A 288,358-nucleotide genomic window follows, 5' to 3' on the forward strand; every position below is an offset into this window, starting at 1 on the left:
CCTAGGTCCATACGTTTCTAATTGTTAAAATACTTCTTCTGGTTTGAGTTATTGTATTATTAGTGTTCCCATAGTATACAATTGATGAAAACAACATAAATACATTATATTCTTTTATAAATAATTACTGAACATGAAAGTCAAACTTGTTTTGGAAATGCATCTCTTAAGGAGTAGAGTGAAATGGTGCTTTGGGTGTCTTGATTAATGGACGTTCTGTGTGGCAGCCAGGAGATTTTTAATTTGCCCTGGGGCAATGCTCAATAGGAAGGGAAGGTGGCCAGGAGGTATCCTTTCTTTTGTGAAGTGGGAAAAGGGAAATATAAAGAGAGAAAATGTGAAGCACAGGCAAGTTCCCAGGAAGATCACTTTTAAGTATATATGACTTTGAGGATTTTAAAATTAATTCTTAAAACAATTTGTGTTCCTGGAAAGTTCTCATGTCCTGTAGGGGTACATGTAACCCAGCATTATGTGGGAAATTATCTTGATGCAATCAATGGTAGCCTCTAAGAACACTAAGGCAACCTATTTGTCACTGAACTAAAGGCGTACAGACCACATTAAGAATCTTGAATCATGCAATTGATTGAATTAATTGAAATCAGAGGAAGAAGCAAGAGGATAGAGATGGTATAGATTGATACACTTAGGATAGGGTGCATATTTCCAAATTATGCAAAGTTTGTTTCATTTCTTTCTCTGATGCTTTAACATTCTCCTGATGGTGTGGTTACAAGCCAGAGTGGAGGTTTATGCAACAGTGTTCTGCAGAAGGAAGGTACCTAGAACCAGTACACACTTGCTTATGGTACACCTGGTCATAGTTGTAGCTTACCCATTAGATTGATGAGGAGCTATTGAGTTTATTGGGCAGAGGACACATGGGCCAGAATGGATGTCATCAATGGGATGCCCATTTAAGACCCTGGGAATATTGAGTGCCTCATATTTACTTAGTGTGTCGTGATTATTTGATGCTCTTGGTCCTTCTATCCCTTCCAATTGACGTTAAGTACACATACGCTCTATTTCCTTTATGTCTAATGTGTCTTACAAACGACTAGCTTCTGTATTTAGTTTCATTTATCCTCATTTGCTTCTCTGATTTTCTAAAGCAGAGTGAGTATTCTTAAATAATACAGCAAACCACATTACACCGGGTTTGAAGACCACTGATACAGCAAAAATTATTGATCCCTGAGCACTCAGGACACAGGGTGGGCTGAAGTAGTGGAAGCCGCACTTCCTTGCCTGCAAGCACAAGCCTCTAATTTCTTTACTCCAGTAAAACGTGTAACCTATCATCATTTTCTATGTGTTCCGCATCCAGGGTAGATACTTAGGTGTGGAATTGCAAAGTCACAGAGTATATGTGTAGCTTCACCTTTACTAGATATTACCAAGCTGTGATCCCAAGTCTTTCCCTGCAATTCACAGTCTCAATAAAATGTAAGAAACTTCCCATTGCTCCACATCCTCATCAGTATTTGATCATTTCAGACAGAACCATAGGATTCAATAACACGAAAAGTTCCTATTTTAAAGGACAGAAAATTCAGGTCGAAACAGAATTTTAAGTAAGTTTATTTATACATTGACTCATTTAAACAAATATTTATAGGCACTTATTGTAGTCTAGAAATTATGCTAAGTGCTGAGGATGAAAAATGAATAAAACCAATCCCTGCCCTCAAGGAATTTACACTCTCTTTGAGAGACATGTATGTGAACAGAGAATTCAGGTGATGAGTGCAATAATGGAAGTAAACGCAAATTGCAATAGCATTGATGAAAGAGAGAGAGAAAATGTGGCTGATTTGGGGGCAAGGGATAGTAGGAGATGTGTAGGTTGGGGTTTTTCATAAGATATGTTTGTTTTCAAATTTGGGTTTCACCTTTTAACCCCTGTACTTGTGGTTCTGTGATGATAACTTGAGAAGGCCGGATCGTGAAGGGTTTTATCCCCTGTCCCATGTGATAGATGATATAGAACCACTGAAGAGTTTCAAGCCATGCAATGACATGGTTGAAATTGTGTTATAAAGAGACCCCTGATGGTAACATGGAGGATGATTTGGGATTGAGGCAGGCATGAATGGTGTCAGGGAGATAAGCTAGAAGTCTCTTGCGGTTGAGATTCAAGATGATAGAGGCTTGAACTAATGCAGTGGTAATGGATATGGAAAGAAAATAGATATGAATGATATTCAGGTAGTAGCATTAATAGAATTAGGTGATAGACTAGAAGTGGAAAATGATGGAGAAGACTAGTTTATCTTAATACTCAAGTTTCTTAGTTTATCTTGATACCCAAGTTTCTGCCTAACAGGGAATATTCATTCATTCAGTCAACTAATATATATTGGTCACATACTATAAGCCAGGCCTTACGCTAGCTGCCAGGGCTATCTAGGGCTACCATGTTACACCACTCCAGGGAACATTATTCACATTGCGTACATGTGGAACATAGTAGGAATGGAATTCCCTGGACTTCTTCAGTGTTATGGTTCCAGATTATTTGTGAGCCAAACAAATATAGTCCCTACCATTACAGAGTTCACAATCCTGTGTTCAGTAGGAGTATTAATAAAGATGGGGGGAAATAAGGACTGCGTACAGTGGGCCTTTGCAGTATAAATGTTGTCCCTTGTTTCCCTTTCTGCTTGGAACAATGAGCTAGGTATATTGGACTTATTGACCTTGATTGGTTTATGGAATGAATCTTCAGATGGAAATTTCTGTGAGGTCATAGGACATGTTGGTCTGGAGCCCTTGTTCCAGGTTTTACGGGGAGTTAGTTAAAAAGATGTGCCAGTACACTTCCCATTTTGCACCTCTACCCTCTCTTCTAAAATGTGCCGAGAAGAGCTATAGCTCACATGTGGTCATGTTGCTGTGCTCCTGGAAGGGAGTTCAGAGGGAAGAGACCAAGTCTCCACTCCAATATAAACCTTCTGAAAGTTTTTTTTCTTTCAGTGGCTTCAAATTGCATGCTCTCTGACAGAGAAGAAATGAAAGTTGAGCAACTTGTATTAAAATTATCAAGGCCACGTAAGATTTTCACATAATACAATGATTTCAAGGGTGAAGTGAATGAATTAAAGCGAATTTCTTTTTCTTTTCATACATGCGTAATAAAAATCGCTGATGGACTGTTTAGGCTTTAATTTATTTAGATATAAGTCACCCCCCCCCCCTTTTTTCAATGACAAGCACAAAGCAACTTTCCAACTATTTTTCTTCCAGTTTTAAAATTTGTAACACTGACAGTAGGAAATCTTCTATAGAAAGTTTAGTTCTGAATGGAAATATTCTTGCCAGAGGGAAATTTTATTGTTGAGTTTATAAAAGTTTGTAAAACAAAGTTGAGAATTGAAAAACTTTCAAATTGCAAAGCTGACTCTAAGTTATGGCTCTATGTATCATACTTCTAGTAATTCTCTGCTTATTAATACATTTTCCATAGTTCAAGTTTTATCACAGATACCTTTGAAAAAAGATATTTATTTTTGTGTCAACAATACTGTCAGCATCAAAGAAGCCATGATTAAATCTTGAATGACAATATGTAATAAATTGTAACACCTCAACTAGTTTCCATGTTTACAGTTATGGGCACACCATAATAATACCCTTCAATAAGGATAAACAGTGAAGCAAGTTAAAAACAGGAAAAAACAGTTATGTTCAATGAAACTACTAGATGCAACCCACATTTTCAGCAATCTTAGAGAAGAATAAGCTTTAAACTAAGTAAATCAGATGAAGATCTGGAACATTTCATCAGTTTCTTTTTTACTTGACAATAATGAGAATAGCGTCAAATAAGATTTTAGATTTGTTCATTAGCCATATACATATAAGTCTGACCTAAATGTTGAAGTCAAAATCCTAATTAAGACTTGCTAGGAAGAGTCAAGTAAAAAGTTTGATTTTAAGGCATGTGAAAAATCCGTATTTCAGAATGCCTAAGAATCAACACGTCACGGTTAAGCCTCAAACCTGGTCATCAAAAACTATAGAAAGTTAGAGATTTTACTTAGGAAAGAGAAATAAATATATTCTCTGGGCAAAGATGTGAATTAACAGAAAAAGAACTGTATTGACAGAGGAAAGAACAGTGGCCAAATAAGCTTTTTTTTTTTTTAATATCTTACTTTTTTTTCCCCATGCTGGTGAAAGTTTATTTCTACGACATTGACACCAGTAGGAATTGTCTCTTATAAAACTCCTATAAAGATTTGATAATGGAATCCATTTAACTTATTAAAAGAATCTAATGAATTTAACACTAATACTGCACTTACAGAAATGAAAAGTAACAGGCTCTAAGTGTATCGTGTTTGCAACATATTTAATTTAAATAAAATTGAAGATAGTTCTTCTAAAACAGCGTTAAACTACAAAGAAGACACATTTTTGCCTTTTGTAAATTGCATAATAGGGAATTCCCTATCAGTCCAGTGGTTGAACTCTGTGCTTTCACTGCCGAGGCCCCAGGTTCAATCCCTGGTCGGGGAACTAAGATCCCACAACCAAGTGGCCAAAAAAATTGCATAATTAAAAGCAGATAATTTGTATTTTTGTTGCCAAAGAGTGATAACCAGGTAAACACACACACAGAGTTACCCTTACATATTATTTTTTATATTATTGAAGGTCAAACTCTTCTGTTATATCTGCCATTGAAACCTCAGTTAGGTACTGAAAGTTATAAGGTATGTTCTTTTGTGGGAGAATATGGAATTATTGCAATTTGTATTTACATTTAGTAATATATTTAAAAGAGGAAAGATGGTGACAAAGCAAGGAGGTCAGGAATTGCTCTGTAAGTTCCGCATCCCCACAGAGCTGGGCCAGGATTAGGATGAAATGAATTGAGGCACTAGCCTTGAGTGCAAAATTTAAGGGCGTTCCAAGAAACCCATTATTCAAGATAATATTTTCATGCAGTATTCTTAAAAATCAAATTTAATACCAAAAGATCCACGATTAGCAAATTATCAAAACTTTAAATAAAGATAGGATGGGGACTTCCCTGGTGGTCCAGTGGTTAAGAGTCCATGCTCCCACTGCAGGGGGCACAGGTTCGATCCCTGGTCAGGGAACTAAGATCCCACATGCCCTGTAGTGTGGCCAAAAAATAAAAAATAAAATAAAATAAGATAGGATTGGACCCCACCCTTGCAGGCTCTTCTGCCTCACCCTCCTACTGGCCCTGCCCAGAAAAGCTTCCATTCAACTCCTCTGTTCAGATCAAGAAGGATGAATGGGCTGGGATAGTGGGATGAGGACCAAGAGCAAGGCTTCTAGAAGCAGCCTAAACATTGTCCCTCCTGTAAATGTGTACAAAGGTAGGAATCATGGTACCAGGGTCCCCATGACCTAGCTATAAGTAGCTTAGCCAACTTTATTTCCCCACTACATTACAATATTCCCTTAGACAGGATAGTCCCTTTAATGTTCCAACAATTTTTTTCTACTTTGATTTAGCTATGGATTTTCTAAAAACACTTCAAAGAACTTTAAATCTGCTCAGAAGAAATAATTAAGTAAATTTGGGAAATGCTATATTCTAGTTTCTTCCGTGGTGGTTCAAGATACCTATAGCATATTAAAAGCTGGGAGAAAATTGACAGTACTAAGTCTATTTATTTTGTTTCATTCAGTGTTTCTCTGGTTTATTTTACTGTAGAAACATAGCATCGCCTAGTCTCTGACTTCAAGTACAATAAGGCAGCATCATTTAATCCGGCTCCCTGTCTTTCCTGGGCAGTAGCATTTTGCTCTCCAGATCCTGCAAGATATCTATCCACCTTCCCTGATTCTGGCTTTTTATTGGATCTAGGCATGGAGCAGCTCTGGAATTTTTGTGTGTGATTTTATTTATGTATATTTTAATTGAAGTGTGGACTATGGGATTTCATGACAGATGTCAAGAGACTCTGAGGGGGAGAATATTGACCCATTTTACCTCTACTCTCTGTCCTCTTTTTTTATTTTTTGGCTGTGCCATGCGGCTTGTGGGATCTTAGTTTCCCGACCAGGGATCGAACCCAGGACCCGGCAATGAAAGCGCCTTGAGTCCTAACCACTGGACCGCCAGGGGAATTCCCAGTGTCTTCTAAGTATATATTTATCACACTTCTCAGGTAGAGATAAGTCAAATAGATGTGATGTAACGTTGGAAATGCTCATCTTATAATGACCCAAAAGGTGTGACCGCAAATGGAAAACACTGTGAGCAAGTACATCATGGGGGCCAGAAAATTTTAAACCCTTGTAACATCAGTCTGGGAACAATGAGGAAAGAGAGACCACACAGTAATTTGAACAAGGGAAGTTTAATATAATTGTGGACTATAAAAATGGATTGGAGTAACAAAGAATTGGCTAGAAAGAAGTCAAGAGAACTCTAGACTATAGGAATAAGAGCATCCACTGTCCTCAGGACTGAAACAGAGGAACCAAGAAAGAGTCCTCTTCTTTCCTCCCCCTGGGCTGAGATACAGATCTTATTGGGAGAGCACAGCCTTGACTCCCTGGATGGCAGAGAAGTTGCACTGGTGGAACTTGCTGGCAATCTGCCCTCTAGGCTGCTAGGGAAAGCTGTTCCCAAGTAGATGACTTACCAGAGACACATTGCTACAAAACAGTCAAAGGTGGAGGGTGCTGGGGGAAAATGCTGGGTGCTGCTGGCGGCTGGCTGTGCACAGCAGGAGCCTGGCACTGGAGAAACCAACTTTGTTGCAGCAGCTGGGCCCTGGGGAAACTGCTGGAGTGTGTGCTGGAAAAGCTAGGAGCTAGAGAAGCTACACTTGAAGGGCTGTAGCAACCTGCCCTTTTGAGCACAAGGGAACCAGGAAGCAAACCGTTTTCCCTCTGTAACGTTTCTCCAATGCCCCCTACTGACAAAATGTCAATGCCAGCTGGTAAGGAGAAATATTTAAAGGGCCCAGATCCATTTTCACAGAGCAGGTAAAAAGATGAATTTGGACCTGAGAGGTAATAAGTTGATAACTGGCTCCTCTAGGGAAGAAAAATGATCTGGGGAAAAAATGTGACTTAGAGGAGTGTGATTAACAGATCCCGCCCGACAAAAAAATAATTCAGATAATTCATCTGAAGTTAAAAAAGATAAAAGAAGCATTGCGTATAGAACTTGATTATGGCTAGATGGGAAAAAGAAAGTGCTTTCTCTGAGAAAAGTCTAGTTCAGGAAATCCTGGGGGAAAACACTGGAGGAAGAGTTTCTGAATATGAAATACAGAGGAATAAAACACTTAGGATGGTGACCCAGAACTGGCCTCCCCTAGGATTGCAGCTAAGAGAACCAAGTTGGATTATTGCTATTCTTTTCTTTTTTTCCTCTTCTATTTTTCCTACCTTTCTAGTTGGTAATTCAAATTTCTCAGACTGCGCAAATGCTGATTTTGTACTTTGTTATTTGGACTAAGACTACTACGATTTATGTTTCTCACCCTGAAGGCAAGTTGGAGAGAGGGGACAAATGGTTCAGGCCACCATCCCAAAGTCTAGAGTGAAACTGTAGAACCGTGGGCAGTGGGATTAGAATTGGATAGCAACCTGCCTTGGTGCCTTGAAAGTAAAATGCAAGCACATCAGTAAAGAATGGTTAAATTACTACGTTAAATTACTACGGAAGTTAAATTATTACTTCCTTTTAGGGTGTTCTTAGATGCTTCATCACAGACATTTGTCAACTTTTACATATAATATTCCACTACTTCTCGGAGATCACTGCCACCAACATAGGACAATTACCAACACCAAAATACCAAAGGGCTGATTTAAGAAGATGAGCCTTATTTCTCTGACTCCTGGGTAATAAATGAGATTTTTAGAAATTATATTGGTCGCCTGAGGTAAAAAGGGTGTCATTCAGTAAGTTGATACTATCGTCAAACACATGTGCCACTCTAGTCAGCGTTGTTCCTGAAGTACAATTAGACAGGTGCTTCATAAATGTGGTAATGATATGGCAAGCATCAGCCTTTTTATGACAATGCTGTACTCTCTTTTAAATACCTGAAAATGGTCCATGGGAATGCTAACTGGAACAACAAGGAAAGGTTTATGATGCTAAGCCCTTTAACTACAAACATTCATCTCTTGTTACAGCCATGCAAATTATTACAGGTCCATTGACAAAGGGAAAAATTGAGCGAGCTTACAACAAATCATACAGTATTGAACTGTATAAAAAATTAAAATGAACAAAATATGACAGAAAGTTTTGGGGTCACTGAAGTTATTAAGCTATCTTAAAAGTATATATAGGACTTTTGAAAATCTTGTATACCAGAAAATTCTTGGTAAGCTCATTTACGTTTCTTGTGTAATCATTTGTAGAACACATGGAATAAACCTGTACAAGCCATACATATTTTTTTTCACGTTCAGACTACATGGAAGTTTCTTTACTCTTGTCTCTCTATGCAGTTAATGTGCTCTCACTGTGAAGGATAATGGAAGATGTTGACATATAGAGATGTGTAAGACAATGGTGCTTAAAGACCTCATGCAAACACACTAACTTCTCATTCTCCGATTTTCATTTTGGCCCATATAAAATGATTAAGTGAAAAATATTATTCTAACTGATTAACATTTTATACAGAAAAGAATAAGTTAGATGAAAAAACTTTCACTTTTAAAGAACCAATTTGGACCTTATACACACTCCATCCTTCCATCTTCTGAAATAGCTACTTCTTTCTGCTGTCCCATTCCACCAGAATCCTGCATTATTTTCTCTTCAGGGCAGGCATTGGCAAACTTTTTCTGTTTAAAAAAAAAAACAGATATTAAATATTTTAGGCTTTGCAGACCATGCAGTCCTTTTCACAACTACACAATTCTGCTGTTTTAGGCAAAGGCAGCTACAGACAATACATAATTAAATGAATAAAGCCGTGTTCCAATAGAACTTTGTGGACACTGACATTTGAATTTACACCAGATTCATGTGTCATGAATATTATTCTTCTCTTAATTTTTTCCCAACTATTTGCAAATGCAAAAACCATCCTTAACTTGTGGGTTATACAAAAATAGGCATCAGGCGAGATTTGGCCTGTGGGCTGTAGTGTGACAACACCTGGTCTACTGGCAGTGCTACTTCTACAAGGGCTGGGTGACTTTCACTCAATTACGGTTCAAAGGAAAACTCTCTAAAGATGGTTCTATTTATAAAGTTTTCCCATACAACCATTCAAAACTTTAGCAATCATCGATATGTCCATTATTTTTTACTGCACATCTGAAAGGTTGTCCCACTTTATTAGCTGGCCCATTGAAAACTGTTTTACAATTTCACAGTGACTTTTTCACTTTTCATCAAGAAAAAAGTATATATAAAATAATTTAGTGGTTAGAAGATGAAACCTGAATGAAAGAAGCATGGATTCTTGTCCTGGTTTTGGGAGTTCAGTTCTTTGACTAGATAAATAACTTGACCGTTTCACATCTCATTTTCTTTGTCTGGAAAGTCAGAATTTCCAGGTGTTGTTACTAAACAGTTATATTAAACGTTAAAGGAGATGGAGGGAAAAATTATGCTTGTATTTTCCGGAATAGGCACATGTTCAGAAAAACACGTGTGTGTGCGTGTGCATGTTTTTATGCCATAACATACAACAGAAAAGGGGCATGCTTCTGAAGAGAAATCTTTTGGGTGATTTGTTCTGAGCATTTCAGGGTAGAAAAAAAAATCTAAGCCCAAGAGTGAGATCATACCAACTATAGCACAAAATACACACATGTAAAATTTCACAGTTTCCCTCTGTGCCTACTATTACCAGGAGAGGTTCAGTTTAGGGGTCTGTAAAAATGTTTTCTTCCTTTAAGTATAACACTCTGAGCCAAGACATCATCTGTTCCAGGCTCAGTCAGCTCCAGTTGAAAGCGTGAATGTTCAGCAAGAGGATATTTTTGAAAGGAGACTGAAAATCTGCTGTGCCAGATACCTGAAACGTTGTTAGGGTATTCGGTGGAAAATTTCATTTCCCCATTATAAATAACTGTAGGATATTTTAAGGGATCCAAGACTAGTAACTTCCAAGAGTTGCTTATATTAGCTCCACTGAAATGTGAAATGGAGGGAGGATGTCCAAGGACGGCTATAAAGCTGAATTACCGGATATGATTAATTAAAATAAATAATTCACCATTGATTAAATAGCCCTTAAAATCCCCAGTCAAAGCACCCAAACATTGAGGCCTGCATATTTTGCTATCCACCAAGTAAAACAAAGAACGGACAAAACAGCAATGGAGAAAGAAAGAGGAGGAAAAGTCCCCATGATGATTACTTAAGTTCAACTGCCCTAGAAGTTCTTATTCAAAAAAGCCCGTCTGGTCGCCCATATTTGAAATATTGACTGTTACTGAGCACCACATTTTCTGGTAGTTCCCGGTCCTGTGGATTTCCAGGGAGAAGGACAACTCCAAAGAAGGCGGCATAACACCGACTACGGTAGTTACTGAATTTTTATCTCCCTTTGACCACAGAAATAATCAGCTTCCGGTAACTTCTTTCCTCCTTTGCAGCCCCTACACATTCAAAAACGCAACAAAAAAAGTGAGAGATCTTTGATAGACTGAGGTGCAACGCGCCCGAAATAAAACTGCCCCGCTAAAAGGCAAAAAAAACCCCCCCAAAAACCAAAAAACAAAAGTCTTGTGTGTGAGTTGTGTATGTGTATTTATGTGTCAGTGTGGGGATGTGTGAGGCGTGTGTGCTCCGGTGCATGTGACTAAGTGGTGGGGCGGGGGTGTCAGGTAGGAAACTAACGCAGGCAGTCTGGTCTCTCTTCTTTTTTTTTTTTTTTTGGAAGGGTAAGCCTGACTTCCCTTCGCTGGTCGGCCGCGTGAGGCTGGGAAGACCCTACCCTGGCGCGCGCCTGCAGCGCGGCAGTGCCCGGGGTTAGAGCTCTCCCCTGTGACCGAAAAGATAATTAAAAATCACAGGCGCAGGAGACAGCTCCGTTCCTCGCTGCGCATCAAGTCCGTCGGGATGAGTGGGTCCTCGCATGCCGGGGGCGCCCGGGCTCCGAGGCCAGTGGGCCGCGGCGAGGAGTAGGTTGGGCAGGGGGTGTCCCAGCGGGTGATGCAGAATGAGTCACCCAGGGTGGCAGGCGGCCGTGGGAAGGCCGAGGAGGCGGGAGGGGCGCGGCGAGGAGGCTCGCGTCTGCGGGGGGATTTTTAGGGAGAGGCAGGAACGTGGGGGAGAAAACTGGGGAAGGGAAAGCCGGACGAGGGACGCGTGGAGTTGTGGATGGGGAAAGGGAAGGTAAAACTAAAGCCCCAAAGAGGAAAGAGCAGTGTCCCCTGGACCGCATCCTTACCCCCGCGAGGGCGCTCGCCGAGCCACCCCCGCCCCACCTCCGCTCCCATGGCTGGAGGCCCCGCAGTCGAGAGAGCATCTATTTAGAGGGCAATCCTGGTCCCCAAGCCACTCAACTACAGCTCTCCAAGTTCATCTTGCGCTTGAAATAGGCTCCAGAGACCTCGACAGACACCAGGTCCCTTCTTCCGCGCCCCCCACACTCTCCAGGCCCCTTCAAAGGCGCAGACCCCCAAGCGCCCGCTGGGCTAGTGGAAGCGACGCTTTAAAAAGCGGGAGAGAGAGTCGTGGCAGGTCGCTACCAGGGTGAGAGAGGCGTTTGCGCTGAGCAATAAAAATGCCGATTAACGGGTACGTGGATTGATTTAAGTAAGATGGGGGGGGGGCCGATGAGTGATGACTCAACTATGTTTCTTCCTGAATACTCCGAAGAGGAGGCACTATAACTTCATTTCTTTTATAAAATCACGTATTACTGTGTAGTGTCAGCTACGCTGTTAGGAATCTTTGAAACTCTGGCAACTGATGATTCTTTTTGCAGACAAGTTTTCAAGCTTTGCGAGGTTTAAAGGAGATTGACAGCAAGGAACGTAGCAGTACACTACGAGGAGGGGAAACGGCCCGGTGCCCCCTTCTTAGGGGTGCAATAGCCTCAAGCGGATTTCCCGGCTTCTGCGGGCGCCCCACATTGTTTTATTTGTTTTGAAGGCTCAGAGTTTGAGGCTGGTCGGAGACACCCACGTGCTTCTGACTCTCATCAGCGTAATGATCGCCTTAGCCAGAGTCGTGTCTATATAAACCACAAAAACCTAATCATTAGAAATCCCAGCCTCCAAAAACCACATTTTAGGTAAAACTGCCGGGTTTTTTTTCTGCGCTCCTTCATCCTCTCGACCACAACTTTTTGGGGGATCCAAAGTCGCTTTTTAAACCCACATTGGGAAATAAATACATAAATAAATAGCCATTGAAGCATTTTGAATATTTTATTTTGTAGTTTTATTTTTTTCCCCGGGAGTGGTGGGGGAGAAAGTTAAGACATTAGACCTAGTTTTAGATGCAAAATAGACAATAAAAGATTGAGATTCATGGAAAACTGCTGGGGTTTTCCCCCAGCGAGGGTTTTTGCAACTTATTTTAATCATCAAGCTGACAGTTTTCCAGTCCTTAAAAAACTCATCCTTGTTCTCTAGGAACGACTAGTTTGAATATAGAAGAAAAAAGTGTCCAGCCACCCACTTGAGTTTCTAAAAAGTATTTTGACAAGTGTCCCCTCCATCCCAAGTTTCTGTGTCACTTAAGTCAAAAACAAAACAAAACAAAAAAAACACACCCAAACCCTGCAAAATCTTTTCTTCCCTCGGGAGCCGCTCCGGCAGAGGTGGAGGGGGGGGGGGTAGGGTGGGGGAAGGGTGAAGAGAGCTGAGAAGTCAGCACAGACGCTCAAGAATTTTCCTTCCTCCTCTCCTGAAGTTACAACGAAAAATAACGACAGTCAGATCAGCCGGCGACTCTCTGGCGTCTCAACTTCAACCTCCTCCGACCAAGAGGGGGTTCCTTGTCTTGGGGGGAGGAGGCGAGAAGCAAGAGGACGCGAGCAGGCGAGATCCCCGTAGACCGGGGCCGCCTCTCTCGGCTTCCGAAGCTGCGCGCGGCGCCCCGGGGGCTCCTTCTCGCGGCCGGCGGGCGGCGGCAGCGGCTGCGATTCGCAGGCTCGAGATCCGTTGCCCCGAGATCCGCTGCCCGCGACTTACCTCCTGGCACCTCGAAGCACGAGGGTCAGGGGAGCTTTGCAAAGAGCAGGAGAGAGTGGATGCGAGGAGGTGGCGGTGAGAGGGCGAGAAGAGGAGAAGGGAAAGGAAGGAGCCGAGCCGGGGAGCCGGGCTGGCAGCCGCCGCGGGAGGAATCTGAGTGTGCAGCCGGCGCGGGGGGAGCGGCGGCCGCCGCGGAGGAGGCGGCGGCGGCGGCAGCGGCGCGGGCGGGCGGGCGGCGGCGCGGACGCCTGCAGCTGGGCAGCAGCGCGCGGCGCGGAGCGGCGGTGGCGGGCAGCGCGCGGCGATGCTGGCCTCGGGGCTGGACTGCTGAACCCACTCGGCTCCACCGCCGGACTCGAACTGGGAGGGGGCGCCAGCGCACCCAGGACGCGGTGCCCCACGGGAACCCCACTACAAGCTGCTGCAAACTGAAGCCTCCCGCCTCCCCGGGCCAAACACATCCCGGTGCCCGTTCGCAGCTGCCATCCCGGGTGTTCCAAAGGCTCCGGCAAGATCTGCGCCTCCCGGGTCTCCCCACCCGGCAACCCGATTGCTCCGCACCGCCACCTCTGGCTCCCGTCAGACTCCGCCCGGCAGTCGGCTTCATCGAACTTGATTTCTCACCTCCTCAGCCCCATCACCTCCAGCCCCTTTCCCCCGTCTCGCCTCCACCCCCCCAATTTCCTCCTCCTCGCCCCTCATTTCCACCCTCCTCCCCCTCCCCCGGCCACTTCGCTAACTTGTGGCTGTTGTGATGCGTATTCCCGTAGATCCGAGCACCAGCCGGCGCTTCAGCCCCCCCTCCAGCAGCCTGCAGCCCGGCAAGATGAGCGACGTGAGCCCGGTGGTGGCTGCGCAACAGCAGCAGCAGCAGCAGCAACAGCAGCAGCAGCAACAGCAGCAGCAGCAACAGCAGCAGCAGCAGCAGCAGGAGGCGGCGGCGGCGGCAGCGGCGGCGGCCGCGGCGGCCGCGGTGCCCCGGTTGCGGCCGCCGCACGACAACCGCACCATGGTGGAGATCATCGCTGACCACCCGGCTGAACTCGTCCGCACCGACAGCCCCAACTTCCTGTGCTCCGTGCTGCCCTCGCACTGGCGTTGCAACAAGACCCTGCCCGTGGCCTTCAAGGTAAGAAGCTGCGGCCGCCCCCCGCTCCCCGCCCCCGGCCGGGCGCCGCGGGACCTGCCCGCCGGCGTTTCCAAGCCCACGGGGGCCGGGCCCCTGACCCGGACGGCCTCCATGACTCCTACCTCGGTGGCTCTGACCCGAGGGACCCCCGTCTGGCCCTCTTCCTCCGGATCCCACAGCGGGCTCGGGGCTTAGTGACCCCGCGCAGATCCTTCCCTCTCCCACCTGTGCCCGTAGCCACCACTTCAGCCCTTGTCCCCTTTATCCGTTCATCACCCCTGGAGCCTCCCGGCCAACGTCCCGACCCACTCCTCTGAGCGGTCTCCCCTCCCCCAGGAGCCCCCAGGTGCCCACTCTCGGCGGCGCCGCCGGGACGTGCTCCACCCCGCCCCCACTCCCCAGGAGCGAGGATCCCCAGCGTTCTCCCCCGAGACTCCCGCGTCCCCTTCCCCGGCATCCCGGCCGGGCCCGCACCGCGGGCCGCCGCGCCGCCCCTCCCCGGGATTCCGCGCTCTTCCCTTCCCAACCGAACGCCCTCCGCCCGTCTCGGCGCCCCCTTCTCTGACCCGCTTGCGCCTCGGCGGCTCCGGCCCCTCCCGGACTCGGGGGCCGGTGTTGGTGGGGTGCCGGCGCCGGGCGTTTGCGCCCGGGGCGGGGCGCTGCGTGCCGGCTGCGGGCTGCGGCGCGTGGGCCGCATTATCAGTATCCGAGAGGGTCCCGGGCGAATCTAGGGACTCAGGGAGCGAGTGAGGGGCAGACAGGACGGGGGCGTTTTCTCCGTCTGCAGACCCGCGCCCCTTCCCGCTACCGGGAGGAAGGCGGGGCTGCAGGGGTCGCCGCGCGCCCGGAGGCGGGGGAGTCCGGGAGTCCCCGGCGCCGGACCCTCAAGTGCAAGGCGGCGCGGGCCAATGGAGGGGGCGGGGGCTCGGGCCGCCTCTTCCACCCGGACCCGCTCCCCGCCTCGCCGCGCCCGGGAGGGAGAAGGGAAACCTGTGAAATGCCTTCGGCTCGCCCGCCTTGAAAACTGAGGTGACATTGTGCGATTCGCCTTATTCTTACTTTTAAGGACTCAGACCCCAGAGGTCCCTCCCGCTTCTGAGAGGTCGTGGGAGGCTCGGGCCCGTGGCCTGGGCGCAGAGGGAGTGACTCCCGGGCTGGAGAGCGCCCTGCGCGCGCCCCGCGGCCTCCTCCGCCCTCCCGGCCCGTTAGTTTGAGGGCGGGTCTCAGCAGCCGGAGTCGCGGGCAGCGGCTCCGCAGGTTGAGGGTGTAGGGACCGGAGTCTCTCCGTAAGGCTATCGGGATCCCTCGGGCAGCCCTCATCCCCTCGCGGAGCCCGCAGGGCCGGGAGCGTCCCAGGTTGCTGGGGAGATGGGGTCCCGGGCCGAGCTCCCTCTCGGGACTAGGCGTCTGGGATGGAGGGGGCGGTGAGCCAGACAGGGACGAGAGCGCTCCCAGGAAGATGCTTCCGGCCCTGTTTAGCCTCTGAACCCGCGAAGGTGGGCCTGGGTCCCCTGGGTTCTGGGATTGTGGAGAGCAGGGTAAGCCAGGCCTTGGGGGGAGGGGGGGAAGGGAGGAATCCTGCCAGTTCCTCCCTTGTGGACCCTGGGGCCAAACTCCCACGGGCCACTGGCAGTTCCCGGTTGTTGACCACCCCCTCCCCACGAGCACCAATTCAGATTCCGTGTGTGGGTGGCGTGGAAAGAAAGAGGAGTCCAGGTCAATTAGAGCTGGTTATCTCGCTATGTCTTGTATCAGAACAGAAATCGAATGAATTGTTATGGAAAGGGGATGTTGCACTCTGGGGCAAGTTTCATTTTGCAGTTGGCTCAAGAAATGTGTGTGTGTTTTAACCGTCCCATTTCTCCTTTTATAAACCACTCATTTTGTAGGTTAAGCTTTTCTTCCTTGAAATATGAAAAGCTCAGAGTATAGGCGAATCGTAGAAATTTGGATTTTCACATAAGATATATCTTTTACAATTCATCCTCCAAGGGCCCAGAATTTTCTAATTGGCCTTATGTGAGAACGGAAATTTGTTTCCACGCCCCCCCACCACAAGCCCCTCAAGACACAAACAAAAAAACAACACTGGATGAAAACAGCAAATAATACAAATAAATAGATATTTTATATATAAAATGCCACAAGTTAGGGTATGAAAACGTTAAGGATGGGTGCCTACATTTTTAAAAGATGTCATTTAGATGTCTGATGTTCTACATTCCGTTTGTCCTGCTAAACATGTTTAAGGTATAACTGTCTTGAACTATATTCTTACATATATGGTGCTGAATTGATACTGAGCATTAATATTTTGGATAGAAAGGATGTTTTTGGCATAAAGACAGAATACAATTTAGTTAAAGCTATTCTCAGATAATTTGGCTATCTTCAGGTTTTCTCACTACCACCCTTTTAAAATTATTTTAAAAATAAATTGCTTCCCTGCTATTCATCATACTTATTTTTAATTACAGATTAAGTTTACTTTTAACCAGTAAACAAAACCATAGATAACACATGGCCATATTAAATTGAATGTTTTAATTCATATTAATTAAAAGTTAAATTGAGTTAACCAAAAACTTGACTTTCATGTTTTCCCACCCCCCTACCTGTGTTTAACAAAATTCAAATAGCGGGCGACAGCTGAGATCCACTCAGTATAGAAGTTTTGTCTCTGTTGAAAACATGTGTAGATATTTGGAACATCCAGATTTTGACAATAATTTTTTTGTTTTCATCTGAATGTTAGTAAAAACAACCTCTTTTTACCTTACTTTCGAGATAAAAGCCTGTGAGCTGTAGACTTTCTAGACTCTTGCGACATAATCAAATACATGTGCAAAGAAGAAGTAATATGAAGAAGTCTCAGTTTTAAAAGTGGTGACAGCAATTTGGCTGTCATATTTAGAGCTATGTACAAAGTAAATTATAGTGTTGTTGGGTAGATAGCAGACAGGTAAATATGTTTAATACAGAACTTAATTGTTGAGAAGTCTGGTATTCAAATCAATATAATATTTATTGAGCTCATATTTTATGTCCGTGACACTGAGCTCGGCAAGGTAGAGAATCAGAAATGAATTCAGTAGACTGTGTTGCGATACGTTAACTTAAAACAGCACTTCAGAATGATATTGGCAATGTATTGTATTAAGACATGTCACATATTAGAGTTGTTCATCTGATCTTGTTTTAGGATTATACGAAAGTAGTTAATTCGTTTACACTCTGACATGTAAAAGTGCAAAAACAACTTGTATACTTTAAAATACACCAAGCTGTTTATTAGCGTTATATTTTTAACAAAGTTCTGCAGTTTTGAAATGTTCAGTGCTCCCAGGTGTCAAGGAAATGGAAATAAATATTTTTAACCTTTCTCTCAGGTGTATCTCACTGAAAGCTTAAAATAGTTAAGGCATACTATTAGAAGATCCCAGGCCCTTTCTGTCCTAGGTAATTGTAGTGATGAAAAAGCAATACGCAAATTCAGCTCATTAGTTAATGGTCAGGTAGAAATAGTGGAGAGAACATGTTAGCCCTGTATCCAGTAGCACCCTTGTAAGTTAGGGGTCTGTCAGCATTTCCACCCTGAAGCCTGGTGTTCAGGGTTCATAACTCAGCTGCTTTAAATAGCTTCAAGCTGAAACACTATGCAGAAAATTTAAGTCCAGATGTATATTTTAAAGCTAAAAGTAGTGTAAGACTATTGCACTGTTTTAAGTTAGCAAACGCTGGACTATATATTTACCAATATCATATGTTTTTCTGGCAATGTTAAAGAAAAAAAACACAGTTTTAGATATATCATCTATTGCTCATAGTTAATTCTGCATGTTTAATGATACCTTTCAGTATTTGTCATAAGTAGGGTTTCAAAATGATGGAGCAATTTCTATTTGAAAATAATTTTTCAACATCATTGGCCATTTTTCTCTTCATAAGCAAGTATGCAGCTAATAACTATTTGACATAATGAGTTGTAGTTTCCTTACATATTTAATGATCAGATTTTATGTTTGTGTCTTTTTGAATGTAATTATACCTAAACAAAGAAAAACAGGTTATTAAACCTGTTAAAACTTTGCTAAACCCACTATGAGTTGCTGTGCAAAATTATGTAAATCGTAATAGATCTCAAGTTATGTAAAGACAGACACATTTTTGTGTTATGCCTTTAAATGCAATAAAAATGATTTAAAGTTAAAAATTTTAGGATTGAGTATATGAAACTTACTGGTAAGGTAATGGAAACAAATAATTTTAGATGGAAAATAAATACTCAAACATTTTAGAAAACTTATATTTGAAAACAGGCATGGTAAAATATTGTTCATTATTTTCTCCCCATTGGCATTGCTGTTTGTATCCTTTCAAAATTCCAGAATATCCATCGTTAGATGATCTAAACCAGCTTGATACATGGCTCATAAATTTCTGGCTTAAATTGAAATAATTTCCATCAAATTTCTCTTTGACATGTATTTTAAAAATTATGAAATGATATTTTATATTGTATTTACTCTTTTCTCTACAGTTCAACCAGGTTTTTCTAAATTCTAAGTTAGATTCTAAGAAATAACTGTAATATTTGTGAAACTTTTTGATAGTTAAAGTTACCTTTAAATAATTATCGTAGAAATAAAACTTTTCCTTTTTGCAATTACTCCCTTACCTCTCTGTGTATTCCAAAGAAAGATTTGGTAAGATTCTATCTTGAAAAATAATTATATTTCAATTTTGCTGCAAGTGCAATGTGCCCAGTGATATTGGTCTGTAAGAGTAATTGATCAGCGAAGACTAGACTTCTGTACGTGAAAATGTCATAGGCAATTTAAATTTCCATATAATAAAACCACAAAAACAGTTTTAAGGGCCTGAGTTAATTCTCCATTGTTCCTCTTTCAGAGTAACTCACAGATTTAGTCGTAGGGAGTCTCATAAAAATTTTCAATAGCGTTTCTAGAGTTAAATATTCTTTTACTTTATTTTGCACAAGCTCCGTATCATGTGATTTAAATGCTAGTTATAATGAGGTGCGCTAAATAAAGGAACTTCTTTCTCTATTCTAAAGTGTCAGGACACAAAATTACTTCCCTCTTCCGCATGAAGTTTCTTGAATTATGTAGATTTTATATGTTAAAAGCACCTAGAAAAGTAACTGTTAAGTTTTCGTCACAAATTATTCTTTGCAGAACAACTTTTTGTATTGGGTAGTGTGGAAACAAATTTTAATGCGTGCTAACTCCTAACTAGTTAAAGGGCGATTTTTGACTGCTCTCTACCCCTTAAAGTGTTTTCCATTGCTTGGGTTTGGTACAGATGAAATGTGTAAAAATTTCTTGATTCTTTTGGTTTTCTTTTAGATAAACACAGTCGAGAATCTCCAAGGGAAACTTTTTAGCTTCAGAGATCTACTTTTTGTTTAAACCCTCAAACATATAATTACACTTCTGATTGATATAAAGGCACATACATTACTTCTTATCCCCCCTTTTTTCCTCAGAAAAACATTAGGCAGTCTGCTTTGGTAGAGTGAATAGCAGAAAGAACCAATATATTTAGCCATTAAAATAGAATTCAGCCATAACAGGAAAAGTTGTCACTATATCTTGTTAGTTAGCAATTTTTTTTTCCGGGCCAAGTTGTAAGCCTCATAGAAGACTCACACACTTTGTGGTGACCTATTTGTTTTGTTATTAAATGTAATGCATAAAACATACCAATATTTAATATTTAATTATACTGCTTAAGCAAAGAAAAATGGATTTATGTATTTCACGCTTAGGGATCTTTTCTTTTGTATTTTCCCATATTGAATCAATTTTCCTTTTCTTCTAACTAAAAAAAATCCATTATGTTAAAAATATGCAGTAAAATAATAATGTCCCAGAGCTCTTAAAAATCTTTATATTGGGGCACATTTCTTCGCTTTTTTTAAAATGAAATTTAGCCAGCCTGGAGTGAAACCCATCAGCAGTCCTCCTGTATCTCTCAACAACACCAAAAAATATCTCAGGACATGAAGTAAAAAATTACATATTCAATCGAACCCTTTAAGGAAGCTTATAAGTAAAAGCCTGTGTTTAGCACACAGCTGACTTGGAACAGAAGTTATCCTGCTCATCTTACAAAAAGTACATGATTATGATTGTACTCTATACTTATATAGTCTCTTCTACATTTTACAGACTTTAAAAAAACGATTTCCAATTTATATTGGAAAACGGTAGTTTCAGGAGATGAAGTTACTTGAGATCATAGCAGATGTGTAACAGAGGTGGGGGAGAAGTGGGGCCTCTTGATTTTTGGTGCATTAATTCTCTTCTAAACAGTACAACTTTTCTACCTTCATTAGTGCACTTACTAGTTCCATATTTACTTTGACATAGAAAGCCTCACAGCAGGTGTTAAAACACAATATTCTGAGTGTAAAAAATGTCAAGCATTCAGATGAATACTGGCAAACAGTCAGTTTTTTCAGTATTTCAGTATTTTTCAAATGTGCACATTTTTGGCATTGTGAATTCAAGAAGTTGAAAAGTACATTGCCCCCATCAGGGGTACAGCGTTACCTGTGTTCAGCAGCCGCTTGAGGCACTAGGTCAAGTATGCAGGAAGGAAGCCATGTTCTCAAGGGATTTACCCTTGACCTGGGAGACTTCTCAGATTGAATAGAGTAACCGTACATTCCGGGTAAAGGATAGTGGGCAGGATTCCCTCTCTTCTGGGATGGAAAAAGTTGTCAGAAAACTAGTTTGGAGCAAGGGCATATTGCCGCTAGCTGGGGATGCTGACTCAACCTTTAACTGGGTCTCTCATAGACTATTGGCAGTGGGAAGTGGTGCTCTTTGTGGAGCTCTTTCATTTATTTATTTCAAAAATATTTATCAAACACTTACTCTGTGCCAGGCACTGTTTTGGGAGCTGGGTGTATAGTGGTGAACAAGACAGATGAAGGCCCTTGCCTTGTGTAATTTCTAGTCTAATATAATCTGGGCTCCTAAGAGGGAGTCTCATAGCTTTGGACTAGCATATCAAAAGGAGTAGATGGGTCATTCCTATATGTACTTTGAAATGAGGATCATTTGAGTCCAGTGGGATGCTCAGGAAGTGGTTTCTGTAATTTAAGGACAGCTTTAAGATTTTAAACTGAATAACAAAGTGCTGAAGCAGGAATGGAACAGCCTAAGAGAACAGGAAGGGTGAAAGAAATACTGACAAGTTTGTTTGGTTGTTTCCCTGGCTTGAGCAGAGGGTATAGTGGAGGCGTGTTAGGGGTAGGGTTCAAGGGTGAGGGAAATGCAGCTCTAAAGTGTAGTGATAATGTCTGTTTCATCACATTGTAGGAAATCTGCTTTAATGAGAGTTACATACAAATTGTATTGGGAGCATGGAATTAAATGCTTTGGTTTGCCTTATGGACATCTTGACAAAAGAGGGAGTAGCAGAAGGATGAGGGTAATATTTGCCAGACAGGCAAGCACACATGGATATTGTCATTGGAGGGTAGTGGGGCTACTGTAGCCAGAGCTGTGGCTTAGTCACCACATGGGCATCTGGAAGCCGAACGAGCAAGAGATGGAACTCATCTGAATATTATAGGATCCTGGAAGTTAGTTGAGAGAAAGGATGTTATCAAGGGGCAAGGCCTTAATTCATGGATTAAGAATAGTGTGTTTTATATATGACAACAAAGACTCTGCACCGACATTCCCTTCCGGGCTCCATGTTAATCAGAGGCACCAATTTGCAAGTTAGCCAACCCTGGAGTGTGATCCTTGCCTTGCAGCAGTGAAAATGTTTATTAGACTCAAAGACTGATTATCCTGGATCCTGACTTGCCCGAGTTAATCGGCTGCAGGTTAATTGTTGAAGATTAAGGAGGCAAGTGCGTCATTCCAAGATGGCAGACGGGACAAGACAGAAGTTTGGCTAAGGGTGTATTTTCTGTCTATACCACTCATTTGTCGGTGGTCATTTTCAGCCTCTTATATATCTTTATCCTGTACCTAGACTTTAGGCTTCTTGATGGCTTTGTATGTTCCATGGGTCCCACTGCAGAGTGGGCATTCAGTAGTTCTTTGCAGTGTGATTGAAAGCTGGATATCTAGCTCGAAGTAAGGAGATGAAATGTAGTTCTGGATACCACACTATATTTAGTCTTCCCTATAGTCAGGAACTGTAAGGTTTCCCCTAAATATCGTCTCCCATAGAGCTGACCAGACTTCCTTTTTTTTTCTTTTTGGCCTGTGATCTGGATGAGACCACACCTCAGGGCGCTCCAGGCTGCAGACAGGCGGTGCCTTAATGTGTACAATGCAATCTGCAGATTGGGCATCAGCTTTCCTTCTGTGGCATAATTCCTATGGACAACTTAACATGGGGATTTAATAAAAATGTACATGCATTCTGTGAAGAATCCAACAACAAATGAAGGAAACTTTTGCCTGCCTTTGGAATGGGTGGACCCTGAAACACTGGTCTCTTTGAAGTGGCATCCGAACCCACATGCAGATGCCTCATTCCTGTCTGCCATTACTGGACTAGAGCACTAAGTTCTGATAAGATGCATCATTTACCATGAGACTATATTCTCAGTGTTTAAGCTTTTCTGATGTGCCATTATTGTTGCTGTGTTTCCTGTTTTATGTAGGTGGTAGCCCTCGGAGAGGTACCAGATGGGACTGTGGTTACCGTCATGGCGGGTAATGATGAAAATTATTCTGCTGAGCTCCGAAATGCCTCTGCTGTTATGAAAAACCAAGTAGCCAGGTTCAACGATCTGAGATTTGTGGGCCGGAGTGGACGAGGTAGGTCTCTGATTTTTAATATGGATAATGGAATAAACACATTAGGATCCTCTGATGAAATGTAGGCCTGTCTGTATTCAAATCAGTACCTTCTACCGAATAGAATTACTAAAGGTTTTCTTTAAATACGTCCAGATGAGGTTGAGTGTTTTAGTGAGTACTCAGGCCTTTTTCATTTGTTTTATGATATTGAAAATTCAAACAGTGTTTTCCGAAGAACCAGTTCCTAATTTCACTGGGTGTGAGCATATAAGGTGGAGGGAAGAACAGTTGGAGGTTCAAGTTCTGAGTTACGAGGAGCCAAGTAACTGAGTGCATTCAGTGGCAAAGGGCAAAGAAAAGGGAATGCATTGGATCAATTTCCTGGTAATATCAATTTTGCTCTAAGTTGTAGCAAGGACAGCAAGTATAACGCTCTTCACTTGTCACATATGTTACCTCTATAGGATTTAATTTACTTCTATAAGAACCTATTTAAAAATCATGGTTTTTTACAGAAGGCTTTTCATTCACATAAGTGAATAAGATGTTACTTATGTTAGTATGACTATGTAGATGAATGATCAGAACTCTAAATATTTCTACATTATTTAAGAGTTTCCACCATCCACACCCCCATTCAAATATTAGGAATCCATCAAAAGATCATAAAACAGAAAATAATCCCCTTTAGGGTTTTTATAGCTGTTTCATAAATGGGGTTAATGTTTTTAAAAAAGTCTCAAAGAAAACCAATATTTGGCTTTTATTTACTTATTCTATAGAGAGACTTTTAATCATCATTCATTAGAAGTATTATGTTCATTTATTTATTGATTGAATCTAATATTTCCATGTTAAGTATTTCGATGAGAAGAGAGAAAATAGACCACTTTAGGACTGGGGTGAATTAAATTATAAAGACCTATGGGGTGACTTCAACACAGGTTTGAATTAGGAAATAAGAAGCATCAATTTTTAAACCATGTCCAATAATTGCCCTTTAGTTTGGATCAGATGTCAAATTATTACCATTGTAAAAACTTGATAAGGGAAGTTCAGGCAAGGCTGTTTCCGATGAGTAGTTTTAGTGTACTTTCTAGGAACACGGCCAAGAAGTTGTACTTTTTAACTTAAAAAAAAATGATGCATGCTAATGAGATACGGTTACTGAAAGGTTTGAAATAAAATGAGGCTCAGAGCCTCTGGTAGAATCAAAACTCAAGGGGTTATCTCAGCATCAGGTTTAGTTCACTTTCATTAAAAGAAAAAAAAAAAAAGACACATTCTGTCTCACTGTTGACTGATTAGGTGTGAAGTGTGTATGTGTGTGTATTCATTTTTTTTTTCTCAGTTACTGGTGCAGGTCCACAGTACAATTAAAATTTCTTTTTTCTAGTAAGAATCAAGAAAAATTTGAACACGATGATTTACCTGTATGCTCTGAGTTGCATCTTTCTCCTTATGTAATATTATTTTGTTTTGAACTAGAGTAATGAATTTTAGTATTTAAAAGACCGGGCGCTATACTTCATTTTACTTTACAGATACAAACTAGTGTTTTCATTTATCTTGCTTTTGTATTATATAGATACTCCATAACTTTTCTCTGATCAATTTGAGTAGAAACTATGGCAAAGTGATAGTGTACTTTGTAAACCCTCAACATATTTATTTAAGAAACTTCAAAGAGAAACAAAGGGTGTGCACTGTTTTACTATATTGGCTTTCTGAGTTTTGGCTGGTTTCCCAAATAGCAATTTTTATATTTTAAAAAAAAAAGACAGACTTAACTGCTTGCAGACTTTTCACGCATGGAAGATGAAGAAAGCTTCTTTTGATGAAGTGTAATTATGTCCAAACAGAGCTGACCCCCTCCCCCTATATTTCTTATGATCTTAACTGAAGAAAGTAGGATTTTTCCTTTGAAGCAGCCGGGACTTGGTGGAGGATCTGAAATGCTACAGTTTGCTGCCAGAGGCAGGATGGAGAAATTGGTCCAGACTTGTCTTCGAGACTTAGATTGGGGGTGGGGGGAGCGGGTGGAGAGAGGAAGAAAAATTGATTTATCACTAATAATAGATTTTTATATCATGACATTAACATTATATGAAAGGAAACAGTAATATCAAGCTGAAATGAAGAGGAAAAAAGGACAGAGAATACTGACAAGAGATACCACTCTTTAAAAAAAAAAAATGGGTCAGTTCTTCAGTGGCAGGAAACCCTTTAACCTGCCTGTGTACCTGACCTGCTTTCTAACAGACTCTTTCCAGCTTCCTCTTTGATTTTCACACTTCTACATTTCTCTCAGGTTTTTAAGTCTGGGTCAACATGCTGCTACCATTGTATTTTTTCCCCAGCTATTTAAATTTTCTATTTCAGTAGCATTAAAAAATAAAAAACACCAAGTTCCTCAAACGGTACAGTTTTTTTCACTGGTAGAAATATAAACTCTCAGAAATTGCAAAACAGTGTTTGATTTATAAGGGAGTCACATCACTATTTACTCTGGCATTATGGGTTATCCAGTGACCACAACTTTTATGAAGTACTTTGGAATAAAAGTAGAGCATCGGTGAAACTTGCATTAAGTGAGGAGTGGCTTATATTTTTAAATTGTCTTTTCCTTTTTTCTCCTTTATATTTGAAACAGGAGTATTTAAAGTGACTTTGGTTCTTAAGTTTTCTTGGTGTGTTTCCTCACTTTTGACATCAAGCATGTTGCTTTTAATTTACAAGCACTTCTAAGCACCTGCAGTGTACAGAGCATGGTACTTTGTCAATTTAGGATACAATGCGTGCTTATAGTCTTAACTTTCCCGACAATTTCTGACAGCCCCTCGGGCTAGGTTGGAATTGTCTTTCAATGACAGTTCCTATGTGTATCTCAGAAAATATATGACTTGAAGGACACATTGCAGAACTAGTTCCTAGATGAAGCCAAGGATGCTACAATTAGTTGTCTAATGAGCGCTAGCTCCTTAAGAGCATGCATTTTTATCACTTATTATGGAAAGTAATAAACAATGCGATTTGGAAATTTTTTTTTAATTTAAGGAAGTCATGAATATGCATATAAACATTTGACTTAGGAAATGTATCACTGTTTATAGGGGGAAGAACAAATTACCTAGTTGGGTGGAAGTTTCTTGAACGTTACGTTCATGTTCCTTCTGAAGGGGCAATGAGAAGTGGAAGGAACCTCCTTGGTTTTTGTTTTAGTTGTTAAAGTAAGTACATCTTGATCCTTAGGATTTGATCTTAGAAGACCGCCGTCGGACTCAAATACTTGTTTCCTTTCCCCCAAACCCACCTCTTTTTAAAAGAGGTCTTTGTAGAAAACTGGTTCTGTTTTGAACATTTAGATGCTTTATCTTGGAGGGTGGATTTTATATTTGGCTTTTGTTCCTACCTAAGGTGTTCCTCTGAATTTGGGAGAAGCATCGATGCCTTTTAATATCCTAAGTGAGTTGTAAAAGTCTCAAACAGCAATACTCTTAGAACCGGTTTATATAAACTCATGGGCAGTGTCTCTAGCAGGTTATTTAGAGTCATTAAGGACAACTGAGATGTGTACATCCTTGATTTATGAAGATTTGTGCCACAGATGACAGCTGTCTTCCAAGCACTGCCCTCAAAGCCACTGTTAGAAATGCGATCCTGACTCACAGACCATTGATCCAACCCAGAATGGATCTTTTTACAGTTTAATGCAAATTAACTTTCAATCTAGGGGTTCAGCCCATTCACTCCTCCAGAACTTCCCATTGTTTTAAGGTCCTGATCTGGATCCAGTGGCTTCCTATTCAACTTTCTAATCTCCATTTCTGTAGACATTTCAGTTTTCTATGACTAGTTTAGACTCCTGGCTGCCTTATTCTTCTGGTTAGTCTTAATGTTTGTAATAAATCCTCTGTTCCCCAACCAGACAATTAAATTACTTAAATCCATGTAACATTCAATATATAATGGATGAAATACGATATATCAGTGACACTTTAAGAATAGATGATTTCATCATTCTGACTGACATACTACATTAGTAGATTTATATTTGCTTCTTGGTCTGATAGAGCTGTTTGGGACACATGTAGTAATAAATTACCTATTAATTTCTAAAAATGTTCTCTGATAAAGTTAAAAGGAAGAGCATTAATTTTAGGGTCTGGAAGACCTGGATTCAGGTCCTGATTTTTTCCACTTATTAGCTGTGTGGTTAAATTCCCAATACTCTCTGGGCTTCGGTTTCCTCATTTGTGACATGGGGGTGATAAACCTGACTGGGTAGTATTAAATGAGATAATGTGTATGAAGTGACTGGCACTTAATAGGTTTCTAATCAATATTCATTTTCCCTGTACCCCCTCCCCCTACATCTCCCTCTTTCCTATTTTTTTTTTTTTTCTTGGCCAAAGTATAGCCAAAGAGACTTAAAACTATATATACAGAGTAACAAATGATATGTGTCTTAAACATATTTTAGGAACTTACGTGGTCTGGGTTGAAAAGAAAACCCATTCACTAGACTTGACAGCCAAAGACCTGTTCCACATTAAGCCCTGTGTATAACCTGTTCCATATTAAGCTTTGAAAAGATTGCATTAAACTTTGCATTGCTACATATTGTTTAAGATTTGTGTTTTGATTTCATACCCTCTGCTTTCAGTAAAGGGAAAAACAGTCTCTGACCAGAAAACAAAGCAAAATGAAATGAGCTTTTTAAAGATCTGTCCCAGGAGCAGGCTAAATGAATGCTCTGGCCTGAGATTGCTGAATGTTTTATTGAGTCACTGCTTCACGCCCACCTCTTCCTGTCTTGTAACAGTTTGCAGTTTTGACTATCTGACATGACTAACCGTCGCAAATCTTAACTGATTACAACTGTCAGTGAGTCTGGGTAACAGAGTCTGGTATCTTCTTCTGGAGAAAGCAAACATCCAAATCTGCTCCTAAACTTCCCCCCGCCCCCCCCCCCGCCCCCGTCTTCCCCCCCACCTCTGTTCATCACCTTTAGCTCATTAATTTGAAACATCAGATGTAATATTTCGATGAAGTACACCCTCTGCTAAAAGCAAGTATTCATGTTTACATTGGGAGATGTCATGTACATTTAGCCAAAAATAAGTCACTGTCAGGGAGTCATTTCAAGATTGCTGCTGAGCGAGGATGTATGTTAGGGAAGGGGTGGGCAGGGAGGAGAAAAACTTTGTTCCAGTAATGATGAAATCATCATACCACAGGCACATTAAGGCCAGGACGGGAGACACTGGCTCCTGTTAAAATGATTCCCATAAGAACCTTCCTCTTTCATCTTCTCACTGTAGTGCAGTTAAGCAAATGAAATGCTAAAGCCATGTGAAGTCAATAGCATAATCAACAGTGATTTACTATTGTTCTCTCACGGGGTCATGACCCAATCCTAAATAAAGACTTCTAAAATTTTCTGCTTGGATGTGTTCCTGATGTTGGAGAAAACTGAAGGGAAAGAGAACCCTCTTCAAGAGGTCCAGTTTTTGTTTTCATTAGGGCTCTTGCTACAATTCTTTTTTGGAATTGGAGCCTCCTTGCACAGGACTGCCGTGAAGGTGATGATCTTAGCACTCAGTGAGCTTAGCAACTCCCCAAGGTGGCCATCAGAGGGTTTCTCATTAGAATAAGGAGTCCTGACCCTTGCTGTTTTGTTCCCTCTTCAGCGATGCTTAAATGCAGTTTGGACATCTGTACTGCTATTTTTATCATCAATACTGTCTTTTTATATTCACTGTGGATTTTCTTTCCCCTTTTCTATCTGCAGGCAAGAGTTTCACCTTGACCATAACTGTCTTCACAAATCCTCCTCAAGTCGCCACCTATCACAGAGCTATTAAAGTTACAGTGGATGGACCCCGGGAACCCAGAAGTAAGTGCTTGCCTTCCTACTGGAAATGGGAATAGAGTGTGCAGAGACCCTGTGAGGAATTTATCCCAAATAAGTTAGTGCTACTTTCACATAGTTTCTTTGCCAAGTTTGCTATCTGCATATATTTTTATGAGGGACAATTAGGAGAACTTCACAGTTAGTAGAAAATCAAATTACACTTTTCACCTTTGCCGCAAAATTGCTAAGCCCTACACAACTTTGTGACTTTCCGTTGCTGTAACTTTTTCCTAAAAATTCTGTTCATCCACTGGGCACAACAGACAAGGCAGAACAGACCCACGAGAGCTGAGGAAGAAAACAATAAATTGAAAAGTCCTGAGCTTAGTCAAAAAGCATTTGTGTGTGTTTCCCATGGTCTAAGAATGTGTTTTAACTTTTTAACTCGCCCACTCAGTTCCCTTTATAAAGAGCACACTGCTTAATTACAAAGAATTTATTTGCAAACGATAACTTGCTTGATTGTTACAACACTGTTGTTTGGTCTTGTTCTAGTAATTGCCATAGATAGTTTCTTTAACAGAGTCAAGCCAGGTTTAAATCCACCTTGATTTATTTGTCTCCTGAGACATCTAGAAGGTTGAACCAGCATCATTTTAAGGCAGTGCACACAATCCATTTGGGCTAATATCATTTTCCTCCTAAACCTAAATTAAAACAGGTTTGCCTTCCCTGCCCCGCCCCCAAAACTAATTTCAACATACTCACCAGAGCAGTATTTAAATATATTTAAGGATTAAAGATTATTTGATATATACAACATTAAAAATTCTGTGCCAATGGAAACATCATACAGAACTCTGCCTTTGATGAGTGAATTCATTGGAGGCCTAGGCATTCATTGTGTTTGGAGAGTTTAATTTGGTTTGTGGTGGAGGGACAGCTGGCAGAAATATTTGTTATATAACAGTACACCTGCCTAGACAGTGAGAGTGGCATAGCTCTTCTTCCCCTAAAACCGAGAGCAAAGGGCTGGTGAAGTTTTGCCTCTACCCCTGGCAGCCTGTCCCTGAGCGGTGGGAACACGTGTTGCCTTCCGCTCCTCTGGCCGCTGTTTCTTCTCACGAAGGCTGACTGCTTGTCTGAATTAGGGAGGTTTCCTGCCTCAAAGGCCAGTCTTTGAGGTTTTTCTTTTCTCCGCCTTTCATGTGTATGGCGTTCTTCTAGGTTTTCCAACGTTGGGAGTGCTGGACCTGTCTGCTCAGTTTGAGAATGTCCTATTAGGCTGTGGCCACACACACGTCTCTGGTCGCCCCAAGTCTCCGGTTGTCAGGGCTAGTGGTCACGCAGTGCAGGTGAATCGATCAGCGCAGGGCCGTCTGGCCTGGTTTGGGGTTTTGTCTGACTTTTCTGGACTGCCATCCATCTGGGACGATGCCTTAGGATGGAAGACATCTTCTAGCATTTAATCTAATTAGCCCCTGCGTTCCTGGAAAGGCAGGGACATCCCTCTTAGTAATGCATAAAGCAGGATGGTAGTCTTTTAACATTTAACACGACTAATACTTGTCTTGTAAAGATGTTTCCTGCTGATCTCAGCTGCTTTTCTCAGTTCTTGGAAAAACCATCATTGTGTGTGTGTATATGTTTGTGTGTGTGTGTGTGTGTGTCTCCAGATGTTCACGGGTTGATGCTCAGAGTTGATGGTTGGGAGAGGAAGCGGGGAAAGGTGGGTGCTGCCTCATTCTGAAAGTGGTGACAAAAGGGAGGAGGTACAGTAGCTTTGGAAAAGTCACTTCTCTTTCAAGCGAGGGTAGTATTACCTCATTCCCAAGAGGTTGTTGGCAGAATTAATAGTTGCTAGGTTCACTGCCCTGCGAAGGCAGAGAAGTGCTCTGAAAGCAATGAGGGTTAGGAGTAGAGGGGGCGGCTGGTACTTGTGTGACCTGAGTTCACGCTTTGGGTGCTGCTGAGGGTGGGAGGGGGAAGCAGATACAGAAGTCGAGTGGCAGATCACCGCCCTAGATCAGCCTGAGTAACATTGCTCATGATCCAAAAATATCTGTGGAAACGTGATGTCATTTATCTGACATCACGAGGTGACTGGTCAAACTCAGTGTCTGGATGTAACGAAGGGTCTGGTATCGGTAACATTTTAATCCTACAACCTGGGTTCTCTGTACTGGATTATTTCCTTCTGCCCTGCTCTTGGCCATCTGGGCACTGAATGTTTGTAAGTATAGCTCTCATCTCAATATTGTTCTTTAATTTTGAGACTCCCAGGTGTGGAAAATGCCCAGGATTTTCAACTTCCTTCAACTGTGAGTATGACAGGATTTTGACTGATTTTCGTGTAAGTGATGGTAAATGGAGAATCCTCTAGAACATGGGTTGGCAAACTTTTTCTGTAAAGTGCCAGATAGTAAATGATTTCAACCCTTTGGGCCATACGATCTCTGTCACAGGTACTCAGCTCTGCCAATGTAACTCAAAAGCAGCCTTCACCAATACATAAATGGATGGTTATGGCTGTGTTTCAATAAAACTTTATTTACAAAAGCAGGTGGTGGGTGAGATTTGACACACAAGTTGTGGTTTGCCAATCACTGCTCTAGACTTCAAAGTGGCTTATTTTCTCGACCGTTAACAGAGAAGGACTTCAGAAAAAGGCTTTCCTGAGGGTGGAAAAAAAGACAATGAATGCAATTGTTTTAGCATCTTCTCCCACAGAATTTTAATTCTTTAAGTAGTGGTTGTCATCGAAAGAATGTACGCCTGTTTATTGCTGCAGTGATTTGAAGGGGTTGAGTGTTTCGTGCTCTTGATTTCTGTTAATGGAATTTCAGTCCTTCTTTGGAAGACCATAGTATATATTGAACAGGCTACTTCTGGTAGATGAGCTATTTGAACAAGGACGAGTTCTGCGTTAACTGGTTGGGTCTTTACACAGCAATAACGTAGTGATTAAGGGTGTGGGCTTTTGTGTCAGGCTGTCTGGACTGAAAGCCCGGCTCCGCTGTTTACCAGTTGTGTGGTGGTAGGCAAGTTACCTAAGTTCTCTTTGCTTCAGTTTCCTCTGTTAAAGTGAGAATAATAATAATAGTTAGTGAGAAGAAGAATAATAGTATCTTTCTCATCAGTTGCTGCAAAGATGTTCAGTGATGTCATGTATGTAAAATGCACAACACAGTGACTATCGTGTAGTAAGTGCTAATTAAGCGTGAGCTATTATTACATCAATTTCAGTGTCAGAAGTTTGCTGTAGTTTTGCTTAGAGTACGCTTCCAGGAAATAGATACCATCTAGATTCTGTTCTCTAGGGTAATATTTTTTTTTCTTGCAGATGGCTTTACTAATTTCTGCTCATCAGTAAATAACACTAATAAGTGCTATAAATTGTGCTTGAGCAGGTATTCATGCTGCCTGGGGACAGCTGTACAGAACTGATGATAAACAATTTATTTGCAGCAAAGTCCAAGAGAGGGTGCTTGGATGCACTAGTACCCCTCCTTGGAGGCCCTGCTTATCAGCACATCTGCCAAGACTTGCTTTTCACTCAAAAATCAGAAAGGTTTCATCCTTCTATGTTTTCTGTCTCTGGCAGCTGAACTGGTGCTGTCACATCACAAACAACTCCTTTTCTTAATATACACATCTGGCGTTGGCAGTTGGACTAACTTCATAAGAGCACATGATCATCACTCATTACAAGATTAAAAAGTACCCCATGGCATCATTGATGTTTTTTAACTTTGATCTTTTGCAGTTGTGATTCATCTCAGTTATAAAACTTCCCTTTAAAGGAACATAGCCGATGACTTATTAGAACCTTCATCTTAAGTAGCGTAAACATGAGAAGGTGCACATCTTTACAGAATGCCATTTATTTTCTTTGCCAGCTTATCATTTTAAGACATGACATCATACTTAAGATCCCAAATTTGTAAGTCTTGTGTTTAGGCAAGGCGTTTTGACCTCCTGTTGGCAAGTTAGCTCTGAAGAGGTACTGCCGTATGTTCGCCAGCAGAAGTCAGCGGGGCAGCAGCAACAGTAATGCGTTTGGATACCTCTTTTAAACATCAGTTTCTATTAGGATCCTTTGTTCCTTGTATGCACTTGGTTCCAGCTGCAGTCTGATTGAAAGAATTTCTCCAGGAAGGTGAAATCTTGCTCAGCAGTGTCATGTTCTATTGCAGTGGTTCCGAGTTAGGGAAGAGGACTGATGGGAAGGGTATTACTGGCTGTGCAGAGGATGGAAAAAGTAAATCACTTTACACAGTCAGAAGCCTTTTCATTCTCTTGCTGCTTTGTCAGTTATCTATTGCTAAATAACAAACCATCCCCAAACATAATGGCTCTTACTTTTTTTTTTTGGCTGCACCGTACGGCTTGTGGGGTCTTAGTTCCCCGACCAGGGATCGAACCTGGGCCCTCGGCAGTGAAAGCACGGAGTCCTAACCACTGGACCGCCAGGGAAGTCCCCATAATGGCTTAAAACAGCAACCAGTTTATTATTTCTCACGACTCTATGGGTTGACTGGGGTTCATCTGGATGGGTTTTCTGTGGTCTTGCTTGGCGTCCTTCTTGTGTCTGCAGTAACACGGTGGCTAGTGCTGGAACATGCATGATGGCCTCATTGCTATGTCTGGTGCCTTGGTGGGATGGCTGGAAGGTTGGGCTCGGTGGAATAAGGGGACAGCTGGGCCTTTCTCTCTCTCCTGTAGTCCCAGAGCCTCCCGCTCTCCATGCGGCTTCTCCAGCAGAGTCTGACTTCCTATATGGCAGCTCAGGTCTCCCTCAGGTGCAAAAGTGCGAGCTTTCAGGTCTTTGTAAGGCTTCTTAAGGCTCAGAACTAGTAGGGAGTTACTTCTTCCATACTCTGTTGGTTAAAGCAAGATACAGGTGCAGCCTAGCCTCAAGGGGACGGGGGGAGCCCCACAAAGATATTAATGATGGGGGCAGTGGTTCACTGGACCACCAGTATCACCAACTTCCATCAGTGCTTAGATGGGAAATGTCATTGTTGCAACAGGAGAAATAATTTTTTGAGGTACCATCTCCTGAAAAGATCTCTTGACTTTTTAATCTGGGAGACATTTAAAGTTCTACAAGGTGACTCCCAGTTTCGGTGATAGCAGCTTCACTCTGGATTGGACCAATTTGGTAATTACCAGATGAATTAAGGGTGGGTGTTACCTTGTGGTGCTTGGTATTCACAGGTCAACAGCAAGCCAAGCCAGATCAATACTCTTATTTGAGAAGAACATTAGATCTTTTAACATAAAGAGGTTATTAGCCTTGCTCGGCAACATGGCAAGTCTGTAGCCAAAGTATCTTATGACTCTTCAAATGAGCAAGCCTGGAGGCTTTGTATTCTACATCACCCAGCACTGAAAAGTCTCACTCGCCAGCACACCTGCAAACCTGATACCTAACACACATGGATGGGTTTCTAATAGCTTTTGTGTGTTGTGCCCCAGGGAAGTAAATCATAGTTAATAGTTACTCTCAGGGAGAGACCAGAGCCATCACCTGTGTCCTTACTGCTGGGACACTCCCGGTCACTGCCGGCCAGCTACCTGTCCTGACCTGGTGGGAGAAGGGGGAAGCCCCGCCTTTTCTTTCCCGCCATCCGGCTCCTTTCCTGTAGGCTTGGAGCGCATGGCTGCAGCAGTGCTCTGCTTGGCTCCGTTTGCGACTTCAGCAGGGCTGGTGCTTAGGTGAGTGACAGCTTCTCTGGACGTGCAGGGTACGTGTGTGTTTCTAGAGCTGCCTCAGCACCCTGCTTCACCCAGCTTGTCAGGCTTGTGTCCTGCAGCCAAACTGTTTTCTTTTCCCGCTTGCTCCTTCTCACCTGTGGTCCAGTTCATCAGCACATTTTTAATTCTTTAAAGAACATTTTGTTTTTCCATATTCTTGGGCACTTCCAGTTGCAGACATTTTACCTTATAAACTGAAGGTGACAGATTTAATCAAAACAGAGTGGTCTGGGCACAGAATCGTCTCATTTTTCTCCTATGCGGTTCCACCCAGTTCTGAGACTGGGTCACCTGCAGTCCCGTGAAGGGTGGCGAGAATGGCGAGCTTGGCATTTTCTCTGCCTTATTGCAGATGGTGTCAGCAGCAGCTGGCTTTTATCCTTCACTGCTCTTCATCCTAGTTGGGTGAAGGAATAGGCTTTTGATGATGGCTGGCCCATGACCTTTCCTTATTTATCCATGGCGGATGCTGTTATAAAGCTTGGTCACCTGTGAAAGAAGATGGGGGACATGTAAAGTGTGTTGGATGGAGGGACAGCAGAATTAGTTTTAAAGCTATTTGATACATCTGGACACAGTTCTTGCGTTCACATTCTTGCTGTCTGTGAAGACAATTTGAGATACCCTTGCTATTGCTAAGCCTCGTACCATACTCCTGAGGCCACAGACCTGAATTTTAGTCTTTGGCGGAAAGTATTAGTAGAAAAGCCTTTAACTCTTTTTTAATGAGAAAATTTTTTTTTTTAATGAAAGATTCTTTAAATTCTATAGTGCTTCACAGTTTTCAAAAGTTTCACACACATGATTTCATAGAATCCCATAATAACCCTTTTCTTTTTCCCCTACCCCTATATTGTCCCTCCCCACTTCCCTCTTCCCACCGGTAACCACTGGTTTGTTTTGTATATCTGTGAGTATGCTTCTTTTTTGTTTTATTCACTAGTTTGTTGTATTTTTTAGATTCCACATATAAGTGATATCATACAGTATTTGTCTTTCTCTGTCTGACTTACTTCACTTTGCATAATGCCCTCCGAGTTCATCCATGTTGCTGCAAAAAAGCCCTTCACTTCTTGACTTGCAGACTTCCCGTGGTTCTTCCCTGTCTCTGAAGTGCCCAAGGAATGGACGTGATGGGTACATGTCATGTTTTTTTTTTTTTTTTTAAATGAGAGGGATGGGCTCCTGGACCATTCATCCATGCATCCAATTTTTTAAAAAAATTAATTAATTAGCTAATTAATTTTTGGCTGTGTTGGGTCTTCGTTTCTGTGCGAGGGCTTTCTCTAATTGCGGTGAGTGGGGGCCACTCTTCATCGCGGTGCGCGGGCCTCTCACTGTCGCGGCCTCTCTTGTTGCGGAGCACAGGCTCCAGACGCGCAGGCTCAGTAGTTGTGGCTCACGGGCCTAGTTGCTCCGTGGCATGTGGGATCTTCCCAGACCAGGGCTCGAACCCGTGTCCCCTGCATTGGCAGGCAGATTCTCAACCACTGCGCCACCAGGGAAGCCCACATGTCATGTTTTGATATTTACAAGTCAGCAAACACAAGCAGCAGTTTCATGGTCATAAATATTCATCCTTTAGTCACTAGTATACAAAACATCGCTGAACATTTTTTTTAAAATAAATTTATTTATTTATTTATTTATTTTTGGCTGTGTTGGATCTTTGTTGCTGCATGCGGGCTTTCTCTGGTTGCATCGAGCGGGGGCTACTCTTCATTGGGGTGCGTGGGCTTCTTGCTGCAGTGGCTTCTCTTGTTGCGGAGCATGGGCTCTAGGTGCGTGGGCTTCAGTAGTTGTGGCACGTGGGTTCAGTAGTTGTGGCTCGCGGGCTCTAGAGCACAGGCTCAGTAGTTGTGGCACACGGGCTTAGTTGCTCTGCGGCATGTGGGATCTTCCCGGATCAGGGCTCAAACCCGTGTCCTCTGCATTGGCAGGTGGATTCTTAACCACTGCGCCACCAGGGAAGTCTTGTTGAACATCTTTGACTTAAGAGAATAATCACAGTTTTAAAAAACTGTTCCCTTTCCCCCTTTCCTTAAGGAGGATGGTGAGGGAGAGTCAGAAGCGCTGGTGGAGGTTAAGTCTGGTGGTTGGTGGAATGTACTCTTGACAAGAGCATTTTTAAATCCCTTTCAGTACTATTTTTTTCTGTTGACTGACTGTCAGGAGCTGGGAAGATGGCCAAGAAGGAAATGACACATCGAGAGGCATTTTGGGTTGTGCAACATTCTGTGGAACTGATGCAAGGCTATATGGCCTGTTTACACATTCCATTGCTCGCAGACGGCATGGCAGTAATTGAATTCAGCAGCACATGGCATGCTGCAGCAAGGAGCCGGGCCTTCACATCCTTTCATGGCAAATTGTCGCAGCCGTTAAAACACGCTTGTGTCCCTCCTTTGCACTCTCCCCTGGCTTTCCAGTTCCAAATGTGCTTTCTCAGTGTATCGGACATGTGTTCACAAGGAGTGTGGCTTTCCCAGTAAGAACACCTTGTCCACAGACACAGTTCCAGTTGATGTATTTACTTCTAACTAAATATAGCGTGGCAGGTTTTCAAGCGATATATGCTCTGAAAACACACACAGACTGGATCCAAGTGTGTCACCGGTTTATATCTCACTGTAAGTCAGAAATCATTCATTCTTAAAACAGTGTTAGGGGCTTGAGAGAGAGGAAAACATTTTTTGGCTTTATTTATTTTATAAAAAATAAATTTTTCTTCCCAAGAGAGAGAATTCCCAATAGATCACTGAACTACTTTACTTCTATTTTGTTTGTACTCTAGCGTTTGCTTCAGGAAGGGACGGACCAGAGGAGAATAGGAAATACTTAAAAATAACAGAGAAAAAAGATTCGTTATATTGCTCTTCATATTCATACTTGTCCCTACCTCGCATGTTATAGCGTACCTTTATGATGTCTTTGGTCTTCACATAAAATCTCGGAAGTTTTTATTTAGGCAGGCATTGAAAATAATTGCTCATGTTTTTCGAGAAACTCTTGGAAATTAAGGGAGTTCATAAAAAAGCACATAAATTGAAATTATTAATTCAAGGTCATATGCAGGAGACTGTATTTGGGATGTGGTACTTAAGTAGCAAAGGAAGGGCTCCCCGTTCCCCTCCAAATTTCCCTGCTGCTATGCACTGGCGGTGAGACTCTTTGCTAGCAGACAAAAGGACTTCATTAAAATTCAGGATTACGGTTTATATCCAGACACCTCTGAGAAAGGTAACTCAGACTTAAATTCATATTAAGATAAAAAACAAGTCATCTTGAATCCTTTATTGGGAGCGGTCTTGGGGAGATAAAGGGCGAATAATCAGCCAAATCCTGGGTACTAGAAGTAAACAGAGAGTCAAGTGGGCAGGCAGGGCCTTGGCCAGCCTGGAAGGCAGTCATTGCCAAGTTCAAGTGTTGCAATTTTGCTGCAGGTCAGCTGTTGCAGTGTGGATTCCTGATGCTTTTCAGGTCTGGTGTATTACTAAGAGAGCAGGATTTTATAATTTCAAGCTGTGAGTTTGGGTTTTTATATTTCCATATTTCCCCCTTTTGCAAACATTTCCCTTTAATAAGAGTATTTCTCATCTAGTTTTGTTCTAGATATGTGCCGGCTTTTTTCCTCTCCTGGTTTGCAAATTATCATTCAATTTCTTTCTTTTCTTTTAGTAATTATCATTACTATTCTAAAGTGTATATCTGTCTTAATAAAACTCATCATAATCTCTGTCTACCTCTTGGATAATAGAAGAACCTTAGCATACTTTTAACTGCAGTCACTCTCTCTCTTGTTTTTTTTTTTTTTTGGAGTTAGAGAGATCTTGTTTTATTTTTCTCCCTTTTTAATTGAAGTATAGTTGATTTACAGTGTTTCTGGTGTACAGCAAAGTGATTCAGTTATGTGTATATATATTCTTTTTCAGATTCTTTTCCATTACAGGTACAAGATACTGAGTATAGTTCCCTGTGCTATACAGTGGGACCTTGCTGTGTAATCTATTTTATATATAGTAGTGTGTATAAGTTAATCCCAAACTCCTAATTCATCCCCCCCTTTCCCCTTTGGTAACTGTAAGTTTGACTCTGTCTCTCCTAATGTCGCTGTCTGATTCTTTTTCCCTGTGGCCACGCGGCGTGGCATGCGGGATCCTAGTTCTCCAACCAAAGATCGAACCTGTGCCCCCTGCAGTGGAAGCGTGGAGTCTTAACCACTGGACCACCAGGGAAGTCCCTGTCTGATATTTTTATCTTTGTTTTATGCTCCCCGAATTAGTCATCATCAGGATTTAAATTGTTTATTTCATATTTACCTGTACGTTTATCGATTTATTCGCTCACCATTCCTTCTTGCACCTCAGTTCTTCCTTCTGGATTCAGTTTTCTTGATGTAGGTCCTTTGGTAGCTCCTTCAGCGAGAACCTGTTTGTCGTAAACTCCGTTTTTTTTCCTGAAAACGTTAGCAGTTGTGGCTGCTGGCTGCCAGCGTGACATGGTGTGAGAGGTGTCCTACGGGGAGTCCGGGAGCCTCACTCCTAGCCATTGTCTAGGCTGAGACTTTCAGGCCATTATGATCAGGTTAGTGGAGTAGTAGTTAAGGGAATGGAATCCAGGACAGCTATACTTTCATGAACGATGGATGAAGGGAAATAGGGGCTCTGAAAAGTCCAGAGCCAGTGGGTGGAGAGGTGGTGGGAGGGAATGTTCCCACAGACAGAGTCAAAGGAAGGGACATTTAGGGAGAGGAAATTCAACCCCCAACTTCACTGTTTTGCCTTGGGCAGGGCCCGTGGTGCTCTGGAACTTTCTATCCAAATTTATGGTAAAGAACTCCGTCACTGCACTTGACTCTCTGAGGTCATCTGGCTGCTGCTCATTGAACAACCAGAGCAGCACTTCTTAGATGTTGTGTCCACAGGTCTTCTGTCATTTTGGTGAGAGTACAGGATTCAGAGCCAAAAGATGCTTCATTTAGCAAAAGAAGGTAAATGAGTCCTTGAATGAAGCAGGGGGAAAAAACAGGTGTGTGGGCTAGAGGAGCATGGTTCAGGAGAACCAGAACCATGACCTTGGGTAGGACTGTCTGGAAGCAAAGTAGATGGGGTGACTCCAGTGTTGGCTCTGTGCACACCTCCTTGGAGTTATGCAGGAAGTGGCTGGTGGGAACAGGTCAGCTGACACTCAAGCAAGCTAGTACTTTCCACCTTTTCATGGCTCCTCGGACTGTATATGCACCCTGTGTGACGTGCATCTTCTCATTCTTTACCTTCTTGACACTAATTTTCATGAGCTACAACTTGGGTGAAAATGCCAGTACGTATTTTGCTGGGCAAAACTCAGGGTGATTTAACCTGGGCTCTATGCCTCCTTAGGGCTGGTCTTGGAAATTATTTGTAGAAAAATATGGGCCCTTCAGAGAGATTATGAAGGTACTGAAACACTGTTATACCGGAAGTGAGGAGAAATATAGATGTGTTAAAAAAAAAAAAAGGCTGATTGTGAAGTCTGGGTTACTAATTCTAGAGCTTTGGTTTCTGTTTCACCTCCTTGCCATTCACTCTATTCTACAAAAACAAGTTACAATTTTTTTTGTACCATGAGGGCTATTTCAGAGCAGTTTAACGGGGATTTCATCTGTATTGGTAGTTTGTGTTGAAGATGTGGGTTCAGTATGGTTGAGGGAATTGGAGGACCTGGAAAGTCCTCTTCTGAGACCTCAATGCCATCTTAGTGACCCTGAGCAAATCGCTACACTTCTCTCCAGTTCAATTTCTTCATCCTTTTAGAGGAAATAGACATGAAGACAACTTCAGAATAGCTGGGAGTAACTCCTAAGGAATGATCATAAAGTACTTGGCACACATGAAGGGCAACTTAAATACCAAATAGTAATTATGTAGCACCTTCCTGCCAAGGAGTTCCAAAGGCTTAGATGTTACCTCACTGATTCTGTTTACATCCCTTTGAGGGATGCATTGTGCATTTTATGGGCGGGTCAACTGAGGCACGGGCACTTGAAAACTCATCTGCTGCATGTTGGTCTGCAAGTCAGCAGATGATTTATGGAGGTAGGCAAGGAGCCCAGGTCTCTTTCTGTTCAGTTATTCACTGCTCAGACTCCCTGATGCTTCGTCATTAAAGTTGTGGGAGCTCCTGGTATCGTGCCCGGGGTATTCTTGGTTGATGTTATGAAGTAGTATTACCTGAGAGGCAAGCCTGGTGATGTGGTAGCCTTGCTGTATAGTAAACAAGTCCCAAGGTATAAGGCCTCACACACAGAAGACATATATATATAGGTAAATATGTGTGTGTGTGTGTGTGTGTGTGTGTGTGTGTGAATATCTATATGTTTGTTGAATTGAAGTCTTGTTTGTTGAAGTCTTGAATTCATTAAGATGAAGGTTGAACAGAGCTGAAAACACTGAATTTTGTGTGACGAACACAAGTTTTGTAAGTTAACCCTCAGTAGAATCTCACTTTGAATACCATTGAAATAAAGCTAGTTAACCTTAAAAAAAAAATCACTCAAGTAGAAAATGCAGACCAAGTACATGGTGGAAAAACTAGAGAATAAAAATTAATCAAAAGAAGAAAATTTTAAAAAGGTCCATAATCGCATCTCCAAAGATTTCCACTGCCAGTGATACATCCTGGATATTAATAAATAATATTCATTACTCATTAAATTATCATAGAAATTAAATGCCGGCTCTCTGTGTAGGGCTCAGCCATGAGGACATAGCATCAGGAAGATGATGGGAATGCTACAAGAGGGGTGACTATGTTGAAGCTGAAAGGAGAGAGAATAACTGGACATGAGATTAATTGTTTTAAGGAGCAGAAGCAAGACGATGGGACTGACCACAGTTTCCAGTTAAAGCTTTGGAAGAGGCAGCAGCTGTCTCTGTGATGGGGGGTGGGTAGGGCGGGGCATGGCCCTGGCCATGTCTGAATGATTAAACCAGACGGATCTGAGTGGGATCCCTCCCACCACCCTGTCCGATCACACCCCCCTGTCCCACTGCTAAAAATACCACCCCCCCAAAATACCACCCCCGTTTGTAATAGCTGACAGAGCCCTTTAAAAGACAGTTAGAGATGTTTTTTTCCTTCCAGTTTTATTGAGATATCATGGACTCGTAGCACTGAATGCGTTGAAGGTGTACAGCATAATGGTTTGGCTTCCCTACATCGTGAAATGATCACCGCAGGAAGTTTAGGCAACATCCATCATCTCCTATAGGTACAACATTAAAGAAATAGGAAAAATATTTTTTCCTTGTGATGAGAACTCTTAGGATTTACTCTTAACCGCTTTCATATATCATAGATAGCAGTGTTAATTAGATCACTCATGTTGTATATGACATCCCTAGTACTTATTTATCTTATAACCGGAAGTCTCTACCTTTTGATGGCCTTCATCCCATTCCCCTTCCCCCCCGGCCCCCGAGATATGTTTTAAAATGTAAATATTTCCAGCAGTGGAGACATTTATTCCTTCAAAAATTGAGTGTGTGCTGTTAGCCAGTGCCAGTCATACAAAGCAGAGCAGACATGACCCCACCTTTGAGGAGCCATTCGGTGGGCAAGACAGTCAAGAAGTGGGCAAACGAACCTTTATCTGTAATTGCATCTAACTGCAAGTTGTGACAAGTGTTGTAAAGGAAACTGATGTAGTAATAAAGAAGGATGGGGCATTGGGGGACAGCTAGGAACCTATTCTAGAGTGTGAAGGGAAGGAGATTCCATTAGAGCAGAGACCTGAGGGTGAGACAGAGCCAGCTCTAGGAAGAGTGGGGAAGAGGCTTCAAGGCGAAGGGCACGGTCAGTGTCAGCATCTAATATTTCATTCGATAGAAGAGAGGCCATAGGGAATGCCTAAGTGGTTGGAGAAGGTTGCAGAGAGAGTTGACTAGAATCAGTTCTACCCACGGCTGGTGTGGTACAGTTTGAGCAGCACAGGAGGGGTCTCCACGTCCATCCCGACTGGCCCCAACCTCCCTCCTGTGATTCTCACCAGAGAAGGTGCAGGAGATTCTTCTTTGAGTTAAGGCTTTGAGGGCAGGACCTTCATAGATGTTATCTGCAAGGCATAGCATATATATATATATATATTTTAAATTAATTTATTTATTTATGGCTGTGTTGGGTCTTCGTTTCTGTGCGAGGGCTTTCTCTAGCTGCGGCGAGCGGGGGCCACTCTTCATCGTGGTGCGTGGGCCTCTCACTATTACGGGCTTTTTCTTGTTGCGGAGCACAGGCTCCAGACGCGCAGGCTCAGTAGTTGTGGCTCACGGGCCTAGTTGCTCCGTGGCATGTGGGATCTTCCCAGACCAGGGCTCGAACCCGTGTCCCCTGCATTGGCAGGCGGATTCTTAACCACTGCGCCACCAGGGAAGCCCAAGGCATAGCATATTTTAAGACTTTTTTTGGTTAACAACTTGGTTTAAATAAGTGGCTCAGATTAGCTAGATACTCATTGTATAACAGGATCGTTCGGGGGAAGTGAGTTGAGAAAGGCCGTGAAGAGCTCTGGTGGGGAAGAACGCATGGGAGTGAGAACACTGGTTCCCAAAGAACATGTTTTCCTTAGAGAAGGAGCCGCCGGAGTAGGTTTGTACCAAAAAGAACCCAAACAAAGCAGTAGGTTTCCTATTCGAGTACATTCTGTGGGTTGTGTGTAATGCACTAAAGTCCTGGGTTTTTATAGACGACAAGAAGCAATTCCAAAGGTGAGCTGGGTTTCAAAACATAAGAGCAATGTGGAAAACTTAAGAATGTTTAGCAAAGAGCATTGATGATGATTAAAGGATCGTAAAATTGAACCTATAAGGATAAGTTGAAAGACTTGGGATTATTTAGCTTCAAGAAGAGGAGACTAAAAAATGACTTAATAACAGACTTCAAAATTATGAGGAGTTATTAAGCTGTGTATGGTGACCAGCTGTTTTGTTTCTGGCACAGACAGAGTAGGTTTTCACTGAAGCATGATAGATGTAGGTTAGATTTAAAGAAGAACTTCTTGACTCTAAGAATTGTTAAATAGAACGGGTGGCTGAAGGCTGAGGTTTTGACTGGAGGGCTTTTTGTTCGAATCTCTTTCGTTTTCTCGATTCTCTGTGTGTTTATGAAGTGCAACAAAGTGCCACCTTTCTGCTTTTAAAATCAAAGGCACGATTTCTGTTTCCCATTATAATTCTGAAGCTCAGAGTCACAGAGGTTTGTAGGCATAAATGATGAGGGTAATTTGTCTTGCTTCAATGGCCATTAGAATCTTTAATTGAGAAAAAATATGACGAACAAGAGAAACGGATCTGCCACACGGTCAAAAAAAATTGTTACTGATAATCAGAAGAGATGCATTATTAAGAATTTGGGGCCGAGTGAGGGCGAGACCGTTTTATCCTTAGCAAAACTCAGGTTTATTTGATTTGGGTATGCCATATTCAGAAGGTAAAGTTTTAGGAAGTCGATTCATTTTTCTCTGTTCCCTCCATACTGGGAGAAATTAAAAACATTTCCAGGTGGCACCAAAGTTCATATAACCTGGAGCTTGAGAGACGCAATCCAAAAATCACCCTCAAGGAATTTATCGGCACGGAGAAGGAAGGAGAGGGGAAATAGGCAGGATTTATTTCTGAAAACAAACCTTCATGCATTTAAAAGCTGGCAGAGCAGGGGAGAAGTTGAGCAGAGCGAATCTGAGAAGGGCTGACGTTATACACTGTTCCTTTCCACCGTGGAGCTGGCGCCGCAGGGAAGCAAAGAGCCCAGCTTCCTGGGTTAACCTTTCCCGTGAAGCCAAGTGTCAGAGTTTCTATTTTAAAATTTATGCCTTAATCCACTCGTTCACTGATTAAATACCTGTCTGAGCAACTTTTGTAATCATAAATTAGCACGCCTGCAGATGGTTTGCTTGAAGCACTGTGAAAAACAAAGCACACACATGTGCAGTGTTCTCAGATGGGTTCTTTGTTTTGAACTAAGTGGATATAATTTTCTCTAAAGGAAAAGAAATAATCAAAGAGACCAAAGAAACAGACTTTGAAACAGGTGACACGACTGGAAAGGCTAGGTGGGTGTGGTGCTAAGCTAGGGGAAAGGAAAAATACTCAGAAAACATATTTTTCTTTCCTCCCAAAATAACTTGGGCTCCTTGGTTCATTAAGCACATTTAGACCCTTGAGCCACTACACTTGACCTTTCCAAGGCATCGCTGACCATTGGAGAGCCACCCACAGCCCGCGGTTGGGTCAGAAGTCACAACCTGCTTCCTTTTACGGGCCTCCTTTCTTCCTTGACTGTGGTATTTTCTTAGTGGCCTTGGCACTTTGGGACTTTATTGAGTTATTTTTGTGATTTCTACATTTGGGTATCCCTCACCCCCAGATAATTTATTTTCAAAACCCCATCCTAAGGATTCTTAAAACCTACAGCTGCCTTTTCCACTGGAAAAGGTGACCTAAAGGGGATCAGTGGCCCTTCTTTTCTGCTCTTGAGGCCAAGCGATTGATAGTGGGAAGGAAGAACAACTGACAAGAGATGTGGTTTACTCCTATTATAAAAAGGAGCCCTCTTCTGAATCCTTCTTTGTTATGGGAAAAGTCTCTTCATTATACATATGTGGGCAGTGGAAGGGAATTTATTCCTTATTTTCTGTGATACTTTTGAAATACTGTGAACCGAGGCTGGCTATATTTCGCCGAGGAATGAGCCATGAAACTGATCATGTATTGGTTTATCTGAAGCAACAGAAAACCCACTGGTGTGTCCACAGAAACTGTCCGGTTGTCTGTTCTTCTCTGAGCTCCTTTCTTCCCTGAGGACTTAAGACTTGTGAACCAACCTCCCATTCCTTTAGGAAAACTGTGATAGAGACAGAGTGAGAGCTTTCAGTGGTCAGGACTTCACAGAAGGTTGGACACATGGCCGTGGTAATGTCTAAAGCACAATCACGAAGGACGAAGGTTTTTATAAAGGTCCAAAGGGAGCAAAGGTGGATGATTTGGATAGCGTGTTGGCGGAAGGTCCTGTGCTTTGATCACCTCTCAGGGGGTTCCCACGTGGGGTCTCCGTGGGTATTTTTAGAACTCTACATTGCTGGCACAGATCAGACATAGCAAGGAAATTTGCTGGGGCCAGGGATACAGGAGTTTTTGGAGTCTATAATTAGGAAAGCATAGATGGACCAAAATGTAGGATATATACCCATTTTATTATTTACAGAAATATTTTGGCCCCTTTTTAATCTGTTCTATGTTGGTTCTATATATTGTAAGCTCCGATTCCACAGCTCCTTGGTGGAGCCAAGTAGCTGGAATCACCCAAGCCGGACACGTGCCTTTTCCCTTTGCTTTCATCCAGGCTGTCTAGGAGTTGTACTGAGGATTCAGTTTGATTGTAGTTTGTCTGTCACATACTGGCCCAGTGGTGGCATGCGAATTGAAGTTACTGATAGAACGGGACGAGATATAGCAGCACCGGCCACCTGTTCTTTCTGCGGGTCCACCTTCCACCATCGGCTCAGGAGAAGCCCTTATGTGGTGTGGAGGCGACCACTTCTGCATTCTCCATTGTTGGGGGAACTGAAATAAAAGTAAATAAAAATTTGCAACTGAATTGGAAGAAATCTGACAGTGAAGGATGAGTTGTAGCTTTTGCAGCGTGAGATTTGTGGCACACACTGACCAGAGGAAGGAAATCTGATGATCTAGATAGATGTGTCTGGTTGTTACCACTTTTGTTGTGTGCCTCTAGGCTGGGCATTCAACGGGATGAGCCAAATTCAGCTGTAAATAAAGGCTTTTATGGGGGAATGGGGAGATCCTTGTGTTGGAAGGAGTAGGTGGCATTTCTGGCTCATTTATATATGTCTCCTTTCATTCTTTTCAAAATAGGAATAAATTGCACTAAAAAAATCTATTGGAAGACAACTTTAAAAAAAAATTTTTGCTACTACAAAGAGCTTCTGAAGGCGAACCATAGCTGAGCTCTGTTCCTAGTTCTATCCCTGGTACTATTTGGCCAGTTCTGGGAATGGATTTTGATAGTTTTCACCTCAGGAAAATGTAGTCATACTAGTCTCTTCCACATTTAGCCAGACTATTGGGTGACTCATGGTTTGTAAATTATTAAAAATAACTGCTTTAAAAAATATTCTTATTTGTACATTAGGATCTGAAATCCCAAGACCTCTACACACTTACAAAGAACCTGTAGCAATGCAGTGAAATCCCAATGTTGATACTTCGACCCTTTAGGTCATGATGACTTTGGTAGTTAAAATAACCTTAGGAAGAAAAGTCAGCCTGTATCTATATTAATTGGGCAAACATTTCTAGCAAGGCTGCTCTGTGTCAGAGCCTCTGAATGCTGGGTGCTGATGGAATAACTGAGAATCTAACTTGAAAGAGCCAAGGGTAGTGCACAGTATTATTTTGAACACATCAGGATGTAAAGCGCTTAATTTGTAGGGAGAACAAGCTGGGTCCCAGCTTTTATTTTAGTAACTTAGAACTTTACGGTTTACCTGTCATACTTTATAGTCAGCTGTCCCCTCTCTGGGCACATCCTCATTTCCTTACAGCCTTCAGTGCCCTCATTGAGAACTCAGTCCCACCACCTCCCACTTTATCTCAGTTTATCCTGTCGCTCCATTCTCTTCACTTCTTTGTCCCTCACCAGACCCGCTTCCTTCCTGGCACCTTTGAGCTTCACCACTCCCTTCCACGGGAGCGGGGTTCTGCCTTACAAAACGGCCTTCCAAGTACATTTTGACTCTAAGAAAGGGTTCCAAAGCTGAATGGAGTGTAACAAAATTTATCCAATTTAAAGTGTGTCTGTGCTGGGGGGTGGCTTGGGGCGGACAAAAATTAATGTTCATTCGTTCACGAGGCTCCGGGCTGGATGCCTTATGTCTATTAACTTCTCTTTTACAAATGAGGAAACTGAGACCTCATGGGGTTGCATCTCCTAGTTCTTCACACTAAGAAAGTCGACTCCGTTTTCTCACTTCAGGTCCGTACTTTTTCTGCTGCTTTGCTTTTTTTTTTTTTTTTTTTGGCCAAGCCATGTGGCTTACTGGATCTTAGTTCCCTGACCAGGGACTGAACCCAGGCCCCAGCAGTGAAAGCACCGAGTCCTAACCACTGGACCGCCAGGGAATTCCCCTTTTCTGCTGTTTGATAACAAAGACTTTGAATATCTGTGAGTATTTTGAGGGGGAAACTTTATAGAGATTTCTATCAGGGGTTAAGACAAAGCTAACTTAGACTCACGTATTTTTTTGTAGTCGTTTGATTTGTCCTTTGTTCAGTGTGAACTGTAAAGGACTAGGGTGGAAGGTGGGGGACCAGGGTAAAGAGTCTCGTGTGACAACCAGCGATACCACTTTGGACTCCTCTGAGCCTTGCTTAACTTTATGTAGCCATCTTTTCTTCTTAGCGAAATTAGAATTGTTATTAGTCACAGGAGACGAATAATCTCACCTACTAAACAGGATTTGTTTTTTCCTGTTAGTCTTTAATGCCATCGTGGATAAATGCTCTGCCATGGTAGAGAAGTAATAGTATTTTTATTTTTCGGTAGTTTAGATTATGTGGAAAATACGTTGTTTTGGTGAAAATACAACATTTGTGGGAATAGTAACAAAAACATATATGATGTTCAGTGCTGCCCACTTGTTTCTTCTTATATTTTAAGTAGAATTTTTTTTTTTTTTTGGAAGTAGGGAAAGGTTTATTGCAGGGCCAAGCAAGGAGAACAGGTGGCTTGTGCTCAAAAACCCCCAACTCAAATAATGTTTATTTTTAAGGTTTAATTTTTTAGAGCAGTTTTAGGTTCACAGCGAAATTGAGAGGAAGATACGGAGATTTCCTGTATACCCCCTGCCCCACACACGCACAGCTCCCCCATCATCAACACCCCCCGCCAGAGTGGTACTCGATACAATTGATCAACCTACATTGATTAACGCATCGTTATCACCCAAAATCCTTATTTTACATTAGGGATCGCTCTTGGTATTGTTCATCCTGTAGGTTTTCACAAATGTATAATGACACGTGTCCACCATTATAGTATCATACCGAGTAGTTTCACTGCCCTAAAAATCATCTGTGCTCTGCCTGTTCATCCCTCCCCACCCCATTTCAAACCCTGGAAAATCCCTGATCTTTTCACTGTCTCCATAGTTTTGCCTTTTTCATAACGTCATATAGTTGGAATCATACAGTATGTAACCTTTTCAGATTGGCTTCTTTCACTTAGTAATATGCATTTAAGATTCCTCCCTGCATTTTCATGGCTTGATAGCTCATTTCTTTTTTTTTTTAAAGTGTTTTATTTATTTATTTATTTTTATTTTTGGTTGTGTTGGGTCTTCGTTTCTGTGCGAGGGCTTTCTCTAGTTGCGGCAAGCGGGGGCCACTCTCCATCGCGGTGCGCGGGCCTCTCACTATCGCGGCCTCTCTTGCTGCGGAGCACAGGCTCCAGACGCGCAGGCTCAGCAGTTGTGGCGCACGGGCCTAGCCGCTCCGCGGCATGTGGGATCCTCCCAGACCAGGGCCCGAACCCGTGTCCCCTGCACTGGCAGGCAGACTCCCAACAACTGCGCCACCAGGGAAGCCCCGATAGCTCATTTCTTATAACACTGAATTCCATTGTCTGGATATACCACAGCTTATTTATCCACTCACAATAACATTTGTTTTAATTTAATTACTGCATAAGAAAAACATTTGCTGTGAAATTTCAGAAAATGCAGGCAATATGAAGAAGAAAGTAAAAGTCACTTGAAATTCAACACCGAATATAACCCCAGTTAGTATTTTGATGTATTTACTTTTAATATTTTTCCTAATGCATATTTGTGTATATGCATATATGTATATATTTCCTAAGTGCATATTTGTGTGTATGCATATATGTTCACACATTTTATTTGACAAAATTTTGCTCATATCTTCCAAGCTGATTTTATTTTTTACTTATTGGAAGGAATTGGGCTGCATCCTGATTCTTAATCTCAAAATGGTAAATCTTCTGTTTGGTAAAGATAAACATTGTGAAAATTAGCTTATAAAAATTGGCATAAAAAGTTTCCTATTTTGGTTCCTTTAAAAATATTATAGCTCCTGGGATTATTTAGTTCCTGATATAGTTGCCTGTCTCAGAATATAACTTACATTAATTGTACTTTCTCCTCCTTGCTTTTCTTGTCTCTTTTTCCTTTCACCTTTATTCTGTCTTATAGGTGCTCACGTGATGTCCGGTATGCTAAATGACCAAGAATATGCTATGCTGGGTGCCATAATCATGCTTTGAGGGTCTCTTCTCAAGCCTCTTAGAGGCTCCATCTCCATACGTCCTCTTTCGGAGTGGTCCTGTGTGCCTTCACTTAGCATATCATATGCTATATTTGTGTAGTTTCCAAAGTTTATGTTAACTCTTTTGATTTCACAATAACCCTGTGAAGTAGGCAGAGAAGATGTCGTTTTGCAGGTGAGGAAGAAGCCTTGAGAAGTTAAGGGACCTGCCCAGGGTCACACATCTTGATTGAACATTTAATGTTTAAAAACAGTTTAGTATGACTCAAAACAAATTCAAGAAAAGTTTCCTGCTGAGAATTTAAAGCAAAGTGCGGAAAACATTACTACAGTCAGAATGACTTTAGGTTATTCTAACCAGAAAAATTAATCCTTTTTGTATGCTGTTTTTTTTCAAAAGTAAGTAGGGATCAAATACAAGTGAAAAAAAAAACAATTTAAATCAATTCATGGAGGAAAATAGATATAGGAAAAGAGATGGTCTCTTCAGTGTAGCAGCTCACACGTTATCAGGAATGGAAGGGAAAGATAGTGGTTCATCTTTCCCAACAGAAGGCTATAGGGAGAGTCAGTGGGTGGACCAGTTGTTCGTTCTCTCCTGGCCTATCTCCTTGGGAGCGAGGGTGTCTGGTGAAGGGCAAGTGAAAGGAAGATCCAATGTCAGACAGTGGCTTTACCTATTTCTGAAGTTCTAGAAGCGTGAAAGATGATACAACGAATATTCAAACTTCTTAGAAATCCCTAAAATCTAAAACTTGCTCAGTTCATAAAGATATCTGGAAAAGAAAGAAGCATCCTGTTTGGCAGATGCTTTGTGTTAAGCTACTTCATCTACCTGGAAATGTCATTTGAATTATTATTATTTTTTATTCAAAGCTTGTGAAAACGAAACCAGCCCTTCTAGTGTCAGACTTCTTACGTCGGGAGGCTGAGTTGGGGAGTCTGCCCCACAGAACCAGGCGGAAGAAGTAAGCCAGGACGATGATGACTTGGCTGAGGAGGGCCTGTGACTGAGGGGAAAAAAGGAGAGGCTCAGTCAACCTTCGTGGTCCAAAGCTCTGGGAAAAGTTTGCAGAGGTCGTTCTAAAGTCGTTTTCCCTGTTAATAAGACAAGGAAGCTTATGGGCCTGGACTAGGATGAATAAAGGTGCTCTGATCCTATGACAGAGGCAATGATGTGTTCTGGGATAGGAAATTAAAAATAATCCAAGGACTTCCCTGGAGGTCCAGTGGTTAAGACTCCGAACTTCCAAGGCACGGGGTGCGGGTTTGATCCGTGGTCAGGGAACTAAGGTCCCACATGCCGTGGGCAACCAAAAACAAAACAAAACAAAACAAAACAAACAAAAAACAATAAAAACAAGCCAGTGCTAACTCAGAGGCAATGCAGAGTATTTGTTAAGCACCTTAAATTCTTGATGGAACTACCTAGAGTTCTTATTTCACTTCTGTAACCTTGAAGAATCACAAAGAAATACTGGGTTACTAGGGAACCAGCTATGATAACCTCCACAAATTATACCTTTATTCAGTGCCAACAATGTGTTCAATGGCAAATACAGTATGCCCTTCATCAGTTTCTAATCCTTTTTGCCGTGAAAATTAAGTCAACAAAAATAATTTCTTGATTATTTTTCCTCTCGGGTATAAAAAATTCTATTAAAAGTATGTGAATAGCCGACTGCTAAAGGCATCATCTAGTAGTTAGCTCAACGAACCTGTCAAGTTTCACTTATTCATTTTGTAAATAAAACTGATTGGGAGTGATCTGTGGCAGGACAGAGGGACTGGTTTGAAGCATGATCTGGAAACATTACAGAACCTCCCAGCACCCTGAAATTCCAGAGCTGCTGCTCTTTTATTAATGATTCTGATTCTCAAGTCAGTGGTGCCACTGATGCAAAACCTCACATTCCTTCCTCTCAGAACAAACTTGTCCACAGGGATGTGGGGCTGTGTTCTTTGGTCCTAAACCCTGACAGGCACCTGTAGCTTTGGACCGCTACCTTCTTCCTTCCTCTCTCTGGATTAATTCCCCTCTCCTCTTTGTATGGAACATTCTTCAGTTCTTATTTTTATCTAGATTTCTTGAGTTAAAATCCCATATTCCCCCTTTAGCCTTAACCCCTATTCTATCTTTTAGTTAAATTTCTTTCAGCTTGGGTTCTTGCCGTAAGTGTTTGACCTATTTTTAGTTATTTATATACTTTTTAAAATTCCACATACGTTATGATTTTTCCATTTTCAATATCATACAACTGTATTCCCACAGGGCAGGGGCTCTTGTCAGTTCATTTTCTTTGTAAAAACCTGCACACATAGAATTACCTAAAAATAACGACTTGCTGAATATCCTTGAAATTCTGGTCCTGCTTTTCTCTGCGTTGCTCAAATCAGTCAGGCGGCCACAGTCTTTATTGAACACCTACTGCGTGCCCACGACTATGCCAACTACATACACATTTGGAATGTAAGGCACAAGGTTCTCCCCTTAAGGAATTAAAACATGGTTCAGGTGATAGCATTTACAATTACTAAACAATTAGATGATACATACTTATTCATTTGTGTGATGTTATCATATGTTCATTCCTTCAACTAGTATTTATTGGGTCCTACAATATGTCAGACACTTTTCTAGGTCTATCTAGGGAGATAGTCTTTAACAAAAGAGACACATTTCTTTCCCTCATGGAGCTTGCATTCTATTGGAAGAGGCATAAGCAAACACATACATATATAATATGCAAATATGCAGGGTGGTGATAAGTGGTTTAAAGGAAAAGGAGGTATGGTAAGGGGATAGAGGTCACGGACGGGAGGTGGGTGCTCTTTCATGTAGGTCAGGCATGCCTTGCTGATGGGGTGGCATTTGAGGAGAGACCTGAATTAAATTTCATATCTGGGGAAGGATCCAGGCAGTGGAATGTCAAGAGCAAAGGCGTTGAGGCTAAGCTCCTTGACATGTTCAAGAGTGGCAAGGAGGCCCGTGTGCCGTAGCAGAGTGAAGGGGGAAGTGGTAGGTGAGGAGGCCGCAGAGTGAGTCAGGGGCAGAGGCCGGTGCTGGAAGGCTAGATCATATACGGTTTGGCCAAAAAGTTTTTTCATTCGTTTAACTACGGAAAAGCCCGAACGAACGTTTTGGCCAACCCAATAGATTTAGACTGTGGGGCTGGAGTTCAGGCTACAGAACAGGTCTGGAGTGGTGTTTAGAACCATGGGACTGAGAAGTATTTTTATTTATTTTTTATTTACTTATTTTTAAGGTATGTATGTATTTATTTTTGGCTGCGTTGGGTTGCTGTGTGCGGACTTTCTCTAGTTGCGGCGAGCGGGGACTACTCTTTGTTGCGGTGCGCAGGCTTCTCATTGCGGTGGCTTCTCTTGTTGCGGAGCACGTGCTCTAGGCACGTGGGCTTCAGTAGTTGTGGCACGCGGGCTCAGTAGTTGCGGCTCGCGGGCTCCAGAGCGCAGGCTCAGTAGTTGTGGTACACGGGCTTTTAGTTGCTCCATGGCATGTGGGATCTTCCTAGACCAGGGCTCGAACCCGTGTCCCCTGCATTGGCAGGTGGATCCTTAACCACTGTGCCACCAGGGAAGTCCCGAAATATTTTTACATAGAGAAGGGAAGAGGGCCAAGGACAAAGCCCTGGGGTGGTTCCCAACATTTGAAAATTGGAATTGGGAGAAGGGACCAGTGAGGGAAACCGAGAGGGTACAGTCAGTGAGTAGGTGGGGCCCCAAGGAGTGTGGTGGCCAGAAAGCCAGGGGCTCAGTTCCAGAATAAGGTCACCAACCGTGTCAGATTCAGCTGATTGGGTTTGGCCATACAAAAGCTATTGGTGATCTTGGCCAGGAAATGTCCATGGAAGGACAGGTTCAGAAGATGGTTTGGTAAAGTTTAAGAGGAGACGGAGGACAGGAAGTGGGAAAGAAATTTAGAAAGTTTACAGCCTTTGAGAGTGTTCACTGTAAGGGGATTACTGAAGCAGAGAGGACCTGGAGGGGGAAGTGGCACAACAGGAGGACCATTTGGACTTTGTTACACGCCTGGAGCCCCAGGGCCGATCCTTCAGGAGGGAGTGTCCTTGACAAACTGCTCTGTCTGTCTCTTGGGGCCTTGGTATCGTCAATGGAAAAATGGGAATGTTGAAACCTACCTCTAATGGTGATCATAGGGGATCATGTGTAATAAGTTTGTCAGTTGTAAACTGCAACATAAATGTCAAAGTCTTAGCATCTTTAACGTGTGGTAGAAATTCTAAAGAAAGATGTGATCGTTTGGAGGAAGCTGAGTCCCGAAGAAAGTGGGTATGAATTACTGGGTGAGCTGAAGACACTCATTAAAGGCACAGGGAAGGGAGGGACCGTGCGGTGTGAAGAGGGAGTCAGCAGCAAGGCCAGAGTGGGGCAGAGCATGCATGGAGGGGAGAAGAGGAAAATCCAGCTGATGGTAGAACTGGGCGAAGGATGCAGGGCTGCAAGGCTGTACAGAAGAGCCTGAGTTGATGGGGCAGCCGGAGGGCGGCTCAGTGGGTTTGCCAGCAGGAGAGGTGGGAGTGAAAGGCTTTGGATTTCTACATCATGTGGAATTGCAGGAACTGCAGCGAATTCGGCCTCCGTCTGTGGAAGAGCTCCAGCGGTGGGTTGTGACTGGAATGTTTTAATTTGGTGGGGGAAGCAGGAGGAACCAAAAACAAGGAGGAAACAGGAGGTAAGGAGCGTACGGGGGCAAGGAGGCCAGCTGGAAAGGTTCTTCCACGACCCAAGTGTGGTGAGAATCAGGGTTGATTGAACCTTATTGTTTGGGAGTTTCTGTGCCATTGAAGTCAGTGTTAACACCGTGGAGAGGACAGTGCAGAAGGAAGGTGTGTCTCCATACAGTCAACAGGTATTTATTGAGCACCTACTATGTGCCATTGCAGTTCTTGGCCCTCCTCTGGGCCCTCTTCCCAGCGCCATCTGAGCATGGACTACATACCCTTGATGGCAGGAAATGTGTGGGAGGAAGCCAAACTGTGACAAAAATGAGCTTAAGTTTCCTTTTCTTTTCGTCTTTTTGTTTTGTGAGGGATTACATCTTACCGGGATTCTGTATATTTTTCTGTGCCTATCACACAGTTTGCTACATGAATCTGTAATACCTGTTAAATGAATTAGCCATGTTAATCTGCTGCCGCAGTTTTTTAAAAAACATGATTTGTCAGTAGACATTAATTACTAGCCTTAAAAATGTTCCAGGGCAGCTGTGGTTAGGACGCATGACCACAGTTGGCTTGTCCAACTAGAATACTATCAAATTCAAGCCCCCCCCCACCCCGTCACCATTCATTTGACACTCACACAAGTAAACACTAAAAATAGAAGATATTAACTAAGATTCAGAAAACATACAGAGAAACATTGATTCAGAATAAAGGGGAAAAAAAAGCTTCCATTTCTGACAGTCTCTCTTAAGGAAATTGGTTTAAATACATGAAAGGTTTTAGACTCAATGAAGGGCACTGCAGAGTTATTTATATCAGTGAAGTAAGCTGTTTTCTATTTCTAATCCGGTGGGAAGTGCTGGTTTGATCCTTACGAAGGGAATAGGAATGGGGGGTGGGGGCTGATCCACTGTCCCTCCTTCAGTGTTAAGCTGACGGGGTGTGGCAGTTCTGTCATTGTTCTTCCTTGATATTGGTGAGCTGATAGGTCTGTGTATATATGTAGAAGAAGACCACATGACAATGCACCTGGAGATGTAGGTGAGAGTGGACATATACATGAATAAGAGAACTCTTTACTGGCTAAAAACTAGCTTCCAGCATGAGATAATGAGCACTCACTAATTTGTGAACTACAGTTTTGAGTAATTCATCAGGACTAAGGTGCTGGCTTTAATGGCTTGTGTGGTGACAATGCACAACTATTCACAGTAGAATTTTATAAACAGTATACTTGTAATTGATGTCATTAAAATGATGGATTTGGGTTTGGGTTTTACAGCAGATGTTCAGTGGTTCAGATTAATTGCTAGCAATGGTTTCAGAGGTTGAAACCAAAGTGTGTACAAGAGTAAACATTTCCCTTTCGGAGCAAAAGAATTTGAACTCAGACGAAGGAAACGTAAGCAAGTAGGCATCAACTACAAGTTAATTTTGACACTGATGTCCGGAAAGCATCACCAATTCGCATGCTTTTTATGAGCCATAGCGTAATATTGTCTCTCTGTACTCATGTCAGGAAAGACAAGGTACTTGCTTGAGCCCAGGCTTGTACAGACAGGCCAGAACCCGAGACTGAAGTTATCCCCATCTGGACCTGCGTGAATGATGCACTGAAGCAGGCAGCCTCTCAGAACCGCAGCCACTGTGTGTCTGAGCTGAAACAGGAGCGTGTCACAGCCAGTTTCTCTTTCCAGCAAATATTGATCAGTGATTTTTTAAAGGGGAGGAGTCTTTACCAATAGGTTTTGTTCCTGGTCACTTCTTTGTCTTCCCTTTTGGTTTTATGAGTACAGGAAACAAGACATTCTGATACCTTCTAATGGAAATAAAACTCATGCCATTGTTCTCCAATAGAAATAAAATCTTTCCATACAGAAGCAAGAGGAAAAGTCTATACAAGGAAGCATTTATATCATCCTCAGGCATATTAAAAATTGAGTGAATTGACTAAGTAAATAGTAAACACTATAAGGTGGGTTATATGCTAAACAGATTGACATTAAGGCATTTTAAGTTCCCTTATTATTCCAAAAGGATGGAGATATTTCCTTTTTAGCTGGGGAGAAAAAAAATCTTTCCCACATTAGTCTTCATTTCATTTGGTACATGTTGGGTATTTTTTTTTCCTTTTGTCTTGCCAGTAGAGTTAAAACTGATGGATTCCTTCAGCATAAGTGTCATAGTCATAAACCAAAGAAATTGATACAATGATGCTCACATATATTTAAGTGCTTTTCATTAAAACATTAATTCTTCTCTTACTTTTGTTCCTTTTTTTTCTTTCAGTTTAGCTTTCCCTGGCAAGAAGAGGGTAGCTCAGTTTATTTGTTTTTCTTCTTTAACTAGAAGAATACAGGGAAATATTTGCATCCAGGTCTTTATTTTATCCTGGAAATAAATTAATTAACGGAAATGTTTTTACCTTTATTAATTTGTGGGATAAGACCAACTAGACAATGAGTTGGACTCACTGTAGATTGTGTTGAAAATTAGAAAAATGTCTCAACAACTGAGATAGTTGAGCTCCTAAACAAACATTTATAGGTTCTTTGTCAGGGACCATGTCTCTTTTTATCCTAACGTACAGGTACCCGGCTCAGTACATCAGGTACTAGTTAACTCTAGTGTTTAGAATGAGTAAATGAACTGTTAAGTGATGGCTAAACCCAAGAAAGCACCCTAAATATAAGCATGTTTTTTTGTCTCTTTAGCGGACTAAGATGATGACACGAGAATAATGTAAACTGAAATGCAAATCCTTTATTTCATTTTGAGCAGTGTCAGCCTTCCGAAGCTGCATCTTCAGTGGTCCTTGGTTGGCATGAGCTGCCTCAAACCAGATTACTGTGTCCTTTTCTTTGCTCTTTTTACAGAGCTGGAAAAACCAGCTGAGACCCGTGTCACAGCATTATCCAATACTTGCTTTCTTACAGGAAATGGAGGGGTTTCCTCCTTTAGAATCTGTATAGGATTGAGCAGATCTATATAGCCTGTTCATTCACTTTGCTCATTTTACCCTAATGAATATCCTCTCATCATTAGTTATAGCAGACATTGTCGTTTTGATAGCTATAGGCACCTGACTGTGTCTCAGTTGGATTTACAATTTTTAAGTTGTCTGGACAAGGCATCTGCTGGGTGTGGATCACAATCTCTCTCATTGCGCAGTGAGACCATGGCAGCGTCTTACGTATCTGGGACATTTGTCTGTAACGTGGCTGCATCACTTCTTTCAAACACGAGGGAACTCTAAGGAGAGCTTCACTGATACCTGCGTGGACATGATTTGCTATCTTTTATAGCAAATCATGTTTATAAACCAAGGGAAATGTTTTAGAGTTTACGTGTGACCCTCTTTCTTTTGTCTCGCCTGTAGTTTCTTGTAATTCACCCGGTGGCTTTGGGGCCTGTTTCTGAAATCGGGTCACCTGTGTTGTGACATATTTACAAGCCTTGGCCAGGCCGCTCTTTGTGGGCATTCCATAGATACTCTGAAAACTGCAGGTTCCTATAGTGATCCCAGGGGGTCTTAGTCCTGAGAAGAACACACTAGCCAAACGTCCGGGACACCTTCAGGTGGGCATAGTACCAGCCAGTTGGGCTCCCCTGGTCACCAGATCCCAGATGTCCTTCTCTCCCGTACCCTGCTCTGACCTGTGGGTAAGGTGGGTCGGGCTTCCGAGATCAGAAGAGGGCGGTGGAATCGAAACATTACAGCTTTGAATCCATTCTTTTGAAATATTCATCTCTCATGGTTAATTATATAGCATTTGGGGGTTTTGCCTGATGCATTTAGAAAGAGGTAAACATCGCTGGTCACAAGAGTCTTATTTTTCAAGGACTCTAATTTTGGTACCACGCTTACCTTGTGGATCACTATCAATACTTTGTTGATCTGAGCTGGTACAAACTATTCAGTCAATTAAGAAGGAGCCTGGGCTAGCTGGTATGGTCACTGTGATGCTAGCTTAGAAATTTGCCTTCCGTTCTGCATCTGTGGCAACTTAGGAAAGCCACTTCATCTTTCCATGCCTCAGTTCCGTACCTGTTAAACTGCAGCAGTAACTCTAATCTTGAGATGTTAAGAATACCAATAATAATACCTTACATTATATAATATACATGACAGCCCTACGACTAGATGCTGGTAGGATCTCACTTTAAATGGGAAAGGAAAGGAAGGGGCTTGGAGAAGTTAAGGAACACGTCCAAGTCCTCAGACCCAGTGGGTTGCAAAGCCACAATTGGAATCCAGCACCGAAGTCAGGGCCTGAGCTCCTGCCAGGCTGGGATGTGGTCGCACAGTGGGCTCTCGGGTCCCCAAGCAGGGAGGTGGTCTGGCTTTTGACACCTCTTCAATGGTGGGCGTGGTGAGCCCTTCAAGTATTATAATGCTTTGTAATCTATAGAAGGAGCCTCATAGGAGTGGGACATTTGTTTTTCCCTCTTTAGATCTCATGGAGAAATAAACCCTGTTTCCATGACCCAAGACTTTTGTTACGATGCTTTATTTCCTAACCAATGTGATTTATCCCGAGCCACTCATCAGAGAATCTTAGGGTTGTACCCAAGGCCCCTGGAGCTCAGTTCATTTACTTGACAGATAAAGAAACTGAAAACCAGTCCCTGCAACATTTTGTTGTTTATCTGGTCAGATTTACCATCCTAAGGCGTCCCTTGTCTTTCCTCCTCCTTTGAGCTAATATCTTATTTCTCTTCTTTCTAACCACCAAACTTCTTGAAAGAGTCACTTAGACTTGTCGCCTCCGCTTCCTCACGCCCACTCGCCCCTGGCCTCCTGCAGGCTGGCTTCCGCTCCCTGGGCTGCACTGAGACTGTCCGGACGGCTGCTAGGAAGGCCTGAGCCTCTGGCAGCCGTCCTCCTGGTCTCCAGCCTCGACCTCTCTGCGCACTAACCCTGCCGATTACGTCCTCCGCCTCTGTCCTTGGCTTCTGCTGGATCGGACTCCGCTTTCCTCCTGCCTGTCTGACTGCTCCTCTGTCTCTTTTTGCTATGGCTTTTAAACTCCCACCTCCTCCTACAAGTGGACGTCACCCAGAGTTCTGAACTTGGCTCTCCTCTCTCTGTTTCCTTGCCTGCTCATTTAAGGCACTGTCACATGAGCAATCACCTTGATTTTTTTTTTTAATTAATTAATTAATTTATTTATTTTTGGCTGTGTTGGGTCTTCCTTTCCTGCGAGGGCTTTCTCTAGTTGCGGCAAGCGGGGGCCACTCTTCATCGCGGCGCGCGGGCCTCTCACTATCGCGGCCTCTCGTTGCGGAGCACAGGCTCCAGACGCGCAGGCTCAGTAGTTGTGGCTCACGGGCCTAGTTGCTCCGCGGCATGTGGGATCCTCCCAGACCAGGGCTCGAACCCGTGTCCCCTGCATTGACAGGCAGATTCTCAACCGCTGCGCCACCAGGGAAGCCCAATCACCTTGATTTTATGAACACCCCTCCAAATCTTTATCTTTCATCCTAACCATCTTCAATTGCCCCATTTCCCTCATCCCTGAAACGAATGCCACAAAATCCTTTTGATCTTTGATCTTTAAGTCCTTTTGACCTATGATCTTTAAATAATAGATCCCTGTAAAAACTATCCCTTCCTTACCTTAACATGGAGAACTGTAGGGACAAGCCAGGGTCACTAACTGTTCTTGTCGCCACCAGACTCTTTCCTCTTAAAGTTCTCTTTACCCAGAGTTGCAGCTCAGTCCTCCTAAGGCTCAGCTTTGAGCATGTCAACGTGAGGGCTTTCTATTGTGTCACCCTCGTGGGGCTCTAGTTGTTACCCAGTCACCTACAGGCTTCTCAAAGCCACAATCACCTGGCCCTGTCTTACCTTTACATCTCCCATCACTTTCCTACAGACTTTCTAGTCCAGTAGTTCTCAAATGTATTAGAGCCAGCGCCCTCTTTCTATAACAAAAACTCAATAGTCTTCCTTTACTTATCCTGAAAAGAAATCATAGGTTTTCTATATCTATCTAGATAGTAATTTCCAAAAGAGCAACATAATGCCAGGATTGCAGTATAAAGGAAAAATCAAGGAACTTAATTTAAACTAAAATTATATTTATATATTTTAGTATCTAAATACTTGGAGAAGAATAGGCTAGAAAACATAATGAACGAACCAGCTGCTTGAACGTGTGTAGAACCATCTCACGTGGGACAGCTACAAATTGAGATTGATCCAGGTGTGTGTTAGGGGCTCAGACACCCAGAATGACATTACTGTTGGTGAAGATTTTCTGAAATGTTGTACAACTCTAGGTAAAATTCCTAACCGAAAAGTATGCTCTTCCTTTGACTTCTAGGTAGTTTTATTCCCAGAAAATCCAGTGTGTTAAAACTTTAGGGAAAAAAAAAACCTTTATATTTAAGTAGAGTTAGGTTGTAGGGTCAGGTAATTATAACCAGATTTGTTCCACCTACTTGAATGCATGATGGGTTTTCCAAAAGTCCTGAGGGATGTGGGAAAACTACTTTGTGTAGGACTGTCCCATGCGTTGCAGGACAACTAGCATCTTTGGCCTCTGCCCACCAAAGTCCAGTAGTGCGTCTTCAGCCATGTGACAATCAAAACCACCTCCACGAATTTCTGAAGCTCCCCCAGGGGCTGGCACTCTCCGTGTTGAGAACCACGGCTGTAGCCAAACTGTTCTCACTGCTCCCTGAATGTGCCTTGCCCTTCCCCAGTCACAGGTTTCTTTTCATGCTGTGCCTTTTGCTTTGAATATGCTTCTTCCATTTCCATCTTTTGAAACCTCACCCACCTCTCTAGCTCAAATGGTACATAATCCATTAAGCTTTCCTTTAGGAGGAATGCCTGGCATCTAAAATCTTGGCAGCATTTTTAACTGCAACACTTTACCATTCTTAAAACATATTGCTTTGTGTTAGTTACTTATGTATAGGTATTATCTCACTTACCAGCTTATAAGATCCTTGAGGATATAGACCATCTATTATGGGAGGTTATTTCTTCAGTGTTTGTAGCAAAGGACCTTATACATAGTATATACCCAATTAATGTTTATTAGGTAAATGAATGGACAGTTTGTAAAGAATATTGTAGAGAAAAACAAAAGGAAAGATTGGTTCTGATTTTAGCATTTAAAACTTACTTTTTAAGTGATATTTACATTTTACCTTCACGTCACAAATTTTTTGTAGTACAAATTAATATCGGAAAAGCATATAACAAGTCTATGGGTCTATAGGTTTGGTCTGTCTAAATATTTATGATATTTTATGATATGTGTTTGTTGGAATTATTATTAAAGATAAGGCAGTTCTTTATCCAGAGCAAGAGTTTGGAGCAGAATTAAACCAGCATTCAAACATTGTAGGGAAAATGTGGATAAAGTGCTTCTTTTTCATTCAGTTCTGAAATGTACAGATAAAATCAACTTTTGAAGTCAATCAGGATGCCCGTGCAATTTCCCTTGTTTTCCCTCTTTACTCAGAAACCTCAAAACCACTATGGGTAATTCCCTCAAGATCTACTTCTAACACATAGGGTCTAAAGGCATAAGCAAGATTTCCAAGAACTCAATGCTTTCAACTTTTCCACTTTGTACTCCAGTTTTGAGCCTCTCTCTCCAAGGACATGAGCCCAGGGCTCACTCCACACACACCTTTCATCTCTAACTAGAGGCGCATGAAGCATTTGTGCAGTCTCTCCTGCCACGGCTTCATTTTCTGTCATCTTAACTCCATCACCAATCCTCAGCTTCCTAACAATATCCGTATGAAAGAAATCAGACCCCTTCGACAATGAAAACCACATTTAAGCTACTGCACACCACCACTGCCACTGGAAAAGTAGATATTATTTTTTCTGTCAATCCAACTGCAGCACTCTGGCAAATTGTAGTTTTGATGGTTGTGTTTTCATGTATTAAATACTGAGTCAGGCCATAGGTGCTCATCAACAAAGGCATTGTTACTGTTGAGGATGACGAGAAAATTAACAGCTCTTTGTTTACATAATTTTTTTGAAGTAGGAAGTATTTGTCTTTGAATGTAAAGGCCATGTAAAGTGATCTAAGAAAGTGATACAGCCAAATGACATCATCAATTTTCATTATTTTCTTTCCTTCTCTTGACTCATATGCATTTGAGCCTTGTTCAGACCCCGTCTCGTTAGAAAAAGCTCAGACTCCGGCCAAATGAGTCAATTAAAAACCAGCTCTTCATGTAGTTTGGGAGATATAATGGAGAATAAAGATGGGCTCTGTTTTCAGGGACCTCATGTAGAGCTGGGAAGTTGAGAAATACTCGCCAGGGGAGATTACAAAGAAAAGAAATATATGATACATGTCAGAGGAGTGATACAGACCAGAGTTCTGCAGATTACTGGGACAAGATCACTGTGGACCCCGATACTCAGAAAAAGCGTCGTGGCCTCTTTCTGAGTCGACAGTGGTTCTTTGATCAGATTGTCCTCCTTTGATATCTGAAATACTTCTCTTGGTGACTATGAGCTTCCGTTGGGGCTCAGTCACTGTGTCTTCTGTAACACCGAGGTAGGGCATTAAAAATGGGTCACTCCCAGGCCTGTTCCTTTTCATAATACGCCTCTTTCAAGACATGCCCCAAACTGTCTGTAGTTCTTACGTTTGTTAGCTCAGGACTCTGGCAGGTACTGTGGCTTCTGGGAAGGCAAAAAGTTTCCATAGGAATGAAATGGATTCATTTTAACTTTCCTCCCTCCACCACCCAGGGAAATTTTTGCAGGTTTTGTGGATTCAAGTCCCCAAATTCGAGATTTAACAAAAACTTACATAATGTATTGCGGTAATTAAAACGGTATAGCTGTTCAGTCTTGCCAGTTAGAACCATGGAAAATAGAAAACCAACCCAGGAGCCGTCTTAAGAAGGGGCGACGCTGGGGTGTCGGGAGTGGAGGTGGCAGATCACTGCGTGTCTTCCTGTTCTTTTTAGCAAAAGTGCCTCAACTTTTAAATTGGGTAGAGTGGTTCCCAGTCATTGGCTTCACCAGATTTGTTATATCAAAAAGCAGGTCCAGACCAGAGGAATTCCTGACTATAAGGAGGATGTATGGCTTTCGTACAAAATGCTACTGTTTGGGTGATGTTTATGGATATAAATCAGAGAATTGTTCTATTTTAAAATTTCTAAAAAGCAGGGTCTGTGTTCTGTGCACGTGTTTTTTTTCTCTGAGGAGCTCAAGCGATACCTGTATGCCTCACCCCAGGCATCTTCAAAGCTATTTAAATTGAATGGAATAAGCAAGAAGGTGGTGTCCTATTATTCCATTGAGATTGGAAGCTGGCTGCTACCCTCTATTAACAGTTAATTTTCCAGGCTTGCCTTCCTTTTCTCTATTGAGCTCTGACTTTTTACTCTGAAGGACACACAATAGAGGCTGACTTTTTTTATTTGTCAGGGCTCTGTTTTTGTTTTACTGTTTTAGCCAGTATACTGTCAAAGTAAAACTTTGGTACTGCTAAGTGTTTTGAGAAATCTGATCAAGGAAGGTAAGTCGCATCTTTTTTTAATTTAAGAAAATTCAACCGAAACCTGTTTGGCAGCATAGTTCTCAGGTATGGCTAGGCCGTTTCCAGTTGTTGCTGTTTTTAAGAAATTTCAAGATTTCCAGTTTGTTTTTTATTTAAACATTCTCCTGGATTGTTCCAAACAAAAATGCCTTAGTGTTGGCTGGCACAATAACGAGATGTAAAAGTCTTACTGGAAATGAAAGTGAGCAGGGAGATTTCTCCGCCCGATCAGTCAGCAGACAGCAGACACAGGGTCGCAAGTGAGAAACAAAGTTTAAGTCTGGGGTGTTGGCAACAGAGGCAAAGTTTCACTCCGATGCGTATGATGTTGGAATTTCATTCCCTCTCCCCCCAAAAAGAACATCCTTGGGTTTTCTCCTGTTGTGCTAAGAGCTCCCTCCCAAGCTTTTGAGGCGTTCTACAGGCCACACACACAGGAGCAGGGCTGTCTGTCACAGAACCCAGATGCCCAGCTGTGGAAGATATTCTTTCAGCAGCATCCGTCTGTTTCTTGGCAAGACTTTGAGGCAGTCTAAAGAAAACAGTCCTGGCCTGCCTCGTAGTGAATACTGTACCGCTTGTATCTGGTTCCTGCTCCCTGGGCCTGGACACTGCTTGCCCTACAAGGCTGTCTGTCTCTCTGTCTCTGTCTCTCAGGGAATATTTGTGATTTTGGTTCGATTTTGTGAAATTCCTGTGGACATCTCCAGAAACTTTACTTTTTTTTTTTTGGTTGCTTCTCTGCTGATTCAAAGAGAGGTGGGTAGGTATTGGAAGGCAAAGATCTAATGCGGGGAAAAGAGACTCTTTCTGCAAGGTGCCAAAGTACGCTAGCAAAATAAAAAATAGTTTTCCTGGGTTCATGTTCAAACTCGGTGATCTTTAATTGTCTGAAAGGGAGAAACTAGTTCATTTCCTAGCCAGCTACTATAATAAAATTCAGATTCAGGGGCAACCTGGCGTGGCTCAGCGTATTCTGCTCTTAAGGGAATATTCTTAGGCTTAAAGGGTGGTCTTCTTTGAAAGCGCTATTTAATGGTTGTGTTCTTTGGTTGAAATCTTTATTTTTACAGCATTTGTGTTGTTCGGCTTTGGCACTGGAGGGATTTTATTTTCCTATTCTCTTGTTTTTTTTTTTAAGGTTAGCAGTTGAATGTTGCTAAAATTTACATAAGGGAGTGGTTCTCCATTACCCTCCCCCATCCCCCCCACCCCCGCTGCCCTCCCCCAGCCCTCCTACCTGCCAATTGTGTCTGAAGTAATTTCGCAGCAGTGCTGTTGACTTTGGGAGATGCAGTATTTCAGGTTTTCAGCGTGTGTGTGTGTGTGTGTGTGTGTGTGTGTGTGTGTGTGTTTGCCCTACTATCTGACTGATAATTACTTGTTACTTGCAAGCTCTGTTCATCTCCCTCCTCTTTCCTGACCTCACAGCGTTAACATGTGAGAGTCAAAGTGGGGGACCCTTATGGGTGGCGACAGGTGCTAATCTAAAGGGAAATTTCCCTTGCTTTCTACCCATTAAGGGTACGGTACATAAAAATGGCTTAATGTCTCTTTGAAGGTGTCAGCAGGCATGTGTGGACCACACAGAATGGGTTTCACTGAGAGTAATAGAGTGAAATTGTCTGCATAATTATTTTCCTTGGATTGAGAATCAGCAGCCCTCTTTGGGTTCAGGAAATAAACCTCTGTTAAAACCATATGGCACTATTCTCAGAAGAGATGTTATTACAGGGCCACTTCCCTCTAAAATTTTGAGTCAGGAGTTCTTGAAAGGAGTCACATATGTCTGAGAACATTTTCTGCCTCCTGCTTAGTTGTGAAAGTCAGATGTTCGTGCTCTTGCCTTTTTCACAAATGCCACCTTGGGCAACAGGTATAATAAAGTCTTGGGACGGGGCTGGCGGAGCTGCAGTGGTCCAGCCATCTCAGGTATACACACTTTGAATTATTATCTGGGCCAAGCGATTTTGTTCTTAAAAGCAAAGAAAAATTGCCCTTAATCCAGTGAAACATGTGATTTGTCAACACCGAAAGCACATCTTAAGGTCAGGATAATTATATTCTGCCTGCCCAAACCCTTAATGCAGATTCAGTTGCTTTGCTATTTTTTCCCCTTGTCCAGCATCAGTGGCTGTAATATTTTCCTCTGAACTACTTGTCACAGTACTGGTGTGCTCTAGATGTAGCTATCTTAGGGGAAGGGTAAAGTGAATAAGAGTTCAGTTTGTATAATGGCTAAGGGAATATTTGAGGGAGAATTAGGTTTGATAAATATATTAAAGGATACAGTATTTTCATATTATACGTGTATATGTATTTAAGTATTTAAGGACACAGTACAATGTGTACCTTGTGATGAATCATTGTGCATTTCATATTTTTTTGGGGGGGATAGTCTTCCTGTCTAGTGTTTGCTGTAGAAGGAATATAAGTTGATATTTGTTCATTTCTGTTAATAAGCCTGAAATATGATCAGAATCTGTAGAGCTTCGTCTGGCTGTTGAAAATACTAGGAAGCTAGAGTGTCTCCTTAAGTGTCACACTCCCAGGGAGCACTTCATAGATATTAAGTACAACTTTTCATTTCTTATCCTAGAAAAAGAAGTCAAGATAGGTATGGTTACGAGGCTTTCCTGTTGCCTTTGGTGTTTCTGTAATGAGAACTGTTTTTTACTAGAGAGAATGGTTGTTAGCATATAGATTCTGTCAGTCACTGGCCCATTTATTTATTCAACAGACACTTGTTGGGTACCTATATGTACTTTAAAGAGGGCTGTGGGGATGCAGAGATGACTTGGTTGTATAGATTGCCCGGAAGGCAGCTCAGATAAGGGGAGAAAGCACGGGTATTAATGCCCGTGCCTGTGTAACATAAAGTGACAGGAAAAGAGAAGGGGCATAAGATAGTGGCAGTGGAAGTGACAGGGAAGTTTGGGAGCAGCTTTACTTCAGTTTGGGGGGTGGAGGGAAGGTTTTATGGATGTGAAGGCCTGTGAGCTGGATCTCGAATATCAGCAGTTAAACTTACTGGCAGAAATTCTTGAATATGAAATTCTAGGTAGATAGATGGTGACTTTCAGAAGACTATAACACTAAATCTCTTTTATTTTTATGATTAACACCTACCACCCCCTGCCAAAAAGACCCCCTAAAAACCCAAAAAGCAGAAACCTCTCCATCTTGACTCTTTGCAGACCATTGATGGAAGTTATGACCTGGTGCTTTGGCTGGGGTTGTATTTTTCGGTTTTAACTCTCCTCTGCGTTCCTCTCTATTCATCTGGGGCCTCCTAGACATTCAGGGCTAAGTTCAAATAGCATTTTGCCCCTTGTAGATACTCAGTTGAGGGTAATTCAGTGGAACAAAGTAGATCAGGTAATTGAATTAACTTTTAAAACACACACTGAAATTTGTTTTTTCAGATTAGTATTAAGGAATACAAATTTATGCTGTGACCTGGTACCTAAAATTATTGACCAGCCTAGGACCTCATTTTGAATTAACAGGAAAAAAAAAAAGAAAAAAAAGCCCATTGCAGAATCAGTAGAGGTGATAATCATGTTTTTTCAAGGGAAATTGTAAATTGGTCTGGACTTTAGCAACCTCTGGACTTCAGCGTTCATGGAGGGGAAAGGAAAAGGTCTAAAGATCTTCAGGCCAACTTGGTGGCTCAGACTTTCTTTTCAAAGTCCTTTGATATGTGTTTATTAGTTAAGTTTGCAGTTCTCTAAATGCTATCACTCCTACTATTTGCATTGGACCCCTGCCACGTCTCCATCCATAGCAGATGGATTCTTTCCTTCCATCCCCATATACATTCTTCAGGGTTGGTTACTTTCTGATTGACACTGGGAGTGAGACTGCAGAAAGGGGGAGGGTGCAGAAGAGGGATTGGGTTTATTTGATTTTGTTTCTGTATTTCTCTTAAGCTTATTGGAGTGCAAATGGCAGGCTAAGAAGTGGTCAAATATACTGCTGCACAGGATTTTGGAGGATTTTTTTCTGAAGTTATACTGCGAAAGATGGTTAGTTTTAGAGATTTTTGCTGTCACCTCATGTTTTCTTTTGCTTCCCCTCCTCTTGGACACTGGTTTAGGTGTTCCCAGTGTAATATTTAGACCAGAACACATTTTGGTTACCCTCTGACCTGTGCCAGTGACAGGTACAGAGTCACAGTCTGACTTGTGACTTGGCCCAAAGAGGGCTGATAGCTTTGCAGTTGGGAGGCTTTAAAATATTCCTTTAAAATCACATGACCAAGATTGAACTCAGAAGACACTGTGCACACTTGCAGTCACTGGTGAAGGTATTCGTATTAAAAAGATGCCCAGAGGCAACTAGAAATGTGAGTCTCAAGTTCAGGAGAGGCTGGAGATGCATTTGAAGCCATAGATGTGGATGAGGTCACTTGGGGAATGGGTGCAGAGGGAGTGGAGTTGAGTTATATTTTTTACCATTGTGGCTGAATTAACTTTGTGCCCTTGGTCCCGGAGTAGAAGGAGAGGATGCTTTCTCCCAGGCTTCCTCGGGCCCCTGAAGTAGCAGTGGGGCGGTGGTTCCTGGTTTGTGTCCTTTCAGGAGGAGAGCTTCCTGCTCCTTGGTTTCCATGACACCACCGGCCCCTCCTCCTCCTCTTCCTCCATCTCTTTTCTGGCTCCTCTTGCTTGCCGACCCCTTAAGTGTTTGTGCTTTTTAGACTCCTTTTACGATACTCTCCTCCACTCACTCTTTATATCCATTCCCCGAGGGACCGAGTCATTTATACCGATGGCTTCACGTTCCTGTGACCACTGAAAATGCATCTCCGTCCTCTTTGGAATCTCAGGCTCTTAATTCTGGTTTGCTTCCTGGGCATCTCCACCTGAGTATGTCCCATAGGTACTTCCAACTGATGTCCCCTACAGTATTCGGGGTCCCCCCACCTTCACTTTAACCAAACTTCTCCACCCAAATAGGAACCCCCTCTAGTTTCACCAGTTTTGAACGCCCCACAGTCACCTATTTGACCAAACCAGAAACATCCTCTCCACCTTACCTCTTATATCTTCTTGTTCTACTGTCTTGTCTGTCTCCGTTCTGTGTCTGAAATGCTTTCCTGCATACCCATTAGCCTGGCTGTAGCTGAGTTCACACTCTCAGTGTTTGTCTCTTGGTCTATAATATAAAAAATAATCCCCTAACTGGTTTCATGCCTCAAACTGCACTGCTTTTTAGATCTGTTTTCCCCTTTAAGCAAAGTGGTCCTCTGGAACTATAAATCAGCCCATGGCACACCCTTGCCTACAATATCTCAGTGATCCCCTGTTATTTACAAGGTGAAGTTCTGATGCTGTGACATTGTGGACAAGGCCTTTCAGCATCTGACCTGCCCGACCCCCTCCCTCCCACACCCCCGGCCACGCCAAATTGTTCCCTCTATGCTTTTTTAACCCCTCTGTCTTTGCACCTGCTGTTCCTTCTGCTTGGAATGTCTTTTCCTTCTGCATTTGCTTGACTGAATTCTACTCATCCTTTAAGTTTACTCAAATGCCATCTCCTCTGTGAGCCCTTCCTGTCTGCTCTTGGAAGTTAAGCATTTATTCTTCGGTTCCCCTTTGCCTGTTCAGACCTCAGTTATGCTATTTGTCACATTGCTGTCATTATTTGTTTATACGATGCCTCCCCAAGTATATGCTGGGCCCCCTGGTGTAGCATAGTTCATGGTACATAATAAGTGCTTAGGAAATTTTATTTGAGAAATGAATATTGTATTTGCATCGTGGTTTCCCCCGTGTAGGACATTTTCACCTCTATTACATTTCATCCTGATGATGTCCCTGTGATGCAAATACTTTGATCCTCGTTTGATAGATGAGGAAGTTGAGTCATAGGAGGAAATTGAGTCATAGAGATGTTAGATTATTTGCCTATAGCTCCACAACCAAGTTGGTGGCAAAGCCAGGAACAGACTCCAGATTTTCTGATCCTTGTAAAGTCAGGCCCAGATTTAGATATGGGATTCTGCTTTTAGTCAGACGGTGGTTTGGTCTTTTAACTATTCCATTAAGTTCACTAATTGTGTGTGTGTGTGTGTGTGTGTGTGTGTAACCCATGGTGACAGGTGAGGCATCCATGGCGTCACTGATTCTTAGAATTGTAAGTTAGGCAGTTTGTTATCTTACAGATGAGAAAATTCTGTACCCGAGAAGTTCACAAGCTACTATTAGTGGCAGAACCCAAATCTCCTGACGATTAGTCACGTGTTATCTTTCTTACTACATGTTGGGCAAACCTCAGTTCTATTGGACAGAGTTTTATGGTTGAATCTCATGGGTTGTTAGTAGGACTTGTTGAGCCATTAGGCCAGTGAATTCTTGGGAAGAGCCTACCTTTGGAGCAGAAGGAATATCATTTCTGTGACCATTAAGGTCCCTGAAAGTGATAGAACCCAGAAGGGAAAGAATCAAATGATGACGTTGTTTCATTGGTTACCCCACTTTCCAGACCATATTCCTTCTTTTCCAGTGGGCTTCCTGGATTCTTGAGCATGGGCCATTTTGAAATAAAACCAAGGCATCTAATTAGGCTGATGGTGTGTTCAGTAGTCAGAAGGGTTGTGGTGTCCTGGTGTAAGTAGAGTATATAGCATGTTGGGCCTCAAGAGGACAACATCCCAGTTACCTGGAAAGAGACATGGAACTGACATTGGTGGTATCTCTGTCCCTTCCGCTGGGCTCTCCCTCTCTGTACATATATATGTATGCATGTAATAGAGATAATGTAAATTTATAACCATATACACGTGTATGTGGAAAAACCAATACTTCATACATTTTACGCAGACAAAAGAAAAATCTTCAACTGTCATTACTGATTAGATAATTCAGCACGAAGCCAGCAGACAAAAATCTTTAAAACTTTACATCTGCTTTTGGAAAAAAAGCTTTAATTTTAATCACCTGAAGGTTCTTTTTTTTTAATATTTAAAAAAATATTGAGCTGCTGTCTCTATCATGTTCTTTCATTGAGGGGGCGCTGATGGTGAGCTCTGAAAAAATGGCCACCAACCCTCTTCCTTGGGTTTGACAAGAATGCACTTTTCTAGTCTGTTGTGCCTTGAAAAAAAAAAAAAAGGTAAAATTTGCTATCTTCTAACTCCATTTAACACTACTTTAGATTCCCTTTTATATAACAATAACTTGATCCTACTCAAAATACTTGGCACCTTTAGTGACAGAGTGGAATGTAAGAACACTTTAGCAGATCTGAAAGTGAGTAAACGCTGGTTGTTTTGGAATGAAGAGGGTAGAGTTTTCAGTTCTTTATTCAGAGTTCGCAGAAGATAAGAGTACCGGGATTAACACAATAGACTCCCTTCATTACACATGGCTGAACAAAGCAATTACCTGTCTATCAAGACTATAGTACCTTGTGCAACAGCGTTTAGGAAGGGTGTATGGATGGGTGGATAAGCGCTATTCCATTGGAAAAGGCTGCTGATGCACGAGGGAATTTTTCTGAGTTTAACTTGTAAACTGTTTTACTTTGGAGTTTATATCATGTTACCCTTGCAGTTTAGAGAGAAATGAGGTTGTTATTTTTTTAATGTTGTTGATGGCATTTTTCAGTTCCTTACCCATCTGACTTTTATTAGGGGGGGTTATTTCAAAGACATCTCCTGTTTAAGCACGTTTAAACAATCTGTTTGAGACCTGTTGTGTAGATATAAACACAACAGTCCTTTAATGTAGTAGAACAGACTTCTGACAGACACAGCACATAACAGACATCCATCCATTATTGTTTAAGCCGCTGTTCCTTCCATGCCTGACCTGAGAGGGTAACCACAGAGCTCAGCTGACAGCATTGGCCGCTCGGAAGACACTGACATACCCCGTATTCCTGTCTAGCGAGCAGAGAATTGCAGAGCGGCAGACAATTGGAGAGGCCTTAGACCAGATTAAAACTAAGTACCTTAAATCTGTCTTAATGGCTGTGTTTACCTCTCCTTCTTCTTCATTCCTTTAAAAAAAGTAATCAGGTTTTGCAAGCGTTAAGAAAACCACCTCTTCTTGCCAGCTGGACTAGGTCCAGTTTAAGCAAGACATTCTCCCCCTCCCCCTCTTTTTTCTCCCCTGTCTTTTTCTTTTTTCTTCTTCTATGATCTTCACTGCCATTCAGCACAGCAAGACCAGGCTGCGGGAGCTGGCTGACTTTTTCCTTGGTTATTACTTTTTAACATTTTCTTCCTGTTAACAGAAAGGGGAAAATTGAAAATGATGTTCCTCGGCTGTAGCAGCAAATGTCAAGAGAGGAGCCCTTTGCACTTTTTAATTGCTTCGATGTAGTGCTTTTTTTTCTTTGCTCGAAAGACACACACAGTCACACAGCACATGCCCCAAACCGTAATAATGAAAGAGAAACAGAGAAGATCGCATGCTAAGGAAACTCAGCCAGGATCCAGGAATTGCGTGACAGTCTGTAGGCTAGTTGTCACTAGACTCTTTGAAGAATAATGCCATCCATGTTTAGCTGGATTATTGGCAAATAAACAGTGATGCTTTTTGTTCAACTATGGAAACTACCATTTCCATTGCCTAAAACGTTACCGTTAAGAAAAAAAAATCTTTACATCTCTCAGTGGGGTCTCTGTAAAGGCCAGTAACACAAAACTGTGGTGTGTAGGAATATGTTATAGTCAGAGAAGGCAAAGGAAATGTTTTCAGAACTAACACACTCGAGTTTTATTAAGTTTTGTGAGTAAAGTGTAGACATAGAGAAAGAGATCTTTTGTTCATTTCCCAGAAACTGAAGGGAGAGATGCGGATTCTGATGGCCCAGGACAGTTGTGGATGTTGGGTTGTAATTAGTAGAACAAGATGTGTTGTGATAAAACGGAGTCAGTAAGACTGGGTATAATGTAACAAAATCTCTGAATTAAGCTTCTCTGCTTTTTCTTATTTTGTTCTTTTTAGGTCTCTTTTCCTTAGCCTTTTTTTCCTTCTTTCCTTGTATGGCAGCCTGGCATATGAAAAAGAGGACAGAGGCTGGTCAGGGGCTAGTGTCCAGTGTCACTGCCTACTTCCGTGACTTCAAGCAAGTCACAGGGGTTTTCTGGGCATCAATTCCTTTTCTAAAATAAAACATGGTCTGGTGAAATCCACATTCTCTTCCAGCTCTGAAAAATTCGAATTCATATAATCTTATTTTGAATGCGAGTAAAGATGGAAAGAAGCATCCCTTGGAAACAACAGGCAGGCAAAGTCAAGGGTAGCAGGATTGGAACTAGAAAGAAAGTGCCAGAGAATTTAGAGGTAAAGAGGCAGAGTAGATTAGAGACGTATTAGGACAGAGGAGAGGGGCTGAGCTGAAGTCAGCCAGGTTCCCGGTTTAGTTCTTTTTCCACCGCCTGCAAAAATATTACATCTCCTCCTGTATATTTCCATTACGCTTTCATCGGGTCTTTCTTTACATTTTTAAAATCCTTTTTTCTCCTTACCTCCCATGAATTTCTCTTTCTTTAGATATTTCAGGTTGCTTGACTCCATTATTTCAAGAAAAAGGATTGTACTCAAAGCATATGTTTTTCAGGGGTTATTCCCTGGTGAGCGACTGTCCTTTCTTCCAGATACTTACTCTTTGATTGTCGGGATCTGCCACAGCCTAAAATCTAAAAGTTATAGAGTAACTTGCATTTATATACATGCGAATTAATATCTCACAATTCTTTCATTTGTGTATTTATCGAAAGATCTTGAATTCTTTAACCTTTACAAGCCTACATTTTGAAAGAGGCTGTCCTTCAATGATCTCTCTCATGCATCTAATTATATTTAAAAAATGACTCCATACGAGTTTGGGAGAGTGAACTTTTTACTCACTGATCTAAACTGGCGCCTCTTATTATTAAAAGAAAGCAAATTCAAGCTTTTAACATTTTTTTCTATGAACTGGAGTTCCTAGAATATTTCTATGGAGTCTATGGCTTAACTATGTAATTATGTCTCTTGAGTAGATTATGTTTTTCTTCCCATAATTATGTTTTTACCCAAGAGACTTGGAAGGCTTCAGACCTCTCTTGGGTGAAATTGTTCTTCTTCTCTTCTTTCCTGATAAACTCTGAATTCTACATGCCTGACTCTGTTCAAGGGCTCGAAAGAGAGCTCTTGAAGATATGTGGTAGTGATTATCATTTTTTTTTTCCTTTAGAAATTGGTTTATATATTAAGAAGGCCCTTAGAGGGAAGATCTGTTAGTTCATTTTTGAAATGCCATCAGAGAAGAATCTCCTGGAAGGGGATTTGTTTATGATCTGTGGTCCTCTGTCTGAAGCCACACACTAACAGTGGTCTAGGGCTGTCTTGTCTCACGGGCCGTCCTGTGTGAGCTCTGGGGCCCCATGCACACATCATATTCCACGGCTGCTAATTTCCAGTGGCTCGGAGGGGCTCCAGGCCTTCCTTAAGCATGAAGACAGTTTCTTAGTCCATTTCATTATTCTAGTCCCGAAATAGTTTTTGACCTGAACCAGACAGCATAGTCTTAGGAAAAAGGATGACTCAGCAGCCTTTCCCAGCAAAGATTAGAGACTCATCAATTTAACTGTGGGAAATGTTGCCCAATAACCAGCCTTTCCCCCCACCCCCCCCCCGCCCCTCCTCTCTGACTTTTACTGGACAAAAGGAGAGATAATTCTAAATGTAACAATGTTCTTATTTATTAATTTAACAAGTATTTGTTGTGTGCCTTCTCTGTACCTAGGCTCAAAGTTACGTGTTAGATGTAGGACGTGACACCCATCCTCAGGGAGTTCACAGTCAAGTCCAGGAGAAGCTAAGATATTAGGGTTTGAAATTTTATATAAATATTTTATATCAATTCACAGAAAGTTAATGCTTACTGAATGCCTACTACACTTAAGTATAACCACATGTAGTGGACAAAAAGCAGTTGTAGCTGCTCTCAGTTTGCTGTGATAGAAACCAGAGGCCCTACAGACAGAAAAGACCAGAACAAATGTGGTGACTAGGTTGAGACTGGGAAGGGATTCGGCCAAATGGAGGTACTGGGGAGAGGCAGTTCTAGTGGAGGAGGCAGCTTGGGCAAAGGCACAGGGACTCTGAAGAACTGTGGGGTGTCCAGTGTGAGTGGAGCCTAGGCCAGGAGCAGTATGGTTGGAGCCATTGGAAGAAAGCGTGATAAGGTACATTGAGACCGTCTTTTCCAGGTCCTTGTTTACTGGGCTCAGGGGTCTCTGTTTAATTTGATAGACACTGTAAGACGACTGAAAGGGTTGGAGCAGGTACATAACGTTAATGTTAGGATTTAGGGACTGAAAGGACTTTAGAAATTATGGAAACGAACTCTTCGTTTTTGCTAGGTCTCAGAGAGTTCCATTAAACCCTTCCTGTGGTCATACAGCTGGTTGGTGCCCTTTCATATATGCCAGCCTGCTGCTCTGGTATCTTCACCACAAGTGAGAGGTTAGGAGTGGTCCTAGTGGGAATGGAAACTAGGGGCTCATCCCTGTAGATGGGCTAGACCTGCAGAAACTACAGGCATGGGCTTGACCAGATGCTGGGGTCTAGGAAAGGGAGGTGGAAAAGACCTAGGCTGGATTTTGAGCCTGGGAGACTAGAAAACAGTTATATTAATGGAAACAGGGAAATTAGAGGAGAAGCTGGTTGGGACTGTTTGTAGTGGCGTGGGGAGGTGTGTCAGGGAGAGGCGAAGAACTTATCTAAACATTGGGTGCATGACAAGGGTACAGGTCTTCGATTTTTAGACTTTCACAAACCACCAGTGAAATGTAGTCATCTGAATGTAAACAGATAAGAGTTTCACTTTTCTCAATAGTATTTTCATTTTCACGTGTATGTAGGAATGCAGAAAATCAAGGTTTTTAACCTAGAGCCTCAATAAAGTATTTGGATCCAAACTTTGCATGGCTTCCCTAAGAACTCACTTGAGTCTGTGTCGTCTTCCATTTTTTCGGGAATGTAGTTAATGCTCATCCTTAGAGGTAAAATTCCAAGTAATTTCATTTGGAATTGAGTTATGACTTTAAAATTAGTCACCCTGTTCCCTAACCCCTCCCTGCAAACACTCTTTCATGTGCCACTTTCAAGGTAGAGAGATTAGAATTGAAGGCATCATTTTTGTCCCCCCAGAACTGCTGTGGAATAGCATCTCTGTTGCATATAACCAATTTACTCTGAAAAATGGTAATTCTGGTTCAAGTCCTCTCCCCTGTTCCTTTTTACTCTCTAAGTCATTGTCACAACATTCTTAGATGGTTCTACCCTGTGGCTTGAGCCCTGGGGTATTGGACCAGATCTCATTCTGTCACTTGACTTGCTGGCAGCAAAATTAGCTCATGTCTTCCCAGACGCCCCTCTCCTCCAGGGAGGCCTGATGGCATGACACAGGAGGCTCAGGGGCTGCCAAAGTGTTGTTTTATTGGTCAGGGGATGAAAAGATCTGTATTAAAAGACAGATTTCCATATATATTGCATCGTTGAAAAGAATTAATGTTGTCAAATGAGAAGTGTCAAGTGATTTGAAGATGGTTTGCCTCTGGTTAGGTTAATATCACATATATGTTCAGCACCATCTTGTCTCACAGGACGTCTGTTATCATGGTTCTGTCATTTATCCTCCAACTAGCTTTTCTCCTTCCTTCTCTGGCTATCAGGATCCTCCTCCACCCTCGAGGACGTAATGATCTCATCGGTGAGGGTTTCCTCTTCCCGTTTAGTCAGCGTCAGTTGTTCCCCTGTTCTTCCAACGGCATTTTATTACTTTTTAAAGTTTTTTTTACTGTGAAAAATTTCAAACATACATTCAAAGAGATTGTATTTCATAAAACCCCAGGTACCCATCGCCTTGTTTTATAATTAATAGCATTTTGCTGTATTTGCTTCATTTGTTATTTTGCTGAAATATTTTAGAGCAAATACCAGACATCAGGACATTTAACCTCTAGTTACCCGTTCTAAAACCTAAGGGCATACTCTTACATAATCACCAAAAGCACCTCTTCCTTAATATTTTGAAATAGTCCATATTTATATTTTTTCAATTGATCCCCAAACTGTAGCATTTCAGTGATTGTCTCACACAGTCCTTTGCAGTTAGACTTAACTGCTTGCCTTTCGTCCCTACTAGACTGTGCACTGCTTGAGGGCAAGGACGTTATCTTATATATTTTCTCCCCACTCCTCCTTACAATGCCTAGTGAGGCTCACATGGTAGATGCCCAGCACACACTAGCTAGACTAACTGACCTGAATATGGATGCCATACTGATTCCTGATTGATGTTTTATTGCAGATCTGCCTTTTTAACTTTATTTTATTTAAACGTTGTATCTTCCTGATACCCAGGATACAAGTAGATAGATACCTAATAAAACAAGTGAGTGTTTAAAACTGATTTAAAATACTACTGTAAAGAGAAGAGCTGTCAAACGTCATGCCCTAGTGACCAGCAAAATGACCCTTCTGTGCCACGAGAGAGCGGAGGGGCTGTGACACGCCCTGCCCATTGTGAAAGGTGTACTCTTCTGTAAGTGCACTTGGGCATCCTTCAAGAGGGCTCACTAATTGGCGTAGTGCATCACGCTGTGAATACGGGGCACAGAGCGTGAGGTTCTGGCTGAGCGCCCACCCGCCTCTCCAGAGTTGTGAAGCGGTGCTCAATCGACTTTTATAAAAATGGGCAAAATGGGTTACATCAGAGTGGCACGTTTGTTTTCGTAGTTCACATACCACGGTTTCAGAGTCTTCACGGACCAGTTTCAGAAGCGTGATTTTTTAAGCAGAAGTTCTAAAGGCAACATTACCAACTTTCACCGTGGGTGACTTGCCCTTGGACTGAAAGGGCCGGGTGGGGAAGAATGGGACCATTAGACTATTGGTTGGTGACTTAACCGTTCCTCATGTGTCTTTGCTCTAGGGATGTGTGAATGCTGTGACCTTTTCCATCACACTTTCTTCTTGTGCCCCTGAATTTGTTGCAACAAAAGTCATATTCAGCCAAACACACTGAACTTTTTGAATGAAATTTGTTCTGAAAACTACTTCTTTTTCCACTTGAAATTCACTTTTGACTGTGATTTTTTCTGAATGACTGATGATGTGCTGTTTTAATCTAAAACAAGCTGGTTGCCAAATGGGAGGGAAAAGAGCCCCAGACCAACAGTCAGAAGACCTGAGTTCTCGTCCTGCCACTAGCTATGTGACTTTGGGCAAGTCACTTCCCCTCTCAGGGACTCAGAGTCCTCTCCATTAAAGAAGTACCCTGCTCTAAAACTGAGAGTCAAAATGATTTCTCTTGTCCTTTTCAGCTCTTATGATTCTAAATGGCTTGCAGCAATGCTTAAGAATTATAGTAAGAGCAAATGTGGCTTTTTCAGAAAGCAAGCAAGCAAACAAGCTTTCACTTAAATGAATGTTCTTCAGGGAAATTTCTTAGGAAACATCAATAAAGGCTGGTCTCTAAAAAAGGGGTTTCCCTGCTGGATTCACAAGACTGCCAAATAAGAAGGAAAGAGTTTTTCTGGGAAAGATAGTGCTATAATATGATATCCTGGGCCAGGAAAATTTCTCTCAACCAAGACATTTATCTAAAAGAGGAAAACATTCATTCATTTATTGTATAAACATTTATTGAGCACCTACTGTACGGCAGGGACTGAACTGGGTTGTGAGAATTACAGCTGTAAACATGCCAGAGCAGTCGTTCTTGTTGGACTCGTAGTCTTGCAGGGGAGACAAATCAATGCATGAGATAATTACAGATTGTGGTTACAGCCATCAAGGAAATAAACAGGGTGTGCTCGAGGGGAGGGCACCTACTCTGGGTCTAGTAGGCAGGCACCTCTCATAGGAGGTGGTGTTCACCCTGAGGTCTAAGGGATGAGAAGGAGTGGGCTGTACAAAGAATCCCGGGGAGAGCATTTCAGGAAAATGGAAAAGTCCTGGAATGGGACACTAAAGGGAGACAATGGCAGAGGCCCAGAGAGACATGATGGGGTCCTGGATGAGGGTTGTGCTGGTGGAACTGAACAGATTCGAGATAGACTTTCAAGATGGAAATGACAAAATCTGTTAATGGATTGAATGTAAGGGGAAATCAAGGAAAGTGTTAAGGTTTTTGGCTTCAGGGATTGAGTGGCTGGTGCCATTTACTGAGATGGGGGACTCTTAGGGAGGAACGGGGTTTCTTGGAGAGAAGAAGCAAGAATTGTGTCTTAAATATTCTGAATTTAAGATACCTTTGAGATGTCCCAGGGGAGAGTCAAAGTCAAGTAGGCAGAGGGACACACAAACCTGGAACTCAGGACAGAGGTCAGGGCTCACCCTAGCGATGGGGGAGGCATGGACGTGAGTCGGTGGCCTTGAGTGAGTGGGGTTGTGGGATCGTCCTGGGCTGTGGCTCTCTACCTCAGCTGCACGTTGGACTATGTTGTGAGCGTTTAAAGAATAACTTTCCCCAGGACCCTCTTCCAGAGCTCCCGATTTAATTGAGCTGATGGACATCTATATTTTTCAAAGCTCCGTAGAGGATATTTTTATTCAGCTTGGATGGGAGAGCCACTGATCAAGGCAGGCAGTGCAACTAGAAAAAGAGATCCAGGACCGAGCTTTTGCATAGTCTAAGATATGCAAGACTGTGCAACATGGAGACAGCAGTTCTCCATTCTTTATAGCTTCCTCCTGCTTGGAAGATCCACTCTTTGGCCCTTTGGATGAGGTTTGGTTCTCCCTGTACTGTGGCAGAGTACCCTGTCCTTGATTTAAGTCGGTGTGCCCTTTTTCCGAAGGGACGGCTTGGGTGCTGAGGATTTAAGTACCTCTTCTTTCAGCCCGTCATTCCTGTGTCACCCTGATGTGGTTTAGCGGTAGCAGTTATTTGTCATGGTTGAAAGATGAAGAACCCGTTCGGCTTTTGCTCTTCATTCTCCTGTAAGAATTTTGTTGTGGTCGTGGTGGTGGCTGTGAAGGGGCAGATGTTCTAGGAAGAAAAATGGGTATGTTTTTTGTATAGATGCAGCTGCAGATAGATGTTCCCCGAATTACTCTAGGGTGTGTGTAGATACTCGGTAGCTTGCCTTCGAAGATCATTTCCAAAAGATGATGGAGGCTTTTCAAATTTCACCTGCGCTTAAATTTCTCACACACATCCGTGCTCCTCCAAGTCCTTTATTCTTGCCTACGACCTCCTATTACTGCCCCGAAGCACCGGACTCAGAGAAAATAAACGTGTCCTCGCACATTTGTGTACTGAGTTCACATCTCATACGGTCTCCATGAAAACCTAACGAAAGGGCTGTAGAAAGCAGAGGCAAAGCTTATTAAATTTTCTTGTGACCCATGGCCCACATAAAGCCCCAGTATATAAAGGAACCATGCAAGATCGTGTAGCCCTTCCCCCCCCAGCCCTCAGGGAATCTGCCATTCCAAAAATATGGCCTATTAAATAACTTCCAGGGACAATTCCATAAGCTTTCTTGTTAATGTTTACAGCTGTATCAACACCACAGCAATCCTTTTTTTTTTTGTTTTTGATATGTGTATGAGGAACAGAATCCATGGATCTAAGTGTGACAAGTACTGTATGATTCTCTAATCGTGAACCTTGTAAGACACAGCGAGGTGTACTGATGGAAGTTTGTTTAGGGTAATGGGTGAGCTATTAACTTTGTAACTGAATCCTTGCTGCTGCTTCTGCCTGCCTTGAAAACCAGCCTGACACCTCCCAGGGCTTAGTCCTCAGGTGCCTCACTCTGGCGATCTGGATATTTTCAGTCCTTCGTAGCAGCTGGGAGAGGAAGGGAGAAGCTGGGATCCAGCATGGATGGAGCCACATGATGTGTGGAAGGCTGAGTCCATTAGGACCTGGGCTGCATCCTGGTCCAGGCTGAGCTAGTCAATAGCTAAGACCCATGGGCTAGTTGTCTTATCTCTGCAGGCCTTGGTCACTTCATCTATGAACACCTCACTCCCTGGGGTCTGGGAGCTGTTTTGGGTAATCCCTGAAGGTCCTTTAGATTTCGAATATCTATGTGTAATCTGGATAAAAAGTCATAAATGGTGGGGAAAACAACTATCAGTAAGCAATGAGTTTCCCTAGTTTTTCCTGATCATTTTTCTCCCAATCTTAGCCCCTCAGTTGTAGCCCATGCCCCAGACTTACACTGGCAGGAAATAGGGTGGTGGGTGCATTTCAGTTAATGGGCCTTAGTTGGAACTTGTTTGGCTGGGGAGACAGCTACACTCCTATTACCAAGCCTTGGCTTCCTGTCTGTTTTCTTTGGGCTGGGTAGGCAATGAAAAAGGAGACAGGAAAATACATTTGGGGGCAAGTAAAATAAGGAATTTGTCTTAGGAAGACAGCTTATAGTTGGGAAATTCTAATGTTCAGCTTAACCCTGTCCTGATATATTCCTCTTGTCCTGTACTAAGTGGGAGACCAGGTGTTCTTGCTACTTGTAGAATCTACCTTCCCATTCTCGAAGGCTCTTAATAATCCTCCTTCAAGGTTTTCTTCTATTATAGATACTACTCCTAATGCCCTTAATTTTTCCTGCAAATTCTTCTTCTAGCCATCATCTTAAATGGCTCTTCTTTGAATCAGCTTCAGTTACTTAACATTTTACTAAACTGTTGGGGCAACATACCAGGGCTTCACTGGTACAGAATATGGAATATATTTCTGTTTAGGCAGTAGGCATTAGTGTACTTGTTCACCACAGTCCCACTCTACGGATTTACACTTAACCAATGTCGCATCAAGATTCAGGTGTTTTCCAGTTATACCTGCACCAAGGCAATACCATGCTCTTTGCTAAGAATGATTGGATGATTTTTAAAAAGTCTTAGTACCTTGGTTATACTTCAACTTACATAGTTCTTTAATATCTAGAATTTCTGTGGATTTTACACTTGAATAAACAAGAAGAGAGACAAAGTGAGGTTTTTGGTTTTTTTTTTTTTAAATAGTGGATTCTCACATTCACATGGTAACCCAAAGGGTATTTTTCAGTTTCTCTTACAGAACCACAGTACTAGATTTAAAATAAAAAAAGCATTCTCTCTGATTTAACAGTTTATTATACGCTTTCAGGCTTTGGCGTATCACAAAATATCCACATTCCTCTCGAGGATTTGAGTTTCCTTGCCTGTATTTCTGTTTTCCTCTTAAAGGGGTTCTCGGTTTGAGTTTTAATTTTTCAGAAAGGAGTCTCCATAAGGTACAGTGGTAACATAAAAAAGAAAAAGTCACTTATGGTCATCGTGGAAATGTCCCTTTAACAGATGTGTTTGTCTCTGTTTCTGCCCCAAGTATGGCCCACTGTGTGTCCCATGCACAGATTCTGAAGTTTCAGGGGAGGTTTCCTCCTTCATGAAATGAGCAAACACAGCCCAGGACACAGTCACCTTTCCCAGCCTCCCCGAGAGGCCAGAGGGGGCGCCCAGAGAGTCCCTCTTGGGCTCTGGTGTCTGGGCCTCACCGCTGATGCTTGGCCCCGAGTCACCCTCTGGGCCCCTCCGCTCTCCATTCCTAGAACAGAACTAGGGATGCTTGCCACCGGACGATGCTTATTACAAAGCCCTTTGAAATGGAAAGCATTATATAGACGCATCATTATAAAGATCAGTATTGACAATTCCTTGGCTTAAACCCCTAGTATGTATGTTCACGTATCTATTTAGCATGGTCAATTGTTCAGCTAATTAATATGCTTTTATTTTATGATTTGCTGTTTCCAGGGCACAGACAGAAGCTTGATGACTCTAAACCTAGTTTGTTCTCTGACCGCCTCAGTGATTTAGGGCGCATCCCTCATCCCAGTATGAGAGTAGGTGTCCCGCCTCAGAACCCACGGCCCTCCCTGAACTCTGCACCAAGTCCTTTTAATCCACAAGGACAGAGTCAGATTACAGGTAAGACAGACTCATAGGTCTCACTTTCGCAGACTCCGGCAGGCTGGGGGTGAGGGGCTGCCTGACAGATGAGACGCGTTCACTTCAAAGCTTCTGGAGCTGGGAAATGGCTTATGATGAAAGAAATCAACACTTGAAGACACTGGCCTTCTTTTTTTTTTTCTTTTTAATAAAAACCAAATACCAGTATTCACTGACTTCGGGATAAATTTTGGAGGAAGTTTCTACTGATGCTGTCCTCTGTAGCGATGTCAGTCTGCACACTGGTGGGACGGTAATACCATGCTGTCTGGGAGAATGTTTGTTGTCAGTTTCTATATTGTGTCCAGGTGGCACAGGGGATAACATCACACCCTCACTATTAGAAAATTAGCATTACCGTCTCAGGTCTGGGCTAATGTTTCTTACATGTATAACTGTTTCATTAAGTTGGCTGGAAAATTGCCCTGGGCTAACAGGTAGCCTTAATTGGTGGTTATAAGGCAAGACCAAGGAGCGGCCCATCGGGCAGACAGAAGTCCCCTCTGATTCACATTGAGCTCCCGTTCTTCATGTGACATTTCTCTTTATGCATTCCAGTGTGCTGCTTGCTTTACCTTTCTTCTTAAAAATGAATATCAGCATCGCATTACAGATTAATCATTCACATTTGGTGCGTTAAGACTCCCAACCCTTTTTTTTTTCCTGCCCCACTTGGGCAAAAGCAGATCTTCCTGTAGGACTAGTCTGCTTGCTTTTATGCCATGGTGACAAGAGAGTGCGCTAATCGTCATAGGTCTTTAATTTGCAGATCACAGTACTGAGAGCAGCAAGGAACTCAACATGTCATCTAGTTACTGTTGTTGGCAGAGCGACTAGACGGGAAGGAAAATAACTCAAAATGTACAATAAACTCTCAACTTGGATCTTTTCTAATGGTTAGGTTTTTGTCTGTAGCCGTTAGGTTTTGAGTGTCTTTAACAGTTTATAAGCATAATTGTTTATAAACGAAATGACCTACCTCTCCTTCTGTCCTGCCCTTATTAGGTGTTATGTCTTTTTGGATATTTACTTAGGTTTCTGTGGGTCTATGTATATTAGTCTGAATATATGGATACGCCTGAATATGTATTTTTAAAATAATATAGAACTATAAAAATAAAATATCTAAAAACTGAAGAGAACCAGATATCTGCATGAGAGAAGAAACTTAGAACTCTGTGAAGAATAGCCATGTGTTAGGTTTAAATAAATCTCCAGTTATTGAAATGTAGGAGTCAGGTTAGTGTGTTCACTAGACATGGGTCCTCGATGAAAATGCCAGGGTGAAATTCACACCAACTTGTGAATTTGAAGCTTGTCGCTATGCGTGCTACTACATTTAAAGTAATGGACTTAAATTTTTATTTTTTATTTTTTTATTGACATATAGTTTTTACAATATTATATTAGTTTCAGATGTACAACGTAGTGATTCAAAATTTTTATTGATTATACTCTGTTTATAGTTATTATAAAATATTGGATGTATTCGCCATGTTATACAATACATCCTTATGGCTTATTTATTTTACATACAGTAGTTTGTTAAAGTGATGGATTTTAGATCATTGATTAAGGTTCATAATAGCTGTCCTTTTGTCTTTATAGTAATCCTTAGATTCTGTGTGTGTGTGTGTGTGTGTGTGTGTGTGTGTGTGTATGTGTGTAGAAGTATGTGTATACATATATAAAAGTGTTTATATATGATTTGTAAGGGACTTATGATGGCTAATAAGATATATATAAGAAAAATATATGTTCTATGATTTGGCAAACCCTGGGTTCTTTAAATGTGTGATTTCTGTATTTTAATCCTTAACTGTTTACTAATTATATTTTGCTGATGGCTAAAGCCTTTAAAATGGCCTTCGGAACCTGTGTGCTGCTAGATTCATTTAAGAAGATGCTTTTCTCAAGGCTTTGTCCTCAAACCTAAAGATGACACCAGAAAAGAGGACCCAGAGGACATTTTAGAATCCAAAGACCCCTTAGGTATCATTAACCAAAAGCTAGGTAAACGTTGTGAAGAGGATCTACATTTTAGCAGCACCCCTGACCCCACATACGAGTGCAGAGAGGGAGGCTCCAAGGAGGCCCAGGGCACGTTGCTGCCAGGTGAGCATGTGAGCCGAGCAAAAGCCTGGCCACCTGCACCGACCCTGCTCACCTCCAGGCATCAGCCTCCTCCCCGTCGGGAGGCTCACGGAGGTTAAGCTCCTTGTCTGCAGTTTTACAGCACGTTAGTGACAGAGCAGAATTCGGTCTCTTGACTCCTAAGGCAGTACGTTTGGTCTTATACAATATCATGCTGCAGTTCCATCATGATCATTTAAAAACAGTATTTCAATATTCACTGGATGTATTCTTAAAAATGAAAATATCACTTTCTGGAATTATAGTGCAAGAGTATTAGCTCTGCATTTTGGGATGATGGCATCAGTCGAATTGATTCATAGATGAGTCTCCTCATTTTTTTAAGCTTCTACAAGGTGTTGGGCCCTAAAACTTCCTTGAACTTTCCAAATTTGCAGACTTACGCACATATTCATGCCGCCCCTACCCACTGTTGGCCACATGCCCTTTAAACCCCCGCGCGTCATTAGTGAGACAAGTATCTACCCATAACCAAGGATGTGCGGAGTTCTACGATGACCTGGATTATTAGGACAACCCAGAAACATCCGTAGCAGCAGCAACTTCAAAGTGAATTGAATAGATCATTTTTTTCTCCCTGGATTAATTTTCTTACTTATTTAATAAGTGTGAGTTAGAGTGAACCACGTGTAGAGAATTGGGTCTTAGGGAACACGGGGGAGAGCAGAAAAGTTCTGTCCTTGAGTTAAAATCTAAGTGAAGAGTTATCTTTCCCAGCCCTTGCACAGCCACATTCTATCCCAAGGCTATAATGTACACATCTTCCCTCTCTACCCCCTGACTTACACTGTTCTATCTGTGGCGGTCTCTTTCTGTTGACAAGATCCACCCATCCTTCAAGGTCACTGTTATCTTCTTCATGAAAGTCTTGGAACCTTCATCTAGAGGCTGCCTCTCCATCCTCTAAGCTTCAGTTGAGATAGCCTTATTTTATGGCTTCTGTGTATCTCCCCTCTAGATTAGAAATTCTCTGAGGGATTTATTCCAGGCATTTATTTTCTTTTGTGCCTAGCACAGTGGTAGCTAGCGTCTCATTAAATGTTGAATGAATGAAAGTTTAGATAAGAAGAAATCATTGCAAGAAGGGTTGGACTATCATGCCTGGTTCGTGTTGACCGTTCTTTCTGATTTCCCACCCCAGGGTGCCTTTGTTCCCTTCCGATGAACAATAACAGCAGAAATCACATTTCAGTTGAACACGTACATGGTTAAACCATTTGGTATCATTTCAGTTTAGGGTCTACATTTTCACATGATTAAATTTAAATTCTCCTTAAGAGACTGGATTTTGTAACTTCTTTGCAATATGCCACTCCTGCATTTTAGTTCACGTAATCCTTTGGATAAAGGTATTTGTAACAGAAAGGGCCCAGTTATCTCTCATCGATCGGCTTGGCTCTCTTGATATCTCAAGCTCTTACCCCCAAACTACAGACAATGATCATGGTTGTATAGTCACTATGAGTTCTCCCACATGCCAGCATAAAAGGCAAGTCGAACTCCCAGAAGCGTGAAATGAAATTAGGAGTTGTAAAGTGAAGAAGTCCTAAGCCTTTAGTGTTTCATATTAGTGTGTCTTGCAGTTCCTAGGGCTCAAGGTCCTGGCCATGTGGTAGGCTGGCTTCTTTGCAGTGCCGGTCTGACCTGTCACTCTGTTGAGGTCTTTAATGGCTGACGTTCTGCCTGAGGGCCCAGGGCCTCCCCACGGCTTCCTGAGGAAGTTGCTTCCTCTGCACCTCTTTTTTATTTTCATCTTTCAGACATCGGTTGCCTGTCTCTGGGTGCTAGGAAACACCTAGCTTGTCACAAATGTCCACATCTTTTGATTCAGAACATGGTGGTGGCAGTGGAGTAGGGAGACTATGTTAGGAGATGTTGCTCAAGATAAGCACTGTTTTGAACTCAGTACTCTCTGGATGGGTGAGCCGCATCTACAGGAACAAAAAGCTGACTCAGACCCTTGGCGGATTGGGAAATTCATGTAACCTTGGGGGTGGGCATTCTGCGATTCTGTTATTCATTCCTAAAAACATATTTATTGAGTGCTTATTTTTTGCCAGGCATTAATGTAAGAGAACGAGATAGTATAGTTTCTCTTCACCAGGGGCTCACATTTTAGTGACATATAGTCAGCGATTGGGTCAATAAGCATACATGCAAGATAATTTCAGATAATAATAGAAGCTTTGGGGAAATGAAATAGAGTAATGGGAGAGACAGCAGTGTAGGGAGGGAAGAAGCTAATTTTGATTGGAAAGTTTGAAGAGCTTTGAAGATCTCTGAGGAACAGCATTTCTGGCCGAGGGGAAACTCAGGCAAAGGCTCTCAGGGAGCGGTGATGCGGTGTGTGCAGGGGACAGGAAGGTCAGGGTAGGTAGAGCGGAGTGAAAAAGGGGAGCGGCCAGGGGCTTTATTAAGGAGAGACTTCAAGGCCCTGGTAAGGAGTGTGGGTTTTGTCCAGACCGCAGTGGGGCGCTATTGAAGGATGTGAAGCAAGAGAATGGCATTATCTAATTCACATGCTTTTAAGAACTCCTTTGGCTGCTGTGTGAAGCATGGATCATAAGGGGGCAGTGGTAGGAGCAGGGTCTTCCTTTAGGAAGTGACTGCACTAGCCCCAGAGGGAATTAAGGATGGTCGCATTCAGAACTCAGGTCAAACGCTGGCACCTCTGTCAGGCCTCTTCCAACCCACCCAAGCTGAGTCTAAGGCTCCCACACCACCATTGCACATGATGACAATTATTTGTGTACACGTCTGTCTCCTCCGTCAGAGTTTGAACTTTCAAAGTCTAGGGCCGTGTTTTACTGACCTCTGTGTCCCCGTTGTCTTCTATGGTGCCCACTGCTTGGTGACTTTCGGTTTGGTGATGAACGAATGAACAGGTGTTTGACTTCTTCAGGAAGTGTGACCCATTATTATCCTACCCTGAATATTTTTCTAGTACCTATTTGATTGGATTACTCTTAGCTGCCATTTATTGACTGTGTATCGTATAGCAGGCATTTCTCACAATGGTTCTATAAGATGGGTAGTGTTGTTGTGAAAACTGAGGGTCCGAGAGGCTAGTAACTTGCTCAAGGTCCCACTTACACACCAGTGAGTCATAAATACAGGAATTAAGGCCAGATTTATGTAGCTGGAGGGTCCTGTGCACTCAACCACCAGGCACCCTCAGGAAGCTGAAGCGTACGTCTCTCTTGGCCCAGTTTCCTCCCATTTCAGACTTTCATTTGTGCAGCTCTTTACCATTTACAAACTAGTTTTACATAAAGTTCTTGTTAAAGCCTTAAAACAATTCTGTAAAGTACATATTTTATAGGTGGAGGAAATGGACTCTTCGAGAAATGAGCTGCTAAAGGCCTCTTGAGTTACTATAGTTGACTGTGAGTTCCAGACTCTTAGTGGGCAACCAGCCTCATGGCCATTGAGTCGGCCATGTTGCTGACTGTCTAAGTGGCACGTGTCCTCATGGACCAATGTCTTTTTCTTTCTCCATCAGATATTATTTAGGATCCTCACAGACGAAATGTTCATAAAAGGGATGCATTAGGAGTATCTGAATTAAGCTTTAAAATACAATATAATTGCTTTTGTTAATTAAAGGACAGTTATATATGAGCCTATATTCAAGGTAACCTTTTTAGGGATATCTTGAAAATCAACTTGCCAGGCATCATGTAGGATGATGATGATCTTAACAGCAGTTACCTTGCCTGAAGCAAAGTCGTTTCCGCCCAACTTCAGTCCGCTGCTGTGTCCCCTTGGCAAACATGCTCCTTTAAGCATTAAGAGGATCCTGGCCAGCTGGGCTTCAGCTGTGTATGTGTTTGGCTGTTTTAGCCCTCAGGCCGCTGTGCTTGCACTGAAACATTTACTAGCAAAGCCTTTTAGAAATAGGAAAGCACAGCTGAGCAGCCGTGTCCCAAACTACCGTCCTATTCAAGTGCCGAGTGACCCCGCGATTCTTTCGGGTGAAACAAGTTGGGAGGTGAAGCGGGCGAGGGTGGGTGGCGGTGGCTGTGAGTGTGAAGAGGATGAACCCACGAGGGGCACAGTGACTGTTACTGAGCAGGAAGGATGACTGCGGGTGCCTTCAGCGTGAGAAGAATTGTAGGATGTGGGGAGTGGGAGTCAAATGAGGTCCCCTGCCTTACGATCACTGTGGTCCTACTCACCTATAGGCATCTTGTGTCTTAAGGAACTGAAATCACCACACTCAAGGCAGGTGGTTGGAAGTTCTGTTGTTTCAGTTGGGTGGTGCTGTGTTTTCATTTCTGAGGTTACTGCAGAGTCCTGTCCTGCCTTCTTCCTTTGAGATCTTTTGGGCAGAATAGCCAGGAAAATGTGCTGCTGCCACGCACACGTGTGAGCGGGAAAGCTCTTCAGAGGAGGTTGCTGGTTCCAGTTCTTATGAAGAAATAACACAAATCCTGTGTGTGAACACGATTTCACATCTCTTCAACTCTGGCAGCCACCTACTAAGGAAGAGTGGAGTTCAGGTCCAGCCTGGGCTGGCTTTGAAGGATAAAGCTCAGTACGACCCTGTGAAGGGCTGGCTGTCAATGGGCTGTGTGGTCACTGCAACTGTTGGCATCACTCGTAGATGAGCTCCTTAAAGGTCTCTGGACTTCTGTCAGTTGGAATTCCCTATTAACTGAAGATGCTCTGACTTTACTATACTTTTAGAAAAACACAAGACGGGTAATGTTCCAAGAAAAATCAATTTCTTGAGTTCCAAAATCTTGTCATCGTAATGTTCTCCTGTCTGGAATACAAGATGCTCAGTTAATATCAAATCATGATAAGGAGAATCGATCTCCTTCATGATGCCTTTCCTTGTCCTTCCCCAAGACTGTTCCATATCTAGCCTGACTTCAGGACTCTGCCCAGAGGAAGTCTGGGTTTCGTTCTCTCATTCTTTTCCAAAGCATCATCTTTCTCTTTTTAGTTTTATATTTAGTTTGAGCTTTACATATATGTATATGTGTATATGTGTACACACATGTATGCGTGTCTTTACTAGTTGCCTAGGGACCCTTCTTGCCCCTTTTTATCTTTTGCTATGGATTCTGGGAAGAATGATCAGAATAGGAGTCTAACTTTGAATGAAATATTCAACCTCCAGGGCTACTCCAGGAGAGGGGCGAGTCAGGCATGCGGTTTGATATAATGGATGCTCTAATGGTGTATTTTGATGTTGAATTGTGGATGGGCACCCAGGCCTTCAAACAGAGAGCTGGAGTTTATTGTACTATGTGGTATTAATAGCAGCAACATTATATTACAGATGTTATCAGTTTGAAAAGTATTTTCATTCCATTTTTTTTCATTTTAATATATGCAGAAGTATTCCAGGAATAAAATTGTATGGCACTATTCCCAGTTAAGACCATCAGATTCTTTCCAGGGCTTTGTTTATTTTGATAAGGACTAGCTTTTTAACTGTTTAAAAACAGTTGGTTGTAACAGATTTCACAGAAGAGTCAGTAAGAGGACAGATTTCACAGAAGAGTCAGTATTGTGAACCCTGTTTAGCGAATAAGAAAACTTAGGCACCAGGAGATTCTGGAACTCTCAGGGCTGAAATTAGAAATCAGTGTCCCGGGAAGGTGAAGTCTGACAAGGTGGTTTTAGGTGGGGAGGGTGTAGGGGAAAGGGTTAGAAGAACAGTACACCTTTGGGGCTGTCAGCAAGGTGAGTGGGGGGACAGGAAAATGGCTTTGAGCATCACTGAGGACCCAGGTAAGGACAGAGATGCTGGGAAGAGCCAGTCAGCAGTGATTGTCTCCTGAAGTGGTTGCAGCTTGTGAACAGAAGTGGGCTCTGCAGTGGTTGATGGTCAGTGGGAATGACAGTTTCTCTAGGACTCAGTAGGACTCGGTGCAAGTCAGGGAAACGAGGAAGATGTTGAGCCACTTACCAATGTGGAAGAACGTTCTGGAGGTTGGTAGGTTAGGGTAAAGACAGAAGAACTTCTGAAGAGGAGTTGGCTCATCTTGTGGCCTTGGAGAATGAGCAACAGCCAAGTGGAAAGGTTAGGAGGAAGGATCTGGGGAAATCCAAGCTTCAGTTCAGGTGGGAAGTAGGTGTCCCATGGAAAGGCTGAGGGTAGATGGGAGCTCTTGGCCATTCCTTAACCATTCCTCGTGTGACAGATGGAGGTCCCATGCCTTGTTCCATCTTCTCCGGGGCTCTGGGCTGACCCTACCTCGAGAAAACATAACCCTCCAGCACTGACCAGTGGGGTAGGGGTCCACTCATGCTCTGTTAATCCATCTCAAGATTGTGCTGACTTTTTGTCATCCCATCACACTGTGGCTTGCAGTCCATGAAAAACTCTGCTCTTAGGGCAGGCTTCCCCTGTCCCATCTTGGAGTTGACCAAACACAGCACTGTACTCTTGTTCTTTGTCGATTTCATTGTGTCACTTTCACCTCCTCCTTCCATCTTGTAGGGTTATTTTATAGTTCTGGCTCCTCATCCCAGTATGTTGACTGTTTCTCCCAATTTTGTCTCATCTTGAAGCTTAGGAAGGTTGCTTTTCATTCTTAAAGACTTTGCTGAAGATGCAGGACGTAAGTAGGATTATCATGCCCTTGAATATGCCACTGTGTTCCTCTCTCGAAGCTGACCATGACCCGTATCAACAACCACTTTCTGGTGGGCCTTTTAACTACCTGTACATCCCTTTAGAGGTAAGGTGTGTATCTTGCTGAGGTCAACATGCACAGCAGACAGAGGAGCTTTCTTTTAACCTATTGCTCTCGTAATCCTAGGAAACAAGTTTTTAGTGAACCCATTCTGCTTTCTGATAGTCACTTTGGGCATCAAGTGGGAAGTGTTGATTATACACAGGCTTTCGAAAGGGACTCAAGTGTTTTTAGTGGTCTGCAAGCAATGGCTCCAAAAAACTAGTTGCAATTTAGATTTTTACCCATGGCAATGCCATTCTCAGGAAAGGTAAATGGGGAAAGAGAATGTAAAAGTACTGTCTTATCATGTAGTAAACTTTAAAGTCATTATCTTCAAATAATAACTGTCACGTGGACGAGGAATCCCAGGCAGCGAAGCTACAATGAGGAGTGAGTGGAGTTCCAGGGAGACACGTTTTCCTTAATACAAGGAAGGACTTTGCAGACCCTGCTCTGTCAAAGAGAAGCCCTTTGTCTGCCAGTCTCCATACATTCTTGCAATATTGTGGGGCGTAATTCATCTTGGAGCAGGAACTTGAATTCATTTAAAGCAGTAGGTTGCTCTCTCTTATCTCCTCACGTCTCTTGGACCTTAATTTCCTCTTAAGCGTGGTTGTTCTGCTCATTCTATTTGAAGATCATTCTTCCTGATAGGGAAGATTAATTCAGAGTACTGTTGGGTAATTTTCCTTTCTAACAAACATGAGTAAAAATGATGCCCGTTGTTCTCAAACTTTGGCGTGTATTAGCATCACCTGGGGAGCTTGTTACACGTACAGATGCCCAGGCTTTACCCCTGAACCAGAATGTATGAGGTGGAGCCTGCCCAGATCACAGCTGCAGGCCCAAGGCCATTGATCGCGGGCTCCCCTTGCCCACCCAGAGCCAATCTGATCCAGCTGAGGCATCTCATGACCTCATCCCCCCGGTTGGACCATGTGCAGAGGCAGCTGAGTGCCTCAGGCTACTTCCTGGTTCCCTGAGTGCAGCTCCTGGACACCACCCTTGCATCTGTTTCAGCTGCTGTTTTCCCTACACACCGTTCCCTGTGTGTGTCCTGGGCTGGACTTCTGCCCTGTTTCTATTATGATGCTGTCAGAGGGAGATTTTAAAAATGTGAATCTGATGATGTCACCCCATCCTTAAAAACACCCCCGTGACCTTCCATTGCACTTAGGATAAAGACCAAAACCTCTCGTGTGGCCCAGCAGGTTCTGCATAGGCTGGGTTGTCCCTGCCTGTTTTCCAGTCTCTTCTCACACTGTCTTGAACCTTTTGTCAGTCGTCCAACCACACTGGCTTTCTCAACTCTTCAAAAAAGCTATACTGCCTCCGTCCCAGGAACTTGATATATGCTGTTTGCTTTACCTAAAGCCCTCTTAACCCCACCTACGTATCCACTGGACTTCTGCTTGCCCTTCTCTAACCATCACATCATTAGAGAAGCCTTCCCCAGGCTTGGCTGGAGTCCCCCACTGTACATTCTTATGATGCCAAGGACATCTCCTTTTTAGCACTTATCACAGTTATATGATTAGTTGATTAATGTCAGCCTCTCCCACCAAACTGTAAACTCTATGAGGGCAGGCAGACTCTTTATTCACCATTAATATCTCTAGAGCCTAGCAGAGTACCAGAGGAGGTGCTCAATAGATAGTTTTTGAATGAAGGAGTGGGAGCCAGTTCTTGGAACCATGGACAATACCATCATCCATCCGACAACAGGATTCACCATGTCTGGGGACCTTCTGTAACACCCCGACTGCTATAATCTCACCCACTAGATGTTAATAGCCTGATTTGAACTTGAATTTCCTGCATCCACTTCAATACTGTGATTTGAACTAAGGTCACTTCCCCTGGCCAGCACCACGTCCCAGTTATTTCTCAAATTCTGGTCCTACCTATTTGTAGCTAGTTCCTTTCCCTCTGCTACCTTTACACTGCGGTCCCGGATGTGCCGAGGCTGAGGCCAGGTTAGGTGTGACATATGGTATAGCCTCTTGTTTCTTCTATTAGGTTTTTCTAGGTAAATGGGGTAAGAGAATGTAAAAGTACTGTCTATCATGTAGTAAGCTTTAAAAGCATTATCTTCAAATAATGTAATAACTGTCATGTGCACGAGGAATCCCAGGCAACAGTGATGGGGAGTGAGTGGAGTTCCAGGGAGACATGTTTTCCTTAATATAAGGAAGAACTCTGCAGACTCTGCTCTGTCAACGAGAAACCCTAACTAAAAAGAAAATAAGAAAATTCCCTCATTTTCTGTAAGACAGTGATGAGTTCCATCCAGCCCCAAATTGGTGGTACTGAAAAAAGGCACTTCTCATTACCTTGTCTTAACTTCCTTCTGGTTTTTCTTTTGGCATTTTGTTAGGGGCTGTGACGTCTCAGGCTGTACCTGTCGTTTCTCATTCTCTTCCCCACCATGCTCCCCTAGGATTCACTAAGTGCCCCTCCTCCCATTGTTTGTACTGACACATAACTCGTCACGCCTGGTGCACCCTGCGTGGCATCCAGTTCTATCCGAACAGGTTGCTGCTTTTTTCTCAGATTTCAGCCTTAAGCTCTGGAATCGGCTGGGCTGGTCTTCTGCCGAGCGATTCTGGTGGCCACCTTAGTCGGCTGGAGACAGCCTGGTTGGGGACAGGAGGGGAGTCAAAATTCTGCTCTCGGTGCCTTCTCTGCCGAGGTGGGCCACAACGCTCTGTGATGGGACACACCACGAGTGTCAGCCCCCATCAGCTTCCTCTCCCAGCCACCCCAGATCAGCTCAGGGCAGCTTCAGTCCTTGCTGTTGCAACTACCGACTCCAGAAAGGACTGAGGGTTGGGAGCCCAATTTTCCGAATAGTTAGAATCATAGCATTTCATTGCTGGAGAACATCTTAGAGATATCCCATCCATTCTCATCTTACACCTGACGACAGCGATACTCAGAGAAGGTGAATTATTGGTGCACAGCTGCACAGTTAGTGCCAGAGCCCCCCATCCAGCGCTCCTCCTGCACTTGGAAGTGCCTGTTTGTTTTCAGACGGTGTTCCCTCTTGGTCAGGAGAACGGGAAGTGAGTGGGAAAGCTCATTCTAAAACTCCAGTCTAGGTAGCAGGGTTATTAGAGAAGACATAGAATTTAAGATTTAGCATTTAGCGTAAATGTTTGGAAATGGGAATTCACGGAGGTAAGAATGTGAGTATATTTGTCTTATGAATGACAGTAATATGACAGAAATAGTCTAGGGTAGGAAATTGTAAAGCTGCCTCTCTCCATTGAGATGATTGACTTTGACCCTGGTTTCAATGGAGAGGCACAATCTTCAACTAGGAGAACTATCTATGCAGTTCATTTTAAGTCCCCCAGTTTTCTCACGAAATATTGGAGGTTTGCACAGCCCGAGTTGAGTGCTGGGGAGGGGGAAGTGGGTGGAGGAGAAGGGGTGGGAATGTGCTGCTCTCTGAATGGACTGGGCCCCCAGATATAGCAGGTGCTCACTGGGGCGCACATGGCAGAAACCACCGGCCACTGTCCTGCCACGTTACACAGCAGCCCACCGGCAGCGCCCACAGGAAGGAGCCGCTTGTGCGCTGGTTCAGGCTTGGCCCCTGTTGACTTGTTTCCTCCCGTCTCTGCGTGAAGTTCAGCGCTGTGTCCAAGGTGTGTCCCGTTGTGAGCGGTTCTTAGGAAAGCAGCCCTTCATTCACACCCACAGGTGTCTAACCAGAGTGTTTACCAAAGGGGGCTCATTAATAGCAACCGCTGAGTTTCCACGTGTACCTTTCCCTGGGCTTTTCTAAAGCTCTCTGCCCACTCTGCTCTCCCCACTCAAACTTCTTCGTTAAGAGACTTCTACCTGTTCTCCTGGAGTCAGTTCTTTTTCCTACGGTGCCTTTTTTTCTAACCATCTGTCTCTTCATTCCTCTCTTATTATGACCCCAAGTGTTCAGAGTTCAAGTAAGCAGACATGAAATTTAGCTTCTCAGTCATTTGAAAGCCTGGATACTCTTAGAGCCCATGACTCTTTACAAATCATTTTAGGAAATGCATGGCCCTGCTTCCTTTTCCCCATATCCGTTATTGAACTTCAGAAGCTGTGGTCCAACTCAAAGGAGAGGGCTTGCTTTCCTCATATCCATGGTTTAAATAAATGGTTGTCTCCATTTTTTGCCTGATGCAAAGGCCACTTGAGACGTGTGAACCACTTCTCCCCCCAAGTAACATCAATTTTTGAGCATCTCCTGGGAATGTTGCCTCCTGTACTTTTATGTTTTGGGGTCTATAGAATGGAAAGCAGATGGCCCAATCTCCAAGTAGCCTAAGCTGAAGGAACACCACCCTAGAAGGAGATCTTATAAAATTCACACTGATATTGGTGCCCTGTGGTTCATGTCTATCTTTAGAGCTTTTTGAAAAACACAGGTACATGCTTTGAACATTTTTAAGTTACTTGTTGTTTTATATGTGTCAGTCCTACTTTCCCCACCTGCATGTATAAGCTTTTGCGTGGCAAGAAATGTCTTTTGTTGATTATCTATCCCTTAGACCATCGCACGGCCATGTAGGCGTACAGAAGCTGTTCGTCACAATAAAAATGGATAGTTTGCTGACTCACCAGAATAGCATGTAAAAACTGCCCCCCCACCCACCCCGAAAGCCCTGTTAAGGTGGCAGTAATGACGATTGGTACTTTGTAGGTGAAAAAGGGATAGCTAAATAAGAACCTTGCCCTCAACTTTAGTGAGCTGGGAGAGAAAGTGCAAAGTGTATGTGGGCCCCTGGACTTCTGGTGTCTTTTTTTTTTTTAATTAAAAAACTTTTCTTAAAGCTTTTGTACAATATTTAAAGGTTACTTTCCATTTCTGGTTATTACAGAATATTGGTTATATTCCCCTTGTGGTACAAAACATCCTTGAGCCTGTCTTACACCCAATAGTTTGTGCCTCTCTGGTGTCTTTTTAAAATTTGTCCAACAGACATTGCCTCAGTTGGAACAAATGCTGAAGGGATTCTTTTTGTCAAGTGACTGGCTCCTCTTTATTTAACCTGAGCTCTTAGTAGCTAGATTTGGTCTACCGTTTCTTGTGGAAGTGTACAGCTGTAGGTCTGAGGTGTCCAATCGCTAGCCTGACCTCCGAAGCCTGGTGGCGGTTCCTAGCGTGCGTTCCCAGTTAGACTGGGGACTGTTTTCTCCTTGGTGTCGTCCCCAGCGCCTCCAGGAGCTCCGCCCTGCCCTAGGTCTTCTGCTTCTTTCTCTTCTCTCCCATTTAGTCATTGTGATTAGTCACATCCTGCTGTGAGCACAGGAGCCCATTGTATAGGGAAGACCTGATCTTCTCTCTCAAGTTTATGTTACAGGTCATACTTGATTACGACTTCCCTTTAAACTCCCCCCTCCCCTTTGTTAGGTGATAGGAGAGAAGTTTGGGGAGAAATAGGGGTGGAGTCCTATTAAAATGCCCCTGTGCTATTTAGTATTTCAGGTTTCCCAAGCACAATAGAGTATGTGCCCATAAAAAAGCCAACACCCAGGGTCTTGTTTTTAAATTGTCATATCTATATAAAAACTTCTGTCAATGCTTTGAATTTCTAGAATATAGTAATAAAAATAATATTGATGCTGTTTCCGAAGATTGCCATAGGAAAATAATGAATTATCGTTTTTAAAGCACCCTAAAACTATTTAAAGTTCAACAGCAGTTTTCTTGTCTTTTGGGAACGTCTGTGAAATAGAGTTCAGTTATTTTCTGAAAACTTGTGGGTGCTCGTAGGTAATCTCAGGTCACCCAGGATGTAATATCAAGGCGATGATTGGCACCTCTAGCCTCTGAGACCCAAAAAATCAAGGATATTCTCATTTATGTTGGAGTGGAAGGACAGGGTACTTCCCTCCACGTTTCTGCAGACTCAAAAGGATGAAACATCCAGAACAACTCTGCATGGGGTATAGGAAAGGAATACGTTCTACTAGCCCTGTGGGGCCTGAGGTTGATGAAGACAGTTTCTTGTTTGTTAATGGTTAATTAGTAGGTTTGTCTCAGAGCTAGGCCCTGTACTCACTCTTCCCTATCAGTAACCTTAGGATTGACCGGCGGTGCCTAGAAACATCTGTCACCTGCTCTGACTCATCCAAGTTCAGAGTAAATCTCAGAAGTCTCAGGTTTCTTCAGGAAGTTGAGTTCAGAAATCTTTTATGAGATCAGGTTAAGGTGACTTTTCTCTATTGTAAGCATTAATAATTGTCCACAACAAAGCAAATATGATGTAATCATATATTTATGATAGGATTACATTTTCTTAGTGATTGGACATTTTATGGCTATTTTATAGCCTTTCCCCACCCCACCCCCCCCCCCCCCACTAAAAGTTTGAAAAAAGTTGAAGCATACAGTATTAGAAAACACACTAAACAGATTAGGATTTCTTGGTCTGGGAGAAGCTAAGGCTAAGAAGGAACACGATTCAGGTTGAATGATTGTAAAGTGTATCAAAGCGACCGGTGCAGATATGGTCTCCAAATGGCAGACTTCAAAACTACAGGAAGCTTTCTAAAAATGGCCCTTTGCTAGAATAAGAGGTTATGGGCTGGAAACATAAATACAGAATGAAGGCTCAGTAAAGTGGATGCTTTAACAGTGGTGAACATTTATTGGGTTCTTTCCATGTGCTAAGCTCTTTCCTACATTACCTCATTTAATCTCTAAAACAACTTTAAGAGGGAGCTCTTCTTATTTATTCCCATTATACACATTAAGCACCTTGAAGTTAGATAGGTTATGTAATTTGTCCAAGATCACACAGGCCAGACGTTGGGGAGCTGGGATTGTTGAGGTCTCATTCACAGGGTATTCGAGAAGCCCTGGGGTGCTTGGAGACCATTATTATTATTATTTTTTAAAGATTACTGTTCCCTTTTAAAATTCCTTAGACTAGATCTAGTGAGCCCTATATGGCAGTTCTTGTGTTTTATTTTTCTTTAGTAACTCTCTCTCCTTAAGTAGGTCATTATCATAGAATCTTAGGACAGTGAACTTGGAAGAGAGATTGGCTGGCCTGCAGCCTGTCCTCTGAGAAAGAAAAAAAAAAAAGAGAGAGAGAGAGAGATTGAGATCTTCTCACTTGTTTAGGGCTAGTGAGAAGTTCTTTTTGCTAATCTTGGATATCTTCAGGAAGAACCTCCACTCAAAGGAAAGCTATCCTTTGATAGACTGTTCTAGTATGTATTCCAGCAGTCAGGAAGTTTATGTCAAAGCTAAAACGTCACCAATAACAAGTTCTTTTGTAGCCTAAGGGGAAGTTAGAGAAGGACTAATTACTACTTCATTATAAAATTCTATTATTCACTCCAGCCACCCTGGGAGGTTCATGCAATGGTTATTTATTGAGCACCTACTATGTGCCAGGCATTATACTGAATTGTGCTGAGTCTGATCTTGGAAATCTTCAAGACTTAACACTAGACAACCCAACCACCCCGGATAGTTTAGAGTCGGATTTTTAATTTTTTTGAATAATGATAATTAGCCACTGACTGTATGTTATTTAATCCTTACGACACGCTCTGAGATAGTATCCCATTTTACAGATGAGGAAATTAAAGCTCAGCAACATTAAGAAACACCCCATGAAACACAGTAGGGCCTTGGCCACGTGATATGAGCTCCTAGAGAGAAGAATAATCATTTTCATATAGTACTTTACAAAATGCTTTTACTTGTATTATTTCACCTAATTCTGTAAACAAAAATGATAGTAGTTATAATTATACTCACTTTACCGATAGCAATAATCATATCTATTTATTATATACTTAGTATGTGCCAAGAGTGTCAGATAACTTAGAAGTTAGGCCTTAGAAGAACTAGGCCTTAAAGAAGGCCTAGTTCATGTAATGCTCACAAGAGCCCTAATAAGTGTCATGATTCCCATTTTACAGATGAGCCATCGAGGCCCCCAAAGTTTAAGTGACTTGCTCAGCAAAGTGGGGAGCTGTGATTCAAGCCTAGGCTTGTCTGTCCAGCCAGCACACGTGAGCACTTTGCTATGTTCACTTTACCATGTTATGCTGCTTCATTTTCCAGATGAGGAAACTTGAGGTTCAGAGAGTTAGCTAATACAGCTGAGGTCATCCAGCTCACAGATAGCAGAGCTGGGACTCCAACTCAGATCCTCTCATCAGAAAGCCCCCTTCTTTCCCCCTGTACTGTCCTGCCTCTCTGCTTAAGGAGAAATGAAAGGCTGTATCTTACATGCAAGCTAAGTTCCCTAATTCCTTCATGATATGTCTAAATGTCAGTGATTTTAGTCATTCTTTAGATTTCTTTGTATTTTTCCCCCACTTGCAGGCAGAGAGCCCAATACTGCTGGTAACATGTTATAGTAGAGGGATGGAGATAGAGGTTAGACTACTTGCTCAGGGAGTCATCTGGTGACGTTAGATTAGAACTCAAATCCAAATATGAGTCCCATGTGCCCTGCTCGTTTTGCTATGTGGTTCCTGTCCTTTTTGTTTATTGAAAATAGTGCTTGAGAGAAGGCCTTACCTTTGTGAGATTGCTTTCTGGTGCTGTAAGGAATGCATCTTTTTCCATCTGAAGATCATTTACCGTTTATCTGAATAGTGAATTACATTAATCGTTAAAGCAAGGAAGTATAGCTGTATCAGATATATAACAAGGACCACTCACTCAGATTTGAAATGTTGCCAATCTATACACTGTCAGCCTTGAACATTTTAAAGCACAAAAGTTCATTACTTTAATGATCAAGTATCCTTTAGATTTCTGAAGGAAAATTTTCTGTTAACCATTTACAGTACTATGCTTTTATTCAAATTGCAAACTCAGGTAAATATTCCTTAAAATTGAGTTGGATGAAATTTTCCTATACATCTGTAGATACAGTAACATTAGATAAATACCCAGATGTATTTAATTATTTTGACTCAAGAAAAGTATGTCCTATTTAGATAGTCTTTAAATAAAATATTTCTGAATGGAACAAATAAACAAGAAATAGCTGAAACTAAATGGCTTTGTACAGAAAAACTGAGAGGCTTTAAAAGAGGAATCATCTCAGGAAAACCCATGTTTTGTTACACTCACTTTTATTTGTAGCAATAAACCTGAATTGACTTAAATATATTTATAGTTTTTAAAAATTGAGCTTTTCGTTTTCAGAGGCTGATAGGTGACAGAGGAATAATTTAAAATTAGACCTATTCCAAATGTATTTACTCCAGTTCAGATGTGTTTTAACCATGGAACTATCCTCGTGTCACCAAGAGTTTTTCTAAAAGACAAGAATTAATACCTACTGAGTGCTTCCTATGCTAGCCCTCTCCACATAGTTTTCTCATGCAATTCCCACATCCCTGTGGTTCATATATTATTACTCCCCCACCCCCTTTTACAGATTAGGAAACTGAGGTTCAGAGTCACTGAGTAATTAACCCAAGATCGCACAGCTAGAAAATAGAAGTCTCAGAACTTGAACCTCATTCTGCACATTCCAAAGTCCATGGCTATTCTAATCTACAAAGCTGTCTTGAGAACAGCCTGGTATATTAGAGTGTTTAAAATTTTAAAAATGTGAAGTTAGAAAAAAAAAATGATAAGAGAAATTTGCTTATGATTCTGTTTGTACCTCCAAGAAACTCCATAGAGATAAATCAAAAGATATTGCTAATTCTCAGCAGTTCACTCTAACCAGTTGGTAGCCCATTATTTTTATCGTTATAGTGACTGTAGGTAACACTAGGCCACATTCCAAACACGTGACATCTTTTAAACAGATTCCAATAGGACTGAAGACATTTCCCTGTTGTGTTTTGGATCATTTTCTTACTGTCAGAAACTCATGTGCTTAACATTGAAACTGGATGGTGTTGAAGCTTTTCAGTTCTTAGTTGGCTTTGAAATTAAGTTTTGTTTTTTTCTTAAAGGTTATTTTCTGGCGTAGCTGTAGCATGAGAATAACATAACTGGCTCCCCTCTTTCCTCTTCTCCTTACATGCTGCCCCTTCTGTGCTCATCTCTACCCCAGCCTCCTAACCCCCAGGCTGGAAAGGGGCCACCCCATTGACCTGCCTGGAAAGAAAACGAACCATGCTAAAATCATGGAATCATTTGCAAACCGAAAAGCACGGCTGAAAGATAGTGGCTGCATGTGTAGCGGTAAAAGGCACAGTCTGCCTGCTCTTTAAACAAATAAATTGTTCCCAAATTTTCTAACTTTTTAGAAAAGAAATAAGTAATACATATTCATTGGAGTAATATTAAAAAACATACAGGAAATGCAGAAAATAAATAAAATGGAATTCAACTTTGTGACGATAACCAAAGCAGATTGTTTTCTTAAATGACAGTTAAGCTTTCCAAATAGAAATATTTACGTGTGAGAGAGACAAATAGTCCTTACACACGATCCATTCTGTTACTTTCGTAGAGACTCAAAGTCTAGGAAGCTCTGTGCCCAAGGGGGCCTGCAAGGGTGGAGCTGTGGGAAATAAACCGTCCTTGTATATTCTGATTTTCCCCTGCTTTCTCCTTTCTGAGTTTGGGGTTGTGTGTTCGAAAGCCACAGCGGCTGGTGTGCTAAAGACGTTTCTTCTTTGCCCAGATCCCAGGCAGACGCAGTCTTCCCCGCCGTGGTCCTACGACCAGTCCTACCCCTCGTACCTGAGCCAGATGACGCCCCCGTCCATTCACTCCACCACCCCGCTGTCCTCCACCCGGGGCACCGGGCTGCCTGCCATCACCGACGTGCCCAGGCGCATTTCAGGTAAAGACCACACTTGAACTCAAAACCCACTCCGGTGCAGGGGTGGGGTTGGGACTGCGGGATGAGCCCAGCTGTCTCAGCTACACTCACAGTAACTCTCCATCAGAGGCATGTGGACAAGGGTCTGACAGCTACAAACCAGGTCTTCTGAATTATGGGGCTATTGAGTGCTTGAACTTAAATTGAAGTCAAGAGACGGAAAGTCCACCAGAGATGGCATCCTTGTCTAAGATGACACTCAGTGCCCTCCCAGTTTCAGTCCCACTGAATTGCACGCCCTTTGGTTGGCTCTGTCTCCTAACTGGGGCCTTCTCCTGAGGGTCTTGTACCAGGCCTTCCTCTGCTTGCGTTCCTTTCTGTGCCTAACATCTGCCTGAAAGCCAAATTACAGCCTGAGGGCACAGCCCTCCGTTTCTAGAGGCTCTTAAATCCCAGGAGTCCCAGGTAGCCAGTTCTGAGAGAGGGCGCCTGCAAACTTCAGATCCTTGCCAGACATGTGTCACTCCAAGTGCAGTGGGGCTGTAAGAGTCTTAAAAGGCCACGTATGGCCTCTGAGCGGCCAGCTCAAGACCGAGGCAGCCTCTCCACGAATCACACAGCTCACTGCTGTTGCTGTCAACGTGGCAGCCCCCGGGGCTCACACATCCCCTCTTCCAAAGGCACCACGAAATTCTGTGACTCATGGTGGCAGCGTATGTGATCAGCATCCTGGCTGCCCCTCTCTCTCATGGAGAATTCATCCCAGGGAGCCAGAGAGTATCCACGAAGATGTCAGACTGACAAGTGGAGGAAAGTTAAAGGCTCTTGGCCGACCATATGAGTCCTGTGAATAAGAAAAAAAATCTGTCATCCACCCCTTGCCATCCAGACTGCAGCCCTGGCCCCATCAGTACAGAAGCAGCCCCCTAGAGGCACACACAGTTGGATCCTCTATTTGTCAGGCACTCTTCTCAGCGTTCGGGCTCCAAGCACCTGTTTGACTCCTGGCCAGGTTAATGCCTTTCTTTCTCTTTGTGTTTCTGTCTCTGTTTTCTCTCCCTCTCTCATTTTCTGCAAAGCTCGAAGCCGGTACTCACTCCGCTGAGTTGCGCCACTGGCAAGCTGACGGCCGCCAGCAGGCTTGCAGGTTGTGACTAGCTCAGACTCCTTTATTTCTTTCAACTTGGGAGGAGGGAAGGCTTTGTTTCTCAAGCAAATAGCAGGAAAGGGCTCTCTGGTCCTAATGCCTTCACATTTTCTGCCACAGACGGACTCCCATAGGGGTGAGTAGGGAAAGAAGGGGTGGGGGAGGGAAACCTCAAGATTTTTTGGAAAACCACGTGACCACTTTTCATTCCGACCGCTGTTCTTATTGTCATGAATCACATGGTATTTGTTGGGGAAGTGTGCAGAGTATAGAATTTTAGTGATCATTTCCCTTGACCGGAATGACTCCCTCCTACTGGCAAACATCAGTTAACGACACAGGAAAGGATGAGGAAGGCACGGGGGATAACCAGGGCTGACGCGGGATCGGAGGTATAGTGTTGGGTGGTGTTGAGTTAGTTCTGGTCATTCCTTCTGTATTTTAGACTGAGTCTGTTTTGTCTTACATGGGGCCAAGGTGACACTTTGCCGGGACAGATTTGCGCAAACTTGTTTCTGTTTAGGGTCCTCTGGGGCTTCCATCTGCCCAACCCTCTGTGGCTGAAGCAGATTTTGCTGTTTGTCCTCTGGCAGTACCTGGAGGAAAAAAAAAAACCTCAGGGAGTGATCGCAGCCTTAGAGACACTTATCTCCAGCATTTTCTCGCTGAGGTGTATTCGTATGTGAATTCAATGGGAAAACCATTGAAAATAACACTGAAAATGGCATTTTATCATTTACATGTGTAATACGGAACAGCCAGATTATTTGGAGGCAATTTACTGATAATTACTTAAAACATTTCCATAAACGAACACAACACAGCTTTTCTCATTTCACAGAGGAGACAGAAACTGGTTAATTATCCAGCCGTATATTGATCTGAGGCCAGTGGCGGGAACGGGTCTCTGCTTTAAACTAGTTTGAGACTGAGTTTAGTCCAGTTTTTTTCCTCCCACCCCAAACATGTCTATGAGTTGTTCCTGGCAAAGTAACATGGTGCCAGGGTGGGAGGTTCTGTATAAACATTAAAGCGAAGAGAACAGAAAATCCCTCTTGTCAGCAGTAGGGAATCAGGAAGAAAGAACTAGAAGCGGACTGTAAGGGAACTGGAGGAGCCTTGCTTTCTCTGACCTTGCTCTTGGGTGTGGGGCTGTGTCTGCACCCCAGAGCGCTGCCTGGTGGACTAAGGGACCAAATCATCTGGAGTGAGCCCCATTTTCAGTTCCCTGGGGACCGGTCCTAGGACACTTGTTGGAGAGGAGCCTATCTCATAAGTTCTCAGGTACCAAGTTGCATACTTTCTTCTTCTTATTCCCCTCAATATCTAAAGGTATCCCTAAGTTCCAGGATGCTATGTCTCTGCAACACGGACAGCTAAAATATTAACCTCTGTCTCCATCTCCAAGCAGTCCTGTGTTCACTTTTTGAGATGCTTTCCAGAACAGTTCCTGTTTTTCTGTGTAGAGAAATCAGTTTCATCTCGCTATATGAAGGGATACAGAAAACATTCTCCTATGATCTTGGGTGAGAAAGAATAAAATTCCTCACTTATACAGTGGGGTTGGAGGTTCAGACCCAGGTTTGAATTCTAACTCACACATATATCAGGCAAGTTTCTTACTTCTCAGAAACTTAGTTTTATTATTTGTCAAACAGGGATATAATATTTATCTCTTGGGGTTACTGTGAGGATTAAATGAGATGCTTAGTGTAAAGTGCTTAGGGCAGGCCTGACACACAATATGTGCTAAACAGATTGTAGCTGAGATTATGAAGCTAACATTGTTTTGTAAAAATTGTGTCTGTATATAACTTGCAGGCAAGCCCTGGTTTAAATGAATCAGTAGGTAAAAATCAAAACTTTTAAAGGGATTATTTGCTTTCTAAAATGGATGGCTACAGAGTATATTTAAAACAAAAAAAACCATGAAATATTTAAATATTTAAACAAGTTAATACTCATATGGCATTCATAAAGCACTTAACACAGTGCCTAACACATAGAAGTACTCAATAAATGTTTGTCATTATTATTATTATTATTCCATAGACTTATAAATTTTTATAGAGCTAAAAGCAGTTGGGAGCCATTCACAAAAACTCAATAAAGCACTAAGAGAAAATAACTATTCAGTTATAGTGTCAGAAAATAGAAGATGTTAAATTACACTTACATGTAACTAGGCATGCTAAGGTTCTTTTCCAAGGGATCATAGGAATAAAGGGGGCCAGAAAGATCTTCCAGAAAGAAATATTCCTAAAGAAATTCCATTTCATCCTACAAGACCATTGCAAAGAAAGACCATGATTTAATCTGTTTAAAGACCTTCAGAGAATCCAATTTTACAACTTCTTTTTTTGTTATCCTTTCTTCTGCATAATTTTTCAAGTGTGGCTACAAATGCTTGAACTTAATGAATTATGATAATGACAATGATCTTACACCACAAAGCTCCTGCAGTCTCCCTCAAATTCTTTATGGAAGCAAGGAGTAAATAAAATAAGATGATAAAGATATGTTACTAACATTCCCTACTTTATTGCAAAGAAAGATACAAACCCAGATATCTTGAAGTTCACAGGGGCAGTACAAAGACTCAGAAAATATTTCCTTAACCTTGAGAAGCCTTCCATATTATAACAAGAACAATAGCAGCAGTTATAAGTTATGGCTGAACAGTAAATTATTGCCGTGGAGTTGACTAATAGGGTCTACCTTATTGTATTGAGTTTAGTCCATATCCAGCCGAATTATAAAAATCAAGCAGAAACCAGTCTAGAGATACCTAGTGCAGAAGAAGCCCTGTTAGGGGTTGGTTCCCCTCCCCACCATACTTACTATGATAAGTATGGCCTTATCACATAATAATCTGTATTTAAGTGGTACCCCCCCCCCCCAATCCCCAGAGATTTTATACATTATCTCATTTCATTTTATATGATCCTAAAAGAATATTCACTACACGGAGGTAGCCAAAGTTATTTCTCACTGATTCTCTTAAAGAGCAAGGTGTGTGGCAAGACAAGCAAGGAACCTTGACAACAAACCAAACCATTGCATGGCTTCATCGTTGTAATGTTATCACCCATGGCATTTTTGATGTTCAAAGCACTTGTGAGGCTTAACACAAAGATTATAATTACTTTTCTGGAGCTCATTAAAAAATAGTACGTAGACAAATAATTACTGACTTTCAAAATGTAGTTTATGTAATTATACTCTTAGGAAAAGAAGCACAACTGTTTATTGAGTCTTATTCTTTGACTGGTGGGTCAGAGTATGAGCTATTGTTAGCCTCCTAACGGAGACTGTACCTTGGGTTATTCACTGCAGATAACTCCTCCCCGTCCCACCCATCTGAGTGAAGTATCTTAGATTAACCTAAGTCTGTACCACTCTTTGGCATACACGAGGTGGAAGGGGTTTATACAGGCATTTTTCTGCAGTCTTGGTCATTGTGCCCATGGACCTCTCTGATCCTTTCTGGAGGTCTCTTAGAGTGCTAGTATACATGAATTAGAGATGCAAGGTCATACACATTGTCTGCCTCAGGTACCCCGGGAGAGGCCAATACAGGTTGTGTGGATGATTTTTCTCTGCAATTGTAGGATTATTTTACATGAGACAGAGTTAAGGACTGTAATCTTTTTGAAGATTTTTTTTTTCCTGTTTAAGCAAATAGTCTTGAATTCCTTCTTTCAAGATATTTAAATATCGACAAATTCCACTTAATCAACTGTACAGGACTGTTAAAGATGTCTCCATTTTTATGACTCTTAGTCGCTAAACTATAATATTTCCAAAGGTCAGCAGAATAGAGATTAGTCTAATAAACAAAGTTCCTAAAAATTATTTTATTACTACCACAAAATCTAGAAACTGCAGTGGAAAAACTCCATTTGATCACTCAAGGTCTATCGGGAGGATTGTTTCATGTCATTTCAAAGCCAGCGGTGTTTGATGTAGTTCATTTTTTAAATGTCCCTTATAGCCGAGTTTCTGTCAGTTCCCCTGGTTGAGGGTTTAGAACCAGCAGCTTCAGTAATGTGTCAAGTATATGTGGACATTAATTTTAGCAGGGCCACTCAACTCACAGGAGGGAGTGGTGCCTTAAGAGAGGTAAAAAGGAAAACTCCAGCAATTAATACTAATAAACCAGAAAGTTAAAGCAACTATAATAAAACACTAGACCATCTACTTTTTTACTATAGAACCATTCCTTTCTTAAGACCCACCTATTTGGTAGACACACCTCTGCCATCGCAGCCACGGGCAAGTAATTAAGTTTAATAGGAGCCACTCTTTATTTTGAAGAAGTTCTCTGTTTAAAGCCACAGAGGGGGAAGTTATTAAATTTAATGGACCCTAAACAAAGGCAAGCCCTGTGTTACCAATTGAACATTCAATATTCTTCCCTATAATATTGACTGTGATTGGTTGGGTTATTTTTGCATTCCATAAGTTGAAATTCATCTTGCTTTCTTTAGAAATGGGCTATTTTCTGACACGAGCAGAGGATATTTTTATCTTACTGCTGTAGGCCCAGTTTTCCAGGGCATCCCTGGACCTCAGTTGAGCATAACTTTTGAGTTACTGGTGCTGAGGACGCGAGAAGTGGTTTCCGTTCCTACGAGATCAGTTGGGGATAGTTGGCCCAGCTCACAAAGTTGACTAAACTTGGTTGTATGACTAGTTACTGCTACTTGTAGCTAGACTGAGCTACCAAAGCACAGAACGAAACCTGTGCACACGGTTCGACTCTGACTTTATACGTGGTTCTTGTCAGTTGTTTCTGTGACGATTTATTTTTGATACATGTACAACCACCCACATATGGAGAAAAGACTCAGTAATGAAAGCAATCATGCTTATGCAGGGATGGCAAAGACATGGTTACACATTTTATTGAAAGATTTGCTCTAATCCCCCCTTTCTTTTCGTAGAAGAAAGCTTGGGAGCTTGAACCTAACTTCACCAGAAGTATTAAAGTTAATTTTTGAATGACACAGTGGCTTTCTGTGGTTCACTGTGATCTAAGAAGAGGGTGGAGACAGTTGAACTAAGGAAACCTGAGTTTTAGTTTCATTGTCACTAAAGACTCTTTGCACTGTTCTCAGATATGTCAGTTAATTTATTGTGCCTCAATGGTCCTGTGTAAGTGAATTACTCACAATTGCCCATCTACGTGTCTCAGAGGTTCTGCAGGGAGTACGATCATGTCTGTCCAGGGATTTGTTGTTCTTGGGACTTTTGGTAAAGAACGCTTGCCTGACCTGATAAATGCTCGTGGAAGAACTAAGTTATGTCATTAGCTTCAAAAGAGTAGAAACATACTATCATATATTTTTGTTTTTAAATTAATGCTCTATTTTTTAGAGCAGTTTTAGATTTACAGGAAAATTGAGCATAAGGTGCAGAGTTCCTGTATCTCTCCCCCGCACCATCCCCACTGGCCACTTTTTCTTATTATTAACATCTTGCATTTGTGTGGTACAATTGATGAACCAATATTGATATATTATTATTAACTAAAGTCCATAGTTTACATTAGGGTTCACTCTCAGTGTTGTGTACTCCTGTGGATTTTGCCAAATGCATAGTGCCATGTAGCCACCATTACAGAATCACAGAGAATAGTTTCATTGCCCTAAAAAAATCTCCTGTGCTCCACCGACTTCTCCTTCCCCAACTGCCCCCCAACCCCTGGCAACCACTGATCTTTCTCCTGTCTCTATATTTTTGCCTTTTCCAGAATATCATATAATTGGCCTTTTCAGTATGTAGCCTTTTCAGACTGGATTCTTTCACTTAGCAGTGTGCATTTAAGATTCCTCTGTATCTTTTCATGGCTAGATAGCTCATTTCTTTTTACCACTGAATGATATTCTATTGTAAGGATGTTATTAAATTTTTTTAAAAATCCAGACTGTTCTCCCTGAACCTCTGAATACTACCACCCCATTTTCTTTTGTTACTGACTTAGTGATATTTCTTTTTAGAAAGCATTTCATGCATTCCTGCCTGGGGGAACAAGTCCTCTGTCTTAGCAGCTGTCCCCAAATGGTCCAGATTATGGTTTTCCTTATCTTTGGCCCATTTTTTAAAAATATATTTATTCATTTTATTTATTTATTTTTTTGGCTGCATCAGGTCTTAGTTGCGGCATGTTTCTCAGGCTCTTCGTTGTGGCATGCGGGCTTCTCTCTAGTTGTGGCATGCGTATTTTCTCTTTCTAGTTGTGGCACACGGGCTCCAGGGCGCGTGAGCTCTCTAATTGAGGCGCGCGGGCTTAGTTGCCCCGCAGCATGTGGGATCTTAGTTCCCTGACCAGGGATCAAACCCACGTGCCCTGCATTGTAAGGTGGATTCTTTACCACTGGACCACGAGGAAAGTCCCTGGCCCTTATTTTAATTAAAATTTTTTCCTTTGGTTTTTCCCATAGAAACATTTACCTTTAGGTGGTCGTTCCCATCAATTCAAGTACAGCACAGACCCAAGCTAAAAAATACCAATCCATTTATGTTATGGATTGATAGCTGCCTCCGCAAATACTCAACCCTCCTAAGTAAAGGATGCTCCTTTTCTCCTAAGAATGCCTGGCATTCCTCAAGTATGCTGTGCTGCTTCATACTTCCGGGCCAGCCCACTTCTCTGCGTTAGCTGGACAGGGCCCGACTGATCCTACTCAGGCATCCTTTTCCCAACCACCACTTTCCTCCAAGTGAATCACTCTCTCCTCCATTTCTCGTCTCTGTACTTTGGACACACCTCTAATGTGTATGTATTTTCCTTTAGTAATAATTTCATTATATGCCTTTCCCCTTTCGTAGGAGATAGGCTTCTCCAAGGACAGGACTGTGTCTTACATATCCTTGCACAGGATATTGGTGCATAGTAGGTGCTCAGTGAATGTTTAATGGAAAAACTATTAGAGGAAAAGACAATAGAAAAAAAAAAAAGGAAGATTGGCATGTAGGAAAAAATGGAAGAAGAAAGGGAAAAAGGAGAACGAAGATTTTATTCACCTGGGAAAACAAGTAAAGGGCAAAACAAGAGAAACTTTTATGACTGATAAGGACAGGAAATAGCACAGTAAGAGTGTGCATGAGCAGTGTATATTTTTATTTCCAAGTCTCTTTGCAATGTGTTTCACATTTAGAACACATATCAAGACTGCATCTGTTTCCAGTACTTGCTGCTAACAGTTAGTAATCATGCCAAAACATACTTTAGATCCAGCTTGAAACCAAATGATCAAATAGAGTTTTTGATTTCTAATTTAGAGTCTGACATTAATTATAGCCGTCATGTAATAAAGTGTCAAAATCTTTTCTGAGAAAACGATAGAAATTATATTAACTAAGCCATAAAGTGAAGCAAAATTATTCCTCTAAAACAAAGCAAGAGTTCTGGTTTGGACAACTATCATTTCTCACAAAGTCTTCTGAATTTTTCCTGTTTTCACCTATTCTTCCCCCCCTTTTTAAACTCTTGCCGTATGATGGGGTTTTGTGACACATCACCTCACTGTCCTGGTCAGTGGTCTCTGGGCAAACTACACTTTCTCAGTGGCCCTCTTAATGCCTGGCATCCAGAACCAAACTTCTTTATTCTTGGCCCCTGCTGGTGCCAGCTAAAGTGGTCTTGGTTCTTTGGTGACCACGTTACACTGTTTTCTCATATTTGCCGCTTTCTGTCAAGCTGCGATTCTCCCATTTCTAACTTCTGCAGTTTTTTTTTTTTTAGTTCCAAGTATAGAAATTTACAGTTATTCCTGTTAGGTTTTATCTTATTTAATTCAGGTAATAGTTTCTACCTGTCAGGAACTTTGGATTTTTATTAATGTCACCCAATATATTAGTAGTCTCTTGCTTTCTTTCCAACCTCAGGTGTCTTTCCTCAATTCATTTCAGCCATTTCAAGTCAGCTCAACAAATACTTGGTATGTGACTTAAAATGTGCTTAGGCAGGCAGTGAATAAAAGCAAAATAGAAGACATCATCTCTGGCTTCAGGAAGGTTTCAGTCTCATTCAGAAGACATGATGGGAATATGACATGGTTACATTGTGATACCAGCCCGTATGGATGCCAGACTATGCAGAAAATGCTCAGGATTTTAGTGAAAGGAAATCTCTTTTGCCCCTGCATAAACTTAAAGTCTTCTCCTTTAGGAAATTAAAATTCAATTCCATTCTGCTCAGATTATATTTTCACTCTGAATTGCTTCAACAATTACATTTTCAGCTGAAAAAAAAATTACACTTATTGACATGTGTGGTTTCATAATGTTTCTTAAGATACGACAAGAATATATAAGATCTTGTCTTTTCCCAGCTAGATTGAAAGCTCCCCTTAGGCCAAGGACCTGGCCTTCTAATCCTTTGCTACCTCTGTTACTCTCTCTCTGCTCTGCATGTAGATGCTCATGGGAAGTCCGTGCCTGAAGAAGAAAAGTCTACCCAATAGTCCAGGCTGCATGCCTCAGGGTTAACTATGCTCTGACCATTAGGAATTGGCTAATAGATCTAGAAGTGGGGCTGTATAGGAGACTAAGGATAATTGTCATTTACCTTAATTTCATATTCCGTATACACAGATATGGTCCTAGCACATGGTTGTGTTATAGAATTTTCCACTGTCTCTTTTAAAGTGAAGGAACACTGTTAGATACGTGCTCTAACATATACATGCATATGTGCATGTATTTACCTATTCACTACATTTAGAATGAATATACATGTGAATATTCTTGACAGGTCTCTTATTTGGGATATTCCTAAATATCAACCAAGCTACTACTTACTTTTTTTCAGGAAATATACATTATTAGTATTATTTTGTTACTTTATTGAGCACTGCTTTCTCAGGAAATATTAATTGATCAGTGCTGGTAGAAAAAGGGAAAGAGAAACTGCATGATTATATTAAGTTAGTTTTTAGGTTTGTTAATATGTAGAAATAGTTATAAGGGAGAACGTAGAAAGATATGACTAAACAAGTAAAAAGCTTTTTAATAATTTAAATTCTATATGATAAAACGTAGATTACAGCACTTAAATTTGAATTGTTCAAAGTCATTTTTGAGTAGTATTTTATTTCGAACAGTTCATTTTCAGAAAACAAATAGGAAGGCATATATTATTAAATTGGGTCGGAATATAAGTGACTTGGTCTGAGGTAAATCTAGGATCGCATTTGACTAAACTGTCTAAATTATTATTATTACTTTTTAAATTATTATTTTTTTGATGTGACTCTCAAGAAATTCATGAATGTCAAGTCTGTGAACATCATGTAAATTAAAATACTGCTCAGGCAACATTGTCCCTGAATATCTCAAAGGATTTCTTCAGCAGGAAGGTGTCTTATCTTTTCCAGAGAGACTTTCACCTTAAGTGACCAGCTTAGAAACAGCCAAGCATGGTAGACTGGGATAAGACCAATGTTTCTGTAGCCAAACATTGGCTACAGCTGTCTCCAACCCCAATGGTCACCATTCCAGTTCCCTGTTGTAATTCATAATCATGTTATCATTAATGGAATAATAATAACAAGTATAAGGAGGGTTATAAACGCTCCACCCTATGCCAAGGAGAGCAGTGGGTCATAATAAATCAATAATAAACCCATTGATGTGGCTACAATAAATCCACATGTAATTAAGAAGAACCCTTTCTAAATAACGACTACAGAGGAAATACAAACAGGCTTGGAAAAGTCTGATAATGCTGTTGCGGTACTCATCATTAAAAATAACAAACCTGTAAGCTCCCAACCTACACCTTGGGAAAACAGTGAGTCTCAGTATTGCTTAAAGGTGTGGTGGAGAATTGGCCTTAAAGATTCCAAAAAGGAAAGAGTTTGACTCCCTGGGCAGTTAATAGAACAAGTTCCATTTTTTCTGACCTTAGAAGTTTATAGGTTGTCAAGAGTACCATACCTTGGAAGCATTAGCTGGGTCTTGGTTTTCGATCCACTCTCTCTTTTAACTGGCGCATTTAGACCATTGACATTTAAAGTGATTATTGATATAGTTGGATTAACATCTACCATATTTGTTACCCTTTTCTTTTTATTGCCCTTGTTCTTTGTCTGATTTTTGCCTTCCACTCTTTTCTGCCTCTTGTGGTTTTAATTGAGTGTTTTATATGATCTTCTTTTCTCTCCTTTCTTAGCATATGAGTTCTACTTCTTTTTTAACCTTTTTTTAGTGGTTGCCCTAGAGTTTGCAATGTACATTTATGACTACTCCAAGTCTTTCAATAACACCATACCACTTCATGGGTATTGTGAGTACCTCACAATATGTAAACATCTGTGTGTAGGTTTTGTGTGGACGTAAGTTTTCAACTCCTTTGGGTAAATGCCGAGGAGTTCAGTTGCCGCATCGCATGGTAAATGTATGCTTAGTTTTGTAAGAAACAGCCACACTGTCTGCCAAAGGGGCTGTACGTTTTGCATTCCCACCAGCAATGAATGAGATTTTCCATTGCTCTACATAATCTCTGTGTGCCTTTATATTTAAAGTGCCTTTCTTGTAGATAACATACGATTGGGTCTTTTTTTTTGATCCACTCTAACAGTCTCTGTCTTAATGGTGCATTTAGACCATTGACATTCAATGTGATTATTGATATAATTGGATTAGTATCTCTTTGAAGGGTTAGTAAAGTCTTAAATCATCTTTTTAATCCAGCAAATGATTGAAGCATTTAAATTTGGGACACACATTCCCCAAAGAGAATAGAACCCAACAGTGATAAAATAGCAGTTGTTCAATAAAATTGTGTTGAATTGACTTGGTTTATCAGAAAAACATTTCTTCTAAGGCCCAGGCATATGGCACAGTGATTAAACTCTCATAGCATCATTGGACGTGTGTTGGAAACAGCACTTGGCTAGGAATTGAGGAACCTGGCATCTAATTTTGGATGTGCCTCTGAGTTCTTGAGCAAGTCACTTAACTTCCATGGGTCTTAGTTTCCTCAGGTGTGAAATGAGTTAGTTGGGCTAGATATTCGTTAAGCTTTGAATGTCTGTGATTCTAAATTAAGGCCTGAAAGCACATCAGAAAACTGGATACTGCCACCCATAATAAGAATAAAGGCTAGTATAGTATTTGATTTATGAACTAAATTTATAGGAATAACTACTACAGATGTCAAGGAAAGCTTTGTCTTGTGCTTCAGTTGATTCTGATGAGAAGCAACCTAAGATCAGGTTAATTAATGCCAAAGAACTTGACACTTGACCACAGCTGAGCTTCTGTACATGGTGAAGCCTCATATATGTGCATGTGTGTCAGGGTCTGCAGACAGATTTTGAAACCCCAGCTTTAATTTAAAATTAAGGAACTTAATTTCATTGACATTTTACACACGCTTGCGTGGCTTTATGCAACTTATCTGTGCTACACACTCTTTACCAGAGGATGGTTATAATGAAGTGTACTTTATCTCACTGGAGAAATGAGAATCTTGTAAGCTAAAGGTTATTAAAACAAAAGGGCAGGTGAATTTTGTAAATAACAGAGTAAATGGGATCAGAGACCAGACTTTCTATATTAAAGAAATTAGATATATTTAGAGAAAATATGATTAGAATTATAAGAAATTTCCTTTTAGTGATGCATTGCTATCATAGTGTTTTACGTCCACGTGATAAAAATCTTTATTAATACGGTGATTAATAAAAGCTCAGGGAGCTTTTTCTAATGGCGTATGACGTGGTGATTAAACATTCAGTCTTTGGAGCCAGACTCCCTGGGTTTAAATACAGGCCTCTTCACTCACTAGCTGTGTGATCTTGGGGTTGTTACTTAGCTTGTCCATACCTCAATTTTTCTATCTGTAAAATGGGCTAATAATAATAATAATATCACCAATGTTGAAAGGTTGTTATGAGGACTCAGAGGTAGTTAATTATATGTAAAGCCCTTAGAATAATGCCTGGCACTCCATACATGTTAGCTATTCCTGGGGGAGGGTAGGCAATTGAAAATAAGAAAATATTATCTAGGGATATGTGCTGTGAAAAAAATAAAACAGGGTGATGTGATGAGGAAGAAGCATTTAAGCTGAGATCCAAATAGCCAGGAGGTGTAGCCCTGCCCCGTCACCCCAGGCAGTGGGCAAGAAGAATGCCCAGTGGCTGGAGTGTGTAGAAGGTGAGATGCCGTCAGAGGGATGGGCTCCAGGTCATGCAGGGCCTCGCTGGTCAGGATTAGAGGTTCGGATTTGCAGGTACCTGCAGTGATGAGCCACTGGCAGATTTTAAGCAAGGTCACGATAAAAACGGATTTCTATCTTCCAAAGGTCACTCTGGCTGTTTGGGGGAGAATTGTGTAGGAGGATGAGGGAGGAAGCAAGGGTGTGGCTGGGAGGCTGTGGCAGTCATGCCGGTGACAGGACGGTGGTTTGTGCTTACCTGGAAGGGATGGGGATGGAGAGACTGCGGATCGGAGGGGGTATTTGCAAATACCCCTGTATCATCCAAATGTTTCAGTAATGCTCCCTCCGCCCCAGTCATTAGTTTACTTTAAAAGGAATAATACTGCATCTTATAAAACCGTAGTTAATGTTTAGACGCTGTTCATACACCCCAGACTGAAGTGGTAATTCAGGAATTGCTTGATTTATTAGGTGAATACAGAACCACCCACCTGGAAAATTCAGGCCAGCAATCCATTTTGAGAGCTGAAATGTTTGATTTGGTTGTTTTCATTGACACATTAATCTGATTATTTCCAGTAGCTCCCCTTCCTTGGCACCGTGCAAACCCTGACTACAGTGCAGTGAAGTGAAGTGCACTGATGAGATTAATTAGGGGGACTGACCCGCATTGTATGTCCTCCTCTTAAAATGTAGGTATTGTGTTTTTATGTCTTTCATGGCCTTTATATACTATATGCTATACACTGCTTTTAAGATGGAGTGAAATGCTGTGCCGGGGCTATTAGATGATCACAAGGGAAGCGGGTGTGGCAGCAGCCCTGAAGGGAGGAGACCCCCGGGCGAGGGGCTGGGGGTTCCTTACATCAGGCTTGCTAGCTCATCTCCTGCATTTGAGACAAGGAAAGCTGGGTGAGACACCAGTACTTGTCTTCACTGGGAATGGAGTCGACAACCCCAGACAGCTGCCTCCCAGAGGACTGAGAAATGGGGACATGGCTTACATTGGGAAGAACTTGAGTTGATAAGGGACGAGGGACTTGTTCTAAGCAGAATCTCATAAGCGCAAACTAGGGTTAAAGGAGGAATCTTCAAACAGCTGAGACTCTCGTGTAGAGTCACTGTTGTAGTCAGTGATCACTCCCTTCTCACATCCTTTAACCGGGCCTTCAAGAGGGAGTCTTCCCTCCCCCCACCCCCAAACCTTCCATCTGTGGTTCTGGTAATTAGCTTCCAGATCTTACGAAGATATGAGCACTTCTGACATTTCCTGTTTGAAAAGTAACAGAAGTCCTGCTCTCCATGGACACCAGCATCCTCTTCTTGCTGCAGTGCCAAGGTGCAGAGGGAGGTGTGTCCTGAAAACCGTTACCACCATTTGTTAGCTTGTTTTAAAGGAAAGAAGGAGAGCAGTAAAATCAGAGTCTGGGGAGCATATTTCTCGGTGACCTGATCCGCTTAAATTTTATTTGATGGATTTATATTGAGCTTTGGAAGCCCAAAGGACCCGAAATAAGGTACGATTCAAAGGGCGTCAGCATCTCCTAGGATGGGACATGTGGAATAATTCCAGGGACTCTGAAAACTTGATGGATTGGAATTCCGGATAACAGGTGGGACATTTCTTTCGCTGTGGAAGCTCGTTCTTAACCTTTCTCTCTGGCTTTGTCATTTAGAATAGAAGGAAGTCAAGGAAGATTGAAACCAAAAGACTCAGTGTAAGGAGGATGCAAAACCAGATTGAGAAACACCAAATAACAGGCCACTGGGGAAAAAAAATAGTCACTTTTTAAAAGGAATAAAACTTAAAGACAACAGGCTTGAGAAGGAGGGCTATTTTCTCCCCAGGAGCCAGGTCTGAATCCTGATGGTCAGGCTTGCTTCTTCCTCAAACGAGGGGTGGTCTTGATCAGACTCATGGTCCCCTCCAGTTTTAAGGCTTTGGTCCTGTTCTTTTTTGCTACAACTTTGCAGTATTATAGTGAAAATCACTACAAAAGTGGGCAAGGAGATAGATAACCAGGCCTCTATTTAGGGACCTTGGAACTAGAAAACTGGCGACGTGGTTGTGTTTCAGCCCCTGTGCAGACCTTCCAAGCTAGTATTTGAAGTGTCAGCTTGAAGCCACAGCTTACGCCCTGGGTCCCTGCAGGTGTCTTCGTGGCATTGCCCTGCTCTTTGCCATGTTCCCTGGTGCCTAAATTAAGAGAAAAACTATTTCACCAAAGTGAACCCCACCCAAGGGTCTTCCTGCTAACATTTTAATACAAAGGTAACATTTCAAATGGTAAATAACAGAACTTCCGCTTGGAAGTTGGAAAAAAAATCTTTCTGAAAGTTTGTAAAAATCGAATAAGCAAGTACCACTTGAGATGATGTAGAAGGCAAATTGGAGCCATTCACACTGAGGTAAAACTCTGCAGTTACTGAAAAGTGTGGCAAGTGAGCTCTAACAAATAGAATAAATAGGCAAGTTCGCCTTGAGGGAAACAGGGGACGAATAAAGAGATTTGTACAAATACGACCTGCGGCTCGGGACTGTGGATTCCGGTGGCATCACAGTGGGTGTGACGAGGACCATGGCCCCGTGCAGTTTGAGGACGAGGGGCCTCCAGCAGCACGTCAGGCTCAGAGGATGCTGGTCTGAAGCCTGGGTCGGCCAGGAGACGCGGAGATTCGGGCAGGCGCCCCTGAATGTGCGAAGAAAAACTGAAGACACCACCAGGGAGGAGGAATCGTCCTCGTGGTGGGGAAGCTGGAGCTCTTCCGCTGCTCTAATTCAGCAACTCCCAAGAGGAAACTGGAAAGACCCAGGACGCTCATGTCATCGATAACAGTGGCTTTTCCGATGGCAGAAGTTACTTAAAGCCTACAGAAGAAGAACACCGTGTTACAACAGATTAGGTGCAGAGGAAAACGGGAAGGATTATACAATAGCAACTATATCCAAAGGTGATAGTAAAATTAAGTGCATAGCAAAACTCAGTATTAATAATGATGATAATATTTAGATAGTGTTTTAAATATGTAGAAAAGACTTGCACAGACATTCTCATTTAACCTCACAGAAGCTCATCGGTATAGATGTTATTATAGTCCCTGTTTTGCCAGTAGGAGTTTGGGCTCGGGGACATTCAGAGACTTGACCTCTAGGTCACATGGGGAGAGGGGGGAGGGAAAGACTCAACCCCACATCTTTGGGCTCCAAGTGTGCTTTCCCCACCATGCGTTGTCATGGGGTCTCCACATCAGAGCCAGATTTTGCTACAAAACCTGTTGGGTGTCATCCTAAGAGGGATTTTTATCGCATTGGTCTTTTCAGGCTATCTTTGGGGGACATAACACCAGTAATCCTTCCTAAGTAGCCAATGTTCATGCTTACAGGTCAGAGAACCCAAAATAAAGTAAAATTCACCAGATTCCTACCAGAAACAACAGTGGAATTAATCCACCTTCTGATTTTTGTAAACCTGAATTTTATTCTGAGATGAAAAGTGTACATATTAATGAAATCTTACAACCTGAACGTATATATTTTTATGTGTGGGGCAAGGAAACTTAAGCTACTTAAATCATGCATAACAATATATCCTATCCTGCAAGAGTTGGAAAGGTGGATATAAATATTTATTTTAATTTCAGATAGGTCAGATCAAAACAATTTGCTGGAAAAGTCTAGAACAAAGAAGAAAGAGAAATAGCTCACATCGTATCTCTCACTGAATGTGTGAGCCTAAAGCAAATTTTAACCCCCTTTACTGCTAAATTTAATGACGAAAAACTTTCTTGAAAAGCTAATAGTGTTCCCATTTTCCTTTGGCCTCCTTGCAAACTGTTGTTAACAATTATACTTTTTTTATTTTGTGGAAGAACTTAGTTTTCTAATCGGCATTTTGTATATCGAGGGAAACCTGGTATTTTTGGCACAGTGGATTTATATACTTCATTTTAAAAAAGACTGTAATACTGTTTTTTAATGAATGGGCACCTTTGTTTAGAGGAACAGCACTTCTAATAGAATTTTAAAGGTACTTTTGGAATCCTCAAGGTTTTGTAATATGTAGCTGAATTAGAATTTTAGAGTTGGAAACCCATAAAGATGATTGAGTCAAGTTCCATCATTTTACTGACGAAGAATGGTGGGGGGAGGGGGCTCCACCATGATCACCCTTCCCATTAGGGACACTGCTGTGACCAGAACCCTCCCCCACCCCGACTGCTAGCCCAAGGCTCTAGAATCCTATTCTCCTGCTACATATCTAATAGACCACTGACATTTTTTTGCTATTGCTGCACACAGCCATTGTGATCTGAAGGAAAAAAAGAAGCTATCCCTGAATTATCTCCTTTGCCCCTTTCCTCTTTTCACCCTCGAATTAAATCCTTATGAATAGACCGAGTAGACTCTGCTCCACATCTGTGACAGCACCATCTCTCCTGGCCGGTCATCAGCTGTTTTGGGCCACATCTAGAGTGCACTCAGTGGACGGTATTCCCAGGCTAGGGAAAAATAGGGCTCAGGTTTTGGGCAGGCAGAGAACTTCCACTGTTGGAGGAGCTACTGTTGGACTATTTGTTGTGTTTTTGTGTGTTTCTCTCAAGGATATGGAGCTGACCAGGGCCCTCTTTTTTTTTTTTTGGGTCATCGAAACAAGTAGCTCCTCTCAGACACCTTAATACATAATTAGGTGTGTCTGTTTACACTTTGGCGACAGCCGTCTTCATGTCCTAAAGGAGTACAGGGAGTCTGGGAGCAGCCACAAACAGATGTTGAAATTGTCCATTTGCGGCAGGTTTATTACTATAGCACCAGGAATAAACATTGAGGATGAAACCCCTCTGCAGGGGTGGGTGTGTGTGTTGAGAGGGCAACGTTATCGAGCAGAGTAGAAAGTGAAAGGAGGTCCTCTTTTTCTTTTTTTTTTTCCGATTTGCCTTAGTATTTGTTTATCTCCTACAACAAGGAAAATTTCACTATTTGGCTTTGGCTGTTTGAAGGCTTTTGCCAAATGCTTTACAATCTGTAGGGTTTGATTTGTGTCAAAAAACCCACTTTGAGAACAAGGTTCTATGTAACTAAGATGTGTTTGTTTTTGTTTAAATCACTCAGAAGAGAAATCATCTCTTGTCCATTGTGAAAAGAGAGGTTTCAATCAAAGGAAAATTCTCCATATTCTAAAATATACAAACAGCTCTTTGAAATGGATGCCAAATCAAACTCTAAAAGGGACGTTTTTCTTGCAGAAGTTTTGAGTTAATTCCGTGTGCAGGGCCTGAGTGGAAAAACTCAGATTGTCAGAGGAACGAGTTACTGCAACACTGTTTGGATTCGGAAGTTACATAAGGAGCATTGTCTCAGGACAGTATGAAGACTTGTACATGGTTTTAGGCTGAATCCTAGCAACAAAGAAAAAGAAATTCTTTTCAAAGTGGGTCAGTTTTTCAGTTAAATGAAAGGTAGTAGTTTGGTTTCTGATATTATTGGATATAAACCTTCAATGTGAGAAGGCATGCCGGTCATCACTTAAAAAAAAAAAAAAAATCAATCGAGATGATCCCTGTTGTTAAAGAAATACCATCTTTCTCCCTGTCAGGACTTCTCTTAGGATGAAAAGTAGTAGACGCTGAAGGGACAAGTTGAGTGGGGAAAAGGGACAAATTAGGAAACCCAATAATTCCATCCTGGCTCTGCCACTAATAGGCTGCGTCCTTGAGTTGGTGCCTTCTTTCCTTGACTCAGCTTCCACGTCAGTTGGGCTTTTTGTGAAGGTAAAACCAGATGTATGTAAAAACAGTGACAACCTAAAAAGCAATGTACACATTTGCGACATGATTTTTTAATTGAACTATTATTTTTGAGAGTCAGTGTTGAGAGTCAGTGTTGACGTGGGACAGGAGAGTTTGCTTGGGACTGAAAAAGCCAGAACAAATTTTTGCTCTTAGTGTAAGGGAGCAAACCCAGGGGACAGGTTAGAACGAGAGATGCACCCCAAAACCGGTGGGCAGAGCAGTGCCGTGGGTCTGGAACTAACCTGAGCCCTTTCGGTGCAAGTAAACCACAGGTGTAGTAGGTCAGGAAAAGCCGTTGGCTGCAGATAGATAGACAGGCAGAAATCAGAAGGCACAGGCAAAATGCAGTTAGAGACAAGGCTTTAGGTCAAACCTGGCATCGCCATCTCTTTTTCCTCTCACACACGTTTAAAAACTTTCCGAATGTCACTCTGAGAGGAGCTACGGTGCGTTTGAAGATATATAGGACAGAGTTGTCGTTCTCAAGGAATTTACAGGCTGGTAGAAGTGGTGAGGCGATTGTAGGTCCTCTGCATGTGCATGCCTGCCTAGAAGAGAAATATAAGTGAAGAACAAGGTGCAGAGGAAGGAGGGGTCGCTCTGGGCTAAAGCAAGAACATGAGAAGACTCTTGGAAGCGGAGGGGGATTGTGAGGTAGATTTTACAGGATGCTTAGAATTTCAAGGGATTGAGATAGAGTGGAGGTGGGGACACTGAGGGCTGAGGGGAATAACGTAAAACCGGCGCCTGAAGGAGGGAAAATGGAAGGTGGACAGGACAGAACACGGACAGGGGTCCAGTCTGAATGGACTGTAGAGCTCCCGAAGAAGGAGAGTGAGAAACGAGACTGGAAAGGTAAGTTGGGACAGGATTGTCACTCCAGAAAATGTTTGCTGTGTGCCTAATAGAGAGATCTAGAAACATACACACAAACCCGAGTAAAAAGCGTGACATGAAGTCACGGAACGGGTAGGAAAGCTTGAGGAACCAGCAAGTTGGATGAGACAAGGATTGCTAAGCCATCTGGGCAGCAGATACAACACACACACAAGTGGACCTTGGTTCTAAGGCACAACCAGGAAGCCTCTTACATGGTCTCCCTGGGACAGGAACCCATCCCAGGGCATGGGCAGAGGGAGCCGGTAAGTGGATGCATCTGATTGGAGAGGGAAAGAGGGCACGGGTAAGGACAGGTCCCGGCAGGACACAGCTTGAGGCTGAAGCCTGCGGCTTTGATCCCAGATTAACGTGGGTCATATCAGGCCTGGGAGAGCTGTACCTTGTGGAGCTGACTTCGAGCCTGAACCAGAGCACTTTGGTCATCTGGTTCACATTCTGGGTCTTGGGACATTGGGTGGTTTGAGACACAGGCGTTAAGGTTCAGGATGGCTTCAGGGCTGTGGGACCACACCAGGGCGCTAAGCCCTTGGAAGGGAATTTTATTTGAAAAAAACGGTGCCCCGAGCTTGTCACATTTTGAGCGATGCTACCTCCAAGGCAGCCGCTGCCTGGAGCCTTCCTGGGTCAGCGCTAGAGTCAGTCACAGGGAGAGTCTGAAACTGCATTGGTGCTGGATTTAGTCTATCTGTACCTACTTTAGGAAGGGGAGAATCGAGCTGGATCTGAAAACAGTCTGCGCATTTAGGGGATGGTGGAATGTGGTTGCTATGGTGATTATTTGCTCTCCTAGCCTCCTTTTCCCACTGCAAGAGGCTTTTTTTTTTTTTAACAGAAGAGTTTGGTTGGGCCTGGAGCTGGGTGTGTGGAGTGAATCAGGAGTTTCAGGATTCTAATTCTCAACTCACGTCTTTCCTAGCTTGGACCCAATTTTTAAATTTTCCTTCATCTCTGGCTCTACTAATTCAAATAATACCGTATGAAGGAATACCCTTTTGAGATGGAGATGTTTACTATTTGCTGTGTACTTTTGCCCGTTCTCACTTACAAGAGTCTTACCCAATGAGGGAACCTGGGGAATAATAAAACGTGACTTGCTTACGATCACTCAGAACATCAACGGTAAGGACCATATGAGAATTCTGGAGCTGAGTCGAGCACGGAAAATAGGTGGCAGGGATCAGCCCCACCCGCCCCGCCACCAGTTCCACATCCCATCCCCACCTCCATCCCCAGGCCTGTCACTGACAATTGATCAGAACCCTTTCCATCATTGCCCTCCAGGTAGGCATGGCCACCAGTATGTTAGAACTCGCATGAAAGTGACACAGAATCCCTGAACCCTGGAGGGGACTGTGGCAGCTGAGCCCCCTAGGTCTGGGGCCAGGTCCCAGGCCACCATTTACTGGTCTGTAACCTTGAGGAAATCACTTTGCTTCTTTGGGCTTCAGTTTGTCATCCATAATGTGGGGTCAGTGATACTGTCTCACTCCCAGGGCTGGGGTGAGGATTTAATGTGAGTAGACTCACCGTAATGTGAGTAGACATCTCCCATGGAGTACAGATCCTCTGCAGGTGGGAACCTTCGAATCTCTTTCCCCTTAGTAAAACCTGTGACACCATGGGATGCTGTGACTACAAAATCACTTGGAGGATTCCTATGCTTGGAGCAAAGACTGGTCTGTTAAGCACCAGCCAGTGATGGTTCCCAGCCCATCCTCAGGGCATTCCTAAACAACGTACCAAGCTTGAAAGACTTTCCCACTGAAGCACCCCAAAGGGCAGAGGGAACTCGGCTCCTTCCCCACTCTGCGCCCCCCGATCTGCTGACGTAACCCAAAACAACCCCAACTCTTGCCTGGAGAGCATTTTCTTGTCTCCTGTTATACCTTAAAATAAATGTGAATTTTCCTCCGTAGTATATCTGCTTTGGTTTTAATATAAAAATAACGTCTTAACTTACTAATATCAGTTCAATGTCCCTTTTTAAAGTCCCTCCCCCAGTTGTTCCCTTCTTGTATTTCATGCCTTCCTATCAGCTAAGCTTGATTGTCTAATATATAACATCTCAACCAGTTCATAAATTTCTGCTTTTAATATAGTCTGAGTTACCATTAGCACAGGCCACAGGAAAATACCAGGCTGTCCCTTCTGCATTCAGGCTTTTTAGAAAGATTTACTTAGGAACAATTTATCATTTAGTTGCAATTTTTAAAATAATCTTAATTGGCCACATATGTTATCGAATAAAAGCCGGTCTTCTAGCCTCTGCCTCTGTCCGCGTGGTCCCACCCCACAGTGCGCATGCGCACTGCATGTTGCCAGGATGTCAGAAAATTAATTATGCCACCCTAGGCAGATACCGTCACAGGAAAGCCTCCCCCTGATTTAAGACAAGATTACTGATATTGAAGCTGTTATTTTTAGGAGGGAAAGGCTATTGCTTCTAAACCTCTGTCCCTCTTTTTCCTAGTTCCTCCTGCTTAATTGTGGCTCTATGTTTTGGTAGCCATAAGTCATTAGTGGTTTTTAATTTCTCTGAAACTGAAATAAGGTCTGAAAGGGTGGATTTGTCCCTTTTTCCTCCTTTTCTTCCTTCTTTTTTTTTTCTGGCTAATCGGAGGAACGCAACCACATCTGAAGCCACTTGGCTCATTATGAATTTCATGGAAACTGATTCTCTGAAAGTGTTTCCATATGTGTGTTCCCAATATATCCCATCCTCTCTAAATGGGAGCACAGACGTGTGCATGGGCTGGAAATGGCTTCAGGATGTGACAGAGCAGTCATATGACCACCGCGGCTCTGTGGGTGGCCCCTTCTGAAAGACACGGTGTCCTGGGTGCTGGCCTCCTTCCTGTGGCGGATCTGTTTTCAAAGACTATCCACCCTTCCTAGCCTTTAAAAAGTTCTTAATCAAGGCCCAGCAAGAAGATCTCTCTCGTTTTTCCTCCGTTTCTCTCCCCCCTTCACCCTTTGGTTTCTTCCTTCTCTCTTACCCTCCCTCCCCATGCACACACGAACACACACACACACACACACACACACACACACGCACTGCACATCTATGGCCTCCCTCCTTCTCACCAAGAGGAAATGTATTATTCCAACCATATCCTCAAAATTTGGGTGGGTTTAAGGGATGGTTGAAGTTTCTGAAAATTGCCAGGTTGTGCGTTTTTTGCTTTATTTTTATTCTTCCTTTTTCTCTCTCTTTCCTTCAGCATAGCATACTTTCTTAGCCTTGGGGATCAGCTGGTCTTTCAGAATTTGTGAGTGTGCAGTGGAAAAGTACAATTCATTACAACACGGAAAATAAATATTTATACTGGATAGTCGAGGCACTTTTCCTCTCTTTTGCAAAACTATGGAGCTTGGTAGTCTGACCTCTCATTATCTTCAAAAAATCGATTTCAAATTCTCATTTTGCTGTTTTCTTCTCCATCAATGTGATCCATTACATTTCTCCCACGTGGGGTATATTTTTCCACCTATTATCTAATGAAATTAAAAGTAAAACTAATTTAGTGATTGATACTTGATCATTTTAGTGTGAGGGGACAAATTCAGGGAAAGTAAGAAAACTGATGTAAAAATCTCTCCAAACCTAAATGTGGAAAATGCAAAGTAATGTTCTGCGTAGAGTCGAAAGTTGATTTTTAGGTAATGTTTACATAGCATTTCTGCTTCTGTCATGTTGCTTCCTTGGGTCTATGCTAGTAACTGATTCGTTTAGTAGATGTTTTGGAAGTACTCGTCTTTTTTCGGTACCATACTGTGAACTAGGTAGGGGTGGTGCTTTTTTTTTTTTGGCTGCACAGCGTGTGGGGTTCTTAGTTCCCCGACCAGGGATCAAACCCGCGCCCCCTGCGGTAAAAGCGAGGAGTCTTAACCACTGGACCGCCAGGGAAGCCCCTACTAGGTAGGATCTCAAAGAAGGGTACATGGTTCTTCTTCTTCATTTGCTTTCCCTTTAGCTGGAAAATGAAAATGCTTCTCTAAAACCAGGGATGATACTTTAAAATGCATGGCGTGGTAAAACTTACATCTGTAAACGTTCCAGATGTATAGGGTAAAGAAAAGGTGATAGGGATTTGTATACCTGGGAAGTCCTTGTGTAGTGGTGAGCTTTGAAGGCAGTGCTTACGTACCCGGGTCTGGCAGAGAAAAGAGAGGTGGCCGTGAGTCTGGGGATGAGCAAAGCTGTAGTGAGGGTCCTGAGTACCTGTCCCGCCACAAAGAGGAAGGTTCATACCCAGCAGTAGTGGGACGTGACCGTGGAAGAGTAGAACAGAGGGCTCTGACTATGCCAAGAGCCTCACCCTTATTTTCCGCGCCCCCTTTGCAGAGCTGCTCAGTCACGCCTGGTGAAGGGTGGCTGTGACCTGTGCTGGGTCGGGATGACACCCTCTGGTTTCAAGGCTCTGCCCCTGTGTAGCCTGAAAAGGTGGAAGATTTTCCCCTTCTGTGTGTGTTTTCGTAGAACGCAGATCTAAGGAAGCTCAAGGCCGAAGCTCTCCGTTTCCCCGCCGGCACGCACTGTCAGGGATGCAGACAGGGAGTAGCACACTCGGGCCTGAGACAGGAGGACCACGTTTTCATCTCGGGATGTCACGCAGATCCACGTGCCTCCAGGCTGCCATCTCTTCATCTATAAAGGTCATCCGCAATTCTGGATGATGCTGACTTACTGGCTCTATGTACTATCTAGAAATTCAGACAGGAAGCAAGCTTTCCAACCCGCTGCAAATCAACCCCGTGACCTTAGTGGCAGCAGTTACCTTGGGGTCCAGAGGGAGAGGAGCTTGCTGACTCGCCTTCCCGCAGGCTGTACATTTCTGGCCTGGCCCTCTTTCTCCTTCCTCTCTTCTCCCCGTGGCTCCCCAGTGTAGACTTACACACAGATACGGGCTCTCAGGATATTGGGAACAGCACGGTGGCAAAACAGAGGAATCCTTTCACTAGTGGCAACTGCCATTTGCGGGCCCCTGTCTGAAACGTGAGGTCAACTGATGTAACAGTGCTTGGGAGAGCTTTGAACACCCTTTAAAGAGAGTTTTACGAGGTTTTATAGGTATGGAATCATATTTGAGTTACATTTTAGGTTGGATGTCAGCATTGCTTAATGTTTATTATAATATCTGTTTTCTTGATGCGTCAAAAATGTACCAGCTGTTGTGCAGAGTTCCTGATCCCCCAGCTAATTTACTTATTTGTTGATTTATCCATCCATTCATACACTTATATTTAAAAAAATTTAAGCTCTTATAATGTAGACGGTTCTGAGGGATATGAAAGGAAAATAAATCATCCTTACCATCCAAAGCTTACTTTGTAGTTGGAGAGCACAGGCTACGAAACAGCTAATAATTCAGTAAAGTAGTGGCTGAGGGCCCGAAAGAGTGACATGGAAAATAAATGCTATTTCGAACAGGAGTGAAATAGGAAATTATATAATAGAGCAGTTGGGAAGGTGGCAGCCAAAATGTAGAAGGGGAAGAAGATTGTTAGAGGAGAGCGGCTCTGTGGAGATCTCGTGTATTATATGTTCCAATAGAAAGGATGCTGCGAGGGGGTTAATAAAAAGTACCCGGACGTTATTTGAGATTTGGTGTGGCAACAACTCCTACCATTTAAAAGGCCTCGATGAAGCTTTGAAGTTAACGCCTCATTGCCGAGAAGTATGATGGCTTTTCATTCTGTATATTTTTGCCCTTGCATTAAAAAAGGGCAGAGCACTCTGCATTTGCCCATCTGTGTTCCACCTGGATTCAAGGCCCCTTGTCCTTTTCTCCGCCCCGACCTGCCCTCCTTGGCTGGGGTGTGTAAATTCCACCGCTGAGAGGGGGTGATACATGGGTACGATGTTTCCTAGCTGACAGCCCAGAATGGCAAGTACCCCAGTCTGCTATTCTTTTCAAACTCCTATTTCCATTCTTTTGAGAGCTCTCCTGGCCCATTTTCAACCAACCATTATGTCTTGACGGTCTACTGAATAAGAAAATGCATGTGAAAGTACTTGGTAAAGGCCTAGAAACATCAAGTATCATTGTTATTAAGCCCCAAAGGGGAAGACGAACAAGGATTAGACTATCACTGCCCTCCGCAGCTCACTCTAGTTAGGAGTCAAGCATGACCCAAGATAACTCTCCTTAGCCATCGGAGTGTGGAAGGCGCTGAGTGGAGGCTTGCAGGCTGCAAGAATAAAAGATCAGAGCTTCTCTTTTAGTCTCCCTTATCTTGGTTTCACTCCTCTCCCCTACACTTGCCACTTGCTTGGGAGACCCAAGAGACCTGGCTGGGTAAAGGGAGGCCATTTCCTTTTTCCCCATAGACTTTGGCGGAGAGGAGCAAGAAATTTTTACTTTTAACATCGATTTTATTTTTATTTGAGCTTCACGGGCATTTTATTAATATATTCTTCCCCAGGTACACTAGGTGGTGAAAAACTGCCGCTGCTGCCGTTTCAATGAACAAGGTTCTTGCAGCTCTAGTTATGATAACTACATAAATCTGCAGCTGTCTGACTGGCTAAGGGTGCAGTGAGCAGTGGTGGAATGAAATGCATCTGTAGGGAACCAGCAGGTCCTAAGGGAATCAAGCCCTTGACCTTGGTCTCCTTCACATTATGCCACGACCAACTGAATTAGTTGCTCACTGTTCAGCAGATTAGATCAACAAGTCCCGAAAGAGTTTTTAACTAGTGTCCCAAGGACAGTCGCTCTCATTGGGCAACACATGGGCACCAGAAGAACCTACTTAAATATTTCTAGGCAAATTTATTTCGGCAGATAGGCTTGTAAGACAGCAAATATATATCTGTGGTTGTGTCCACCGAATTCCTTAAGGGTGACTAAGACTGCAGAGTGGTTAGAGGTCGAAGAGGTCTTGTCTAGCTGTGGTTCTGCCTCTCCGGAGCTTTGTGATTTTTGCAGAGCACATTTTTGGTTCCCTTCTCCACTGAGCTTCCCTATTTGTCAGCGGGTTAGATTAGGATCATCTAAACAGTAAACGAGGGGTTTGGATTTTTTTTTTTTTCACCAGAGTGTACCCCAAACTAGCAGAGGAGGATAAATGGGTACCTTAGGGAATCTGGGGGCATAGTTGAAAGCTTCACAAGTGCAAAAGTTTGTTGAAGTCATTTTTTTGTTTGTCTGAAAATTCACCCAAGTGTTGCATTCTACTCCATATCATGGACGTGTTTACTGTACAGCATACCCTTGTCTCCATGCTGGGTAAAAACAAGCCTATCAGGAAGATGCGCCACGTTTATCTTGGGCTTCAAGTAACTCCTGGCAATGCTGGCTTTATTTAATCGGTAGGTTGTAATCTGGAGTTTTAAACTGGCTCTGAGGCTACAAGGCAGATCACTGGGGCCATTACTGAGCTTTGGCTTTACATTTCTAAAACTAGATTGGGGTAAGAGTACTTTTAGAACTCTCCAGGCTTTCATCCTGATCCTTTTAATAAGTAGATATTATATTTTCTTTACTTTAGTTGATATAATATCTAGGTCTATAGATAGTTGGTAGCTGGACGTAATGTGGCTGGTGACATGGGTATGAATAGTTTAGGACACAAGGTCGAAACAACCTGAGAAGATGGTCTAAAAGAAAAACTGAGTTCTTGTACAGAACGGAGGTTAGAAGTACAGGTATAACCCCATTCAATGAAAGAAAATTTAGTTATATCCTTTGCTTCTGTAATAACTATTATAAATAATCGAAGGTTAGGAAGGGGTTTAAGTTCTTTCTTTTTAAGTTTAGAATTCCTTCCATCTCCCCATCATTGATTATTATATAAGAGATCTCACATGATACTGCAGCAAGTTGTTAAAATTTCTTCCTACAGAACACATTGCAGTGTAACACGAAATAACTAAGTTCCAGAAAATTTTATTTTTTGTAACTTATAAAAATTACCATATAATCCCTTTAAAGTCCTCATGAGCTCTCTTTGCCCAGAAGGAGTTAATCCTCAAGACATGTCATTGGTCAAAATTCTGTAAAGCCAGCGGAAGTGTGTTGCATTGTTTCCTATAAACCACAGCCAGAGCTCATTAATTGAAAAATGAATGTCAATTCGCATTAGCTGGCATTTAGAAACCAAAAAGGTAGAGTGATCCTGGCATGTGATGGACAATAAAAACAGCAGACAAGTGGATCAGGTAAAATCGAGAAGTTGGGGGTGGGAGGTGGAGAGAGAAATTCAAAACCACACTGGAGTTTACTGGCAGGGTCCCACATAAAGGGTTTTAATGAGGCTTCTGCATCAACATCAGGGAAACCACCTGGAATTTTAATTATGACGACAGTATATTTTAAGTATAAATACCCACGAGAAGCATTTTTTACATTGATGAGCCTACCTGTGTAAGCTCTGTGCTCCTGTGGGGGGCGAACGCTGATGCTTTAAGGGTGACATCTTTCCATTTGAAGTTGCTCACATTATTCTGGTTTCTCTCACGGGCCGAGCGTTGAACTTAAAGCGTACAGAGGTGGCCTGCCTATACCCTTTTAACTCTGCCAACTCAAGTTCACCTAGATGCCCTGCAGTGAAAAATCAGGCTGGCCGAGAACATCTGTGGTCTCCGTGCAGGACCTCTATCGTGTCAGGCACTACAGAAGCACAGGGCAGGGAGATGGCAAATCTCATCTGGCCCCGTTGGCGATTCTGTCCTAATCACTTCTTGTACCTTTTCACACCTGAGCTTGTCAGAATTTCATATTTGGGAGGGGTTAGGGAGAGGCCAGTGGAGGATGGAAGAATTTATAAAAAGCAGAGAGTAACTGCCCAGACTGTGCTAGTTTTGGTTTGTCATCTTGAAAGTGTTTGCTTCTGGTCTTAGAAGCTGCTCACCAGCTTTTTACTCTCTGCTTATGGGCCTGTGGATTCTGGGAAGGTACTGTGAGGGGTGGGACCTTCTCTGCCTCCCCCCCTCCCTCCCCACCCCCCACCAAGGCAGTTGCTTCTCCTCCTGTCTTGGGATTCACGGTGATAGAACGTTAGAGCCGGAAGGGAACTTAGAGCTCATCCCCTCGTTTTACAGATGATGACACTGCCACCTCTGACTTCTGCCTCTGGCCTTCCACTCTCAGTAAGAAGAGCCAGGCAGGTGAGACTTTTCACAATTGCTGGGCTGGGCTGGGTGGGGCTGTCTGATTGGGACTGTCCAATGAGTGAGAAACACCTTGTTAACGATATATTGCTTTGAAGTAGTCACTTCTCGCTATCAGTGCACACCACGGCACTTGCCCCGAGCATTTTATAAAGAACACAGGCAGTGTGCATTTTAACAAAAATGAACAACTCTCGATCAGCACCTTGAAAGAAAAATATTGGGATGATTCGTTTAATAAGTATTGTAGTATCCAAGAACGTGGCTAAATAAAATTGAAGCTGAAGAAGTACCTGCTCACTAAGACCTTCAAGAATTACTGAGTGCTTTCCCTTACAGATAAAAGCAGTAGGAAAAGCAAATGTATGAGATCCAAAGGATTGGAAGATTTTAGGTGTGAACAAAATCTTAAGAACACTGGTATTATAAAACGGCTTGTCACAATTCTGTCAGTGTTAGAAATTCATAACCCTGTCTTTAAAGATCACAACTATAAGTTTTTGGCATTTCCGAAAACTAATTTCCACATGAAGTAGTTTCTAACTGTGGTTTCATAAGTTCAGTGCGAGAAATACCTATTAAGGAGGCATCCTGTTAGCTTTAGAAGTTAAAGGACTTTACATTTTAGAGGAAAACTGTCTTTGCTTCAGGTTCCCAGTTCAAACTGGCCTGAAGCTAATTCTGTAGGATGTGGTACAGGGGTCCGGAAGGTGGATGGTGAGGTGCCCTCCTGTTTTATCTCCTCTACCAGCGAGACTTTCCCCAAAGCTGCTGTTGGCACATGGCCTTAATCAGGTCCTACTTCTCCCATCAAGACTTGAAATGCAGTGATTCCCAGGTACCAAGCCTTCCCCCCACTCACTTTCAAAACCTGCTGGTTTATGACCCTTGGGAGAATTTCTAAGGGTCAGACACTCCCTATACACCCCCAGATAAGTAAGATAGTTCCAGAAAACACTGAAATCTAGTTTGATTTTTTTTGAAATCTGTTACCAAGATGAGGAATAAAACAGGATTTCACATTATTTTAAGAGTTGAAGTGATAGGCCCATGCTAGGGTATCTTTTTGACATTCCCTCATTGACGAAGGGGCCCTGCTAAGAGTACCAATAACAAAACGGCTCACTTTGGAATTTTCTTTATATTGGGTTGAGAAAAAGAAATGTGTCCGACTTAGTAAAAAGGTCACTTTCAAATATCTGAGGTACAACAAGGAACAAAAAGAGAGGGAAAAAAAATCAATGAGGATTCAGTCTTACAGTCTGGTGAGTGAATCTGTCTGATTAGAGTGTTGGGTTGGTTTACACACACGACCTAGCACACATTTGGGTTTTTAAAGCCCTTTGGGATTCTCTGGGGGTGAAGAACTTGAGGCTAAATGCCGCTAAGACTGTAAAGTGAAAAAACAAACAAACAGAAAAACCCCAGAAGTCTGTGTAGTGACTGGTGCATTTGAAAGTCTGTTTGTGGCTTGCTGTTCCTTTGGGGGAAAGCTAAAGTTTTCTTTTTTTTTTTCTTGTAAAAAAATAAATTCTTTCATGATTTTAACTGCTATTTACAGATGTTTCCCCCCCCCCCCATCTTCTGTTGTAATTTTTAGGTGCTTCAGAACTGGGCCCTTTTTCAGACCCCAGGCAGTTCTCAAGCATTTCATCCCTCACTGAGAGCCGCTTCTCCAACCCACGAATGCACTATCCAGCCACCTTTACTTATACCCCGCCAGTCACCTCAGGCATGTCCCTCGGTATGTCCGCCACCACTCACTACCACACCTACCTGCCACCACCCTACCCCGGCTCCTCCCAAAGCCAGAGCGGACCCTTCCAGACCAGCAGCACTCCATATCTCTACTATGGCACCTCGTCAGGATCCTATCAGTTCCCCGTGGTGCCCGGGGGGGACCGGTCTCCTTCCAGAATGCTACCGCCGTGCACCACCACCTCGAACGGCAGCACGCTCTTAAACCCAAACCTGCCTAACCAGAGCGATGGCGTTGACGCCGACGGAAGCCACAGCAGTTCCCCCACCGTTTTGAATTCTAGTGGCAGAATGGATGAATCTGTTTGGCGGCCCTATTGAAACTTCCTCAGCAGTGGCCCAGCGGTCTCTGGGAGCCACGTCCCAAATGTATCGACATATACATATATAGAGAGTGCATATATATGTATATCAACTAGCCTATCTACAAAGTGCCTATTTTTTAGAAGGTTTTTTTTTTGGCATTCACTCACTCTGTCATGATCTTGCAACCCTCAGAGGGTAGCTCTTGAGAAGCAAGAGGCCCGAGAGAGACAATCCTAATCAGATTTCAGATCATTCTCTATTTAAACATGTGCCTTTGCGAGCAAACAAAGGAGAAAAGGTACTTCTGTTGCTGTGGTCATTTGGTCTGTTATCCTCAGTAACCTGTTCAGATGCCAGTTCAGAGAGGGGGACTCCCAAGTTCAGGAGGAAGAGCAGAGACGCTTGTCCCCTGTGCTTTGACACCACACCCCCCCGCAGTGCCGCTGTGTGTGGACCAGTGCCCTCGGCAGACCCGCTGACACAGCCGGGCCAGGTGCCCACGAAGGGAAGAGGGGCAGAAAGAACGCTTCCATCCCCGTGCCATCCATTCAGAGTAACTGTTCCAAACGTTGGCTTTCACACTTGCTGCAAGTACTCATTTGAACTGTTTGGTTCAGTTGTTTTTTATTTTAATTTTTTCCTACTTTAAGAAAGTGACTTCAGAAAGTATCGATCAGGATAGATTACTTTATTTTACCTTTTTATACTTTTTTTTTTTTCCTTTTCCCATTTAACCAAAAAGAAATCCGATCCCGGACTGCCCCCTTCCCACCTAACCCCTTCTTCTTTTATGCAAAACTGAAAATGGCAATACCTTATTATAGCCATAATGGTAGAGATAGTGTTTGCGTTTGGCTGTGTGTTATTTGTCTTCTTTTTTTTTTTTTAAATTATGAATATGTGTAAAATCTGAGGTAACTTGCTAACGTGAATGGTCATATAACTTTAAAGATATATTTATAATTATTTAATGACATTTGGACCCTTGAAACATTTCTTAGTGTATTGATATGTTGACTTCGGTCTCTAAAAGTGCTCTTTATTAAATAACAAATTTCTTCAGTGGGCTAGAGCCATATCTGAAATATTGCTAAGCAATTTCAGTTCATCCAGACACAATGTGATTTTTAAAAATACTTCCATCTCCAAATATTTTAGATGTAGCTTGTTTTTGTGATGTATGAAGGAAATGTTATGTTTAGTTCTTTTCAGATCTTTGATTGCCTCTAACACAGCTTTGCCTTTTAAAAAGCAATAATCAGAGATTTAAAAAAAGCAACCCTTAGTCCTTTATCACTTACGTTGCGCTTTGTCGGCATGAAATGCTGGAGTGATGTGGTTTCCTAATTTCTTTGAAATAATGATGACTCTTGTCATATTAAAAAGACAAGCACAAGTGAATCCTTGAACTGCAGAACAATGTTCTGTGGTTTCATAGTTAAAGCAAAACTCGACATCACCAGTGAAGACGTAGTCAGCTTAAAGCCACACATGTGGCTGAAGGATCAGTCGTGATACACACGGTACAGGAAAGCAAAACTGCCCCAGGGAGCGTTACCCAAAACGCCTTACCAAACAGTAAGTCAGGGGAACCCAAATCTGCCTTAGCCCGGGGCCCACTGGCAGCTTCCCACAGAATTTGCATTTAAAGGAGCAGAGTTAAGTCCTTGTCTTCCGGGAGCAGGGTCGTCTGAAGGAGCAGGCAGGTTCCAGCAGGCAGCTGATCTGAGAACATACAGGCAGTGGGGACCCAGAATACAGCCTCTGATATTCATATTTCTCACCATGGGGGGGCGAAGGGAAGGCAAAGCTAGGTGGAATTTGGTGTCTACTACTGCGTATGAATTTGAGCCGAAGCCCTCCTGTCGGATGCACTTTGACCACTCCTGGCGGCCACGTGGCAGATTCTCAAGTGTGGATCCTTGATCCAAGCCAGGACCACTTCACGACCCTACCAGGCAGATCCCCACCCACCTCCCCCACAGGTCAGGGCCCCTTCATTTAAAGCTTGTGCCCGCCCCCAGGCAGAACCTTATAGAGATTTGCCTCCAGCCCCAGAGGCCCCATGCTCCCCCGTCATCCATCGTCCAGCCCACCTCATAGAGCACCAAGCATCCTGGGACGGCTCGTGGGGCATTGGACCTGTGCTCCTCGCCTGGGAATTCACCCTGACTCCTCCTAATAAAGATCGAGGGGAAAACCAAGCCCAACCAAAACAAAACACTTTGCCTTCTAAAGGTTGTATACCAAGTATGCTTAGATAAATAAGCCACTTTTCTATTACTGAAGATGGAAGTAGTAATTGATACTATTTATTATTTGTGTGTGGTAGCTTGAAGCAAGCCACTGTCCATTTATTTGTAAGTGTAAAATATGTGTGTTTGTTTCAGTAGCACTTAAAAAAGCCAGTGTCTGGTTACACATTTCGATCTTAATTAATTGACAAAAAATGTTACTGCCAGTGCCAGCTGTACCCTATTTAATAAAAAAGGTACTATATCTGTACATTCTTTTTTTTAATGTTGAACGGGCTTTTTTAAGTTTACAGTACACATACTAAGTGACTTGAGGGATGCTTTTGTGTTGAAATGTTAGTATAGTGGCTGCAGGCAGCAACCCAGAAACACTTTAAAAGTTTTCTTTTTTTTCCTTGGGAAAAATTCAAGCACTTCTTCCTTCTCCCCTCACTCAAACCATTCCAATGGGGTAATTTACATTTCTTAGATCAAATTCAGCCCTTTTTTAACCCCGGGGGTTAAATTTTTCTTTTTCTTTTTTTTTTTTTTTTTTTTAACCAAATCCTTAATTTGCACTGGGTCACGTGTATGATTTGTGATTTCAAGACCAAAGCAAAGCCTTACTGCTACTGTGGAACCATGAACTAGCCAGCACTCTACTTCCTTCAGATTAAAAAGGCATGGTTTACAGTGTGACCAATACAGCCACTTTTTTAACCTGTTCTAACCTATGTCAGAGTTCCAGAACAGGTACCGAAGCTTTAGTTGTTTTTTTTTTTTGTGAAATGACATCCAGGTTGGAACTGAAAGGCTCAACAGTATCAGCTGTGGTTCACTCTTCAGGCCGTCTTACCCCCACCAGGGCCTTTTAAAAGTGAGCAGAGAACTGTACACCATTGGGGCCCGTCCATTGCAGATTCAGAGGGGAAGAGATGTGTGTGCTGGCTGAAAGAGTTCCCTCCATTCCCAGGAAAGGGACTGACTCAGAGTCTAGGTGAATACATGGAAACACAAAGCATTAGCAAAAACAATAATTATACCTATGACATTCGAAAGAACCATAATAAATAAAATAAATAAAAGACGACTCTTCCAAACCTTGAATTTGTTGTTCTTAAAAAGATAACACATTTGAAACATATTTTCTATGTGAGAATTTTTTAGATGTTTGTTTACTTCATGTTTACAAATAACTGTTTGCTTCTTCATGCAGTACTTTGAAGTATATCAGCCAAAACCATAACTTACAGTAATTTCTTAGGTATTTTGAATAAAATTCCATTTTTTTTGGATATGCTTTACCATTCTTAGATTTCTGTGGAACAAAAATATTTGTAGCATTTTGTGTAAATACAAGCTTTTCATTTTTATTTTTTTCCAGTCGCTGTTGCCCAAGATTTGCTTTCCGTGCACATATTGTACAAATTCTGCTTTGTGCCACAGGTCATGATTGTGGATGAGTTTACTCTTAACTTCAAAGGGACTATTTGTATTGTATGTTGCAACTGTAAATTGAATTATTTGGCATTTTTCTCATGATTGTAATATTAATTTGAAGTTTGAATTTAATTTTCAATAAAATGGCTTTTTTGGTTTTGTTATGTGTGTACACTGGGTCTTTTCTCATCCGCGGTTTCTTCTCTAGTCTGACGCCTACTCCTGCCTACACCTGGGCACTTATTGGTCGTAGGACTTGCCAGGGCTGGATGAGAGCAGAGATCCTATGTTACTGGTGAGAGGAAAACCGTCTTGGTAAGCGCTGGGTTCTTGTTTTGTCCTACCCCTAGAGAGGGGTGGGTGAAGAGTCTAGCAGTGTGCTCACTTCCTTATCAGCCTGTTGTCTGAAGGAAGGAGTGCTCACCCCATCCTTGGGTAAAGCCCCTTATTCCAACCAGGGCACGAGTCAGGGTAGAAAGACAGCAGCCTCGATGGTTCCATGATGCGAATCTCTGGGCACATGAACGGGGCCGACAAGTGAACCCTTGACTGTAGTCACAAGAGCTCAAGCAGCCCAGCCGTAGGGGGTAGTCTGTTTTCCTTCTGACATCTCTTTTGGGTTCTTAAACAGAAAGTCAACCAAAGACAAGGATGAGTGAAAACGGACCTTGGCCTGGAGAGCTCTAGCCTCAGAAAAATTCTACTACTAGTGAGGTTAACTCTAGTTTGGAGACGTTTTTTCTGGGCCACTGTTTATTTTTGGTAAGTCCCTCCCCTGCGAGAAGGTCGAGGGCCTGGGGTAGAGCGGTTGCTTTCTTTCCGTCCCCGTGCTGTCCGTATGCCTTGGCTTATCACAGTTCTAGAGAGGGACGGGGAAACCTCGGTGCCGACAAGCGCAGTCACTGGCGGGGGGGCCCACATCACGCTAGGAGTTAGAGGCTGCCTTTTAGATCTGCTCATTCTTACCCCTTTGGCACTGTTTTCTGAGAGATCTTGGAAACAGCTCATTTCTAAGCCTGGGAGACATCCTAAAAGCACTTGGGTGAACTTAGGCCAGGGAACTTGTTTGCAACTCTTTGAGGATGTATATTTATTTATCCTTTTAAATTAAACATCTGTGTGGCTTTAAAAGGCACTGCACGGGAGGTGGGCATGGTGGCCTTCTCGGCCTCTCCAGCTTTATCCCGCAGCAGCAAATCACTCTCCTCCTCGGGGTCTCAGTTTCTTGGTTTACGGAAAGGCACTGGGCTAGACCTTGGCGCTACTGACATTTCAGGCTGGATAATTCTTCGGCGTGTGTGCAGGGAGGACTGTCCTGTGCATTAGAGGGTGTTTAGCAGCGTGCCTGGCTTCTACCTGCTACATGCCTGTAGCGTCTGCCCAGTCGCGACAATGAAAAATGTCTCCAGACGTTGCCAGGTGCTCCCTGGGGGGGCAAAATCGCCCCGATTAAGAATGACTGGGCTAAAGGCTCCCACTTCTTAGGCTTTCTGGACAGAGCTGGTGCGAGAATACGTTGCTCATTGAAACAGGACGGCCAGATAGGAGACTGAGGGACTTCCCGGGGCTGGATGCCCATCCCCCTGCCCCGTCCCTCCACCTGATGGCACCCTGAGGGCTGTATGTGTTGGGACAGAGGCCCCTGACTCTCCAGTCTGCACTTCCTCCATCTTCCCCGCTTCACGGGCCCTGCAGCCAGCGAACAGCACGGCTGTGGGGCTTTGCTAGGCCTGGCCGGCTGGGCTGTATTTATCATGGCCGCTTCTGTTTCTCACTGGAAACGACAGGCGGAAGAAGAAAGCAATTTCTCCAGTGTTTTTGACCCTTTGTGCCCCCTGCCCCACAAATATTTAATCATCAGACATTTCTTGGAGAGTGGGTGTTTCCTGTTAACTCGATCCCGGCCGAGACTGGCCCCATAAACACCTCAGCTCTCTGTCGCAGAGTTTATTTGGCTGGGAAATGGGTATTGCCGTGTAAACAGGAAGCCCCCTGAAGTTATTATCTACAGATGCGGTTGAAGAGCCACATGTTTATGTTTATGGGATTTGAGAACAGTCTGAAAAGGCCAGGGAGGAGGTAGAGGAAGCCCTTGTTCACAGGGAGGGCAGGGCCCACAGATCTGCACGTGTTGATTTTTCATCCCCTCTGGAAGCGGGTGGTTCATTGCACTGACCCAGCCAAGAGCCAGGGTGCAAATGCAGGTACCGGCTGGTCTGATGTAAGCAAACAACCCTACCTAGATGATCAGGTTAACAGTGGGCAATCCAGTTTCAATCTCTGACCCAATCACTTAAAGCCATTTTAGAGACCTGTCCTAGGAAACAGGGTTTTTTTGGTGGGGGGGGGGGGGAGGGGAGGGGCGGGTGGTATGATAAGATCGCTATCTTACAGGCTCTAAGTTTTTCTGGGGACAACTGACTTCCTCCGTTTCAGTGAGCGCGGGGCAGCTCTCCTGTGAGACCCCAGGCAAACACACGCATTTGCTCCTCGAATCGGGTCCGACGGGCTCGGGAAGGATCCTTCGAAGGATGCCTGAGCTGTCCGGGTGTTGGTGCAGAGGACATGTGGGTGACAGCTGGTTGCTCACTGGTGCTGGGGGCACCGGGCTACTCCAATCCCTGCTCCACCACCTCTGCTCTTCCTTCCTGGGCTCTCTCCTTGGGTCTGCAGAAGATGCTTAAGTAAGGCCAGCTAGTAACCAATACATGGATGGCTCTCATTTAAATTATGAGCTCTGAGCAAAGGCGAGGGCATCTCCCTCCTCCTCCAGCTTCTGTGTGGCTCCCCTGGGGCTTCACAGCATTCAGTCGGGAGGCCTTGGAAATGAAATTTTTAAAAAAGTAATTCATCAAAATTTGGCAAAGGATCCACTGAAGATGTAAAGGGCAGTATACTAAGGGGCGTTTGTGTGTGTGTGTGTGTGTATGTATGTGTGTGTGTGATGGGTGCACGCACACCTGAAGGGAGGGAGGCGGGGAGGGAGGAGGGTGGAGGGATGGGAAGAGGTGCCAGAGCAACCTTCAGGGAAAGAGGAAGCTCAGCACACACACAGATACCCCTTGACACAGCATTTATTTGCCTCAAGTTCTGCAAAAAAGCACACCATCCCACAAGCAATTACTCTTCTTCAAATAGGTTATTTAGAAGGGACAGGGGACACTGGACGCCTCCCTGAGATGTCAGGAGCACGGTGACATGAACATCTAAGAAGGGTTATTATTCATGTTTGTAACGCATTTATTCACAAGCGTTTTGTGATTCAACCGGCCCTGCTGTCCTGGACGGACATGCTCAACCAGTTGGAAAGCAGAAGGATCAAGTTTCTGGAAACTCACTGAACTTTTACTAAAATTTATTTTAATTTCATTTGCTTATTATCTTGTTGCAATGACGTCTGACTGCTCAGTGGGGTTTTCTGGAAAACCTGCTTTATGTTTTAGCATTGCAAAGGTAGCTCACGTCATGATTGCTGTCTTTTTGTCCCAGGTCTTTCTGTGCCACTCCACAGCCAATAGGATGGAAAGAATCCCACCCCTGCCCCCCACCCCCCAACCTGTCATCCTTATAGAGAAACCAAGACCATCTAGCAAAATGCTAAAAAAATAGGAGTAGGGAGGGATGGGGATGAGCAAAAGTTCTTCCACACAAGCCCTTCAAGAACTAGTTTTGTCTTCACAACACTAAATGAGACCAGAACACAAAATTGCAACGAGGTCTCATGTGGCCCTGTACTCCTTCCGCCTTGGGACATTTCTACTGGAGAACCCAAAGTACCAGAGGTAGCCCAGATGCGGGGATGGAAGGAAGATAGAGTGGGGTCAGTGGAGTTAGGAGATACAGGATACAGTGGCAGAGCTGAAGGGGGTCTTTGAGAGCTGAGGGTACCAGGAACTCCCAAAATGCAATCGGATGATGGATTGATGTAAATGTGCAAATGTCTTATTTAAAAACAGCAAAAGCAAACACACAAAACCGCATGACATGTGTAATCGCGGGAGCCTTAATACAACGGTTTTATGATTTAAATCTCCTTGGACATCCTTTCCTTCCTAAATTAGGTCATTTATTTTTTTTATAACTGCATCCATCGCTGACAGTGTAACAACTCTGGCCAGTTTCACTTTCTGTTTCTCTGTGAGTTTCTCTCTATTCTTCTGCCCTGAAACGAGAGGAGCCTTTTGTGAGAATCATGACATATTCCAGCAATGTCTTAGCCCGATTCTGTTTTTCTCTAACAGTCATTTAGTATTGAAATCTTGAAAATCACGATGACCTTTCTCCTTTTAGCAGTGTGCTCAGGGAGTCTTTCTGGGTGTGGATTTGGGGGCATAGAAAATCTGACTCCTTATCAAGATCTTATTAGTGGTTTTACAGATGAGAAATGCAGAGATAATTACTGAATGTACTTCTCCACCACAACTTCTGGGACACACTGGGAACTCAGATTGTGCGGGGAGAGGCCGATGGGCCAAATTTCTGTTCTTCACCGGCATCAGAGGGAGAGAAGGATCCAGGAGGGAAGAAAGGGCGGAACTTTAGCAAGGAGTTAAGTGGTTAATGGGAACTCAGTTTTTTTTTTTATTGGCTAATAAAACCTCTCAGGGTTTTTCATATTATACGGTTCCTTCAGGCTCCTAGCCCAATGCTTAAAAAAAGCAAAAGACAAAAACAACAACAAAAAAGCTGGAGCCTGAATACCGATGCAGCCCCAGTCTTGTTTACTTTTTCATTTCCGCAGTTGTAAAAAAAAAAAAAAAAAAAATTTCCTCTGGTAGTTCAACTTTATCACACAGCGGGAGCGGGGCAGTGTTTGAACAACTCCAGTGATTCCTGCCTCCCAGTGAAAGGAAAAAGTACACTCCATCTCTCTGTTTCAGAAAGAGGAGACCACGATGCAAATGACAGATGCATTGGGAAATTTTAAAATGAAAGCCTGGGTGGGGAGGTGGGGTGGGGAGAAGGGAGAGCAGATATTGAACCGAAACCCATCTTTGGAATCCTGAATGCAAATATCTCTGTCCTTTTCTTGCCAGTGGTGCTGTTCTCCCAACGGAGCAGGATGTTCTTGTTTTTAATAATAGCCAGACCAGATGCTAAATTCTCCTCGGCAACATGCTGGAGAAGTGAGAAGGCAAACAGCTGATTCCTGTTAAGATGAACACCAGGAGAATAAGCCAGAAAGTATGAGAATTCTCTGGAGGTTTTTGCTTTGTAAACCCCCGTTTGGCAGGAAGATCACAGAATCCTAGCTGAAAACACAGTCTGTCCTCCTGCACCCGTGCCTCCTTCATGCTGCTTGCTGGGGGCCTCTGAGTCTCCTGCCTGCTGTCCATTCAGCTCTTTCCTGAGTTATCCAGAGGACCGGCTCCCAGGTGCCCCAGGAGGGAATAGTCGGAAGCCCCGAGCCCTTTGGCTTTCACCGACTATAAAAAAATACTCATCAATAGGAGGGATTTTTTTACTTGCTCCTTGCCATAGAAAATAGTGAAATCCTGAACCCAAGCCAATACTTTTAAAATGGCATCTTTGTTCCATCTTTTTCACTCCCTTCTTCCCCCTGTCAGAGTCCATCAAATCTCGCAGTTCTTATTTTGTTTTAGAATACGCCACACATGTAAGACGCTGCTTTCTTCTTTCCCAGGGAGCTGCCAGAGCCGCTGTGGGGCTCTGTGGGGCAAGGCTGCACACTGCTGCCGGCTCATGCCACCCAGAAGTTGCTTCCCAGAGAGCAGGGGTGCCTGGTACTCCCTGACTGTCTCTCCTTGGGGCTTGCTGGAGTGAGAGAAGGAAGGGACGTTAGGAGCAGGTAGAGAGGCTCGTACCGGTAATCAGGTCCAAAAAGTCCTTCTTATGGCCTTTCTTCTTCCCATCATCCTCCTAAACCCTGGTCCTTCCTTTTCCTGCTTGCCGCTCCCTCCCCTGCAATGCACAAAGGACACCCCGCAACTATTTTCTCACAATTTTCGTCCTCTGTAGCTGTCCTTGAAGTTTGCTTGGCCCTCATCTCACTAATACGAACATCCCGGGGAGAAAGGAGTGGAGACAGAAGATGATTTACCTCCTTCCCCTCTTGGGATGGCACTGATGGCCATTGTTTTAATTTCCTCTTGGGGAAAAGTTGTATTTGGTACTGGTAATGTGATCAAATAATAATAATAATAATACTTAACACCATTTAATTTTCATGGCACACTGGACTATGCCCTTGGCACTTGGCTGAATGTTTCACATGACTTATCTCAATCTTCTCAGCAACCTATGAAGAAGGTAGTATTGGTTTTATCCCCATTTTACTGATGAAGAAACTGAGGCTCAGACTTGCCCAAGTTACACAGCCATTAAGACTCAAGCCTAGATCTGCCTGATTCCAGAGACTATCTATATTCCTAAGCTAAAACTTTAGACACAATCTCCTTTATCATCTGTATAATGGAGAAAGTGAATGAGTTAATGAGATATGAGGACGCCTAGCAAAGTGTCCACAGCATAGTAAGTATAAAACTGATGGGACCTATTATCGTTACTCATAATAACTAAGATGATTCTCTTCAAATGAGTCAATAAGGTTTCCAAATAGTTTGAATCACAATAGAGCTGGAGCCCCAAGTGGAATGCTTTTTAAAAAATATTCTTTTAACATTTAAAAAAATGTTGCTCTTCGAAAGTAATTATTTTTCTACATATTTTATAAACTAATTTTCTACCAAACGTCATGGCTAAGTTTGGCAATTGGTTTACCATGGGTTCTTCCCTGTAGGAACTCAGAGACATCACATCACATAAACTATAAATTTAAAACACACAGGCACATTCAGAACAGAAATGTTGACCCTACCCCAACCTCAATCCCCAGTCTGTAATCTCTTCCAAGGTTTTCCATGTAGGTGTGTTGAGTTTCATGTTAATTTTGTTACTGCAAAAGGTATTAATGAACCTAATTTGGCAGCATTGACCGCATCTTAGAAGAGAAAGGCCCAAGCCAAGAAATTCCTGTCAACTTCAGCTCTTTCGTTTCCAGGAGTGGCTCTGGGATCCTTCTTACCACCTGATGAAGGGGCAGCACCCAGATCCCCCATTTCTGAAATGCATCACTAAGAGGCAGTGCTGTGTACTGGAGAGAGCTGATCCTGGAGGCCCCAGGCCTGAGATGGGATACCTGGTGTGTGCACGGCTTTGTGTACTTGTGCAGCGGCCTGGAGGAGCCTGGGAATGGGGTGCCAGTGTTCTCTGCCCTAAATCATTTAAATCTCTTTAACTGAACAAGTAGGCTTCTCTCCAACTGTTTTAAAGCATTTTATAGACTATTTCCTTACGTTTACTTTATATGGAATTAATATCCCATTTTCCTGAAATCCCAAGAGAACAGAAATGACCTCTCTCCCTCTCACTCTCTCTGCCTTCTTTTCCTTCTTCTTTCTGAAAATATTTATTGAACACCTACTCTAGGCAGAGCAGTATGGTGGAAGGCTTAAAAAAGCACCATTACAAAGCACCTTGGAAAGCGTCTCTATTCAACTTAATCCATCCCAATAAGAGGTGTTTGTCATGCCATTCTTTATTTAAGCGAATTCATGAATGTTTCAGGTTGCCCAAAACAGAGATTAAAAAGTTAGTGATTAGTTTCTAGAGACAATTTGGATAGTTTTGATTTCTGCTTATAGCCAATTTCATTTTCCATTTTTCATTTCCTGAAACACTCAAGTATTTGTGAGATACTTGACATCTATATTTAGTCATACATGCCTTTCATTTCTACCACAGTATATGGGAGGCTTGGTGTTGAAAAAGTGGATGATTTTCATATAATCAGAGGGGGAAAGCTGGTCTTCTATTTTCTCTTTCTTGTTGTCACAGTCATGCAGCCAACTCTGCATTAAGGGGTTGAGTGGTATATTGAAAGAGGGAAGCAGAGGGAATTCCCTGGCGGTCCAGTGGTTAGGATTCTGTGCTTCCACTGCAGGGGGCACGGGTTCAATCCCTGGTCGGGGAACTAAGATCCCATATGTCATGCGTCGTGGCCAAAAAATAAATTAATTAATTCAAAAAAAAAAAAAAAGAAAGAAAGAAAGGGGGAAAGCAGTTAGTGGCAAAATGATCTGGGTTCCAGATCCCTACCAACTAAATGTGTGACCTTGAACAAGCCACTTAACCTCTCTTGACCTTCTCCTTAAATGTGGGCAGTGATATATTACCTTCTAGATGGTATGCTAAGGTTCCATGCAGCAACTCTTACCTATAGATTTGGAGTAGCTTTTAGAATGGAGAAATTATGGGGAGTTTTAAGAGGCAGGTAGAGTCTGCCTAGCATTAAGAGAGAGAACGAGGTCCATTGTTTCTCACAGAATTGGCAAAAATGGCCAGTTTGTAGAGGATTAGTAAATGAAACCCCAGAGAGGTCAAATCACTTACGCAGGATCACCCTGTAGACAGATGAGGGGACGTGAAGGGTTGGAATCTATTTCCAAGCCGTTCTGATACTCATTCACTGGAAGAGACATTTCCTTCCTTTATAAGAGTGGCTTCTTCTGTGTTGTCTTTTCATTAAGCACTTATTTACTTTTGTACTTTTTATGAACCTATTTCCATTTTTTATAAACTCATACTGATTCTGTTAAAAATTTCTTATACTCATGTGAATTAATTTCCAACGTACGAATTTCCAACATACCATACTCCAGCTCACCTTATTGAAAAAGACCTGCTATGTATGACTTCATTAAAATCATAGATAAAGCTCCCAGGTCTGACTTAGTGAGAACTTCAGTCTAAGAGCATCAGTGTCATTCCTTCCTGGATAAAGATGATCTATCTGTTGGCAACATGGTTCAAGCCGATGTCCCTAGGCCCCCTTGTCCTCAATGCTAAGGGTAGATGTCATGACCTTGTGGTGGTCCGAGGTCTTTCTATTCGCTCTTTCATGCTCTGGCTATAGAGACGCGGCCACACTCTGGACTTCATTAACACGATATCCTAGCCATCTAAACAAATGGTACATGACAGCTCATCGTGAAAAAAGATTTTCCATCTCAGTTTTACCTTTTATCTACTTACTATCTGAGTTACCTATAACCAAGATCTCTTCAATTTTAAAGATGCAAGAAGAAAACCGTTCTAGTGGGGCAAGGATGGAAGACACAGGTACTAGGTGTAGTGCTATCACACAAAACTTAGAACGTGATTAATCATCTGATGCCTGTTTAATCATAGACACAGACTTATTGTTCCCCTTGATTATCAGACACAAGTGCAAAGCCATTTACAGGGTGGAAGGAGGTGGAGGGCTAAGAAGAGGAAGAATGTGTAGCTTTACCCTATCCCTTGCTTGAGAGAATAGCTGTCATTGTTTGCTTCACAATCCCCAATTCTCATCTGACCTTGAGGGAAGGGCTGCGTTTTTATTCATTCAGTAAACACTGATGTAAAAACACTTCTTAGAAATGATGGGAATGGCAGTGAATGAAACATACCCCATGCCCTCAAGAAACTCACCATCTGCTCAGAGAGACAGAAAAATAAAGCTGTAAGTGACAACATGGCATAGCAGTGCCACAACAGTGATGTGAACCAAGGGTAGAGGAGCCCCATTCAGGCAGCAGCTCCTGGGCACAGCAGGAAGATGACACTTGAGCTGGATCTGGAAGGCTGAGTAATTCCTCGCCATTCTGGGTCTGCAGCTGAGCTCGTGTCAGCCCCACGTCCACCCTGCAGTGTGGTACCTGGCAGCAGATGGATCCCCACCATGGAGATCCCATGGACAGCTCTCCAGAGAGAAAAAGAGGGTGAGACGGCTGCCCCCAGCTCGTGGCCTTCGGTAGCATTCCAAATCACACTTCCACCGATAGGATGGGCAAGAGGGATTCTCACAGGCGTTAGAGTGAGGGGGGTGGGATGAGCAGTATCAGAACCTCTGTGGGAGACGAGTCCCACTTCAGAAACCAGATTCAATATCAGATCATCAAAAACCAGAGGAAATACCTATGTTATCAAAATATACAACATGAAGAAAAAAACGTGCGATCTTAATGTTTAACAAAAGAAAGTACCACTATAAAAATGTCGAGGGATGACAGCACAAAATATCAAATTTTCAGGACAAAGTATAGATATATTTTATCCGATTGCTTGTTCAACCTCTACTACCAAGTGGACCGGAGTCTTGATGAGAAAGGGAGGGATGATTTGGCACATCGGACCCTTCAGCATGCAGTAGCGTGACAAGTATAAATGGTTGGGAGATGTTGACGCTCTGGATGAGACACAGTCAAAGAACTTCACGAGAGTTATGCTCATGACCGACCCTGCATAAAACTTTAAAACCGTATTTTGGGGTCTTCTCTACCTAGTCCTCCAGACCCCTCTTTTGGAGGCCTGCCATGCCCCTGAAGGACCTCCCATGGACCCCGCATCTCTCTCCGAGCCCACACCAGTTACCCCTGCGCTGTGGACATCCTCTTTTATAAAACAAAACTGTCCCGACCCTCACCTTTGAGGAGTCAGTGTATTTGCATTTCAAGGAAGGTTTTTTGGAACCACTAAAACCTTCCTTCCAAAGCCACACACCCTGCTCAAAGAGCAGGAAATTTCCTTGGGATGATTTTTTTGACATCTCGTCCTGGGGCTGCTGCCTTCCTGCAGGCTAATCTCTTCCTTGTCCAGTTGAAAGCCAATCCTCATTCTTCTCTCTCTCTCTCTCTCTCTCTCGCCCAAGAAACCTGCCCTGCCCAGATTCCTTGAGGTGATAGGAGATCCGTGCTCTTAGCTGCTATGGGCTAGAGTGAAAATGAGGGAGAGGGTCCTGGTTCTACCTGAAGCTTACGTCAGGGGCCTTGCATTTTATTCCTGTCTCTGCAAGAGGCAGTTTATTGATTAATGGAAATCTATTACAGTTATTAGAGCAAATAAAACACATGCACACACACATAAATCCATCTCTATGCCTCCCAAACCACTGGCTGGCGAAGCGAGTTCTATTTCCAGCCCTGACATCTTGCCCGTTCGTCATTCTCCGTCCTGGCCACATCAAGTTCCATCAGGTTTGAGTTTATTGGCTACGCAATGACGTTTATGTTGTCATAGAAATTAACCTTGATGGACAGGGATACGGCCAGGGGATCAGGAGAGCTGGGCAGCCTCGTGCTGTTGGCATGACTGAGATGTTAGGGTGCCTGGAACCCTCTCCAAGAAAAATCAAAGCTGGCTCTTTGCAGCAGCAAATGAGAGCAACAAGACACTCCCGAGGGATGGGGGCTGGGAGGTGATTGTGAGCCATCCCTTTCCCATTCCCCCCAACCCTCCCGGTGCCCCCCTGGTTCCAAAAATCCTTCCTCGAGCCATGGAGGCAGGGTGGGGAGGCCTGAGGTTAATCCGCCCTTCTACAGTTCGTGGTTAGCTTTCGTAGGCTCTTGGCTGTTTGACAAAGTTGGATAACAATTCAATATTTCTTACTGAAATACTTGACCTTATTGTTAGTATTTGTGACAAGGGGAATTTAAAGGAGCTGCAAAAACTGCAAGCAAGTGTGGCTGAGAAAGGCCAGGGTATGCCACTGACTAGCGCACAGTTTCTTTTTCTGACAACTATAAAATTTAGGTGAAAACAGGTCAACATTGATGTTGGCAAATGGGAAAGCCAGTTCTATTGTTAGCCAATGAGCTTCAGATATAAACGTAAGTCTGGTTCAATCAAAACCACGTTTGGTTTTAGACACTAGTGATGTGCTTTCTATTAAAAAAAAAAAAAAAGCCTACTTATATAGACACACGAAGTAAAAATATTCTTCGGCCAAAAGGATTCTTTTCTAAGTATCACATCGGCTTGTTGGAGTACAAGACCTCTTTCATTTTCTTTTTAAAATTTGTAGGGGACATGCTCCCAGCATCCTCTTTTCTCTTTATTTTGAACTGGCCAGGGCTGTTGAAGATGAAAATCATATATTAAGAAAAATTCTGCATCGTCTGACATGGGGACTTCCTGGAGACTGCTTGCTGGTAGCAGAGAAAGAAATGAAGTTATAGGAGCCAAATATATAGCCCCCCCCAGATTTGGCCTGAGTTTATCATCACTTTTATGGGCCCCTCTTGGTAGTCTCATAAGACACGTTTGGGCTCACAGAGGAGGAACAAGAGAGAAGTTCAGTCCCTTGCCAAGTCCAGGTCATAGATAGGGTCAGTTAATTTTAGCCTATGGGGTAGCTTGCTGATTTCATTTTCCCTCTGTCCTGGGAGCCTCTGAAGCTCTTGTCCTGCCAGGACGTGAAACCATTGGATAATGTGGGTCCCGCTTCGTCCCCACAGCCTCCCATGAGCACCTCAGGGGACTGAGGTCCAGTCAAATGTGGGCTGGTTAATAGGATTCTAGAAGGATTTACTCTTTCTTGGAAGATCCTTTTTTTTAAAAGAAAAATTGAGGTGAAATTCACATGGCATGAAATTAACCGTTTTTTAAAGTGAACAATCCAGTAGCGTTTAGTACACTCTCCACGTTGTATGACCACTGCATTCTTGTCACTCCCAAACAGACACCTTGCACCCATTAAGCCCTGACTCCCTGTTCCCACCTCTAGATTCTTTTTTTTTTTTTTTTAATTTAATTAATTAATTTATTTATTTTTGGCTGAGTTGGGTCTTTGCTGCTGCGCGCCGGCTTTCTCTAGTTTCCGCGAGCGGGGGCTACTCTTCGTTGCGGTGCGCGGGCTTCTCATTGCGGTGGCTTCTCTTGCTGCGGAGCACGGGCTCTAGGCGTGCGGACCTCGGTAGTTGTGGCTCACGGGCTCTAGAGCGCAGGCTCAGTAGTTGCGGCGCACGGGCTTAAATGGTCCGCGGCGTGTGGGATCTTCGCGGACCAGGGCTTGAACCCGTGTCCCCTGCACTAGCAGGCGGATTCTTAACCACTGCGCCACCAGGGAAGTCCCTCTAGATTCATTTTTGAGTACAAGTTGGTTAACTGCCTTCCCACAGAGTGTCGTTTTAGGGCTTCACAATTTTATTTTATTTTATTTTTTCTCCAACTTTATAGAGGTATGATTGACAAATACAAGTTATACATATTTAGGTTGTACAATGTGATTTTTTTAAGATGTGCAATGTGATGATTTAATATACATATACATTAGTTACTGCAGAATGAGCTTCTGCAAAATGAGAGAAAATATGAAGATAAATGACAACATGGAACCCAGGGAAAAGAGGTCCAGTTCTTGAAAGGAATCCTTTCTTCCTTCCTGCCTGCGTGCCTTACTTATTTCCTTTTCTTCTTTCCTTTCTCATTTTCCTTTAAAAAAAATTTTTTTTTTAATTGGAGTATAGTTGCTTTACAATGTTGTGTTAGTTTCTGTTGTACAACAAAGTGAATCAGCTATATGTACGCATATATACCCTCCCTCTTGGACCTCCCTCCCACCCCCGCATCCTACACATCTAGATCATCACAGAGCACCGAGCTGAGCTCCCTGTGCTATACAGCAGGTTCTTACTAGCTATCTATGGTAGTGTATATATGTCAATCCTAATCTCCCAATTCCTCCCACCCTCCCCTTCCCCCGCTGTGTCCACATGTCTGTTCTCCACATCTGAGTCTCTGTTCCTGCCCTGCAAATAGGTTCATCTGTACCATTTTTCTAGGTTCCGCATATATGTGTTAATATACGATATTTGTTTTTCTCTTTCTGGCTTATTTCACTCTGTATGACAGACTCTAGGTCCATCCACATCTCTACAAATGACCCAATTTCGTTCCTTTTTGTGGCTGAGTAATATTCCATTGTATATATGTACCACATCTTCTTTATGCATTCATCTGTTGATGGACGTTTAGGTTGTTTCCATGTCCTGGCTACTGTAAATAGTGCTGCAGTGAACAATGGGGTGCATGTGTCTTTTTGAATTATGGTTTTCTCAGGATATATGTCCAGCAGTGGGATTGCTGGGTCATATGGTAGTTCTATTTTTAGTTTTTTTAGGGAACCTCCATACTGTTCTCCATAGTGGCTGTAACAATTTACATTCCCACCAACGGTGCGAGGGCTTCACGATTTTAAATAAGCCACGGCTGTATTTCCAGAAAGGACTGAGAGGAGAGAGTAGTTGTTGTGGGGAGGGGTGGAGGCCCTGGGCTGGGATGGGGGGGTGGTGGGGTGCAAGAGAGACAGCATCTGGAATCACGCGGTAACCCAGAACCAAAGACTTTCTGAACTAGAGGTGACCATCTGTTGGGATAGCTGCTCTTTCTGAGGCTGATTTTTGGTCTCCTGCTGAGGTGATGATCCCTTTAAAATTCTCAGCATTCTCACTCTCCCGCGTCCCCGTCCTGTCTAGGAGGCAGTATATTCCTTTAATTTGTGTTGGTCGGCATCCAAGTCTGGCACCAGGTAGTCCCCAGTCGAGAAGCCGGGAGGTAGTGCAGGCTCACCCAGGTCTAGGAAGGGAGCTCTCCCTGGGACGCTAACTGCAGGCCGTCTCCTTCAATACACATCATCCTGCTAGATAATCATTTTCAAATGGCAAACAATAATAAAAGCTTTCCTCTCTTTTGCTTCCAAGTGTCAACGTATCTACACAGGCTATAGATGTGAGAGAGAGAGAGAGAGAGAGAGTGTGTGTGTGTGTGTGTGTGAGTGTGTGTGTGTGTGTGTGTGTGTGTGTGTGAACTAAGAAAAAGAAGTTTGGGGAGCATTCCAGTGTGTTGGAAAGGCTGAGAATCACCCTAGGTTGCTTTCCAAACACTCTACGGGTGGCTGACCTGGAGGGTCGATCAGAGATAGAAGAGCTAAAGCATCAGGTGACTTTAATTTTTAATCCACATCTGGAGGGAGTCCTCCGGGTGTCTCCTGATTTGGGCCCCTTGTGAACCTAGGGGTATTTAAAGCTGGGAATGAGACAGGAAGGGGGAGGCCAGAGGCTAGATTTGTCTACTGAAGGTGTGTGATTATGACGCCTGCCTCGGGGTGCACGTGTGTTCTGGGGCTACACAGGCTCACGTCTCATTTTGACCCCTCTTCCTGGAGTATCTATTTTCCTTGAACTGGTTTGGGTAGGGTGAAGTTAAGTACTCTAACTGGTAAGTGATTTCAAACATTTTTTATATTAAGATATGGATGAATAAAGTATGGAATGCAATATAGAATTCATGGGAGTTGGAGAGATAAAACAGGACTCTGGAGAAATCTTCTACTTGTAATGGGTTACTTTGGGCCGAACTCAGGCTGATGGCCCAGAGTTAAGGGTTTGCTCTCTGCAGTCAGGTGGCTGCAGTAGAAATAAACGAGGAGTCCGGTGGGTGTTCAGGGCATTTTCCCAGAGGCCTGTGGAGGAGCTGGATCTTGTAGAATTTCCTCTCCCCACATCCTGTCCTTGCACTCATCCAACTCCATCCCCTCCTACAAACCTTCAGGTCCCCCTCCTCTATGAAGACTTCCTTACCATTCTGACCCAATTGCTCAATGACACCATTATGTCACCTGTACTGTGAGTTTGGTGCTCTAATCCTCTTATACTCTGTTTCGGTTAGCTATGTTTCTGCTTAACCAACTACACCATAATTTAGTGCTTTAGAACAACAGCTCTTTTTTTTTTTTTTAATTAATTACTTTATTTATTTATGGCTGTGTTGGGTCTTCGTTTCTGTGCGAGGGCTTTCTCCAGTTGGGGCAAGCGGGGGCCACTCTTCATCGCGGTGCGCGGGCCTCTCACTGTCGCGGCCTCTCCTGTTGCGGAGCACAGGCTCCAGACGCGCAGGCTCAGTAATTGCGGCTCACGGGCCCAGTTGCTCCGTGGCATGTGGGATCCTCCCAGACCAGGGCCCAAACCCGTGTCCCCTGCATTGGCAGGCAGACTCTCAACCACTGCGCCACCAGGGAAGCCCCAACAGCTCTTTTATTGCTCATGATTTCGTGGGTCAGGAATGCAGGCAGGGCTCAGCCGGGCAGTTCTGTAGGGCTACCTTGGGCTTCCTCACGGCATGGCGGTCCCAGGGTAGTCAGAGTTCTTCCACAGCCCAGGCTTCTAAGAGGCACAGAAGTGGAAGCTGCACATCTTTTAAGGTCCACCTTGGAAGAGGGGATGGGCAAGGCCACTTCCACTGTGTTCGGTCGGTCAAAGGCAGTCACAGAGGCCAGCCCAGAGTCAAGGGGAGGGGAAGTAGACCCACAAATCTTCATGGGAGGAGAGGCAAAGCCACCCTGCAGCAACACCCTCAGATATCACAGTTCTCAATGACCCCTCTCAGTGCCCATTGCAGTGGGACTTGGTCAGCATTGGGTGATTATTTCAGGATTCAGACATCAGTAACAGGTGTGTGAGAAGAGATCTCGGGCATGAGGCATCCTGCACAGTTAGAACCCTCTTCAGCAAAACACAAGGATAAGTAACATCCTGGCAATGGAGAAGGTGTGTGTTTGTCAGGGGAAGAGGAGTCCCCGGTATTTTGGAAAAACAGTCATTATATGCTTTGTTGAGTCCTGTGATGGACCGAGTATATGCCAAATAACCTAGGGTTGGGGGACTCTTGTTAAGGGGAAGATAGAAGCTCACGCCACTTAACAGTTCTGCAGGGAAGAGCTGGGTGGCAGGATTCCTCTAGACTTGCCCAGGGCACCTGGGGGGCAGTCAGGCTGGAACGGCTGCCCTGGTTGTCACTCAGAGACTCAGCAAGGGTCCAAGAGCCACCCTTCCAGGAAAGCAGAGAAAGAGTCTATTGTTTCTTGCCACTTTAAGTAGCTGATGATAGTACAAAGGAATGTAGTTAGAACCTTCCCTCTTAACTATGGAGGATTAGAAATGACTGAAGAGCCAGACTCTCAAAGCCTCTGGGCACAAGGTGTGGGAACCACTGTGGGGCAGAGAGGGGAGGGAGCGTCCCCTGAGGGTGGCCCTGTTGATTCTAGAATTCCATCCCTCCACCTCCCAGCGGCTGAAACCTCCATCCCACTGGGCCTTGGTTTCCTCACAGGCAAAATGGGGACACTGGTTCTTAGGCTTTTGTTTTTTCTTTTTTTGAGGAGTAAATAAAATAATCTAGATAGAGGGCCTAGCATGGTGCTTGCCACAGGGCAAGCACTTAATAAATATTAACTGCTTTCTCTCCAACATGTTAGAAAACGGACCTTGGAAATCACTGAGTCCAATTTGTGAACAACCAAACTGAGGCCTGGGCTTGTTAACATGAGCTGCCCAAGGTTAAGCATCATATTGGTGACTTCCTCCTCTCAGCCCAGGGCTCTTCCTTCTGTGCCATAGATGTTTGAGTCCCTCTAAGGACACAAAGTATTTGAGTTGCAAGGACACTTGCAACTCAGAATGGCCACTTTTGGCCTTCATTCTCGAGTAGCGTGCTCCATAGGACCCCGAAAAACACGGGGGTGACCAGAAGAGAAAATGCTAGCGAAACATAAGATAAAAAACCATCTCCACCACCAGCAAATTTCAACATGAAAATCTTTGAGTAAAGCCATCCACCGAAATCACATTAGTAAGTCTTTGTTCTGCTATCGATTTCTCTATTTAAAAAAATTATTTGACAGATCAAAGGGTCCAGAATTATACTAAAGCAAAAAAGAAAATGTCTTCTTCTGCGTGCTTCCCCTCCCCAACCAATTCTACTCCAGACAACTCTTATGTAAGTCCGGCTTTGCCTCTTCTTCAATCAACAAGTCCCAGTGGGAACTGCATAGGTCCCCCATCCCACCCTACCCCTGACAGTCAGGGCATTCAGTCTGTGGAATTCAGTTTTCCAGACTCCTGGGTTCTATGAGACATGGTACTTGGGCCCCGTCATCTGTTACTGAACAATAAATCACCCCAAAATATAGTGGTGCAGGAGGACGACATTTAATTACTCTCACAGCTTCTGTGGGTCAGGAATTGGAACAGGCTTGTCTCCACTGTAAACAAGTGGCCTCAGCTGGGAAGACTTGAAAGGCTGGGGGCGTCTTCACGCGTGTGTTGGGTGCCTGGATTGGGCTGGACAAAGGGTAGTCTGAGCCGGGACTGCCTCCTGGGGGCCCTCTGCATGGCCTGCCCCGTGTGGTGCCTCAGGGTCGCTGGGTTTCTCCTGTACTTGCTTGAGCTCTGAGAACAAGTGTCCCAGCCGTCCTGGGGGGAGCTGCGTGGCCTTTAATGCCGGAGCCTCAGAATCACATGGTGTCACTTTCACCATATCTATTGGTCCAAGCGGTCACAAGCCCACCCAGATTCAAGGAGAAGGGACCCTGTCTCTCAAGGGAGGAGTGTCAGAGAGCTGGCACTCGTGGGGTTAAACCGTCACGGACATACGGTGATTATGCTCTATGAACACTGAAAGCCCACCATCTAACAAAGATTTTGGTGCTGCTTCCAGGCGAGAAAGGCAATCTAAGAGATGAGACTTGGACATTTGAACTCTGGGCTATTTTGAAGGGTTACGGGACAATAATTGAAAATGGGACTACCTTGGGCAATCGGAGGAAAGTATGGTTTTTAAGCAGTTTGCTGGAAATATTCATTTGCCACACCTGTGAAAAGTGGGGTCACCACCACCACCTGCTTTTTAGGGAGTGTGACTGTCCCAGTGGACCCCCAGGCCCTCACGGGGATGAAACGGACTTTGCGTTTTTTCCACCGACAGCAGAGGAAACGGCAGTGCAGGCAACAGAGGGAGTCGTGGCTTCATTTTGAGGGGTGATTGGACCTCACCCTCTAGCCTTCCCCCAACCTGTGTACATACCCAGAAGGAATATCGTTTGTATTGAATCCAAAGAGGAGTCTCTGAAGCCCTCAGAGATCTTCAGAGCAAAGTGCTGGGTGAGGTCAGGGCATTCAGGAGGCATGAATGGAGGGAGGGTGGGAGGCTGGGTGTGTGCCAGCCGGGCTGCTTTGAGGCTGGATGCAGCTAGAGGGATGCCCACTCATGGCCAGGCTGCCCAGCAGCCATGTGGTCCAGGGCAAGAGACTTGATGTGCTGCCCCCCATCTCCTGTGTTCCCGGAGTGAAGGGAGAATTAGAGAGCTCACAGTTTGCTTTGTACAGGGCACTGTGTTAGGCACTTTGTATCATTTATCTGTTTCACTTACTCCTATGAAGCTTATTTATGCCTCTGAAGTAGGCATCATGATTCGTATTTTATAGTTAAAAGACTGAAGCTCAGAGAGGTTAAATATCTTTTCTGAGGTCACACAGCACATAAGAAGGGATGCTGGAATTCCAAAGGGGTAGATTCTGTTTGCTTTTTCAAAATCAGCAAGGCCACAGGGCAAAGAAGCCATCCTCTCCTTTCCTTCTCTTCCCGTCTTCACTTCATTCCACACTTTTTCTTTTACTCCAAACCACAAGATTTCCATCACCAGGCGTCTTGATGCTTACAAAACCTAATCCCTTTATGGTTAGGGCCAAGTAGGAGTTTTCTGCAAAACATATTTGAAGCAATGATGCTTTAGAGCCGTGCTGTCTGATACAGGAGCCTCCAGCCACATGACTGTTTAAGTCTGAATAAAAGTAATACAGTTAGTTTAAAATTTTACATGCAGTTCCCCAGTCACGCCAGCCACATTTCAAGTGCTCAGTAGCCACATGTGGCTAATAGCTACTGTATTAGATAGTGCAGGTATAGAATATTTGCATTATTGTAGAAAGTTCTACTGGACAGTGCTTCTTTGGAGAATAAGTATAGAAAGATTCACATTTTTATAACTAGCACTATTGTTAGTTTTATTAATATGTTTAATGGTACTCGACGTGTTTATTTTCTCCAGATCTTTCTCAGAGATAAAATAATAGACTATGTTTTTACAGTGCTTTAAAGTTTACAAATAGCATGCGTATACTTGATCTTATTTAATGCAATAGATCTGCGAAGCATGGTAGGTAATGATTGTACAGGCAATGTAACAAAGGTTCAGAGAGGTTAAGCAACTTGGCCAAGTTTCTATAAACAGTAAATGGTCGAGCTAGGCCGTCAACAGAAGTTCTCTTACTGTGCACTTTCCACAGAGAGAATCTGGGTATATGATGCCTGAAATGATCCTTAGGCAAAATTATTAAATCAAAAGTAATTTACCAGTGTCCTTGTAGGGGGAATTGTGCTTGTGCATTTTTCTTATTTAGACCATCAGATTTTTCATGAGGTCTCGCCACTAACAAATACCTTTGTTTTCTTTCCAAAGTTGTCAGCAGCTTTTATAATTATTTTATTATAAGAACACAGTTTACACTGGTATATATTTATTAATTAGAAAATTACCCTTTCAAATTAGTTTATAATGAGAATGATAATAATGCTTACTGTCACTTAGACAAGTGGTAAATCAAAAAGAATCAATTAACAAAAAAAGTAGCTTTCCAGAACTAGGTGTGAGGGAAGATACATGGACAAGGTAACAACAATACATAGTCAGGCATGATATGTATCAAATTAATATATAAAGAGCAGTTCAGTTTTTCACTCATTTATTTATATAATATAAAATACATGCCATCTGCTTTTCTAGACACTGCAGATTATAACAAGGGCAGATAAACAGTAAACCTATAAACAACCTATAAACAAATAACATAATGTCAAGTTGTGCTAAGTGCTTTGCATAAACAAAAAACAAAGAAAGGGGATAGAGAATAATGGAGTAGGCAGGGATTTTGTTTCAGGTAGGGTTGCCAGGAATGATCTTTCTGAAGAGGTCATACTTGAATAGAAACCTGAACAAAGTGAGCCAGTAAGCTATAACCCCTGGGGAAACTGTTGCAAGCAACAGGAGCTCTTAAGTGCAAAGGCCCTGAGGCAGGCATATGCTTTGTTTTTCTTCTTTCACTCATACATAATCGATCTTTATCAGATTATATATTATTGTCTGTTTCTCTAGTTATAATGCCCATGCTTGGTTCTAGAAACAGTGGGGAGGCTCATGAGCTTGGGGGGTAGTGAGAGAGCTGGGAGATGGTAGGAGATGGAGCCAGGACCAGTTCATGGACTGCCAGTCATAGGCTGTGATGGACTTTGGATTTTATTCTGAGATGACTGGGGAAGCTGGTGGTGATGGTGGATGGAGGGCATGAGCTACTTTAGGCTTTGTTATTTTATTTTTAATCCAACTTTTAATTTTGAACATTTTCACATCTTTAGAAAAGTTGAAAGACTTTTTAAAATAAATACTCTTCACCTAGCTTGTTCACTCATTAATATTTCACCACATTTACTCCCTTTTTCTTTTTTTTCTCAACCATTTTTTTTAAAAATTTATTTATTTATGGCTGTGTTGGGTCTTCGTTTCTGTGCGAGGGCTTTCTCTAGTTGTGGCAAGCGGGGGCCACTCTTCATCACGGTGCGCGGGCCTCTCACTATCGCGGCCTCTCTTGTTGCGGAGCACAGGCTCCAGACGCGCAGGCTCAGTAATTGTGGCTCACGGGCCCAGTTGCTCCGCGGCATGTGGGATCTTCCCAGACCAGGGCTCGAACCCGTGTCCCCTGCATTGGCAGGCAGATTCTCAACCACTGCGCCACCAGGGAAGCCCTCTCAACCATTTTAAAGTCAGTTGCAGACATCATGACACTTTACACCTAAATATTTCATCATATATTCCAAAATACGATGATCCCACCCAGGAAATGTTGATATATTATATCATATTATGTATGAGTATTTAAATATTAAAATATATTATTTAAATATATTACTATGTCACAAACAGTAATATATTAAATTTCTCAAATTGTCCCAATGATATTCTTTACAGCTACTTAAAAAAAAAATTCTAGGATTCAATCAAGGGTTTCATCTTGCATTAGGAGCCCTGCCTCTGCTTCTCTTCTAATTTAGAATTGTCCTCTGTAAACAGCTCAGTGGGAGGTGTGTTTGAGAAGGGAGATTGGGGCCAGATACGGGAGACTTGAGGCGCAAAGCTAGTGATTTGGGGCCAAAGGGAGCCATCGGAAGTTTGTGGCAGTGACCTATTGAAAGCGGTATTTTAGGATGGTTCATCCAGCTGCTGGCTGCAGAATGGATTTGCACTGAGAAAGCCCTCATGGTAGAAACGAGCAAGATGGTGGCATTTGCTCTCATCCTCGTCCTCTCTTAGCGCCACCCTCTCCTCCTTCCTTACTCTGGTTTCCAAAGCAAAGGTGCTATCTCTGACTCTCCTCCTCTGCTTCTGGCTTTACCTCTATCCTCTGTTTCTCTTCCTCTTCCGTCCTCCTTTCTGACTCCCCTCTGCCACTCTTGCATTCAGATGCTTCACCTAAATTGTGGAGCTGAGTGCAGGGGCACTTGGGGTCCTTGTCAGGAAGGAGGAGGCTTCATGGTACAATGGGGGAGGGGCACACCTGGCCTGGATTTCCTCAAATTAGAACAGTTCTTTCCCAGAACTTGGAGGGTGAAAAGGGAAATCCCAAACACAGGAGTTTGCAGTTTTAACCCAGCTTCCTGCCTCTGCAAAGTCCTTCCTTCCTTTCCCCAACTGTTCCTGTAGCTCCTTCCTACAACCAGGAATCTAGAGAGTAAGAAAGCTTCAGACTTACATGCTGTCCTCCTCAGCATGGACCCGTGGTCCTCCTGGGTCCTTGCCAGCCATGCCTGTGCTTCCAAGTAGCAGTTTCCTTATGGGGTCAAGGGGTGCTGGCCACTACATTTGAGAGCAGCCACTGCATTTGAGGGCAGGGCAGGAGAGAAAGCCTGGCCTACAAGTGGGGTCCTAGGTAGGCACGGTGACCAGGACTTCCAGGAGAGCCCCTGCCTCTGTGGTCCGGTCCCGAGAAGTGATCCAGGCTGGGAGTATAGCCCTGGTTGGTGGAGGGACAACACGGCTAATTGGGTCTTGAGCAGGTGGGGCTTTGTGGGAGCCCCTCAAAGCCCCCCATGTAAACTGGCTACTCAGATGTTTCTCATTATGCCACCCGTCCTTCCAAAAGTTGGTGAATGTTTCATCACTCGCTCGCCAGAACAAAAACAAAAACAAAAGCCCTTATGTGTGGTTTGCCAATTTCTGTGGTGTAAATACTCCCTCCTTGGCCAAGTTCAAACTACCAATGCGACATCACTACAACCAGAACTGAGAAGTGATGGGCACAGCTGACTCTCACCAGCTGGTGTGAACTGGCCCAGCGCACCTTTTCGTTCTGCCTCTGCAAAGTACCTGGGAACCTTTTCTTTAGGGCATCCCTGGAGATCCTGGAGCCTCTTATCATGTTTGAGCGCACATAGAAACCACAGATGAATCTTCTAGGCTACACCTGGGAATGGCTTGTGCTTTGGGACTACGTTGCTGAAGTTGGAGGGCTTCCTGTTTTCGATTTGGAGATCCCACCTCCAGCTGTATCTATTTATTGGAATGTGTGTGCTGATCGCCATCATAAATGGTTACCGGGTCTGCGTTCCTGAAGGGAGAGCCCTGGTTGTCAGCTTCAGCAATACGATGAGAATTAGTTAAATACAAAGGTGAAGGAGAAAAGCTGGCTGATGGTCAAAGTTCTCCTTCTTGGTGAAGGGCCACTTGCACAAATCATCTTCCTGAAAAAACCTGGGGGAATATTGGAGCGTGCACAGGCTTTGAAATTAGGCAGTTATGATTTAAATCTTTCCTGGACCTTGGGTAATCGTGACTCTCTTTGAGTTCGGTTCTCACATCTCCCATGTAAGATCATGGTGCAGATCATGTGAGATAAGGTACATAATGTATACAAGGTGCCTAGCACAGTGTCTGGCCCAGAATAGGTACTTCATTCTTGATACCCCCAATGTAAGGAGCAATGGCCACATATGTACAAGGAAGCAACCGCTAAGTTATCCTCAACCAGGAACCTGAGAGGAACCAGACTGGAAAAGGTGGATTGAGGAAGGCCCGGCCTGACAGATGCTGGGAGGACAGAGGACTAGATGGAACCGAGCAGAGAGACCATAACAGCCATGAAGCCAGGGCCTTATTAGTCACCACTGCTCCAGCTGGTGGCCTTGCCTTCCTCCTTAACTCAGTGGTGGTGGTAGTAGCATTAGATGGTTGATTTCTGAGGGGACATTGAGGAGGAAAATCCCCATAAGTTGCTCTGTTTGCCAAGCAAAATATAAATGAAGAGCCCTGCATATGGCACGGGTAATTAGCTGCGGACGCACTGGATGGAATTTCCTACGATCTTAGAGTCTAGAGAAGCTAATCGTGGTCTAGGCCCCCTCTTCGATGCTCTGGGACTGAAATGGAATTGCTATTGGAGCAGTTTGCTGGCTTAGAATGAAATATGACATTTCGTAAGCCAAGCAAAACAGAAAGAGCAGACGAAGAACTAGAGAAAGCCAAAAGGGTAGGCAGGAAAACATCCCTTGAAACACGAGCCAGGGAGGGTTAGGTCTGAAAGGACAGAAAATCTGAGCCCCAGAAAGTCTGGATGTTCTGTTATGAGCCAATTAGTAACACAAGCAACAAGGCTGCCGACCTGGTGAGGGACACCCATGAATAATGGAAGCAGGTGCAGAAACAAAAGCACCTTTCCTCCCAGTGCATTCCTGCGTGATCTAGTGTGTCTGGGACCAGATCTCAGGACACATCCCCGAGGTCACCCCTCCAGGCGTGGCAGCTGGATGCTACCCACGCACCCTGTTGAGTTCAGCATCCTGCTGGTTCACATCGCCTCCAAGTGCCTCTACTACAACCTGCTGCTCCGGGAGCTTTGCTCCCTTATAATGAAGGATGTGGACGTGGTGTGGGATGGGCGGTGGAGCGTGGGGAAACCGAATGTGTAGAACGATACCCTCTTCTTAACTCAGATAGACTGGCGAGTCCCTGAGTCCCAGCTGCAGACCAGTAATAAGGGAAAGCCAACGGGTTAAGAAGGAAGAAGAAAAGCCAGGCAGGGTGAGTTAGGAAATTCTCTGGTTCGATGTGGGAGGCTGAGTGAAGAGAGCCACATCCTCCATCAGAGTGCTGGGTTCTTGGTACTGCTACGCCCTGGCTCGCCTTGCTAACTAGGGCAAGTCCCTCCACAGTCTTGAGGCTTTAGCTTCTATATTAATAAAATGGTGATGGTGGTAGCCCCATATGACTTCCAAGTTCCTATCTATCTAGTCCCCTAATTCCCTTGTTTTACCAAGGCCAGTGCTAAGGCTAGCTTCTGAGGAATGCAGAGGTGGGTTGGAGTCCAAACTGGACAATTGGCTAATGTGGATGGGCTACACTAGCATCACCACCTCCATCATCCAATGCTTGCCATTCTCTTGTTAGTTCCAATGGAGAAGGGCTCTAGGGACAGTCAGTACATGGCGTTCACATTCTGTTGGCCACACCCTATGCCTATGGCATATGTTGCTAATTAAACCTTGGTTTCCCACTGCATCTGGGTTACGTGTCAGGATGCTTAACTGCATCAGAGGTGGCATTGAGATGAGTCCTGTGCCTGGACATGGCGGCCATCATTTTATATTTTGACCGGGCAAAGGGGACCTTGAGAAGAGTTTAGCTTGGGAAGGACTTCTGATCTTCAGAGACACCCAAAGATGGGTTTTCACACATGCTAAAAATTATCCTTCTCCTGGGACACTGACCCACTTATCAGCTTACTCCTTGCTCATGAGGGCAGTCCATCCTGTTACAATGTTGCTTAACTTGTAACATGGAAATGATAATATTCCAGGGAAGTGCTTGGAAAAATACCAAGTGCTATGCAACTATGGGGTTATTAATACTGTTGCTATTATACATTTTGATGGATGAGATTTTGATAAACGGAAAGGCTGCCCTCCTTCCCCCGCCCCCCGCCACAAGACCTGTTCCCAAAAGTACATCTCAGTCCACACTCCAAAGACATTTCTTGGAACCACATCTTAGTGCGGTTCATCCAATAAAAAGCTCCTTTGGCTCCAAGTGGGCGTGAACGTTCATCACAACATTTGCCATCAATAAAAAACCAATTCTTTCCATATGAAAAGCATTACTGCTGTCGAATGGTTATTGAGTGATGATACCTGAATGATGGGAATACAGGAACGGGGAAATGCACAAAGGGAAACTTCACAGGGACGCCAAACTGTAAAGATAGAAACGCTGATATCAGAGGGAATTAGTTAAACTGAGCAGAGGACGTTTGCCTTCACCAAGTGGGAAGGATGAGGGGAGCAGGAGAGATGGGAGGTGGAGAGAAACAGGTAGACATGAGAGAAGCAGTGCTGCCTGGCCGATGAGTCACAGAGGAGGGTGACACACAGAGAGTCACCGCAACAGCCCCCAGCTGTGTATGGCCGGCCCTCTCAGTCCAGGGAGTTTGCCAAAAAATTATCTCCTGGAAAATTCTGTCACGACAGCCATTGCCTTTATAATTCGAGCTCCCTTGGCCACACAGGAGACCTGGAGCTCGTCTGAGCCGCATGCATGCCTGGGGGGTGGCATCTGGGGCCAGAACACAGGAGTAGCTATCTCCGTGGCCCCTGAGGGAGGTCAACCTCTTTCAGAAACCCAGCCTGGCTGTCCACCCGCCTTCCTGGCTGGGACCTCCTGCCGGCTCCTTAATGCGGCTCTTCCTTCTGCCACCTTCCCATCCAGCTTCCGGTTCTGCCACAGATGTTTACATGCTACCACTCAACCCTGTGGCTGTTCCTGGCTGACCAGAAGGAATGTGGGTCAGGGTGGTGGACGAAGAATATGGCTCTGAAGAAGAGCTGTGGTTGAGCGTGGTTTTATCCACTGCCTGGTGGGCCTGGGGCAAGTGGCTTATTAACTTTGCAGCCTCAGTTTCTTCATCTGTTAAATGGGAATGATCCCTCCCTCGTGGGGAGGAGCAGACGAGATCAAATAGTGAATGTCCTGTGTAAAGAGCTATGCATTTGTGGGGTAGGGAGACCACAGTCCTGGCTTGCCTGGGACCGTTTAGGACCGTGGTCCTGTTCAAATCAGTAATGGGACCCCATTTCATTCTCAGAAGTGTCTTGGTTTGGGTGATAAGTCATTATCACCCTGGGCATTGTGATTACTGACAGATGGAAATCTGGAGGGACTAAATGAGGCTGGGAACTCTCCCCAAAGACCCCCCAGGTCCCTAGAATCCTTGTCCTTTCCTCCTCTGTGGCAGAGCTGAACTTCATGTCTGTCAGTCCTGATTCATTTTCAAAGGAAAAATTCTTCAGGTAGTCCGTTAAAAGAAATAACAACCCTGATTTAATTTCAGCAACGGCTTTGGAATGAAAAGACTACTAATTACTACAATTAACCAAGCACATTAAGTGCGCGCGTTCAAACGAATATTAAAATACCATCAGTCTTGGTCCTCAAGTCCCCGAAATGCTGGAATGCGTAAACATTTAGTGGAAGAAATTATGACTTCAGAGAAAATACAAACACAGCAGCCTGTTTGTTTGCGCGACTGCCTACTTGTGGAGAAACAACCAAGAGATGCGGAAGGACACGAGGGTGTCTCCCCCACTTTATGTTTCCAATTATTGCCCAGAGGAGACAGAACAAAGAAGCTCCTATTTATAGCCAAAGTCTAAAGAGGCGGGCGGAAAAGAAGCTTAATCATGAGAAATCACACTCCACTATTGGCATTAATAAAATAAAATCAAACTGTAGTTTATCAGAAGAACCAGCTCTCTGCAGGGAAAAGAAGTAACTCCTTCCACGTCCTGACTCCGTGCACAAGGTTGTCTGAAACCACTTTACTTACCAGTGATGAGAGCCAGGGCGGGCTTCAGCCTCTGGGGGACACTGGCTTTGGGGTGGGAGCCAGATCTGGAGCAGTGCGGGCACCAAAGCTTCAGCCTAGCTCGTGCCTCTGTACCTGTGACCAGCGAGGCCAATGATGGCCACGCTTCTTTGAGTGCATCGCTAGCCCTTGGGTCATTTCTTAGGGCTCAGACCTCTGGACATGCTATGAGGGAGCAGGGGACGAAGCTCAGGGACAGCGTTAGCCTCTCGGAAAGGATTCTGGTTAATAATGTCCAAATCGCCTCAAGGTTCAGAATCCCTTCTTGTTTTGGAATAGATAACATGGTGGCACCCTCCTTGGCATGCGAGAGCTGCTATCCCAACCCTAGGAGAGGGCACCTGCCTTGTGTTAGAGTTTGTGCTCTTTCCTTCCCTCCTTCGACCCCCTTTCCCCTCTCATTCATTCACTCTTTCCCTTATTCATTATTTACTCAACAGATAACTTTGAGTTTTTTAGAACTAAAATAAGGTTTGACCTGTGTTCAATGCCGTGGTGAAGAATCACAGTTTCTTGCCTCAAACATCTTACGATCCCATTGCAGAGACAAGACTTCCCCTCCTGACATCTTTATTTTGATCACTGATAACACACTTTACGTTCGTAATAGCCCAGGCGTATATTTTCTGAATTCTCATGAAGATTCCGTTTCTTTCATTCCCGCTATTTCAGTCCTATTGATTCTACCCTTTATTTTTCCTGTCTCCTCTTCCCTTTATGTTTCTCCTGGCACTTCTCCAGAAATAGAAGGGCTCTCTTTATCATCTCTTTTTAAAGCACTAATTAAAAAAATAAGTGTTAAGTTAATACCTTGCCCAAACCTCTGCCACCGGATTTCTATATCATTGTGCCATTTAACCCTTATAACAAACCTTTACAAGTCTGTTACTGCCATCCTCATTTACAGATGAGGAAACTCGGGCTCAGAGACACTCAGTGACTTTCTCAGGTCACACAAGTGAAGTTCTAGAAGGCCTGGGGAATGGCCAGTTTGGATACCATTCTGGAGGCACCAGAAATGATGATAAAGGTGCTTCCATTTTCAGGTAATTGGTTCCTTGCCTTTTGGGGCTTAGAGTCTCCTATCCAACCACGGGATAACGTGGCTCCAGGAAGAACCTGGTCTAGGGCATGGAGAGCGGACCTGCCCGTCCTATGCCAGGGCCTGTGGCATGGTTGAGGTACTGTCCTCTCATTTTCGACAATTTATCCGGAATTCCAAGATCCTTCCAGATCCTCCAGTGTTGTGGACTGGGATTAGGGGAGCTTCCAGAAGAATAGCAAATGAGCATTTTTCTTTTCCCATTCTCATCCAATTGGCTTGTGTTTTGGAGGCTCTGAAGGCTACAGTAGTGTTTGGTCCTCTGTTATGCCAAATTATTTCCAGGAAAGATACCAAGGAGGGGTTTACAGTACAGCTGGGGGTCACTGCAAACACTCTAGAATGTCCAATAAGTAAATCTTTTGCTCTCCAAATAGAGTCTGAAGCTGGCTTAGGGTAGAAGTGACTCCTGCAGGGGCAGACTAGAACAAGCATTGTCCTCATCATTCATTACGTAATTTTCGCCTCTTCCTTCACCTTCAAGAACTCAGTTGCTCTCACTACCCCTGACCTTCAGGAACAAGAACAGTCAACAAAGACCATCACTTCTTTCCTTTTAGATTTTTCCTTTCTTTCCATGCCACATTGATCACACGGGTCCAGACAATCGTCTTAGTTGTTCCAACTTATTTCTCTGATTCTAGATTTTGTCTCTTGATCTCTCAATCCATCTTCTAGTCTACTCCCCGAATAATAACCCATTCTCAAGTCTCCCTGACTCAAAATTCTACAGTACCCCATTGCCTATTTTTGAGTTTTTTTTAAATCACAAAAATAACACTTACTGTCCCAAATTCAAATAATACAAACAGAAGTGTATAAAGGAAAATATCTCCTATTTATCTATCTATCTATCTATCTATCTATCTATCTATCTATCTATCTATCTATCTATCATCATCATCTATCTTTCTATCTATCATCACACCAAAGGATTGGTCTTTTGAGATTCTTTCTTTTAGTCTTTTTTAATTTTAAAATATTTATCCATATAATTCATGCAAATGTTAAACAAAAATTTGTTCAAATAATAATAGAAAAAGTCTTATAATGGAAAACAACAGTCTTCTGTCCCATGCTTCACACTAGCAGCCCTGTTAAATCAAAGTCAAATGCTAAGCTTTTATATCCCTGTGTGACATGGTACTGCTTGCATCACCTTCTCAAACTTATTTCTGCCCTTCCTCAACTTGGACCAACTACTCCTTCCAGGTCAGTCTCTAGTCTGATAGTCTTTGTCTTTCAACTAGAGAGTTTAGTCCATTTAAATCATTTGTAGTAAATGAACTCTTTGTATTCATTTCTATCATCTTATGTTGCACTTTCTAGTAATCTTTTTCCTGCTTTTTCTGTATTTTTTTCTTTTTCCTCCTTTGCTTCCTTGTTTTGAATTGATTGGTTTCATTCACCCCCCCAATTTCATTTTTCTCCATATTCCAGTTCTTTCAGAGGTTACCCTAGACATTTCCATATGGATACTTAACATAATAAAGTTGAAAATTAATATATTTAAGCTCTTTCCAGAAGATAAAAGAAGCAAAGAACCCTTGAATTCTAATTGCTCTCCTCCAATTTTATACCCAGTTGTCCAGGATTTTAATTCTCTCTTAATTTTAAAAAACCCATAAATTAGACATTATTGTTGTTTTATACCATCAATGTTTATTAAGATTTAGCCACATTTCAACCTTTTACTTTGCTAACTGAATTGCGTGCATTTTAGACCTACACTCTAGGATCAATTTCCTTCTTTCTAAAATGCATTTCCTTTAGAAGTTCCTACAGTGAGAGTGTTCTGGTAGTAAATTCTTTCAGTTTGTGATGCTTTGAAAATTTTTGCTCCTCCCTCCACCTTTGGGAAATAGCTTTCCTTGTTTAGAATTCTAAATTGTTGGTTATTTGATACTAATTGGTTGATATTAATGCATCTAATTTTCCCTGCTGTTCTTAAGAATTCAGCTGTCAGCTTGTCATTCTTTTCCAGACTATCTGCTTCTTCTCTCTGATTGCTGTAAGACCTTCTGTTTGTTTTTGTTGTTGTGTTCATCGTGATATGTGTAGGAATGGATTTCTTTTTATTTATCCTGCTTGGGATCCTCTGGGCTTTCTTAATCCACGCACTGGCACCTTTCCATTAATTCTGGAGAATTCTCAGTTGTTATCTCTTTTAATATTGCTTTTTCCCATTCTCTTTATTGTTTCCTATAGAATAGCCTCACGCTATTCTCTAAGGTTCTTAAACATTTTCATATTTCCCATTGCTTTTTCCCCCTCTACTACTAGAGTATGTGTAATCTCTTCAGTATTTTAGTTCATCTAGTTTCTGTTTTAGCCCAGTCATTAAAATTCTAATTTTAGTGATCACATTTTTCATTTCTAGAATTTCTATCTGATCTTTTATCAAATCTGGCCAGTTATGATAGTCTCTTTTTTCCTTTGCTATACTTTCAATCTCCTTTCATATTTTTGAACATGTTAATCATACTAATTTTATATTCTGTGTTTGATTATTTCCAGTATCTGTGGTCTCTGAAGGTCTGATTCTAGAGTTTCTTTTTCCAGCTGACTCTCAGTGTGGCTTTTTTCCTTGTGTGTTTAGTGACAAAAAAAAAAAAAAAAGTCATTTTCCTTGTAACTTAACGTGTAGGAATTCATTGAGGCCCCAGTTAAGAGTATTTTCTTCCACAGAAAATTGGAATTTGCTTCTGTCAGGTGCCTGGGGGTATCACCAAGTTGAAACCAGTTTAAACTAACATTTCAACGTTTTCTTCCAGCCGCAGTGGTTGTGTATATTCAGGCCCCAAACTCATGAAAGTCCAGGTCTGTAATTAGAAATAAGGTGGCGGGGGGGGATTTTTTTCTTTTTCTTTCTCTGCTCCACACAGAGCTGAGGACAAGTGGTCACAGATCTCCTCCTTCCTGTTCTGTGGGATCAGGGTTTCGCCGGTTCACTTACTGAGACGGTTCCCTTCAGTATTCTTGGTCTCTGCTCTGACCTTTCACTCGGCTTGGGCTTCAGGATTTGTCCCTCACGTGTGGGAAATGCTAAGTCCAGCACCTAATGACTCCTTTGGATTTGGGCTTTCTGGTCATTTCTGCAACACAAAGAATTACTTCACTTTCTTGCCAAATCTGTCATGCATTAAAAAAAAAGATTTTATATTTTATGTAGTGCTCTTAGGAATTCCTTGAAAATCTAGTTGACCCTATTGTCAAAAATAGAAGACTTTACTTTTTTGTATCAGGCAATTTCTTCTCTGAGCTTTAGTTTGTTTCATTCGTAAGGCAGCATAATACCTATATCATTAAGATTTTTGTGAAGATTAAATAAGATACTGGATATAAATGTTTACAATGTCGAAGTTTAATAAATGGTGGTAATCACTATTACATTTAATAAATGATGGTTATCACTACTATTCTACTACAAGTGCTACAGCAAAAACTACTAAAAACACAAAAGGGCCTGTTATTCCATGGAGAATCAAAGAACTAGATAGAAGAAAAACAGTTAAAACTTTAGCTTTCTAAATATGTCTCTCATGTATATGATGTGTGAGAGCTGGGTTGTTGTTTTTTTTTTTTTAACACCACCCTGAAGTAGCGAATCACAGAGCTCCCTGTAGGACTTGGGCCCTGTCCCGTGAGCTATACCTTTGATAGGGGTATGTGTGTGGGCTTGAGGCGAGGTTCAGTCAATAACCAGTGTCAGAGTCCACAGTGGAAACACTTCCGCTCCGTGCAGCATGGGTGGGCAAGCTGAAAGAACACCATTTATTGGAAGAAAGGTGCTACACATATACAACGAGGTGTTATATTTATTATTCCTATTTTAAATTATCCATTGAAGAAAGAAGACATGGCAAGAATTTTTAATGAGGCCCAGGGTCAAACTGGGTTCAGAGGCCCAAAGGGAAACATGGCAGTGTTCTGACTGGGATGCCTATGACCTTGGGCAGGTCGAGTAACCTCTCAGCCTCATTCCCCTTGTGTGTGAAGCAGAATCGTGGGGCTGTAGTTTTAGGGAATGTTGACATCTCAAATACTATGACTCTTATCTCTCCCAACACACGCCCCCTGGGGCCCCTAGTTCACTGACTTCTAAGACCCACCATCACAGCTTTGCCAAAGACCACTGTTTATCCAGCAATATCTACCCAGAGTTCCCCTTTCTTTAACGTGAGAGACAGAAATCAGAGCCACAATAGACACAGAATCCTTCATGGGGCTTTGGTCTGTCCCATTTTATGAGATGCTCGTTTATCTCAGATGTGTGGTTGGAACGTGAGGAACTCCAGCCAGGGGCCCCCATTGCCATCTAAGGAAGGAAGCAGTTGGACCCGATGGCCTGTGGGTGAGGTGAGCCACGTGCAAAAGTAGGCCACACCTAGAGACGGTTTGTAGTTGTGTTTCTAAGAAGACTTGAAAACCTGCTTGATCCTGCCAAGGGGATGGGGCCGTATCCCTCAGCCTGGGAGGCAACTCCAGGGGATGAAACCACAGTCATGGTGTTGACCTCTTAGAAGAAGGGGATGGCTGACGGGCAGTGGTCTCTTTGGGGTCTGAAAAATGGGTGGCTGGAAAACAAAGACATAGGTCTGTTGCTAGCACATACTGGGAAAGGGCAGAGGTGCTAGAGAGAGGCACAACCCCTCCCTCCAAGCTTCATTTTGCTCCACTGCTCTTAAGCTTTTGGGGTCTCGTCTCTAACGAGATTGGAAGATTGGAAGGCGTGACATGGGGGCTGCCCTATCCTTGTTTGCCAAACTTCCATCATTCAAATGTCACAGTCAAGATGTTTGTCATATCCACCTGCTACCTGTCCTTTCATTTCCTCAATATTTGCATTTAAGTTGATTTCTTCTTTTAATTAAAAGATGTTTATTTTAAAAGGAAGCGTTCTGTTACTAGCAGAAATGAAAAACCAGTATCACTTACCACAATTAGAAGTTAATCTTTCTCTCTCCCTCCCTCTCTCTCTCTCTCTCTCACACACACACACACACACACCCCCCACAATGATGAAAAAAGTCAGCTTGTTAAGTCCTAGCTAGGTACTATTGTCTGTGGAACTCTGTGGGCCTGAGGCTTGCTTTCTTTTTGTTAGAGGTCAGATTAACAAGTGTTAGACTTACCAGCACAGCCAACCGAGACTCTCTCCTTGGTGTAGTAAAGAAGACTGACAGAAGGCAACAGTAATGGATCAAGTTTGTTGAGCCCCTCTTTGCATGTACTCCACCATCATATGAGACAGCTACTCCTGTTATTTCTATCCCTTTTCCAGCTAAAGGCACCAAGGCTGAGAGAGAATAAATCACTTGCTCAAAGCACACAGCTAGTTAGGGGTACAGACACAGAGAGAATCAAAGTGATTTGTCTCCAGAGCTGTTGTCACCATGGGTCTATTTCTTCTTGTGCACAGCGGGGTCAATGTTATTTAATGCTCTGACTTCATGATGCCCAGAGCATGTCAGGTGCTGCCTAAAAGCATTTCCTGCATCATGAATTATAGGGAGACATTGCCCTGCATGAAAGCAAGGAGCGTTGCACCTGACACCCAGGAAGCGCTCCGTAAGGCTTAGTTCCCTCTTTCCCCAATTCTCCTCCATGCAATAGGCCATCCTGAACCCTACCTCCAAAGATGTTTGAAGGGAAGGGGCCACTTCAAGTTGTCACAACTTAAAAGACACTTGCCGTCTTTCTCTGATGATCACAACTTGCAGGCAGCCTTCTGATGGCAACTTGCTTTGCAGAGTGGACTTTCCAGCTGGGGAGAGCATGAACTGACCAATGACAGCACTGTTCTGTCTTTGCTTCACTGTGTACCTCAGTGACTGGTGCAGGACCCTCTGTAAATATTCACTGAACGAGTGAGAAAATGTTTGGTGGTTATTATATTTCTAACGATAATACCATTGATAATAAAATGGCTACATCATGGAGCTCTTACACTGTGCCTGATACTGTAGTAAACCTTTCCCCTGGATTATCTTATTTTATTTCTGCAGCAACTCTATGAAGTAAGTACTATTGTCCTAGTTTACAGATGAGGAAATTGAAGCTTGGCTAGTCAAGTAAGTGTTTGACTCCAAAGCCTGTGGGTGCTTTCAACTCTAGCTTATACTGTTACCCTCCAGAGCCGCCAAGTGGCTCTGAGTGCTGGTGAGTTTGGTGGAAGATAGTCGGGCTCTTTGAGCACCAGCTCTGACTTTACTGATGACCCCGGTTTCTGGCCTACAAAGCTCTCGGCGTGGTGTGGTGGTTGCTTTGGCTTTGGTCTCAAATGGGCCTGAGTCCAAATCGTCCTCTGCTAGCTACTGGCCATGTGATGTGAGGCAAGCCGCCTAATTTCCCTGGGCCCCAATTTCTTCATCTAGGCGTGGAACGTTACAGAAGAGTGCACACAGAAATCCCTCAGCGCGCTGCCACCAATGCTAGCTAGCATGCAATCGAAGGTATTTATTATTACAGACAGGAAGCAAAGAGGACCTGGCTGGGAACGAGAGGTCGTTGGAGCAGGAAAACAGAGATGGAAGTAGAGTTCTTTCTGTTTCTTTGTAACTTTGGTGAAAGTATCAGAGGAGGCCTGGGAGAACTATTTCCTCCTTTCTAGTAAACGCCTCTGGTGAGCAAACCGTCGCGCCCCAAGGGCCCCCAGAATGAGTCTCTGGCACTCCTAGTTGGTGGAGACATGGCCTCCTGAGCCACGTGGCCAACGCTGCTGGCTGTTCCCTAACCCGCCCGCGAGGCTGCTGTGGCATTTTAGGAAGTGAGTTCCCTCACACGGCAGCCAGAGGCGGGTGGGACACCCAAGAAGTATATAGGCGGAGATGAAGTGAGTGTGAGCCAGGCAGGGGGCACGGAGGAGGAGCCGGAGGGTGGCCTGGGTCTGCAGGGAGGAAGGGGCAGGAACTCCTGGAGTTGGCCTGGACTTAGCTGAGATTCGGCCCTCTCCAGCCTGGGCACTGGTGGCACCGTCCTTCCCCTGACCCTCAAAGATCACTTCCGCCGTGAAGTGTCCGTTCTGACCTTGAAGAGGACTCTCTCCATCACACACGGCCTCTCTTCCTTATCCATCCTCCCCACCCCACCACTCCCCACTTCCTTCGAATCATGGCATCACCCTCATTTGCCTGTGTACTTGGTTTTGTGGTTTTTAACTTAGATGTGGTTAGAGAGAGGTGGGGTCAGAGGACAGGCCCTCCACCCCACTCCTCCATCTCTCCAGACAGACAGAAGTGTCCTGCTTGGGCTCAGAGACCCGACATGGTACCGTTGGCCCAGCAGATGGGGAAATTCTGATTCAGTTTCTCTGGGGTAGGGCCTAAGTATTGGTATTTGCCAAAAGCTCCCAGGTGATTGAGAGCCTCTGGTCTAGTTATTGAAAGAACTGGGATGACTAACTGTACTTAGAGGGCAAATCACTGGGAAAAGTTGGGCCTGGCCCTAGTAAGAAGTAGCATTGCTTATTCCTGCATAAATATCAGCTAAGGATGGTCTGATAATCTAGAGCCCTTTGACAAGCCTTTCAAAAGCTTCTTCCCAACATTTCATGGATGTGGACAAAGAGTATCTGTTTGTCCAGCTTGTGTGACTCCTGCCAAAATGGTGCTTGTTCTCAGCAAACCCCTGAGAGAACTAGGACATTATGATACCCATGAAAAGATTCAGCCCAGGTAGTGGTGGTGGTAACAGGGACCGGCCAAGACCGGAAACCTCGGGTGCTCAGATCATTCCAGGGTTCTCCAGATCGTATTAAACCGGTAGGAGCGCCCTCAGAATCATGAGATCCATCCAGTGGGGTCTGCTGGATACTAGAGGCCATTCGATCTACCAGGATAGCTGGGAGGGTATAAAGAGAAAAAGGGCTCTGTCGGTGCTGCTTCTTGCCCACAGAGTTATAGCAGAGAGGACAGGCTTAGAGCCTCAGTGAGACTGCAGGGGATTTTTTTAAGGGAAGGATGGGTTTCTTGGTGGGCGTGTGTAGGTGGTGAGGTTGGATAGTCAGAGTGGTCGTGGTGTGGTGTCAAGAAATGCCAGGTGCACGCAGCAGGCCTACAGGGGTCTCAGCTGTGAAGAGCCTGATGGGTGACACAGATAGAGACGGCTCCCCTGCCCCGCCCCACCCTACCCCAGGCTCTTAGACCTCAGGTGCAGACTCAACTCCGTAGTTTGTGGCCCGGTGATCTGTAGGAGGCTGCTCTGTGTTTTACTGACTTTTCCCCTTCCCCAGCAAGGTGGCCCATATTCAAGATTCATGGCCCACTGGCAATAACCGACTAGAAAAGATGAGAGAAAATGAGATCCCATTCACAGTAGCAGCTAAACCCACCACAAATCTGGGAATCAACCTAACAGAAGACTGCTCAAAACCTTTTTGGGAAATTTTAATAACTCTTTTAAAGAATGTAAAAATTAAAGCATGATATTATAGCAGAATATCTTTACTGTAAATGAAAACACATACACTCCATTTTAAAAAAGGGTAGAGACATATTCAAGGACTTCCGGTAAATAAGTGGATGCCCCTAGGCGGGTGGGGGGGTGGGGGAGGGCGGGGTGCAGCGGGGGTGGGGGGTGGGGGGAGGGGGGTGGATAAAATAGGGGATGACAGACATAGACACATATACATTGTTTCATAACACTTAAACCTATTTCCTCAGCAAATGATAGATGCTCTCTTGAATATTCAAACAAAATAGGCAAAGTCGGCATATTGTCAGCACCACTATGCATGTCCATTTTTTGTAAACTACCAGATTTTAGACTTCCTTGAGGGCATGGATTATTTCCATGACACTTAACGCAGTGCCTTGCATATAAAAGGTGCTCAGTATATATTTTCGTAAAAGTCCCATTAAAAGTCATATTTAAACATTATAGAATATATGTTCTTAAAAACTTAGAACATGTGCGTTACAGAGAAAATTTAGAAGATGCATATTATGAAAATTTAGGAAGTGCTAATAAGTCAAAAGTGTATTAAACTCATCCAGAACATCACTGTTTATGGATAACCAATATGAACATTTTGGGTATGTGATTCCAGTTTTCAAGTAGGGTATTTTTTTTATGGTCGCTGGATGACTTTTAAATTTTTTCATCTAGTAGTTTTGCCATTTTGTAGTTTGAATGACAAAGCATTTAGAAATGAATTCAATTTACAACATATTCGCTCTGCAAGGCTAAGTTCAGAGTGTAAGCGACGGGAACCACCAGCCTGAGGGCTAGTCTGCAGGCAGCTCCGAAGGAAGAGGAAGGGCCTGGCCAGACTCAGCGTGGGTGTGCATGGTTGACGAAGGGAAGTGGTGCAGAGGGCAGCAAGCTTGATCTGTAAAAAGCCAGGTGTAAATATCGGTGGGTCACGCGATTTCTGTCACAACGACCCAACTGCGCTGTTCTACCGTGAAAGCAGCCATAGACAGTATGTGAGATGAACAGATGAACACGGCTGTGTCCCAATAAAACTTGGTTTATGGATATCCATGTCCATAAATCTGAATCCATTCTGAATTTCACACACTTTTCACAGTTTTCAGAGGGAAAATACTAGAGGCAGGTGAGAGCTCAGCAAATCGAAAGAACTAACGGAAGGTGGTCACAGACCACTGAGTGGGAGCCGGAGGTGAGGTCTGTGGCCGCAGAGGCTTCAGCCGCTGGAAGCTTGGCTCCAGGTGCCACCAAAAGGGCTGAAGGTGTGGAGCCAGATCAGCTGGAAGGAACGTAGAAGTGGGTTCATTCTGGGCTGGCACTGAGGTTTGAACCATGGCTCAAAGTGCTTTGGTCCAGAAAGTCTGCTTTCAGATTCTTCTGTACTCTCTCAAGAAGACAAAGCACCCAGGGAAACAATGTCCCACCTTGGGAACACCCAAGATTTAATACAACTAATGACTTGGGGTTGGATGGGAGCCGTGTACTTCAGTCACTGCACAAGCAGGGCGGATGGGCTGTGGGTCCCTGCAAAGTCAGCCCGGGGTATGTCTTCCCCGCTCTTCTCCTTATGACACTCTGCTACACACCTGCCATTTCCTCCTCCTGGGTCCATGGCTACTGTGTTTCCATCAGTCTCACTCACCTCATCCCCAGGTCCCTGATTCAAAAATCAAATCACATCGTCCACATGGCCTGTTACCTTTCTGACCGGTCTCATCCTGCTTTAAATGCTACATGGAAACCTTCAACCTAGAGGCTCACTACTTCCTTAGTTATTTCTTCCTTGCCTTCCCTCACCTCCTTGCTACCCCAGGTGGCAAGTCTATACAATGACCTGGACGAAACCGGGGGCAGATTACGTTTATTCTCATTTCATCCTACTCCACTGAAATTCAACATGTACCTCGATGAAACATGACACATCACAAAATCTAAGCGGGGTTGTTTTTCTACCCCAAGTTCCTGTGATCTCAGCCCGGTTCCTTGCACCTTTTCCCAGATTTCCTGGACCTGCATGGTGTTTTGGTGCAAATGCCTGCCTGTTTAACTCCATTGCGCTTCCCAGTGCAAGAAAGCTCTCGACATTCGGAGTGTGAGATTGGATTCCTCACCCAGGGGAGATATGAAGAAGCGATCTCAGAGGCATGATCTGCACCTTGCAAACTTGCTTAGAATCTTAAGCCAGCGTTTTCAAAGCGGACTTGGTTTGCTGGCCTCAATTATGAAACAATTAATACACAGCACATAAAACTGTCCAGTCTGTTTGTTCTTGCTGTCATATCATCAGTAATGATGGCAGGAACTGACCTAATGAAGCGGCCCAAGTGTCTGTGTACACAGAGAAAGAGAGGAAGAACGGGGGCAAGGGAGAGAAGCACGCCTCACTAATATAACTCACATTTCTCTGAGAACACGTCTCTTCCTAATGCTTTTCTCATGAATAGTTCAGGTCTTTCCAGAAAAAAAAAAAAAAAAAAAATCTATATGAAATTTAAGCCCCGTTTCTCATTTCATTGAAAAACCTTTCAGAAAAGCCATTTTTCATACTTAAGACTTTTTCAAATCTTTCCTAACCAGTTACACTACGTATTGTATCTTTCAGAGCTGGCAGCCGTCCAGCGACAATCCTTAAAAATCCCTTTACAGTTTTCAAGGAAAATACAAGCTCTCATTTACCACTGGATGGAGTCAGAAAATAAAAGCTTAATGCCTTGACAGGCCTGGATATTTTTTTGAGGCCTAAGTCTGATTTATGTTGGTAGCCAGCAAACCAGGCTGGTGAAATATTTGCTGCTGCTCCCAGGGATATGGAAAAATGAAGTGTGAAGTTCTGGGGAGAGCAAGCCACAACCTTCTAGTCACTAAACACTCCCACCAAGTTGGCAGTGGAACAGAGCCCTGGGCTGCAAGATGAACCTCAAAGGAATACAGGGGGAGTGAGGGACCGCGCATCGTGTCAAAATACTGCCAAGGCTTAACGCTCGCCATACATTTTGCGACATGGGGTGGGATGTTTATGGGGGGGGCTAGGGAGGAAAGAGAAGAGGAACATTCCCTTCCTCCTTTCTTTCTTTTATTTTCTTTACAGTTTCCCTGTAGGGGTTTCACTCCAAGTCGAAGAAATTAAGAACAACAACGGGGCTGTAGGAAGTTGCTTAAGCCCCCATCATAAAACCGTTCAGATGGAAAAATATGATCTGGTTAGAGAGAAAGCACTGCCTTGCCCTAGGGCTCGTAGCTTCAGGGCAGGAAGACCGACCCACGTCCCCACATCCCCAGATCTGAGCGCGTGGGAGCCGGGATTTTCATTCCCATGAAAAGGGAATTTTCTAGAGGTAAAAGTGAAGTGGGCTTTTCTCCCCTCACCGGATGTTCTTGAAGTGAGTCAGCACAAACACACATGCCAGGTAAAACACTGGGTGTTTTGGTTTTGTTTTATCTTTCCTTTATTTCAAAATAAAAAGACATAGAAATGGACATCCGCTGTTTAGAGGTGTTTTTTAACCTCAGGTTTCTGAGGTAGTCTTAGATACCCAGGCTTGTTCCAAAGGGCTTCATCTGCACTTGGTATTATTCACAGGGAAGGTGGAGGGGGAGGCCTGTGGAGAAGCAGGGGTTGATTTTTGTTGTGTTTTGAAGTGAAAAAGCTCTCTCCTAGGTGGTATTTTTTCAATAAAACAAGGCAAGGAAGGGCAAAGATGGAAAACATGCAACTCATTTTCTCCCCACACGGACTTATCTTTGGAAGATCAATGTCAAAAATCTGATTCATTTGAGATCTAAAATGTGCCTCTTTATTATTATTATTTTTTTTAGAATTTTAATAACAGCATCTCTATCTGCCGGCTGGAGATTTATGTTACTGTGGATTCAGTCTTTGGGTCAGTGAAAGCAGGCTCAGCAATTACAGAAATGTTTATACCCATGTGTGGCCACCCCTCCCCCATCCCTCTCTCAATCACAGATAAACACACCCACTCTCACTCAGACAGACTCTCCCAGACACACTTTAACACCCCCCCAAAATCGGCCTCACTCATTCACTCCCTTATGGCAAAGTTAAACTTAGAGATACTTCAGGTCCACGAACGTGTATTGATGGATGCCCACCATGTATAAGGTACTGATGGGCAATGGAGGGGGCAGGGGAGCTTGGGGTAGAATATAAAAGCAAGATTCTGGTCTTAGATCTCAAGACATTTGCAATTTAATGGAGGGAGGAACTGCTTTTTGATCCATTTACCTTGCAGTAAAACTTTATTGTGGTAAAACCATAAAATGTGCTTTTCTTCCTCCCCACATTGGCAGGAGAAGAGAAACTAAGTGACTTGCCCGATGCCACCAACAGTAATGGCAAACATGACAGAGCTCGTGGTACGTGCTGGCACCAGGCTAAGCACTCCCATGCCGTATCTCCTTTAGTTCTTGACAACCCACTCAGAAGCTTCTCACTCTACAGATAAGGAAACCAAGGCAGAGAGTAGTTAAGTAACTTATCCAAGATCACTTGGCGAGGAAGTGTGGGGTGGAGATTCACCACGTCTGTCCAGAGCCTCCTTAGTCCCTGTACAGAGCTGAGACTAAACCTTCAGTCTTCTGCCTTCTGGTCCACTGCTTTTCCTCCCTGTCTCTAGTCCCCAAACCTGTGATGATGAGGTAGAATTTAAAAGGAAAAAAAAAAAAAAAAATACAACGTTTATTGTTTATTCTGAATGGGTTTCGGGTGAAGTAGCTAGGGAGTGCTTTGCAAACTATTTTTGTTTATTTGGAAGCACCTAGATTTCAGCCTGAAGGAGGTTTGGAAGTAGTTGAAGAAATTTTGAGTACAGTCGTTTCTAAGCCATACTTCTTACGAAAACCTTGTTTTGGGAAACTGAGAAATCCAGGGCATGTACAAGGTGACTCTACCTCCAGCATGGCTGCCCTGGCTTTTGGTAAGCAACACGCTGAAAGTGATCGTGGGACTCTGAATTTCCTCCATGGCGACTGCCGCACGCATACAGGCCTTAAAACACACACCCACAGTTCAGATATTTTAGCAAATGTCCTGGCTTTCCTCCACCACTAAAATGAAAGTGAAGGTGAAATCATTTGGGGGCCCCTGGAGCAGACTTCTCACCCTTGATAGCTGCCCATAGATTTAAATGTCTCACAGGAGACCTAATTAAACATGAGTGAGATCCCAATTCACCAAAGGATCATATTTTCTGGCCATTTTCATCACTCACACTTCCTAGCAATTTAACAATAAGTTTAGGATATGACTTTTTCCCTCAGGCACCCCTCCCACCCCTTTTATTTTATATTTTATTTGGGATCTGGAATTCTAGATGGCTCAAGTGCCTGGAAATACCGAAAGCAGGTTTTTCTACCCAAGTAACCAGTGGCTGTCTCTACACACACCCTGGTTTTGTTACGATCTGAAGTTATCACAAATGAGGGCTGATGGGGAGTCTCCAGATTTTGTTGACAACGATCATTCAAGAGGATCCCTGGGACACAATGTCAAGGGAGCCTACAGAGCACTGTGGTTCATACAAAGCAGGTGTTTGTTGAATGAATTAATGAGCGAGTGAAGAGGGGACACCTCTTGCTCGTGACGGATGGAATAACGGAGGCAGATGGTGGTATAGCAGGTGCTTCTCGCTGCTGGCCCCCGAATGACCCGCATCTTGTGTGCTTGATCAAGAACAGCATCTTCAGTGCAGTATGCATCCTTCTGGGGGTACCTGGATTCTCCAGGGGTTATGCAGATGCACACGGCTTTAAAGGCATGGGTTTTTGTTTTGTTTTGTTTTAATTTTATTTATTTATTTATATTTATTTTTGGCTGTGTTGGGTCTTCGTTTCTGTGCGAGGGCTTTCTCTAGTTGCGGCGAGCGGGGCCACTCTTCATCACGGTGCGCGGGCCTCTCACTGTCGTGGCCTCTCTTGTTGTGGAGCACAGGCTCCAGACGCGCAGGCTCAGTAGTTGTGGCTCACGGGCCCAGTTGCTCCGCGGCATGTGGGATCTTCTCAGACCAGGGCTCGAACCCGTGTCTCCTGCATTGGCAGGCAGATTCTTAACCACTGCGCCACCAGGGAAGCCCAAAGGCATGGGTTTTTGTTTTTGTTTTTAAGTAAATTTATTTATTTATTTTTATTTTTGGCCGCGTTGGGTCTTTGTTGTGGTGCGCAGGCTTCTCATTGGGTGGCTTCTCTTGTTGCAGAGCACGGGCTCTAGGCGCGCGGGCTTCAGTAGTTGTGGCACTCGGGCTCAGTAGCTGTGGCTCGCGGGCTCTAGAGCGCAGGCTCAGTAGTTGTGGCGCGCAGGCTTAGTTGCTCCACGGCATGTGGGATCTTCCCGGACCAGGGCTCAAACCCGTGTCCCCTGCATTGGCAGGCGGATTCTTAACCACTGCGCCACCAGGGAAGCCCAAGGCGTGGGTTTTGAGATCCTTCACTCCCATCTTTTCTATAGCTCAACAGCCTGAGAACATCATTCCTTTACAGTGATGTTACAAAAAAAGGCATCCTCTCACCCATCCCAGTGTCACTGTAGAGCATTGCCCCGGGGTCTAAATATCCTCTGGGTCTCTAAATGAAGGGATAATTTGTGAAGACATTTCACCCCAGGAAAAGTCCCAGGAGAACAAAGCAAAGAGAGCTTTGGGGAGAAATACTGAAAGGGGACAGAGCTTCATTCTACCCCATAACAAACTCATGGCAAGTCTCCATGTATGTATGTCTGTATCTGCCATCAGTATCTACCCACTCGTCTGTCTATTAGAATGACAATTCAGAAATGAGTTAGTTGCCATGGGGACACATATTAACACACTTATTTGAAATGAAAAATGAAGTTCGACTTTCTCTGTGAGAAAGTGAGTCTGATTTGGCTAATTGGATTGGCAGTGAGAACTGCTTAGTTATTTAGGTCCTATGGCAGACATTTCCCATAAATGGAATCACCTGAATCTGTCGCAATAAGGGTTTGATGGAATAGAGCTAAAGTACAAGTAAGTAGAGAGCACCAACTGCCAGCCGGTACATCCTTTATAACTACATGTACGATGATGAAATGTAGATGTTATCTGAAAAATGTAGTTTTAAAAATTTCTTTTATGGGTACACACACACAAAATCTCTTGAAGACCCCTCGTTTAGAGAAAGTTGAGAGACACAGGCAAGGAGGAAAACTCATTAATAGACAGAAAGGAGCCCGGGATTCGAAAAATGCTCTCAAAATTGCAGAAATCTAAGCAGAGATGGAAAAAAGGTGAAAAAGATTAGGAGACCCTGGGGGAGAAGATCCTGCTGCCTGTACTTAGGCATGAATTTGTCTGTCTTATGTGAGATCTTGGCGAGCTGTCCTATCTAGAATGAGAACACCCGTAGCACTCAGGTTTATTTATTTATCCCTCAGAACACTCTGGAATTTAACTTTCTTCTTAACCAATTTGACTTGCAGAGAATGAGGTCATCAGAACACTTGTACAAAAATCATGAGTTTGTTAGGGTGTTTTTTTCAGTTCATTAGGGAGAGTATTTCTGAGTCCTACTAAGAAGTCACTGTTGTCACGTATACATGTGACCATTCATCCAATAATAGGCCATAGTGATATATTAGATGTATTAAGTAGGTGATTCTGAAGTAGTTGGGGCAGTGGAATGGTGAACACCAGGAGGACAAACTCCCCATAAAAGTATTTATGCTGAGGTACCTTGAAAAGAAAACACCTCCTAAAACAGATACACTTTGAAGAAGCTTTGCAAAAGACATGCAACTTGGTGCCGATGTTATGCCAGAGTTTGCTGTGTTTAGCTGCCTAATTTACTGCCATCTGGCCTCTGCTGCACCCCCATCAATCTGTCAGCCGAATGAGTTCTAATTATGCATCTTGTAACCCGGTGTGCTACAGCACACTGCGTTCAAGTGGGGATAGATCTTCAAGATTTACTGCACATATGCTGATAAAATCCCTGGGTCTCCAAGCTGGGGAGGGTGAGGAGGGGGTGAAATCTACCTCCACCCACCACAGGCGAAGAGGAGCAGACGGGCATGGCAGAAGAAGCCAAAGGTTTAGCCAGTGATTCAGTGCACGCTTAGGCTGACAAAATGCAAAATACATTTGAGATGAGCTTTAATGGATACGGGCAATGTATAGCCCAGAATATACAGAATCTATAATCAGTTTGTTTGAGGGGTTGTTAGAAGCTTCACTCCTCCCGCTGCCAATCTGGCTGCCTCATATGTTCTGCCCCCTTCTGTGGCCCATTTCTAGAGGGATATGGCAGTGAGGAGAGAAAGGGAAGGGTTTAGGAGGGAATTGCCTTTTATTATGGATCAGTTATTTTTATTTTATTTATTTATTTTTTTACTTAGGTCATCTCCCTGAGTCTTCATCAAAACCCTGCAAGGTGTACACTGTAATCTTGTGTCCCAGGGAGGCCCAGATTTTGTGTGTGTGTTTGTGTGTGTGTGTGTGTGTGTGTGTGTGAGGTGTGCAATCCTGCAGCCCCTGTCTCCTTGGGAAAGCTGATTGCCTCTGATTTCTTTTTCCACCAGCTTGCTTTCTCCTGGGCAAGTCACTGATACTTCTTAAAACAGGCTTTGTGGATTTCTGATTGGTGTTCCAATCTATACGGCTGGCTTCTACTCTCCTCCCTCCATCTACCAGGAGGTTGCAGGGGATAAGTCAGATAATGCCCATAAAAGGCTTTTAACCCCCCAGGAGAAAGTTGTCCACGACAAACACTGCATCCTATAAAAATTCCATGTGTGTTTGTAGGCCCGTCCATCCACAAGGAGCAGGAGACAGTCCCGGATGAGGAGGAATCCGGTGTGTCTGCTGCTGTGCCCACGCCTTCTAAGATAGACAGTTGTCCTGGATAGACTTTGTGCTGCCACATACCCCAAAATATATCTTTGTGAGGGCTGAGAAAAAAAACCTTTGTTTCACAAACACAATGACTGACTTTTTTTTTCCTTGCTGTTTATCCCTAACTTAACCAGGGTCCTAGCAGGGACTTTAGGTGGTGTGAGTTTGACCTTTAAAAAAGGCCATGGCGCAGGCTTATTTTCAATTTTAGTATTAAATCTCATTTGCTTTCAGTCTAATTTCTTTGAGGCTCATCTTCGCTCTGCTGGCTTAGAAAGCAAAAGATTTCACTTCTTTGCAATTCCATGGACTAAATAAAAAGTATTAAGACCCTGGAGTCTGGTTGAGACCCCAGGACAGGCCCCCAGACACTGGTGAAAGGAATCTTTAAATGACCCCAAATATATAAGACCTTGTGTTTCACGGGCTACCCTCAAACTCTCTGCCAGCAGCCCCCGAGCTTCTTTCGAGCACATCGGAAACCAAGTTCTCTAAACAGAAAATGTAACCATGATAAGTTGTGTCACTTTGGTGATATATCTCTCAGAATATTATAAACTGGGTAGCTGAATTTTTCATTGCCTTAGAGACGTCCACAGCCAGAGATCTGAGAATAGAAAGTTCACGTCTCTCTCCATTAAGAAATTTAATTCACATTTTGCTTGGTCCTAGCCTTTGATTAATACTCTGGATGTGTCATGCTGCAGTCCTTAGGATTATGAAAAGTGATTTGTCTAATCTGTGTGTCAGTCTCCTCTGGGGTCTGCCTAGGGGGGAAAAAAAACCCCAAGAAACCAACACTCTGTAGCAATTGATTTCATAGCATTTGCTCAGCGTTTGCCTTTACATTCCGGCCAAGTTAAGTGGATACAGAGCAATTTGATCCATGGAGTGTGGCGAGAGTGTTGTCACCATCTACAGACCCAATTCATCTGGAGGATTTCATGTTGCACATATCAAGACTGGAAGTGGGTTTTAATGAAATCTCTAGCAAAATGAAGTTCATAGAAAAGTGAATGTAAAAACATATGCTTACGATTCCAGCTGGTTGGTTGAGGTGCAATCAAAGTTGCACAGCATTTAGGTCTTCGCTTCAGACTCTTGGCCCCAAGGCATAGATGTTGCGTGATCTGAGTCCATGCTGGGCTGAAGGACAATTGTGAAGGACAAGTATCACATCCCTGGTCTACAGTGGTGTTTTCTGAATGTCAACTAGCCCTCCTCTCTCATCGGTTTTTCCTTTCTCAGCCCCCATTGACTCATTTCTCCATCAAGGCAAAATCTCAGCCTCTCTATCTTCTTTTTTTGTCCACAAATTGAATTTCTCCTGATCTAAGCTGGTACTATCTGAGAATCACTCCTTTCCAAGAGATGGTTAGCCAGTTGGAGGTACACATGTACTTAAATAGATGTGCCCAAGGTGATGCACATTCCTTACCTCAAAGTATTAAGTCAAATAGTGGATTTTCGGTCAGAGAGATTAGCTGGAGCAAGTGGGGCTTTTATACGTCTCTGTATTAGAACTCATATGGTGGCCTATTTCTTCAAGAGAGGGTTGGCCCTGCCTGGAGGGGTGTTTCATACAGGAATCTTGCTTTAATTAGTTCCGTGAACCAGAGAGCGATGTGGAGGACCAGAGGTGAGCGGCATATGGAGCTCAGACGCTGGTGGTCTTGGATGGGGAGCCTGTCATTCTAACTTGAGAAGTGCAGGCAGGGCTGAAAGAGTCTTGGGAAGCCACTTTTGTCTTCACCTAAGCTATATATGAAGGAGACATGAAAAGCAATGAGTTACTGCAGAATGCGATCACATAAACTTTCAGGCAACAAAGTTTAACATCTCATGAATCCTTGAAAGGAGTAAAATTTTCCCGATGAAATATTCACTAGAAATGCACTTTCTATTGTTTTGTTTTGCTTTTTCCCCTTCAGTGAAAATAATTATCTAGTGCTTACCAGCAAACCTTGATATCACTTCAGATATTAAATATTGTTATTTCAGCTCCTTTCTAGACCAAGTAATCCCCAATATTTAAGTTTTCTATTCCTAAATCTTGCATTATTCTTATCAATTTTCTCAAGGCTCGTCCCATGTTCCCCACTTTATTTCAGCTGGATGACATCCCAATTGAAGGAGAACATTGAACTATGTTCAACACTAAGCCGTAGAGTCTAAAGTCAGTGTTTAAATCCTATCTCTACCACTTAAAAACTGAGATGTTTCTAAGCCTCAGCTTCCACATCTTCAGAATGGGCATGACTAGGCTTCCCTCCCTGCCAGCATTGCTATGAAGATTCAATTTGAAATATGATAGCACATTGCTTGGCTCCTGGACCATGGGTTGAACATAATAAAAACAATTTGTATCTGCATCTTGTATGATCAAGACCAAAATAGGTGAAGTTACCTGAACTACCAAGACTGCAGTGACATCTAGACACATCATAGTACAACTATTGAAAGACAGAGACAAAGAGAAACCTTAAAAGTAGTAAGAGAAAATAATGCGATACATACTCAGGAACAACATGATTAAAGTTGAATTTCTATTAGAAACACTGAAAGTCAGAAAGCAATGGATGACGTATTCAAAGCACTGAAAGAAAAAAAAATCAACCAAGAATACTATATCCAAAAAACTGTCCTTCAGAAGTGACAGTGATGAAACATTTTACCAGACAAACAAATACTGAGAATGTTCATTGCTAGCAGAACTACCTTACAAGAAATGACATCGAAGAGTAACTTGAATCCACATGAAGAAATAAAGACCATTGGAAAAGGTAATTACATAGGTAAATATAAAAGACTGTATTATATATTTTTCTCTTTTCTTCTCATGTCAGGTTTAAAAGTGCATAAAACAAAATTTCTAAAACTGTATTTTGGGGCTTACAGAAAGATGTAATAGATACGTCAAGAATAGCAAAAAGGAGTTACGTAACAGAGTTATATTGAAGTAAACTCAACATTGTACTGGAATTAAGTTAGTATTAATCCAAAGTGGGCTGTGATACATTAAGATATAAACTATAATCCCTAGACTAACCACTAAGAAAATAATTTAAAAATCCAGCGAAGGAATTAAAATGGCACAGTAGAAAATATCTATTTGACACAAAATAAGGTAGTAAAGGAGGAACAAATAAACTAAAAAGAGCATGAGACATACAGAAAAGAAAAAGAACATGGCAGACATAAATCTAAGATTTCAATAATTGCATTAAACGTAAATGAATTAAACACTCCAATCAAAAGGCCGTTTGTCAGATTCGATAAAAAACAAGATCCAACCATGTGCTATCTACAAAGAGATGCAGTTTAGATTCAGAGACACAGATAGGTTGAAAATAAAAGGATGGGAAAAAGATATACCATATAAAAAGTAAACATAAGAGAGCTATAATGTCGAACAAAATAGACTGTAAGACAAAAAATGTTATTAAGGGACATGGAGGGACATTTCATAGTGATAACTGGTCAATTTATCAAGAAGATATAAAAGTTATAAACTTATGCATACCAAAGAACAAGGTCCCAAATGTATGAATAAAAACTGACAAAATTGAAGGGAGAAATAGATAATTCAACAAAAATATTTGGCGGCTTTAATACCCCACTCTCAATAATTGATAGGTAACCAGACAGAAAACTGGCAACGGTATAAGAAGACTTGAACAACACTACCAACCAACTTGACCTGATCTATAGAACATTCCAGTCAACCTCAGCAGAATGCATTCTTTTCAAGCATACATGGAACATTCTCCAGGACAGGTTATATGCCAGGTCATAAAGCAAACTGTCAATAAATTTAAAAGCATTTAAATGATACAAAGTATTTTTCTGGACACAATGGAGTTACATTAGAAGTTAACAACAGAAATAAATATGGGTAACCTCCAAATATTTGAAAATTAAATGACATGTCTCGATAACCCATGGGTCAAATGAGAAATCACAAGGGAAATTAGAAAATATTTTTAACTGAATGAAAACCAAAATACATCATCAAAATTTATATGAAGCAGTTAATGTGCTTAGAAGGAAATTTGTTTAAATAACAGCTTTACTGAGATAAACTTCATACACCATAAAACTTGCCCCTTTAAGGTGTACAGTTCAGTGGTTTTCAGTATAACTCTGAGAGATTTGCAACCCTCACCACTAATTTCAGAACATTACATCATCCCAGAGAGAAACCCCACACCCATTACCAATCGGTTTTATTCCCGTCCCCCATTCCCTGGCAAACACTAATGCAATTTCTATCTCTATGGACTGCCTGTTTTGGACGTTTCTTATAAATAGAATTATATGCTATGTGATCTTTTGTGTTTGCCTTTTTTCACTTTGCATGTTTTTAAGATTCACCCATGTTGTAGCTTGTATCAGTATTTTATTCCTTTTTATGAATGAATAATGCATTGTATGGATATACCGCATTTAGTTTATCCATTCATCGCTTAATGGACATTGGGATGTTTCCACTTTTTGGCTATGATGGATAACCCTGCTATGAAAATTCATGTACAGGTTTTTTAGTGTGGACATGTGTTTTCCATTATTTTGGGTATATACCAAAGTGGGAAGTTGGGTTATATAGTAGATCTATGTTTAAATTTTTTAGGAGCCATCAAACAGGATTCCAAAGCAGCTTTACCATTTTATATTCCCACCAGTGATAAAGGGCATCTATGGAAAACCCAGAGCTAAAATAAATCATATTGGTGAAAGACTGAAAGCTTTACCCCTAAAGTCAGGAAGGAGATGCGGATGTCTGCTCTCACCGCTTCTAATCATTGTTGTACTGGAAGTTCTAGCCAGGACGATTAGGCAAGAAAAAGAAATAAAAGGCAACCAAGTTGGAAAGGAAGAAATAAAACTCTATTTGCAGATGACATGCTCTTATATATAAAAAATCCTAAGGAATCCACAGAAAACCTTTTAGAGCTAATAAACTAGTCCAACAAGGTTGCAGGAAAAATATCAATATGCAAAAATTAATTATATTTCTAAACACTAGCCATGAACAGTCCAAGAAGATAATTCCATTTATAATAGAATCAAAAAGAAGAAAGTACTTAGGAATAAATTTAACCAAGGAAATGCAAGACTTATCTATTGAAAACTACAAAACATTGTTGAAGGAAATTAAAGAAGACTCAAATAAATGGAAAGATATCCTGTGTTTGTGGACTGGAAAACTTAATATTGTTATGTCTGTAATATTTCCCAAATTGATCTACAGATTCAGTGCAATCCCTTTCAAAATCCCAATTGCCTTTCTTGCAGAAATGGAAAAGTTGATTTTAAAAGTCATAATGCTCCTTGGATTGTTATGAATTCCAAAAAAAAATTGCTTGTAACATTTTTGCCAATGTTCTTGTTGCTTTTATGGAGGAGTTGATTTTCAGAGGTTCTTACTCCATCATTCCATAAATGTTTCTAGAGGGAATTTATACCTTTAAGTGTCTATATTTGAAAACAGGAAAGACCTCAAATTGATAACCTTAGCTTATACCTTAAGAAACTAGAAAATTAAGAGTAAACTAAGCTCAAAACAAACAGAGGGAAGAAAATAATAAAGAATAGAGTGGAAATGAATGAAAGAGAAAACAGAAAAGCAATAAAGAAATTCAATGAAACAAAAAGTTGGTTCTTTGAAAAGATCAGTAAAATTGACAAACATGTAGCTAGACGGACCAAGAAATGAAGGGAGAGAAGACACAAATTACCACCTGAGTGAGAGTGGGCATTACAACTAGAAAACAGAAGAATCCTTACATTAATGAGCTTAAGTGTCCAACTTAGGAAGTGAGGAGAAATGCAAGCATAAAGGTGAGGTGGAAGGAAGGGAAAAATACTAGCATGAGCAGGGATTAAAGGAACAGAAACAAAGATTCAAGAGGGGACTGACAAAGCCAAAAGCTGGTCCTTTGAAAAGACAAGTGTGTGGCAAAATTAAGCAAGAAAGAACAGAAAGCATGAGCAAACCATGAAAAAAAGGGACATAACTGTACATACAAGGCTATCTTGAATAATTTTATGCCATAAATTTGAACATTTACATGGGTAACTTCCTATTAAATTACCAAAACTGACTCAGAATAAATTTTAAAAAATGAATAGATCTATAACCATTGAAGAAATTTTAAAAAAATTAGTGGCTGTGTCTGGCTTATTCTAAGGAGGTGTCTCCCAGCCCTGGTGGTCTGTGAGACTCTCCCTCCCTCTCTCTGCCTCTCTCTTTGCCTGAGTGTTTTGAATATGCAGAATAACGCTAGAATTCTTTCTACTTGGGGCGAAAACTCCTGGGGGGGCAAATTAGAAAATGTGTGTCCAGTGGGAAGTTGGTTGTCTAATGCCCTCGAAAGGGTAGGCATGGGGGGGGGCGGTGGGGGCGTCATTTCTATGTTAAAATTGGTGCTCTAGCAGCGTGTGGGTGTAGGGTCATGGCCACACTTGGGTTTGCACGTGAGAGGGTAGGACTCCAGTTAGTTCCCAACTCCTGAGATGCAGTGGGGAGAGGAGTAGAGGGAAAGGCTGTGGAGGCAGAGTTCTATGTGCGTCTCTCTATGGGGACCACACAGAAGGCTCCTGAACCCTACCGGGGACACCGAGGGGGTAGAGAGAGTCTGAAGCCCCCCAGCCTCTACCCCAGGGCTGCAGGCTCCGCAAGGATGAATATGTTCTACACCTGGCCTTGTCCTGTGTGGCCTGCTGACTCTTCTCAGGTCTTTCTGCGGAAAGGCATCCTTGGGGAGCTTTGTTCTGGGTAAGATGCTGCAGCGGGGTCAAGTGGCCATTGCGTAGGGCTAGTCCTCTGCCGACTTTCTGTTTGTGCAGGATTGAAGGGGGAGGTGGGAGAGACTCCCTCACGGTGATGAACCGCAGGTTCTTCCTCGAGGAGATGGAGAGGATAGTGTACACATCCCCTTCGCCTTCCCTCGCCCCATCTCTAAGAGCTTACAGGAGCCCGAAAGGCTGAAATGAACATTTCTGAAGTTTTATTCCCTATGAAAAAAAGAGAGCTATTTTTCTGAGACCGCATTTTATAGGAAAGAAGAAAGTTTAGTTAACCAGGTGTTGGGCTCCTTGAGTGAGGCTGGGACCAATTTGGGGAGGACAGTCATGGAAGGGAACCTGGGTACAGGTGGCAGGGAACGCTTCTTCATTAGGCGGGGAGGGCTGGCCCCCAAAAAGTTGTTCTGCTCGCTGAAATGCTCCCAGAAAGGTGGCTCGCTGAAAATGGATCATAGATAATGTTCTAATCCAACTGCCGTTTTTCAGGTTGGACAAGACAGATTTCATTTGATTGCTTTCGCATTTTCTTTTTATCTTAGGTAAAGGGTGTGCCTGGTTTCTCTGTACTGGACAATGGTCCGATTGTTAGAAACCTTGCTTACATGTATATGTGTGTGTGTGTTTTGCCGTTACTCCTGTGTTTTGGAAGTCTTTGGGGACAGATGATATTTATGAGTGATGTCCCAAGGGTATAATCAGGATGACTCATTCTTGGAACCAGTTTTGTCCGTTAAGAGATGCCAGCTGCACCCAGTTCACAACTGAACATACTTGAGACAGCTTCTCGCACTAACCTGCTCCTGGTTTGGGGTCAGAAGGGCATATTTTCGAGGACTTTCTACTTTTCCAGAGATTTAATTTCCCATCATGGAGTCCCGGGGACCTTTTGTTAAGTGTTTTGACTTTGTGAAGTCGGTTACATACTTGAGAAAAAGTTGTGTTTTGGGATTTCAGAAAACATACCCCCATAGGCAGTTTTATGAGTTTCGTGGTTAATGGCAGTAACAAAGTCTCCTATTTATTCTCTGTCATTCTTGAAGTAGTTCAGAAGAATTTCCTGACGTTATTGTCTCTGTATTTATAGGACATCAGTTAGGCAGGCAGAGTGGGGATTATTAATCATCTCTCTTATTCGGCCTCTTACCTTCCCAAGAGTCACCACCAAAGGGGGGAAATGGAGGTGCTCATTGGTTACGTAATGTTCAAAAGCCCCTCCAGTAAGGCAGGGTCAGAACTGGAGACTACAATCTTGGGGTCTAGGTTAGTAAGTTTTCATTTTAAGTTCCACCTGATCCAGTAAAGCTAAATTTCCTGATGGCATCTGAGACTTAATTCGAGACCTTGAGGTGTGTCTCACACCTCAGACAAACCCTCCATGACCTTTGCAGAGGGCTGGCCTCCGAGTCTGATTGGAGTCACCTCATCTGCAAGGCATTTTCACTCACTGCTACTTGTACTTTCCTGACTTTTCCCATGGGTGATTGTCCTGGAGCACTTGGATCAGCCCAACTGAGGTTCCTCTGTCTCCCTTACCCTGTCTCCTGGGGTCTTCATGACCACGGATGCATTTATCTCAGGGAATTTTCCGGTTTTCACTTTTTCTACCCACTTTGCCAAATCGGACATTGTACCAGCATAAGGATTAGGTAGGCACCCCCTCCTGTTTTGGACTCATCCTCGAAATAGCTGTCTGATCCCATCTCTTGGAGAGGAGACAGGCGGAACATCGAAACACACTTCAACCTGCACATCTGGCAGGCGGGCGGGCAGATGAGAGTGGAAGTCCTGGACCGGTTCCTTGGTCTGTGGTCTCTGGGGATTGCTTGTTGAATAACTCCACATCGCATCACTTCACAGATAAGGAAGATCTCATCCCCACGGCATCTCTGATTTCGGCACAAGCTTCAGAAAACCCCAAGCAGCTAATCTAGAACATGATGTTTTAAGCTGCTATAATCACCAGCCAACTATGAACATGTGCCACGCACATGCCGGCCTTCCCTTCTTAACTGCAACACTCAGCCGGCGGGGCTACCTCGGTGCGCTCTTTCCTGGTTCCTGTCAGAGGCGGCCTATGTCATGCCTGTAGGACGGAGTCTTCTGAAGACACCGGCCTGTGACAGCAGGGCTTCCTGGAAAGGGCACTGAATGGAGGTCAAGGCCCTTGATTCATTCCTCCCCACCGGCACCAACAATTTGTGAGATCTTAGGCAAGACCCCTCTCTGAGACTAAGTCTCCTTACCTGCCAAATGGAAACCTGTCTGTCTGGGAAGTATCTTGACTATTTCAGGAGCCAACTGAGGCAGGCTGGACCAATGGGTCAAACAGACTAACAAGAGAACGTTTAATGGGAAGAGATTTAACACCCTAGACACGGGCTCAGAAAACAGCTCAGCCAGGCAGGAACAGAGAAGAGCTGAATAAGCAGAAGCACGTGGGAATAGTTGTTGGACATTTTAGTTAATTGCAATGGAAACATGAGGAGTCCGAAAAAGCAAGTGTAAACATAACCTGCATTAGTAGAAATATAGTTCTCAAAACAAGAGAGTATCATATTGGCCAGACCAGTGTTGGAGACCTGGGTTCAAGTTTGGGACCTCACCCTTAAGAGGACAGTGATATCCTGGAGTGTATTTGGGGAAGACGGACCAGCATGGTGAAGGGTATGAAAGTCTAGGGCATCTAAGAATCAGCAGAAAGAACTGAGAATGTCCTTTTCCATTTCTGGGAAAGGGTCCATTTAGCAGGAGCTGGTAGTTGCCCAGAGAACCAACCCAGGACAAAAAAGCAAAAAGCTTCAGGTTTTTATTTTTGTTTTTCTCAGCTCAAGGAAGAACTTTCATTTCTTTTTTCTCTTTTTTCCTTTCTTTTCCAACTCCCCACCACCACCACCCAGCTTATAACATTGCTTCCTCATAGCAACCAGAGAAAATTTTATTTAGTACGTGGTTAATATAGTCATGTGGTTAAAAAAGCTAACCAGCCAACCAACTAACCAAACAACCAAACTAACAAAAAATATAAAAACAAATACAGACACAGGGAAAAGCCTCCTTCTCACCCTTGTATTCTGGAAGGAACAGTTTGGCAGGGTCCTTAGAGCTGGATCTCTGAAGCTATGCTGCGTGGATTTGCATCCCATCCATGCTGCTTACTAGCTGTGTGACCTTAGGCAAGTTACTTAACCTCTCTGAGCCTCAGCGTCCTCATCTGAAAAATAGGAATAATGATGTGGGATTGTAGAGAAGATTAAATGGGTTCATACATGTGAAGCATTTAGAGTAGCTCCTGGCTCGCAGTAAATTGCACAATACATGTTAGCTCTCATTCCTCTCATTATCCTTGGCTTCATTCTCCCCATTCCCCCTTAAGTAACCTTTATTTTTCAAGTTTCTTGTATATTGTTTCAGAATTTCTTAATGCACATAATATAAGCAGATATGAATGTCATTTCTCGTTTTTCTCATTTTTAAAAATTCCAAAGTTAGTATGTGGTACACATTGTTCAACACCAGTTTTTTTGGGTTGTGTTTTTTTCTTTCCTTTCACTTGATAGTATATCTTGGAGATTTTTCCACATCAGTACAAAGAGAACTTCCTCATTCTTTTTCACAGCTGCATATAAGGAAGAACTTTCTAACAATTAGGGCTTGTTTGAAAATAGAACTCTGTCACTGGGAGCATTCAGGCAAAGAACAGACAGGGATGATGGAGCTGAGATTATGTGTCAGCGAGGTAGTCAGGCTAGAATACTTCTACTGTTCCTCCAACTGAGATTTCCTGATCCTGTGTTAAGTTGTCCAAAGATTAAAGAGCAGTTTAAAAAACTCCAGAAACAACATTGTTGTTTTCTGTCTCGCTCTGACTTGGGGCTCAGCCAGCCCTGGGTGGTTCAGACTCCAGAGGGCTCGCTTGCAGGGCTGACCTGGGCCATGTCAAAACGCAGGAGGTTCTGAGTCAAGGTCCTGGCTCATCATCTAGCCCCATCGGGAACTAACCTGGCCCGTCATTATTACCTAGAGGGAAGAAGGATCCCATCCCAGTAGATTCCAAGCCACTCTTTGGCAGGCATAGTCTCACCGGGGAGTGTCCTCCAGAGTGATACCTATCAGGGTTCTTGGCCTTCCCCAGTCAATAGAAACTGATAAGAGGCCAGATAAGAAATTCAGTCAAGGCTTTATTGGGGCCCCTGCTGCAGCAGGGTGGGAGCAAAAACAGGTAACAGTTACGCCTGCTCGCTCCCCAGCAAGGGTGGTGAGCTGGTTTCTTACATGGGGTGAGGGCAGCGGCGTGTTCGGGGGTCAGGACGGAAGGGTGACATAGGTGGTCTGCCAGCCCCTTTGCTGCTGTTGTGTGCGGGGTGCATGCACAGCACCCTGCTTTTGCTCCTGACACCCTGTTTTTGCTCTCAGCTCTTCAGAAGTGGTAGTTGGTTTTTGTTTGTTTGTTCGTTTTTGTATCTTGTTGTCCATACTTCGCCCCAACTGTGCATGCATGCAGTTATTTTTAGTCCCTTATAGTTTCTGTGTATTTTGTTGCTTGAGGAGACATTTGTCCAGGTGCAGGCGCTGCAGCAAAGGGTCCCAGGTCCCAGCCTGTCTCAATAGGACTTTGGGTTTGTTCCCCACTTCTCAGCCTGCAACTCACCGTCTCAGGTGGAACTTAGGTGGTGGCCAGTATGACTGCGTTCCCAACAGGCAGCCAAAGCCCCAGGGCTTCCCTTCCACCTGCTCTTTCCTGAGCGGTCAGTTCGAAAGGAAGCAAGAGATGAGCTCGACTTCCCTCTGCCAGCACCTCCCACAACTGGAGAGTAAGGGTCTCTTTTTTTTTTTTTTTTAATTTATTTATTTATTTTTGGCTGTGTTGGGTCTTCATTGCTGTGCACAGGCTTTCTCTAGCTGCGGCAAGTGGGGGCTACTCTTCCATGCGGTGCGCGGGCTTCTCATTGTGGTGGCTTCTCTTGTTGCGGAGCACGGGCTCTAGGCATGCGGGCTTCAGTAGTTGTGGCACATGGGCTCAGTAGTTGTAGCTCATGGGCTCTAGAGTGCAGGCTCAGCAGTTGTGGCGCACGGACTTAGTTGCTCCGCGGCACGTGGGATCTTCCCGGACCAGGGATAGAACCTGTGTCCCCTGCATTGGCAGGCGGATTCCTAATGACTGCACCACCAGGGAAGTCCCGAGTAAGGGTCTCTTGACTTGTGATTGCAGAAGATGAGAGGAGATTGTGTGCCCATTGCCCAGGTGATGGAAAGGTCCCCCAAGTCCCAATAGAGTCTGAAATGTCCCCTCTAGAAATGAATCCTTTTGAGTCTTTTTGCTCCACAGATCTGTAAAAATGCAGGTCCCATTGAGAGAAACAACACAAACATTTTTCAGGCACTAATTCCTCCGGGGGTGGGAGTGACTGAGAACCGTGCTCCCCACAGGGCGCTCAGAACAGCTGGCAGGAGGGAGTACAGGTGGGAGAGGGGAGAAGGTTCTAGAGAGAGGTGGGAGGGCTGCTGGCTGCTGGCCCTGGACCGGGGCCATATGGGTCCAGATCTTAAAAGGAATCGATCTGGTCTCCTTGCTAGGATTCTTAGCAAAGAATTAACTGCAGCAACAGTTAACCTTGCCTAACTCAAGGTTACAAATATTTTCCCCCATGTTTTCTTCAGAAGTTTTATAGTTTTAGGCTTTCGGGCTAGGATCCATTTTGAGTTAGTTTTTGTATGGAGTGTGAAGTAAGGCTCAAGGTTCATTTTTTGGGCATATGAATATCTATGTATTCCAGCAACATTTATCGAAGAGAATTTCCTTTCTCTCCTGAAATGCCTTTGCGCCTATGTCAGAAGTCAATTGGCCGTATACCTGTGGGTCTACTTCTTTTAATGCTCCTGACCCCCACTCTGTCATAGCCCCTGCTCAGGGCTAGCACATGATAGGTGTTTAATAACTGCTGGGGGGGGGGGGCTATAACTTGATTGCAGGTGTTTTCAGGGCTTTCTCATTAGATCCAGGTGAATGTCGCTGGGCTTGGGGAGAGTAGCGCAGTAAGGAAGTCAGGTGGTATGACAACAGCAGTGTGTTATTGGCGCTGGTTCCTGCTCACACTGTCCCTAAGAGTTGGCACTAAATAAGTCAGGGTCGACCTGAGTTCCTGAAAGATGCTACGGATTAGGGTTGGGGTTTGCCTTCTCACCAAGCCAGCCGGTTTCAGAGACCATGCCCCCAGCTTGTGAAACTTAGGGCTGAATAACCCAAAATAACCTTCAGCAAAGGTTATCCTTGATTCCTGGTAACTGTCTAGAGCAGTGGTGTCCAATAGAAAGATAAAGCAAGCCACAGATGTAACTTAACATTTTCTAGTGGATGTCTTTTAAAAAGTGAAAAGAATCAGGTAAAACCAATTTTATAACATAATTTAACTCAACAGATACAAAGCATCATCTGACATACAATCAATATGAAATCATCAATGAGATATTTTATATTGTTTTGAACTAAGTCTTCAAAATCCGGTGCGTATTTTACAATTATAGCACAACTCAATTCAAACTATGCACATTTCAAAGCTCAGTAGCCACGTGCAGCCAGTGGCTACCATGTTGGACAGCATGGCTTTTGAACTTGCCTTACGTTTCTGGCTTTAACGCTCTCCCTTTCTTCAAATCTTTGTTCCATAGAAAAAGCTCTTCCCTCTGGAGTCTAGCTTCCATTTCCCATCCCAATATCTCCTGTTGCCGAAAGACAAGATCAGAAGAGGAGGGGGAGGAGAAGAGTATCTTGAGGATGGAAAATAGAGAAAGAAAACCTAAATCCAGGTCAAACAAAAGCTCATGAATCAGGTTTTATTTACACCTGATGAGTTGGTGAAGAAGAGTTGGTGAGGAAGGCTCCATGGTGTGCAGGCTCACGAGAACCAATCTATTACTTTTCAGGAATTTTGCAAGCCAGTTGTTAAACACAGCCATTAATGAAAATTAAGCTATATAAACTTTCCATTGAATATATTAAAAACATAAGTAATAAATATACAACACGCAACACTCACCACTTCCTAATTACGTGACTCTATTTTGCTATCATCTCTTATGACTATGACATCTGAGTGGCAGAAACACTATAGGATGCTGTGCTCCTCTTTCCAACTCTGAGTCATAACTTGAAATCCGTAGGAGTATTTACGCCACAGAAAATGACAAATGTTACAAGTCAGGGCTCTACCCCCAAATTTGCCAGTTGTTAAAACTTTACCATCACGCCCCTGGGAAGGCTCTAGAAGATGTCAACTCAATGAGATGAAGGATGCTTGGCACATTATACATGTTCAGTAAGCTACATGTGGAGTAGCTCTATTGATAATGATTGGAAATCTGAATAATTTCCAAGAGGGAGAGGATGTTTGGTTTGAAACAGCCTGTATCATTTCTGTAAGTTTTTTCCACACATGCCTACTGTTGGCTTTCCCAAGTGTCCAAGAGTGAGGTTGACCTAGAAGTTACAGCTGACTCTCAGTGGAGCCTTGGTAATAAAGTTATTCTCTAAGTACCCTCATTCCCATCGCTCTAAAGGACTAAGACAGAGAAAGAAGGCTTGAAAGCCTACCTACTAGATAATCATAGCAATTTTCTCCAAGAGGTGAGAGTTTTTCTTTTGTTTACCTGCATTTTCTAATTTTTCTACAATAACATTCCCAGTTTTAACTAAGTTAATTTTAAAAACAACACATAGGGTTTAAATGTCTTCAAAGGCCTATTTAGGTGCTAAGAGTGGGAAGAGAAGTATTAAACATGAGAGAGTTTCAGCTGAACTGGATGAGTCTCCCTGGCTGGCCAGTATTTGAGATAAATCAATTAAAAGGAGGCCAGGGACTCCCCTGGTGGCTCAGTCGTTGACTCCACGCTCCCAATGCAGGGGACCCAGGTTCAATCCCTGGTCGGGGAACTGGATCCCATATGCATGCCGCAACTAAGAGTTCTCATGCCACAACTAAGGAAACTGCAAGCTGCAAGTAAGGACCCCGCCTGCCACAACTAAGACCCCGCACAACTAAATAACTAACTAACTAAATAAATAATATATATATAAAAAAAGAAATTCTTAAAAAAAAAAAAAAATGGAGGCCAAACAGGAAGACTCTAGACAGGTGTCTGTGAGCCCTGGAGTGTTTCCGTTGAAGTACCCTTTCTCCCACACGAGAGCCCCCATTCATCTGCACAGATGACATATGGGATGTCGATAATGAATATGGATTTGATGTGACTTCATCTCTCTGCCAAACCAACTCACAGAACTAATTCCACTTTGGACTATGTTAAATGAGGTTTTAAAAAGTGTATCAGAGGATAACTTTTGAAGTCTCTCAGCTAGATCAAGAGGTGCATTTGGGAGAAAACTTTGGGGACAACTCTTTCCCCCTATACCCACGGTTGGAGCCATATTCTGATGTCTTTGATTTATAAGGGTGAGGGGCTAGAGGGATCTGTCTTGAGAGGGCTTTGACTTTTAAGGGATTCAACTAGTTGAAACCTTATGTGCAGTTGGAAATAAAGCTCTTTTATATCATAAAAGCTTGAAGGTGGGATGGCACCCTGGAGGTCAATACTCTAAACCTAGATTGGGTTCCTGAGTCCCCTCTTTATGTCTATGTCCAGTTCCCTTCTTTGCCTGACACACCTCCGACGACAGTGCAGTCCATTTTGGGTGGCATCCATAGAAAGCTCGGCTCACGTTGATCCTATAATGTGGGATTGTTGTTCCTAGGTCTACAAGATGGGGGCAGGGACACACATGGATGCAAGCTAGTGAGATCTGTATAAGAAAAAATATTTCTGTAGTAACTTAATGCAACATGACCAGCACTCACTAAGCCATCCTTTATGTGCAAGGCAGTGATTTAGGCACTCTGGGAGATATAAAAATAAATAAAATAGGGGCTCCACCCACAAGGAGTTCACAAGCCGCAGTCTAATGTGTGCATACAACCAACTCAAATACAAGGCACAAGATGAACTGATGAAGGAAATGGAACCAATATTTGTTGAGTTCCTTTGATGTGCTATCCTTGTCATGGGTCTCATGTTATCCTTGAGGCTTGTGCATTAAACTCCCTGAACCTCATTTTCCTTATTTGTGAAATTTGATGTTGGATGAGATGCCCTCCAAAGTCGTTTCCAGCCCTCACATCCCATGGTTCATCCCTCCTTTCCTGGTGGCCCCAGGCTTCCCTCTTCTGGGTTGGGCTGGCTAGGGGAATGGATAGGCAAGAGATATATTGTTGTTCTTTTTTCCCCTCCCTGTGGGATGTACTGTTGACTTCAAACCAGTTTGAACAAAGCACTCAGGAATAAACCACAGAGAACCATCTAGAATTGGCAGAGGATAACCCTATGACCCCAGAGGCCTTTCCCGACTCTAGTTTTTATGATTCACTAATTTGCTGCACCACACTCTGTCCGGGAACTCAGAGTTCAAAAAAGATGCAATGTAAATTGCCGGAGGTAATGAGAAGGCTGCCGGCACCGTGGGACCAGAAGCGTGGTTTTCAGTGAAATTAAATACAGAGAGATATTTAAAGAAGCCAGAGACATTTTTTTTCCCCCGAGAGACTCCCATTTTAAGGCGGGTAGGGCACATTTCAGGTTTCCTTTTTTCAGTGGTGTGACTAGGTTTTTGCTATGCTATGGCTCCAGTAGAGCTGCTTATCTGTGTTGTAACCTCCCAAAAAGCTATCGGATACAGACATGGTTGTTTAGCAATAAGTTCTGCTGTAATTAAAAGAAATCATGTTTGAAGTGGGAGATGCTGTAGGAAGACCAATGTTCTATAAATATGTTTGTCTTCTTTGAGGGAATTGCTGAGGGCAAGGAGCAGTAACTTGGTGTTTGATGAGTTTCATGACTTTTTAGTGCTTTCTACATTTCCCCAACTTTTGGGAATCTTTATGCCTCTTTGCAGCTTTGCATTGAAATTATGTGATGGAGATAAGAGACAAGCAGGATAATTGTTCCAGAATTACAGTGTGGCCAGAAGACCAGAAAGCTAATAGCCTTTGGTGCCTATAGGAGTTCAGTGAGGGATGGTTTACTTGGGGGATGGAAGGAGAGGGCCGGCCAGCCAAGTGCATATATGTGTGGGAGGTTATTAAGTAGTCAGTACAGCGGAATCACATCTTCCCTGGGTCCACGTTCTGAAGTCAGCCATAAGGTGTATACCATGCATGCTTAATAATGTTGGTTTAAATCCCATAGAAAGGCACACACTGGAGAGTGTCAGGCATCCCGGTGATTTTTCCTCTATGTTGGATCATGCTGCTGTTTTGGGGCTGGGCACCAGATGAAGAAGTGCACCTGTGTTCAGGGACCATGTTCTATAACAAAATATGTCTTTAAATGTTGGGTTTGTACTCAGAACATGCACTCAGCAGAATCACCTGAGTGCGGATGTCCCAGAAGGAAGGGTAGATTCATATCCTTCATCTTATATGCTCTTTGTAGAAAATGACTATAGAGAAAAACACCAGGCTTAATTACTAACACAATTTAAATAGTTATTTTCTGCTATTATGATCTTTCTCTCATTTTCTTTTTCCCCCAAATATGGAAAGTTGAAACGACAAGATATAATAAATGGGTACATGATGCAAACAAACTGCATAAAGATTGATGTGTATTATCTCCCTTGCTTTTCACAAGAACCCTGCATAGCAAATGGGGTTATCCCCATTTTGCAGATGTGAGAACTGAGGAAGGTTACATGACTAGCCTAAGCTCAGCTAATGAGTAGTGGTGGAATTTGAGCTAAGGTTCCAAAGCCTGTGTTCCTTTTTCTATGCCCTAGAGACTGGATATATTTTTTAAAAGGAGGATAAGAACATAGGAAGCACATGAGGGAAGGAAGGGATGGAGAAAGACTTGCAAATAAGAAACAAACCTTTATGGAGTGTCTTTTATGTACCATTTGTTGCACCAGGCATTTTCACATCTCTTTGTGTTCCAGACTGTGTTAGTTTCCTATGGCTGCTGTAAAGAACTATCACAAACTTAGTGGCTTAAACAACAGAAATGTATTCTGTCACAGTTCTGGAGGCCAGGAGTCTGTAATCAATAATGCCGGGCTGAAATTAAGGTGTGAGCAGGGCCATACTCTCTCTGGAGGCTCGAGGAGAGAACCTGTTTCTTGCCTCTTCAGCTGCTGCCGGCTGCCAACATTCCTTGGCTTTAACCACATCCCTCCAAACTCTGCTCTGTGGTCACATTGCCTTCTTCTCTTCACGTGTCAAATCTCTCTCAACCTCTCTCTTTATAAGGACACTTGTGATTAGATTTAGGACCCACTTGGGTAACTCAGGATAATTTCTTCATCTCAAGAATCTTTAACATTTGCAAAGGCAATTTTGCCATATAAGGTAACATTCCCAGGTCCTGGGAACTAGGACGTAGATATCTCTAGGAGGACCGTTATTCGGCTGACCGCACAGCCTAACCATAAATGTTAGGAATGGCCTAGGTGAACAGCTTAGCCATTTATATATTTCGTTGTCGTAGTTTATTTTTCTAACTCCAGAGCCCCTTAATCATTAGTTCTATGCCTTACCTCTGAGGTCCCCTCGGGCTGAGGAGGGAGAGGAGTCATCCACCAGCTGAATTTGCTTCACACTGATGTTGGTGCAAGAATTTTTAAAGCTGTGTTTGTTTTATGTTGTTGACCCCTGGTCCATATGTGAGCCTTAGTTTTTGCCTTTGGCGTGAGGTTGACTTTCAGTTAACTTAACATATGGTTGCCCTGGGTCATTGCTTTTTGCAGAAGGCTACAGCCTGTCTGGTGCCCACATCTTCTGAGAACAACCAGTTCACGTGGCAGCAAGAGAGACTGGGTGAGCTGTGCAGGACGGCTGATCACGGAGGCAAGGGAGAGGTTTGACGAATGCTTCTCCTTGTGATGGGGGATGGAGTTAGAGGAGGTCTGCGAGGCCCTCAGACACTGAAGCTGCAGAACAGGAAGCGAGCGACTCTAGCATGTTCTATGACCTCTGAGTGGAGGACTGCAGTTTAGAGGGGGTGAGGAGGTGTGCTCACAGGGAAAGGCTGATGGTTCCTCAGAATTTGAAGGTGTCGGTAGGATACTGGCGCCGTGATGAGGCCAGCACATAGTTCACAAGGGCCAGCCAGCCCTTCTAGGGTATAGGAGGTGTTCCTCTGCACGGAGGGGACAGGTGCTGGCTCTGACCCAGAGATGTGCAAACCCAAATCCCAGTGATGTCTCCCAAGGGCTTGAAGTTTGCTTTTGACTTGAAACTTAGACACTTGGATGTCCCTCCATCACTTTAAATTCACGCTTATCCCACTCTCCTCCCAAACCAATCGTCTCTGCTGACGTGTCCATATTGGACATTTGTACACGCATTCTCTTAGCCACTCAGGACTGAAGTCTTAGTGTCAATACTGACTCTGAATTTTCTTAGCTTTCTGCCTCCCTCAGTCCCCTTTGAGAAGAAGCAGATAGCCTAGTCGTAGGACCGTAGGATCTGGAGTAAACAGAGAAACCAAGAACACAAATTGTGCTCCAGGCAGGCTCTTCCACTTATTTGCTGTGTGACTTACTCTCTACTATTCCGTCTCTGAAAAATCAGGATAACACAATAAACCCTACCCAGCAGGGTTATTGTGAGGATTACATAAAATAATAATAATAGTTATTATTGTTTTTGTTATTCTTTCTCTCATAGCTTCCACTTCAATTCAGGTCTTAATCACCCCAAATCAGGACTGTAATAAATTCTTCTAAATCAGTACTTTTCAACCCTTTTAACGGTGACCCAGAGTGAAAAATTTATTTTAGATCGTGACATTACAAACACCTCCACAAAATGGAAGTACAAGTTTTATAAAATACTGATATTTTCTATCCTTTTCTCATTTGTCGCATAAAAATTTTGTTTCAATCTATTACATTGATTTCATGACCACTAATGAATCAGAAAAGGGGCTGCGTCATGTAGAAGACCGAAGCCATTGTGAGGACTATGGATTTTATTTAATTAGTTCTTCAGAAAAGAACTCTATAGAATTTTTTTTTTTTTTTAAAACCACGTTGTTAGATAATTTTTCTTTTACACTCAAACTTCTTTAGGCCCTGGTAGCTCAGTGTGTTGTCCTAGCTGTGAGTCTACAACATTATCATCGGTGATAAAAATCCCAAGTCGTACTTTGAGAAGAAAACACCCCCAGGATCCCATCCTCACTCCCTTGGAGCAAGATGGTGGCCCCAGGCCTCAGCTGACCTGATCTCTAGATAACCGTTTAAGTTGTGAAGAGCTTTAGTCTATCTGTTCATTCTCAGCTAAAAATAACTCACTGGTCAAGAACCATCACATTTCACAATGCAGCCTGGAGATCTCACCTCAATGCAGGGGTGAATCTCAAGGTCTGATCAGTCTGACCTGACCTTTAGAGGGGGATGCACTTAGCACACAGGGTAACGTGGCGCCTGCAGATTACTTGGGGTTTATCAATCGACCTCATGCATGTCCTTCAAGGAGCTCATCATGTACAGCTCATTTTCCCATTTCACAGGGTTCAACCCAAGAGGCCTTGCAATGCTCACCGCCCTTGTTCTCCTGATTAAGGAATACGTCTTCCTCTAGACGCCTGTCTGGAGTTCAGGGCATCGTGTTCCTCCCAAATACTAACAAGAGCTTACAAATAGCGAGTCTTCAGTGAGGAAGGCTAAACATCCATTAGCAGGGCAGAGATTAACATGCATTACCCTCTTAGTCCTCCAAACGACCCATGGAGTTAGGTACTAATGTTGACCTCCTTTTATAAAGGAGGAAGTCTGGGCATAGAAAAGCTAAATACCTTTGTTTTTTTTGTTTGTTTGTTTGTTTGTCTTTTTTAGTATGCTCCAGTATTTTAATAAGTAATATTGTCTGTGTCATGTAGACATAGCTTATGTACTTCATATATATACAATTCATTTTTATGTTATGTTATATTACATATATAATTCACTCGTAGTGTCACAGATGGAGGATAGATTTTTAATAACAAAAAAATGCTATTGGCAAATTTGAGCCTCATGTATATCAGTAGTGTGTTTTTATTAAATTTATTAACTTTTATAAATGCAGCAATTTATTCAGTAAAACCTGATCATGTCTAAAATTTCCCAGTGTTCACATTTCATAAAATCTTATTTTCTAAAGAGCACAACATAATATTCCTAGAATCTCTTCCTTGAAAGTAATCATGGTTAAATACCTTTTCTAAAAGGAGAGGTAGAGTCTAATTCCAATTCAGAACATTGTCTCGCAGCTTGATTAACTCCAGGGCCACATGCCGTGTGGTATATTTGAACTGGTGATGAGAAAGGGAAGCAGGGTTGAATGAAGTTATGAAGGAAGCTCATTTCTTCCTCAGTGCTGCTACCTTTGCTCTCCCTTTCTGCTTTCTTTCTCTTTTCTTGATGGCCTGTTTTATGTTCCAGCTCATTTTTTTCTATGTCTCTCCCCCTTTCTTATATTTTCTCCCTCTCCCTCCCTCAACTAAAGAAAACCCAATATTGGGAAAGAATCTGATAAACATACAAGTATACGTAAGTGGTCATAAGGTCTTAACTCTCCTGCAGGCTAGTCTATGGTCGGTGCACATCTGTTCATCAAATATTTAGAGAGCCCCCGCTTACAGGCAGTCCTCGGGGCTGTGTGACTTTATTGAACCACCAAATTGCCACTATTCCTGGGACCTTCCTGGACTTCATGTACATAAGGGACGAGAGAGATGAAGTGGGTGCCCAGGATCTCATAACTCGCTAATGGCAGAGCCGGGAGACAGAAGTCCCTGATTCCTAGCAGTGTTGTTCTCCCCACTATAGCATACGGCCTCTCCGATTTGCTTTTTCATATCCGTCATGGTGAACCTCTACGTGGTCTTGAATCAGAAGTGGAGAGTTCTTGGGATGAAGGAGGCAAACAACTGGTGTGGTTAAATTCCCATCATAAAGGAAATGTCCTTTTCCAGTTATTTTTAAGGTTACCCTTAAAAGTACATTAACGGGGATTAATGATCATACCCTATTATCAGCGTAGGGACCCAGGTCAGGCAAGTTCTGGTAAACGTTTGGAAAGGTCAACATACTCCCCTATCAGCAAAGTGATTGCGCTGAGAATTCCCGGGCGCAGAGAGGGCCCAGAGAACCCGGTGGGAGAGGAAGGTCTTGGAACACAAGGTGGAGTAAGGCCCACTTGACAGCTGCCCACACCACATCAGTACTAACTGGCTCTTTCATTAATTGGGTCATCTTGAGAATCTTCCAGTAGCTAGTTCATCCCCAAGATCGCAGGTCAGGATGCTGCAGGGCTGAGCTAACTGACCCCTCAGATGCACATCCCTGCCCGGCCCCCAATTACCCAAGTGCTTTGAACTCTCCAGGCAAAATTCACTTTGCTTCTGGGCTGAAGCACACTGGGCACATTCTTGAACAGAGTTCAATCTAACAGGATTTCCCTAAAACAAGCAACTCCCTGGATGTCCTGGGAAGCACCGTGGCTACTGGGGGGATTAACATAGCCAGAACAACGTGGCTGTGGTCCAGAAAGAAAATGTATGTGCTTTAAAAAAAAACTGGCTCAGAGTCTTGGGAACCCCATAATCAGAAGCATACTCATTCTGACGGTTTCAAAAGACCCAACACCCACCTCAATGCGACCTGGCGAGGGTTCAGAGAAATCCACCCCCTCTTTTGTCTTTTGGATGGAATGCAAGAGCCATATAAGACTTCCTGCCTAGAAGGCAGAGAGAGGGCAGGCCTTTGCCACCCTGTCTCAGCAAAGTGGGAGACGTTTGGAGGTGGCTTGTTTGGGGGCTGTGGTCTCATCTTACGGCATGAGGCGTTCCGTGTTAATTCTGCATGGCGCCCACGCCACTGCAAATCTGCCATCTAATCTTTATCTAGGGTTTTTGCTGGTTTATGTCTTGTTTTGTTTGTCTCCTGAGGGAGAGGTACTCACAGTTTGAGGTGTGGGTGGTTCCTGTCAGGGCCGGACATGCAGAGATGGATCAGGAATCGAGACTAGGGGGCTGCAGGCCAAGAATGATGAACTTGATGTCTTCAGAGGTCAGGCCTGAGGCCCAACTAGTAGATTTGTCATGGCAGGACAGGGCAAACAAGTCTTGGAGGTCAAGGCAAGCAAGGTCAGGAACCCCGAGGGTTGGGTACCTCAGAACAATAGCGCTGGCTGGTAGAAAAGTCATCCTGGGTCTAAAGTAGACGCTGAGTCATCTCTGGCTTCCTGATTATTTCTAGTAGGCTGGGCACAAGTCTGGGCCCCACGGGAGTCTACCTTCTATCTTTAACAAGCTAGAGGCCAAAGTTTAAAGTCTGGGAAAAGGGAGAGTCTTACAGCTACTAACAGACACCTCCCTGGGGTCTAACTTATCCTCTGCAGAGAGAGGGCATTGTCTGTGGGTGTTGGGATTGCAGGCCACTTTGGCAAAGGAAAATGGAGGAGCCATCTTCCTGTAGTCTGTTGTGATCCGTATTTTCTACAACTGGAACTGCCAGTGGAAGATTTTAAAATATTGGATCCACACCGAACCAGCTTCGTGGGGGGACTCTGCGAAATGAATGCTTCAGACCTTTCCGTAGACATCTTGATTTTCTAGAATTGGCTGAATTTTAGGACGAAACTAGTTTTGCAGGTCTGGCCACAGTTTTGCAGGTCTGGTCACCTCTGCACACCCTGGTTCTGGTCTGTGCCCAGGGATGGAGTTTCAGCGTTACTCCGCATTCCTCCTTGTAAGTCTTATTTCTGCCGTTCAGCTCTAATGGTGATCAAGGGTGGATGTGTTACCATATTTAAAGCTGGATTTCTAGACCAGTGCTTTGCAGACAACTCCTAGGGAATCCATCCGTGGTTGCTTCCCACTCCAAACCAATCATCCGTGCACCCATGCAATCATTCATTCAAAAAACAAAGACTCATTAAAGGACTTCAGTGTGTCAGAGCCTACCAGGTGCTGAGGAAAGACACAGAGCTGATTGAGAAGGAAGAGATGGAGGCATGATCCTAAGGGACTTGAAGAGTGGCGGGGTCAGTATCTGGCTTAGGGAAGGAGAAAGAGGGAAGATAAGCTCTTTTGAACATGTAAGACAAGGCAAGCCTTGAAGGTTTAGTTGATTAGACTGATGCATGATCAGAGCACACAGGGCAGTGAAAGGAGGGGCCGGAATGTCCAATCCTGGAAGAGACTGGGCTCTGAACTTTGAGAGGAAGAATATGGTTTCCTCCCTGGGGGTGCATGTCGCTGCCCTTTCTATCTGAATGACCTTAGCGATGGGCATTGCTGTGAGGCTGAACTTGAAGAGTCCAGCTTTCTGTTTATGAGCAGCCCTACCCAAGTGACTTCAAAGGTTTTAGTCTACAATGAACTGATCTGGTTGGCTTGATTGGAGCAGGTCATTCTAAGCCACAACCACAGACTCCTTCCAGCGGGGCCAGTTGACTTCCCTTTGTTTTACTGGTAAGGGCTGATCCTAGAATCAGCACACACATGATCACGCTTGACTACTTGACTGGACGTTTCTTGAGGTCAGTAGCCATTGTTGTCCATCACAACTCTCCAGGGCCTAGCAGGTCATATGCTGGTGATTATATGAAAGCTGTGAACTTCAGGTAAGACAGTGTGGAAACCCATTACTTACCATGAGTAGAAACCCATTGCCATCCCTTGAGAAACTCCTCTAGTACATGTCTGCTCTCGTTGGGTTAGATGGGAGACTTGAGTCAACTCTGCACACCCCCACCCAGAAAGGCTGGGTGCAGAGTTATCATTCAGTTTTCCTCTTCTGCAACACTTTGTGTGTTGTTATCTACAATAATTTTACAAAATGATACTCGTCCAGGGAGCTTAGAAATCTTGGAAGGAAGTCAGCTTTGGCAAATTCTATTCCTCAGGGTTGAAAGCAAATGCATCAGCCTGGGTATCTCAAGAAAAAACAAAACTCATGCAGAGTAATATCATAGAAGAAATTTAATATGGGAAATTAGTTACAAAGAATTTTTAGAAGAATTGCAAGAGCAAGCTTGGAAGGTAAGGCAACCCCAATATTAGCAATTACAGCTTACTCTTCCTTTCTAGGGCTGGAGGAGTAGAGGCATTACCTGAGCTCAAGAGCCTGGGCTATCTGTTGGAATCTGGTTCCATGGGAAGTTCAACAGTTGTGCTGAATGGGGAAGACTCAGCCCGAAGTACAGGATGGGGTGAAAGTGGACACCTGGCTTCTCTTTCCAATCCACCCTCCAATCTCTTGCCTGTGCTTCCCTTTGGCCAAACCAAGCAGGTGGCAGTGGGCGATGTAGCTTTGGTAGTTTCCTGGTGTCTCCCCCTTTGAATACAGAGAACAAGGAAATGGTGGGGACTGGATCTGAGGGCAAATAGGCAAGTGACCAGCATTCATCCATAGACGCCCCCAGTGCTCCTTACGGTGTGGATTTGAGGCAATATGGCCGCACTCATCTTAGATAAATGGTGGCCCCTTGGGAGGATTGTACTGAACCATTTCTCTCTTTCTTCCCGATTTGGCCTTTCTTGGAAAATATGTGAACTGCTTAGTGAATCCACTGTACCCCAAATTAGCTTCACCCTTGACACTGGAAATATACATGGGTGGAGTATCTTTTAGGCAGCACCTCATTAAATAAACACTTGTCCTGTAAGAGTACAGGCTGGGGTCACTGTGTTGGGAGGGAGTATGAGGGAGAAGAGAGCAGTGCGAATGTGCTTTTGGGTTAGAATTCCGATTCACAGGTCTTCTGATCCTGGTTCACAGGGCAGGAGGCCAAGCAGACTACCTACGAGAGAGAAATGGAGGAAACTGGGAAGTCCATCCAGCCTGTGTACCACATCGTACATGCCTTGTAGGCTTCCTGGGGATGAGATTCCTGGTGGGGGCCCCCACTTTGTCTGGAGGTTCTATGATCGCATAATTAGTCAAATGCTCTGTGTCAGTTAGGGTTTGATCAAGGAAGCCAAACCACTATGAGCGATATGGTCAATGAGAGATTTTCTGTAAGGATTATAGCTTACCCATCTGCCACTGGTGAAGAAATCTATGGAAGGCTGTTGCCTCCGTCTGATGGTGGCCTGAAGTCACTGCAGGTCAGTGTCGACAGTTGGGAAGAAAAGCTTGGATTTGAAGCGGGGGAGAGCCAAGGTCAAACTGGAACGCAACTTCAAGAAGCCCATGAAGACATCCTGGGACCCGTGTGCATCACTCGTCACCTCTAACCTTAACCATACGGATGCCCTACAGAAGCAGGTGCCCGTCTCTCCGTGGACCTGCATGCACGCCTGGCCCAGGACCCAGAGAGGCTAAAGGAGGTGATCTTGCAGGCTGTCCTCCAACAGAGTGGGCTAGCGGACCAATGACAACAGGTGCAGGCCACCAAGGTGCTTGGTGCTCTACACCACCTTCCCCACGCGATGGAGGCTGCTTGCCTTCCACCCCCCCGAATCCCACTCCGGGTTCTTTGGTGGCCAACCCTAATCTGGAACCATAGAGGGAAGGGAATTCTGGGAATCCCAGTCACAGCTTAATTGAGTTGACACTAGACAAAGCTGGCACGTGTTGCAAGAAGACTCTGAAAACTAATGGTTGGAGGAGGGGTCCCCATGTGGGTGCAGAAATGAGCTTTCCTCACCCCGAGAGAGAGGAACTGTGTCTGTCCTTGGGGACCAGCAGCTGTAAGCTGGTGGCCTGCTCTCTGGGTGGCTCCTACAACAGAGGTGTCACCTCTCTCTCAGGCCTGGGGAAGGTGGAGCCCTCTTTGGGCCACCTTACCTCTGTCTCTCCAAGACAGAAATAATCACACCTCCCCTCCCAGGGTGTTGGGAGGATTCATTAGTTAATGCTGGCGAAAGGGCTTTAAAGGTGAAGGGTGTGTCGGAAATGCTGTCCTAATTGCACCCAGATGCCTGAATCCAGATTTACAGGCACTCTGCTAACAGTAGAATTTGTCAGAGTTGGTGGTGACCTTTTCTCCCCGCGACATTTCTGAATATTTTGGTTGTCAATTGTAAACAAGCCCATCCCAAAACAAAAATCAGACTTTCTGTTGGTGCTTTTTAAATGGTCCTTATTCCATTGAGCATTTACGGCTCCCTTCTTTCTCCCTCGTTTTTCTTCTGTTAGGGGTGGCCAGATGAGGCTGGCTTCATTTCTGCCTCCGCCTGGAGAGAGCCAGCCTGGTGATAAGACTTGAACACACCCTTTTCAAGCAGGCTACCTTCATACCTAGGTGGCTAGGATGTCAAAGCTTTCAGTCCAGTTTGTCAGGATGGCAAACATATTAGTCAAACGTTTAGATTCTTTTTTTTTTAATGGTGAGAAATAATTGGTCTTTTCTTTTTTATTTATTTATTTATTTATTTATTTATTTATTTATTTATTTTAGAAATTCACGTTCTTTTATTTATTTATTTATTTATTTATGGCTGTGTTGGGTCTTCGTTTCTGTGCGAGGGCTTTCTCCAGTTGTGGCAAGCGGGGGCCACTCTTCATCACGGTGCGCGGGCCTCTCACCATCGCGGCCTCTCTTGTTGCGGAGCACAGGCTCCAGACGCGCAGGCTCAGTAGTTGTGACTCACGGGCCTAGTTGCTCCGCAGCATGTGGGATCGTCCCAGACCAGGGCTCGAACCTGTGTCCCCTGCATTGGCAGGCAGATTCTCAACCACTGCGCCACCAGGGAAGCCCTAATTGGTCTTTTCTACTGAACGTTTGACATCGTGTAGGCAGTGCTTCTGCCCTGTTCGCACTTCTGTCCTTTCGACCTTCATCCCTTTCTTTCTTGTCCTAGTTGTTCCTACGTTATCATCTTAAAGTCTGTAACAAGGACAGCAGATCGTGATCATATTCATAGCCTCTCTCCCCATCCATCTCTCAGAGGAAGGCTTTTAATTTTCTGGGATCTTTGATATTGGACAGGATAAGATGCGTTAAGGCTAAGACGGCCAGGGTGACCTAGTTGATAATAGAGAGCTGAGCCCCAGAGGGGAGCAGGAAGGGAGAAGTGAAAGCAGGTGTGAAATGGGCATTTGGGAGAGTTTGAGGGCCATAGAGAGAGAGGAAGTGGATTTTTTTTTGTGGGGGAAGCAATGACAGGTATGAGAGAGAATAAGCATGAAAGACATCTAAAGAGCCTTGTATTTGTTTGCCATGGTTGCCATAACAAAATTTACTTTCTCATAACTCTGGAGGCTGGACATCCAAGATCAAGGTGTTGGCAGGGTTGGTTTCTCTTGAGGCCTCTCTCCTTGGCTTGCACGTGGCCGTCTCCTTGCTGTGTCCTCACACGGCCTTTTCTTTGTGTGCGTGCATCCCTAGTGTCTCTTCCTCTTCTTATGAGGACACCAGTCATATCGGATTAGAGCCCACCCTTATTACCTCATTTAACCTTAATTACCTCTTTAAAGGCCCCATCCCCAAATACAGTCACATTGGGGGTTAGGGCTTCAACATATGATTTTTAGGGGGAACACAATTTAGTCCATACAAGGGTTTTAAAGTTGTTTTATTATATTAAACATGTGTCTCCCCCCACCATCCCCAATTTAGTTTTTCTAAAAAGAAGCAAAAGTGATTTAAATTGCTTTCAAGTATATTTGTTTTCTATTGAATTGCTTTTAGTATAGCCCTGTACCAAGCCGGGGGTCACAGGGGCCCTGAGGTTATAGGGGTTGTATGTAGCTTTAGGCTACTCTCTGTTACCCAGTTTTCAAAGGATCAGAATATAATAAAACAAACTTGATAAGAAAATCAGAAGGAACATAATTGAATCTCTCATTTGTAATTTGAAAGGCCTCGTAGGAGTGAATTCACCCCCAAATATGAAAATTACATCTGAAAAATATCTGGATATAGTTATGTTGTTGAAAAAAACTAAGCCATAGAACACTTTTGGTTTTTGTAGGTATAAATAAGTATGGATAAGCACATGAGGTCTATATAGTTATAACGCAGGTTTTCTTTTGCTATTAAGAAAAGGAATTATAGCCTCAAACTTTACGAGTTTCATTTTTGATAATCATCTAAATGAAACCTGTCATTTAGTGACTGCCATTTGGAAGTATCAATAACTGTTTGAAAATAAGCAAACCACAATCTGGCTGGAAAAGAAAAAAAAAGCCTGTCCTCCAGTACCGTGTTGGGCTTCTCTGATTACTGCTGGGAGCTGCTGCAGAGTCACAGAAGGGACCCTTTTTCAGTGCTTGCTATGGTGACTGTGAAATCTGGAGCGAATTTTGCCCAGGCTGCAGACACAGGTTACATGTCAAACACACGCTGCTTGTCAAGGTGCTGGTCTCAAGGATCGGTGGCCTCATGTCTTCAATGAGATGTGTGTTGAGAGCACAGAGAAATGCACAAGGCATTTTCCACGGGGAGTGAGAGCCTGTCTGTAGTGACCGGACACATCTGAGCTACTGCATCGCTTTGAGGCTGTTAATTGCAGGGTCTAACCTTAGATCATATCGCTGAGGAACGTCTCAGAGCAAATGTTAGTGGTGGGATGGGGAGGGAGGGGGGTGGGGTGGAGAGGTAGGGTGTGGTCAGGATAAGAGAGGGGGGAGAGAGGGAGGGAGACAGAGAGAAACGGGAGTCCTGTGCCAGGTGTGCATGGGAGAAGATATGGATCTCTTATTTATTCAGGGGCAGTTTCTAGGCCAATCAAATCAGCACTGTCCTAAGGCTAATCTGGTGCCTACTTATGCAGTCGGATGGTAGTGAGACGTGGGTCCAATTTTATGAAGACCGTAAAAGTTTGTCTACTTTTCCCTGGTATAGGCCTAGTTGTTTTTTTTTTTTTTTTTCAGTCATTATTATTTATATTCCCTTTATATATGGAAGACGACTGTTCTTTATGGTTCAAATGATTTAAATCTGGGCCTTTAGAGCCATGCGTGATTTATTTGCTCAAGGAAATCATGTTTTCTTTGGAGCTTTTCAATGGAGGCATAATTACAGTGTTGCAAATACAGTGCTCTATTTAAGGGTCTGTCAGCATTTCCATAATAAACCTCTATTTTCAGGAGTCCAGAATATTGCCAGAGAGAGACAGACACACACATGGAGGGATAGAGAGAGAAAGAAATCCTTCTAAAATATAAGCTTGGTGGGGTCCATCTGGGGACTTTATTTCATCCAAATCTGTACAGGTATCTGCAAGCACACATTCTTCTTTGTTTGTGCGGTGGTGCCATTATGGGCCAGGCATCTTTGGACCCTGCCCATGGGGCTTCGGTTTTAAAGCAGTATCTTCCCAGGAAGCAGCAGCACGCTGGGTGGCTGGCCCGCTCCCTTTCCAGACCCCAGCCGACTGCCAAGTTGCATCTCGGCTTTAAGAAAAAAAAAATTTTTTTTGCCCTTACTTCTTTCTGGTTTGTTTGTGTGTCTGTTTGTTCGTTTTGGTTAACTCAGGCATATGCTAACTTGAATCCTGAATAACAATATTAATAATGATAATGATATGAATAATAATAATGAACATATAATATTATTGAATATTAATACTATCATTGAATATCAATATTGTTATGAATGATATCAATATTATATCAATGATATCAATATTATTATTGAATAATATTGTTGAATTATTAGCTTGAATAATAATATTGATGATGATGATATTCGTATTAATACTAGCAATATTAAGTACAATTTAAGTGCCCAGGATGTGCCTGGCACTTTGCAAATATTATTTAATTTTTCTACCTTATACCAATCCTGCGAGTGAGCAATTATTACCCCTGATGTTCAGAGGATGCAAACAAGCTGAGGGGAGATAACTTGCCTGGCAGAGAACTGGAGAGCAAAATTCAGGGTGACTAAGGTGTTCACCGAGATAGCCATTTCCAGGCTCCACAAAGGCTGTAAAAGGCATCTCCCAAGCTGGAGTAGCCCATTTAGAGAGTGAGGCTAGGAGAGGCGGGTGCTCTCAGAGGCAACATAGGCAGGACCAGAGAGGGCTGGGGGAACTGGCCAATCGGGAAGAAAAATCTTGAAGGCCATTTAACAACTCCCGAAGCATGGTTTAATAGGTAAGTGTGGGTCTGGTTGAGCCTGGATAAAAATATCTGAAGTTTTTTCGAGGCTTGCTCTGTGGCAAGCTTGCACTTTTACAATGGTTATCTCATTTATTTCCCAATTTGAGCAATGCAGAGAGTGAGTTTTATGGAGATTGGATAAAACGCCAGGATTATATAACCAGGAAGTGGCAGAATTCCCAGGTCTGGAATCCTGGTTCTTGACTGTTATGCTTTATGGCCCCTCAGGACCCAGTCTCTCTCTCCGTTTGGAAGGTACATTATGAATGGAGACAGGAAGCTGGAACTCAGGATCCTCCTGCCTTATGTGGGGGATCCTGTCTTGGAATTGCTGATGGACCATTTCCAGGAGTTTGCGTGTTGGCATTTAACAGAGGGAAAGGTAATATATACCCCTGGCGCGCAGGGAGGACGCGGGGACCAGCGATGGAGGGAGAGACCACCCTCCAGACGGTGTTCGCAGCCAACCACGGGGAAACTATATTGTAAACTCCTGATCCCTTGTGGGTGGTGTGATTTAATTCTTTTTCCTTCTCTTTTCTGGGGCTGCTTTTGGGTTGCTAGTTCCAGCTGAGGCTAGAAGTGGTAACACAGCCCAGGGAGCTGCAAGAAAAGGAAGATTTTTCACGGAGAAAATATTCTTCCTTGTTCCTGAAGCAAAATCCAGAAACTGTATGGGCGGGTATTACTTATTTTCCTGTGTTTTCCTGCTCTCAAAGCTGGGGTTGAGGCTCAGACTTCTGAAGAAAGGATTCAAATCGACTTTAGAAAGCAGAATGCATTTGTTTATTGAAAACCACTCTGGGAGGCTGCAAATTCTGTTCAACAAGTATTTACTGAGGGTCCTCTAAGGGCTCGGTGTTGGGTGTTATCTTCCACAAGGGAGATGGCTTGACTGGCATAAAACTCTGACTCAAGTTAGCGTTGGAAGTAAAACGGTGGAGTGGCCTCTCCACGTCCCCAGAACCTAAACACTACTGGGAGTAAGAAGCAAAGTGACCAGCGTCCATTTAGAACCAGAGCTATTCACTTAACCAACCAATATTTACTGAGCAACTACTATATGTTGGACAGTGAGCGAGGATCTGAGGATTCAGCAGTGAACCAGACAGAGGTGGTTCCTGCCTTCACAGAACTTAAAGTCTAGATGGGAATAGAGACATTGAGCAGATAATTACACTAAGGATTGAATAATATATTAAGTGATTATAACTGTGATGATAAGTTCTACAGAGGAAAATACAAGGTCATATGAAAGTGGCTAACAGAGGGACTGATGCAAGGAACAGAAAGGAACAGAAAACTGACAGTGACTTATATAAGTAGAGTTTATTTCTTTTCACATAACAAGAAGTCCAAAAGCAGGCATTTATTGGCACTGGTTTGGTGATGTCTTCAAGGATCCAAGCCCTTTCTATGCCTCCTCCCTCCCCTCTTCAACAGATGGACTTTTTACTCTTGGGCTTGTGGTCTCATGATGACAGAATGGCTGCTGCAGCTCCATTAGTCTCATGATGACAGAATGGCTGCTGCAGCTCTGCTTTCAAAGTCAGGAAGCACAGGGAAGAGGGTATACCAGAGAGCTCTCTTCTCTAACCTCAGTATTTCATCAGCAGCAAAAATTCTTTCCCAGAAATCTTTCAGCAGACTTTCTGTTAATTCATTAGCCAGAACTGGGTTTCTTAGGGAAGACTATAGAAAAGACAAAATGGTCAGCAATTACGCAGGTGTAACTGTAAGTAACCCTTGTGGAATGTCTTACAGACCACATTCATGTGTATTAAGTTGTCTGAGTCTCCCATCAAGCCTGTGAGAAACACAGAGCAATCTCTCAGATGAGGACATTGAGGCTTAAGTGGGGGACTTGCCCAAGAACACACAGTCAGTTCTCCTACAGCCAGGTGTCCTCGGCTCATTCCTGGGTGCATGCACTGCCTGATGCCTGGGTTTTGGGACAATCCTGAGAGCTAAATACATCCCGAAGGGACATGCAAGAGTGTGAGGGTTTGCAAAAGGGTGAGGTTTTGCTTTCTGAGATGTTTGCTTGGGGACTCAAAATTTAGATGGTCTCTCTGACGTTTTCTTACGGCCGTCTCTAGGGTTGAAAGTCACACAGTGGGAAGACAGTCCAGCAGGGAAGCAAGAAGCCTTCTTCTGATAGCAAAGTCAGAATCTCACAGTGGAGCCATTGGGGTTCTCACTTGCCAGAATATAAAAACATGTATAGCAAATAGCATCTGCTGATGGGACTGTGACCTCATTTCCAGACAACTTTGGAAATATTGATTTTAAATGTTTTTGAGTAACCCTCAACCCCTGGCATCCAACTCAGGCCAAAGGTGGTATGTTTAACGACTGGGATAAATGACTAAATATTAAAACCGCAGATTCTCATGGTATTTTAAAGCCACCCAGAGAAGTCATCCTGCCCCTCAAATGCAGCACCCTAGTCTGTGCCCTCTCCCCCGTCTCCCAGTGTGCCGTGTGTGCCTGTCACAGCAGGAGTGATGTCCTTGGCTGATTCCACTCCCCCACCATCTCCCTTGCCTCTTGGATCTGGGTTCTGAGGTTTTCTGTTGTCTGTTGCTGGGCTGGTGGAAGGAGAGATGACCTGTTGGCTTGAGACCATCCCATGAAAATCAGGATGGGCAGGATGCCCGGAGACGCACCAGTATCCTTGAGTTACGCCAGTGGAAACAAGAGTCATGTACCCTGTGTTGGAGAATGTGTAAAATTGACACCGTTTACCAGATGTTCCAGGGTTTTATGAGCTTTACAAGGCCTTCTGTTAAGTAACACTTACTTGAAAAAAGTAAAGCTTGCCTGCTCTGAGTGGAAAGCTTTTGTTTTGGGGTTTTTTTTTTTCGTTTAACTCTTTTGGATGAACTCTGCCGCACCTGTTTGCACAGCAGAGTTCCAGCCTGCAAGGGGCCGCTTCTGGTGAGTGACAGGCAGAAGAGAGGTATGTGGCAGGCAACCTGGTCCTGATTTAAAAGGCCAGAGACCAGAGGCCCAAGCTTATGGATGCAGAAACACACACATACAGACAGGGACCCAGATGCGCTCCCGCCCCCGCCCCCATCTCTCTTTAATGCAACAAATATGCTCCTGAAATGTTGGGTGCAAATCATGTATTTTTGTAGCCCCAATTAGGATATCCCTGTCTTATGCAATAAATTGATTCTTAAACAAATAACCACCATCAAATTCATCTTTAGTGTACATCTGCATTTTCAAAAAATAGAGTTGATTAAAATGACATCCATCTTTACCACATGCTGTGGAAAGCAGCGCATTAGGAAGTGGCCATTGAGCATGGCTGATGTCTTGAGGATGTTATACAAGACGGTGAACGATCGTAAATAATTAGAAATGAGAGAAAGCAAGAAGCTGCTCTGTGGGAGCAGAGGGGAATTCTGTTTGGTAGGGTTGAGGAGTTATTTTCAACTGTCGGGAGATGTGTGTGGGGCGTGGAGCCACCAAGGAGGCTAGTAACACCCTGGTTTGGTACCATCCTGGCCAGATCCCTGCCACACACAGAGAACGGACTGGAAGTACCATCTAAAGGGGCTACAGGGTGTGTTGAAATCCACCCAGGACGCCCCCTCCCGCCCCACCCTATCCAACTTTGTTTTGGGAGGAAGAGGAGGACATCTGGGGCTGCTCTGTTTGTCCTACCAGTCGGTATATTTTGAGCAGAACTCAGTTATGGCCTAGCAACAGTCTTTAAAACGATAGCACCATATTCAGCATCTACGGGTTAGAGGTCTTCTGACTTCTTATCAGAGATTCCTTAATTGCAAGTGTGGATCTCTGTCTTTGTCTCTTTGTCCAGGGTCCATTGTCAAAATCTAGACCTTTCCCGGGAGCAGGGCTTTTATCATGCTCCACTGCTGTGTGGAGAAAGCAGCATGAAGATCAGGGTGGGAGGAGGGCACATTAGGCAGCATTGGTGCCCTGCAGGGGAAGTGTTGAAGACGGGGAGGTGGGAGATAAGAAAAAAGATCATAAAAGAGAAAAAGGTGTGCACCATATAAGAACACCAGTACGTATTACCTCCCACTTATATAGAAAGCGTACGTATGTTCAAGGACAGAGATATAAAGAGATGGATTACCAAAATGTTAGTGGTGATTAACAGACTAGTGGATTTCAGGTTAGTTTTAGTTTCTTATGTTTTTCTAGAGTTTGAATTTTTTGCACTGTTTATTATTTTTGAATCAGAAAAAAAAGACTATTTTCAATGTAAAAATTAAAAATAGCAACAATAAGATAAATAACAAGGTCCTACTGTACAGCACAGGGAGCTATATTCAATATCCTGTGATAAACCATAATGGAAAAGAATACGAAAAAGAATATATGTGTATAACTGAGTCACTTTGCTGTACAGCAGAAATTAACACAACATTGTAAATCAACTATACTTCAATTAAAAAATATAGCAACAATAAGACAAAGTCAACACGTACATTTCAGAGCTCAGAGGGTATACCTCTGCTCTTTTCGCCTCTCAGAACCCTGGACCCAAACTGGAGAAGTGGCCTCCAGGAGAAATAGGAAGAAGATACAGAGCCATTGACCCCACGGTTGGGGCCTGTGACCTCCCTGTGGAAAACTAGGTGTTGATAACGAGGTGATATCTCAGCAGAGTATCAGTATCAACCCAGTGGAAGCTGGGTTTGCAGAGGCTGTGGTCAGACCCAAGGCTTAGCCTCGGTTACTTACCCCCCCCCCCCCCATTGCTCTTTCCAACAGATAAGAACCACCAAGAATGCAAGTCACCACATAAAGCCAGGTTCACTAACTTGCTGCAGCGAGGGGAACATGCCCCAAAGAGCCACGGGCTTCTCAGGAGGAAGGCCTGGGGAGGGGCTTATTATAAGCTCTGGGCTCAGACTGAATGATGTCAGGGAGAGACCAGGGAATCGAGGTCTACTCCAGACTGTAGGCACACAAACACAAAGTGCCGCCCGTTTAGTAACTTAGTATCTCACCAATCTCCCAGGCGGGAGGAAGGAAACAAGGCAATCACTAAAAGAAGGGGGTTGGTAGTCACTTTGTAGCATGGTGTGGCCTGGGGAGGAACACTGAATTTTGTTGGCTTTGCCATGGGGCTTGTCTGAGACTTTTTGGGGGTGGGGGGGTGTCTCTGTGTGATGAGGAACAGGGCTGATTTTCATGTTTCCACTCTCTGGGATCCAGGGGCACTTAGGGCTGGGGTCTGATAGAAATTGCTCTCTTCATAGGCCTGGCTCAGCGGGGTAAGGATGGAATGCATGGTCCTTTAGCTGCTGTCCAGGACCTCATCCTCTCCACATGTTGGTGAGGCATTGAAGCTTATGGGCGTATGGAGCAAGTTATACATCAAGTTCATGGGTTAGGTTCACAGGTAACCCCTGACATTGAGGCTTTTGGAGACAGGTGCTTAGCAAGCAAGTACGGATTTCTCCAGGCTTCCTGAAAGATCTTCAGGGCCCCTCCTTATAGGCCAGGAAGCCTGCCTGGATCCCTCCTGATTCTGTACCTCTCTGTACCTGTTTTCTCACCTGTGAAGAGGGAAAATTATACCACCTTCTCTAAGTAGGACCAAAATGGCATTGAGTGAAACCCACATTGTATGCTCCAAGAACTTCTAGTTTCAAAGAGAAAGATGAGGCAGACGTGTCAGTGTCTTAACACAGGTGAAATCTTATGCTGTGGAAGAAGCCACCAGCAGCCACATGGATGACGGCACCTTCCTGCCTGGTGTTCCCTGGGCACCTTGAGGCATCACAGCTGCAGCAGGAAAATTCCTGCTTCGTCTCCCTTCCCTGCTCATCCTACACGGCCCCTCTTCAGGTGGGCCCTTCTGAGCCTTGACTTCGGCCCTGTCTCAGAAACGCCTGCTCTCCCCTCTGGCTTCCCAGCCTGAACTTGGCCTTGGCCTCCTTCTGCAGGCAGGAGGGTGGAGGGCCTGCAGCTGAAGGGCTAGAGGGGAAGGTCTGAGTCTTGGTCTTCTGACTCAGGCCACTAGGCTGCCCTGTGTGTGGAAAACAAGAGCGGCCAAGTCAACAGCAAAGGCAACAACCACACACAAGTGGAGACCTTCCCTTCCCCCGCAGAGGGTGGGGAGCAGACATGGGAAGGAGGACATAGTTTCCTGCAGTATTAGAATAAGATGAGCCGTGGTTATTTGGGGCTGGGCTCCAGCCAACTCTTGGAGAGCACCTCAGAACTGCAGATGAAGCCCCAGGTTGATTTGATTGGGGCGATTTCAGCACTGCCAAATATTTGTATTGTCAAGAAATCATAAAACGTACCGGTGGTCTGGGTGCCGGATGGGGTACACCCTGCACGTATTCGAGACGGCTTTGTGATCTGCTGACAGGTCTGTTTGATCCCCCTCACCCAGAAATCAGTTTAGATCTGCCAGAGAATGAAATTAAATGTAGATGGCCCTGAATCCATTTCTTCTGCTGCTGCCTTTCCCCCTTATCTGGAGAGAGCAAGGATTTTGTTTGTTTGTTTGCCCCCAGGCGCGATTTGTATTTAATTATCACAGTTCAGATTTTCCTCTACCCGCATTGGAAGCCTGAACGAGCTTCCTGTGCATCCCCGATTCTGGAATAACATTGCTCCCTGTTAGCGATTATCGCTGCCATTTGGGAAGTCTGCAGCATGCCCAGTGTAAGGCTGATCAGTTTGCTTTAATTAAGCTTCAAAGGAGAGCGGGAGCCTCCGTCTTATCTGCAGTTTGCTTCTTTAATTCCTTTTCCACGGTCCCTGCTGTAGGTGGGAAGCGCAGCCTGGTCTCCGACGGGCGGGATGGGGACCCTCGGGGGCGAGGGGGTGGGGAACCCTCTTGGTCTGGCCCAGCCTTGCCTGGTGAATGAATTTCTCTGAACCTTCTCCAAGGGCCTCCTTTCGATTTTCCCCGATTTCCACAGGGAACTAATTGCTAATTATCTTTAAAAAAATCCCCTTGGGCGTTTCTCACTGCTACCGGCTCAGAAGGAAGAAGAGGGGGCTAGCAGGAAGAAAGGGGGTGCGGGGCAGCCGCTAACCCCACCACCCAAGAGCTTCCGGCACCAGGAGGCCTGTTTCCAGCCCCATGGAGAGCACATTGCCTTCAGCAACGGACGCCTGCTGCTGGGCACCCCCCATCCTTTTGTAGAATTTTCCTTCGGAAACTAACACGGGGGTCCCCGCCCCCCTAGCGGCAGCTTTTTGTCCACCGGTTGGGATTTTTAGTTTTTTTACATCCAGCCACCAGCTTCTGTGCTCCTGAGAAGGAACATTTGTAACCCTGCATTCTTGATGTGGTCTTTGATTAATAAACAGGAACCCACCTTGCGAGGCCGACTGGGAAACAATTTTTTTCCCTGTTTGCCGCTCCTGCGCGTAGGGTCCATGAATGGGGGCTTTGAGAAGTAGCCCTTCCTCGGCCAGATATGCTGCCTACACCTACACCCTGGCTTTTCTGAGGTGCGGCTGAGCCTCCGCCCCTGGGGCCGCCCTGCGGTTCCACGCCGGCCACCCCGTCGGGCCGCAAGGCCAGGGCTGGCATGGCCCAAGGTTCCTCCCTGGGATGAGCGCCGACCCACCAGGAAGAAGCTGGAGACCACCAGCGTCCATTCCCCACCAAGCCCTAAAATAACCGTATTTATATTTACTTGTCTGTGCTCCCTTTTGTGGCCTTCCTCCCCACTGCATCCCTCTGTTGGGGAAGAGAATTCATTTTTAAAGGTTTTGTGGTGAAATGTTCCTCCCTTTCTCTTTTTCTTTTTCCTTTCCTTTCCTTTCCTATCTTTTCCCTTCCCTTCCCTTCTCTCCTACCCCATCCTGTCTTTTCTCCTTTCCTTCCCTTTCCTGTGTTCCCCCCCCCCCAACTTCTCTCACGTCTTGGTTAGTGGGTCCTCACCCTCCCACATTACAGCTTGGGGTTCTCCTGGTGTCTTCCCTGTGTCACCCCAAGGCTCTGAGCTCGGGCGGTTTTGCTGGGACTTCAGGGAAGGGAAGTACGAGGCCGAGAACAATGACCACCGTCAGGTCCCTGCAGACGGAGAGGGTGTGTGCAGGGCTGGGACTCCTTCTACAGAATCCTGCAGTCTGAGATGGGGCTGATGAAGGCTTTGTGAGTTACCATCAGGAGGGTAAAGGAGATGCAGCACAGCAACGGGAAGGGCTTATCCTGAGCTCTTCGTGGGTGCCCTGGAGGGCTCCTCTGTCTGGGGAAAGGCACCTTCTCTACTTGGGCGTCTTCCATTTGACTTATATTCTGGGAAGCAGCTTCAGAGCGTCTGTAACTGGAAGCACTGGTCTGGAGGCTGGCTTGGGGGAGTGGGGAAGGGGCAGAAATGAACCCATTCTGTTCTCTCTTCCCTGTGGTCCTGCCTTCTCCCTCCATACGGACCAGTTAGGAAGATGGAGGTAGGGTCGCCTTGGGTTCCGTCTTGTCAGGGTCAAAGTCACACGTGCTCAACCACAGCCCTGATAGCTTCCCAGGAAAGAGCTTGGCAGAGGAGACGAGACAGGCATAGTCAGAGCGGGTAAGTGGGAAGGGGGCGGGGGCTGTCTTTTCTATGATATGATTTGTAGTCCCAGGTAAGGCAGCTCAGGGGACTCTCACCATGTAATTCTGTGATTGGAATCTAACGAGGTGGGACCTTTGGTCTCCTGTGGCCTCATGTGTTGGCTGAGAGGGAGTCTGGATTTGATCTTCATGGGGGAGAGAGGCAGGAATGGAAAGCTTTGGGGAAATGGAGGGGAGGCTGGTCTTTAGTTCTCTCAGCCCCCTCTCCCCATCGTGCATCTCAGAGGCCCCTGTGAGACAAGCCAGGAGGGAACCACTGTGCTCACGTCCCAGATGGACACACTGAGGCTCCAAGCTGCAAAGCGGCCACACCGTCTCACAGAGCGTGGGCGGCTCCTGAGCTGTGCTTCTTCACTGCCTCACTGGGTACTCACGCCCATGGAGGGGAAGAGGAAGAAACATGAGTTGGCCGGCAGTGGCTTGGTGTGATTCTTAGAAACCCTGACGGTTGTCCAGAGGATATCGTCTGCCTGATTCTCACCCAATTCCCATCCTTCTTTGTAGGGACAGTGTCAGGGGGAAATGAGGAGGAAGTGATGGGAGTAAACACTCTGCCAGCAGCGATGGTGTCGTGGATGGCAGTGGCCACACAGATCCTTTGCCAAGTGAGCTCTGTTTACAAAGCTTCCAAGTCGGTGCCCTGTGGGAACTGGTCTGGCTTCTCCAAATGCCCTGATCCCGTCCCTTGGCTTGGCCCCGACAGTTCCCCCCTCCCTACCCCAACTCTCCGACATCGCCAACATTCCCAGGAAGCTAGCAGACCACTCCTCTCTTCCCCCGGATTTGAAGAAAACAAAACTGGCTCATGGATCTATGTCCAGGCTGTAGGGCAGTTCGAAGCATCCAGAAGAAGGACACAAGTCCCAGAACCTTGTCACATGGACCACCAAAGAGAGCCTCTGGGGTGCCGGGAGGTGAGAGTTGATCAACGAGGGGGCTCAAAAGAAGTTAGACCAAGTCCAAGAAGGCGGCCAGCAGGAGGGTAAGAGTTGTAATTAGAAGAGTCATCACGGCTCACTGCCAGATCTGGACTTTTCTAGGCTTTGCAGTGCTTTTGTTGCCCTGATGCTGGTACTGCTGGTGATGAACAACTGGGGGCTCCGGCTTTTTATGAGGGCCTCTGGTGGAAAGAATAGCTTTGGATAGTCCCTCATTATCCCAGGCTGAAACACAAAGACCGGAGCAAATCCCTCATTTGCCAAAGGGCTTCTTCCTCCTGTAATTGTCAAAAGTTCTGGAAGACGAGACATTTCTATTCTTCTGGCTTGAAGGAAGGCAGAGGCGTTGGTCTTTAATGAGCATTGGCCTGTGCAGGGTCCTTGCTGGGTGCTGTACCTCATTCACGAGAGGCGCTGATGTTTACTGAAGCATTGACCAAAGGGATGCCAGTTTCTTGAAATATTCCTCCGAAGACGGGGTTTTGAGGTTAAGCAGATTTGGAAAACCCTGAATACTACATTTCTTGTGGATGATTGCCATGCCCTTTACTGTGTTAAGACGCCGCAAAGTCCTGTTTAACTTTGTTCAGCTCCGAATGTTCCAGCGTTTCTACTGAACTGAATTTCCATGGCACTCCATTTAACAGGCCTTGGGAAATGGAAATAAAACACAATAAAAGAGAGTAAAATACAGATAAGGAAGACACAAGTAAATACTATTTTTCCCAAAGCACACGGGATTGGGAGAGGAGATTTTATATACAGACACACACGGGATTTAACATGTGATGTTTTTCTGATTTGGTTTTTATTTCCATAGGGATGAATGAAACACTGTTGGTGTAATGGCCTAATTGGGAAAAGAATCTAAAAAAAGAGTAGATACATGTATATGTATAACTGATTCACTTTGCTGTACATCTGAAACTAACATAACATTGTAAATCAACTATACTCCAACAACAAAAATAATAAACCCCCCAAAAACCCACTGTTGGGGGGCTGCTGTATGACTGTAGATGGCACAGTCCCTACTCTTGTCTTGTTGAGGAGGCAACACACACACACGTGCACACACACGCACACACGCACACGCACACGCGCCCCACCAGGGTAACTGGCTCTCCCTGAGAGGAGGGTGGGCCCTGGGAGGTGAGAAGCTGGGGCAGGTGAAGGAGAGAAAGGCAGGAGGGGTGACAGAGGGGACCCAGGGGCAGGTTCTGTCTTGTTCCCAAGCTTAGGAAGTGTGGGGTGGCCGCCTCTCTGGAGCCGTGATCAGAGCCAGCCAGTGAAGGGTCAGCCTTGCCCTTCTCTGGAAACACCTCCTTTCCTGCAGCGAGGCCAGGAAGGTGCCTCTCATTGGAGGAGTTGCTCTCATTTGTCCAGTGAGCCTTCACGCTGAGGGCGGAGGGTGGAGGGCAGAGGAAACGTGACTCTGGCTGCTTTTTGTCACCTGGGACTGTCTTGTGCCCGAAATCTCTGTGGCCTCAGGACTGGTGGGGTGAATGGAGAGAGGCCACGTCGGTGGCCCTGGTCTGGGATGTTTCTGTGTGTCCAGAAGAGGGGGTGACACATGGAGGCGTGCCCGGCGGCCAGCCAGCACCTGTCGAGGACACAGCTGCGGCCAGGGCCAGGGGCATTCTTGGCCGCCGTCTCACGGCCGCCCTAGCAGCTGCCGCGGTGTTTTCCCACATTCCACATGGGATGCTGAGGTCGGGGAGCCCTGAGTAGGGAGGAGCCTCCTTGGGGACAGCAGGGCCCCGCTCCGTCACCGCTCAGTGGCCCGCACCCCCGAGGCGGCACCAGGCTCCATTTCAGAGAGTACCAGTCCAGGAGGCCGAAGCAAATTCTACAGCCAAGAATCCAGAGTCAAATTTGTTTCAGTTTATCGAAACGTATGGCATGTTAAAAACAGGGGGTGTGATGGGAAGCACAGGCAAAGGAGAGGCAGGGGTGAGAGACAAAGAGGAAATAGCAAGATGGGAGGGGGCCCGTCTCCAACCAGCTGGCTCCTCGTCTGATAATCCACATTAGGAGAGAGAAGGTTTTGGCTGCATGAAGAAGAAAAAAAGCAGGAGCAGAATTAGAATTTATTAAAAGGTAAAGAAGAGCAGGCCAAGAAATGACTTAAAGGCTTTCTGAACCCCTCATAGCTCACGGGGTCCTGTTCCAAGTCATGTAAGACACGGGGGTGGGGGGAGATTGGGTGGCGGGAGGGAGAGAACACGTGACCACCGAGTGGAATTCCACTCTGGAATCGTTCTTTTCTTCTCTCAAGTAAATTCTTTAATCCAAGGACCTTAAAACAGTTGACAAATTTGCAAGGATTCCACCTCATCTCCTGCCTGTGGGAGGGAAGAGTGCTGTTTTGCTTATTTTGTATAGAGGGGAACCACAGCATGATGGGGCGGAGTTGGAAGGAAAATGTTTCCAGGGCCTGCCCGTAAGAGAGGCTGCCCCCGGCTCAGAGAAATACCGGCTCCCCCAGCACCCGCCCCGGGGCTGCATCTCAGCAAGCAAACTACGAAAATGATGGTAGATGGTCGGCTAGGAAAAGGAAAGGTTCTATTAGTTAAAAAAAATAAATTATAAATATATATATATATAAAGTTATAATAAAAATAATTTTAAATAAATCTATTAAAAATCTACAATATATAATAATTTTCTTCTTAAATTTAGAAATCATAGTTCACTTAAGATTTGATTCCTTCTTACCCAATGGCCTCATTTAATTCTCTTGTTTTGCCTTCACAAGTCAGTGAAAAGACAGCAATTCAGAAAAACAGTTTTTTCCAGAACGAGAAGAAAACCAAAGAGTGGTCTCTTTGGATGGTGGTGAGAAGACAGGAAGAGAAGGGAGGGGATTTTGGGGAAGGAGAAGAAACGGGGGGCGGGGAGAGGAAAGTTACCTACTTCACCTTGGTTGAAAGAGCCCCAGAAAATATTTATCTTCCGTTTACCTCAGAATAGCAGAAGGTGTAGGAGCTCTGAGAGCTTTTGCTTCAAACTGGGATTTTCCTTCCCAAGTTCGACTTTCTACAACCAAGGATGCTCTTCCTGGGGGTCTAAGGAGGGAAAGGGGCTATGTAGGCAGAGGGGGTACAAGGTGCCTCATTTTCCTCAATGTCTGGGTAACTCCCCTAGGGTCTGCCCTTCGTTTCCTGCATTTGAAAGAGAGGCACTAGGCCCTAAACACTCGCCCCTACACTCACTAGGACGGTTAGAAATTCTCTGCTGTATTTATAAAAGGCTTAATCTTCTTTGGTCCCAAGGTGGGATCTTAATACACCCTAAGGATGGTGATTCCTTGCTGTTTGCGTAGCATCTGGCAGTTTGCAAAATGCTTCCACACACGTTCCCAAGAACCCCGAGTGAGGCCAGGCTCCACAAACATTTAGCAGTCTCATTTTCACACTCCATTCGTATTAATTAATTGAAGTGTAGTTGATTTACAATATTACATTAGTTTCAGGTGTACAGCATAGTCATCCAGTATTTTCATAGATTATACTCCATTCAAAGTTATTACAAGATAACAGCTGTAATTTCCTGTGATATACAATATATCCTTGTTGTTTATCTGCCTTATACATAGTAGTTTGTTATCCCTTATTCCCCTACTCCTAATTTGTCCTTCCCCCTTTTCTTTCCCTTTTGATAACCACTAGTTTGTTCACTATATCTGTGAGTCTGTTTCTATTTTGCATATACACTCATTTGTGTTATTGTTTAGATTCCACATAGAAGTGATATCACAGAGTATTTGTCTTTCTCTGTCGGACTTATTTCACTCAGCATAATACACTCCAAGTCCATCCATGTTGCTGCAGATGGCAAAATTTCATTCTTTTTAATGGCCGAGTAGTATTCCCTTCATTTTAATTCCAGGCTCTTTTGAAAGATGTCATTGATCTGAGCACTTCCCCCCCCCCAGACTCTGGGGGGGAATTATAAACCATCACTAGCAGATACTGGTTGTAGCTGGTCTCCACTGGCAAGTGATATACAGTCCTGGCAGTCAGATAATTCACATGCAAAATTATAATTAATCTGCTTTGTTTGGCTATTTCAGATTGGTTGTCAACATCAATAAAGTTGAGCCGATAAATCTACCTGCCTACCTAGTCCGGTTCACCCGGACCTTTCAGGGGATGTTCTAGGATCTTGCCAGGACTTTGTAAATCTGAGCGATCTCCTCCTGTCTCCTCCACGGCTGTTCTCATCCGCCCCCTGCCCCATTCTCTAAACACCCCAAACATAAAGACCAACAAACATCATACAAGAGAGCTTAATTCTGCAAAGGAAGTCAACTGCATCAATACAGATCTTTCCATGCTTCTAGAGAATATTAATATCCTGATAAAATATAGTTCCATATCTCCTCTAATTTGGAGACAATATAGAAGGAAAGTTGCGGGGAAGTGGGGGGACCTTATGGATTTTCGTCCTCAGTTACTCAGCTGGGAGATGCTTTTCACGGTGTTCCAGAAGGGAGGGGAGCCACTGCAAGTCACACCATGTGTCACAGTGCCTCACATTGACTCATGGCCAGATCTTGAGAAAAATTCACAGAAGTCAGGAAATTCCGAGAGAATGCTCTCATTTCACCCTCTGCTGACCCTGTAGTGAGAGCGTAGGTAGGGTCAGGCTGGAGGACATTTTTAGAAAGGGAAAAATCAAAGCACTTCTGTTGCTCTTGCATGCCTGGGGCAGGGCAGGGTCCTAACAGGCCTGGCTGAAGATGCAGCGTCAGCCTCCAGCCCCAGTGCCCTGGGGGAGCCAGAGCTGGTCTGTTTCTTCTTTTTTAAATTAATTAATTAATTAATTAATTAATTAATTTTTTGGCTGCATTCAGTTTTCGTTGCTGCGCCTGGGCTTCCTCTAGCTGTGGTGAACGGGGGCTACTCTTCGTTGTGGTGTGCAGGTTTCTCATTGTGGTGGCTTCTCTTGTTGCGGAGCACGGGCTATAGGCACGTGGGCTTCAGTAGTTGCGGCACGTGGGCTCAGTAGTTGTGGCTCACGGGCTCTAGAACGCAGGCTCCGTAGTTGTGGCGCACGGGCTTAGTTGCTTCACATTATGTGGGATCTTCCCGGACCAGGGTTCGAACCCATGTCCCCTGCATTGGCAGGCAGATTCTTAACCACTGCGCCACCAGGGAAGTCCCTGTTTCTTCGTTCTTGACTTTTATTTTTGCAGGAGATTCCACCACCCCCCCCCCCACCATCCTTGGCTTTGTTTCCCCTTGGGGAACAGCATCTTTCCTTCTGGGTAGAGCAAGATGCCCAAGACCTCCCCTTCCAATGGACAGGGCCAAGTTTAGAGTTGGGGCTGCTCATTTGAGCTTTGTGTGTAATTGAGCCTGGCACAAGGGGTTATCATTAGGAGGGATGGCATGGAATGAAGGAAAGGGAAAGCTCGGACCTAAATTAGAAAAGCTTTCCTAAGGAGAGACACAGTGGCACAGCTGGGTGATCTAATCTCCAGGGAATTCTCAAGAGAAAGGATCAAGTATTAAAAGTGTCCGGATGGGGCAGTGAGAGAACTCATAGGGCCATTTCTTGGGGTCATTTGCTTCTATGTGCAGGGGGGTGGGGTGGGGGAACTGTGGAAATAGGTGACAGACACCAGAGGCGTCAGATGTTAAGAGCGAGGCTCTGCTCCCAGGGCTGCATGGAATGCTGAGAAAAACAGGGTAATCCACTTAATAGATGTTTACCAAGCGTGTCCAGAGCTGGGCATTGCCACTTTGGTCCAGAGGACAGAGAAGGGTCCCTTTCCTCTTCTCTGCCACTGACTCAGGGAACACCCTTGTTGAGAACCTTGCTGCCTATGGCTGTGGGAAATGGGACCATCGCCCCTCCCTCCTCCTCAGGTGGGATACTCCACTGCTTCCTTACTTCCTGTGGGTCAACAGCATGGCAAGGAGGCATCGTAACAAGCCAAGGAGGCTTCCTCCTTGAGGTGCTGTACCTGCTGAGCTGGTGAGTGGACACGCGTGTGTGTCCCCCTGCCCTACCCCAGGGGTCCTGGAGCCTGGTCGTGTGAAGAGGGCCCAGGCGAGCCCCGTGCCGCGGGCACAGCGCTGCTCCCGCCCAGCTGTCCTGGCCTCTCTGTCCGCCTGTTGACTTGCATCAAGGAGCTGGCAGCGCGGGGCCCCAGTGATCCCCAGCGCCACACCCCCCCGCCAGACCGTCTCTCCTCCCTGCATTCCTGGTGGCGTCCCAGCTCCGGGTGACCCCAGGTTCTAATATTCTTGGGTTGGTTCAGACTACCCAGCTGGCGGCGCTCCGGGCTCCTGGCCTTGTTAAAGCCAAAATGCCGTCTTTTACAGCCTGGCTCTTTCCATCAAGTTCATCAAGCAGCCCGCGGGGTTTTTTTTGTTTGTTTTTTTTGCAAGCGAGATGACCCCTTTGGTTAGCTCTCTTGTTGGGGTGTGGGATAGGGGCGGGGAGCCTGGGCTGCAGTAGGGTCTGGTCTGGGCTGTGCGATTGTTATTTTTTTTAATGATAGTTTTAAAAAATAAAGTTCAAAGGTGAGTGCCCTTCCAGGAGGAAGGATTAAATGGGTGGATTTGGAAATCTTTCAACCCTGGAGGCACTGCTAGGGAACATAATCTATTTTGCATTTTTCTTCGTGAGCCAAAGTCGGTTATGGTGTGGGAATCGCTTTTGCATTCTGTCTCTCCCTTTCTCCATGCTACAAACATATTCATGCCAAGGAATATACAGGTTGTATAAACATCTCTTCAAAATATCACATAAAGATATTATATATAGTCACATATGTCTCCTTCCAAATGGGTGTGCTCATAAAGACACATAGAGATATCCCTCACACCCTATATGCAAAAAACGGCCAATTTAGACGTTGGCAGAGCAGGTCTGTCTGAGTGAGTAGAAAAGCTTGGCTCTGCACATAACAAACAATCCCATAAAACCCACGCTTGCTTTTATTGAATATTGATGCATGAAAGGCCCAGGGTGGACAACTTGAACCAGGGCAGAAGGCAGCCTTCACTGTGTTGTCCGTAAAGGGTGGCAGGAAAGTCTCTTTTTGCTGAAATTCAATCCATTCCTAGAAAAAAAAATTTGCTTCTAATACTGGTTGGCTGGACTTCACGCTTGTGTCTCTTTCTGCTGTAGTATCATTTTAGCTCCTTGAACAGCCAAGAGGTTCCTTTTGCATTTGGTCTTCCTGCCTCCAGCCTCACCCCCTGAGTTCAGCCTCTACAAGGCCGGCTGCCAGAGTAATCGCTTAAAAATGCAAATCAAATCTATCACTCTCCTGCCTAAAATCCTTCAGTGGCTCCCCTCTGCCTGCTCAAGCTCAAATTCCTTACCTTAGCAGACCAGCAGCTCAGCTCTCTGTCCTTGTTACCTAGTAAGTCATTTCATGCAAGTATCCCAGCCCTGGGCACCCTACACTTCAGCTCTTTCAAATTGTCTTTCAAGCCACAATCCCCAAGCCTCATATAACTCCCTCCACCTGGAATGAGCCCCAGGGTATGAATGGGACAGTGACAGCATCTTTTGGGCAGGGCAAGGGGGACAGAAAACTGATGTGCGGGAATGAGGGTAGTCCTTTCAACTAGGGTGTCCAGAAAAGACCGCTGGAGAAGGTGACCTTGAGCAAAGGCTGAAGGTGGTGACAGACTGAGCCATGGGGATGTTCGAGGGGGGAAGCATGCCAGGCAGAACAGCAAGTGCAAAGGCCCTGAGGTTGAAATATGTCTGATACCTTCAAGAAATAGTTGGGGCAGAGTGAATGAGGAAGGGGTGGGGCGGCTAGGGGCCGGGCTGAGGACCTGAGGCTCTTGAACTGAAACAATCCCCACTTTTTCTCGGTGGCCAGTGGTGCTAGTGAGAAAGGGGGACCCTGAGGAGCCAGCAGCTTGGCTGCGAAATGCTTGGAGGGTTGACATCACTTTGCTTACAAAAGTAGAATGAGTCTAAAAGTGGATCTAAAAGTGTCAGACTCCAGACTTTCCTTTCTTCTAACCTATATCCACAGTCTCAACAAAACGATTTTAGAACTTTTCACCCTGCTGACTGAAAATGGAACGGTCTTTAATGACGCAGTAATGTTTAGGTCCAGATCTGGGTACAGGGTCCTCATTCTCAGGGGAGTCTTCGGGGTGTTTACATCTGCTCTATAATGTTCTCAACAGTAATTTATTTTACCAGTTTTTCTTATTCCTGTTTTACAAACCGTCCCAGAAAGTCCTTACATAGACCTTCCTTCAAGTGTATGGATAAAACTGTGAATTACTGTGTCACACCTCCCCCACCTGTTTTTTTTTTTTTTTTTATTGTGGTAAAATATATACAGTGTACATTCACCATTTTACCCATTTTTAAGCGTACAGTTCTGTGGCATTAAGTACCTTCCCATTATTGGGTAACCCTCACCATCATCCATCTCTGGGAATGTCCTCATCTTCCCCAACTGGAAGTCTGCACTCATTAAACACTAACTTTCCACTCCCCCTCCCCTCAACCCTGGCAACCCCCATCCTCCTCTCTGCCTCTATGAATCTGACTGCCCCAGGAACCTCACCCAAGAGAAATCATGTAATATTTTGTGTATCCGCTTTTGTGACTGGCTTGTTTCACTTAGCATAACGTGAAGCATTATCCATGTAGCAAGTATCAAAATTTCCGTCCTTTTTAAGGTTGAGTAATGTTCCATTATATCAATATCACATTTTGTTTATCCATCCATCCATGGCCACATGTGCTGCATCCACCTTTTGGCCAATGTGAATAATCCTGCCATGAGCATGGGCGGATAGACCCCTGCTGTCACTTCTTTTTCTCCCCTCTTTAAAAAGCACTCTTTGGGCAGGAGAATCTTTTGGCTGCTCAAATCAGTCTCTGGCTGCCCTTCTGCCTTCCCAGCTGCTTTTTTACTAAGTTGATTGATGATGAACACCCCTTCTCATTAGCGCAGCCCTCAGCCGCTAAGAAATTAGAGGCTTGGATAATTCACATGGAAGTAAAAGGGTGATGACTTTTCCCATGTCATCCTTGGGAAGTCACTAATGCTGCTGGAAGCAGAGACTAAGGATTTCCCCAGGGCTGGGCCTTCTGATCTTCAGAGGGTGGTTCCTCAGAGGCAGGGACTCCAGTGGATGGGTGGTATTCTGGGAGAGTCCACAGGCACATCCTGGCCGGGGCTACTGGGCATCTCTTCAGATGTCCTGGTCCATTGGCTGTAGCAGAGCCTGGATGAAGCCATAGCCATGGTTTCAGAGGCCCCTGGGCCAGCCCATTCTACTCAGTAGCTATAGACTGCACTGCTACTCTCCAACAGCTGGCCTAAACAGTACTTGCACCTGAACAAAAAAGATGCAAATTGCAAAAGACATTTACATTAAGAAAGTTCACCCACTTTCAAAATGGAGGAGGCCCAGATATGAGAGAGAATGGAATCAACATGAATGGCATGGGAGTCAGCCAGATACAGATCAGGTCTCGGTGGCTGTGGGCTTTGTCTAAGCTATCCAAATTCTGTGAGCCTCAGTTTCTCCGTCTGAAAATGGGAAGAAGGCCGCTGTTGGGATTAAATAAGAAAACGTATGAAAGTTGCTTTTGTCGAATAACCCTAGCTGCGTATTAGTGTTATCTTATAAAATGGATGCTTTTGAAATATAAGATGCCTGGGCACCATCCCCAGAGGTCGTGATTTAATTGGCTGGGGCATCAGTAGTGTTTATAAAGTTCCCCAAGTGATTTTAATATGCAGTCAAGGTGACAAATCATCAGCCTAGAGTGTAGCAGACCCTCCACAAACGTTAGCTCTCCTTCTCAGCCCTTGTCTCATCCCTGCAAACTCCATAAAGCATGTGCCCTCCTTCACACACAATAGCCTTTGGCATTAGCTGCCTGGATTCATATCCTGGCTCTGTGACAGTGAGCAGGGTACTTAACATAACAGAGCCTCAGTTTCCTACACAAGAGAATGGGATTAAAAACAGAATCCACATCATGGTCTTCCATGAAGATTAGAAGAGAGAATTTAGCATGTGGCTTGGAGATAGCACTCGGTCAATGTTGGCTGTTATTGGGAGCAGTCAGTGTCAAGTCAGGAATCCCATGGTCTGTACTGGAGCCGGCCCTTTTCACCCCCTCCAGAGACACCAGCCCTTCTCTCCCCTGCCAGGCTGTCCTGCTCCAGCTCTCCTGCTGAGCCACGTTCCTGGGAGATGCCTGGTGAGAGCTTGGGATCACATTGAGTCAGAGGTATTTGTAGGCGTGACTCACCAGGTCTTAAAACCAGAAGATTGCCCTGTGGGTCTCATGACGTTTCTGGAAAATAAAAGGAGTGAATATCATTGGGTTTAGTTCATCAGACACTCACCCTCCCTTTTGTGTGCCGGGGGTTCTGAAAGAAGCAGGCAGTGGCCCAGCCAAGTCTGAACCTTCAAAGGCCAGGGCCTGGCTGCACTGCTGAGAGATGTTGCTTCTCCCCCAGACAGGTTTCATCCTTTTCCCACAGACTTCTGCTTCTCTGGTTCCCTGCCCAAAGCTACCCTGTTTCTCCTCCCTCCAGGCTCCTGGGAAAATGTTCCCACGGGCTGCCTCTGCTGAGGTGTGTCAGAGCTGAGCTATGCTGCATGGCTGGGTGTGGGCTGGGAAGGGGCCACCCAGACTCCAGAGCACGAGAAAGGGAAAGTTCCCCTTCTGCAGACAGAATTTCTGGAACCTTGCACTGAAGCAGCAGCCAGGAGGGCACCCATTTCTCTGATGCCTTTTCCCCCACCTCCTGCATCCCTGCTGATAGTAAATCCTAATGTTTCTGGGTCACAGCTGTCTCTAGAAGCTGTCTACTTCTCTGCATCTCTAGTTACCACCCTAGCAAAAGCCACTGTCATTTTGTAATTTCTCACCTGCAACAGCAAGCTCCTAACTTGTGTCCCCGGCTTCTATTCTGTCTACTTCTTGCCCAATGCAGCCAGGTGAACTTTTCAAAATACAAAACTGATCACATCACACACACACACATACAGACACACACACTTATGTTTAAAACTTTTTCAAAGCTTTCCATCGCTCATAGAATAATGACAAAACCCCTTAATAAATTCAGCAAAGCCATGTTTATCAGGATTTGGTTTGGCTGTGAGTGACAAAAAACCCAATTTAACAGGAGTTTGAATAGATAAGATTTTCTCGTACAAAAAGGCTACAGTTGAGCCAGCTAGAATTTGTATAGCAGTTCCTCAAAATTCTCAGGGACTCAGTTCTCTGCTCTATAATCCTTAGCATGTGGTTTCTACCTCATGGTCCAAAGAGGCTGCTTGAGCACCAGCCATTGCAACCAAAACCCAAGCACAGGAACAAAGAATTGTACATAGCACTTCTACTGACATTTTCCTGCCCCGAATTTAGTGACATGGCTAGAGCTAGTTGGAAGAGAGGCTAGAAAATGTAATCTTTATTCTAAGTGGTCATGGACCAGCTGAAAAGGAGGAAGAAAATGGATATTGAGCAATACTGGCAGTGTTTATCATACACTCCATCTCCTGACCCCTGCTCTCCTTTTTGAGCTTCAACTCACCTCACACTTCCTTCCCCTGGCTCTCTCCACTCCCAGCAAACTGGCTTTCTCTGGAAGTCCCACATATTTGCAGCACTCCCTTCTGCCTCAGGCCCTTGCTCATGCATCAACATTCTCCCCTCTTCCTACTTAACTACTCATCCTTACTCCACTCCAACAGCATTTCCTCAGGGAATCTTCCTTGATTAGGTCAAACCCTCCCTTTTCTTTTAGATGCTTATAGCATGTAGATTGTATCACTGTTGCAATTACACATTTGTTTATGCAATTATTTGATTATTTTCTGCCTCCACAGTGAGGTCAGGATTTAGGTCTGGCTTTGTACACTGTGGAGCATTCTGCTGGGCATATTGTAGGTGCTCAGTAAATATTTGTTGAATGACTTAATGAATAAATGTAGCTATTATCTTGTATAAAAAAGAGGCTAAGACTCAGCAAACAGTTTTCCTGGGCAAATGGTGGAGGGTGGCCAGGAGGGCTGGGGAGACACAGTAGAGCCAGGGGAGAGTTCTAAATGATTCATTCAAATCCAGTAAGCTTTTGGGTGTGGCAGAGGAAACACTGACCTGGAACTCAGGAGCCGTTTTCTGGTCTCAGCTCAGCCACCAGTAGCTGGACCACTGCCTGGAGCCAGTGAGAATTGATCCGACGCTGGATATACTTTGAAGGCAGAGGCTATAACCACTGCTGGCAGATTGGATGTGGGGAGTAAGGGAAAGAGATGGGTCAAGGGTTTGTCCTGGGTGTTTGGCTAAACAAAGGGAAGGTCACTTACTGAGAAGGGGAAGGTAGCAAGAGGAGCAGGTTTTAGGGGATGATCTGAAGGGTTTATTTGCAAATGAATCGCAGGTTCCTGTAGCCAGCTGCACACTTCACCTTTTCCCCAGGCGTCCCCCAGGGAAAGCCTAGGCCCAGGCAGGTGGGTTTAAGTGGTGGTGACAGGGAATGCCAAGTGGGTGTAAAAAAGATAGAAAAGGTCAGCCGTTCAAGGTACATAGTTACCAGACAAGCAATGATTCAGCCTGACTCAGCAATAGGATTGAACAGAAAGTACTCAGAAGACCTTGACTTACAGGCTTGGGAGGAAGCAGTCACTTTCTGCTAAAGGTCAGTGACAAGGGAAGGCATGTTCATGCATGGTCACTGCAGAAATCTTTGAAGTTTTAGCTTAAACAGCAGTGAAGGGCTTTCCTCTTTAAGAAACCTTCACTCCTCCCTAAGCCAGTGCTCACTGGTTCAAGGCTTTGCTGGAAAACCATCAAACTAACAGCAGGATAGGCCACCTCTCTTATTCCTCTGATAGCTAGGCGAGGTCATCAGCATCATTACTATTACTATCTTCATGATCATATGGGGCTTCTAGGTTGCTCCTCTACCCCTGATTCCTCTAGTTTCTACGATTGTGAACCCCAAGCTTTATTGCCAACCTTGTATATTTGGTCTACACCTTTGCTCTGCAAGGTGTGGTCCCCAGACCAGCAGCACCCACACGACCTGGGAGCTGGCTAGAAATGCAGAGTCTCTGGCCCCAGTCCTGACCTGCCAAATCACAACCTGCCCTTTAACAATGTCCCAGGGGAATGGCCTGCACATGAAAATTCAGGAAACACTGAGCTAGAACATTTTGTGTACTTGCCTCTATCTCATTTTCCTTGTTAGACTTCTATTTGATTAAATATAACAGCCTTTTGTCTGCTATGTGTGAAGCTTATTAACATCGTTCTCAAGCAAAAGCAGAGCCAACAGTTTGTAGGGTTTCTCTTTGATTCTTTTCAACTCATGAGGGTTATGTGCCCAGAAGTGTCTGCGATTTGTGGTTAACAAAAGAAGAGCCTCACAGAAACCAGAGGACCTTAAGTTCTGGTGGAAGAGAGGCAGTGCCGCGAAAGCCAATAGCAGAAAGTGCCCATGCCAGTTCCATCAGAGGAGTTTTCAGGCACACGGGTGGCTCTCCTCAACTGTGGTCCCCGAGGAGCCATCGCTTCTCTGCTCCCATCAGACCAAATTCACAACCACACCTACTGGACATTGGAACATCTGGGACCCGTGAGTACTGTGAGAACGTGGTAGGGTTGAAGTCAGGATGAGGGAACAAGCTCTCGCCAGATGATGGCTCTGAGTCTCCGCAAGACTCAGCTCCCAAATGAAGGAACAGCTTCATGAGGGGCAGCGAGAGCACACATGTTCACAAGCAATGGGGAACGTGTTTACTCACTGGCTCTGTCATCATGTCATTCTCCCCCCCACACCCCCCCCCCACACACACACACAAGATAACAGGCTGAGGTGATAGAGCAAGTTCTGCCTTTGAAAGGCTTGGAACCCCTCAAGGGCAGGGCATAAAGGTGGGCACCCAAACTGCCAATGAGGCGAGCCAAGAGCAGACCCTCCAGCTGGAACTGAGAGCAAGCCTTCGGAGACTGGGCTCCAGTAAAACTCAGAACCGCTTCCAGGGTGATCACGAGCCATCTACCCAAAGGCGGGAACAGGGCGGCCGGAACAGCTGAGGTCATTGGCATTGAGGTGGATCCTTTGACCTGAGGTTGGTGAACCTTGCTGCCATACCCAGTTGCAAAGAGCTGCTGCCCACTTTCTACGTGGGGACTCAGGGGATTAGGGGAGAACTCACAACAGGAGGCTTATAGAGCCTTTGAGTGCGGCCCCCTGTGAACTTAGACCCACGCTTCAAGCTGAAGACTTTTGAAGGCAGGTTGAGCAGTCCTGGTTGGGACCCGGGGGTCACTGGGATAGGAAACCAAGTCCTCAAGGGGGGTAAGGGTCTGGCCCAAGGTTCCATGGCATTTTCTGGCAGAGTGGGAAACAGCGCTGAGCTCTGGCTCCTGGCCCCAAACTCTTCCAACTTCCCGCTGAGAGCTTGGCTTTGCTGGGACGGTGGAAGGAGCCCTCTGCTTAACACACTTCTGCTTCTGAGGAGGGTGGAGGGGTCCTCTTTTCACAGCCTTGACCTACTGTCCTTGGCCAGACTGCCTGCGAACAGGCTGCAACTTCCGCCCCTGCCTGGAACTCCCTCGCTGTCTTCCCAGCAGTGCCCCTCCCTAGACCTCAGGAGAGAGCCTTACCCACCAGGATGCCTTGCTGGACTCCATGGTGTCCCCTGCCTATGGATTCCCGTGCTCCTGAAACCCACTCCTCCTTATCGGATCACAAGGCTGGGGGTAGGAAATAAGTTTCCACCTTCTAACTCAGTTCCTTTATACCTAGCATGGAGCCGGGCATACAGCTGGCACTCAATAAATGCCCGAGTGACCCTTTCTCGTTTCCTCCTTGACAGATTCAGAGCCCAGCACCTTGGACTCCCAGTCTTCGACCACCTTGTTCCTCTCCTCCGAGGAGCCAGGCCCCTCCACCACCGCGCTTCCTTCTCCCTCGTCGTCCTGCGAGCCCCAGGCGTTCTCCCCGGGGCCCTCGGTGCTGCCCGCGCTGCTGCCGCCGCTCCCCGCGGCCCCTGCGCCTCCCGCCTCGGGCTCGGGCGCCCCCCGGCGCGCCGGCCTCTACTCGGTGGTCGCCTCCTCCCCGGAGGGAGCCCCGCGCCTCGTCGACTGGCTGCCCGGCTGCCCCTCGACCACCCCTCCCGGCGTCCGCGGGGATGAGCGTGATCGGCCGGCTACCTGCGCCCCGCGCACGGGCGCAGCGGGCAGGGAGGAGGGCGCGGAGGACCCGGGCGCTTCCCCGCCGCCCTGCGCCCGGCCCGCCGCCGCCGCCGCGACCTTGGAAGCCAACGTCGGGGACATCCTGGTGGAGTTGCGGACGATGAATGGCCACCTGGACGTCATAGCGAGGGCCCTCACCAAACTGGCCTCGTCCCTGGGGCCGCAGCCGCAGCCGCAGCCGCCGCCAGATGCCCCGGATGGCAACTGATGGAGCTGCCCCCACGCTGTGTATCCGAGCCGCGCAGTAAAGGGATCCCGAGTGCACCAGGCAACCCTGCCTGTGTCACCACCCCTGAGCCTGGCAAACCCAGCAGAGGACGGGATTACTCTGCTCAACCTACTTTATGGGAAGGAATGGACCTCCCCTCGCATTTCAATCTGAAATGAGGGTGCTCCTCGCACTTCCTGCCGTGCCAGGCTCTTTCTCGGCTCCCTCCTGCCTGCCCCACTCCTGGGAGCTCTCCTGGCCCTTCAGATGTCCTTCTCTTGCTTTGGAGAAGGCCTTGAGCTCCTGGCAGGACAAGTGTCCGAAGATTGTGGCGGGACCCTGGGCAAGATGCTCAGAGAACCATCCTTTCCCGACCCACATTGGTGACTTCTGAGTCCTGTGGAGGGAAGGCAAGTGCGAAGCATGTTACAAAAGCAGTAGTTCAAGGGCAGCTCCAGTGTTCCTTTCTTGAGTTGTTGATGTGGTATCTGATCTCTGGTGACTTTTACACATTTCTTTAAAAAATATTTTTGGGAAAAGAAGTTTATTTTTTCTCATTGTAACCACATTTCAAGAGGTTTGGAAAACAGAGAAGTGAGAAAAATCTGATGTATTTGGAGAAGGGGGGTATTTAAGTCTTTCTTATGAATAAGAAAGTATTTTGTGTAATAAACAAGATTTTTATATGTACTTTCTGGGTGTTGGCCTTTCGGTGCCACATTTCTTCCTTCCCCTGCTCTTTCTGTTCTCAGTTACCTATCCCAGCCTTACTTTACTCCTTGAGTCTTATTTCAACTTTTCTCGTGCTTGTGAAGAATAAGCTTTTAAAGGTTGTCATGGTTCTTTTCTAAAGCTCCCAGACCTCCCTAAATTTGGTAAATCCACCCTTTTTCTCTGGATTGGAGCAGAAACCGATTCACTGGCCAACAAGGAGGAAGCCAGCATCCCTGGCCTTTCCTCCTAGATGCCGGTAACACCATCCTTCCCAGCTGTGACAAACATGTCTCCAGACTTTGCCAGTGTCCCCTGGTGGAGACCTAGATGGAATTTCAGAAATCTGGAGGAACCTATGCCCTCCAGGATCTGACTTCCCATAAGGAAGAGGGCCCTTCTCGCCTTCCTGATTGAATTAGAATTTTAATTAAGTGTGCTCATTTGCCAGAAGCAAATCTACTGCTCTTTTTCCAGAAACAAACCAAGCATTGGAAACCACATTGCACAGAGTAAAACCCCACCCGGAGCATTTGCAGGGCGCACAGCTGGTGAGCTGCCAGGTTTCTGCAGTTTCTGGCACCCCCAGAGCTTCTCAGACTTTGGCGTGGAGAGCTTACGATGCAGGTTCTGCTTCGGCGGCTCTGGGGTGGGCCTGAGACTCTGCATTTCTAATCAGCGCCAGGGGATGCTGATACCACTTGCCCAAGACACACTTTGTGTAGTAGTGGGTAGGGGTTGTCTGCTCTGGGATTCCTGCTCGTTGCATTGCCACTGTTCCCCAGAAACTGCTGTTTGTCTTTGCCCCTGCAGGGGCCTGGATTCCACAACCTTTAAACTTTCAAAGCATCTCTTTGGGGGACTTTTCTTTTTAAAGCCAGGGCGTATTATGTCTAACCACCCACTTCTAAAAAAGCTTCCGTGGAGTTCAAACCAATTCCAACAAGCATTTATTGGATATCTACAATGCTGATGCCCTGGGGGACACAAAGATGAATAGAATAAAGGCCCTGCCCTCCAGGGGTTCCCAGCCCAGTGTTCCACAAGGAGAGGGATTATCGATCCCAGCATGTAAACAATTTGAAGCAGCAGGGAGCGGTGAGAATGGCAGTCACAGGAGGCCAGGCTTCTTGAGGTTTGACTTTGGGAGAGTTATTTAACCCCTCTGAGCTTCAGTCTCTTGATCTGTGTCAAATGGGGATGATGGCATCTGCCTATCAGAATCAGACATGGACGTGATGGCGGCTTTGCCCTCCTGAAAGTGCAGTCCAAATGCCTTTTTATGGTCAGCGGGCATTTTTACTTCCTCTCTCCTGGGTCCTAAGTCAGGAGGCCCCCCGGTGGAGTGAGAATCACACACTCAGGTCTGAGTTGCCTTCTGGCTCTGAGGGACTAACCCCTTCACTTTTTCAGGAAGAGAATCTATGGCCCAAAGGGACCAGCCTTTCTTCTGCTCTTTAGTGGAAGAAACAGCTCAACTGGAATGCCAGTGCCACACCTGACGGCATCAGCTTCTGGTTTTTACTCATCTGAACAGTCTTTTGTTTTAATTTTAACTGACTTCTTTTGTGTGAGATTAAAAACAGCAACAAAAAACCTAAATCTTTCAAGAACAAAGAGGGGCTGGCATATAAATCCTAAATTTAGATATAGGGACTGAATCATTTGATCAGAATCCCCATATATATTTATATATTTATATTTCTATGTATGAGATTGAGATTGAGGATATCAGAGGAAGGAACCGACATAACACTGATTCCATCCGGGCAGACCAGAGAAAAGTCTGAGCTCCTGTCCTGGGTGAGTTGGGGCCTCAGAGACTGGGCCTGGTTTAGGGTTTTTGAAGATGGGGCTGAAGGAGGTTAGGAGGGCAGGATGGCCTTCATCTTGCAGAAGGTACAGCCAGGGGAAATTTGACAATTTCTAGGGTGGGGGCTGGGGGGTGGGATGGAATTGAGTTCAAACAAAGTATCAGTTTGAAGGTGCCGGACAGAAAAAAGGAAATCTAGTTTTGTAGATTCTAATGTTTATTTTTTATTTTTTATTTTTTGCCGCACGGCTTGCAGGATCTTAGTTCCCCAACCAGGGATTGAAACCAGGCCCTTGGCAGTGAAAGAGTGGCGTCCTAACCACTGGACCACCAGGGAATTCCCTAGTCTTGTAGATTCTAGATGGAAACTTCCCTCCGATACCTGTCCTGATACCTGCTTTTCCCAAGGCTTAGGGTGTCTTTCGGGTGGGCATAGCATGAGGCAAACACACAATGGTTCAAGGTGGCAAGCTGAAGGCAAGCGTAAGACCTATGGCGGAGGATAGCAGGCTTCAGCCAAGGAAGGATTTACCAGCAGTTACTGGACTCAACTGTGTGAGGTAGTGAGGGCCCTGTCTTGGGAGGGCACCAAGCAGAGACTGAATGCGGAGCAGCTGGTGCTTCAGCAGAAAGGATTCTCCACTCGGTGGGGCAGTGATTTAAGGACTCTTTCACTCTAACTTTGAAGTAATTCTTGGCTCTTCCCTATCTCTCATGCCTATATCCAATCCAAAAGCACATCACATTGGTTCTACCTTCTAGAGAGTTCCATGATCCAGCCACTTCTCACCACTTCTCCATTGTTACTACCTGGTCCAAACCACACTATCCTTTCTCACCTGAGTTATTGCAGTTGACTCCTAAATGGGCTCCCTGCTCCCTCTCCATTCTCACAGAGCAGCCAGGGGGGTCTTTTAAAAATATTTCTGACTAGGTTATTCTTCTGCACAAGACTCTCAGTGGCTTTCATCTCACTCAGAGTAAGAGCCAAAGTTTTACATAATCTGGTCTCCTGTTACCTGCCTGACCTCATCTCTTATGACTCTCCTCCACTCGGGTCACCCACGCCTCCTTGCTGCTTCTCCCGTGTACCAGGCACATTCCTACCTCAGGGCCTTTGCACTGCCTATTTCTTCAGCCTGGACCACTCTTTCCCAGATATATCACATGGCTTGCTCCCTCACCTCCTTCAGGTCTTGGCTCAAGCATCACTATCCTTTTAAAAGTTGTAATCCGCTCCCTAACCATCAGCCTCCTCTCCCTAGATGCATTTCTTTTTCTCCTTTCTTGCTTTTTTTTTGCCTCGCACCAATATCCACCTTACCCAGTATACGTCTTACTTTATTTTTTGTTCTTAGAATGTCAGCTTCCCGTGAGGGAAGAAATTTTTGTCTGTTTTGTTCACTGCTGTCTTCCCAGCACACTGCCTTTTAAAAAACAAAGTGTTTTGTAAAAGGGACCTGTCAATTGTTGTAACAATTCAGACAACACAGAGGAGAACAAAGAAGACTATAAAACTCACCCCAAATTCCACCCCCAAGAGATAACTGCTGTCAGTATTCTGGCAACTACTATATGAAACATCTGTGTTTCAATAGAAACACATACATGTGTGTCCAATTCTACAGATGGACAGTATGTCTGCTGCTCTGTAGCCTGTTTTGTTTGTTAACTTGATAATAGATGATGAAAATCTTTCTATTTAAAAAATAGACGTTATATACGAAGCAAGATTTACTTAGTCCATCTTCTATTCGTGCTTCCAGATTTTTCACAATCATAAGCATTCCTGTAATGACCGTGTCTGGGGATACATGCTTTGTCTCTTCTGTGACTATATTGTTCATGTAAATTCCTGGAGGTGTAATTGTGGGGTCCAAGACATACGTTCCTACTTCTTGCTTTAGGCTGTTGCTGTGGCTTCATCAAGGTTCCAAAAGGGGAAGTGAGTGGATGGCAGGAGGAACACGGGGACCTTGGGGTGGTTCCATCCAGGAAACTGGAAAAAGGGAGAAATAGAAACAAGTCTGCCTTCTGAAGGCTGAACTTTAAAGTCGGCGCGAGGGGGGCCAGACAGAGGTGTGCCACCACCCTGAAGATGTGGATCTTGGATGGTCACTCGAACAGTGAGTTAGTCTGGGTCTGGTCAGGAAACAGAGGCCATCTGGGTTCTGCACACAGAGGGGTGTGCATTCATTCAGGAATCGGGAGCAAGGGTGTTGGAAGGCTGGAGGAGTGTGGAGGGGAAGGTGGGTACCCAAAGAGGAGTGACTGCAGGAAAGCGCTACCAGCCCTGGGCTGGAGATGTCAAGGGGACTCAGGACCAGTGTGATGCCAAGGCCCCGGCGGTAGAGCTGAGCTGCTTCAGCAGGAACCCAGGAGCGACCCTGCCAGGCTGCAGCCCCTGCCACCGTCATCCTCGGCTGTCACTAGTGCTGTCGCTACTGCCTGACACCCGCCACCGGGGGGCCACGGGGGAGGAAGGGAGACAGTTGCTTCTCCCCGCCTCCCGCCTTCCCTGTCAGCGCCTCCTCTTCCCAGAACCTAGGTGGGGGCCCATTGGAGGGCGTCTGGGAGATACAGTTTGTGGGGCTTCAGCCCTTATGACACAGGACAGAGCAAAGAAGAGCAGGAATGCAGCTGACAACAAATAAGCAAGTGACAGTTCCAGCAGGAACTCGAGTCAAAGCAGTGGTGTATCTGAAGAAAGCAGCTCTCTATCCGAGAGCGGAACGGGTCGGCCACGGGAGCACCCAAGAGCAGGCACCAGGGAGACCCACGTGGGCAGTGCCTGTGCCAGCAGATGAGTGCTTGCTTGACCCTCTGCACCCAGCCAAGGCCTCACAGAAGGCAGCCTGGCTCTCTTATCTGATGCCACTCAACCGTCCAGAGTGTGGCAATGAGATACTGTCCCCAGGGGATGGCCTCGCTGCCAGGTGCAGACGGGCTGGGTTTCTGAGCCTTCTTGGTGGGCTGTTAGGCTCTGGACAACTGTAGGTTAACTGGTGTGTGCTGCCACTCTGGGAGCAGGAAGCCAACCCTGGACTTGCCCTTGGCCATCTTCCTTTATCTAAAGGACGTCCGCACTAACACTGATCGGGCTCGTATCAGGTGTTGGGCCCTGTGCTGTGTGCTATGTACAGGACTGGGTTTACTTCTCACAGCATCCCTGTAAGCAAAGTTGGGAGCTAGCACCTATAAGGCCCATTTCATTGATCAGGAAACTGAGGCGAAAGGGGGTCATGTGACTTGCTCATGGTCGCATAGCTGGTAACCGACAGAGCCTGGATCTGTCTGTCTCCAAGGCCCTGGCTGTGCCACCACCCGGGGCTGCCTCTCACACTGGACTTTCTCTTTTCAGAGGTAGGTCAAGGACCCAGGACTGTTGAACTGCCTTTGGCTGATGATTCTTCCCCAGGGTGACAGCAGAATTGCTCTCTGGAAGTAACAGGTCCCTGAAGAATCAGAAAATGTCAGCAAACTGGAACAATAAACAGGGGACCGCCCACCCCCGGGCCACAGTACCAATGATGTCATGTGTGCTGGGCGTGGAGAGGCAGAGGAGATACTGGAGGATGAGACAAGGCCCAGGAAAGAGTGGATGAGGACAGGCCAGGAGGGTTGTGCCGCCTCGGTGGCTCTGAAATACTGATAACCTTCGGGTCCTTTAAGGTCGATGTCATTAGCCACATTACGCGTACAAGGGGACTTGGCCGTAACTGTATTTTGTTTCCTTCACTCCTTACCCCCTCGGGCCACCTGGCTTCCAACAACCAACTCTGTGTAGAGAGCCAGAAAATGCAAGGATTTCTGCAGGTCACTGTGGCACCTGCACCAGAATCCCAAGTCCCAGGGGGCATTTGCTAAGCCTCCTATAAAGCAAGGGCCCCAGCAAGCAGCAAGCAGGCTGACTCTAACCTTGGCTTTCCATGGATGAGGCTGGCTGGGGGGTACCGGCAGCTCAAACCATTTCCATAAAACGAACGTGCAAAGCCTCTGATGAGGGGCCAGCAGGGGCATCACCCAAGGCTCTCTGCTCCAGCTGCTTCCTCCAAAATGCGCCAAGGGCTGTGTCTCTTGCCCTCGTGCTCTCCGGAGGGCACTGACTCTGGCCCAGCCATCTCTTCTGGAGCAGACATTTCCCCCCATTTGCCCCATCCTCACGGGGCCTGGCAGCCTTGAGGCACGGAGCTGGTGCTCAGAAATGTTGACGGAGGGAGCCGTCGCCGGGCATCCAGTCTGGCAGCGGTGGGTGCCACCTCCTGCATCCTGAGGGCTGCCTGGGCCGCCTGGATGGAGATGAAGACCTGTTGGCCGGCCAGTCTGGTGCTGGCCCGGGAGGGAAGGTCATGACGACCTGCCTCCGCTGCAGCTTCCAGGCCTTGCCTTTGCTTGTTTTCTGGGAGCCTCGGTGTCTGCCCACAATGGCATGGCTCATTCAGCTGCCTGGATGCTTGGCGTGGTGCGCGGGCCGCATGGCTTGTTTCCGTGGTGAGCATGGCAGGGAAGGCTGGCACTCCCAGGCCGAGCATTCCTTCAGGGTCTCCCCAAGCAGGGCTCGTGCCGGGGGGCTCCGCTCCCAAAGCGGGGTGTTCCGATGGGGGATGGTCTCCTTAAGTCACCTCAAAGTTGGCTGGGCTCTGTGCTGGAGTGAACGGATCTAACAGATTTTATCCATTCCTTTCTCTTGCATCCCACTTGGTTCCCAGAAGTGTTTGAGATGGCCAAATGGAATATCGCACTTGGGAGGGAGCTCAGACGGCATCTGGCCTGTCACTGTGCAGATGGTACAGGAAGTGTCACAAAGGTCGGGTGACTTGCTCAGGGGTGGCAGGCAGAGCAGATGTCTCCTGAGTCCTGTGTTCTTTCAACTGCCACTCTTCCTGGCTCCCTGGAGTGAATCTTGCCATTGCTGGATGAGCTGTCAGTCCGCCTCCTCCAGCACAGAGTGGACGCACCTACACTCAGCACACACGTGTACACACATGGAGGACGCATTAGCATTTTTAAATGAAAACAACATTTTTTAGTTTTCTAAACCAGGGGTCAGGCAACCCTGGCCCATAACCTGTTCTTGTTTAGCTTGGGAACTGAGAATGATTTTTACATGTTCAAATCCTGCAAAAAGAAGAAGAATATGGGACAGAGACCGTATGTGACCTGCAAAGCCAAGAATATTTACTATCTGACTGTCTGCAGAAAAAAAAGTTTGCTGATTCCTGGATCCATTGCACTGCTCATCCAGGGATGGTAAACGATCTTCCCAGGATGCTAAAAACTCCCTTTATAGGTCGATCTGGTCATCTTTATAGGGCTTGGACTCTGAAATTTAGAATTTGCAGCTTCTCTCTTCATCCCTCAGAGGCTGGTGCCTTCTCTGAGTGGTGTCTTGCTGTTGCTAGATTTTTCTCTTCTAAGGGCAGACCATGCAGTGACCCCCCTTGTCTGGAGACCCCCAATGGTGAATTAGGGGGTCAAGGCTGGCAATGGACATTGATGACTGGTACCCACTGTGGGGTTGCTGCCGGAGGCATCCGCAGAATGACCAGGCTGGGAAGGACCCACGGGTGGTGGTTGAGAACAGAAAACTGCCCAGAGGGTGACAAGGAAAATGTCTTTCCCATCAAAGAGAAACACAGAAATGCATGCTCTCTGAATAGCTATATTTCCTCTTCACCACGGCAGGCAGGCTTCTCCACAAGTTCCTGTCTCTCCAGGCCACTCATTTCTTTATAGTTACTGAACCAGAATAACCACAAGTCGAACCGGAAGCACACGATAACCCCGTTGAACTCTGCATGGCCTTGGCCGGGGGCACATTCAAATCCTGCCCTGGCCTGCGCAGCTGCGAGGTCTCCAGCCAGCACGCAGCGGTGTCTGCAGCTCCAGGCTCGGGCTAGTCACTTCCACAATCAGAGAAGGACCTGGGGGGCGGGGTTGGCGCGGGGGAGGAGAGTGACAGGCAAACGGAACCAGGAACGTTCCCAACTGTCGGAGCCGTTCACGGTCATTAAAGATTTATGGGCAGGCAGTTTGGAGTTCAAATATGAGATGACACCAGAAGCCTTTAATGTACAGGGGAGCTTTAAGCATGATCTGGGAGCAGAAAATGGTCTGTGAACACCCCTCTCCGAGATCTTAGAAGTTCTGTTCTATTGACTCCAGGCTGGGCTGCAGCCCCGGTGCACTTCATGGGCTCATAAATATAACATTATTGGACCGAAAAACCAATCCTTCTCCAACAGATTAGGCCCAGATTGGTCAACCCATAAATCAGTGCTGAATAAGAACTATAAAGTTGTGAATCAATGTGTCCCAGATCTCCAAACTGGAATGAAAAAGTTGGAATAAAATAGCTGGAGTTCTTCCAAGATCCTTCTTTTCATCCCCTCCTCCCACCAGCTCCATATCCTAGTAGGTTAATTTTAAAAGGTTTTTTTTTTTTTTGGCTCCTTGGCCTGGCTGTCGGCAGCATTTCAGGGCAGGAAATTCAGTCTAGAAGGGAGGCTGGGGAAACAGAGGCCGTCCTGTTGGGTTTCCGGTCAAGACTGATCTGCAGCTCCATGCTGTCTCCCTGGCCGGGGTCTCCACCTGCGGCTGAGAGGTGGCGGCGTTTGTCATCCGTGGCATGGAGGCAGGAAGGGAACAAGATGCCCCATGTGTCACTGGCACGTAGTGGGTGATCAGGTCATGTTTGGTCAATGACTGGATGTTTAGATCTAATTCATTCAGGGGCTCTGAGCCCCGACATTGAATTACTAAATATAATAATCTGCTCTCCTCTTAGAACTGTACATCTGGTTCAGAAACGCCATCTGGCTATCCCTGTAGGATGTGGTCACCCTTTTGGATCTGGGAGCTGAGGCTGTCTGCTGTGAACGCTGCCCACACGTATGCAGAGAGAATTCCGTCTCAGTTCCTCTGGAGTTCTAAAGCAAAGTCTGTTTTCCGAACCTCCCCCTCTCTTTGAGGTCCCCACCTGGGGGATGCACCACACAGCCCCTTCTGCCCTCCTAAGGTCTTACTGTAAGGGGTCTGCTCTCCTGGGCTGGGGCCTCTTACTCTTCTCCAGTCGTGCCAATGTCCAGCTTGCCTGCCATCTTCTCCCCTCCGGGGAGGACACGTGCGTGGTACCATACACATCCCTTGAAGTGATGGCCTCCAGGTTTTCCCCAAACACAGACTCCAAGGGCTGGAAGGGACCTCAGTCCCACCTTGCTTCATCTGCTTGTTTGGGGAAACTGAGACCCAGAGAGGGGTACTCACTTATCTAAAGTAGAACTCAGGCCTCTTGCAACCCAATCCGCTTCATCCTAGTGCAAGCCTTATGCTGACTGCGTTCTTGTCCTTCTCCCTGGGGGGAAAGAAGGTCCTTGTCACGTTCTCCTGAAAGCACCATGTCTGTACAGTTGGCCGTTTCCTTTGGCCAGTTTCATTTCTCCCACGTTTTCCTCTCTCCTTGCTGTGACTTACAAGATCATGAGCAGACAAGCCCAAGGACTCAGAGGAGAAATTCTCTCCTCCAGTGTGTGCCCCTAGGAGCAATGGAGCCAAACGACAGCACTCTTTAACGAATGAGCTCCGTTTTGGTGTTTTACCACCAGGGGCCACAGAAACCTTGCAGGATGTGTCCAGGGCAATGGATTTTGTAGGGTTAGCTAAATCTGTACCACCCACTGCACAATAGCAGCTCTGTGCAGAAAGGCAGCTCTGAAACAGGTTTAGTTTTCCATCAGTTCCAAGTTCAGGTGAAGGGCCGTTTCTGCAGCTAAAGGATTTGTATTCCCCCTTCTCACCCTGATGCCGCTTTTGTCATCCTGGCTCTTCCACCCCTCATAAATGCTGACATTCTCTCTCTACTTCCTGGGAAAACATTTAACTCCCCAAATGAGCTATAGGAAATAAAGAGATTGTGCTGCTTGGATGTACTCTCCTATCAGCAGAGCTGTGAATGAGTGTGAATGTGCTGAACACTACTGCCTAGAGAATACTTTTTAGCCACTTAGTTCCACTTTTAACCCCTAGGTCTGAGGGCCCATGGCCCCTGGAGGGGGATGGGGAAGACTGTAAAAATGATCCTAATTCTTCATCTTTCCTGTATCCATGCCTTTGCCATATAACTTTACATTGACCTCCAAGGCTACCTCTGGGCTTAGTCATGAACTTGTTCTGGCCAACAGGATAAAGTGGAAGTGATGTGCATTGGCTCCAAACCTAGATCCCAAGAGGCCTTGCATGTTTCCTCTTGCTCTCTTGTGCCTCTCATTGCCATGGAAACATGCTCAAGCTAACCTGTTGGAGGAGGAGACACTGAGGAGCAGAGCCAGATCACCCCAGGTGTCCCAGCTGAGGCCAGTCTAGATCAGCCAACAGTCAGCCAACTCCCAGACACATGAGTTAGCCCAGCCTAGATTAGCAGAGCCTCTTAGCTGACCCCCAGCTGACCCTAGATGTTTATTCTTGCGTGTCACTGCGGCTTAGTGATGGCAAGGCAGTGAGACAGGCTGGGACCTGGGACTCTTTACTGCAGTGCTTGAACCTAGATAAACATCTCCTCGAGCAACAGAATACAAATAAAGGACTAAAAATTAATGCAGGCATGTGCAGGTGGGGCAAATTATGAACAATAAGATACAAAAAGTCCAAAACCCAGCTGCCACTTCAGAGGTGCCAGGAGCAAAAGTAGGGTACTGAGCATGGTCCCTGCACACAGCACCACCAAAGGGGTGGGCAGACCACCTAAGCTACCCCTCTGGCCCGACCCACTGATCCACCCCTACCCTCACCCCATTTAAGGGACCAGCTCGCCCCCCCACAGGTAGCGAGCAAGGGTACTTGCTACTTGCTTTTGCTCCCTTGTGCTGCAGCACAAGCCCCAATAAAACCTTGCCTGGGGCTTCCCTGGTGGCGCAGTGGTTAAGAATCCGCCTGCCGATGCAGGGGACACGGGTTCCAGCCCCGGTCCGGGAAGATCCCACATGGCACCATGACTACTGAGCCTGCGCTCTAGAGCCTGCAAGCCACAACTACTGAGCCCACATGCCACAGTTACTGAAACCTGTGTGCCTAGGGCCCATGCTCCGCAACAAGAGAAGCCACCGCAATGAGAAGCCCACGCACCGCAACAAAGAGTAGCCCCCACTCGCCGCAACTAGAGAAAGCCCGTGCGCAGCAATGGAGGTCCAACACAGCCAAAAACAAACAAACAAATAAATTTACAAATTTATAAACAAAACAAAACAAAATAAAAACCTTCCCTGAATTCCTCATCTGGCCTCTTATCAATTTCTGTTGATTAAGGAGTCCAAGGACCCTGGTCAGTAACAGCAGCATTACGGTGGATGTAGATGATTGATGTGGGGATTTACCCCTTAGACTTTTTATCACTCCTTTATCCCTTGTGTCAATCAGCTGGTCACAGACACCATCTGGTCTACACTGCTAGGTGTCTACCCAATGTCCATTCCTCCTTTCTTCCTTACTATCAGAACCATGTGCCTAGCTAAAAGAAGCCTACATTTCTCAGCTTCCCTGCAGAAAGCAGTTGTCATGTGACACTTCTTTGGCCAATGAGAAACAAATGAAACATTGAGTGGCACTCCTTGGAGGGGGGGTGGGGACCCCCTTTGTCCTACTCCTTCTTCCTGCCTGGAGTGAGAATGTGATGCTGAGGTGACAGCACAATATAAGAATGGCTGAGGGAGAAGACAGAAAGGGCCTGGGTCTCTGAGAGTATGGCCACAGGACTAGTGCTGAGAAAGCCTTCTTTGTGGACTTGTAGTTACATAAGGAAAAATGAGACTTCTAAGTTATTTATGTTCCTGTTTCTCAGGCTTCTCTTACTTGTAGCTTACTATAATTTTTTAAAAAATTGAAGTATAGTTGATTTACAATATTGGGTTACTTTCAGGTGTACAGCAAAATGATTCAGTTTTGTATATAGGTATATATATATGTATATATACATATATATATCAGATTATTTTCCATTGTAGGTTATTACAAGATATTGAATCTGTAATTCTCAGTAGCACACTCTAGCACCCACTTTGTCCTCATTTGAAGAAAGTGCTTAGAACAAATGAGTGAAAGTACATTCTAAAGACATATCACAGCAAGGACGTACTGTATAGCACAGGGAACTATATTCAATATCTTGTAATAACATATAATGTAAAAGAATCTGAAAAAGAATATATATGTATATATCTGAATCACTTTGCTGATAAGGAAACTGAGGTTCTGAAAAGTTGAGCAAACTAGCTCATACAGCTAGTGAGCAACAAAGCTTAGGTTTGGATCCAGCCTTGCCTGATTCTAAGGTCTTTGTACTTTGTCCTGCATTTTCCTTAACATGTGAATTCATTGTCATTAGTGCAGAAGTAGCAGAGATAGTGGTATTCACCAATTAGTTCATGGGTTCCCCTAAATTTCTCACTCTCACTTCCAGTTACATTGGGGCCACGTGATTGGTTTCTGACAATAAGATGTGGGCAGAAATGATGTACACCACCCCAAGAATGACCTTTGAGAACATCCTGGATGGGTCACCATCCATCTCTTCCTCTTCCACAATACAGGAAGCCAGATGTTGAGGTGTTAGCATCTCAAGATGGAGGCAGCCTGGATCCCTGAATCACTGCGTGGAGGAAAGTTGCCCTCAAGAGCCACCCAATCCACATTTAAATTTAACTAAACAAGAAATGACTCCTTGTTGTAGTCTTGGAGCATAGTGTCACCTAACCTAACTAATATAGCAGAAATGAACAGAAAATTTTTATATATTTATTTTATATAATTGTTTATACTGCACAAAATATTTTCTTGATCCTCCTAACCTTGTGAGATAAACAGGTATTCGAAGCCCCACATTATACGCCAGGAAACTGAGGCTTAGAGAAGTGAAATGATCTGCTCAGGACCACAGAGTTGGTAGGTGGTCAAAACAAGGTTAGGGGTTTGGTATTTCTCCCGCACTCTGCAATTTTATAACTTCCAAGCCTGATGTTACAAAAGCAAGCAGTAACCTCAGAGGCAATGAGGGTCCCCTGTATAGAGTTCTGCAGATTAAATTAAACACCTTGAAGGACTAAAAGACTAGGTAGCCAGTCCAGACAGGTGTAATACATTCCAATGGTTCATATTCTTAAGTCAACAAGCTGCAGGCGTCCTGTGGCTGCTCGGACTCCTGGGTGGTCCTGGAGGGAGATTCCAAGGCCAGCCCTCAAGGAACCCAGTGTGCAGATCCCTGATCTGAATCACAGGTCTTGAATGAAAGACAAAACTTTGCACTCTTTGAGTGAAAATCCTCACTGTCTCCAGGAGGATTGGGGGCCTGAATTTCCTTCCTCATTCCCACTCAACAATCACCATTTTATTCTTTAGAAAATTCTTCCCAAGATACAAAACGCTCCTTTACCTCATTGAATTCTCACAAAACATGGTCATGCTTTTTTGTGGGGAAACTCAGAAAGGTTGATCTGTTCTAAGTTAATGATGGGGTTCTGCCTCTGAGAATAAACTCTGACATTTATTGAGCACATACTATGTGCAGGATCTTACTCGACCCTATAGAAGTCCTCCAAGGTTGGTATTACTGTGACTGTTCTACCAGGAGGAATCTGAAGAATGAGAGATGGAAAGCTTGCTCAAGGACACTTGGCTAGGAAGGCTCCCAGTGGGAATCCATAAAGCCCATGGAGGAGTCCTCAACCAAGACAAAAAGAAACGGGATGGAGGGTAAAAACACTCAACTCTCCCATCCTGTACAAATACCCAATAACTTCTGGTAAGTCTATGAGGCACCATCAATTGAACACTTTAAAAAATCTATTGTAGTCTTTGATCTTTCCTCCTCTCAACAATTTTATGTGGTCCCTTTTACAGGAACTAGAGTTTCCATTTAGTTGACCTCCAATAACCTCTTTATACTAAGAAGAGGGGGGAACCACTTCTTGACTTTGTAAACATGGATCTTGTCCACGTTCAGTCCCTTTTGCTGACTAAATTCTCCAAATCCTTTCCTCTCTCTCTAGGTCAAGCTCCTGGGATTCTGCTCACATAGATCTGATAAGCTGTCAATAGCTTGAAAGTGACAAGGATCTAAGTCACCTCTACTTATGGTTATTTGGCTTCTTCCGTTCCTTGCTGTAGCGAGTCCTCATTTAGCACTTTCCCCTATGAAGCTCAGGCTATTGCGACAGGGGACCATCCTCAAGCCAAGGATCTCCGGGCGGGGCCTCCAGCTGTCCAATTCCAGGGCCTATTCACTTTGCACTCTGTGTAGATGTCCCCTTGGAGTTGGACACTGAGGTGAGACTATGGCCCTATTCTTGACTGATGCATTCATTCATTCAGAAATAATTTTAAGCACTGGCTATGTCTCAGACATTCTATTGGCCTCTGAGGTTGGAGAGGTGAATAAGGTACAGATCTGTCCTGGTTGAAGGTGACAGACCATCCACACTCGAGCCACTTTAGAAACCTAAGAGTCTCCCTCTCCTTTGCCTCCACACTGCAATCAAACACGGAGTCTTATCAGTTTTACCTTCGAAACATTCATCATACTCATCTCTACTTCTGCATCCCATCCAAGACTCCCCTAGTTTAGGTCCTTCATACCTCTTTCGTTGATTATTGCAATTTCCTCATAGCCAGTCTGTCTGATTTGGTCTCATCCTCCTTCATCGCTTTCCCACCCTGATGTATGAGTGATTTGCCTAAAATATACATCTAAGTCACTTAGCCAAGCTTTCAAGTGGCTCCCTGTGGCCCACTTACCATGGAGTACAAAGTCCTTGGTGCCCTGGCTGGTACCCGCCTCTCCAGCTTTGTCCCTTAGTAGATGCTCCTGACCACCAGACTGACCGTTCAGCCCTTTGCATTGGCCTCTGGTCCTCCTGGTGGGTAAGTGTTTTGACCCTTCCTTCTGCACCCAGCCCCCACCCCACCACCTCTCTGCCTTTGCTCCCTGCCCCCTGTCTCCTTTGTCATGCAGGATAACTGCTATTATGAGCTACTGAAGAGGATAACCCCTAGTCATTCTTTAAGGCTTATTTTAGGGCCCAGCTCCTCCAGAAAGCCTTTGTTATTTCCCTGCCCACCCCACGACAGGCGCCTTTCCTCAGTGGGTCCGTGGTACCCCTTGTACATTTCCATCATTGCTCCTAACATATGGGCAGGTAAGTTGTCTTCAGTGTCTTTTGGCTTCCCTAGACTCTGGACTCCACGTGGGGAAGGGCCAGGGTGCTTGGCACATGGGAGACTCCCAATAAACTCCTCGAATGAATGAACAAATAATTTCAATAAAATGGAAAACAAGGGGGACAGAGGTAGTGACTGACTCCAGCTGGAGAGGTCAAAAGTGGCTTTAAAGAGAATACATGGGGCTGTATGTTGAAGGAAGCAGAGAAGCTTGTGGGAGGGGAGTGGGGAGAAGGCTACACTCCTAGTGACCCACCATCAAAGTTTTTGCTCTCCGTTCCTGTGACTTTATGCTCTGCTGGCTTAGAGGTCTTAGTTCCAGAAGGAGGAAGGCTTCCAGTGTGAGACACAAGAATGATTCCACTGAACTGGAAGTTAAGACAGCCACCCAGCCACTGTGGCCTCCTTCTTCCTCTGAATCAACAGGTACAGAGCTATAGTGAGTTATAGTGTTGGTTGGGGTGATTGAACATGACTCCCAAGGGGAAATAGGACTGCTCCTCCATAGTGAAAGTAAGGAAGGGTGTGTCTGAAATATAGGAGATCCCTTAGGGCTTAGTATTCCGTGCCCTGGGTTATTCCATGCCCATGAAATTAGTCTCTTAGTATTTCCATGTCCTGTGATTAAGGTCAATGGAAAACTACAACAACCCAATCCAGGCAGGACTACTAATGACTCAGACCCTTCAGGAATGAAGGTTTGGGTCATCCCACCAGGGAAAGAATCACAACCAGCTGAGGTGCTTGCGGATGGCAAAGGGAGTACAGAGCGGGTAGTGGGAGAAGGTAATTATAAACAGTAGCTACGACCACGTGATCAGTTACAGAAATGAAAACTGAAATTGTCATGAGCATTCCTCTTGCTTTTATTATGAACACGTTGGTGTGTGACCCATGAAATTAACCATCACAGCTACTCAAGGACACAGCCTTCCCGAATGTAGCAGCCCCCAGTTGGTCTGTCCTGCGGTCATCTGATTTCTGTCTCTGTGGTGCCGGGCAGGAGCTGAGCTATTTCAAAGAACATGTAGGCCACAGCGTTTGAGAAAGTGTATTGAGAATTTACCAGAGTGAGAGGCGGTGGAGAAAGATGAGTCAGCCATAGATTCTACCCTCCAGTGGTTTTACAGTCTAGTAGCAAAGCAAATACTGTTTGTTTGGTTGCTGTTTGTTTTTTTGCTACCTTATAGTTACATTGGTCTGTATCAATAGAATGTTCATGCATGGTTACAGGGAGAGCAGATGCGCCCCCCGACACTTGTTGGTGTGGTCTGTATTGACCCAGAGCCCTGCTCATGAATGCCCATTACTGCCAGCAATCAGAAGCTGATTTAGTGCAGGTTCCTGCCAGCAGTGCAGTATCCAGGAAACGGGTCCCTTCTGGGCTTGGAGGGCTGAGGTGTGAACCATCAGGACCCCAAGAACCCATGGCTGCCCTCCCCAGCCCTTCTGCTCCTGCATGTCTTCCTGACCATTTTTATTTGTTTCTGGTAATTTGTGTTGGAGGCCAGGCAGTTCAGGAGGCAGAATGGTGTTCTTGGAATAAGTGGCATTTCAATGTTAGCTTTTCAGGGGTGATCAACTCCAAATCACTGTACTGTTATGATGGAGGGCCTCAAGAAGATCCCCACAGACCATTTGGTGGTATGCATCAAGAATGTTAAAAGCGTGTGTGGAATACTACTCAGCAATAAAAAGGAAGGAGCTATTGATATGTGCAACGATGTGAATGAATCACAAAATAATTATGCTAATTAAAGAAGGGAGAGGGAAAAAAGGTCCATACTGTCTGATCCATTTGCATAAAACGCTAGAAAATGCTAACTATTTTGCAGTGACAGAAAACAGAACAGTGGTGCTTGGCGGGGGGAGGGGAGAGAGGGAGAGATGACAAAGGGGCACAGAGAAACTTACGAGGGTGATGGACGTGTTCATTACCTTGCTTATGGCAATGGTTTCATGGGTGTGGACCTATGTCAAAAATTACAAAACTTCAAATATGTGCAACTTACTGTATGTCAGTTATACCTCAATATGTCTGTTTTAAAAATGTAAAGATGTGTGCACATTTTGACCCAATAATTCCATTTCTAGTCACCCTCCTAAGGAAATAATTGAAGTGCCCAATTTAGGTTTAAGATCTTCAGCACATTGTTTAGAAAAGTGAAAATGTTCAATGAGAGGGCAGAGTTTAAAAAAATTAATGTCTCAATAAATTTCCAGATGATGATGGACTACTCTATATGCTTTTAAGATAGCAAAATCTTATTTACTGTGATGAAGAAAATGTTTACCACGCAGTGCTTGGCGGAGAACCCGTTTACAAAACAGTCTGAACGTTATGAGATCAATATGTTACAAAATAAAGATACGTGTAGAAGAAGAAACTGGAGGATTTGTACAAAATGTTCACAAGCTAGGTCGTGGGTGGGGTTACAGGTGATTTCAGTTTTCTTCTTAGTGCTTTTATGTATTAGTCAAATTTTCTACTTTTAAAAAAGCTTAATTTATTTATGTATTTTTGGCTGTGTTGGGTCTTCGTTGCTGCACGCGGGCTTTCTCTAGTTGCGGCGAGCGGGGGCTACTCTTCGTTGTGGTGCATGGACTTCTCATTGCGGTGGCTTCTCTTGTTGCGGAGCACGGGCTCCAGGCGCACGGGCTTCAGTAGTTGTGGCACGCGGGCTCGGTAGTTGTGGCTCGTGGGCTCTAGAGCGCAGGCTCAGTAGTTGTGGTGCACAGGCTTAGCTGCCCCACGGCATGTGGGATCTTCCTGGACCGGGGATTGAACCCGTGTCGCCTGCATTGGCAGGTGGATTCTTAACCACTGTGCCACCAGGGAAGCCCAAATGTATCACTTTTAAAGTGGTAAAGCAAGACATTTTTTTTTGGTGAAGGCACCACAGCCATTCTGTTGTCTGGGGAGGTTGCCGGGAAGGGCCCGATCCTCCTGTGTCTCTTCCCCCATTGCTAAGTAGGTACTGTCCCTTGACCTCCAGGAGTACCAGAGAACTTGGCGGCACACAGGCCCGGGCCTTCCAATCCCGCCTGGGGCCCTGGCGCTCCTTCTCTGATGCACGGTCAGCTCTCACAATGGCACACGTGCTCCCTGTGCTGTAAGTGGCAATAACTGAGCAGAGGATGGTTATGGCCAGCTCCCCAGGGGACCTGGGCACAGGGGAGGGAGGCCAACCTTGGACTTCCTAGCTCCTTCCCAGCTCTGTTTCGTCTGATCAAGTGCAGCTCTTAGAAGCCCTCAGAAAGCAAGCCACCCTAGGCTCTATTACCTTCCAGCAAAAAACGGTAGCCACGGGTGGGGAGGCTGGGTGCGATTTGAGTGTGTAGGTCAGCCTGCCTTTCCCCGGCCTCCTTCTTCACTTTTCTTCCCCCAGCAGCGGAAGCTGAGGAGTTCCTGAAAGAAGGGCTCTCAGCTTCATTCTCGCTGAAAGCAGGATGGCTTCCTGTGGTCGGCTTGCTGCTCTCTGCATTGCAAGCTGGTCCTGGTGGTATTAGTCCCTGGTCTGGACCAAGCTGAGATCAAGAGATTTCCTGCAAGAGGTTTAATGCACCTTGAAAACACACCTGCTTGTTCGGCCAAGGGGCGCAGGGTTGGGAGGCCTGAGGTGCCTTGTCTCAGGTGGCTGCCAGTGAGAGATTGTTCCTGAATGAACATTGGGATGAGCTAGGACCAAGAGGGTCTGTGACCTGAAGACTGGGTTTGTCCAACTGGGTAGAGAGGCTTGTGGGGGCAAAGCCAGGTGTATACCATTGGCAGCCCTGAATATTTGGAGAGAGGATCACATGATGGATGGGATGCCTACCCTTGAGGAGGCTCAGTTTCCTCATCTGTAAAATGGGGTGGGACTCATTCATTAATCCATTTATTCTCTAAATACTGTTTGAGCACATACTGTGTACCAGGCACTGTGCCGGGGGCTGGCGATACAACAAATTAATTAGACACGGCCCTTAATTCCTTTTGGTTCTTCCTAATTAGGTTGTCGGAAGGTCTGGGGGGATTATATGTATCTATGAGTGATACATAGTAGATGCTCAAGAAATGCTACTGTTATCACCAAGGCAAGGACTCCTGCAAGGGAACAATGCCTGGACCTGCGGCCACAAGGCAGAAGCCTGGATACTAGCTCTGGTGCATGGGCCAGTGAGGGTCAGCCAGAGAACCTTCAGGAGAGAGTCAAGGGTTGAGCTATAGGTACAGAAATGTGTGGGATCCAGGCAGTACTGGAGAAAGGTTTTGATTGGCTGCTGGATCTTCTGCATGTTTGTACACATGTGCTTATTCACGTGCAAGGATGCTCATGTGGTATATCATTCACTCATTTAAAAAGCATCTCTTCACTTCAACAGCATTTCTTCAGTGCTAGGCTCTGGGCTTCAAGCTGAGGAAGAGATAGGGGATCATGACACGATACTCCGGGACCTTGCAGGCTGGTGGGAAGACAAGTGGATGCACACAGACAAGGCAAGGGGTAGCCTTGGGGTCAGGATGAGTGAGACAGGTCGGTGGAGTGGGAGTTCAGAATGGTTCAGTGGGGCGAGAACGGTTTGGTAGGGAGAGGGCAGGAAGTTGGAAAATATCTGAGAGCAGGTGGATGGGTATCAAGCCCTAGCTAGGCCTTGTGGACTGTGCCACAGACATGTTCATAGGAGTGGAGGGTATGGCTGGGTGGCATTCATTCATTCATTCATTCAACAGATCTTTACCGACTGCCTACTAATACCAGGCACTTTTCTAACCTCTGGGGATAGTGAACAAGACAGAAAACAGCCCCTGCCTTAGTGTAGTTTCCATTCTAAAAGAGGAAGACAAAAAATAACTAAGAAGTTATATATAGCAGCAGTTCTCAAACTTTGTGGTCTCAAAACCCCCATCTATCCTTAAAAATTATTGAGGATCTCAAAGAACTTTTTTTCTGTGTAGGTTATCGCTATTGAAATTTACAATACTAGAAATCAAAACTGAGCAACCAAAAATATTCACATATGAAAATTTAAAGGCAACAATATGCTCATGACATTTTAGGATAAATAACATATATCTAGTGAAAAATTGCTATTTTTTCGAAAACAGAAATTTAGAGGAAGAGTGGCATGTTTGGCATTTTGGCAGATCTCTTTCTTTCCTTTTTTTTTTTTAATTTTTTTGATGCGGACCATTCTTTTTCTTTAAGTCTTTATTGAATTTGTTACAATATTTCTTCTGTTTTATGCTTCGGTTTTTTGGCCCCAAGGCATGCGGGATCTTAGCTCCCTGACCAGGGATTGAACCCGTACCCCCTGCACTGGAAGGCGGAGTCTTAACCACTGGACCACCAGCGAAGTCCCAGATCTCTTTATTTTCTGGTTGAAGTGGGAGACGGCTGGATTCTCATATCTGCTTCTGCATTCAGTCTGTGCTGATGTGTTGCTTTGGCTGAAGTAGATGGAGAAAAATCTGACCTCACACAAACAGGTAGTTAGAAAAAGGAGGAGTATTTGAAAAGCCTTTTAATTGTGGATATTCTTCTCTGAGACTACACCAGAACTCAACAAGTAGTAGTCTCTTAACGGTTGGTTGCAATGTCAAATCTGAAACCATATCAACACTCCATTTCATTAAAATCTGTTGGTCTACCTTGTACTTTGAATGGGTCTTTTACCCACGCCTTACGAATTGATCATTTGGAAAGAATGGGTTCGCCAAGTTATGCAGATTCTTTCCAGTGTTCATGCTTTTCATGATCCAATACCAAAATCACATTTATGCATGTCATCTTCAATCTCACCAGAAAAGTCTTTAAGTTTTGGGAAGTGACAGATACAAGTCTTCCAAAAATTTTAATTTTTGCTTGAAAGCCAGTATTTTATCTTTGGCAGCAAATACCAATTGTTTTCCAGAAGATATCTGTCAAATGCCCAAGTCGGAATGATCATAATTTTTCTGTCAGTCATTCTTTCGAGTGAAAGGTAGTCCATGAAAGAAGCAGCTGATTCAGCCTGTAACTCAAACAATCACATGAATACTTTTCCTTGAGACAAAAAAATCATACCTTGGTAGGTAACAGAAGGGCTTTGTGCGTATTCCTCAGAATATTAGAAAGACATGTGCTCAAGGGTCAAGATTTAATAGAATTAATAATCTACACACTTTCCTCAGGGACATTCTTAGGTGAAACTAGCACCTTTTCTATTGTGAGTGTGGCAGTGAAGGACAAAGTGACCAATGGTACAGTTTGGTGTGCCTAACCCAATTCAAGCCAAGGTGCCAGCAGTTTTACCCCCACTGCCTTTGTACCATCGGTGCAAATGTCAACGTGGGGAAAAGGGCAAATAGCATCTTCGTATTATCATGAAAATAGTTTGAACGTGTCTTGGAGACCTTCAGGATTGTTGCACCATGCTCTGAGAACTACTTAGATGGTGATATTTGCGAAGGAGCGAGTTATGGCAGGGAAGGGGTACCGGAGAGCAAAGGAGGAAGGTTCAATTCAAATGGGTGGTCAAAGCAGGCTTCAGTGAAGAGGTGACACTTGTGCAAAGACTTAAAGGAGGGGAGGGAGTGAGCCCTGTGGTATCTTGGGGAACAAGAGTCAAGGGAGAAAGAACAGCACGTGCAAAGGCCCTGAGGCAGGGCCACATTTGGCATATTTCAGGAACAGCAAGGAAGCCAGGGTGGCAGCAGAAGTGGTTGATGGAGAGGTGGTAGAAAATGAGGTCACAGAGGAGACAAGAGCCAGACCCTGTGGGGCCCTCCAGGCCATCATAAAGGACTTGGGCTTTAATTTTAAATTGACCGGAGAACCATTGAAGGGCTCTGAGTAGGAATGACATAATTTGTTTCTGTAGCAGAAGGGGCTAACGCTGAATGGCAGGGAGTGGTCAGATGCTATATTTGTAAGGTTTGTACATTTATCCTTGAATAATGCCTTGCACAGAGTAGGTGTCTAAAAGAAGTATATTGGGTGAAAGAAAATCCTACATTCCTGTGTCTAACAAGGAGCAGAGCTGTGTGTGTCAAGCAGCTTTTGCTGCAGTAAAAAACACCCCCAACAGCTCAATGGTTTACAACAATAAACACTTCTTTCTTGTTTATGTCATATTACTTGGTTGCAGCTCTGATGGAATGAGGAGGGGAGGATAAGTATTTGGGAATGATAATATGATTGATAAGGTTCACCCTGAGGGGGAGGTGTGGCCCCAGTCAGCTAGCTGAATTAGTGCATTTGACTATCTCTTTCGCTTATGGGGCCCCCAAAGGCCATCTTACAAGAATGCCGCTGCCAGACTTGAGTCACTGGCTCGTACGCGCGAAGAATAAAGGCAGAGTCCTCCTTCTGTGATTCATTCCAAAAGAAGGGCCGAGAAACCATGGCCTTTTCACCCTAGGAGCACAGAGCTTATCTGAGGGTTGCTCGCCTCTGAAAGTGTTATGTTGGGGCCACGAGTGGAGCCACGCTTGGTGCTCTGGGGAGTCCTGGTCACAAGGGGTCCTTCAACCACCGATATCGGAATCATGTGATGGGGAAGGGGGCTGGTGAACATCACAGACTCCTGGACCACCCTTGGGATCGTTGGCGATTGGACCTGGGATTTCCAGCCTTTCTTACCCACTCTAAAGAGAAGGGGCATCTTAATCATAGAAAGTTAGAAAATAAGCTTTATCACAAGCCCTTGCTTCCTGCTGTTCTGCCTCGACCTCTGTTCTCTTCATCTGCGAATACTAGAGAATGGACCCTGGGGTGGGTTCATCGTACCAGGCCACGCACCGGCCTGAGTATCATTGAAGACTTGCGTGAAGCAACTTCAAACTCTAGGGAACTGTTTTACTTTAAAGTGACACCCGTGTCCCGGCCAGGCCCCCATCTCAATGGCCAGCCTCTCAACTTCTCTCTCTGGATTTGGCTGATTGCTTGTCTAATATTAAAAGGAAGCCTCTCCCAGACAACTGAATATGGCCCTTCCCTGACCCGGGCCTTTTAACCCTGAACCACAGCCTTTGAGTCTCAACACATCTTAACTTTTGAGAAACGCTTCCTTAAAAAATCTCTCAACTACCAAAACACTACACCTGCCAGGTTCACTTTTGTGGGGTGATTTTGTGGAACCAGAGCCATTGCCTCTTAACCACATCAGGTGATTAACACTGGCCTGTAGTCTGGCTCCCCCGACCCCTCCCGCGATGGACGGAAGTTTCTTCTTTTCAGGCCTCACCAAGCTCAAGCCGCTCACGGATACCTCCGTGGAGGCCCTGTTTGTGATTTGCAGTGATTTACAGCTGCACTAAAACCTCTCACAACAGACAAATTAATACCCGGACACCTTTTCAGCGTCTCCTCTGAGAAAGCCGTCTTGACGCGGGGCCAGGATGCGGCAGGCAAGATGCTTCCCTCGAACTCCACTGGGTGGCAGCCTCTGGGATCACACCCAGCTCATCCTGAAGTCCTGCATGCTCCAAAATTGGTCTCTGCTTTTGACTTGGTTTCTGTCTCTGTCTTTATTTCTCAGTTTTGTTTTATGTGAATTCATCGTTCCTAATAAAAGAACACTGAAGGAGCAGGCTTGGGTTCAGGGAGATGGAAGAGTTTTGAGTGTTCTTTGCGCATCTTGGGTTTGAGCCAGGTTCACTTTTCCTCCTTGGAGGACCCTATCAGCAATTCCCAAACACTTTTCCTTTGGTGGACATGTAACGTTCTATGACTAACATTCCAGTTACCTCCTTGAGGTTCATGATTAAAACTGATGAGACCCTCTCCGTGTCTTCCAGTAAAAGGACTCCAGAGTGCTGGCAGTGGGAATTGTAGACGGGCTCAGCAAGGGAAATACTGAATAAAAGGAATAAAAGTCCACATGGGGAAGGGCTAACTTTCAAAGATCATGTAAGGTAAAGGCAGGACTTTTAATCAGTGGGATCTCAATTTCCATATCTTTATGTGGGATGATTTAAAAAAAAATTTAAGTGAATACTTCAAAAAAGGAACTAGGAAATGAACTGATTGCTCTTATGAGTTTTTCCCCCTGCCAAGAGACAAGGGATAAGAATAGGCCTATTTCTTTATTCCCGTCTTGCCACTAGGTTCTTCATGACCTTTTTTTTTTTTTCCTTAGATTCCATATATATGTGTTAGCATACTGTATTTGTTTTTCTATTTCTGACTTACTTCACTCTGTATGACAGACTCTAACTCCATCCACCTCACTACAAATAACTCAATTTCATTTCTTTTTATGGCTGAGTAATATTCCATTGTATATATGTGCCACATCTTCTTTATCCATTCATCCAATGATGGACACTTAGGTTGCTAGTGGCAAGACGGGAATAAAGACACAGACCTACTAGAGAATGGACTTGAGGATATGGGGAGGGGGAAGAGTAAGATGTGACAAAGTGAGAGATTGGCATGGACATATATACATTACCAAACATAAAATAGATTGCTAGTGGGAAGCAACCGCATAGCACAGGGAGATCAGCTCTGTGCTTTGTGACCACCTAGAGGGGTGGGATTGGGAGGGTGGGAGGGAGGGAGATGCAAGAGGGAAGAGATATGGAACATATGTATATGTATAACTGATTCACTTTGTTATAAAGCAGAAACTAACACACCATTGTAAAGCAATTATACTCCAATAAAGATGTTTAAAAAAAAAAAGAATAGGCCTATTGTCTGCAGTTTTCTTTTCTTTTTTTTTTTTTTTTTTTGCCCTTGCCATGCGTCATGTGGGATCTTAGTTCCCCGACCAGGGACCGAACCCGTGCCCCCTGCAGTGGAAGTGAGGAGTCTTAACCGCTGGACTGCCAGGGAAGTCCCTGTTGTCTGCAGTTTTAATAGCAACAGATAAACAGAAAGCTCAGGGAGACGTTCTCCAAAATGTGTTCCTGCCTGGGGGTCCGGTCGATCAGAAGCAGTGATTATCAAGCAATCACCTAGCAACTGTCAGGAACCTGGGTTTTAAATAAATGCCCAGATAATCCTGTAGCAGTAGGTCTTGTGTTTGGGAGCTGGAATGCCAAGAAGGTCAAGATTATTGGTTCATAAACTTGGCTCTGGTCCACCCTGGACCTTGGCTCCCCATCTTCCTGACCCTGGACTCAGAAATTCCTCTTCTATGATTCCATCCTAAGGAGAGTTTCCCAAAACTGGTGTGTGTCGGGGGCAAACCTTTGCACACAGAGTCATTTGCTATCATAATTTAGAAATGGGCAATGCTAGAAAAAAATGTCTTTCAAGAGGGGAATGAGTAAGCAGATATGGTAGCTCTTCTTAACGGGGTGCTCTGCAGACATTACAAATGACGTTTGCTAAATCTGTATGATTACAAGAAAAGCTCATGATGGAACAAAAACCAAGATACTGATTATAAAATGCTTACAACTAGGTCAAGAGGGGAAACACTCTGTGCAAAGAGAAATGGCAGGCAAGAAACAAACAAATGGTAACTGAGGTTGCCTTTGGATGGGGGTCTTTGGGTGTTTTTGCTTATATTTTTTTTACATTTTCTTCAATGATCAGTTATTGCTTTTATATTCTATTAAATAGACACATGACTCTATATCTATGCATATCTTTATTTCAAAAAGAAAAGAACTGCACAGATTTGATGCTGAAATAGGACCTGGTGCCTAAGTATGGGAGGTTGAGGCCAAAGCTGTCCCTTTCATGAGGGAGTAGGTGGGCGACCTAGTCAGTGGCACGTACCTGCAGGTCGCAGACAAGCACCGTTATCCTTGGCCAGGAAAGACGTATGTGTGTGTCAGTGTTCAGAACTGAGGCTCTCTCTTCCTGCACAGAGATGGACAGATGCCATTTCTGAACACAATAGATCCTGAATTTGGTGTGTGATCCTTGAGGTCTAACTTGCTGAGGTTGTGGTAGCTCCAGGGAATACCTGGGACAAAGCTGCAAAGGATGGATGGACTCCCTTCAGAAAGCAGGACTGTTCCATCCTATTCAGAAAGCCACCAAGTATCCCCTACAGGACACAGACGCCCTGGAAGACCCGGTATCTAGTCAGGTCATAGACCCTGAACCTTCGCAACGACATTAGAATGACCCTTGACTCTTAGGGTAGGGATAGAGTGTTGATGCCAGTTCTGGTCGCTTGAAGCCTTGTGTTGGAAAAAAATTGTGAGCAAGTCTGGGGATTAAAAAAAAGCCCCAAACCCCACATGAACATGCTGTCATTATCCAGGCTGGTGCCACGTGTGTGCTGTGCTCGAGGGGACTCTCTGAGCTCGTCCTGGGGGTCTCGGGAGGTTCTGTCTGCCCTGTTCCCTGCCCTGAGTGACCAGGATGGAAGGGCTCCTTGAAAAGAGCAGCTTTTCTCTCCAGGCTCCCCTGGCCTCAGGCGCAGCCCTGACTGAGCTTCCCTGCTTCTCACCTTCAGCACCCTTGTCCTCCTTCCATGATCACGAAAGCTGAACTGTCCTTCTTGAGCCAAATCATTGTGCAGCTCCCCTCCCATGCCCGGGTTTGCTGGAGGGTCTTTCCACTGGCTTCATTATTCACTCATATCAGGGCAGAAGTAAATTTAAAAAAAAATAATGCTGCTGAGTTTTCAAAATATGTGTCCCTTGAGCTTCAGACGAGTCTCAATTGACTCTTATTTAGCACCTTGTTCAGGACCTGTGTTGTCCAGGACAGTAGCCCCTAGGCACACATGGCTATTTAAATTTAATTGAAATTAATTATAATTAGATAAAATGTAAAATTCAATTCCTTAGCTGAACTACCCATACTTCAAGGACTCAATAGTGGTAAGTTGATAGTGCACAGAGAAATTTCCATCATTGTAGAAAGTTCAAAATTCTATTGAGTTATATCACAATTTCTTTTATCTATCCATGTATGTATGTATGTATCTATCTATCTATGTATCTATTTTAGTTTCCCAACCCACAGAAGATTAGGAATAGCAAATTAAGGGCCAAGGAAATGATGACAGCACACGACTTGATATAAAACGAGGAGATGAAATAATTAGAAAGCAAAACACTCATCCAAAAAATAAATAAATAAATAAAAATTAAAAAAAAAAAAAACAACACTCATCCACTGAAAAAAATCTGGATTGCCTATTCCTTTTTTTTTCTTTCTAAGTTGTGTAACTGTAATTTTATATGTAAAGGGTGATAGAAAGAAAGAAGGAAAGAAAGAAAGAAAGGAAAGAAGGAAGGAAGGAAGGAAGGAAGAAAAGAAAAAAAGAAACTCCTGTCATTTTAAAAGCTCCTTTTTGCAGATGAGTTTATACTGACCTTTCTTTTTATTCCTTTTCATGCTGATATAATTTGCTTTTCAGTTCTGTCCCTTGATACTATATGATTCTGGATAAGTCATCTGAACTTTTTAAATGCCTCAGTCAGAAGGTGAAAAAGATACAGAACGAATACAGACAAAACTGTGGGTGGCATAAATTGTATCAACAAAGTGTCTGAGAACCAGTACAAAGGTTTTGAGAGCTTACTGAAGCAAGCAAGGACCAGGGGGGGATTTGATGAATCCATATGATTTCTCTTTTTTCCCCATTCTCTTTCCTGTCTCCCATTCAAAACCCATAATGAATTCTCTTCTTACCCTTCATACCTGGTGAAAAACACAGAAGCCAAGCAGTATTAAGTTTAAATATTTCCTTAGAGAAATAATTCAATTCTGGTAGTAAAAAAAAAAATTTTGTCAGAACAGGTGAGGAAGAAATTAAGTTCTTTGTAGAACACTCCAGGGCTTGGCATTCATGATTCTTCCAGGTGATGGAAGGAGGTCTGTGAAGGAAAGGGGAGACATATATCTAAACTTCTTTCTAAGAGTGTAGGTCAGAAACCCCTAATATTTATTTATTTATTTATTTATTTATTTATTTATTTATTTATTTTTTACTGCACTGGGTCTTCATTGCTGCACCTGGGCTTTCTCTAGTTGCGGCGAGTGGGGGCTACTCTTCTTCGCGGTGCGTGGGCTTCTCATTGCAGTGGCTTCTCTTGTTGCAGAGCATGGGCTGTAGGCATGCGGGCTTCAGTAGTTGTGGCTCGCAGGCTCTAGAGTGCAGGCTCAGTAGTTGTGGCGCATGGGCTTAGTTGCTCCGCGGCATGTGGGGTCTTCCCGGACCTGGGGTCAAAACCGTGTGCCCTGCGTTGGCAGGCAGATTCTTAACCACTGCGCCACCAGGGAAGCCCAGAAACCCCTAATTTAAAAATGATGTCAAAGACAGAGTCCAAGGTCATTGATGGATGGGAGACAGGACACGGTAATGGGGAAAAACACGGCATTTGGAAACAGGCAAATCTTGGTCAAGTTCCAGCTCTTGCACTTATTAGCTCTGATACCCTGTCTAAGTAACTTAGCCCCTCTGTGTCTTAGTTCACTGATATGAAAAATACAAAGAGGGTTGGTGAGGCCTACCATGCAGGGCCATTACAAGGGTTTAGTGAAATAATTAAGGTAACGCTAGCTGTTGTAACAGTTAAGTGCCAAATTCCAGTGGTTTCATATAATTGAAGTTTATTTCTTGCCCATGTAATAGACTCAACAGGGAAGCAGGAGGCCTTCCTCCACGTGGTGACTCAGGGATCCAGGCTTCCATCCTGTGACTCCCCCACCTCCTAGAAGCTCCAAGTCCTCTGACTTCAGGTGGCAAAGGAGAAAGAGAGAGTGGAGAAGCCCTACTGTTCCTTAAAATCCTTACAGGTGAGATGCATCCTGTTACATTGATGAGAACCGGTCCCATGGCCTTACCTGGGTACAAGGAGAGCTGAGAAATGTAGTCCCAGCTTAGCAGCCCCTCTGAGCAATAACTCCGCACTCTCTAAGGGGTGCCAAATGTTTCTGGCCAACAGCTGGCCATTTTGCCACAAGGCTCAATAAATGGTAGCCATGCTTATGCTATTTGGTATGAAACACACAGCCCGGTGAGCAGTGAGTGATTTTCTTGGAGAACACTCTGTGCTGTAAAATGCTAAAGGATAGGGAGAAAATGCAAAACCCAGATGATAAAACTAGATGAGTGAACTAGTTTATAAGGTTCTATAGTATCTTGGACCATGTTTTATTTGATCCTATTGGAAACCAAAGAGGATAATGTATTCATAATCCATCAAACAAATATTTATTAGAGTGGTTATAGGCAACACACTGGGCTAGGCTTTGGGTGTGGACTGAGAAAGGGGTACGAAGATGAGTAAAGCTTGGACTTGCCTTCAAAGAGTTGATATTAGGGGAGGGATGCACATATTCAAAGAACCACAAAGACAGGCAGTGTGGGCAGTGCCCCAAGTAGTGCAAAGTGCTATGGGATTTGAGAAAGGGAGAGTTGGTCTCTGTCCAGCATGATTCAGAGAACATTCCAGACACACAGAGTGTGAGTCTGTCCTTATCCATTTCCCCCTTGAGACCATCTCTACTGACTCCACAAAACCCCCAACTTTGTCCTCAGATGTCCCATCTGATCCATCCCTGCTCTCATAGCTCAGAGTCCTTTTCTGCTCTGGGTCCTTGGCTCATCCCTCCTCCTGGTCAGGACCTGGGTTTCCAGACTCCGCAACCTGCACTGGGTCTCTCCTCATGGCAGCTTTCAAGAGCTCCATTCCAGGGGGTGGTACCTCCTAGGTATGGCCCAGTGTCCCAGATGCCACACAACCTCCTTGACTCTTTTCTGTCTTGGGGTTGCGGGGATGGGCCACTTCGTGGATAAAATTGCATTTGAATTAGGTCTGGAAGGATGCACCGAATTTAAGTAGAGGTGAGGCTTTTGTGTCTGTCATGCTTGACTCAACAAAAAGGTCCTTTGTTATTACTTTCTCAATGTAACTACCATCTTTTCAGTGTCATCTATGTTTTTGGAAAGGCTGTTATAGATCAGGCTTTGTATTGATGGCCAAGGACACTGAGATGAATAAGATACAGCAACTCCTGTAATGTAGGCAGGGCGGTTGGTATCGCACCCATTTTATGGATAAGGGAGATTGAGGCTGGGAGAGGTCATGTGACTTTCCCACGGTTAAGTAGGATAGACGGGATTCCTCTCCAGTTCTCCTTAGCCCTAGCCCAGTGCTCTTTTACTACCTCGAAAAATACCATGGAGGTTCAAATGAAGGAACTGAATTTTATCAAATTCAATTGCATTCAGTAAGACATAATTTCTTGTGAGAAGATTTGCAGTGTGATAGGGCATGCTTGAAAGTTAGATTGTAAAACCTTCAGCAATCCAATAACTAAACCTCTCAATCGCTATTGGCTACATAACTGAAGGATGACATTGACGAATTAATGGGTGCACAATGCCCTGCCAGTTCCTCTAATCGGAGGGTGTAAGCAAGTCCATACCCTGTCCGTTCCAAAGCAGGTACTGACTCTGACGCTCCAGGCTGTGGTGTTGGGGACATAAAGTCCTCAGCTTTTGCTCTTTTGGATCCTCATGTGCCCCAGGAGCCAAGATCTGAAACACCTGGTGAAAGTGTGCCTGGCTCAGCTTAGCTGAAACTGATGTATTATTTCAGTTCTACTATTACTCCTTCCTCTCCAGCTTGTCGGGGAGGGGTGGCAGGAGGGAGGGGCCCTCCTTGTGAGACCCCAGGAGAAGGTTTCACTCAAGAGTGAAGAGGGATTTAAAGGGAGGGAGGGATTTGAAAGCAGGGTGGTTTGATGGAGCAGAAGAAACGGGTCGTCGTAAGTACAGGGGACAACTTTGAAAAGGACAGAGCTGTGAAACCAGTGGAAGGAACGGAGGCAGGAAGTGGGGAGCGAGGGGAGCACGTTTGGGGTATTTATTGTGTGGTAACTACAAGGCTTTAAATACGAGCAACATATTTGGGGCTACTAATAGCAATGCTGAGCAGTCGTGGGTCGGGGAAAGAATTCAGAGATGTGGTGTCTGAGATGAAAAATGATCAAGTTCTCTGCTATCCCAGGGCTCAGAACCTGTCCTCTGTGCGGAAACACAACTCTTCCCTGGTTTAAAAAAATGTTGTGTTTTCCTATTTGAGACCAAGCTGCAGCCCTTTCACCCCTGGAGGTTGGGACCGGGAGGTATGAAAGAAGTGCAGTCAGTTCTGGCCATGAGCACTTTTTGAAAAGACTGCTTTTCTTAAATGCCCCATATTTTGAAAGGTAACAAAAATCTATATCTGAGATTAGAAAAATAAATGAGAAGGAAAACACGTTCAACAGAATGGAGCTCACATGGCTGTTGGGAGGCGGCTTCTTAACTTTGAGTCCCCCAAGGGTGGGGCCTCCTCCATCTGCGTAAGTGATGGCTTCGGCTAAAACAATGGACAAATGCACGACTGATGGGGAAGGAAACTCATCTTCTGGATTCACTGAAGAAATGGGAAGTTGAAACAGGGCGCCTGCCTCAGATCAGACTTTGGGGGCCGTGGTGCACCCCACATCTCTGGAGGCTGAGTTTCCTGGTCTCTTCCTCTAGAGGGTGCAGGGGCAGTGTCAGCCTCGGCAGAGACAGGTGGCCTGGAAGGTGTTGGGGTGGCATGTGCACCCCTCAGGATGAGCATTGGGAGGAAAGGAGACGATTCACTGGTGGAGTCACCGTTTGCTGAGCTCCTGGTCTGTGCCAGGCAGGAGGGCACAGCCGCGAACCAAGCAGGCACTGCCCTCCCCACATGGTGCTTCCCTTCCAAGGGGGGGAGGGAGACAGTACATAAACAGATACATAATAACTAATATAACATCTAACATAACAGTATGTTAGATGGTGGTACCTGATGGAGGAAAATGTAGCAACAAAGGGGCCAAGGGAGTGCAGGACGGTGGTCAGGGGAGGCTGGGAGAGAAGGAGACATTTGAAGCAGATGCCAGAGCCGTGGCTCTCTGCGGTGGGGGAAGAGGGCTCCCTGCAGAGGGAAGAGCAGGTGCACAGGCCCTGGGGGTTTTCCCTGCCAGGAGTGTTCTAGAAGCTGCAAGGAGGCCGGTGTGGCTGGAGCTGAGTGAGGGGGCGGAGAGTCACAGGGATGAGGTCAGAGAGGAACCAAGCCTCTGGGCCTCGCAGGCCAGGCCTCGAATGGGGACTCTTCCTGTGAGACGGAGTCTCTGGAAGGTGAACGGAGCCAGGCCAGGATCCGATGTAAGTGAAACGGCATCATGCCTTGTGGACTTAGGCTGAATGAAAATCTCGTAACACACTGCTGAGAATGTAGCACTTAATAAACGTTGGCTAATGTAGCACTTAATAAATGTTGGCTGCTGTTGCTATTAAGCTTATTAAAACGTGGCAGGGAGAGAGGATCACCAAGTGGTAAACGGTTTCCTGTGACATGGGTGCTACACGCTGTTTCCCCTGGCTCCTCACACACTGGTTCCGATAAAACTCAAGGAAATCAGATAGTAAGTATGACTGGGGATTCCTGGGCCTGAAGCTAGATGGGCAAGTGCCCGATTTTGTGATGAACTGCCTCCTGGGTGGAAAAAGCATGTTTTGAGCATCTCCTATATGTCAGGTGCTGAAGCAGAGGCTGGGGATAGAGTGATGAACAAGACTGATGGGTTCCTGCCTCACGGGTGTCACTAAGCCAAATCTCCCTCTGGGCGGGGTGTGAGATGACATTCAACACACGATCATGCAGGTAATTATCTCACTCTAACAGTGATAAATTAAAGATCAGGACAAGGTGCCGTGGGATGCACTGCAGGGGACCTAAGCTGATCATCGTCAAGAGTGGCTTCTCTGAGGGAGGGACATTTACACTGAGACAGGAAAAGGGGGAGGAAGGTGGCCTGGTGGAGAGCGAGGTGGGATGGGGCTCTCAGGGAGGGGGATGCACGTGCAAAGGCCCTGTGGCAGGAAGGAGGAAGTGAATGCCTGGTGCCTGGAGAGCAGAGAGCATGGGCAGAAGGGGGGGATGAGCCCAAAGAGGGGGGTGGGGCCGCTCAGGTGGGACCTCTGGCATGTGGGGATTGGGGTCTTTATTCTGAGTGCAATGGGTGGTGCTAAAGGGCTTTCAACAAGGCAGTGACCTCCTCTGATTGACATTCAGTCACTTTGGCTGAGCGTGGAAGGTGGCCTGGAGGGGGACCAGAGTGGGCTCCTGGCTGGTTAGGAGGCCCCTGCAGCATCCAACTGGCCAAATTGCTACACAGTGAGAATTCAGGTGCAACAGGAGGGTCTCCCCAAATATCAGCTCTACCCACTGGCCTAAAAGCCCTCCTGGTCAGCATCCCTGGTTTGGCTCCTAGCCCTGTTAAGGTGTTCATTTCCAACCACCACCATTTGAACTAATGTTGTTTGTCCTTGATATAAAGATAACGGGCATTGGACTCAGCCTGACTTGGAATCCCAGTTCTGCCCCTTCCTATCTTTGTGGCTTGGATAAACCTCTCTGACCCCAATTTCTCATCTCCTAAAAATGGGCAAAATTACACGTGGGAGGATTAAATGAAATAAAGATTAAGTGTCTGTCCCAACGCCTGTAGAGGTAGGCAATTCACCAAATACTAGTTTCAGACTATTCAAATGAATCATCTTCTAAGGAGAACTAGTCTCTTAGTTAATAGAATAGTTTCTATTCCACAAAAGCCCCTGAGAGAGAGAGAGAGTGAAAAACGTGATGGTGTGAGATATTGGAGACCATGACCTTTACCCTGGGCCTGGACAGCCCATTGGTGCTCTGAAAATTGAAAATATGAACAATGTCAATGAGATCTGAGTGAAAGGTGTTGAACAAATGCAAGATATAAAGTAGTTTCTCTTTCTGTACAAACTCATTTCTAGGATTAATGAACACATTTAAAAAGGAACAAATACCAGAAAAATCGTAAATAGGAAAATGGTCCCTAAGTATAGTAAGATTGGGCCCTGTATTTCAACTTGTAGAGACTGTATATTTGAGTGTTTGCATATATGTATTTATCATTCATTCATTCATTCAACGAATTATCGATTATGTCTTCTGTTGCTGACATGATGCTAGGTGCCATCTAACCAGTGACAAGACTTGGTCCCCCATGTCTATTTCTTCCACAAGAGACTATAGACTTTCTGACTTGATTCCTCAGTTAGAAACCAAAGGGCAGAAATCTGGTTTTTTAATTGTTCCTTTAAAGTGTCAAGATTTAATTGTGCATATCATCAGCTCTTAAATTACATTATCCTGAAAGTTTCTACTCAAACTCCTACCATTTAAACATTCAAATTTCAAATCCATTCAAAATTTTAATACTTTTAATGGTGGGCCCAAAGTAATTAATCTCATGAAGTTACAGAGGATGAAAATGTGGCTCAGAGCTGATTAAAAAGCAGACCAAAAAGACACACGTGGATACATCAAAACTTGTACCCCCAGGTCCACTGAGACTCATAATCCACATAAATCACTGGTTTCTAATCTTGAACATAAGACATGAGGTGGGGGTTATGTGTGTCCCACCGTCCCCACGATCACATACTTCTTGTGCCAAATATTCTATCCTGATGTCTCATCACCCCTGAAAAACATGCAATGGTCAGAATCATGATACTACAGTAAATTTGCCAGGCAAATTGTGAAGTATGAGTCATGGTTCTATTTGTTCTGCGATTTTGAAAATTGCAAAATTTTTTATCAATATAGAAACTGAAAAACTCTGAGTGTCACCACACGGGGAGCCCTGACACTCTCACGTCAGACTGTTCTTCTCACCCACCCCCTACAACTCTAGTCACGCTATGCTTCTGCCAGGAGTTACCCCCCTTTTTTTGCGCTCAGCAACCAGAAGACGGCCTGCCCTAAGGCCCTTCCCAATGGGCCTCACAGGCACCTTGCTCTTAGCCTGATCTCCCGCTCGCCTGCCAGGCAGGGAGCTTGCGGTCTTGGAGGCGCCATTTCTCCCATCACCCTCTCCTCCTACTATTCAGACTCTGGAGTCTAGCCCTCCCTGGACCCAGCTCTGCCCTTGCCCGCATCCCTGCCCTGAGGCTGGGATGTCCCCATCACTACTTCCCTGGACTTAAGAGCCAGGTTCTTGAAAACGGATTCATACTAATGCACTAACATGTCACTCCTTCCAAGAGGGAGGTGTTATCGTGAAGTGACCCTTGGTAGATAACACCTCAATCCAATGGCTTTAAAGTTGTGTTTCATTGAATCCTTCCATGGATGTGCCTGAGGGTGACCCCATCCCCATGGAGCCTGGAAACCCTGCCCTCCACCTGGGCTCCGACCAGGGCCATGCTGCCTTCTGCTTTGGGACGACCCAGAGGGGTCAGTATTGGGTGGGCTCTGGAGCCAGACCACCCTGATTCAAACCCCAGCTTCACCACCTACCAGCTGCGTGATGTCGGGCAGGTCATTTAACCTCTCTGTGCCGCAGTTTTGTCACCTGGGAAATCTTGACAGTAACAGTACACTGTATCTGTCTTACAGTGTTGTTGTTGGACTAAATAAGGTAAAACATCTGGCACATAGTAAATACTATTTAAGAATCTGCTATTATGATTTTATATGGGGCACTCTGCAAGATTTCACATGAAGGAAGGTTTCCACTGCTTTATAAAAAAAATAAAAGGGAAAAGCAAACAAACAAAACCCCCAATTCCCACTACCTTCACTCAAAATATGAATAACTTATTGGAATTCTGCCACTGAGGGTAGGTTTCTTGGTGCCTCTCAAATCCTACCTAAGTGCGGGGCTCAGCTGGCTTTGGATCTGCACGTAGACTGGCTCAACCAGCTCACATCCAGCGTTCACACTCAGAGTTGCTGACTTAGGGAGGGGGTTAAGTGCAGTGCCTGGGGCATTTTATTCATTCTATCACTCTATGAGGTTTTAAAAAAATTATATTAAATGAATGATATTACGCTCTATTCCTGATGCATGCTGACTAATAGCCAATTGGCTTATAATGTGACAAGAGGCCACGTGAAGAAATGTTTCCTGATTTTCAAGGAGAGAGTTCAGATATTATTATCAAAGAACACTGAGGCATGTGCTTCGTTAGAGAGCTTTGAAACCTCATACGTGGCCTTCATTTCAGTGTTTGAGGGGTAGGGTCATAAACTTCCTAGGAAACCTGAAGGTCTTTTCTGGTTCCAGAATAAGCATCTACATTGTGTTTTTTCAGATTCAGTGCTAATTGTGCTTTGACTGTGCATTTGGAATATAAGTGTAACTATCAGAGAAATCGTGAGTGTGGGAGAGGAATGTGGGCTTTGGAATTAGCATCCCCCCACCTCCATACAGGCTGCGATGCCCATCATAGGCTCCCACCTCAGAGCCTTTGCACTTGATCCTTCTTGCCTGTGCTGGCCTCAGGTGCTCTTACCTGAGCCTGTCTCCTCCTCCATGTCCCCAGGAGGCCTCCCCTGCACTCTGGTTCTCCCATCTCAGGACCTTGGCCTCCTGGCTCAAGGCAGAGTTGCTTACAACTAACAGTCTCTCCCTCCTGTGGGCTCCACAGTGCCCTGTGCTTACCCTGCACGGTGCTTGTCACCCTGCACGGCGCTTGTCACCCTGCACAGCACTCGTCACCCTGCATGGTCGGTCTCCCCTGTACCCTTGTGAGGTCTTTGAAGGCTGAGCCTGTGCCTAATTCCTTCTTGATTCTCCAGGGTCTGGCACAGGGCATGGCACATAGTAGGTGCTTAATAAAAGTTTGTGAGATGAATGAATAAACCAGCGCACTTTTCAGTTGTGAGTGGCAACATGCTACTGATCGCTTGGGACACGTGTCATAGCGAATTTCTTGTTAGAAAATCTTGAGGTCTTCAAACCTGGAAACCACGCTCTTTCTTCCTTCCCTTTTCACTATTTGTGCAAACTCAAGGTTCTAATCCCACGATAACGTGACTCTCATTTGCAGGAGTTACGAGTTGGGCCGGGGTTAGAACCCTCGGGAATTGCGCTGCCACTGAACTGCTCCAAGAACATCTACTTGACCTTGACTGAGAAACAAGAATGGGAACGAGGCACATACTGTTTAACACCGTCAGGGCGGTGTCTGCCCACCTCGGGGCTGTCGGCACACACCCCACACAGATCCCATACTCCACTACGATCTTCTAAGTGGGGTCCAAAATATTCCATAGCGTGAACGTAGGGTCGTTTTATTATAGTCAGGGCTAGAACAAGGACGGACCCAATCTCTCGGTGTCTGATTTTGATTTAGAGGGCAAGGGCGTGGTGTTTTTACAGGGTTTTACTGGATCTGAGAAATATTTGTTTTTTGGTGAATATGCTGCCATTTATATTGACCACGTGGCTTCACTGGTAGAATTCCAAACGCGTAAGGGCTGTTGGGTAGAACGGGAAGCAAATTTTAGGGAGCACGTATCAAGCTCCCCTGTGACTTTTCTTTGGGGGGTCAGTCTTAAATTCCACAAGTGTTAGGATGCTAATCCTAAAGAAATTCCCGTAGCCTGTGGAAAGAGAATTTTCTCGTACATCTCTATTTCTACTTAGAAGGGCGTTGTGGTATTATTTTATTTGCAAAGTAAGATAGTAGTTAACATCTGAGTGCTTACTACATGCCAGGCACAGTGCTGAGTGCCTTCACACAGATTATTTCATTGACTGTTGGCAACAATCAATCTATAAAAGATGAGAAAATGAAGATTCAGAGAGTCCAGGTGACTTATCTAAAGTTATCCAAGCAGAAGCTCATGGAGCTGGGACTTGAACCAACATTTGGCCCCAAAGCTTGACTATTTCTTCCCTTTACACACACAGGCTCTCCTAATGAACATGGGGCAATTAGCTCTATACTGTGGCCGCAGTCCCCAAGCAGCTTGGAGCTTTGGAAAATATTTTGAGAATTCTCACTCAGATGGACCAGCAAATACTCCTTATTTTGCTTGAGAATTTCCCCCATTTCTTGCTCCTTTGTCTATTCAGCTTGGAGACCAACCTCAGGGAATGAAATCTCCCTCCACCTACAGCACCTGTTCTCATCCATCGCTTTAAGCAGCCCCCGAGCTGCCATACGCAGCTTCACTTACCAGGACAGGTCCCTCTGGTGTCAACAGAAGGGGTCCCTGCCAGACTGTCGCCATCCTCTGCTGCCCTCCCCGCTCTCCTCCCAGCGCTGAAAAGCCTGGGGCCTGGTGATGCTAGTAAGGCTGGACCCAGGTACGCTCTTGAAGTTTAAGCCTTAAATGGGCCATTTACAAAGAAAAGAGCCCTTCTGCGCAAGTCTCACTGTGAAGTTGCAAAGGATGTACGCCCTTCTGTCCAAAACTCCCACGGTGGGCACGCACAGCCAGGGGCCTTCTTGATGTATTTTACTCTCATCTTTACCTCCGAAGAACTGGAGGGAGAAATCATAGGAGTTGGAAATACCGACGAACCATTTGCTGTCAGTTGTGGTGCTGAGGCTGGGTGAGTCTTGTTCTCAGAAGATGGTGAGAGACTGTGGACCGAGGCTGCCAATCACCCTTCATCTGGGGAGGAGGATTTAGTCCCATCGTCAACTTGGGAAGGAAAATGAGGCAGTTAGGAAAAAGTGAATGGCGGGGATGCACTTTTATTTCCTTAAAAGCATCCTGTATCCAAAGAGGCACACGGCCAGGGTCTCAGGCAACCTTGGTGGACTTTGAAAGTTTTCACTGGGGAAGGAGAGGGAGGGCAGAGCAGGGGAAAACCCACCTGGGACAGGAGTGAATTTTGAGCTAGTAAAAAGTTGTTGATCTTTGTCAGGTTCCAACTTTTGACAGCTGCTAAATAAGGCACCGGAGAAGATAGCTTCAGTTTTATAATTTGGAAGGGGAAAGGGAAAATTCATCAGGGCTAAAGGCACAGAAAGGGCACGAGGGGCTTTCCTGGGCCTGTACCGAGGCTTCCAGCGGTGACTCATTAAGTCTGGGTATATGGAGAGATTTGGGGTCCTGCAAGGACAAAAAAGACACATTTCCTCCCCTCTGAGCTTGGGCACCCACTATGACAAGCTTAAGGCAAAGCCTGTCAGGACATCGCCTCTATGCAGCAGCCCCATCTACTGGATTCTTGTGTGGAAAACAGTAGCCCAAAGGCCCTCTGCTGCCTTAGTCTCTTCAGAGGTTTTTCTCTACATTAAAACATATTCTGATGTTGGCCAAGGCAATCTCCCCTGCCCTCTCCACCATGCCTTTGATCAAGATGAACATTTCTCTAAATGCACACACACCCAAGAAAGATAAGACACAGACCCACGAGAGATGAATGAATTGAGAACAGGGCAGCATCGAATTTTCGGGCTTCGGAAGACAGAATGGTTTCCCTAGTGGGGGATTGAGGGCCAGAGAAGAGGAGTTATTTGCTGAAGACACACAGCTGGTAAAAGGCAGCCCTGGGGCTGAAACCCCCTCTCTGATGCCCATGTTAGTGCTTCTTCACCTGTGACAAAGTGACTTGTAAATATTCAGGGTGGCTGAATCTCGAGAGAGGCTCTGGTCGTAGAAACCACAGCACCAGTTGAGGAGGGAGGTGGTCCTTTAGGCTGTTTCTCTCTCAAAGTCTCCAGGTCCTTGGGGACCCACAGACTCAGAGTCCATGCAGAGCCTGGGTGACGTGTGAAGTACCTCCAAGCCCTGCCCACCCACAGGGTCTGGACGCTTTCCTGTCAAAGTCACTGCTTCTAGACCAGCGTTGCCCAGTAGAAATTCCTGCAGTGATAGAAACGGTCTATAGCTGCACGGTCCAGTATGGTAACCACCAGCCACAAGTGACTACCTAGCGCTTGAAATGTGGCTAGTATGAATGAGAAACTGAATTGTAAAGTTTAATTTTAATTAATTAAATATCCACATGTATTTACCTAATGGACAACGCAGTTTTAGAAGGGCCTGTTGACATGTGCCCATCGTTTGGCTAACAAGGTATAGTTTCCTTGTTTGGTATAACCTGGTAATTATCAGGTGTGTGTGGAGAGGACGGGGCCCAGGATTGGACAAAGCAGCTCGAACAAACAGCGCTGGAAGCAAAACTCTGGGCTTGTAATATGGAATCTTGCTTTTACTCCAGAGAAGCTGCTCGGGTTTGGGAGAGGCCTAACTCCTGCGACTCTATTTCCTCACCTGTAAAATGGGACAGGTTGGTGGGTTTTGCCCCTTTTGCCACTAAGGAGCCTTTTCATCATTTTTCCCCCGTAGACTCCTTGTTTAGAAAAGAAAAGTTCGTCATTGCTACAAACAGCATTCATTCAGTAGTAATTGCTGCATTTAAAAATGATATACTACTTATTAGAACATTTATCAGCACCAGCTAACCAGAATGATCATATTGAATTGATGCAATTCCATCCAAAAAAGACGGAGACATAATTAGCCCGTCCAGTCTCACATGGCGCACATGTATGTTTTAGGAACAGCTTTTTAAAATAGAGTGTCTCTAGCACCCCCATTACTGCCTGCCAGGGTGTTTAAGGGGCTCAGTGACCCAGGTTAGCATCCAGATAGGATGCTCTCTGAATCCCATCTGGGTCCCAGAGTTCCGAGTCTAAGGAGGCTTTGACAGGAGGATCTGGAGGTCGGGTGAATGACCTGGTGCAGCACTTCTTGTGGAGCCCCAGGCCTTGCTGGGGGGAGGGTGGTGAAATGCAGGTGGGAAAACCGTGCAGGAGGATTTCATCCAATTCCCCCTTCTGTTTAGGGCACTGCTTGGGGGCCGCGGGAGATGCTAGAGCCATCAGTCCAGAGCTGCCACCAGCGACCACATCAGGCCATCTTCCCTCCCCTCCAGCCACCACCTCTACCAGCAGGGGACAGAGCATGAGGTGAAGGGCCATTTGCTTCCCAGCATGCGACCCTCCAAGGCTTGTGGAAGTGCCACAGAGAGGGTGGGGGGAGGAGACCCAGGGCAATGAGGCAGAACTTGAGACAAATTTCCACAGGCAGCTGTAGGGAAGCTCCTCCTCCCCTCTGAGGGTCCCTGAGGGCAGAATGGTTTCTTTGAAGGACAAACTCACAGGCTGAGCTAACACCTGTGCAGCACCTCTGTGAGCTGGCCTCCATTCCCTCACTGGATCCTTACATCTGGCTGTTCTCTACGAGGGAGGAGATGTTAGTCCACCTTGTATGGAAGGAGGTGAAGGGCCCGGGAGGCCACGGGGCCAGCTCAGGTTATGAAGTTATTTAGCTGGTAGACGACAGCTCTGGGATTCACATCCAGGACTGCCAGTGACCTGAACCTGGGTGATATGACAGAGCCCTCGAAGGAAGAACACAACCCGTGATGATCTGAGCATCCTTACTCCTGTTACCTAGTACCATGTTGGCAAGCAGCTCCCTCTGGCCCTCTTTGGTACCCACATCACCTGTCCTTCACCAGTGGCTGCCAATTTGTATGCGTAAGTTTCCATTCTTGAAAAATCTTTCCCAGGCTGTCTAATTTTATTCTCCCAAGAATGCCAGCAGGGAGACGAAGCCAACCTCTTTGTTCCCATTTTATAGATGCAATAAACTGAGGCCCAGGGAACAACATGACTTGGGCATTGGTTTCAGGGTTGGAGTGGCTAAGTGAAAGGGAAATTTTCTGGCTGGTACATTGGCCCTTTTGACCAAAGGGGCCAAAGTGTCCATCCTACAATGTCGGTACTCTTCTGACATACTTTTGGTGTTAATGTTGGTGGTAAAGAGGTTTTTGTTCCCTCTAGTTTTGATAAGGAATCAGAGCTCTGATCTCAGCAATTTCTGTAGTGCTGACAGAGATTCCAAAATCTTTAGATGCTTCCAAAATCTTGCGAGAACCAGATTTTCCCAGTGTTTGTGTGTGTCAGTGTGGGGTGTCTGCGTTAATCCTGTCTTTGAGGGACCTGGGAGAGACCCCCTTCTCTCAAGGCCAGGTGCAAGCTTCGATACGCTGCATTAATCAAAGCAGCTAGTAAGCATGAAGGTGCTTTTGAAAAATTACAGCACCCTGGGTCCAGGTGGGGACTGAAGTAACAGGAACCCATCTTGTCTGTTCAGGCTGGGGCTCGACAGAGCGTGGTCCATGGGACAGCTTGTATGGATGTTCTTACTTATTTTTAGGTAAATATTAACTGAGCACCTACTATTTGCCAAACCTTGTCTCAGACACTTGCACGGCCATCATCCCTTTGAATAAGGCTCACGTTTAATTTGGGTTTTATTTGGGAGCGTACTTGAGCATCTGGAATAAGATTAAAATAATCATAGTCCTCTCTTTTTCCCTTCTTAACTTTTCAGATTTTATTTCCCAGGAGATGGTGTTCAGTTGTTTGATGATGAAGGACTTTTTTTTTTTTTTTAACATTAAATGCTTGCCAAGGAGGTGTGTTCTATGGAGGGTGTACATCAGACTGGAATGAGAGTCTGCGGTGAGGGCAGCTTAACCAGGGGGAGGGGACGGCAACATTAATAAACTGAGATCATAGAGGAACGGGGGTGGGGAGCTCAGGGCCTTTGTTGGAAAGATATTAATGGGGATCATGCTTACATTCTTAGCTGAAGAATCTATTTGATCTCCTGAGCATAGCTCTGATGTCTCCTATGATATGTATTAAATGTAAAACCCCCTTCCACTCAGAAAGTCATTTGTCAAATCAAGTGGCTGGAAGTTTCTATAAAGTCCTGGAGACTCAGAAAGAAAGATGGACATGGCTGGTCCATCAGCAGCCGTAGTGAGACTGTGATGTTATAAATGGGCTGGGGAAGGTTCTGGAGGATGGGGATCTTCACAGCCAGTTCAGAGCCTCTGAAGATTGTCTTTTGGGGTCTGAACTTCATGGTTTTGGTGGGCAAACATGGGGGATGGGAGAAACAATTACCCTGACATTAATGAAGGGCCTATTATGTGCCAGGAGCAGAGTGGGGAGTTTTAAAAATCCATTTTCTCATCTAATGCGGACAATGATCTCATCAACCACGGGTCATGACTCCTCTTTAAGGGCCTGGCAGGGACAGGGGAGGAGGAGAAAGAGGGCAGGAGGGGTAGAGATGGCCTCACGCTGCCCTCAGGGCCACTCTAACTCATGGACAAACAGAGAAAATGAGCCATCATTCACTGTCATTTTGGGGTGCTTCTAAAGGGTATTCTGGACAAAACTATCTCCCCCACTGGACTAAAATTCCAAACAACTGGGCCACTAGTGAATCAGATTTGAAGCAGGAACCACGCACGGATTCCAGAAGCCCCTGTTAAAATGCCCCCAAAATTCCCTGTGAGAGAAGAAAGGTATTCCTAGGTTCCACATACATGCGTTAATATACGATATTTGTTTTTGTCTTTCTGGAACCTAGAAAAATGGTACAGATGAACCGGTTTGCAGGGCAGAAGTTGAGACACAGATGTAGAGAACAAACGTATGGACACCAAGGGGGGAAAACCGCGGTGGGGTGGGGATGGTGGTGTGCTGAATTGGGCGATTGGGATTGACACGTATACACTGATGTGTATAAAATTGATGACTGATTTAAAAAAAATAGAAGAAGAAAGGTACTCCTGGCATCGCCACATAATTATTTCTCAGGTTAGTGGAAATCGTGGGTGTTGGTTTAAATGAAAGGGATGGAGACCCAAAGTTTTTGTTAGATAGATCTCACCTCTCTCTCTGGGCATTCAGGTATCAGCAAAGACCAAGTTTCCTACCTGGAGCCTATGAAGTCCCTGTTGTTCTCTGCAGGTGAAGTCCAGGTAGTAGTTTACCTCTGTATTATGTCAATCGTGAAGGCAGCGGGCAGGGCTGATAATTTATAGGACGTTGGTTTGGCAGGGCCGTTGCGTGTCTTTGGGATGGCATGGCAGTCGTTGGAGAAAGGGGAAGGGTAGTGAAGGTAGGAAAAGAAGACCCCTGCTCACCCGCTTGATCGTCACAGCCAACTGGACAGCTAAGGTACTCGAAGGGAATGTTGGGAAAACCAGGCAAGAATCAGAAGCAAGCAACACAATCAGTTGGAGCCTGAAAGGAGTAAGTTCTTCCAGGGAAAAGTAAAAGGTGAGCAGTGATCTGGTAAACGTGATCCTGCACATGGACCAAGGTTAATACAATTTCTCAAGAGTTTCTTAGGCATCATGTGAAGTGCTTTATATGGAACGTCTGATTTCCTCCTCAAAACTACCCTAAGAAGATACACTTGACACACACAGACACCTACACACTGTGTCTGTTGGTTTTTTGTGTTTTTTTGTTTGTTTGTTATTGTCTGTTAGCACCCACTAGAAACTAAGCTTCCATATTTTACAAATGAGCAAACAGAAAATTTTCTAGTCTGTGGAGTGAAGGAAGAAATATGACCAGTTACATCTTCACTAGGACCATACAATCTGAACAATCCAGTAGCTTATGAGAAACATGAATATGCCTGGTATGGAAACCGGAGAAAAAACGTCTCTTGTGAAATGTATGGATGATCCACTATCACCAAATTGCACAATTTTAAACCATATTATACCCAAATCTATACACCCAGATGAGGGCTGGGCTGTTAAGAAGACCACCTCTGCCCGGTATTAATGGCATCATAACTGGAGCTTCTGGAGGGAAGTGGCTCTCACCTCCACTGGATGGGGTACTGGTCTGTAGAAGGAAATTCGTCCTCCCTGGAGATGGTAGCCGACTTTTCCAGGGGCATGGCCACAGCTAGAGATGTGACTTTCCTCCGTAGTGGCCAATTATCATCCTGGGAACACTGTTTTACTTCTTTGGAGGTGGAGTCAGGTCCGGTGAATAAAGTCAATGTTCAAACTGAACTTCTGAGGGAGAAATGACAAAGCTGATGTTCTTTACAGCCCGTAAATCAATCCAGTTCCTAGAAAGAAGTTCCAAGGCTGTTTTGGCTGTTTGGCTGTTTGGGCAGCAGCCTTGGAATAAATGTATATGGCTTCCCGAGATGACAGTTTTGGGGATAGTATTCACTTGTAAGTGTAAATTCTGATGTATCAAAGTAATCAGTTGTGTTATCTTGTGTGTCTTGATTTCCCAACTGAAATATAAAATCCTGAAAGCTGGGGGCCAGAGCAGAGGCATCAGCTTAGCTCTTGTGGGTGGAAGTGTTACCTGATTTCATCCCTCCCACCCCTTGTTTCTTTCAACGTCTTTCCCTCCGATGACAGGCAATTCCATTCTCTGAACAAAATCCTTGGAATTACACAACTCTTCTCTTCCTGCCACCCTCCACGTCCAGTTGGTCAGGCAATCCTATTGCCTCTACCTTTAAAATATACCCGCAGAAAGAAGGCCTCTTGAAACTTCCATGGCTCCTATCCACGTCCTCCTTCCCTGCCACCTCCCCTGCCCTGGGTACTTGCAGCAGCTTCCTAGCTGGTCCCCTTGCCCCCCACCCCCACCATTGCCTCCAGTGGTCTGTTCCCTGCCAAGCAGCCGTTTAGAAATCAGGTCACTCCTCTACCAAAATCCTCCAGTGGTTTTGGTGGTTGGCAGACTAATGGCCCCCAAATGTCCATGGCCTGATGCCTGGAGCCTGTGTGTTACCTCACGTGGTGAAATGGATGCTGCAGATGTGATTAAGAGGATGGTCCTTGACATGGGGAAGGTACCCTGGGTGATCCGAGTGGGTTCAACCCTAATCCCACAAGTCCCTAAGAGTGAAGAACCCTGCCAGGCTGAGATCAGAGAGGTGGACTTGTGGGTATGGAAAGGTGGTCAGAGGAATTTCAGGTGAGAAGGACCTGACACCCTGCTGCTGGCTTTGAAGGTAGAGACAAGGGGGCCAGGAGCCAGGGAGCGACGTCAGCCTCTGGAAGCTAGAAAAGGAGGCAAGGGTTTCTCCCCTGGAGCCTCCAGGAAGGAACCCAGTCCCACTGACACCTTGATTTCAGCCCAGTGAGACCCATGTCCGACTCTGACCTCCAGAACTGCAAGATGATACATTTGAAATATTTGAAGCCACAAAGTTTGCCTACAGCAATTTATTATAGAGCAATGAATAGAGATAAACCCAAATGATCTATCTGGTCCTGCCATCTTTCTCACTTCATTTCCTTCTACCCTCCCACAGGCCTCATTACAAACAGTGCCCCCTGCTGGCCCTTGTTTTCTGTCTCTCTCTTACCTGGCTTTGCTGTTCTTCATAGTGGTCGCTACCACTTGACGCACACAGACACCTACACGCTGATATTTATGTGCTTGTTCGTTTTTTGTGTGTTTTCTTTTTGTTGTTATTGTCTGTTATCACCCACTAGAATGTAAGATCCAAGAAGGCAGGGATTTTTGCCTGTTTCCCCTCCCTCCCCCGCTTTCCTGGTATAGTGCCTAGAATATGGCACATAGCAGCTGTTCAAGAAATACTTTTTGAATGAATGATGGTATGAACAAGGTATTCATTGTCCTATGCTATAAACAAACCCCTTGCTATAATGTACTGATTATTGTCTGCTTTGGTTGGACGTAAAATTAGCCCTCAAAAATCAGTTCCCCAAACAGGTGATTCATTTGGGACAACCTAAATTTTCTTCTTTAGACTATGATGAGACTCGCTGTTTGTATCCAAAAACCAGAATTAGAATAATGTCACCCCTGTCCCTACAAACTGCCGGGATGGTAACTTCTGCTCACAACACAGGACTTACTGTTCCAGCCCAGTGGCCCCTCACTGGCTTGGTGACCTTGGGCAAAACACTTTCCCCTCTGGGAGTTCATTTCCTCCTGTGTTAAAGGGGGAATAGACGACGATTGCTTGGACCTCTTCCACCTCTAAGATTTTCAGCGTCCACTGATTCTGTCACTGCTTGGCTTGTTCACGGTGGTTAACTGTAGGAAGGCAGGGGCACCATCTCTCCACATGCCTTTGAGAGAGGAATGTTAGTTTCTTCTCTGCCCCTGGAAGCACACTGGATTCCTGGAGCACAGGTAGGGTGAGGGTGTGTGTCAGCCAGTGTCATCACCAGGAAGGTGGGGAGAAGTGATGGTGGGAGGAGACAAACAAGGTAGGGTGGCCGGGCAAGGGGGCAGGGAAGAGAAACAGATCATGACACATAAAAGATTCTTAAGCTCTTGGAGAGAGAACATTTTGAATCTGGGTGAAGAATGTTAATGGGAGGCATACTGAAGGAGGCAGGTGGCTGAGTTAGGAAGCAGGTCAGGAGCATGGAGTTTGAATTGACTTCTTCAGACAACAGTTTGGCAATATCTAATAAGGTTGAAGATAGGTGTAACCTATGACCCAGCAATTCCACTCTGCTTTGGACCGAATTGTGCTCCCCTCCTCAATTCACATGTTGAAGCCTTAACCCCCCCGCAGTGGGATGGTATTTGGAGATGGGGCCTTTGAGACATAGTTAGGTCTAGATGAGGCCATGAGGGTGGGCTCCTCATGATGGGGTTAGTGCCCTTATAAGAGAGCTTACTGTCTCTCTCTGCCATGTGAAGATACAGTGAGAAGGTGGCTGTCTACAAGCAGGAAGAGAATTCTCACCGGATAATGACCATGCTGACACCTGTATTTTGGACTTTTAGCCTCCAGAACTGTGAGGAATAAATTTTTGCTGTTTAAGCCACCCAGTCTATGGTATTTTCTTATGGCAGCCCAAGCTAAGACACACTCCTAGTATTTACACTCTAGGGAAACTTTTGCATATGTACACCAAGAGATAAGCATATTTACAGCACCATTGTTAAGCAAACAGTAGGAACAAACTATATATCCACCAGTAGTAGGAGAAATAAATAAATGGTGATATACATTCATACAGTGGAATTATATAGAAGTGAAAATGAATATATCCCTCTAGTCAAATTAATAAAGATGAATCTCCCAAGTTGCAGAAGAATATGTGTAGTATGAACCCACTTAACTAAAGTTCAGAGTATGCACAACTCAATAATATATTATTACACACATCTATGTATAACATATACACACAGTAAAACTACTGAGAAAAAAGCAAGGTGAAAAAAATACCCATAAAATTAAGGAGAGTGGATACCCCAGAGAAAAGGGTGGAGGGAATGAGAATGGGGTGGGCACACAGGTGGATTCAAAAGCATCTAGAATGTACTATGCTTAAGGCTGCATGGTAGGGATTATTCTTTATACTTTCTATATAGTGTTATGTATATGATTCTGTATACATATGAAATATTTCATCATTAGAAAAACAATTTAAGCAATGAAACAAAACATAATAAAAGCATAGGTTTTGGAAGCAGGCCAACCTGGGCTGTGCTCCAGACTCTGCTGCTTTATGAACTTGGGATCCGAGCAAGGC

The 288,358-nt window shown here is 44.3% G+C and overlaps 1 protein-coding gene across 4 annotated transcripts; it reads left to right on the forward strand.

Annotated features, from left to right (window-relative positions):
- The first annotated feature begins 13,100 nt into the window (after positions 1-13,100).
- Positions 13,101-240,134, forward strand: RUNX2 (RUNX family transcription factor 2). Of its 4 annotated transcripts, XM_068557095.1 has the most exons (8): positions 13,101-13,203; positions 13,899-14,257; positions 22,917-23,073; positions 28,850-28,954; positions 83,011-83,184; positions 102,668-102,829; positions 131,867-131,932; positions 133,536-137,835. In XM_068557095.1, the coding sequence occupies exons 1-8, from the start codon at positions 13,188-13,190 to the stop codon at positions 134,012-134,014; spliced, it is 1,518 nt and encodes a 505-aa protein (XP_068413196.1). In that variant the 5' UTR covers positions 13,101-13,187; the 3' UTR covers positions 134,015-137,835. The 4 variants fall into 4 exon arrangements, with proteins under 4 accessions (XP_068413196.1, XP_068413195.1, XP_068413197.1 ...); XM_068557094.1 differs by lacking the exons at positions 13,101-13,203; positions 131,867-131,932; positions 133,536-137,835 and adding an exon at positions 238,971-240,134 and having other exon boundaries at positions 13,377-14,257; XM_068557096.1 differs by lacking the exons at positions 13,101-13,203; positions 131,867-131,932 and having other exon boundaries at positions 13,377-14,257.
- Positions 240,135-288,358: the final 48,224 nt, after the last annotated feature.

The sequence above is a fragment of the Eschrichtius robustus genome, chromosome 12 (genome assembly GCF_028021215.1).
Source record: "Eschrichtius robustus isolate mEscRob2 chromosome 12, mEscRob2.pri, whole genome shotgun sequence".
Taxonomy (NCBI): Eukaryota; Metazoa; Chordata; class Mammalia; order Artiodactyla; family Eschrichtiidae; genus Eschrichtius; species Eschrichtius robustus.

Excerpts from the sequence above, each read along its gene's own strand:
- RUNX2 (XM_068557094.1), top strand. The coding sequence starts at position 13,883 with ATGCGTATTCCCGTAGATCCGAGCACCAGCCGGCGCTTCAGCCCCCCC. Across the intron at positions 83,185-102,667 it reads AGGACAGAGTCAGATTACAG|ATCCCAGGCAGACGCAGTCT; the intron begins GTAAGACAGACT and ends TTCTTTGCCCAG. Across the intron at positions 102,830-238,970 it reads CGTGCCCAGGCGCATTTCAG|ATTCAGAGCCCAGCACCTTG; the intron begins GTAAAGACCACA and ends CCTCCTTGACAG.